The sequence below is a fragment of the Phyllopteryx taeniolatus genome, chromosome 3 (genome assembly GCF_024500385.1).
Source record: "Phyllopteryx taeniolatus isolate TA_2022b chromosome 3, UOR_Ptae_1.2, whole genome shotgun sequence".
NCBI classification, from domain to species: domain Eukaryota; kingdom Metazoa; phylum Chordata; class Actinopteri; order Syngnathiformes; family Syngnathidae; genus Phyllopteryx; species Phyllopteryx taeniolatus.
Window position 1 is genome coordinate 2,406,504 of NC_084504.1, and position 282,860 is coordinate 2,689,363.

At 42.3% G+C, this 282,860-nt stretch overlaps 8 protein-coding genes across 23 annotated transcripts; 3 read left to right on the top strand and 5 right to left on the bottom strand.

Moving 5' to 3' along the window:
• Positions 1 to 8,969: 8,969 nt before the first annotated feature.
• klhl22 (kelch-like family member 22) lies at positions 8,970 to 26,777 on the top strand. Of its 2 annotated transcripts, none has more exons than XM_061766411.1 (7): positions 8,970 to 9,684; positions 12,042 to 12,207; positions 14,393 to 14,704; positions 17,034 to 17,443; positions 21,743 to 21,935; positions 22,050 to 22,283; positions 23,186 to 26,777. In XM_061766411.1, exons 1-7 carry the CDS (start codon positions 9,425 to 9,427, stop codon positions 23,528 to 23,530), a joined length of 1,920 nt encoding a protein of 639 aa, XP_061622395.1. In that variant the 5' UTR covers positions 8,970 to 9,424; the 3' UTR covers positions 23,531 to 26,777. The 2 variants fall into 2 exon arrangements, with proteins under 2 accessions (XP_061622395.1, XP_061622397.1); XM_061766413.1 differs by having other exon boundaries at positions 23,190 to 23,368.
• Positions 26,778 to 33,781: 7,004 nt separating this feature from the next.
• On the bottom strand, positions 33,782 to 37,460 carry tbx16 (T-box transcription factor 16). The gene is made up of 8 exons (XM_061769282.1): positions 37,229 to 37,460; positions 37,043 to 37,145; positions 36,293 to 36,457; positions 36,076 to 36,222; positions 35,925 to 35,995; positions 35,770 to 35,855; positions 35,175 to 35,388; positions 33,782 to 34,575 (listed from the first exon to the last, which is right to left on the bottom strand). Exons 1-8 carry the CDS (start codon positions 37,342 to 37,344, stop codon positions 34,140 to 34,142), a joined length of 1,338 nt encoding a protein of 445 aa, XP_061625266.1. The 5' UTR covers positions 37,345 to 37,460; the 3' UTR covers positions 33,782 to 34,139.
• Positions 37,461 to 44,575: 7,115 nt separating this feature from the next.
• Positions 44,576 to 115,137, bottom strand: cabin1 (calcineurin binding protein 1). 4 transcript variants are annotated; one of them, XM_061766416.1, is made up of 39 exons: positions 114,953 to 115,137; positions 114,454 to 114,529; positions 114,231 to 114,323; positions 114,038 to 114,151; positions 107,287 to 107,421; positions 107,001 to 107,181; positions 106,794 to 106,923; positions 106,553 to 106,702; positions 104,450 to 104,745; positions 104,185 to 104,362; positions 103,013 to 103,146; positions 102,723 to 102,940; positions 102,341 to 102,413; positions 101,598 to 101,782; positions 101,359 to 101,496; positions 101,080 to 101,268; positions 100,724 to 100,966; positions 100,467 to 100,620; positions 100,272 to 100,387; positions 99,975 to 100,142; positions 98,643 to 98,849; positions 98,313 to 98,458; positions 97,900 to 98,161; positions 97,568 to 97,738; positions 96,885 to 96,974; positions 96,595 to 96,755; positions 95,754 to 95,851; positions 88,059 to 88,124; positions 85,813 to 85,992; positions 84,800 to 85,194; positions 83,950 to 84,063; positions 62,910 to 63,073; positions 62,708 to 62,804; positions 61,968 to 62,642; positions 59,559 to 59,633; positions 54,950 to 55,214; positions 51,891 to 52,058; positions 47,483 to 47,685; positions 44,576 to 47,405 (listed from the first exon to the last, which is right to left on the bottom strand). In XM_061766416.1, the coding sequence occupies exons 2-39, from the start codon at positions 114,454 to 114,456 to the stop codon at positions 47,262 to 47,264; spliced, it is 6,579 nt and encodes a 2,192-aa protein (XP_061622400.1). In that variant the 5' UTR covers positions 114,457 to 114,529; positions 114,953 to 115,137; the 3' UTR covers positions 44,576 to 47,261. The 4 variants fall into 4 exon arrangements, with proteins under 4 accessions (XP_061622400.1, XP_061622398.1, XP_061622401.1 ...); XM_061766414.1 differs by having other exon boundaries at positions 95,640 to 95,851; XM_061766417.1 differs by lacking the exon at positions 88,059 to 88,124.
• A 2,455-nt stretch (positions 115,138 to 117,592) lies between these two features.
• Positions 117,593 to 120,023, top strand: neflb (neurofilament light chain b). The gene is made up of 4 exons (XM_061769283.1): positions 117,593 to 118,692; positions 118,875 to 118,999; positions 119,096 to 119,457; positions 119,523 to 120,023. The coding sequence occupies exons 1-4, from the start codon at positions 117,628 to 117,630 to the stop codon at positions 119,672 to 119,674; spliced, it is 1,704 nt and encodes a 567-aa protein (XP_061625267.1). The 5' UTR covers positions 117,593 to 117,627; the 3' UTR covers positions 119,675 to 120,023.
• A 14,438-nt stretch (positions 120,024 to 134,461) lies between these two features.
• dock5 (dedicator of cytokinesis 5) lies at positions 134,462 to 200,556 on the top strand. Of its 7 annotated transcripts, none has more exons than XM_061766418.1 (51): positions 134,464 to 134,692; positions 143,416 to 143,499; positions 143,744 to 143,784; positions 146,049 to 146,104; positions 146,355 to 146,451; positions 146,604 to 146,752; positions 146,876 to 147,011; positions 147,121 to 147,278; positions 153,448 to 153,529; positions 153,950 to 154,079; positions 165,622 to 165,694; positions 173,644 to 173,786; positions 173,947 to 174,072; positions 174,198 to 174,322; positions 179,482 to 179,580; positions 179,785 to 179,857; positions 179,952 to 180,055; positions 180,256 to 180,436; positions 182,324 to 182,421; positions 182,536 to 182,625; positions 182,727 to 182,827; positions 182,947 to 183,081; positions 183,159 to 183,270; positions 183,533 to 183,603; positions 183,770 to 183,876; positions 184,043 to 184,179; positions 187,690 to 187,785; positions 187,978 to 188,076; positions 188,346 to 188,516; positions 188,610 to 188,710; positions 189,971 to 190,029; positions 190,274 to 190,428; positions 190,706 to 190,791; positions 191,027 to 191,183; positions 191,267 to 191,307; positions 191,380 to 191,470; positions 191,559 to 191,678; positions 191,919 to 192,008; positions 192,884 to 192,988; positions 193,366 to 193,507; positions 193,937 to 194,018; positions 194,101 to 194,185; positions 194,317 to 194,403; positions 194,489 to 194,665; positions 197,786 to 197,869; positions 197,960 to 198,097; positions 198,330 to 198,502; positions 198,673 to 198,817; positions 198,940 to 199,099; positions 199,286 to 199,404; positions 199,502 to 200,556. In XM_061766418.1, the coding sequence occupies exons 1-51, from the start codon at positions 134,650 to 134,652 to the stop codon at positions 199,601 to 199,603; spliced, it is 5,616 nt and encodes a 1,871-aa protein (XP_061622402.1). In that variant the 5' UTR covers positions 134,464 to 134,649; the 3' UTR covers positions 199,604 to 200,556. The 7 variants fall into 7 exon arrangements, 4 of the variants coding, with proteins under 4 accessions (XP_061622405.1, XP_061622402.1, XP_061622403.1 ...); XM_061766419.1 differs by having other exon boundaries at positions 198,694 to 198,817; XM_061766420.1 differs by lacking the exon at positions 191,919 to 192,008.
• Positions 200,557 to 203,529: 2,973 nt separating this feature from the next.
• Positions 203,530 to 208,081, bottom strand: LOC133474618 (uncharacterized). Of its 2 annotated transcripts, XM_061766429.1 has the most exons (2): positions 206,931 to 208,081; positions 203,530 to 206,601 (listed from the first exon to the last, which is right to left on the bottom strand). In XM_061766429.1, exon 2 carries the CDS (start codon positions 206,515 to 206,517, stop codon positions 205,732 to 205,734), a length of 786 nt encoding a protein of 261 aa, XP_061622413.1. In that variant the 5' UTR covers positions 206,518 to 206,601; positions 206,931 to 208,081; the 3' UTR covers positions 203,530 to 205,731. The 2 variants fall into 2 exon arrangements, with proteins under 2 accessions (XP_061622413.1, XP_061622412.1); XM_061766428.1 differs by having other exon boundaries at positions 203,530 to 208,081.
• Positions 208,082 to 208,880: 799 nt separating this feature from the next.
• vsig8b (V-set and immunoglobulin domain containing 8b) lies at positions 208,881 to 217,327 on the bottom strand. 5 transcript variants are annotated; one of them, XM_061766426.1, is made up of 8 exons: positions 217,141 to 217,276; positions 216,720 to 216,790; positions 211,648 to 211,817; positions 211,314 to 211,512; positions 210,991 to 211,146; positions 210,782 to 210,904; positions 209,634 to 209,772; positions 208,881 to 209,415 (listed from the first exon to the last, which is right to left on the bottom strand). In XM_061766426.1, exons 2-8 carry the CDS (start codon positions 216,784 to 216,786, stop codon positions 209,175 to 209,177), a joined length of 1,095 nt encoding a protein of 364 aa, XP_061622410.1. In that variant the 5' UTR covers positions 216,787 to 216,790; positions 217,141 to 217,276; the 3' UTR covers positions 208,881 to 209,174. The 5 variants fall into 5 exon arrangements, with proteins under 5 accessions (XP_061622410.1, XP_061622409.1, XP_061622408.1 ...); XM_061766425.1 differs by having other exon boundaries at positions 211,314 to 211,533; XM_061766424.1 differs by lacking the exon at positions 216,720 to 216,790 and having other exon boundaries at positions 217,141 to 217,327.
• A 26,309-nt stretch (positions 217,328 to 243,636) lies between these two features.
• Positions 243,637 to 249,683, bottom strand: lrrtm4l2 (leucine rich repeat transmembrane neuronal 4 like 2). Its single transcript, XM_061766430.1, has 2 exons — positions 249,331 to 249,683; positions 243,637 to 248,981 (listed from the first exon to the last, which is right to left on the bottom strand). The coding sequence occupies exons 1-2, from the start codon at positions 249,332 to 249,334 to the stop codon at positions 247,369 to 247,371; spliced, it is 1,617 nt and encodes a 538-aa protein (XP_061622414.1). The 5' UTR covers positions 249,335 to 249,683; the 3' UTR covers positions 243,637 to 247,368.
• Between the last annotated feature and the right edge of the window lie 33,177 nt (positions 249,684 to 282,860).

Below are 282,860 nucleotides of genomic sequence, written 5' to 3' on the forward strand. Positions count from 1 at the left end.
CTTTCTCATCAAAATTTGGAAAACATTTTCATCCATTCATCCATCCATCCATCCATCCATCCATTTTCTTCCGCTTATCCGGGGTCAGGTCATGGGGACAGCAGTTTAAGCAGGGAAGCCCACAATTCCTTTTCCCTAGCCACTTGGTCCAGCTCTTCCGGGGTGATCCCAAGGCTTTCCCAGGCCATTAGAGAGAGGTAAAGTTTTGAGCGTGTCCTGGGTCGTCCCCAGGGTCTCCTCTTGTTTGGACGTGCCCGGAACACCTCCACGAGCCACCTCCTCTGGTTTCTCTTGATGTGGAAGACCAGCGCCACGACCCTGAGCCCCTCCCGGATGATCAAGCTTTTCACCCTATCTCTAAGGGAGAGAGCCCAGACACCCTATGGATGAAACTCATTTTGGCTGCCTGTATCATCGATCTTGTTCTTTCGGTCACGACCCACAGCTCATGACCATAGGTGAGGCTAGGAATGTAGATCGACCGGTAAATTGAGAGCTTTGCATTCTGTCTCAGCTCCTTCTTCACCACAACAGACCGATACAGTCTCCATTGGATGCAGATACTGCACTGATCCGCCTAAACAATTCCCAAAAAATAGAAAAAAGTAAAATGTTTTGACTCCAATTTTGACAAGCTACTGCCATTCTAAGTCTGTGGAATGGACTGACTGATAATTACCTGTGTGTGTCTGCAGTCTCCCGTGTTTCTTTTTTTTCTACCGCCACATTGTGTCCCGGCACAGATTTCTCCTGATGAGAGAAGATTGAATTTTCATCTCTGAATGATGGGCAAGACAAACCTTCATTGGCTTCCACAAAGGTCAAGCAAAACCGGATCTACCAGCATGATCTGAGGGTTATACTGCCACACGGACAGTCATCATCAATACAATCCTGAAAGCATACTGGGCTGTATATGGTTTTGATGTATTCGTGTCACAAGCATTGTGTCCAGCTGTTCGTTTTCTATACTGTATCGTTTAGCCTGTTCAGGGAAGAAGCCTTTCCTCATGGAATTAGATCGAAATGCAGACTACAAACGGGACTGGTCGCAATGCAATAGCATTAAAGGACCTATAGCCTCCAGATGGCCTACACTTTAGACATTTCATATGGCTTGTACAGTAGCTTATTTTTTTTCAGCCTGAAAACCAATCGCCCACAGGAGGGTACGTTTCCACCACGTTACAAGACACAAAAGGAATTTGTCTCCAGTAGTTGGAGCCACTCTAGTATGACAACAAACAGCCACAACGACAAAATATTCATTTGTAACATAAAAAACAAGTATGGAGACATTGAGCAATGAAGGTTTACTACTAGTGTGGTGATGCTTATATAATGGCATTGTGCAAATGATGCAGTCCTCAAGCAATTTAATGTGACTAATGATGCAATGATGATGTAGTACAATGACGATTGTGCAAATGGTGCAGAGTTCTCAAACACATAATTGGCCAGTAGTAATCAACAACAGTATGCAAATAGTTCAGCATGATAAAACACTGACTGGACGAATTATGTAGAAGTGTCCCAACAGAGATGTGCAAAATTGGCAGCATGTTACAATGAAATTGTAAGTCAACTGTTTAAGAGGTTGATGGTAAGAGAGAAGAAGCTGATGGAATGTCTGCTGATTTTAGTTTGCAAACTGTTTAAGAGGTTGATGGTAAGAGAGAAGAAGCTGATGGAATGTCTGCTGATTTTAGTTTGCATTATTTGATTGCGCCTACCTGAGGGTCGGAGCTGGAATAGGTGGTGACCAGGATGTGGAGGGTCCAAGAGGATTTTGCATACCCTTGTCTTAGGTCCGGCAGCGTTCAAGTCCTCAAAAGTGGGTAGGTGGGTACTGATAATTTTTTGGGCATTCTTGACGATCCGTTGCAGTCTGACTTTCTCTTTGTGGCAGCACCAAACCATACTGTGATGGATGGACACAGAAATGATTCGATGACTGCTAGAACTGCCTCAACAGCTCCTGTGACAGGCCGTGTTTCCTCAGAAGCCGCAGGAAATACATCCTCTGCTGGGCCTTTTTAAGGATGGAGTTCATGTTGGTCTCACACCTCAGATACTGAGAGAATATTCCTGGACTTTTTCATAACCTCTAGGTGCCGGTGGCATATTGGAATGAAACTGTGCAGGTTTTTCATAACCTCTAGATGGCGGCATACATTTATAAAATGGGAATATTTTTCATTTCCCCCTATACCTATGTATAATGCGCACCATTGACTTTTGACATTTTTTTTTGGGGGGGGGGGAAATGTGCATTATACACGAGAAATTATGGTAATTCCCAGGAACTTCAAGGTTCTGACAGTTGATACAGGGCAGTTGGACAGCGTGAGGGCAGCTGTGGCGAAGGATGTTTCCTGAAGTCCATGATCATCTCTACCGTCTTGAGCGTGTTCAGGTCCAGGTTGTGTTGGCCGCACCACAGCTCCAGCAGCTCCACTTCCTGTCTATACGCAGTCTCGTCACCGTCTTTGATTAGGCTGTGGTGTTGTCTGCAAACTTCAGGAGTTTGACAGTCGGGTGCGTTGAGGTGCAGTTGTCGTGAGAGAGAAGAGTCGCGGAGAGAGGACACATCCTTGGGGGGCCCCAATTCTGATGGTGGGTGTAGATAAGGTGGTGTTCCCCAGCCTCACCTGCTGTGTCCTTCCCGTCAGGAAGTTGTAAATCCACTGGCAGATGGCAGGCGAGATGCTGAGCTTGAGAAGCTTGGATAAGAGAAGTTCAGGGATGATGGTGTTGAACGCAGCATTGAAGTCCACGAATAGAATCCTCGCCTAGGTCCCTGCGCCTTCGAGGTGTTCCAGGATGTACTGCAGTCGCGTGTTGACTGCATCATCCACAGACCTGTTTGCTTGAGAGGCAAACTGCAGGGCTCCTGTGATGCTCTTGAGGTGGTCCAGCACGAGGCGTTTAAAGGACCACTGATGTCAGGGCCCAGGTCTGTAGTCATTAGGTCCTGAAATAACGGGTTTCTTGGAGACTGGGATGAGGGATGGGACTTCACACAGTTCCAACGATCTATTAAAAATCTGTGTGAAAACTGAAGCGAGCTGGTCTACGCAGACTTTAATCCGCTTTGTTGATCTTTTGTTGTTTAAAGACATTTCACGTCCTGTTCGTGAATGGTCAAGGCAGAAGGGAGAGTCAGAGATGTAATGGTGGTCATGGTTGTGCTGTTGGGTGGGTGTGGGATGTGAAATTGTCATTTTCAAATCTGTAGTAGAAGGTATTCAAGTCGTCAGCAAGTCCTTTATTCTTCTCCACCTGGAGTTCGCTTAGAGTTGGTTAGCGATTGTATTCCTCGCCAAACGGACGCAAACTGAGTCCTTAGCAGCAAACTGGTTTTGCAGCTTTGCTGCAAAATTTCTCTTGCCAATGTGGTTTTATTTTGACAGCTGGTTTCTGGCCTCATTGTACAGGGCTCGGTCCCCCCTCTGATAGGCGTCCTCTTTAGCCTGGCGAAGTTGACGAATTTTGGCAGTGAACCACGGCTTGTTATTATCGAACGTGCGGAATGTCTTTGTTGGTACACACGTCTTCACAGAAGCTGATATAGGAAAGAACAGTGTCCGTATATTCATCCAAGCTGAAATCTGTCCAGTCTAAACAGTCTTGAAGTTCCATCTTAGCTTCATTGGTCCATCTCTTTACTGTTTTCACCACTGGCTTTGCACATTTAAGTTTGTGCCTGTATTAAGTGAATTAAACAGTGATCAGACAAGCCTAAAGCTGCTACTACTACTACTACTACTGCTGCTGCTACTACTTCTACTACTACTATGTATTTTATGGCGGTCTGGATGCTCTTTGGTACCAAGTTGCCGCTCACTGGTCAGTCTTAGTACGAGGACAGACATCTTGTCTAGGCTAAGAGATTCACGATTGTTGATAAGAACACACATGCCAATTTTCTTTCATCATCATCTCAGGGGCCTCTCACATTAAAAAAAAAAATCGGGTACTATGTTAAAAGTCAGTATGTTTGCGCCCTGTTTTAGTGAAATTCACTCAAACCTACAGCGCGAGCAGTCAATTTCAATTGCAGGCGAAAGACAAATGTTTTAAACTGTAATGTGTATGAGAAAAGAAGAATATGGGGGCAGTGGTTGTGTAGTGGGTGACATAGCTGACTTCCATACTGCAACTTAACTTTATTTAGAGAGCACTTGATGTTGTCAAACACTGAGATCAGGATAGCAGGATTCTCAGACAGGGCCAGATAAAATCAGGGTCCCATCCACTGCGTCCAACACTCTGAAGCTTGAGTAGAAATAGGATGAGTTTTTCTGTGTCAAACATTAGTCGTGTTTCTTCTAAAATAAAAAATTGGAGGTCTTTTGGAGGCAAAAAATGGCCAAGTCCAACAAGAAACTCCTGGTGGAATGATGACATGCCTGGACGAGTTGTTTACCAGTGTGAGCTGAATAAGGCCTTGTATTTTGGTAGCGTATCTCACCGCTGTTGATAAAGAATTTTTTCATCAGGCCCTGTACCTGTGTGGGAATTGTGTTTTAACTGATGCTTCAACTGCTCATGTTGACAGAATGTATTTATTTGTCTTGGCGACTCCTTCTGCACCTGCAAATGGCCGTGTCCTTCCCACCCATGTGTGCTGATAAGTTTATTTTTTTTTTTTAATTAAAGTTGTGTGCCTATGTGTGGGATCCTGTGTCCATGCTTGGGAACTGGTGTTTTTCTTAAAATTCCAACCATGAGTATTGATAGTGGATTAAAGTTTCTTACCTGGCTAGCAGTCGAAATCTGGGAATCCCCACTTGTGTATGCTAAGGATACTTCCAGCACTTTGCTCAATTCCACGTAGCAAAGCGACCCAATCAGCTAAAGTTCCGTACACCTAGGATTGGCCTTGAAGCTTAACCTGCCTAATCTGATAATACCGGAGTCTGGCCTCCATGGCCATGAACAGTTTCTTAGTTTTTTTTTTTCTTGAATAGATGTATAAATGCGGCACGGTGACCGATTGGTTAGAGCGTCTGCCTCACAATTCTGAGGACCGGGGTTCAATCCCAGGCCCGCCTGTGTGGAGTTTGCATGTTCTCCCCGTGCCTGCGTGGGTTTTCTCCGGGCACTCCGGTTTCCTCCCACATCCCAAAAACATGCATGCTAGGTTAATTGACGACTCTAAATTGCCCGTAGGTGTGAATGTGAGTGTGAATGGTTGTTTGTTTGTATGTGCCCTGCGATTGGCTGGCAACCGGTTCAGGGTGTACCCCGCCTCCTGCCCGATGTTAGCTGGAATAGGCTCCAGCACGCCCGCGACCCTAGTGAGGAGAAGCGGCTCAGAAAATGGATGGATGGATAGATATATAAGAGTCAAAAGATTAATATAAAGATAAAAGAAAAGACTACACACATAAAAAGCTGTAACAAAGTGCTCTGCAAAAGATTAAGCAGAAAACAAAAAACAAAAAAAACATAAATAAATGAACATTGTTTTCTGAATATATATCCATCCATGCATTCTTAACACCGCTTATCCAGGTCAGGGTTGCAGGGCGCTGGAGCCATTCCCAGCATACTTCGGGCAAAAGGCAGACTACACCCTGAACTGGTCACCAGTCAGTCGCAGGGCACATATAGACACGGACAACCATTCGCACTCACAGTCACAGTGTCACTGAGTGGAAACTGAACCCACGCTCTGTGTGTGTGTGTCCTCTCCAGAAGTATTGGAACGGCAAGGTCAATTCCTTTGTTTTTGTTGTATACTGAAGACATTTGGGCTTCAGATCAAAAGATGAATATGAGACAAAAGTTCAGAATTCCAGCTTTTATTTCATGGTATTTACATCTTGATATGCTGAACAACTCAGGACAGAGCACCTTTTGTTTGAAGCCACCCACTTTTCAAGTGAGCAAAAGTATTGGAACGTGTGACTGATGGGTGTTTCTAGTTGCTCAGGTGTTGCCTTTTAGATTGATTGCTTAAACATTAGATAGTGCTAGTTTTTGGCTTTGGGTTTCACCTGTGACAACTGCAGTTGGTGTTAAGCAAGTATGAAGACCAGAGAGCTGTCTATGGGAGAAAAGCAAACCATTTTGAAGTCGAGAGAAGAGGGAAAATCGATCACAGCTATTGCACCAACAATAGGCATAGCCAATACAACAATTTGGAATGTCCTGAAAAGGAAAGAAACTACGGGTGTACTGAGCAACAGACATCGAACAGATCGGCCAATGGTATCAAGAGCAGTTGATGATAGAAACATTGTGAGAGCTGTGAAGAAACACCCAAAGACAACAATCAGTGACATCACCGCCAACCCCCACAGGGCAGGGGTGAAGGTATCACAATCCACTGTTGGAAGAAGACTTCGAGAAAACAAATATGCAGGCCATACCACAAGATGCAAACCATTCATCAGCAGTGATGCCGGTAACACGTTACAAAGTAACAAAGTAATGCGTTACTCCAAAAGGCTGCCACTTTCAGTAACGAGCAAAGTAAAGGCCTCTTTCGCGCAGCCGACAACGCCCGCATTACATCATGTGACCGACGAATTGGCCTGCACGGCCCCTCAGCGCAGCTTGACGCACACATGACAAAAATTGTTGCTGCGCGTCGAACGCCGCGGAGATCATCTCTCGTGATTGGTCCGTTTTAGTCACATGCTGTGATGACGTACTCAGCGTGCCCCTTGGTTCTACATACCATCGACGCCGCCGCCTTCTCGATCGATTTTGCAGCATAATTAAACGTATCATCTGGTCATCTCGGTCCATTTGTTCTAGCAGACACTGTTCCACGGTTGCCATTGTTGTTGCTTTGTCCTTGTTACGGAAAGGAAAGTAAAAACGGCTACCGGAAATGGCCAAAAAAATGCAGAGGAAACTCCACCCTGTTGTGTCCATTTTCCACCATTTCTTCTTTTATTCAAAGGGAAGGTATTTCTTGTCTTCCAAGTAAGGTACAATAAAACCTCACTGAGAGAGGAAAAATTCCTGTACGGCAGTTTATATAATTTTCCTCTTGAATGAATCACTTAAAAAAAAAAGATAAACTGTTATTCCTAAATAAGCACTTTCAAAATCCTCTGCCCTCTTAAGTCCATGCCATTTTTCTCAAAGTGACAGAAAAACATTATACAAGCTGCCATACCAGTGTTAAGGAACATTTAAAGCACACAGAATAAGTTAAAAAATAATATATTTTACACATTATGTTGGGTAATTACTGGGTCAAACATTGTTTTGTAATACATAGTCATTCAAAAGAGCCCAAACGGTGCAATAATGCAACGCAGCACATACTGTATGTGGTAAAGATACAGCTACCTGTGATTATGCACATGGCCAGCAGGTGGTTTCGTGTGCAATGAAGCATCAAGGCCGTAGTTTGCCAACCCCTGTGCAGCTAACCAGTCGTTCACCGCGCCGCGCCACAAAGTCATTAATTTTTTGTAGGAAACCACAAAGTCGTTTTTTTTTTTTTCAGGAAATATGTTAAATCATTTAAGTGCCTTAAACATGTATCAATTTTGTATGCATTTGTAAAATGTTGTTGGAGGAGTCTAACTTATGTGATTTGCGCCGTGCGGCGATCGTCAATGTACGTCGTTGAGTTTCAAAATAAGGGCCATCTGGATGTATTGTGAAGGTCACTTGAATGTTGCTGGCTTATCATTTTTGACAGATTTGCTTTGTTATGCCTACTAATTAGTCCTGTTCTGTGCCCTTATCCATTTGTACTGTTTTTGTCATCCTCTCTTAGAAAACCACATCTACACACCCACACAACTAAACAAATGCATGAAGAGACGGGAATTGTATCCAAAGGAAAAACTGAAGCAGAAAAGTCACTCAAAGTTTGAATTTGCAAGTATTTTCATGAGTGCCACAGAGAGGTTTAATCTATTAAATTTTGTTACCTTAAGCTTTTTTGTTTTGTTTTGTGCTCATTTGTGTATTATTGTTATTCGAGCGGTCCAGTTCACGTAATTTATGCATGTGTTGGAACGTCACAGTGACTGGAGGAGCGAAACTCGTGATGCAGTTGGTAGAATAAACCCTCCATGACCCCCAAACCCACCGTCGATCAACGATTTTTCAACGTTCACGCTTGCTCCTAATACTATACTGTTTATTAATACTTACAATTCCCACGTCGATTTCCGCCAATGCCTGCTATACCCGAGTGTGTTCTTAGAGTGAAAGTAGCAAAGTAGAGAAAGATGCCGTATCGCTAAGATAGTGTCTTAATAAATCATGAGAAATCATAAAATAAAAACATGCTGTTACATGAAGCCCGCTTAACATTTCTGCCTGCCCACTCAAGTATGCGTGCATAGAACCGCCCCTGTTTGGGACAGTTTTACGTCAGACACACTTCCTGACACAACCCACCCACCCATTCATTATTTTTTTTTAATTATCATTATTTTTTGTTTAAATCAAGGCTTGCCTGGTACTAGCTGAGCATGCGGGCACTGGCAGGGAAATGCACCTTTGCCGTGTGCACTACCAGTGCAACTGTGCAACCACTTGACCACAGTGCTCATTGTATGTACTTGTTAAACATGTTTTATTTTAGTTGACTTATTTTACATTATTATTATCAACGTTTCAAATGTTGGTGTAAAGCGGACGTAGCTTGATCAAGAGAGTACAGTAAGAAACAGGAGCAACCTGTTTTTTCTGAAGTGAAGAGCTTCCTCTAGTGTTTGATGGAAATAATTACAGTGTAAACGACAGCAACGCATGTAGTTTCATTTTAGCACTGTAGTAGTATGTCTTCACACACTAATGATTAGTCTATAGTCAAAAGTACAAAACGGATCAAGGGAATGTGACTGCATATTTATATTTAAAAAAAAGTAGGATAGCCTTAAACAGTGATCTTGATAGCTTGCTTGCGTTACCTTTCTTTTATGTTTCTGATTGGCTCATGCGGACAAAAGGGCGGGCTAATACCATAAGAGGGACCAATGGGACATAAGCTCTCAACACTGTCGCGCCTCAACGTGAACATCCGCAAACGTTAAAAGTCAGGTCGCTGGAATTAGAAAATCCTAAATTGAGCGAAAAACGACCTGCTTCTACTCGCGCTACCGTGTGTTAGTTGCCGTTGTAGTTTATTTTGACAAACATTTATTTTGCCCTTCCAACAGGGAGGTTTCAACATTAGCTTGCTAGCTGCATGTCCTCGTTGTCAATGTTGACGTTAGATAACAAGTGAGCACCGAGTCGAGGTTAAATGCGTGGACTTGAATGAACTACACGCTTTATTTTCATGTACTGCGATTGTTGCGGTGACTTGACCGGTGAACCGTAACCACCCTTGACAGCAACCCATTCTCCTTCCTGTTCTGTCCTGTTCCTGTTTGTTTGTTTGTTTGTTTGTTTTACCGGGGTAATTGGTTGATTATGATGTAAATCGCCTTTGCTAATGCTTGCTCCAGCCCTTTTAAGGGTGATGGCCGAGAACGGACAGCTTAATCTGACGGGCGGTTCGGCCACCGTCGGCTCCCCAGCCCAAGCCCGCCGCGGCCGACAGACGTACAGAAGTTCGGCCCATTCCCAAAGCCTGCTCGACAGCCTGCTGGGGCTCCGGCAAGCTGGCATCCTGTCGGATGTGGTGCTACTGGTGGAGGGTCAAGCCATCCACGGCCACCGTGTGCTTCTTGCTGCCTCCTGCGATTACTTTAGGTAAAACCTTCAAAACTTCTGTCGTGAACTGCCGAGTTTGTCAAAAGTGAAAGTGAAAACGCGTCTTGAAATTGTGACGCTGCTGCAAAGGAAAAGGAGGTAGAACATAGTAAATGACACTTCCAGAAACCTTATATAATTGGAATTGTAAACAGGCGCATCACATTTGCCGGCATGGAACGCACCATTGGCTTGTCATATGACACATCTTGCATGGGTATTCGTGTGGGAAATCAAAGAACACTCATCCTTGCTGTCATGAATTTGCACATTCTACACAATTTTTGCCCTACTTAGTGTGTGTTTTAAATGTAACGTCAACCCAGGCACTATTTTGACCTCACATACTGTACACGGGGGTTTGTAGACCCACTGGGAGCCCCAATTAAGGAGCACAATGGAAAAAACAGGATTATGGATAAACAATGAAATCTTTTGTCAAATAATTGGAATATAAAATTAATAATGGCTAACTTAACTACCGACACAGAATGCAAACTTTACATACACAGCAGAAGTGAAAAAAATAAAATTGTGCACATTTTCAGGAAAAAAACACAACCAGGTACAAAAAACAGAGTGGAAAGCAAGAACTTTAGATGACTAATTGTAGCATCGTCTGACTACATATACAGAGGATATGAAAAGTCTACATACCCCTGTTTAAAAACCAGGAGACCAAGATAAATCATTTCAAATCTTTTTCCACCATTAAATGTGGCCTATATTCTTAGCAACTCAGTTGATAAATCTTTTTAGGTCAAAATAAAAAATGTACAATAACCTGGTTGCAGAAATATGCACACCCTCAATCTAATACTTTGTTGCCACACCATTAGCTTTTATTACAGCACTCTGTATTTTTGGGTAACAGAAAATCTGGCACATCTTAATGTGGTGATATTTCCTCTCTCTTCATTGCCAAAAACACTGTGCACAGCGCTCTTCAGATCATTGCAAAGATGTTCGATCGGGGTCAGGTCTGGACTCTGGCTGGTGGCTGGGCCATTCTAAAATCTAGTAAATTCTTTTGTTGTACAGGTTATAGGTCACAATAATGTTGGAAAAAGGTTTGGAATGATTTGTTTTGGTGTGATTGTTTTTTTTTTTAATATGATGTGGCATAGAGGGTTAGTAATGCCCTGCACCGGTGCGCATCCCCGCCCGAGTAAGCGTCGACATTGTGTCCCGCTTAACCTAATTTGCCCACGATTTAATGTGGTTGGATGTTTGGTGGCGGTCGGAGGGGTTGTAGGTGCCAAATGGCAGCTGCGCTTCTGTCAGACTGCCCCATGACAGCTGTGGCTACACAAGTAGCTTACCACCCACAAGGATATGACTGTGGAGGGAATGAGTCGTGTGTGCAATTGTAAAGTGTCTTCGACTGCCTTGAAAAGCACAACGGTAATGCATTATTATTATTGTTAGAGTGGAACCTCCATAAAACGGACCCCGATATAACGGATATCAGATACAACGGACCATCGGGACTAAACAATATGTCCAAAAAAATAGTTATCATTTGTCAATTAAAATGCTGTTGACAAAGTGTTAGTTCCAGCATTGATCAAGCACACCGTTGTGGTAAGTTTGGAGAAAATGTGAAACTTTCAAACATTTTCAAGCTTTTTTTTCATATTTATTTACAATAACATTGTACTGTACTGGGCGTTTTAGGCCACACAAAAAAACTACAAAATGATAATTTTGTATTGTACAGTAATATGGGTGCATATGGCCTCGAAAAAGAAGTGCTTCAATGTAACGAACAATCGGCTACATCGGTTGACCCCCGCCCACATTATTCTGTTCTATTGAGGTTCCACTGTATATTTAAAAAAAAAAAAAAAAAAAAAAAAGGTAGTTGAACTGTGGTGTGTAGATTTATTTGAAATCCACTGTAAATATGCAGCATGGTGCCCAAGGGCTAAGCAAGCTGCCTCACAGTCGAGCGGTCACAAGTTTGAATCTCGCCTTAGGCACACCTGTGTGGAGCTTACATGTTCTCTCTGTGTCTGCGGCTTCCTCCCACATTCCAAAAATATGCATGTTAGTTGAAGTCCCTAAATTGTCCATAGGTCAGTGTGAATGGTTGTTTAAATGTGACGTGTGATTGTCTGGCAACGATTCCAGGTTGTACCTAACCTCACACCCAAAATCAGCTGGGATAGGCTCCAGCTCATCCACAACCCTAATGAGGACAACGATATAGAAAATGGATGCTTGTTACAGTAGCTTATTCAATACTGATCATGAGTTTGAATGGCATGTTTAACAGATAAAACTTTCCAACTGATTTTTGGCATCTTCCTGGTCAGGGCAGCAGTTCTCTAACACCCTGTCAATGTTCTCCTTAGGGGGATGTTCACCGGAGGCCTTCGGGAGACGCAGCAGAATGAGATCCCGATTCACGGAGTGTCCTTTTTGGGCTTGAACAAAATAATAGACTATATGTACACTTCAAAGATAGAGTTAGACCTGGACTGTGTACAGGAAGTCCTGATAGCGGCCACATTGGTGCAGGTGGGGTCTCTTGCCTTTCGTAATACATGGGTAACACATGACATTTTGCAGGCCTACGATCATAAAACCTTTATCAACTGTGCAGACATGCATTTATACACTTTCTACACCCCTCGTACTCATTATGGTCACAGGATAGCTGGTGCCTATCCCGCCTACCTGGTGCTGATTTTGGGGGAGAGGCAGAGTACACCCTGGACTGGTTGCCAGCCAATTTTAGGGCAGATATACAGGCATATGCCAAAAAAGTTTTAATATCGAGGGAAAGTCCATTTATTTTAATAATTTGTTTCAAAAAGGGAAACTTGGATATATTAATTCCCCACATACAAAGTGAAATATTTCAAGCCTTTATTTGTTTCAATGTTGATGATTATGGCAGAAAGACAAAATAATAAACCCAGTATTTCACAAAATTAGAGTATCATGACAAAGTTCAACATTGTAGGCTCTCTTGTGTCCCAATCTTGTCAGCTAATTAATTAATGCAAAACACCTCAGCCTTCAAATGGTCTCAGTCTGGCTTAGTAGGCTTCACAATCACGGGGAAGACTGCTGACTTGACGGTTGTGCAGAAAACCGTCATTGACACCCTCCATAAGGATAAAAGGTCTCGAAAAGAAATTGCAAATGAAGCTGGATGCTTACAGAGCGCTGTATCAAAGTACATTAACAGAGTTTTAAGAGGAAGGGGGAAATGTGGCCGGAAAAGGTGCACAAGGGACAGGGATGACTGCAGCCTTGAAAGGATTGTCAAGCAACGGCGATTCAGAAATCTGGGGGCGCTTCATAAGAAGTAGACTGAGGCTGGTGTCAGTGCATCAAGAACCACCACATACGGACATCTGCGTGACATGGGCTTACAGCTGTCAAGCCACCCCAGAACCAAAAACAACGTCAGAAGCGTCTGTGCTGTGCTAAGGAGAAAAAGTATTGGTCTGTTGCCCAGTGGTCCCAAGTCCTCTTTTCAGATGAAAGTAAAGTTTGCATTTGATTTGGTAATCAAGGTCCCAGAGTCTGGAGGAAAATTGGAGAAGCACAAAAGTCAAGCTGCTTAAAGTCCAGTATGAAGTTTCCACAGTCAGTAATGGTTTGGGGAGCCATGTCATTTGCTGGTATGGGTCTGTTGTCTTTCATCAAGTCCGCAGTCAACGCAGTTGTCTACCAGGAAATTTTAGAGCACTTCATGCTTCCTGCAGCCGACAAGCTTTTTGGAGACAATTATTTTATTTTCCAGCAGGATTTGGCATCTGCCCAGAAAGCTAAAACTACCAATACCTGATTTAATAGGCATGGAATAACAGGACTTGATCGGCCAGCAAACTCTCCTCACTTGAACCCCATTTAAATCTTATGGGGTATTGTCAAGAGGAAGATGAGGGAACAGAAATCCGAAATGCAGACGATCTGAAGGCCAATATCAAAGCAACTTGGGCTACAATAACACTTGAATCGTGCCTAAGGCTGATCACCTCCATGCCACGCCGCCTTGATGCTATAACTAATGCAAAAGGATGCCCAAGAAAGTACTGAGGGCCTATTACTTTAATACACTTTTCAGAAGGCCAACATGTCTGTGTTTAAGATCCTTTTTTGTTGGTCACATGAAATATTCAAATTTTGTGAAATACTGCATTTGTTTGTTTTGTCTGTCTGTCATAATCATCAAAATTGAAACAAGGCTTGAAATATTTCACTGTGTGTGGTTTCACTTTTTGAAACAAATTATTGAAATAAAGGGACTTTCCCTCAATATTAAAATTTTTTGGCACATACCTGTTGACAGACAACCATACACATTCACATTCACACCTACTGACAATTTAGTCTTTAATGAACCACAGAATACCAACAAAAAATGCAAAACGGTAGAAAATGCAAAACGTCACACAAGAAAGCCAGACTGGACATTACCAATTATTGTATGAATCTTATGAAATAAATAAATAAAACATGAATACATTTTAACTAACCAATTGTGGGGGGATTAATGCAACAACTATTACTAGACTCTTTACCATGTAAATCTGTGGGCAAGATTAAAGAGCCGGAGCAGGACACAGCCTGTACACCCGTGCTTTATATGCTTACAATCCAACATGAATTATATTGGTTGACCTGTAAATGGTTCAGCTTTGGGGCTCCCACTATTTACGTTATGTTGTATGTTTTGTGTTTTCAAAAGCTTGAGGATGTCATTGGCTTCTGCTGCGAGTTCCTCTTCTCCTGGCTGGATGAGAGCAACCTATTGGAAATTCATCACCTGGCTGATCTCTACGGACTGCAGCAGCTCAATGCCAGGGTCCACTCACACATCCTGAGCAACCTTCAGGCTTTGTCCCGCACGGACGCCTACCGACGGCTCCCCCAAGAGGAAATATTTCGAGTGCTGAGCAGTGATGAGCTTGAGGTGCAAAGTGAGAATGAGGTGTATGAAGCAGCGCTTCACTACCACTACAGTCCTGAGCAGGTGGAGCGTGACCAAGTGTACTTACAGGTCAGTCAGGGGTGTCCATGTTTTTTTTATCTTCTGTCACCCACTGTACACAAGACAATGCTCTACACTTTGTACTTCCTCATACAGTGAAGGCCAATTTATTGTGGAGGATACATTCCAGACTCACCCACGATACGTGAAAAGCTGTGCTATAGACAGACTATATAAAATAGATATTATGTTGTTTTATAGATTTTACCACTCCCACACACTTTAAACACTTTTAAACTTTTTAAGAGACACTTAAACCCAGTTAAACACTTCTTAAAAGTATTCCGTAGGGGCTGTTCTCACTGGCTCGCACAGTTCTCCAAATAAGAGGCAAAGCATGCTTGCTTCCAGCTATTGGTCACTCCCAGTTGAAGTTTACTGGAAAAGGAAGACTTAAACATTTGTATATAACAACCCCAATTCCAATGAAGTTGGGACGTTGTGTTAAACAAATAAAAACAGAGTACAATGATTTGCAAATCATGTTCAACCTATATTTAATTGAATACACTACAAAGACAACATATTTAATGTTCAAACTGATAAACTTTATTATTTTTAGCAAATAATCATTAACTTAGAATTTTATGGCTGCAACACATTCCAAAAAAGCTGGGACAGGTGGCAAAAAAGTCTGAGAAAGTTGAGGAATGCTCATCAAACACCTGTTTGGAACGTCCCACAGGTGAACAGGCTAATTGGGAACAGGTGGGTGCCATGCTTGGGTATAAAAGGAGCTTCCCTGAATTGCTCAGTCATTCACAAGCAAAGATGGGGCGAGGTTCACCTCTTTGTGAACAAGTATATGAGAAAATAGTCGAACAGTTTAAGGACAATGTTCCTCAACGTACAATTGCAAGGAATTCAGGGATTTCATCATCCACAGTCCATAATATCATCAAAAGGTTCAGAGAAAATCTGGAGAAATCACTGCATGTAAGCGGCAAGGCCGAAAACCAACATTGAATGCCCGTGACCTTCGAGCCCTCAGGCGGCACTGCATCACTGCAAACCGACATCAATGTCTTGTCTCTCAATGTCACTTCAGAAAACCAATGTCAGTAAATACAGTTCGGCACTACATCCGTAAGTGCAACTTGAAACTACTATGCAAAGCAAAAGCCTTTTATCAACAACACACAGAAACGCCGCTGGCTTCTCTGGGCCCGAGCTCATCTAAGATGGACTGATGCAAAGTGGAAAAGTGTTCTGTGGTCGGACGAGTCCACATTTCAAATTGTTTTTGGAAATTGTGGACGTCATGTCCTCCGGGCCCAAGAGGAAAAGAACCATCCGGACTGTTATGGACGCAAAGTTCAAAAGCCAGCATCTGTGATGGTATGGGGCTGTGTTAGTGCCAATGGCATGGGTAACTTACACATCTGTGAAGGCACCATTAATGCTGAAAGGTACATACAGGTTTCGGAGAAACATATGGAGGCCCCTGCTTATTTCAGCAAAACAATGCCAAACCACATTCTGCACGTGGTCCAACAGCGTGGTTTCGTAGTAAAAGAGTGCGGGTACTAGACTGGCCTGCCTGCAGTCCAGACCTGTCTCCCTTTTGAAAATGTGTGGCGCATTATGAAGCGTAAAATACAACAATGGAGACCCCGGACTGTTGAACAGCTGAAGCTGTACATCAAGCAAGAATGGGAAAGAATTCCCTCTACAAAGCTTCAACAATTAGTGTCCTCAGTTCCCAAATGTTTATTGAATGTTAAAAGAGAAGGTGATGTAACACAGTGGTAAACATGACCCTGTCCTAGCTTTTTTGGAAAGTGTTGCAGCCATAAAATTCTAAGTTAATGATTATTTGCTAAAAACAATCAAGTTTATCAGTTTGAACATTAAATATCTTGTCTTTGTAGTGTATTCAATTAAATATAGGTTGAACATGATTTGCAAATCATTGTATTCTGTTTTTATTTATGTTTAACACAACGCCCCAACTTCATTGGAATTGGGGTTGTAAATGTTCAATCAAACCATGTAATTTTGTCTAACGAAAGTACGCTACCTTAACATATAACAATGTAATGTGAAACGCCATAAAGGGGCTAACAGAAATTAGCTTACATGTTACGGTAATTATAAATCTTTAAACAACTGCTACTTTAACACACACACACACACACACACACACAGAGCAGCAGCACATACAAACAGAGCATACAACAATTCTCATATGCACTCTCTCTTCTCTGAGGGAACAACATCGACAATTGAAGCAACTCTAAATTTGCAATAATTCGATAAAAATTTGCAATGAACGATGAACCACGGTAAAGCGTGTTTCACTACACATCTAAATGTTGCTCAATCCGCTGAACTGCAGGACAATCTCAAGATGCTTGATGCTGTGCGCTTCTGCCTAATGGAGAAACGAGTACTTCAGAGGTTGCATGATAAACTGGAACAGTGCCCGCTAAAGGAAACTGTGTCCGCCGCCCTCCATTACCACGAGCAAGAGATGTGGCAGCCGGTCCTTCAGAGTCCTCTCACACAGCCTCGCTCCACCTTCAACTGTATCTTGGGCTTCGGTGGGATGTTTACTTCCCCCTCTCATATGGTCAACAAGCATCTAATCCAGGTGTTCCATCCCAGTTGGAACGAATGGAGGGCTCTTAATGCAGTGAACAGTCCCCAGATGTCCAACCAGGGAATTGCTGTGCTTAACAACTTTGTATATCTTATTGGTGGAGACAGGAATACCAGTGGATTTCGTGCAGAGACTTGCTGCTGGAGGTGAGAACCCCAATATGGCTTTACAAATACACACACACACACATATATATATATATATATATATATACGGAAAGTTTTCAGACCCCCTTAAATTTTTCACTTTGTTATATTACAGCCATTTGTTAAAATCATGTACGTAAATTTTTTTGCCCTCAATGTACACACAGCACCCCATATTGACAGGGGAAAAAAAAAGAATAGTTGAAATTTTGGCTGATTTCTTAAAAAAGAAAAAATGAAATGTCACAGCCATAAAGTAAAGCAAGTTTATTTATATGGCGCATTTCAGACACAAGGTAACTCAATGTGCTTTACATGATTAAAAGCATTTAAAAACAACTTATAAACATTTAAAACAAAAAAGGAAAACATAAATAAAAATGCAATTAAAGCAGCGTACAGTGCAAGCAATAGAATTTAAAAGTGGAAATGCTCTAAAAAGCATGGGGGGAAAAAAAGAAAAGAGTTTTTAACCTGGACTTAAAAACATGCACAATTGAGGCTGACGTCACTTCCGTTGGCAACTTATTCCATTTGTGTGCAGCATAATAGCTTAATGCTGCTTCACCATGTTTGCTTTGGACTCTGTGCTCCACTATTTGACCGGAGTCTGTCGATCTCAGAGCCCTACTGGGTTTATATTCCATAAGCATTTCATTCATGTATTCAGGACCTAAACCGTTTAGTGATTTATAGACCAGTAGCAGAACTTTAAAATCTATTCTAAAGCTGACTGGAAGCCAGTGTAAAGTTTTTAGAATTGGAGTAATATGCTCTGACCTCTTTGTTCTGGTCAGAACCCGAGCTGCAGCATTCTGAATGAGCTGCAGCTGTTTAATGCTCTTTTTAGGGAGTCCAGTCAGAAGACCATTACAATAGTCAAGTCTACTTGAGATAAAAGCATGGATGTGCTTCTCCTGGTTTGCTTGACACATGCAAGACTTCACTCTGGATATGTTCTTCAGATGGTAGAAGAAGTTTTAGTAATTGATTTGATATGACTGTTAAAAGTCAGGTCGGAATCTATCAAGAACACCAAGGTTTCGGACTTGGTCTTTGGTTTTTAAAGAGAGTGACTCCAGGTATTTACTAACAGCAATCCTCTTTTCTTTATTGCCAAAAACAATTATCTCAGTTTTGTTGTGGTTTAATTGAACTTTTTTTTTGGCTCTTCCAGATATTTATCTGTTTTACACAACAACAACAACAACACTTCAATTGAACTGTAGTCATCTGCTAGATATAACTGTGTGTCATCTGCATGGCTATGATAGTCAAAATTAAAGTTCTGAAGAATTTGACCCAATGGTAGCATATACAGGCTGAACAGGAGTAGTATTCAGACCCTTTGCTCAGTATTTTGTCGAAGCACCCTTTTGAGCCAATACAGCCATGAGTCTTTTTGGGAATGATGCAAGAAGTTTTTCCCACCTGGATTTGGGGATCCTCTGCCATTCCTCCTTGCAGATCAGCCACAGTGATCTTTGGGTTCTTCTTTACCTCTCACCAAGGCTCTTCTCCATCATCATGGTAAATGTTGGTGGGGAGCCATTTTCCGGTCTTTCCAGAGATGCTCAATTGAGTTTGTCAGGGCTCTGGCTGGGCCATTCAAAAACAGTCACGGAGTTGTTCTGAAGCCACTCCTTCGGTATTTTAGCTGTTTGCTTAGGGTCATTGTCTTTTTTTAAGGTGACCCTTCGGCCAAGTCTGAGGTTCTGAGCACTCTGGAGAATGTTTTCGTCCAGGATATCCCTGTACTTGGCCGTATTCATCTTTTCTTCAATTGACGGTGACGAGTCTGTGTATTGACTGGAAGTGGAGCTGCTGGAGCTGTGGTGCGGCCAACACAACCTGGAGCTGAACACGCTAAAAGACGGTAGAGATGATCGTGGACTTCAGGAAACATCCTTCGCCACAGCTGCCCTCACGCTGTCCAACTGCCCTGTGTCAACTGTCAGAACCTTGAAGTTCCTGGGAATTACCATAATTTCTTGTGTATAATGCGCATTCCCCACCCCCAAAAAAAATGTAAAAAGTCAATGGTGCGCATTATACATAGGTATAGGGGAAAATTAAAAGGAAAAAAACGTTCCCATTTTATAAATGTATGCCGCTATCTAGAGGTTATGAAAAAGCTGTACACTTTCATTCCAATATGCCACCCCCACCTAGAGGTTACGAAAAAGGTGTAGCTTACACTTTCATTCCAATATGACAGGTAGTATGAAATTTTTTTATTTATTTGTATTTTTAAATACGAATGATAACTGATCAACAAACATTAATTTCTTTACACTTATGTTTTGTTTAATTATAATGATATCTGAAATGCTAGACAATTTAATTTGAATCCCATAATAAAATTAAATGGGTTTCTCCTGGCCCTTCATGTTTTCTTTAAAGAATTGTACCCATCTTACAAATTCTGCCTGGGTAATCAAATGTATGAGCACAACTGTGTGTTTTCTCATTTACTAATTAAAAGTAGGGCTGTGAAGAGCAAGTATATAAAAATAGTATTACGTGTTCAAATAAAGTGCTTAACTTCAGAATAATTCTTTGAAAAAACTAACAAAATACAAATAATACTTCGTTTTGATCATATGGGCAGAAGCAAAAGCATGCATTATAAAAACGCATGACACAGGTGGAAGGGTTTTCCAGAATTTTGAGGTCAACTTTGAAATAAACACACACACACACACATATATATATATATATATATATATATATATATATATATATATATATATATATAGTGGGTACGAAAAGTATTCAGACCCCCTTAAAATTTTCCCTCTATTGCAGCCATTAGCTAAAATAATTTTTGTAAATTTATTTCCTCATTAATGTACACACCGCACCCCATATTAACAGAAAAAAACAGAATTGTTTACATTTTTGCAGATTTATTAAAAAAGAAAAACTATCACACAGTCATAAGTATTCAGACCCTTTGCTCAGTATTTAGTAGAACTAAACCCTTTTGTACTAATACAGCCATGAGTCTTTTTGGGACTGATGCAACAAGTTTTTCACACCTGGATTTGGGGATCCTCTGCCATTCCTCCTTGCAGATCAGCCACAGTGATCTTTGGGTTCTACTTTACCTCTCTCACCAAGGCTCTTCTCCCCCGATTGCTCAGTTTGGCTGGACACCCAGGTCAAGTAAGGGGTTCTGGTTGTCCCAAACGTCTTCTAGTTAAGGATTTAGGAACCTTAAGTGCAGCAGAATTTATTTTTTTTTTTTTTTGTAACCTTGGCCAGATCTGTGCCTTGCCACAATTCTGTCTCTGAGCTCTTCGGGCAGTTCCTCTGACCTCATGATTCTCATTTGCTCTGACATGCACTGTGAGCTGTAAGGTCTTAAATAGACAGGTGTGTGGCTTTCCTTATCAAGTCCAATCAGTAGAATCAAACACAGCTGGACTCCAATGAAGGTGTAGAACCATCTCAAGGATGATCAGAAGAAATGGACAGCACCCGAGTTAAATATGAGTGTCACAGCAAAGGGTCTGAATACTTATGGCTGTGTGATATTTTAGTTTTTCTTTTTTAATAAATCTGCAAAAAATTCAATATTTTTCCCCATCAATATGGGGTGCTGTGTGTACATTATTGAGGGAAAAGATGAACTTAAATGATTTTAGAAAATGGCTGCAATATAACAGAGTGAAAAATTTAAGGGGGTCTGAATACTTTCTGTACCCACTATATATATATATATATATATATAGAGAGAGAGAGAGAGATACATATATACACATACACACAGGGTGATTGAAAAGTAACTCCCTATTTTAAAATATTTATAATTTATTCATATGTCGTAATATTTTTCTCAATTATTTTGTGTATGAGTGGCACAGCCAGAAGTCCTGACTTAACACCCTGTGACTTTTTTCTGTGGGGTTGGTTAAAGGAGCAAGTCTATTATTCTACCAAACCAACGGTTTTGGAAGAACTTGAAGGGTGAATACGAGAGGTCCATGTGAAATCAGTTAATGCGGTTCCCAGGCTACTAAAACAAACTGCACTCCATCATATTATTGAATTACCCCTGCATTTAACAAATTTTGGAAAGCTTTCGTGGGCCACATAAAATGGCGTGGAGGGCCGGATTTGGGCCACGGGCCTTGAGTGTGAACCCTGTCACATAGATGCAAAATTGTCACTAAATAACTTGTGGACTCTGCTTTGACTACTCTGATGGACGTTTTCATTTAAGTCAATCTGCGTACGTTTTACTCTTCAGTTGTGAAGTCCTAATATTAATCAGCTTGCGTCTCCATCCTCTAGGTATGACCCTCGTCACAACAAGTGGTGCTCCATCCAGCCTTTGCAGCACCAGCATGCAGACCATTGCGTGTGCGTGGTGGACGGCCATATTTACAGCATCGGAGGTCGCGACTACACCAGGGAGCTGTGCTCAGTGGAGCGCTACAACCCACACACTAACACCTGGGAGTTTATTTCCCCTCTCCTTAGAGAGGTAAGAGCTGTAACTCTATCCATGTGCACACGTGGGCGCTATATACTCACCACTCCTGCTGTATTTACTCTATCCCAGGCTTTTTTTAAATATCATCAATAATCTTGATTGTAGGTTTACGCCCATGCTGGAGCTGTTTTAGATGGCAAAATTTACATTACTTGTGGACGCAGAGAGCGGGCGTACCTTAGAGAGACATACTGTTTCGACCCGGCAGCCAATAACTGGACAGCTTGTGCGGATGGGCCGGTGGGGCGAGCATGGCACGGCATGGCTGCCGTGAATGGACGCCTGTATGTCATTGGGGGAAGCAATGATGAGCGTGGCGACCGGCGGGATGTCTTACAGGTAGGATTGTCATCACAGTTTTTTTTGTTTTTTTTAAATTGCAGTATGAGGTGGCATGGTGGTCAGCACATCTGCCTCACAGTGGACTGGCTGATAAACCTCCTCATCGTTGTTCCCTAGCTTGTCTCCACGAATGCTATGGTCATGTGAAAAATACTGACCTTTGAACTATACCATGTTTTTTTTTTTAATATTGTAATTTCCACATTTACACCTACGCAGGTGTGATTTGGGGAAAAAAAAAAAAAAAGAATTATATGCAACTCACTGGTGTGTATGTATATATATATATATATATATATATAGTTAAGCATTTTTAGTTAAGCATATATATGTATATGTATATATATGTAAATGTGTATATATATGTATATGTATATATATATGTATATGTATATATGTATATATGTATATGTATATGTATGTATATATATGTATATATGTATGTATATATATATATTTTATTTTTTATTTTTATTTTTTTATTTTTTTTATTATATATATATATATTTTTTTTTAAAGATCACTGGTGAGCTATTTTTAGAGGGCTATTGATGTGGTCCTTGGGGGCTACCTAGTGCATTGGTGACCCCGTTCTGGAACGTCTACTTTTATAGGTAGACTTAGATCTATTCTTGTCATTCAAAGGATTTTATTACATTTGCTAATTTCTTACGTAATTCCGTGGGATACTGGCCTGTGTTTAAAACAGAAAATACTAACATGAAAAATATGTAAATAGAACAATGTTACAGATCCAAAGCAATACACATTTCACACTATTAACAATATCAAATTGTCAAAAGTTGAGATTAAGAATTTTTATGAGGTAAAAAGTAATTGTTTTTAATGAATTTGACTGATTCTTATAGATTTTACCACAAATATACTGTGTTTTTCAGACAGCATGCTTTGAGCCCTCAGACAACTCCTGGACTTTACTAAGCCCACTCCCTGCTGGCCATGGGGAACCCGGCATCGCAGTATTGGACGGTCGTATCCATGTGCTGGGAGGGCGCTCTCATAACAAAGGCAACCGGGTGAAATATGTTCACGTGTTCAACACTGACACTGATGAGTGGGAGAGCGACACGCCGTTCACAGAGCGCATCTCTGGCCTGGCCGCCTGCGTGGTCCTCATGCCACCAGCTATGTTGGCACTCGCCAAGAGCTCAGAGCCACAACTGAAGGCATCATGGGAAGATGACTTTTTCAGCTCACACACAAGCACGGATGAAGACGAATGAGTACGTGACTGAGCACTACAGACTTTAAGGCACAGGTGTCAAACTCAAGGCCCGAGGGCCAAATCCGGCCAAATCCGCCACATTATTTTATGTGGCCCACGAAAGCAAATTATGTGTCATCTTGCGTGATTCTTGCTAACATTTCAAATTGTCATATATAATAAATAATAACGTTGCGATATATTGCAAGCATTTTTTTGTTACCAAAACCCTTTTTACAGTTCTTGAACAATAGTTGAACAGAAAAATTATCCTTGCGATTTAAAAACAACTTATCCATCCGTTTGTTGTATATATGAGTCACAGTCGTAACAGCCCTCTGACAGACACGGGAACTACAGTATTTGACACCCCTGCTTTAAGGCATCTTTCATCATGTTGCTTTAGTTAAGCATTTATGGCAGCATTACGTCATGCTTATGGCCCTTTTTTAGTGCCTCTGTAAACAACACTTAATACATTTGCACACTAAACATTGCTTCTCCGATTAGCGATGGTCATAATGGTGACGTCTGTGGAACTGATTGTTTTTTAGCCCATTTTCTCAAGCTGATTTTGGGCAAGTTACTGTATACCTACTACCACTGTCACCCGAGTTAATGCACCTGCTATTTACACCACTTTATCACGTTGCAATAGTTGAAAGTAGAAACCATCAATACTACCACACTGACACATTCATCATCTGGAGCAGTTCAGAATCAATAGTTACTCAATACATGACAAAACATGATGTAATACATCATGCTCACTAGAGATGCTGATTACTAAACGTATATAATAATATATTGGCAATAAATTATACTATAATAATAATAATATATACGGCTTCCTCCCACATCCCAAAACATGCATATTAGGTTCATTGAAGTCTCTAAAGTGTCCTTATGTGTGAATGTAATTGTGACTGGTTGGTTGTTAATATGTGCCATGTGATTGGCTGCCAACCATTCCATGGTGTACCCTGGCTGTCTCTTAAAGTCAGAACCTGCAACCCTACTGAGAACAAGTGAGATACAAAATGGATGGATGGATGTTTCTTCTGATAGTGTTAGGCCCACAGAGGAGACCACTACGCCACACCTGTGGACAGTTTAGAGTCTTCAATAAACCTGACGTGGATGTTTTGGGAATGTGAGTGGAAGGAGGAGAGCTCAGAGAAAACAAAAAAGCAGATATTGTCCCATCCCTTTTGAAAACAACAAAACAAATATTGTTCTCCTATAGTTGATCAAGGAAATTGAGTCAAACGCACATCCCTATCTCCATCCTATTTAAAGAGCAAGAGCCATAATCAAAGCTAAGGTATGACTTTTTATTTATGGCCTGCCAGGGTGTCCTCAAGAATCCTCTCGTCTTTATGCAATTATCTGTGAATTCTACTGACTATGCAATATGTAGAGGAACTATTACAAAAATGTGTTCCAAACATTTAGTTTTGTTGCTGTTAATCCCAGTGTATTTGTCAGCTGTACTATCCGTTTTAAAGAATGTTCTTTGTTCTTCATGCCATTTCAACTGGGTAGCTAACCTAAAAGCATAATCAGGTGCACTTTAACATAGTGCCTTTTTGTCCTGCACTTGTGAAAGCTTATACAATACAGTGGAGATTTTAAAAAAAGGTCTACACACCCCTGTTCAAATGCCAGGTTTTGTGATGTATACATACATACAGTGGGCACGGAAAGTTTTCAGACCTCCTTAAATTTTTCACTCTTTGTTATATTGCAGCCATTTGCTAAAATCATTTAAGTTTTTTTTAATATATATATGTATATATACACACATGTATATATAGATACACTCTATATATATATATATATATATATATATATATATATACACACATATATATATATATATATATATATACACACACACACACACATATATATATATATATATATTCATATATATATATATATATATATATATATGTACATATGTAGGCGGCACGGTGGCCGACTGGTTAGAGCGTCAGCATCACAGTTTTGAGGTGCGGGGTTCAATCCCCATCCCCGCCTGTGTGGAGTTTGCATGTTCTCCCCGTGCCTGCGTGGGTTTTCTCCGGGCACTCCGGTTTCCTCCCACATCCCAAAATCATGCATTAATTGGAGACTCTAAATTGCCCGTAGGCATGACTGTGAGTGCGAATGGTTGTTTGTTTCTATGTGCCCTGCGATTGGCTGGCAACCAGTTCAGGGTGTACCCCGCCTCCTGCCCGATGACAGCTGGGATAGGCTCCAGCATCACAGCGACCCTAGTGAGGAGAAGCGGCTCAGAAAATGGATGGATGGATGTATATATGTATATGTGTATATGTATATATATATGTATATATGTATATATATATGTATATATGTATGTATATATATGTATCCTAGCAAGTTACTGCTAGCACAAACGGTTGTACCTGGCGTTCTGTCGAATCATGCTCGAAAGTTTCGGTGTGGGTGAAGTAATTTCATTACAATAAAGTAATGTATTACAGTAAGTAGGCACCCATTATTTCTGTCATGTTGTAATGTTGGTTTGACCTGACTAGAGCAGTGATTTCCAACCTTTATGGAGCCAAGGAACATATTTTACAAATGAAAAATCTCACGGCACACCAACAAACAAAAATGTCACAAAAAGTGGATACATTAATTACTGTATGTACTTCCTGCCATCTAATAGAAGACCATTCATTTGTTCTGTCTGTCACTATGCCTCACTGGCATAAATAGATGAACAAAAATACATTATTTATTGTAAATATATATATATTTTTGGAGCAATTAAGTACACAAGTATATACAGTAAATGAACAGGTCATTTAAATGGAGACATTGCTCCATCTTGTGATCGGATCAGTGATTGGTGTTCGGCCCCAAAAATCCTGATCGTGTAAAGCCTAATAAAAACCCAATCACTACTGTCACTACTATCACTTAGGTGTTCCTTCACTCAATTATGGCTTTCTGTGCACATTGTGTAATGACAGAAGCCACAGAGAGTACCAGAATCATCTGTTATCAAGATGATCACACAATCATGAGCCCATTTTGTTCTGTCAATTAGTTTGCTTTTGTTTGATACCTAACTTTAATGATGTAGATAAGCTCAAAGGTTGCTTTTTTTTTTTGTGCATTGCTTCGCATTTTTTTTTGTAATTTTCTCTCCCATGTAACAGGTTAAGCCTGTTACCCAAGATATGCAAATGTATTCCTGTGGTAAAGAAGAATAAAACATGTTATATATACTATGCTATGTTTCTGTCTAATCATGCAGAGGTTTATGATACATTTAATATGGCAATATGTATACTGTGTGTATATACGATACGCTAACGATACTGTATCGAAACCGAAAATCCCAGTCTTCAAATACATGAACCTGTGTCGTCTTGAAATTGCAAAACCGCGACACGCCCTTTCAACTGTGTTCCTTTGTTCTACATACATCCTCATGAGCTCACTGTAGTGCTACCAAACTTAATATAATTAATATTTTTTTTTAAGTTAATTTAATAAAAAGTAAGCCTAGGTTGAAGATGCATTTCTTCATCAAGCATCCTCCAACTGCTTGTCATGGGACTACTTTTTCCAGTTTGCCCGTGTTACCGTCACTGCCTGAAAGTCCATCCATCCATCCATCCATCCATTTTCCTCCGCTTATCTGAGGTCAGGTCGCGGGGCAACAGCCTCAGTAGGGAAGCCCAGACTTTCCTCTCCCAGCCACTTCCTCCAGCTCTTCCGAGGGGATCCCGAGGCGTTCCCAGGCCAGCCGAGAGACATAGTCTCTCCAGGGTGTCCTGGGTCGTCCCAGGGGTCTCCTCCCGGTGGGACGTGCCCGGAACACCTCACCAGGGAGGCGTCCAGGAGGCATCCGAATCAGATGCCCCAGCCACCTCATCTGGCTCCTCTCAATGCGGAGGAGCAGCGGCTCTACTCTGAGCCCCTCCCGGATGACCGAGCTACTTACCCTATCTCTAAGGGAGAGCCCGGACATCCTGCGGAGGAAACTGATTTTGGCCGCTTTTATCCGGGATCTTGTTCTTTCGGTCACAACACACAGCTCATGACCATAGGTGAGGGTAGGAACGTAGATCGACCAGTAAATTGAGCGCTTCGCTTTTTGGCTTAGATCCTTCTTCAACACAACGGACCGATACAAAGTCTGCATGACTGCAGACGCTGCACTGATCCACCTGTCGATCTCCCCTTCCATTCTTCCCTCACTCATTGAACAAGACCCCAAAATATTTGAACTCCTCCACTCCGGAGAGGGCACGCCACCCTTTTCCGACTGAGGACCATGGTCTTAGATTTGGAAGTGCTGATTCTCATCCCAGCCGCTTCACACTCGGCTGCGAACCGCTCCAGTGAGAGTTGGAGATCACGGCTTGATGAAGCCAACAGAACCACATCATCTGCAAAAAGCAGAGATGCAATACTGGGGCCACCAAACCGGATCCCCTCTACGCCTCGGCTGCACCTAGAAATTATGTCCATAAAAGTTCTGAACAGAATCGGTGACAAAGAGCACCCTTGGCGGAGTCCAACACTCACCGGAAATGAATCTGACTTACTGTCGGCAATGCGGACCAAACTCTCAGACTGGGCGTACAGGGACCGAACAGCCCGTATTAGGGGGTTCAGCACCCCATAGTCCCGAAGCACAGAATTCCCCGAGGGACATGGTCGAACGCCTTCTTCAAGTCCAGACAACACATGTAGACTGGTTGGGCGAACTCCCATGCACCCTCGAGGACCCTGCCGAGGGTGTAGAGCTGGTCCACTGCTCCACGGCCACCACGAAAACCACACTGCTCCTCCTGAATCTGAGATTCGACTTCCCGAAAGACCCTGCTCTCCAGCACCCCTGAATAGACCTTACCAGGAAGGCTGAGGAGTGTGATCCCCCTGTAGTTGGAACACACCCTCCGGTCCCCCTTTTTAAAAAAAAAAAACAGAGCCTTTAGGAACTCCAGGCGAATCTCATCCACCCCCGGGGCCTTGCCACCGAGGAGCTTTTTAACCACCTCGGTGACCTCAACCCCAGAGATAGGAGAGCCTATGGTGGACCAGAATTTCCTCAAAGCCGTTCGGAAATCGTTCTCCATGGCCTCACCGAACTCCTCCCACGTTCAAGTTTTTGCCACAACAACCACCAAAGCTGAATTCCGCTTGGCCAGCCGTTACCCATCAGCTGCCTCAGGATTCCCACAGGCCAAAAAGGCCTGATTGGACTCCTGCTTCAGCTTGACGGCATCCCTCACCGCTGGTGTCCACCAACAGGTTCGGGGATTGCTGCCACGACAGGCACCTTACGTCCACAGCTCCGGTCGGCCGCCTCAGCAATGGAGGCACGGAACATGGTCCACTCGGACTCAATGTCCCCCGCATCCCCCGAGGCGTGGGTGAAGTTCTGCCGGAGGTGGGAGTTGAAACTCCTTCTGACGGGATTCTGCCAGACGTTTCCAGGAGACCCTCACAATACGTTTGGGCCTGCCAGGTCGGACTGGCATCTTCCCCTACCATCTGAGCCAACTCACCACTCTGTGGTGATCAGTTGACAGTTCCACCCCTCTTTTAACCCGAGTGTCCAATACATGCGGCCGCAAGTCCGATGACACGACCACAAAGTCGATAATCGAACTGCGACCTAGGCTGTCCTGGTGCCAAGTGCATCTGTGGACAGCCTTATGCTTGAACATAGTCTTCGTTATGGACAATCCGTGGTAAGCACAGAAGTCCAATAACAGGACACCACTTCGGTTCTGATCGGGGGTTCGTTCCTCCCAATCATGCCCCTCCAGGTCTCACTGTCATTGCCCACATGAGCATTGAAGTCCCCCAGCAGAACGATGGATTCCCCAATGGGAGCGCTCTCTAGCACCCCCTCCAAGGACTCCAAAAAGGGTGGGTATTCTGAACTGCTATTTGGTGCTTAGGCACAAACAACAGTCAAGACCCGTCCCACCACCCGAAGGCGTAGGGAGGCTACCCTCTCACACACAATCATCTCATGGCGTCTACACATGACCAGCGTCAGCTTCCAACAGCCACGCCACATGAACGTGTACATTTAATTCGGGTTGCTGCTTATATTGACGTGTTTCTCCAGTGATTTTAGAGGAATGAAACAAGCAGACAAATGGCCAGCTAGCTGTTTCATGCTCTGTAGGCTTAAATGAAATCTAACGTGAAGGACGATGGGGAATTATCCTTCACGTTTTGCCCTTATGTCTCTAAACTGTTGGCATACTGATGTTTGTTTAAAAGCTTTAAAACTGACACTGCTACAGTGTCAAAAGTGGGTTTTTTTTCTCTTCTGTGAGACATCTTATTTCATGCATAATGTATTTCGCAACAGGCTAGCTAAAAACACTTTTAAAAGACAAAACTAGTGGAGTGCTTTCAAAGAAAACTTCAGGAGTTGAGGGCGTCACAAAAGTGCTGTTAATGAGCTTCACACGAGTGTAACTCGTTTAAAAAGCATAAATTCAAGTTAATTCTGCCTTTTTATTTTCGAGTTTGATTTCTGAAATTTCACCAGTATCACCAATTTACCTTGTTTAAAATTCAAGTGAATTCTGCCTTCTTATTTAAGTATTTTGTCTGTTTTATTTTGTTATTTGATTCAATAAGTCTGCCTTTTTCAACTACAAAAAAAGAAGATCAGCCCGTGTCGTATTTGTCGCACTGGTATTTTGTATTTTTGCGTTGAGGTGCTGCGGGTCGTGGCCCTGGTTGCGGTCCCAGCAGAACCACGAAGATACGTAACATCGGCGAGAAGAGTTGATCCGCTACTACATCTTGTATTAATGAGGAAACGCGCCTACAAATATCAAATTAGTTTATGGCTGTTAATGTTAAATGTATTCAGCGATGGAGCAATGTTAGGGATTATGTCACAAGACAGAATGAAGATTTGAATGACTTCAAAATTTAGAAATGGCCAATAAAAACAGAAAAATATTGTCCTTAATATTTTTCCGGAGAACGCGTTTGGGATTAGCCTTTGAAGTTGGTAATAGTGAAAAATGAAGTGAAACAGACAATGATTGAGAGTGCTTAAAGGGGAGGATGCTGTTGATGTGGCACAGCTTGAAGCGGGCATCAGGTGCAGGTGGAGATGGGCCTAGCTCAAGTTGGAGGCCAGAACAAAAAAATCTAAGAAATGAGGCAAATAAAATTTTAATCTTAAATTTATACATCAACATGTACTTGAGCGGTGTCAATAAATGTTTTTCTTCCCGAAGAAAATTTGTTGATTATTTTCCTTATTGTACTCTTCAGAGTCTTCCAGCTTGCTTAATTTATGTTAAAACTTCAAAGAAATCTCTGCGGGGTTCCCAAGGGATCTTCCAGACACTCACTACAATGTTCTTTTTTTTTTGGTCACTTTTTTTTCATGCCTTTAGTGTTTGTATGTCTGCTTATTGAACAGCCTTTTACACCATAGTGTATTTTGTCTGAACGCAGTCCATTCATGGTGAATCTCACAATCACCTCTGGTGCCCAGTCTGGTGTCGCGACCTCTATGAGTCTTTTTTTTTTTTGTGTCCGAGTTCCTTGACCGGAAGGGGTAATTGCCCGTGAAAACTTCTATAAATAAAACAGACCCATAGGTGTGTCTAATAAACTCCAATGTTGTTACTAAACCTCAGAAGCTTCCAAACAAATTACTACTTCTGTGTTTTTCCAATTTGTATCCAGGCATAGTAATCTTATGTAAACGTCAGACTATTGGGACTTTAATAGTTGTTTGGAGTCTTACTGCCTTTATTCCAGCCAGCCAGCCAGTCTCTCGTAGTTCCTCTCCATTTGGCCCTGTACTCCATCAGCTTTATGAAGGTTGAGTGCTGCTTTCCTCTCAAGGGTGTTTCCTCTACATCTGTTACCCCCTCCAACAGCCCCCACTTGCTATCTTTCACACTATTGTGCTGCTCGTCTGGAGGGTCCTGCTGACACTAGTCGAGGACATCCACCATCAACATACGTCAATCTTTCTTTTCTAAAGCTCTAGTACCACCAGGGGATACTTAAAACAGATGTCTCGCACTTAACCACACCAGTGGACTTTATAGACATCTTAGTGCAAGTCGATGTGCTGCTCTTTGACTTTTATCGGAGCAATTAAAAGGCCCCAATTACCCCTTAATGTAAAACTATGCAGCGTAGACCCAGTGGAATTATATATATATATATAAGTACTTTTCTTTTTCATAGTTGTTCTGTAGTTAAACTTTCCCCCATATTTGTCATGACTCCTTTGCAACTATTCAATAGACTGCCTCTCAAAAAAAAAAAAAAGATGCATCTTCAACATAAGAATTCAAGCTTTTAATATACGGTACATTCCGCTACGCAAGCTTGTATTCAAAGAGCTGCTCGGTTTAGCAAAAATATGCCATTGAGAATTTTACCATTGGCCTCAGCAAGTCACAATAAACCAGGCTACAATGGAAAAGACCCGCCAACACTATGGCTAACAGTTTTACAAGAAATATATTTGTACAAATCAGAATTGTTCCAAAGCAAATTTAAAAATAGAAGCCTTGACATTTGGAAAAATTAACTGAAATCCAATATCCTCAGAGGAAAATATTTAGCCCAGACCTAAATCCAAATAAGAATTTTTTGTTGTTGTTTTTAATAATGGTCCATTTTTAGTTTTTTCTTTCATACTGGTTAAGTTTTCATATCAACTGTTTATTCTCAGGCAAATTTCAATTCTACCTGTAATTTATTTTCCGTCTTCCTAATAATATAGCATGAGATATAAATCCCATGCAGTAAGTGTGATGATTTTTCTCTCAGTTCAGTTGACCTTGAAAATATTTTCTCTTTCTAAGCCAGAATGATGGAATTGGCGGTTTGCATTGCACGCAGGAGAAGACTGAATATCGTGGCTCCAGCAGCCCCCAAGATAATGAATCGTATGCTAGATGTGTTCCTGGAGGGTGCCCAATCCCCCCCCCCCCAGCCCCACCTCCGATTTACAACAGTCATTAGTGGCTCATATCCATCTAGGGTAAAGGCGCGGTGCTCAGCCTGTTTTCCAGTTGTGAAAGGATGGCCAACAACCCCCCATTGTCATGCTTTTTAGAGCCATTCACATGAAGAACAAGAGTCATGCTTTGCTTTATGATGCTAGTGGGTAAACCTCAGCAGGTGAGCTGCAGTTGCAGTTAGACGCCGTCTTTAATGCATGCTGGGCCTGTCGAAACTACAGAGTGGCACTCATTAGAGCGACAATGGAGAAATACAAATAAACACCGTGGAAAGATGTGCTGCGTATTAAACATTGCACAAAACAGGCAGATGTTCACCGGCAGACATGCTTAGCTTACACTCACTGCCCACATCAGTCGTCTAATGAAATCCAATACAGGAGCTTGATCACAAATAATGCATTTTCAAAGAAAATAATCCAATGTTTTGATTGACACTGCGAGTGAGCTATTCATATAACAGTACATTTATTATTGTGGTTTTAGTTTGCGGTCGTGTCGAGTTGCACCATATCGTTTAGAGGGGTGCGAGAATAGTTTTTTTCCTCATTGTACATAGCTAATGTACTATATTATGAAATCATATTTATAGGCTGTACATACCGATTGAAATAGGACATTTATTAACGTGTCAAACTCATTTTCGTCATGGGCCACGTCATAGTCAGAGTGCTGTTATGACTGAAAACTCGATATGTCATATTATTACGCATATGCAATTGCCCCCACATTTAGTTATTAAATATACTGTGAACAACCAATTGAATTTGAAATCAGAGCTCATGGAAAATTGGGGCAAGCAAATATTTAGATATACAGTACAACTATTAATGTTAAGAGGGTATTTGGTGAACAAAATGCTTGTAATATCAATTAAAAGTGACCAAAAACATGCAATTTTGACACAGGTTTGCTGCCAAAATGAAAACAAAACATTTTTTTTCACAAAAAACAGGAAGCAGGCACTTTATTTGCTTTAGTCGGCCACATAAAATGATGTGGCAGGTCAGATATACATTGTATATACTGTAAATTCCATTGAATTAGTGCCTGTTGACTTCTGGTTGGATGCAATCTTCATTTAGTTGTTTTTTTTTTGTACTCGTAATGTATAATGACGCTAAAATTGGATCTAATCTAATCTAAAATACAATTGAACCTAATGTTGTGGCTAAATGTATCTGATACGACTAACCTTGACTTTTGATTGAAGACACCAAACAGACCCTTTTAGTCTTTATTATTAGATCACATCACAACTGGGAGACAGAAATTAATTGCACACTCTTTTATGGTTACTTCCATTTCCTTTCATCTTTTTTTTTTTGGTTACTTTTTACAAAAATAATGTTTTCACTAGAAAATGGAATGAAATACAAAATAAATAGACAACTCAACGATAAAACAATTCTTCAGTATGGCATTGCACACTTTAGTAGGCGTAGCAAGTCTCAGTCCAGCCAGTCTGACGGCTCATTGCTTGAGCATCACCGATTTTTTTTGTATCGTCATTGCAGGGCCGTGTGTAAACGTGCACTCGCGACACCGTGCGAGCAACATTGTGTCAGCATCGAGAAAGTCACTGAGTCTCCAGTTGAGATGCGCTCACCAGCAAGAATACGAGAACAGCGGGTACTGGCTCCACTCCGTCACGTTGCCATGGGGATAGCCGTGATGCACAGCTTGCGTGGTGTAATCGGCGGTCAGGTGGTGAGGCGGTGGGTACTGGGCCGGACCCGAGCCGCTCCACTGGCCCACGGGCTGCTCGGCGCCGTAGGGGCTGTAGATGTGGTGACCGAGGACGCCCGGCTTGCCTGCTTGGGCCACAGTCATGTTGAGCACCCCGGGGTAGTCTTGGGAGCTCGGGAGATGCTGGGGGGCACAAGGGGAGGGGGCCACCTCCTGCGTGCGAGGCTTTGACGAGTCGTGGTCAGGGACGGCGACATCGGGCACGCGCGACTCGAAGCTGCTGCGCCCCGAACCACTCGCGCTGCTGCCGACGCTGGAGGACGGGGAGGGAGACTTTCCGTACTCATGGAACCTGAGGAGCCCAAGCGAGGAGATCAGTATTGTGCTTTCAGTGAGAAGATGCGAGTGGTGGGAAGTAAGGATGGGAGAATGCTTAACTATACTTAAGTACCGGAAAGAAGTAGAAATACTTCATTACCAGTGGCGTGCGAAGGTGTGTGTTTCTTTTTTCTGACGTTTTTTCCTTACATTTGAATACAGACGTCTGTACTCCCTCCACCTTATTTTGTCCCAAATTTTTTATCAACCTCAGATAGCGACACAATGGGAAAAAACACAAACGGAGAGAGGTTAAAGTCAACCGCAGAGGAGATCTTGATTGGCTGACTGATTGCGATCTTGGGGACTTTTAAGGCAGTAAAACAGAGACAGCAGCGACTTGGAGTTACGTGAACCAGGGAGCATTAACGGATTTGGAGAAGCAAAATATTGCCCGACCGTTGCCTTATTTAAGACGTCTTATCTGCAAAAACAGAGACAGGGAAGGTGGGTTTTTCCTCAGCTATCAGGAGGTAAAAGAAAGCGAAGGGAGTCGAATCAGCACTTCTACTTTTAACGTCGGGGTGTTGTAATTGTACTTAAGTAAAGTGTGAGTACTTTGCCCGTAGTCACCTGTAAGGCTGGTAGGATGCTGGAGCAGGAACCTGCTGCTCTGTGTTGTAAATGTCCCGTGATTCAGCAGCAGGAGGAGACCCGTTCCTGGCGCTGTGCTCTCTCTCTGCAGACCAAGGGGAGTAGCGCTCCTCCTTGATCTCTTCCGCCTCCTTCCTCTTTCGCAGCTCCGCTTCGTCTCCCTCGTAACCCTCAAAAGACGACCTGCAGACATCTGTGACGGAAGAAAAAAACAAAACATATTTAACTTCTCACGAGGAAAACATCTCAAGAACCAACTTTTTGGAAATTTATTATGAAGTTGCCAATGGAAATCTATTATTTTTTTAGGGGCACTATTACAACATTGAGGAAATACAGTTTATGGGCCTGACTCACTAATATGTCCATAAGAACTTTTTAAAGTTTGTTGGTTCTTGAACAACGTAATTATAATGATGTACGGAAGATAGGGTATTTTAAATCCATTAAATATCTTTTATGATTAAGACTCTCTTTGCTCACACTTAAAATTTGTTATTAGGATTCAGTGAGGCCCATCCCCCCCCCCAAATAACGAGACATAGGCGAGTCAAGCATCTAAATGATCCAATACCTGATGGACTGTCCTCCTCAGAGTCCCTGTTCATTTGGGAGAGTTTGGCTTTTTTGTCAAGGTCGCCCATGTTCTTGTTTGCACGCCTGCAGAGGAGAGCCGGTGTCAAAACTGTTTCAACCTATCAAATCCATTTTTATTCATCATATCAGTACCTTTTCTTCGTTGTGCCTTCGTCGCGAAATCCTTTGGCAAACGGATTGTGGTCGATCTTCAGCTTGGTGATCTGTAGGTGAAGGCGTCAAAAGAAGGTTAGAAACCGTTGGGGTCGTCGCACCCGTAAAGCCCGCGGAGACAGAAAGTGACCTTTGTGTTCTGGTAGGCGGTGACTGCTGTGAAGGACGTCTCCGGGAAGGTGAAAGTTTGGAACACGCTCCAGCGAACACTGAACAGGTCGTCGGCTTGAACGATGTGGAAGCGCGGATGGTAGCGGTGCATCGAGTGCAAGATAATCTACAGGTGGGCAGAAAGCATCTTCAATTCTGGACTTTTATTGGCTGGAATGAATCTGTTTTTGACGAACATGTCCGTGTTGGTCGAGCGTATTGTTGGTGAGCTTGAGCTTGAGGAAGGAGATGGACTGCTTCATCCAGTGGCTCCCCGGGGCGGGCGAGTCGGGGTGCAGGTACGTCCTGCAGGGGGGCTGAGGCTCCGCTTTTCCCGCCACCTCCCATTTCTCTTTATTCCACTGGAGGACGGAGACGGAATGTCATTAAAGGCTAATCTGTCATACAGAGCGAGGTGAGTGACAGAGAGGGAAGTTCATCTCTCCTTCCCACAGTAGGAAGAGAAAGATAGAGGGGAGAGTGACTGCTCGGTGTACCACCCACTGAGATAGGGGGGTAGTACAGTGGGCTCCAAGCAGGGGATAGAAAAACAGGAAGAGATAGCACCCTTTGATGTTCAATGTTAGCAAAGGGGGGTAAAGGGTGGGGGGTGACAAACTTGTCTGGGGAGACTGAGAGAAATCAACAGGCGACGCCATACAAATAAGTGAAGAAATCAACTATTACCACTGCCAGTCAAATCATTCAAAGGTTAAAATTAGCTTCTCGTATGAAAGTTCCGCTTGGCTTAATAGCTGTAATCAAATATACATTGGGAATGGATCATTTCACAAATTTGCAAATCGGGTTAACAATAAGACAAACACAATGTTTCTTGGAATTGTTTTGGTTTCGGATAATTGCACAGGAACACAGGAACTCGTGCAACACAAGCGAGTGAAGGATTGTATTTTATTATTATTTTTTATTTTTTATTTTTTTTTTACCTTGTATCTGAAGCCATCCTCTGGCACCATATCAACCAGTAAAATGTACTTGGCGCAAGGAATAAGACCGGACAGATTGACTTTGCAGTGTGGAAACATTCTCCTGGAAAACAAGTGAGCATGTGAGGATGCAAGACGACACAAAGCGATTTGGAACATCATCGTTCATATTTCTGCCCGTCTCACCGTCCCGGCTTTGTGATGATCATCTCTGTTCCGATCCCATGAAAGGTCCTCCACAGTTCGGGGTCCTCCAGAGTCATGCGGATGTTGCCCTGGAGATAAGCATCACCCGAAGCCATGGCGGAGGGAGGAGGGCCGTTGAAGTTGGCCTTCAAGTCTAAGAGACAAAGTACGATGCAGCAACTCTTTTTAAAAACAATCCTGATTATTGTGCAAAAAAAAAAAAAAGTCAACTTACTGTACCTCTGATGGACTGCATTCTCAAGATTCAGTCACGTAATGTATATATGTATATATATATATATATATATATATATATATATATATATAAAAGGAAAACAAATCCTGCGCAGTGGGCCAATAAGGAATCCAAGTGATGATATCCACTCTTGTTTTTGTCTTGTGTAAAAAAAATAAAATAAATAAATCCAGTCATTCATCCAAGTTGCATCAGTGATGTGTGCATCCTTCGGTCCTTCGCTTTGGGACGACCGTGACTTTTAAGGGGGCTCCTGCAGTGGGTGGGGTCAGCGCGGCCATTCCCAGGCTTTGAAGTGGCACAATGATGAGTCAGTGTCCCGCTGTGATTGGAGGTGCCAAAAATCAAAGAAACTTAACAGAGCCTTGATACCATCCCCACAGGAAGAGGGTCAGAGGAAATGCATCTTTATTAACTGCTAAGAGACTTTTAAACAAATATGGACGTACTTCCCTGCCAGTAGATCGGGGATCCAGGGGCAGCGGCACCAATACCCGTGTGACGATCATTCACGCAGACACGACCGCGCACAAAAAAAGGTGTGTGTGAAATGTGCAAAGTGATTTTAAAATTAAAACAAGTCAAGTCGAGTCGAGTATGTTCCTAAAAATGTTCCAAGTACCTGTATATCATATCATTGGCGAGAGGAGTGATACACAAACCAAATGAGCCCTAGTTTGCAAGAATCAGTGTGATTTTCGACGCTAAAACCGAGGAGCGTTTTCATCTTCGTCAGAAGCACCCCAAAATCTCAACTGAATTGAACATTTCAAAAGGAAGGTAGTCAAGGGATTTCCCAACAACGGAATCTGTAAAGGACAAGGATTACCTTGCGCGAAACAATGAGAAAATGCGATTTCGGTGGACCAAAATCCGGCACAGAAAAATGGAACAAAAATGGCGGCCGTTTTTCTGGTTTAACAACATAAATACATTGACAATCAGGTTTTTTTTAAATTATTGTGCTAAAATAGTCTCTGTATTCTCTATTACTTTTTTTTTTCCCCCCGACTAAACACATAATCCAAGTAAGGTTTAGTTCATATTTAACCAGCTATCGGTGAGCTAAACTGTGGCGCTAACCTAGCTGACCTGCATCTGTAGGCTTCATCGTGACAGACGAGTTTCGATGTCGTAGTTGTGTGTCTATTATTTTTGAAATTGAAAATCATGCGTGTTGGCATTGTCTTTTCCCAGCTTTTATCAAAAACAAATCTCGAATCCAAATGTAATCATTTTACGGATGGCCCTTTATAATACCTGCTTCGTGACTTCCTATCATAGGCGTGCTGATGGTTTTGCTACGTTCGCACGCATTACGCCCCAGAAAAAATTTCCTTCCAAAAGCAAATTTTTCACGTTAACTGGCATGACTTGTCAAGTCATGTAGTCAACGCACGAAAATACCACGTCAAAGTCAAGTTGAGTCTTTGTTGAATTTTAGCCAAGCACGTTCCGAATCGGAAAATTGGCTTCATAAGTCCGACTCGCAGATAGTCACGTGACTGGAGTCGCCCACCTCTGCTATTTGCTTTTATTAAACACACGCTCGCAAGAGAAAGAACACTGGGAGGGCCGGTCAGTGTAAACCCATAATGGCGTGATGATGACATTGGTATGTTTTACCCGAGGGCGTCCTCTCATGCCTGCAGTGGCTCTGCGTGTGTATTGGGGGCTGTCTAGACAGGCCCACGCTCTTGACAGATAATCTCATTAGGCTAGTTCCCCTGCGAGGGGCTAGTTTCTTGCATGTGGTGAAAGCCTGTGTATAGGCTGCCAATTAACAACCAGTTAGCACCACAAGCCCAAAGTCAACCCTGAACGGGACAGGAGGGACAAACAATAAAGACCTGCCGCAACTAACTGGACCGTCGTCCTTCCGTCCGCATGCAACCGAATCCATGGGTCTGCTAGTGTCATAGCATGTTAACATAGGCCAGACGAAGAAAGACCCTGCAGATATTAGCATATTGTCTTCCTACTGACATCCAAATTTGAATTGAAGTGATTTTTACATCTCAGTCAAGCTTTTTTTTTTTGAACACTCACACCATTTCCTCTTACCTTTCCCCATTGTTTTCCTATGCTGCATGCATACAGAGGCTTTCCCTAACACCTTTGACACAAAAGCCGCTTCCGTAACTGTATGGAGAATGGTACATTTAATGCACTTAAAACAGGTGCACTTTAGAGGACACTCCGGCACTGTGCAATCAGCAGTGTCAGGGCGCATAAAGACTCCCCGTGAAAATATTGACGGCTTTGTTTCACACCGCCGCGCCGGGTCGATATGGAATGAAAAGGTACAAATACCACGCAGCTTGTAATGATGCACTTAAAGATACAGAGAGCTTCCACGCAATCATTTTGCAAGCGTGTGATGTTAAATGCAGGCTTCTCGCAGAACAACCCCCCACCCACTAACCCTCTTCCTCGCCACTGCGGCACAGCATTGGCCTTGAAGACGTGCGATGCGTTTTTATCCTCCTTATTTCAAACCAGTTGTTGCCGGGGAGTTATTAATCACAGGTTCCGCGTGGCTCTCCTCACTTAGCATTTAGCACTTAGCGCATTGGCTTGAACCAAGTCAGAGGTCAGCGGTCAATGTCAGTGTTTAAGGGTTAAGATCTTAAATAGACTTTCATTCATCTACACACCTCTTTATATATTGTTTCAAAAGGTAAGGTAATAATTTTTTTACAAAGTGATTTTGTTTTTCTTCACTTTTTAATGGTGTTTTTTCCAGCCAGAAGATACTCGTTCAAAAATTTGAAATGAATTTAAACTCTGGTCAAGGTGTGAATCATTTTGGGATGTAATGTACATTCTTTATTTTCACGATTGCATATTATATATACATATAAGCGGTGCAGAAAATGGATGGATTGTAATGCAAATTGATGAACTTAAAACCTTATTTTACTTTCTCTACTGTTTGACATCGCTACCTATATGTGATGTGCCGTACAGGCCAAAAATAACATTTTGCTCTCGCATCTACCCCAAAAAAAAAAACCTCAAACTCACAGAAAGCCTCTCACTCTCATGATCTGCGGACTTTTGCATTGTTTTGAATGTATTTAGTTTAGTTTCATGTGATGTCTTTTCCCCCCTGCGTCTCTAATTCATCGTCTTGTCAAGCCGTGAGGTTTTCGTCCCCACCTGTCCTCGTCAGCCGTGATCCTTGTGCTAACCAATCAGCTCCCTCCAGCCACTCCTGTCTTGCCCGTGTGTGCGTGTCTTGTGTGTGTCTCGTCAGTTTCTTTGCATTTAATTCCCAGCTTTCTTTCAGTCTGTGTCGGATCATTGTTGCTCTAAATCACAGTTCCCTTGTCATGTTTTCTGTTGTGGAGAGTTTATCCTCAGTGCTCCTTTGAACGTCATTTTGTGGGACTTTGTTAATTTAGTATTTAGATTTTCCCTTGTGCCTTGTTTACCTGTATTTTTTTTTTAAATGAATCCTTTGTTGAGATTCATCCTGAGATGGGGTCACCACAAAACCCCTCAAAATTGACACTCCCGTTCACCAAAAACCTCTCATATTCACCCAAAAAACTGTCACTCACAACAAAAGCTATGACACTAAGCAAACAACCTTTCATTCACAAGCAAAACAACTCTCCCATGCAACAAATATAATTGCAGCAGTGCCAGTGTCAATTCCATTCCCAACTCGTGTTTACAGATGGGACCGGCGAGGCCTTGGTGTGGCCTTGCAACAAACTGGGCGATTGGACCCGAGTGAAAAGGCCCGATGTTAAGGACCAAGATGAACTGAACGGGTATCTCCTTGCTTATCTCCCCGTTACCTGTCGCTCCCACGGAGTCGGACATCCAGGGCACGGATCATCTTCCGCCTCCCTGGTGTCAGTCTTTTGGCCATTTGCTTTAACTGCACGGATCCCCCTGTGCTCCACCGTTAACAGCTGCCAATATACAGCCCGGGCCCAGGATCAGACGGCTCTCTAGCGGCCCAATAAAGAGCCCCTGGAGTGGACTGACGAGAAATCTCACACCTTTCGCTCACATTAGCCATGCAGCATGCCCTTTTGATGCCTAAGTGGCCACTTTGAGGGGTTTGTAGCGATAGGAGCCTCATGGCTGGATGCAACGCTACGATGGATCAAGCTTAAGTGTGTCTGCATGGCGCACCTTTTAAATCAAAATATCACGTGTAATTTACGACACCGTTTGAGGATTCCGCACAACTGCAGGCTTAGATGCAGTGCATTTATAATTAACAGGAAGTAAGTTCATTTCCTCTACAGCTCTCTGCAGTTAAAAGCGGCATCCTCTAAAAACGGAGTTGCAGTGAGCTCTCCGATTTAGCAAGCAGGGGCCGGCTACGTTCACATTTGGTCCCCCACATAAGAAAACAAAACCCACTTCTCACTCGGGCAAAGGGGCAAATGACAACTCGATGACACTTCATAAGAAACTGCTGGAAGTTGCTAATGAAGACTAATGACTTCCCTCATGACGCATACTTCACACGGGGGTGTACAAGCCCTTTGAGCACCAAAATGGTACGTGGGGGTGGTCTGCTGGCTACAGGACAGGAAAAAATGGCATTTCACTGCAAATGTGCGGAATATTTGGTTTTCCTAAAGACGTCACACCTTGACGAATAAGACAATTCCTTCAGAGAGTGCACCTGAATGCTAAAACAAAAAGAAATTAAGTGCTAGGACACTGGATTTTCACATTGCAGCATATCATCGCAACCTTACCTTGCAAATGCGCCCCCTAGTGGCTGCGGGCAGCACAGGTGGCTATCGGACCGATCTGATCGGATGCTTTATAATTGTTGCTCAGTGGCAATCAATTCTACATTATTGCTCTTCTGCCTTTTATCTTCATGCAGAGAGGTTCCATATTTTCCTATTTATGAAGAAAAATATGTGATTTGCTGCATGTTCAGGCCTTCCTTCACTAACAAAATGGCTCGGCGTTCATTGGTTTTTATATTTGCGTGTCAGTTTCTTCCAAGGATCCATTAAATTTTGGTGTTACTCTACATCATGGGGGGTCAAACTCAAGCACAAAGTGTAACTTCATGCAGGCACTTGACACAGCTATTCTGCAAATAAAGCCAATGCAGCTCAGGTCGTCATTGCAAGCAATACATGATGTTAAACATTGTACATGTTATAGCATAATCTTTCAGACTGTTCAAGCTGTTACTGTTGCACTTGTCTGCATCATTCATCTACAAAAAAAATTGATGTCGCACTTTGCTAAAAAAAAAAAAAAAAAGCTGTTTATGTTTAATTCCAGTAAATGTGTTCCTGTATATTTAAAAATAGGCAGGATTTTTCATTGTACTGATGTGAACTGAACTGAAACCAAGGTACTGTACGTACCAAACTGATTTTTCTTGTGTATTCAGTTAAATATAGGTTGCACGTGATTTATGTGCAACATATATTTAACTGAATACACTACAAAGACAAGCTATTTAATGTTTAAACTGATAAACTTGATTGTTTTTAGCAAATAATCATTAACTTAGAATTTTATGGCTGCAACACGTTCCAAAAAAGCTGGGACAGGTGGCAAAAAGACTGAGAAAGTTGAGGAATGCTCATCAAACACCTGTTTGGAACATCCCACAGGTGAGCAGGCTAATTGGGAACAGCTAGGTGCCATGATTGGGTATAAAAGGAGCTTGCCTGAATTGCTCAGTCATTCACAAGCAAAGATGGGGTGAGGTTCACCTATTTGTGAACAAGTGCGTGAGAAAATAGTCGAACAGTTTAAGGACAATGTTCCTCAACGTACAATTGCAAGGAATTTAGGGATGTCATCATCTACGGTCCATAATATTCACAAAAAAGGCAAGGCCGAAAACCAACAATGCCCGTGACCTTCGATCCCTCAAGCGGCACTGCATCAAAAACAGACATCAATGTGGAAAGGATATCATGACGTGGGCTCAGGAACACCTCAGAAGACCAATGTCAGTAAATACAGTTCGGCGCTACATCCGTAAGAGCAACTTGAAACTCTACTATGGAAAGCCAAAGCCATTTATCAACAACACCCAGAAACGCCGCCGGCTTCTCTGGGCCCGAGCTCATCTAAGATGGACAAAGTGGAAAAGTGTTCTTTGGTCCGACGAGTCCACATTTCAAATTGTTTTTGAAAATTGTGGACGTCGTGTCCTCTGGACCAAAGAGGAAAAGAACCATCCGGAATGTTATGGACGCAAAGTTCAAAAGCCAGCATCTGTGGTGGTATGGGGCTGTGTTAGTGCCAATGGCATGGGTAACTTACACATCTGTGTAGGCACCATTAATGCTGAAAGGTACATACAGGTTTTGGAGAAACATATGCTGCCATCCAAGCAACGTCTTTTTCATGGACGCCCATGCTTATTTCAGCAAAACAATGCCAAACCACATTCTGCATGTGTTACAACAGCGTGGCTTCGTAGTAAACGAGTGCGGGTACTAGACTGGCCTGCTTGCAGTCCAGACCTTTCTCCCATTGAAAATGTGTGGGGCATCATGAAGCGTAAAATATGACAACGGACACCCCAGACTGTTGAACAGCTGATGTTCTACATCAAGCAAGAATGGCAAAGAATTCCACCTACAAAGCTTCAACAATTAGTATCCTCAGTTCCCAAACGTGTATTGAATGTTGTTAAAAGAAAAGTTGATGTAACACAGTGGTAAACATGACCCTGTCTCAGCTTTTTTGGAACGTGTTGCATCCATAAAATGCTAAGTTAATGATTATTTGTCAAAAACAAAGTTTATCAGTTTGAACATTAAATATGTATTTGTAGTATTCAATTAAATATAGGTTGAACATGATTTGCAAATCATTGTATTGTTTTTATTTGTTTAACACGTCGTCCCAACTTCATTGGAATTGGGGTTGTTTCTTGTTTCTGGTGCACAATATGACCACTGCTATTTTTTATTAATGCAAGGAGAAAAACTGCTGTAAACTATTTGTAGTTGAGGCTTTTTCTTTTATTGAACATGCATTAGAAAAGTTAATGCTTGATTCATAATTTCAGGTTTGAATAATGTAATTCATTCAAGTGTTTGTGTGTAAACATGTCCCAAGGAAGATTTGGCCATGAGTTAAGAGCTACCTTAGGCTAAACAGTAGCAATATTTTAATACTGTTGAATGGAAGATATGTTTTTACAAGTGAGCATGTTGAAAATACAAGATCAGAAAAAAAAGGAAGTGCTTAGACATGCAGCAAGATGCCTTTTTCGTAGATGAAGATGTCACGTCAGCATGCGTGGCTGTGTGACTGGCGCTCACGATCAGCCTCAAACACACCACAGATAGAAGCATCTGCTGCTGCATTGATCCATGTACTGTGACAAATCAATGCATTTTAAGTATAGCAGGATAAAGTGTAAAAATTTCCAAATATATTTTTGGTTAGACATCCGTAATAGACTGAGGCTATAGTAGTCACCTCTCAACTGTGGTACATTTCCAAAAGCACAGCATGAGGAAGGGGGGGGGGGGGGGGGGGGGGAAGACGTCACAACTCAACGCAACAACCATGTAATGAAATAAAAATACAAAAAGGTTTTTATATCAAGACATTATTTACAGTTTCACTCACCTTTCAAAAAACTCAGCAGATGCCATTATTTTGATAGAAAACAATCAGTAAAAAAAAACAAGAAAAAAAAAACATTCTGTTGTCTTCCACTGAGTAACGCGAGGGTTGCAACAAATTGACCAATGAAAAGGCGTTGGAATTTTGAGACACCACTTCAGCATGCATGTTGAATTGTAGTGAATTAAGCAAAGTTTGGAATTAAAGGCAGCCTCACATTTCTCACTAACGCACACACACACACACCTCATTGCTGCTGCCAAAGATATTTGGATTTTGATATGTACAAAATGTCTTCTTTCAACATCATTCACTTGAGTGCTGGTGACGGGCATCTCACTTGTGAGAACCTCACAGCTACAGCTGCACTCCCGAGAAAGGACAAATCTAGTCTTGCAGGAAAACGGGAAGTACAAAAGCAGCACACTTGAGTGCTCTACTGACCCAAATGTTGAGTGTAAACATTTCCGATGTGCTACAGGTTACGGCGTTGCGCGGTGACTGTCCTTTTGTCGCCCGTGTGTCCATTGAAATGTATCACAACCCTACCGGCATCGGCCCTCATCTGGAAAAGAAGGACGAAGGTGCAGCTGGGAGGGCCATCCATTTTCTGGACCGCTTCTCCTCACTAGGGCCGCGGTCGTGCTGGGGGCCTATCCCAGCTATCTTCGGGCGAGAGGCGGGGTACACCCTGAAGCGGTCGCCAGCCAATCGCAGGGCACATAGAAACAAACAACCATTCGCTCTCACATTCACACCTACGGCCAATTTATAGTCTTCAATTAACCTCCCGTGCATGTTTTTGGGATGGGGGAGGAGAAAACCCATGCAGGCACGAGGGGGGGGGGGGGGGGGTTGTATATATGCATAAATGGCACGTTCCACACATGCTGAGACGAAAGCTATGGTGCGCCGCACAAGCTGGGCAACACAATCACATTGCCACAGCCAATGAGAATACTGCATTCTCTCATTTTGTTTGAGGGGAGGGGAAAAAAATTGAACAATTGCATCAATAAAGACTGAAACTGCAGTGATATGGACTGCAGCACCAACACCACCCAGTAGAGTGCGGTTTGCTAGCACAGGAGTATGGAAAGCCGTTCGAGGACTTCTTCATTATCCTTGATATTGACCTTAACGGCCTTACACTAGCACACGCTTCGTCCTCACTTGTAAAACAATTCAGAATTACTGTCTTTCTAGAAATGTTTTTTCCACTACTCGTGCCACTTTTGGCCTAGTGGTATGCAATTAAAAGAGAGGGGCAACAATTAATCAATTAGTCAACAACTATTTGGTTATCAACTTAATCGACAACTTTTTTTTTTTTTAGCCATTTTTTAAATTAAAATGCTCCGAATCCTCTGATTTCAGCCTCTCAACAGAAAAAAATTGTCTGATTTCTGTAGCCCTTCATGAAAGCACACAAATTATCTTTTATGTTTAATCAATATAAGACATTTGCTTTTACGTTGGGGTGGGGGCGAGATGAACATTTTTGCCTGTTTTTTGACATGTTATGGACCAAACCAGGAACTGAATCTTAATGGATTTGTGGAAAAATAATAGTCAGTTAAATCTATTATAAAATAATCATTATTTTCAGAACATAGTATGAAGAATCTGTAAATGCTGTAGTTGAACCTGAAGAGGGCTCAGAAGTCAAACTAGTAGCCGTTCGCATGAATCAGCACCCAAGATGTCAGTTTCAATGATGTTGGGGCAAACATTGAGAATTGCTCATTTGGTTTTGTTTAATCATTAAACAGTACCAAATAAACAAGAAAAGTCAGTAAACAAAAAAATATTTAGCGATAAACTTTAAAGCAAAAATAATTTCGTATCCAATTAATCAATGGAATATTCGATAGTATAATAATAATAATAATAATAATAATCGGGACCAAATGGCCAAAACTCAATGCCGTTTTGAGTTTTAACACGTGGAAATTTTAACTGCCTTTACTGACGTTTATCCCGAGCTAAATTCAGCCATCGACTTTGCACGCCGCTGTTCACTGAAGTATAATTGCTTACTGATGGGCCAGAAGTGGCACTAGTAGTGGGGGAAAAAAAACAAGTAGACAGTCATTTTACTAGTGCACTTAAGTTGTTCCACGAGGGCGCCCTATTGGATCAATGCTCAAACGGCTTTCCATACAGGAGGCCTTGAGAAGCTCAGATGTCCATGTAATCGTCCTCCTCGTCTGACTCGCTCTCCAGAGACGACTCCTGGCTGGACGTCTCCTGCACCTCCAGCGAGGGCTGGCTCAGGGTGTCCTTCTTGACCGTGGCGGCGGACTGCGACGACAGGATGACATTCTGCGCGGGGAGCAGACAGTTCGGGTCACAGACGAGCGCCGCGGGACGTGCACCGAAGTGGCGTTCGCAAATCTTACCTTGAGCCTTTGTTTGGTTTCCTCTGAGATGCTGCCTTTGGGCGAGAGAAGCGTGGGCGTGGGGGGAGTCACTGTGATTTCTGGGGGGAACTTGGTGACAGTGGAGGGGATGAAGAGCTTTGGCATGTTAGGTGGGACGCGTGAGCGCATTCGACTGGAGTCTGGAAGATTTGACAGATCACTGCTGGCATAGTGCTGCTGGTCTGAGGAGAAACATGCACACAAACCACGTCATTATTATACTCTGATAGCCTCCTGTACATTCTTTCCAGTACAGTGGAGCTTCTCAAGTCAAATGAGGGCTGTGAAGTTGTACACAGTTGGATTAAAAAAAAAAAAAAGATTTTGGAAAGTTTCATAAAACGTCGGCGGCAAGGAGACCTCGGCATATATCATGTGACTTCAGCTCATTTAGCATCTAAAGCAGGGTTGTCAAACTCATTTTCGCCAGGGGCCACATCGTACTTATGGTTTCCCTCAAAAGGGCCGTTATCAAAACACAAAAATGTATACAGTGGACCCCTGCTCTTCATGGTGGACAGGGACGGGGCCGGACTAATAGCTAACAGCCAAAATCCGCAGATAATTGACACACACAAGAATTGCACTGGGGGAAACCCCAAACATTCGTCAATAAGTGTTTTTGGGGTTGGTTCCCTCCAAAAAAACAAGAAAAAAAATGTGAAAGAAATTGGAAAAACAGAATCTGAAAATAGGTGAATCTATGGGTGCCAAACTGCAAGAATGCGGGGGTCCACAGTAATCCCCCCATTGTATTCCATACCACAGTGGCCAACGCGCCGGAAACGACCATATGCCGCATATAGCAGGAATAACGCAAGACAAAAAACACACAAGCACATGAAACAACTGCAAAACAAAAACGTTTGCAAGATAAAAACCTGCAATCACAGAAAACAACAGGAAAAGAAAAATGGTTGTAAACACAACAAAACAAACAAAACCCAAAAGAACTGCAAGAGAGAAATGCCGGAAATTCACGCCACACAACAGAAGTCCGCCAAGCCACTAGAGGGTGCGACCAAAGGGTATGTACAGGTAGGTACAACACGCCCGTTATGACCTCCATGCCGATGGTGACACTAAATTCGGGAGGTCAAAGTCGTCAGGGCATTCCACGTGTGGGGACGAGGGGAAAACCAAAAGACCAAGGATGCCGGCACATTGTGCTGCATACGGTTGAACGCCATAAAAGGGAACTGCGAGTCCGTTTCACATATATTTTTTTGTGTGCTTTTTATCAAATGTTGCATACTGATAGCATACTTTTGGCGTTGACAAAACAGTAACCGCGCATGAAAATCGGCTGAGAAATGAGCAAGTTCCGACTAATTTCAGTGTCCATACATTGCATTCTATGGGAAAGACGACCTCCCCAACATGGCCGCCACATAGGCACGTTGGTTATTCGAGCTGCTACAGGGCGCTGGCGTATCTATGAAATAAAATTTGAATTAAAAATTGTTCACAGATTAGGAAGAATATATGCCATGAGTATTGTTATATTACCCATCTGTATGCGTTACTACAGCGTTTGTATGAGGACATTTGTTATTTGAAGGTAAATCCCACCTGTGATGTCATGCTAATTTTAGCGAGCCTTTCAATAAGGTTTTCCATTGAGTGTTAGCATTAAGATGGTGATCTCTAAAACAATGTGTGTTGTGTGTTTAGTTTTACAGTAAACTCAAACTGGGGTTTATTAAGCTTATTTATCAACTATTTCGTGCCCGATACTACGACTTGGACATTCGCATTGGGCGCTGTTCGCGCCCATCCAATTTAAGTGCTAGTGACGTTTAAGTCTAGTTCACCAATCAAACGACACAAGAAAGTTACATGACCTCACACAACGTCTTCCATTGTGCTTCCCGGGCATAGGTATTAACACTAGATAAGCCAGCCCGGCTGATTGTGGTGCCTACGTGGCCACCATGTTGGGAAGGTCGTCGTTACCATGAAGGCAAGGGCGCGCTACTCGTGTTTACATTTAGACGAACAAAAACAACATCTTTCATGTGTTGTAGTATTTGTCTGGCACTGTCTGTCCAAACGTGGATATTCCAGCTCACTTATAACTTGAGAAAACACCGTGCAGTAAATTGCATATATTTTTTTGTAATTTGTCTGTGCATACACACACACACACACACACACACAGACACACACAGACACACTCATGCGCGCACACACGCAGCAAAATCAGAATTTGCACATTCACATTTTATTTTATATATTTTTTTATTGATGTTCATGCTGTGGTTAAAAAAATCTGAAGTTACTACTACTTGAGTAATTATTTCACTGTTGACATTTTACTCTTACGTCATTTTTTGGGGGACTACTTTTTACTTTTACTTGAGTCACATTATCGTCAAGTAACAGTACTCTTACTTGAGTACAATATTTGGCTAGTCGACCCACCTCTGGAGCGGACATCCTCTATTGCTACTCTTCCGTTTAAGCAACACTTTTTCCCATCAGATCAGCCCATGTCGTATTTGTTGCACTGGTCTTTTGTAAATTCAGCAATGGACAATAAAAACAGTAAAGGGTTCTACTTAATATTTTCCTGGAGGATACATTTGGGATTAGCAGTTGTAATTAGCAGAAATTGGTAGTAGTGAAAAATCAAGTAAAACAGACAATGATTTTAGTCAATTCTTTTCCAGAATGAGAGTGCTTAAAGAGGAGGATGCTATTCATGTGACACAGCTTGAAGCAGGCATCAGGTGCAGGTGGAGATGGGCCTGGTTCAAGTTGGAGGCCAGAACAGAAAAGCAAAGAAATGAGGCAAATTTAATTTGAATCTTAAATTTGTACGTCAACATGTACTTGAGCGGTGTGAATAGTTTTGTTTGTTTGTTTGTTTGCCTTATTGTACTCTTCAGAGTCTTCCAGATTGCTGAATTTATATTAAAATAAAAAAATCACTGTGGTGGCCCGGGGGATCCCCCCGGATCCCCCCTACAATGTTTTTTTCTTTGGTCACCTTTTTCATGCCTTTGGTGTTTGGATGTCTGATACTAAGTCCATGTTATGCCTGGATCAGACTACAAGACAAATTTGGTCTTTCACGTTTGCACTATGTCAGACTACTGCCATAAAATCTTGGCATATCTCGGTCAGACACCGGCAAAACTACATGACATGTATTCTGATACCACCGTATCCTGTCTTTTATGATCACTGGACTTTATCTACACTGTCGGAGAGATGGAAGCGGAAAACGTGTCACCGGTCGCGACCCGCAAAAAAAGAACAAAAAGAGGAAAAGCGTGGTGTTGTCAGTGACGACACCTCGTCACCGATGCTTGGGAGTGGGCTGTCCAATATAGAAGAGCTTGAGATGTTCATGTACTTTTAATACAATACAGCTCACAAGCAGGCAACATAATGTTATGTAGCCTAGCAAGTTAGTGCTAGCACTAACGTTTGTATGTAAAGAAGCCGGCGTTCTGTCCAGTCATGCTCTAAAGCTTTGGTAAACACTGCTTCATGTGCGGGGCGGCACGGTGGTAGACTGGTTAGGACATCAGCCTCAGATCAAATCCCGGCCCCGCCTGGCTGCGTGGGTTTTTTCCGGGTTACTCCGATTTCCTCCCACATCCCAAAAACATGCATGGTAGGTTGATTGGAGACTCTAAATTGCCCGTAGGTGTGAATGTGAGTGCAAATGGTTGTTTGTATATGTGTGCCCTGCGACTGACTGGCGACCAGTTCAGGGTGTACCCCGCCTCTCGCCCGAAGATAGCTGGGATAGGCTCCAGCACGCCTGCAACCCTAGCGAGGATAGGCGGTACAGAAAATGGATGGATGGATGCTTCGTGTGCGTGTATAAATGTTGACAACGGCGCCCAAGTATGTTGACAACAGCGAGCAAGGGAGGCGATGCGTTTGTCACAATATGCAATTGGTCGACATCGAGGTGCGCTGTTGGGGAGTTGTTATTGATATGTCACACTACATGGAAGATATCCCAAAATAAAATCAAACATGCTAGACTTTTCATTTTGGCGTCGTAGGGCTATCGTTGGGCCAAATCGTTGGTCGTGGATTATGTCATACTACAACAAATTTTGTCATTCCCTACAAAATATGTCGGGCCCGATCTGGGAAATCTCCCGTGATAGCTAACCGGGCCAATATCGGGGCTAAAATCCTGTAGTCTGATCTAGACATTAGATACTTACTCTATGGGGGTCTAAATAGCCAAATACAGGACCTTTAACTTCTTTTCACACTATAACAGTTGTTAAAAAGCGTGTCGCATGAAGTTGGATAACATTAATCAGTCTTTGTCCACCTTGCCCAAGCAGCCATCACAAGTAATCGTGAAGGGTAAGTACACTTGCGCTTGTTTTAACCCTGCTGCTATGTTTCCCACCTGGACACTGCTGCGTGCTGCTGCTACATGTGGCCGTTTCCTCCCGGAACCATCCAGCTGCTGCTGCTGCTTCCCGTGCTTGGGACACAGAGGCCAGTTTCATCTGTTGACAGAGGTGTGATTCCTGCTGTCTGTACAAGAGTCCCTCTGTGGGCTCCTCATGCTCCTCTGGAGTGGGGGGTGAGCAACAACAAAAACATGTTATAAATCCACAATCGGATCATCTCTGTTGATTTGTAATAAATGAGAAGATATCATCATAAAAACCACAATTCTATTAAAATGTCACAGCTTTGTTTTTGGTCAAACATTTCTGCCGTCAAGATGGAGTTGACCATTTTATTGATTAGACACAACAAACAAATGTTTCTTGGTCATAGCAAGCACTGACGTCAGTATTCTGAGAATCTTAAAATGCAATTTTACTCTTAAATAAAATAAAAATCCCCAGCAGCTCGATGGGGATTTTTATCTCCATTCAGACACCATGATTAAAGAAGCTTGAAAATGTATTAATTCATTTCTATTTACAACCCCAATTCCAATGAAGTTGGGACGTTGTGTTAAACATAAATAACACACTAGAAAGACATGATATTTAATGTTCAAACTGAAAAACTTTATTGTTTTTAGAAAATAATCATTAACATAGAATTTTATGGCTGCAACACGTTCCAAAAAAGCTGGGACAGGTGGCAAAAAAGACTGAGAAAGTTGCGCAATGCTCATCAAACATCTGTTTGGAACATCCCACAGGTGAACAGGCTAATTGGAAACAGGTTGGTGTCATGATTGGGTATAAAAGGAACTTCCCTGAATTCCTCAGTCATTCACAACCAAAGATGGGGCAAGGTTCACCTCTTTGTGAACAAGAGCGCGAGAAAATAGTCGAACAGTTTAAGGACAATGTTTCTCAACGTACAATTGCAAGGAATTCAGGGATTTCATCATCTGCGGTCCATATCAGCCAACATTTAATGCCCGTGACCTTCGATCCCTCAGGTGGCACTGCATCAAAAACTGACATCAATGTGTAAAAGATATCACCACGTGGGCTCAGGAACACTTCAGAAAACCAATGTCAGAAAATACAGTTCGGCGCTACATTCGTAAGTGCAATTTGAAACTCTACTATGCAAAGCGAAAAAGCAACAACACCCATAAACGCCGCCGGCTCCTCTGGGCCCGAGCTCATCTAAGATGGACTGATGCAAAGTGGAAAAGTGTTCTGTGGTCCGACGAGTCAAAGGGGAACCATCTGGACTGTTATGACGCAAAGTTCAAAAGCCAGCATCTGTGATGGTATGGGGCTGTGTTAGTGCCAATGGCATGGGGAACTTACACATCTGTGAAGGCACCATTATTGCTGAAAGGTACATACAGGTTTTGGAGAAACAAATGCTGCCATCCAAGCAAGGTCTTTTTCATGGACGCCCATGCTTATTTCAGCAAAACAATGCCAAACCACATTCTGCACGTGTTACAACAGCGTGGCTTCGTAGTAAAAGAGTACGGGTACTAGCTGTATCCCATTGAAAATGTGTGGCGCATTATGAAGCGTAAAATACGTTAATGATTATTAGCTAAAAACAATAAATATTAATATTAAATATCTTGTCTTTGTTGTGTATTCAATTAAATATAGGTTGAACATGATTTGAAAATCATTGTTTTCTGTTTAACACAATGTCCCAACTTCATTGGAATTGGGGTTGTAAATAGAAATGAATTAATACATTTTCAAGCTTCTTTAATCATGGTGTCTGAATGGAGATAAAAGTACAAAATATATTTTGATGTTTGTGTATGTGCATGCAAAGACTGCATCGCCTGTACAACCTTTGAAGGGCAATTTATGCAAATATGAATGAACTCAGACTCAACTTCATTTATTGATGACTATAGATAGAAACACTGCTCATAATCTCCCAAATAGGGAATAATTAATCTGTTACGTCAATGGTTTAATATTAAAGTTGAAGAACAATTTAATTAGTAAAAAAAAAAAATTATAATGAATTTTGTAGTCATGCAAGATTTACAGCCATGACTTGTGCACACCCATTGTCAAATGGCTGAGGCTGAAAAGTGTAAAATCATGATAATTGGAAGCTCTATGCAGATACTGCAAATGCATTTACAGTAATGAACTTACTGCATAGTACTGTACAGTATCAGCTAGCACTATGGTGAAGCGCTTCACTGCCATCTAGTGGAATTTCTGTACTGTAAATTGGCTTTTTCCTAAAAACTAAATGTATTTTTTTTTGTTTTATTACAGTTTTTTTTTTAAATTCCGCAGCACAGTGCTTCAGTGGTTAGCATGACTGCTTTAAAGTTCTGAGGTTTGGGGTTTAAATCTCTATTCCGTCCTTCCTGTGTGGTGTTTGCATGTGCCCCTTGTGCTTTTGTAAGTTTCCTCCGGGTACTCCAGCTTTGTCCCAAATTCCCAAAACATGCATAATTGGAGACTCTAAATTGTCCATAAGTGTGAATGCGCGTGTGAGTGGTTGTTTGTCTTCTGTATATGTGCCCAGTGATTGACTGGGATGTACCACCCCTCCTCTCACCCAGTCTGCTGTGGGATAGAAAAAATATGGATGAATTTTGGTAATTCTTTTCCACAAAACTGTTCTCAAATAAAGATGGATAAAACCTCTGTCCAACTGGCCCCTCATTTACATGTCAACTGTGAGTGAGAATGCAAAACTCTCCAATGAAAAGTAACATGGAGACATGACTGACATAAATGAAATTCTGAGCATGAATATAGGGCAAGTGCACTAGAAACTATTATACCAACCTTACTTACGTCTATATATGCTTTGATGAAAATATAAGTAAAAGTGAAATAATCAAGTCAAACGCCTGTGTCACAGTCGAAAATGAACTGTCGGTGTAATGTCATCTGTCAGGCTATTATGCAACAGAACTGGAGAAGTCGACAGGCGCCCTCTTCTGGTAAACCCAAGCTCCATCGTAGAGTTCCGACTTAAAGACTCCACCTTTCGAGGATAATTTCAAATGTAGCTAAGGAAGTGGATGTCTCAATAATGTACCTGTGTGTTGAATGAAGGCCAAAGCTGCTGCTGCCGTTGGGTGGCAAGCCATTCTCCTCTGTGGTTGCTGATCATGGAAGCCTGACATTTGTGGTCTGGGTAACTTGCTCAGGGGCTCAAACCCCACTTTGCCTTGGCCCTCTTGGTTGGACAATGGATGGCACGCGGCGTGGCTGAGTAGAACCGGCGCTGGCAGGGAGGCGGGGAAGAAGAGCTCTCTGTGCTCCTTGGTGAATTTAGGTGTGGTAGGGGTGTCGCACATGGGCTACAGGAAACACAGGAAGAGGGGTTGTTATGAGCACCCCTCACTGATTCGGGGTGCACGAGCAAAACTCCACTAAGGTAGGGTTTTGAGAAATTTGCATACTCTCAACGTGAGTGAGAACCGGACTAAAAAAAAAAAAAAAAAAAAAACCCTCTCACAAAAAACCCACATGAGCCAAGGTTCTGGGTCTATCTCCAGCTAGACTTAACAGTTTCCCTACGCTGCTGTCCAGCTCTGAATCCCTCCCTGCTATGTTCCCAAATGTCTTTTAGAGGACCACTAACAAGACAAGAGCAAGAGCTGCACAAACAACCTGTGACAACAGTGGGCCTGCTCCCACAGCCGCTGCCATGGCAACAGAGGAGCACAGTTAGCAGGAATAAATACTTTCTCTCATTCTCCTGTTTAAAATGGATAGGAATTTTAAGGATAGTTAGCCTTCTTCCGGGATGTCTTTTGTTCTAATTAAAAAATATTGAAGGCCACACCACCATCCTCAAAATGTCTTTTTACATTACATTTACAATTGTAAAAGCACAAAACATGGAGCAATGGGTAAAGCTCTTGTGCAAAGTCTTTCAAATCTCTGGCACGTAAAGTTAGATCTTCAAACCTATTGCAGAGATCAGGCAAATTGAATAGAGAACAGCAACCTTCCCAAACCATGGACAACAACTACACAGAGCTTCAAGCACGCACCAGCTTTGATGATTCACTCATTAATTAAACATCGGCACAATTGACACCAAGGAGATAGCTCATCTTGTATTACAAAATCTCTACCTGAAAAAATTGCAGCACATCACACAGTCTGAGTTCTGCCAGACCAGAGATGGTTAGGGTTGGGTGTGAATAATCACTTCATCATTTTCTGAACATAGAATTTGACTGAATTAAGGCATATGAGATTTCACTATGTGGTGACAGTGGGAAGTTTCAATTGGTGCAGTGTTCCACTATGTTTTGCTCACTATGTGGAATTTAATTATTATAATGATATTGCATAGGTTCATAACAAAATCAACAGGCTAGTGTCACATTGGTTGTGCTGTAGGTATGATTTCTGCACTGAGATTGGCTGGCAACCAGTCGAGGGTGACCTGCCTCTTGCCCAAAGTCATCTGATATACTGTCGTCCCTGACCCTAATGAAGGCCAAGCAGTATATTAAATTGATGGATGAATAGTTTAATTTAGCATTTCAATGTGAAGGTGTTTTGCTTCTACTGTATGTTGTTAAAAGGCGACAATTAGAGAATTGGTCAAAAACTTTATTCTTGCTTTATGAATTTTTAACTCAAGATTGAAAAATTAACCTAATGATTGATCAGTTTTTCCCAATCATAGGTGCAGTGCCATGAAAAAGTATTGACCCCCTTCTCAATTCTTATATTTTTGCATAGTTTCCCCACTTTAATGTTGAAGATCATCAAACAAATGTAAATATCAGACAAATATAACCCAAGTGAAATTAAAATACTCTTTTTAAATGGTGAATAAAATTTTTTTAGGGAAAAAAACCCCTGCATGAATAAGTAATGACCCCCTTGTTAAATCACTAATTAATTGTGGCTAATCACAATTTTTGGTTAATTTTCCCTGATCACACCCAAGCGTGACTCCCTCCAGACCTGTTCAATCTAGAAATCACTTAAACAGAATCTGTTCCGACAAAATCAAGTATGACAAAAGAGCTAAAAAAACCTCCAACAAAATGACACTATCCAAAGAAATTCCTCAACAGTCGATAAATGAAGTAATTGACATCAATTAGTCTGGAAAGGGTTTAAAAATCCATTTCTAAAGCTTTAGGATTCCAGCGAACCATACGGAGAGCCATTATCCTCAGATGGAGAAAACATGCAACAGTGGTGAACCTTCCCAGGAGTGGCCAGCCTACAAAGATTACCCTAAAAGAATAGCAATGACTCATCCAGGAACTCAGGACAACTTCTAAAGAACTGCAGGCCTCCCTTACCTCAGTTAAGGTCAGTTGTCCATGACACAACAATAAAAGAGACTAGGCAAAAATGGCATCCATGGCAGAGTTCCAAGGCGAAAACCACTGCTAACAAAACAAGAACATAAAGGATTGTCTTACTTTTGCAAAAAAGAACATCTGAATGAGTCACAAGACTTTTTGGAGAATATTATATGGAGTGACAAGATGACAGTTGAGCTTATTGGAAGATGTGTCTCGTTACATCTGGCGTAAATGTAGCACAGCATTCCAGAAAAAGAACATCATACCAAAAGTCAAACGTGGTGGTGACAGTGTAACGGTTTTGGGCTGCTTTTCTCATTCAGGACCTGGAAAACTTGCTGTCATTGATGGCTAAACGAGAATGTTCAGCCATCAGTTCGTGACATCAAGCTGAAGCACACTTGGGTTCTGCAGCAGGATAACGAGCCAAAACACACTCGCAACTCAACTTCCGAATGGATTAAAAAAACAAAATGAAGGTTTTGGAGTGGCCGAGACAAAGTCCAGACTTGAATCCGATTGAAATGCAGTGGCATGACCTTAAAAAGGCCATTCATGCTCAAAAACCCGCCATTTTTGCTGCATTCAAACTATTCTGCAAAGAAGAATGAGCCAAAATAGCTCCACAGAGATGTGAAAGAATCATTGCCAGTTTTATAAAAGGGTTGATTTCAGTTCTTACTGCTGAGGCTGGCCCAACCAGTTATTAGGTTTAAGGGGCCATTACTTTTTCACACAGGGCCAGGTAACTGAAAGTTTTTTTTCCTTAATAAATGAACTCACCATTTAAAAACAGCATTTTAAGTTCACTTGTGTTATATTTGTCTGATATTTACATTTGTTTGATGATGTTTAAGATTAAAGTGGGGAAACTATGCAAAAATGTAAGAATTTGAGAAGGGGGGGCAATAATTTTTCATAGCACTGTACAGTGGAGTTTATCCCTGGCTCGAACTGAAAAGAAGTTATTTGCAGATATCGAGAATGGCCTAAATCAAATTGGAGCAGCTGTGGATGCTGTTCTGACGAGGAAATAAAAACCCAGCACAGCCAATGTTCATCCTCAGTGCTACACTGGCACCTTTGCGCACTGTACTTGTGTGGGCTTGAAAAAAATGTGCGGACGTGAAAGAGAAGCAGGGACAGAATTTTCACATTAGGGCCTGCAGCGCAGAGGTGTCTCCTCATATTTTCTACTGCGCGACGTGAGTAAGCGGCACAGTGATTCCACATAGCTAGCTGCTAGATTAGGCTGCAGAAATATGAGGCTACCAGATATATACTCTAGTCTTTTATTTGGGTGTGATGAAAAGAGAGTCCCGGGCAATGGGCAGAACAAATAAGGTACTGAATATAGATGTTATCTTTTTTTTTTTTTTCTCTCGTCTTGACTTTAGAAGTGTCTCCTTGAGTAAAGCAATTCCATTTTTACTTTAAGACATTCATGTAGTGGTGTCTCATTTTCGATTTTGACCAGATTATTTGCAGAGTGACAGTGCTCATGTGTAGCCCAGTGACAGGCAAACTGCTGCTGTGCTGTGATCAATGACATAAAGGGAACTAGCAAGTAAGGAAGAAGTGCCAATGGGGAGGTTCACTGGGTTATATTTAGCGCTGGCATCTACTTAAATAAGTCTGGGGATAACCAAATGATTAATCAGTTTGTCACATTTTACCTCATGATGCACAAAACGAAATACTCACATGATGAATACAGAGAAATATTTTTCGTATAAACAAGACATCTTGCCATTACACCAAAACTTAAAATAGAAGAAAAATGTTGTTCTCTTTGCACCTAATACAATATTTACTATTCTGGGAAAACCGTTGACAACATTTTGGAGTGTGTCTGTGGGAATTTGTCAATTGTTAGACCTGGGCCCTTGGCTCACAACCTCCATTCTAGCTGTTTGGTGCAGTTCTTCCGCATCGCCTTGATCCAAATCTGCCTTCATGGACCTAGCGGTGAAAGGTTATTTTCTGCTGGCCTCCAACAAATTATTGCTAAAACCATTGTCAATTTACATGATTACAGTACCTGATTTTGGGGGGGAGGCGAAACACTGCACCAATTGAAACCTCCCACTGATATTTCACACTTCTCAGTCATAGATGTGGTAATAGCGTCAGCTCTTAAGAAGATTGTTGTTAGAAATCAGTGTTCATTCACTAAGTAAAATAATGTTGCTGTAAATGTAACTAACAAAAATTTCACGTCACTGGTCATCACAGGGTAGGATAACTTTTGGGTGTGAACTCAAGTCAGACTAAAATGACTGTGTGACTGTACGTCTCCGAATAAATGTTCGCCCTGCGGGAGTGCGAAGACAGTGAGTAAGAGAGATGAGCTGGCTGTACCTGTCGTTGGGCAGAAGTGGCCAACTGTATCTGGCAAAACTTCACAGCGTGGTCCAGAGCCACATCCTCATCAACCTGAAGCAAGAAGAGGAACAACAGCCATATTAGGGCAGCGAGATTCATTTAGGTTCCCTCTTCGATAATCTCTTCCACTTTACTCTTTCTTGCACGTGTCAAATGGACAAAAACACAAAACCACTACGGATTTTCAGTTCTGTATGACAGTCACAATAGTAGCTGGACCAGAGCACCAGTGCAGTGAGGCACCATTTGCAGCGGTTGCCATGAGTGGCCGCTTAGCATGTGGGCGTTATCGAGCTTGGGTACAGCAAAACATGGAGCAATTAGCAGTAATGGTGATCAAACACTATTATGTTCCTTTCAGCAGGCTGTTGGATGAAGCAGATGAGCTATCAGCCAAAAGGTGGGATTTTGTCGGCTTTTTTTCAGGCTGTTTGATGATGCCAATTGTTTCCATGTCTTACAGAGGACATTTCAATAATTTCAAACTTGTTTGTTCGTTATGTCATAATTACTGCAATATACTAGCTTACATATAATTAAAAAAAATAATTGCTTAAAAGAAGCCACATTTTATTGTGTATTCAATCACATCAAAAATCATTTGTACTATAATAAAAAAAAAATGCTTGCAGCAACAACTACTATATACCAACTAAATGTGCTTTTTCAAATATGCAGCAAAGGTCTGACAACTGCAATGGAAAAGCTTTACTTTGCAGGTTGTATAGAAAATAGACCCCACAAAATGACCACATTAAAAAAAAGCCAAACAAGGGAGAACCCTGAAGAAGTCGGTTTTGTAATTATTGTGATTGTGGGGCAATATTATCGTAATTTCTCATGTATAATGCACATTTCCCCCCCCCCCCCCCCCCCCCTAAAAAAAATCTATCAAAAGTCAATAGGACGTATTATACATTGGTATAAAGAAAATTGTTACATTGTATATATGTATACCAGTACTTAGGGGTTGTGAAAAGGTGTACTTTTGATTCCAATATATGTAATGTCTAATGTTAAAAATTTACAAATACAAATGCCAATGAAGTTGGGTTGTCGTGTAAAAATGTAAATAAAAACAGAATAACCTGCATTCAATTTAATACACTACAAAGAAATTTCATGTTCAAACTGATGAATGTTATTATGTTTTTGAAAATATTCTCTCATTTTGAATTTGATGCCTGCACGTTCCAAAAAAGCTGGGACAGGGACAACAAAAGACGGAAAAGTTGAGGAATACTAAAAAAAAAAAAAAACTGTTTGGAGCATTCCACAGGTAAACAATTTAATTGGAACAGGTGAATGTCATGATTGGGTATAAAAGGAGCATCCACTAGAGGCTCAGTTGTTCACAAGCAAGGATGGGACGAGGTTCACCACTTTGTGAACAACTGCGTGAACAAATAGTCCAATGCGAATATCCCCAAATAATTGGCGCTCAATATAATTGCCATAAAAAAAAATTCCATTGCAAAAAAACAGTGAATAAGCAGCGCATTGGGTAAGTAAAAAAAAAAAAAAGAGAATAAGCAGAGGAATCTGTAAAAGAAAAACTACAAATAAGCGGGGGTTTCTGCAAAAAATGGTGGATAGGTAGAAAAAGAAAAATCTGCAAAAAGGTGAACCAGCTAATGCCAAACTCCGAATATGCGGAGGTCCACTGTACTGTGAAGTGCTGCTCGCTGTGGCCACTCGAGTGAGTGAGCCTTACCACTCCAGAGCTATGGCAATGACACAGTAATTTCTGCGGGGCCAACATTGATCTGCAGCTCAATTGGATGGATTCATTTGTGATTAGGGGTAATTTATATTTGTTTTTGTTCATGAAATAAGCCATTGCAGTTTCTGTCAATGACTACAACATGCATTTTGACCTTCCCACTTCCATCCATCCATTTTCTATGCTGCTTGTCCTGAGAGTTGAAGCCGATCCCAATCACCGATCGGAAGGGCACAAACAGTATAGACAATCAACCATACATTCACATTCACAGTCTACAATTAACTCAACATGTACATTTTTGGGATGTGGAAAGAAGCTAGAGTACCCAGAGGAAATCCATTCAGCAACTAGTTGACTAGAACAAACAACAATATTATAGCTATACATTAGTTGCTTGCTTCAACAACAAATCCAAGAGATTTAAATTGGGTAAGAGTCAACCATCAGACATTTTTATCTAAATCTGTTACAAATTACAATGTTTAAAAACTGTAGATTGGAAAGTTTTACAGGGGTTCTCTTACTAGAATTTCATCTAAGAGGAGGCCATAAAAGCTTATATGACTTTGCAGAATCAGAAAGAATTATAGCAGAGGCCATACACTATGAATGTTTGCGCAGTGGGAATGTGTTGTGAGGCACGACTGAAGGACATTTACCTGTTTTATGAGCATGTATGTCTCTGACATGATCTTTTCAATGCGACCAAGGTCATAGGTCATAACTTTCTGGCCTTGTTGCCACACTCTGTAGGCGTCAAGCAATAGTGTTTTTCCAGACTCTACATCCTCTAAAAGTTTCCTTTTTCTGCTGGGTCTTCGTAGTAAACCTTGATCAGTGCTGCTGGCTGCCAAAGTGACCTTGCCTGCTGAGGACTGGAGTTGCTGCTGTCTGGAACTGATACTTAGCTCCTCGAGAGACAGCTCTGATGTCCGGCTGTTGTCAGTCACTTTCTGCTGTGGCTCTATTACCCCCAGGGAGAGCTGTGTCTCTGTTTCCCTGCCTTGAGTATCTGTGGTTGTTGATGGTCTCCTCCAATGGCTGGATTCCAAATCCATTGGCTCCTCTGGCCCTGTTCTGTGCCCCTCACTTCTAGCAGGTTCTACCTTCGCAGGCTGATTCTCGACCTTGCCCCCTTTATCTGCAAATGGTGTGAGTGGAGGAATTTGTGGTTGGGAGCCATCCTTGTGTCCTGTGTCGGTGGTACAAGTCCCCTCTGTGGGCACTGGTTTCTTGGGAAGCCCATGTTTGCTGTCCTCTGAACTTGGCCTGTTGGATGCAGCTGTCGTGGTCATCTCCCCCATGGAGGGGGTCACTGCTTTGGGAAGCTGCACCTGAAAGAGAACTACAGTCACAACCACATGGTTTTAAGGATATGCAGTAAGGTGTGCTTTCTTACCCCAGTGAGACTGTTCAGATTATCCTCAAGGACTTTCACATTTAGGAAAAATGCTCTCTTGGCCAAAACCTGGCGATCAACATCACGTAAATATTTTCTTGATGGATTAAAGGAAAAGAGAAGGAAGTAAGTTAGAAAGAGATAAGACATGACAAATAGGTCTACAACAAACACAGCATTGCTTCAGGAAATTGGCCCTTACTTTCCCTGGTCAGGGGTTCTCTGCAGCATGAAAGAGACTTTCAGCAAGGTGTCGTGATCTTTAAGCTGTGATAGCACCTCCAGCAAAAGAACAATGGATCGGTTCATATGAGATGCAAAACTTCCTGGGCGATCAATCTCATCTACTGGAATACGCCAGATGCCCTGGGGGTGGAAAGGAAATTAAAAACAAGAAGCAGAAAGAGCAGTAATTTGTGACTGCACTACAAGTAACTGTTTTGTATGAAAAACTGCAGCTTTATTTGAAAATAGTGGGCATAAACAAGGAACAAATGATTTTTCCTCTATTCAACTAGTGGCTTTACTAGATGAAAGAAAACCAACAACGACGGTATAGAGTGTAAGGAAACAGCAAGGAGAATATTTGAAAAGATGCAACAGAGCAGAAAGTAACAGAATAAAGTGTGAGTGAAAAACATGGCATTCAAAGAAGAACTAATGAGGGACGGAAAGGCTGCAGGGGAGATCTTGCAGACTGCATGGGTATGTAGGAGGTGGGGAGAGAGGCACAGAGAGCATTCTCTCTGAGCACACATGATAGGAAGCCTCATTAGTTCTCAGTTGTGGTCAAGCAGTGCACCAGCCACAGAATGGCAGCCATTAAACATTGGCCTTTCTCTGCAGAAGGCGGGACGCGTCCCTTGATGGACGAATATACCTTTTCAGCAAGCACATGTCAGGTAAAATGGGCCAACTTCTGTCTAATCTACCCTAGAATTTTTTAATCGATGCAAGTGCAGATGGTGGCCTGGGCTACAGTCAGGAAGCACGCTGGGCAGAGTGCAGCTTCTGGCAGTCGAAAATGTGTGCGAGACAAAACAAAGATGATCTTATCAGGATGGAACACAACAAAGAGATGGCTCTATCAGCTTGTGAAGCATTTGGGAGCCTTGTGGTCCTCTGAACAGACAGCTCCAGATGGTCAGACGGCTTTTCCAAGACTCTGAAGGGAAATGAATCGTGAAAGCACTGAGAGGGAAACCTATCAAACGATAATACATATCTAAAGAGAAACTTCCCACAAACGGACAAAGTGACAAAGCCACCACCAAAAATGCACAATGTATTATTGTATTTTAAACCTTTATCAGATGTAGCAGCCGCCCAGCGGGAGTGAATTTCCTGCTTAATTTACTCTTCACACATTCATTGGTGCATCAACTAATAATATAGGACTTAATCTGTGGTGCCAAGAAGGTTTCCAAAGGAAAAGAACCCACTCTATATGGCCTTATATAAGGAAGTATGATGGGCATAATAAGGTTTTCCCTGCTTAGATTTCAAGTACACTGAAGAAGAAGCAAGCAGGATAAGTATGCTAAGGATACTTTGAAAAGCATCTCTAATGGATGATAGTTGATCAGACAGAGAGCCATCAAACCACTATCAACGCAAATCTGTTTTGGGGAACGCAAAACCATGGCTTTACACAGATTATTCTGTAGCACAACAGCTAAAGCAGATTTGTAAGACTGAAATGATTTTAACATATTCACTGCCATTGAAGGCTTTAGAAGTCAAATATCCATGTTAACTGGGAAGGCTGGCAGTGAATGAGTTTTAAGCATCTTTTTCCTGAGAAAATATAACCAGTGCCAGTGGAGGGATAGCTCTGATGTGGTCATTTACAGTGGGAGGAAAAAATATATAAACCCTTTTGAATTTCGTAAATTGCCTAAATTGGTAGGAAAATATGGTCTGAGCTTCATCTTAAATCACAAAAATAAACAGATAAACTAATACCCAACAAACAATTATTTTTTCATATTTTTATTGAAAATAACATGGAAACATTCACAGGATAGAGAGGAAAAGCAAGTGAACCTCTCGGCTACAGATTCTCCAAAAGTTAATCAGAGTGAGGTGTGAGCCAACCCAGAGTCCAATCAATGAGCCAAGTTTTGAGGTGTGGCTTAAAGCTGCTCTGGCTACTAGAAAACACACACCTGTTTTGTATTGTCTCTTTTAAAAAAAAAACATTGCCTGTATCATGCCTCACTCAAAAGTGCTCTCACGAGACCAACGATTAAGAATTGTTGACTCCTTTAAAGCTGGAAAACTTTACAAAAGTATCTCTTGAAGTCCACGATTAGACAAATTGTCTATAAATTGAGAAAGTTCAGCGCTGTTGTTTCTCTTCCAAGGAGTGGCCACCATGTAAAGAGGACTGCAAGATCACAGCGCAGAATGCTCAATGAAGTATATAAAAAAAAAAGAACCCTAGAGTGTCAGCTGAAGACTTACAGAAATCACTGGCACATGCAAACATCTGATGACAAATCTTAAGCCGTTGCTGTCTGAAAAAAACAAAACATAGCAAGTACTAGCAAATAAATCTGTGGACAGATGAAACCAAAGTTGAATTGTTTGGGAGGAACACACAATTCCATGTGTGGAAGAAAAATGGAACCACGACACCAACACCAAAACCTCTCTTTTATCTCAACTGTGAAGCATGGTGGCGGGAGCATCCTGTTATGGGCGTGCTTTTCAACTTCAGGGCCCGGACAGCTTGCTATCATCAATGGAAAAATTAATTCACAAGTTTATCAAGATATTTTACAGAAGAACTTGATGACATCTGTCCAACAGTTGAAGCTCAAAAGACGAGGTGCTCCAACTGGATAATTATCCAAAACACAGAAGCAAATCAACAACAGAATGGCTTCAGAAGTAGAAAATATGTGTTCTGGACTAGCTCAGTCAAAGTCCCTAACCCTAACCTCAACCCTCTTGAGATGCTGTGGCATGACCTCGAGAGCTATTCACATCAGACATCCCAGCAATGTTGCTAAACTGCAACAGTTTGAGCAGACTGTTTATTCTTGTGATTTAGATGAAGCTCAGCCTACATTTTCTGAACAGTTTATGCAGACATTTAAGAAATTCAAAAGGATTCACATACTTTTTCTTCCCATTGTATCACACAACAATGAGACAGGTAGTCTGAAGAAAATGTAAAATGTCTAAAATTGTTAAGAAAAGTAATTAAGACCAAAACAGTGATAGCTCACTGGCTGAGTGCAAATAAATTGAGATGTAGAGCAAGCAGGCCTTAAGCGTTACAAAAAGTGTGAGTCAAATATAATTATACTTTCACAAAGAAACTTTCCACGTGTTGTCATATCTTCTTGGAATGATACATGTCTCATCTCAATGTTAATAACAATAGGAGACTCAAAATATCTAGTACAACAAGAGAAAAGTTGGGTGGTCGTGACTATTAGCAACTATTGGAAATTGCTGCAGTTTAGCAATCACGACATCAGCATTCTGCCAGCCAGCTATGTGCAACTTGAGGAAGGAAATATATTTTTAAACCAAGATGGCTGTTACCTGCCAATTCTACAAACAACTGACAGGTGTATAATACCATTTATCATCTTGAGCCTTACAAGAGGGAAGTAAGATATTCAGACGTATTTGCTCTACATCTACACATTAATCACAACTTGAAAGTCGCACAAAACACCACAACTACTCAGCGTTTCAAAAAGTCTGACAGAAAGCAACTCACCATCACCAAAGAAGGCTATTCCCCGTTTCCTACGGAAGTATTTTTTGGAAGGATTCTTGCAGGCGGTAGCAGCGACAGCATCCCTGGCAGCGCCTCCACCCTAATAGAAGCTCATGCTCAGAGAGCAAGGGGTGGGCTGCATTTGGGTGTGAGGGCAACAAGAGCTGCAGAGGAGGAAAAGCGGGAAGCTCAGCTGCACACGGCAGAATCGGAACAGAGGAAGGAAGGGAGAATGGTAGCTGCCTCGGCAAGAGGAGAAGCAGCACTGAAGTCTGGGCCTCTGAGTGCAGGACACAGCTGACAGACCAGGAGACTCGTTCCTCTCCTGACATGTCAAAACAAAAACACCCACGCACTCCATCTACACTCTCCCCTGACCCCAGCCTGCTGGAGTTCTTTCCCCCCTCCTCCTCCTGTGCTTTCGCTTGCACTATACACAGTGCATAGCCAGCCCTAGTAGGTCTGTGCCAGCCAATCACATATGAGCAGCATAAAGTCCCCGCCTATTAATGCACACCCACACAAACAGAGGAGTGAGAGAGTAATGAGGAAGCTGAACAAGAGCAACACAGAGAGCAGATGAGTGGGGCGAATAACAGCCAGGGGGAGGGGTAGAGCATGATCACGCTGAAGCCAAAGCAACAGGAAAAGAACATGAGAACATAAACTGGCTGAAAAAGGAATTGAATGCTACAACAGCAATGCGCAAGCATACACTGCAAAGCTGGCACACCATGAAAGGCAAAGAACAGGTTTGTATAAACAAACTCCCTATTAACCATGTGAAACAAAGCATAAGGAACTGTTTTGCCTGAAGAGGCAATAATTCATTGCATACATATTTCCTCAGCTAAAAGCCCTCACCTGCTTCCTTTGAACACTGGCTCTCTCTCTCCAGATGGTCACCATAAACATACTATACATGCAGAACCTTGTTTATCCTGTTTCCTGTGTGAGCCGAGTGGGAAAAGTGCTGGAAAAAGTCAAACAGAAACAAACAAAGCCAAGTGAGGCAGCGGAATCCCTGCTGACAGCCAGGGTTAGCCCTCTAACATGCAAATCCAAACATTAGAAAAATGTTTTCACTGTCGAATACCACTCCCTGAAGGAAAAAACAAAACAAAACACAGTTCTCCTGAGTCGAGCTCCACCTACAAACACTACACTGCGCAGCTGAACACAACACAAATGGTTGAGTCATACGTCAAACCGAGGGAAGTAATTCAAGAGTTACTGCTGCGTGGAACACTATCATAATATTTTTTTTACAATAAGGACCTCCTATTAGGAAAGTTTAAGTGAAGCTGTCACAATCAAAAACCTGCTCTAAAGGGATGCCATCAGATTGACATTTGTGCTAGAAATGGGGGAGGACAGACACATATTACAGGTATTTGGAGTTTCACAGAGGGCAAAAGCTTATGTGGGTGGAGCGTATAAGCTGCGCGTGTGTGAGCGTATTGGGTTAGTGGAGGTGGAGATGGGTAAAGACTTGTCACAATTGAATCAAATGTGAGCAGGCAGGGCCGATCGGTCAATGTCACCACACAGCAGTACGATTGTGTGAGTACAACAAACATATTTCAACAATGCTATGAATAACTTACAATAACACACTGATGGTCTCATAGAGCCAGTTAAGAGAAGTTAGAGGGCTCACCATCAGGTGATGCACTGTATTTCAAACCACACACATTTTGTCACATTTTGGACAACTATGGGAAGGATCTCGTTTGATGTGCGCCTCGCATTTGAGACGCACAAAAATTAGCAGGGATGCATAAAGTACTTAGTACTGTGTAGTGGTGTTGGAAATGCGATTTTTTTTTCTTCCTTTGGACAAGACAGGACTATTTGGTCACATAGGCGCCCTAATCTCTGTATGGTGCAGCAGCAGCAAAAAAAAAAAACAAAAAAAAAAAACAGGGTGAATACAGATGGCCAAGCATTTGAGGAAGAAATAAACATTTCCGCGACTTGAACGCACACACACAACCAAAAACCAATCCGAGATAGATCTTGAGCTGCACAGTTAATGGAATTAATGGAATTAGTTCCAAAGCCTAACGCCACCGCAACAAAGTGGGGATATTTTGAATGCAAGCCAGATAAATGCAGCCATGTCGCTAACATCAACGAGCTGGTATGTCGAATTTGTATGAAGTCACAAAAACAACAACAACAGAACTTAAAACCACCCCATTTCTTCAGCTGGGAACAAAAAACGGTGGGACATTTCTCATTTCCTGTCAGTTTGCAGTTATGGAACACTGCCCAAACAATGCAAATACAAAGTGAGAATGTATATGGTGCACATATCCTCACATTATATACAGTATAGCCTTACTCACTATTGTAAGAGATGTAGCCAGTAGTAGTACTATGTACTACTGTACATAGCTTGAATCTACTTGTGTTATTTATGTTGCTACTTGGCACTCTTTCGAAACCAATTGGAAACTTGATTGGCAGCATATTGCCTGTTAAGGCATTAATGACTGTTTATACCTCTGTGCCTAATGTTTAATATTTGTTTAAGTGCATTTTTTTGTGAACAGAGCTTGAGTCTGTTTTACTTATATTTTTTCATTCATACATTCATTTTCCGTACCGCTTACCCTCACTTGGGTCGCGGGCGTGCTGGAGCCTATCCCAGCTATCTTTGGGCGAGAGGCGGGGTAAACGATGAACTGGTCGCCAGCCAATTGCAGGGCACATCATAACAAACAACCATTCACACTCACATACACACCTACGGCCAATTTAGAGTCTTGAATTAACCTTCTATGCATGTTTTTGGGATGTGGGAGGAAACCGGAGTACCCGGAGAAAACCCACGCAGGCACAGGGAGAACATGCAAACTCCACACAGCCGAGGCCGGATTTGAACCCGGGTCCTCAGAACTGCGAGGCAGATGTATATATTTTTGTCCAAGATATTTTATTTATTATTCTACATTACAATGTTAATGTTCATTATTCTTAGAATTGGAATTAAAAGTGAATTGTTCTTAAAAAGTATGTACTTGCATTATTATGCTCTAATATCATTATGTCAGTGGCATATAAAACATCAACGATACTATCGTTTGTTTTGATAGTTTTTGGGAAAATATATCATCCTGATAAATTTGCTATCGTTACAGGCCTAAACACATAATGCAGTTGGGCAAAAAATATTTAGTCAGCCACCAATTGTGCAAGTTCTCCCACTTAAAAAGATGAGAGGCCTGTAATTTTCATCATAGGTATACCTCACCTATGAGACAAAATTAGGAAAAAATAAAAAAAATCCAGAAAATCACATTTTTTAAAGAATTAATTGGTAAGTTCCTCGGTAAAATAAGTATTTGGTCACCTACAAACAAGCAAGATTTCTGGCTCTCACAGACCTGTAACCTCTTCTTTAAGAGGCTCTTCTGTGCTCCACTCATTACCTGTATTAATTATTAATGGCACCTGTTTGAACTCGTTATGAGTATAAAACACACCTGTCCACAACCTCAAACAGTCACACTCCAAACTCCACTATGGCCAAGACCAAAGAGCTGTCAAAGGACACCAGAAACAAAATTGTAGACCTGCACCGGGCTGGGAAGACTGAATCTGCAATAGGTGAGCAGCTTGGTGTGATGAAATCAACTGTGGGAGCAATTATTAGAAAATGGAAGACATACAAGACCACTGATAATCTCCCTCAATATGGGGCTCCATGAAAGATCTCACCCTGTGGGGTCAAAATGATTACAAGAACGGTGAGCAAAAATCCCAGAACCACACGGGGGGACCCAGTGAAAGACCTGTAGAGAGCTGGGACCAAAGTAACAAAGGCTACCATCAGTAACACACTACGCCGCCAGGGACTCAAATGCTGCAGTGCCAGACGTGTCCCCTTGCTTAAGACAGTACATGTCCAGGCCTGTCTGACGTTTGCTAGAGAGCATTTGGATGATTCCGAAGAGGATTGGGAGAATGTCATACAATCAGATGAAACCAAAATAGAACTTTTTGGTAAAAACTCAACTTGTCGTGTTTGGAAGAGAAAGAATGCTGAGTTGCATCCAAAAACACCATACCTACTGTGATGCATGGAGGTGGAAACATCATGCTTTGCGGCTGTTTTTTCTGCAAAGGGACCAGGACGACTGATCCGTGTAAAGGAAAAATGAATGGGGCCATGTATTGTGAGATTTTGAGTGAAAACCTCCTTCCATAAATAGTAATTAAAGTCATTAAATATGCAGATTTTCCTGATGTACTTTCCTTTTATGTCTCTTACTGTGTAGAAAACACATACAGTATGTGTTTTGGACTATGAGTCTGCTTCATAAAAGTTGATTGATTGATTGTTTTGCTTTGCAAAAAAACCAAGGGAAAACAACTTATTATTTCAGGTAGGATTTTACTTATTGGGCATTTTTTTCCTCAAAAAGAGATGTTTAATTGGTGTTACAGTTACAAAGGGGTCCTTGGAAAAATGTCTCCACTCAAAAGACTCCCTACCTGGACCCCAAGTTTGAGAATACCTGTTCTAAACATTGAAATACTAATAGCTATAAACGAACCACTGTGGCTTTCACAAGGAAATCGTTTTGGAATAGTGTTAATAATACTAAATAATAAAGTGAGGTAAATAAATGAACAAACCTGCTCTTTGTACCACAAACGTAAGCCTAAAATATTCTCGCTAGCCTCCTACTCATCTGCCATCCACCAGACAGAACGACATCAAACGTCAAAAGTGCTTAAAATACAATACACACACATACTGTGTAGGGTCTCGTCCAACCACTCGGGGTACTACGGAAAGGAATGACTGGATGTGGAGTGTGGAAAAGGGAACAAAGAAGAGAGTGGCCTTGACAGTGGTGACCATAGATATGAATGGGTATATACAGCAGCGTAATGTAGCAACCTGGCTAACCAACGAGCCTGTATGGTGGCCATGTTGGAGAGGTTGACGTTCCTATAGAAGGCAATGTATGTACACTGAAATTAAGTTGTAACTTGCTTATTCCTCAACCGATTTTTAAGAGGGTAACTGTTTTGTCAATGATAAAGCGTATGGTATCAATACCAGACTTGCATGAAAAAGGTGACCAAAAAAACCAAAACAACAACATTGTAGAGGCGTCTGGGGGGATCCCCCGGGCTCCCACAGAGAATGATTTTGATTTGAACATAAATTAAGCAATCTGGAAGACTGAAGAGTACAATATGGCAAAATAATCAAAATTTCTTCACGCAGAAAAACATTTATTTACACCGCTCAAGTACATGCTGATGTACAATTTTAGGATTAAAACAAAATTTTCCTCGCTCCGTCGCTTAATACATTTAACTTTAACATCCGTAAACTAATGGGAAAAATGTAGGCGCATTTCCTAATTAATAACATTTGTACTAGCGTATCGCTGTTCCGCTGGGACCACAACCAGGGCCACGACCCGCAGCACTTCAACGCAAAATACAAAAGACCAGTGCAACAAATACGACACTGGCTGATCTGATGAGAAAAAGTGTTGCTTAAACGTAAGAGTAGCAATAGAGGATGTCCTGCTCCAGAGGTGGGTAGAGTAGCCAAACATTGTCCTCAAGTAAGAGTACTGTTACCTGACAATAATGTGACTCAAGTAAAAGTAGTCCTCCAAAAAATTACTTAAGAGTAAAAAGTACACAGTGAAATAATTACTCAAGTACTGAGTGAATAGTGAATAACTTCTGATTTTCTAAAAAAAACTTAAAAAAAAAAAAAAAAAAGCGAATTCTTATGTTGCTGTGTGTGTGTGTGTGTGTGGGGGGGGGGGGGGTTGTATGCACTGTCAAAACTACAACAAAACATTTGAAATTTACTGCACGGTGTTTTCTCAAGTTATAAGTGAGCTGAAATATCCACATTTGGGCAAAGCTGTTGTTTTTGTTCGTTGAAATGTAAACACGACGAGTTGCGAGCCGTTGCCTTCATGGTAACGACGACATTCCCAACATGCCCGCCACATTGGCACGATGATCAGCAGGGCTGGATTATCTAGTTTTAATACCTATGCCCGGGAAGCCCAATAGAAGACATTGTGTGAGGTCATGTAACTTTCTTGTGTTGTTTGATTGGTGAACTAGACTTAAACGTCACTAGCGCTTAAACTGGATTGGAGAAAAAAGCGCCAATGCGGAAGTCAAAGTCGTCGTCTATCCCACGAAATAGTTGATAAATAAGCAATAATTGATAAATAAAAGTAGCGACTGACATTTAGATCATTGTAATGGAGTAAAAGTATCATTACTTCTTAACAGCAGAAGTGTTTTTTCTGGTCTCGTCAACTCCTGTGATTTATCCAAAGCGCACAGGCAGAACCTCAGGCTGATGCGCCAGCATACTTGTCCGCCGCAGAGTAATATTCACAGTTAGATGTGTGTGTGGATGGTGGATGTCTGGAATCGATCTAGCTGCCGGCGCTGAAGGAGTACGAAAGTCTATGACGACAGTGACGGGGACCCCCCTCAGGAAAACTCATCAGATCTGCAAGATTCACGAAAATGGCAAATTTTGCATGGCTAATTCACAATACAGATTTAAACAAAGCAAAAAAACAAACAAAAAAACAAAACAAAACAAAAAAAAAAAGTTCCCTTGTCACAATTGTAAAACATTTTACACAACTGTATGCAGCAAAGTATACCGACATCCTTGGTCCTTTGGTTTTCTTGCCGTCCACACACGGAATGTGCTGACGACTTTGACCTCCCTAGCTTAGCGTCGCCGTCGCAATGGAGCTCAAAATGGACGTCTCAAATGTACCAGTGATAGGGGGACTCGAGTCAAATGACTTGACTCGAGTTTCCTGTTTTATGACTTGCGACTTGCTTACAACATTTTTATGTGATGTATTATTCCCTTAGTTTGAAACTCTTTACTCAACATTACTACATTAGGTACATATCTAATTATATTTGACCAACAGAAAACAGTCTTGGCTTTTGATTAATGGTGCAGAATGGTAGAAGTTACAAGGCTGTCACCACAAAGTACACAGCATGGTTTCTTCAGAAAAAAATTGAGCTAAATTGAGTTTGAAATACAACTTTGGAGCAATTTAGTGCAATAAATTCAATCAATCATAATCTCAGTTGTTGTTCATGTAACATTTATAAAGTGGAAACAATTATAGTGGTTTGTTTTAGGGGGGGGGGGGGGGGAAATCAGAATTTTTTTTTTTATTACCACTCCAATATACAGCGGCTGAAATAAGCATTTAACACGTCACAATTTTTCTCAAATATATTTCCAAAGGTGCTACTGACATGAAAATTTCACAAGATGTTGGGAACAACAAGTAATCCATACATACAAAGAAATTAGAACAAATAAGCTAAAAAATTAAGTTGTGTGTAATAATGTGAAATGACACAAGGAAAAAGTATTGAACACGCCAACTGGTATTTATTTAATACTTTGTACAAAAGCCTGTGTTTGCAATGACAGCTTCAAGTTGCCTCCTGTATGGAGAAACTAGTCACATGCATTGCTCTGGTGTGATTTTGACCCATTCGTCCACACAAGCAGTCTTCAAGTCTTGAAGGTTCCGTGGGCTTCTTTTATGGACCTTTATGGACCTTGAGTTTCAATGTGAAGTTTACCAGTACCATTTGCAGAAAAGCAGCCACACACCATCATGTTTCCACCGCCAAACTTCACTGCTGGTATGGTGTTTTTAGAGTGATGTGCAGTGCCATTTCTCCTCCAAACCTGGTCTGCATTATGGCATCCAAAGAGTTCAATTTTGCTCTCATCCAACCAGACTATATTCCCCTAGTATTTAACTGGGTTGTCCAAATGTTGTTCATCAAACTTTAAACGAGCTTTGACATGCTTTTTTTTCCCAGCAATGGGGTCTTTCGTGGTGAGCGTGCATACAAGCCATGGTCGCGGAGTGTATCACTCACAGTTTTCCTTGCGACAATACCAGCAAATTCCAGGTCTTTTTGAAGCTCTCCACAGGTGGTCCTTGGCTCTTGGACAACTCTTCTGATTATTCTTTGCACTCCTCTGTCACAAATCTTGCGACGAAAACTTGACTGAGGCAAATTTATGGTGCTATTATTGGCTTTCCACTTATGTATTATGGCCCCAACCGTGCTCACTGGAACATTCAGAAGCTTAGATATGCGCCTGTAACCAATACCATCGTTATGTTTTGCAACAATTAGTTTGCGATGGTCTTGAGACAGCTTTCTACTCTTACCCATCACGAGATGTGTCTGGACTCATACCTTGACAATGAGACTTTTTTGTAGACCATCAATTAGGACTGAACCAGCTGATATTAATTTGCATTGACAAGGGGCTGGTTTGCTGTTTGATTATTGATAGATTTTAGGTGTTGTCTTGGCTTTCGTGCCTTTTTGCACCTCCCTTTCTTCATGTCTTTTCCCCTGCGTCATTTCACATTTTGACAAAATTTTAGAGCTTATTTGTTCTAAGGGTCAGTTCTTGGACCCCTCGTGGTCAACCTGTATATGCTACCCTTGTGTCAAATTCTTCATAACTTTAATTTTGACTATAATAGCTATGCAGATGACACACATTTACGGTATATCTAGCAGTGTCTCCAGATGACTACAGTTCAATTGAGGTGTTGTGTCACTATCTAAAACAGATAAATAACTGGATAAGCCAAACTTTTCTTCAATTAAACCAGAACAAAACTGAGATAATTGTTTTTGGCAATAAAGAAAATAGGATTGCTGTTAGTAAATACCTGGAGTCGCTCTCTTTAAAAACCAAAGACCAAGTCCGAAACATTGGTCTTCTGATAGATTTGGACCTGACTTTCAACAGTCATATCAAATCAATTACTAAAACTGCTTTCTACCATCTGAAGAACGTATCCAGAGTGAAGGCTTGCATGTGCCAAGCAGACCAGGAGAAGCTCACCCATGGTTTTTTTTTACTATTGTAATGGTCTTCTGACTGGACTCCCCAAAAAGAGCATTAAAAAGCTGCAGCTCATTCAAAATGCTGCAGCTCGGGTTCTGACCAGAACAAAGAGATCAGAGCATGTTACTCCAATTCTAAAGTCTTTATACTGGCTCCCAGTCAGCTTTAGAATAGATTTTAAAGTTCTGCTACTGGTCTATAAATTACGAAATTGTTTAGGTCCGGAATACATGAAAGAAATGCTAATGGGATATAAACCCAGTAGGGCTCTGAGATCGACAGACTCATGTCAAACAGTGGAGCACAGAGTCCAAAGTAAACAAGCAGCATTTAGCTCTTATGCTACACACAAATTTAATAAGTTGCCAACAGAAGTGACCTCAGCCCCAAGAGTGAATGTTTTTAAGTCCAGGTAAAAAACTCTTCTTTTCTTTTAGAGAATTTCCACTTTTAAATATTTCTTGCACTGTGTGCTATTTTAATTGCACTTTTATTTTTTTTCCTATTTCTTTCAAATGTTTATATGCTGTTTTTTTTTCTTTGTTTTTAAATGCTTTTAATCTTGTAAAGCACATTTGATATTTAAATGCGCTATACAAATACATTTCCTTTGCTTTGCTTACTTTCCTTGTATATATGGATTACTTAGGTTGTTCCCAACATCTGGTGAAATTTTCAGGTCAACAGCATCTTTGGAAGTATATTTAGTGAGAAAAATGGTGACTTGGGACTTGCTTGAGACTGACTTGAAGGCTATGACTTGAGACTTGGAAATATGTGACTTACTCCCACCTCTGATAGCTACCATTACATATCTGTGGTGCTAACTGAAAAATCACGTGAAGTAAAAGGAATTACAAGCGTTTTTCTTGCAAATAAAACACAAACACACCTCCATATAAAGCCTGCCGTGCTTAAATCTAATGCGTTATCTCCTAGTATCGATACAATCGATTGACTACCTATGAGTACCTATTAAAATGATTTTAATTGATATATTTACATCCGGAAGGCCAACTTGCCGAGCACAGATAGATCCAGTTGGATTGTGGGAACAGAAATCGATACATTTATATAATGAATGAATCATTACACCACTAGTCCACGTGCTTTTAGTTTTAATACCAAAATGCAGGGACAATTTCAACCACACCTATACTTTGCCACAAACATACTTTCTAAACAGAAATACAGTTTTTTTAGAGTCACATTAATGCAGCCGAGTCAGAGCAAGTGGGAAAAGTGGGGCATTGTGACCTAAATTGGGAACTCTACAGACCATCATGTAACCTGACATTTACAGCGGGTATGGAAAGTACTCACTCTTTGTTATATAGCAGCCATTCGTTAAAATCATTTAAGTCCCCCCCCCCCCCCCCCATTAATGAACACACAACACCCCATATTTACACAAAAAAACAGAAGTGTTGAAATTTTTGCAGATTTATTAAAAAAGAAAAACTATCACACAGCCACAAGTATTCAGACCCTTTGTTGTGAGGCTCATGTATTTAACTCGGGTGCTGTCCATTTCTTCTGATCATCCTTGAGACTCCTTCATTGGAGTCCAGCTGTGTTTGATTATAGTGATTATACTTGATGAGGAAAGCCACACACCTGTCGATATAAGACCTTACAGCTCACAGTGCATGTCAGAGCAAATGAGAATCATGAGCTCATCTCCTTGGGCTGTCACCTTATTCTGGTGGAGGGGTTTGTGTGTCCCAGTGATCCGAGGAGCTAAGTTCTCCGGGGGTTTATGCCCCTGGCAGGGTCCCCCATGGCAAACAGGTCAGAGGAGAGGGACCAGACAAAGCACAGCTCCAAAGACCCCTATGATGATTGAAAGCAGAGGAAAAAGTTTTCCCTTGCCCGGATGCGGGTCACGCTGGAGCCAGGCCTGGAAGTGGGGCTCGAAGGCGAACACCTGGTGGCCGGGCCTGCACCAGTGGGGCCCAGCCGGGCACAGCCCGAAAGGGTAACGTTGGTGGGAGGGGCCACAGGGGCCGGGTGCAATGTGAGCTGGGCGGTGGCTGAATGCAGGGACCTTGGCGATCCGATCCCCGGCTACAGAAGCTGGCTCTAGCGATGTGGAATATCACCTCTCTGGCAGGGAAGGAGCCCGAGCTGGTGGGTGAGGTTGAGAAGTTTCAACTAGATATAGTCGGGCTCACCTCCGCACACGGCTTGGGCTCTGGTACCAGTCCTCTTGAGTGGGGATGGACTCTCTTCCACTCTGTAGTTGCCCACGGCGAGAGGCGCGGAGCAGGGGTGGGTATACTTATTGCCCCCCGGCTCGGCGCCTGTACATTGGGGTTCACCCCGGTGGACGAGAGGGTAGCCTCCCTCCGCCTTCGGATGGGGGGACGGGTCCTGAGTGTTGTTTGTGCCTATGCAGTAGTTCAGAAAACACACCCTTTTTGGAGTCCTTGGAGGGGTGCTTGAGAGCACTCCCGCTAGGGACTCCATCGTTCTGCTGGGGGACTTCAATGCTCACGTGGGCAATGACAGTGAGATCTGGAAGGGTGTGATTGGGAGGAACGGCCCCCAGGATCAGAACCCGAGTGGTGTTCTGTTATTGGACTTCTGTGCTCAACGCGGATTATCCATAGCAAACACCATGTTCAAGTATAACCGACCGGAGCTGTGGCCGTAAGGTGGTCGGTGTCTGTCATGGAGGCAATCCCCGTATCAGTTGGTGGACACCAACGGTGAGGGATGCCGTCAAGCTGAAGGAGTCCTATAGACCCTTTTTGGCCTGTTGGACTTCTGATGCAGTTGATGGGTACCGGCTGGCCAAGCGGAATGCAGCTATGGTGGTCACTGAGGCAAAAACGCATGGGAAGAGTTTGGTGAGGCCAGGGAGAACGACTTCCAGACAGCTGCAAGGAAATTCTGGTCCACCATCCGGCGTCTCAGGTGGGGGAAGCAGTGCACCATCAACACTGTGTATGGTGGGGACTACCAACCTCGACTCTGAATGTTGTCGGTGGGGAGAATACTTTGAAGACCTCCTCTATTCCACCGACATGCCTTCCCAAGAGCAAGCAGAATCTGGGGTCTCTGAGGCGGGCTCTCCTATTTCTAGAGTTGAGGTCACCGAGGTGGTTAAAAGGCTCCTTGGTGGCAAGGCCCCGGGGGTGGATGAGATTCGCCCGGAGTTCTTAAAGGCTCTGGATGTTGTGGGGGTGTCCTGGTTGACACGTCTCTGCAACATCGCGTGGACATCAGCGACACTGCCTCTGGATTGGCAGACTGGGGTGGTAGTCCCCCTTTTTAAGAAGGGGGACCGGAGGGTGTGTTCTAACTACAGGGGAATCACACTCCTCAGCCCCCCTGGTCAGGTCTATTCAGGGGTGCTGGAGAGGAGGGTCCGTCGGGAAGTCGAATCTCAGATTCAGGAGGAGCAGTGTGGTTTTCGTCCTGGCCGTGGAACAGTGGACCAACTCTACATCCTCAGCAGGGTCCTCGAGGGTGCATGGGAGTTCGCCCAACCATTCTACATGTGTTTTGTGGACTTGGAGAAGACGCTCGACCATGTCCCTCGGGGAGTCCTGTGGGGGGTTCTTTGGGAGTATGGGGTACCAAACCCACTGATACGGGTTGTTTGGTCCCTGTACGCCCAGTGTCAGAGTTTGGCCCACATTGCTGGCATTAAGTCAGACTCGTTTCCAGTGAGGGTTGAACTCAGCCAAGGCTGCCGTTTCTTAACGATTCTGTTCACAACTTTTATGGACACTATTTCTAGCTGCAGCCGAGGCATAGAGGGAGTCCGGTTTGGTGACCTCAGTATTACATCTATGCTTTTCGCAGATGATGTGATTCTGTTGGCTTCATCAAGCCGTGATCTCCAGCTCTCACTGAAGCGGTTCGCAGCCGAGTGTGAAGCGGCTGGGATGAAAATCAGCACCTCCAAATCTGAGACCATGGTCCTCAGTCGGAAAAGGGTGGATTGCCCTCTCCAGGTTGGGGATGAGATCCTGCCCCAAGTCCAGAAATTCAAGTATCTTGGGGTCTTGTTCACGAGTGAGGGAATAATGGAACGGGAGATCGACAGGTGGATCGATGCAGCGTCTGCAGTCATGTGGACTTTGTATCGGTCCGTTGTGGTGAAAAAGGAGCCAAGCCAAAAGGCGATTTACCAGTCGATCTATGTTCCTACAGTCACCTATGGTGGAGTTGTGGGTTGTGACTGAAGGAACAAGTTCGCGGATACAAGCGGCCGAAATGAGTTTCCTCCGCATGGTGTCCGGGCTCTCCCTTAGAGATAGGGTAAGAAGCTTGGTCATCTGCGAGGGGATCAGAGTAGAGCCACTGCTCCTCCATATTGAGAGGAGCCAGATGAGGTGGCTCGGGCATCTGATTAGGATGCCTCTTGGACGAGGGAAGTCTGGGCTTGCTAAAGCTACTGGCTCTGCGACCCAACCTCGGATAAGCGGAAGAAAATGGATAGATGGATGGAAGCTCAAAGCAACTGCCTGAAGAGCTCAGAGACAGAATTGTGGCAAGGCACAGATAAAGGTAAAAAAAAAATAAAAATTCTGCTCCACTTAAGGTTCCTAAGAGCACAGTGGCCTCCATAATCCTTATATGGAAGAGGTTTGGGACGACCAGAACCCTTCCTAGAGCTGGCCATCCGACCAAACTGAGCAATCGGGGGAGAAGAGCCTTGGTGAGAGAGGTAAAAAAAAAGAACCCATAGATTACTGTGGCTGAGCTGAAGAGATGCAGTCAGGAGATGGGAGAAAGTTCTAGAAAGTCAACCATCACTGCAGCCCTCCAGCAGTCGAGGTTTTATGGCAGAGTGGCCTGACGGAAGCCTCTCCTCAGTGCAAGACACATGAAAGCCCGCATGGAGTTTGCTTAAAAAAAAAAAAAATAAAAACAAAAACACCTGAAGGACACCAAGGTGGTGAGAAATAAGATTCTCTCATCTGATGAGACCAAGATAGAACTTTTTTCCCTTAAGACTAAGCGGTATGTGTGCCAAAAACTAGGCACTGCTCATCACCTGTCAAATACAGTCCCAACAGTGAAGCATGGTGCTGGCAGTATCATGCTGTGGGGGTGTTTTTCAGCTGCAGAGACAGGACGACTGCTTGCAATCGAAGGAAAGATGAATGTGGCCTAGTACAGGGATATCCAGGATGAAAACCTTCTCCAGAGTGCTCAGGACCTCAGACTGTGCCAAAGGTTCACCTGCCAACAAAACAATGACCCTAAGCACACAGCTAAAATAACAAAGGAGTGGCTTCAGAACAACTCCGTGACTGTTCTTGAATGGCCCAGCCAGAGCCCTGACTTAAACGCAATTGAGCACCTTTAGAGAGACCTGAAAATGGCTGTCCACCAACGTTCACCATCCAACCTGACAGAACTTGAGAGGATCTGCAAGGAGGAATGGCAGAGGATCCCCAAATCCAGGTGTGAAAAACCTGTTGCATCATTCCCAAAAAGACTCATGGCTGTATTAGCTCAAAAGCGTGCTTCTACTAAATACTGAGCAAAGGGTCTGAATACATATGGCTGTGTGATATTTCAGTTTTTCTTTTTTAATAATTTTGCAAAAATTTCAATAATTCAGTTTTTTTTCTGTCAATATGGGGTTCTGTGTGTACATTAATGAGGAACAAAAAATAACAAATGATTTTAGCACATGGCTGCAATATAACAAAATTTAAGGGGTCTGAATATTTTACGTACCCACTGTAGGATGACATGTGTTGCACCATATCGAGTGTGTAAATTTGTGGCAGTTGTGTATTACCTTGATTTTTCTGTCACCAGAGAGATGGCAAACAAAAACTTTGTATTAAAACAAGACACACAAGGACTCGTCAGAATAAACCTGTCAGGCAATACTGCTCGCTGCTCCACAATTTTGACACTCATATCAACAAAGCAAAAAGTCAGTGCTGGAGAATAGCTTTTATTCCGACTTTTGCACAGATTCCACATCCCTCATGTCAGTGAGGAAACTGAGGTTGCTCATACCCAATCAATTCAGTGACTCAAGAAAACACATTTTACATCATTGAGGAAAGGTTATCTCATGATAGTGCTTGCTTTGAAACAAACAATAAAGGTTCGACAATTGGCATACTAGGATCACAGGTTAACTTCCAAAAGGGGCTCCGTGAGAACCCAATGGGAGCTAGCTCATTGCAGGGCTCCTGTTCAGCCGTGGCCCATCTCACCTCTCCAATCTGTTACCAGAAAAGATTTGAGATTGAGATCTGAAGAGCACACAACTATGACCAGGATAATATAAACCGCTGAAAAAACAGATGGGTATGAGACGCAGACTCATGAGCTTGCATCATCGGTTCTATGAGAAAAGTAAGCAGGAAGAAATCAAAAGTTTTTCTCCTTCAATTTAGTGGAGAAGCTATAAGAACAGATGATAGTTGCAAACTCCATGGGAAGCCAACACAAGCCTTGTGAAGACACATCATTCACCAATCACCTATTGAAAAATTCAATTTACACCGTTATTTATGATCTGTTTTCAGGCCAAATTTCTGAGCAGTCAATTGAATTTTGTGAGCCACTGGTTTAAAAAAAGGGTAAACCTAATGATATGCCAACACTGTACTCCACTCACAGGAAATACACCGGTACATCATTAGCAACAAATCGTGACGACACACATCAGTGCTTCCCAAGCAAATCCCTTGAGATTGCGCCTTCACTATAAACATGAGCGTTACGTTACACTCAGCTGATGCTGCATTAGACACCTGGACAACCTAATGAGATCCAATACAAGAGCTGCACGAAGAGAATCTGTCTTAATCTGAAGGTAACAAGAGTACTCATTCCGCCTGCCTTGTTTGGGGGGAGGAAGACTGTCTGCAGGGTAGACTACCATAGCTATCTCCATCTGTTCAATCTGCTGGGTCACTGCCCCCACTTGGCAAGTGGGCTGTAATGGTGAAATGTCAAAATCAATTAATTGATTCAACGACCATCCAGAATACCCTTCTACAAAGTTTTACATAAATCAGTTGTGTAGTTTTTTTGTCACATCTGCTCATTAACATGACAACAAGTAAACCAACAAACAGCAATCAAAAGATAACCTTAAGTGGATATTAAAAACTACATACACCTGTTTAAATGTTTTTGTGTTTTAAAAAAGTAAGCCCAAGATAAATCACTGAACATTTTCCACCAGTAATGTGACCAATGACCTGTACAAATTAAAGGGCGGGATCGGCGGGAACAAACAACTTGTTGTTCAAAGGTACAGTATCAAGACAGGAGAAAGCTACAAAATTATTTCCATGGCATTAAATATATTTTGGAACACAAAGACAGTAATAATCAAGTGGAGAAAACTTGGCACAATAATAACATTACAAAGAACTGGACATCTCTTAAAAATCAAATAAAAGACAAGAAGAAAACTGGTCAGGGACACTGCCAAGAAGCATACAGCAACACTGAAGGAGCTGGAGGAATTTCTTGTAAGTACAACATGTGACAACAACATCCCGTCTTCTTCATACAACTATGTCTGGGGTATGGGTTAGGCAGGATGGAAGCTTTAACGTACAAAGAAAAACATCCAAACCCGGCTGCAATTTGAAAAAACACACTTGAAATCTTCCAAAACACATGTACAAATGAGATATGGTCTGAGGACACCAGGGTTGGACTTTTTGGCCGTTAACTCCAAAAGCTGTTTGGTGCAAACACAACCCTGCTCATCACCAAAAGAACACCATATCCTAAGTGAAGCATATTGCTGGCAGTATCATGCTTTGCTTTAGGGCTGATTATCTTTAGCTGGAACTGGGGCCAAAGTTAAAGTCTGCTAGAAAGCAAAATATATCAGAAAAAGCATACTAAAACATCTGAACTTTATTTGGGGTTAATCAGAGACATTGTAAACGGTGGCAGGTGTGTGCTGACTCCCATTTAACATGAGTTTGAATGTGATCGCTTAACGCTGAACACAACCACATCCCCAGTTATAAGGGGGGCACATTTGTGCAACAGCAGTATATCAGTTGTTTATTTTTACTTCCCCTCTTAAAAAGATCCCCCCAATTGTGTTGTACAGATTATAGGCCACAATGTTGGAAAATGTTTTGAAATCGTTTTACTTTGTTTAATTTTTTTCATATCACAAAAACTTGGGATTTGAACAGGGGGGTGAAGAATTTATATCCAATGTAGCAATTTCAAACTTGGCAAGTTTGGCAAAGGTAATAACCACTTCTGATTCACCCTGTCAGAGAGGTATTAATTTACTCAAACATTTTAAATTTTGGCTGTTACTTGCATCAGATTGACAGGCGTTTGTAATATTTTAAAGTAACCGAAATATTAAAAACATGTCTCATGAAGATTCACTTCAGTTAAATGACTCTCTCTGTATCAGTTTAAAGAGAACATGATTATTTTTGTCCTGATTGTTTATGACCATATATTAAGTCTGCCATTTATAAAAATGAAGGTTAAATGATAGTTATAATTGGTGTCTTCAAAAAGCTGAAAAGAAATGTGCACTGACTAAGTGACGGGAAAAACAACATAAAAGGAGCTGTGAACTGAACTTACATTAAACAGGTTTGTCTTGTTTCTTTCACAGAAGAGTCCTTGTGCAGGCATGTGCTTCTGTTGTTGCCATGGGACACTGCTTCCTAGCAACACATCTCGGGCCCACTGTAGGTTCTGTGGTAATAAATAAATCAAAAACATACACGTCCACATTTAATATACACAACATTAAACTATCATGACGGCCTTCCATGACAATATATTGACAACGCATTGACATTATAAATAAACAGTACATGTACTTGCATGTTTTGTAAACATCTGCTAAAATCCAGACCCTGCTCATTTGCAATCAGGAGAGCCCAGACAACCTTTCACAACTTGAAACCTATGATGTAGAGAGCTAGAATAAGGTAAGACAAAAGGTATATTTCAAAACAAAATAACACTGAAAAAAAAAAGCATTAGTTTTAGTGAAGACATAGCCTCCATTACAATGGATCAGAATGCTGACAGAAGGATGCCCTGACAGTATAGCTATGCACAGTGTCTCTATGCCAAACTGGCTGAGAAAGCATGGTTCTCAACCCACGCATACCTCTACCCACAGAGCCTTGGAGCTCACATGGCATCTTTCAGCAACTAGTATGCAATGAATGGAATCTAAGGCAAACAAGAAAAGCTGAGGGGAAAATGAAGCACCCATTGCAGCAGACATTTTTAGTCATTCTGAGTATACCACCGTAATTGCTAGTAGGCCTCACCTGCCAAATCAAATGGTAAAAGTAATGATTAAAAGTTCAACGTAATGATTACATGGTTGAGGCTTAAGTTTAATGGTTTACTATGCTGGTAGCACACACTGAGTAGCATGTCATTAATTGACATTAGTTAACAGAGGTGGACTGACCTGGTGGGTTTTGCTGTTGCTGTAAAAGAAAGCCAGGCGGTAGAGGCTCTTGTAGTGTTGAGGGAAACGTCCGAGGCAAAGGAAAAGAGAGCGGATGCACATCTCCACCAGCATTTTTCTCTGGTCAGCAGGTTCTGCAGGCAGGGCCTTGGGTACCTCGATCACTTCGGCGGGAGGCTCTGGCTTCTTTTTGCCTTCGCTGGCTGGGGTTTGAGAAGCAGTCTGTTGAGAGGAGGATGCTTTCGGAGGGGTGGCTGGTACAAGCACAGGAGGAAAGCAGAGTCCTGCAGAGATTTTGGGAGTTGAAGCCTCAGGGAGCGTCATCACCACCATTTCCACAATTTCCTCAACCAGATTTTCCTCTGTCCGGGGGACAGTCTGATCTCCATGTGACTCTAAAGAAGAAAGCAGCAAAGACAAGACTGAGGACTGCCCATAACACCCAAATTCAGGATACCTCCTGTGGCGAAATGGAATGATAACTATTTTGAAAAAAAGATGAGTGCACAAAATGAGTACTCAGATGAATAGTGATACTGTACTGAGAATAAAAATATATATTTGTATTATATTCTGACATTTCTTCTTGTCTATCCATCCATCCAACCATCCCTTTTCTGAGCCGCTTCTCCTCACTAGGGTCGCGGGCGTGCTGGAGCCTATCCCAGCTATCATCGGGCAGGAGGCGGGGTACACCCTGAACAGGTTGCCAGTCAATCGCATGGCACATACAAACAAACAACCATTCGCACTCACATTCACACCTACGGGCAATTTAGAGTTGTCAATTAACCTATGTTAATGTGCATGTTTTGGGGATGTGGGAGGAAACCGGAGTGCCCGGAGAAAACCCACGCAGGGACGGGGAGAACATGCAAACTCCACAGAGGCGGGGCCGGGGATTGAACCCCGGCCCTCAGAACTGTGAGGCAGACTCTAACCAGTCTCCACCGTGCCGCCTCTTCTAGTCTATGAATAGTGTAATCACTGTCAGTATTTGAGTCCTGGTATACCTATGTCCTCAGACGCAGGCTGTCCTTCCTTCACAGGTGTTGTGCTCTCTGATGATGAAGAACTGACTTTCCCACAGGCAGGTTTGTGGCTACTGTCTTGTGAGCTGGTGGGATCTGTGAAAGCATCCTGGGTGGAGTTGGAGTCAGAAAGCATCACCACCTCGCTGTCCTGACTGCGTTCTGTAAAAACAAAAAACAGCACATTTCCCCAGTTGAATGAATATGGATCTATGGAAAATTGTGAAAATGAATTTTGAATACAATGATTTGCAAATCATTTTCAACCTATATTTAATGGAATACACTACAAAGACAAGATATTTAATGTTCAAACTGATAAACTTAACTTATAAACAAATAATCATTAACTTGGAATTTTATGGCTGTAACACGTTCCAAAAAAGCTGGGACAAGTGGCAAAAAAGACTGAGAAAGTTGAGGAATGCTCATCAAACACCTGTTTGGAACATCCCACAGGTGAACAGGCTAATTGGGCACAGGTGGGTGCCATGATTGGGTATAAATGGAGCTTCCCTGAATTGGTCAGTCATTCACAAGCAAAGATGGGCGAGGTTCAACTCTTTGTGAACAAGTGCGTGAGAAAATAGTCGAACAATTTAAGGACAATGTTCCTCAACGTACAATTGCAAGGAATTTAGGGATTTCATCATCTACGGTCCATAATATCATCTAAAGGTTCAAAGAATCTGTAGAAATCACTGCATGTAAGGGGCAAGGCCGAAAAACAACATTGAATGCCCGTGACCTTCGATCCCTCAGGCGGCACTCCATCTAAAACCGACATCAATGTGTAAAGGATATCACCACATGGGGTCAGGAACACAAAAACAATGTCAGTAAATACAGTTTGGCGCCGTAAGTGCAACTTGATACTCTACTATGCAAAGCAAAACCCATTTTTCAACAACACCCAGAAACGCTGCCGGCTTCTCTGGGCCCGAGCTCATCTAAGATGGACTGATGCAAAGTGGAAAAGTATTCTGTGGTCCGACGAGTCCACATTTCAAATTGTTTTTGGAAATTGTGGACGTCGTGTCCTCCGGGCCAAAGAGGAAACGGACCATCCGGACTGTTATGGACGCAAAGTTCAAAAGCCAGCATCTGTGATGGTATGGGGTTGTGTTAGTGCCAATGGCATGGATAACTTACACATCTGTGAAGGCACCATTATTGCTGAAAGGTACATACAGGTTTTGGAGAAACATATGCTGCCATCCAAGCAACACCTTTTTCATGGACGCCCCTGCTTTTTTCAGCAAGACAATGCCAAATCACATTCTGTACGTCTTACAACAGCGTGGCTTCGTAGTAAAAGAGTGCGGGTACAAGACTGGCCTGCCTGCATGCAGTCCAGACCTGTCTCCCATTGAAAATGTGTGGCTCATTATGAAGCGTAAAATCGGACAACGGAGACACCGGACTGTTGAACAGCTGAAGCTGTACATCAAGCAAGAATGGGAAAGAATTCCGCTTACAAAGCTTCAACAAATAGCGTCCACAATTCCCAAACGTTTATTGAATGTTGTTAAAAGAAGAGGTGATGTAACACAGCGGTAAACATGACTCTGTCCCATCTTTTTTGGAATGTGTTCCAGCCATAAAATTCCAAGTTAATGATTATTTGCTAAAAACAATAACGTTTATCAGTTTGAACATTAAATATCTTGTCTTTGTAGTGTATTCAATTAAATATAGGTTGAACATGACGACACAACACAACGTCCCAACTTCATTGGAATTGGGGTTGTGTATGTATATGTATATATATATATATATATATATATATATAGTTCTTAAGTTTAAATGTGTTATATTGTACATTTTTCAAGATATTGATGACCTACAGTTCAAAGTGAGACACATAAACTTTCAGTAATCACAAGACAAAGAGTTTGTTACACAAGGAGGGTGGAGGTAGGGTGGGCAGGGTTGGACAGTTTGGAAAAGAGACCAAAACTATGTTCCCTTTAATTGCTTCGATGAGAGATACCGAGAATCATTGGCAGAGAACTGTGGATAACCAAATGAGGAGTGGAGGATAACACACATGGGAATTTTAAAAAGGTTCACAGTCATGAGTAAACAGCAAATACAGCACTAAGTGAGTAATTGAAGTTAAAACTGTACAAATGGGTGCCTCTGTTAAGAATGCACTTCATTACAAAGCTGTTTTCTGACTGAAGACATAGCCTCTGAGAGAGTTTGGTGGGTTTGGAGAGCAGTACCATTCAGGGAAGCCAGCCACATTGAAGACCTGGGCAAGCAGTAATCATGGTCAAACTCTGGTGAGGCTGTTGAAGATATGGGGAGCTGGTTTTACAACAATATCAAACAGAACTGTACCTCTAAATGCATTTTATACATTACATTTAAAATGCAGGTTGATTACAAAAAAAAGAAAAAGAAATCATACATTTTTGAGAAATGAGGAGATAAAGACAATCCCCTCGTAGAACCCAATTCAGACAATTCCTTCAATTTCGTCATACCTGTAACACTGACAATAAAGACATTGTCTATCATTGTGTTAAGACAGATTCAAGAGAGAATAGCTGTGGAAAGAGAAAATACTATCTTCATGATGACTGGATGTCTGAATCAGGCCCTACAGTTTTCTCACCAGAATGCGCTTTAAGATTGGTTAACACGTGCATAGTGCCACATTTCCATAACTTGGGTTTCAGTTCTTTGCCAATAAAAGATCACCCACTGGTTTCTGAGTTTTCTCACCTGCACTAATTGGATAGAATTTCAAAATGTCCCATTAGTGCGATGAACACATGACTCACACAGGACGGGACAGCTCCAGGGAGTCAAACTTTTTAGTCAAGTTAAGCCCACACCAAAATCCAACAAAACATAACCATGTGAAGCACCAGACGATTAAGTGAATTGTGTTAAGGATCTGAGTTTACTCAGTACTGAAGACAGTAACTCCATTGGAACTACATGCATATAAATGGCAAAGCAGGTGGTAAAAGCAAGCAGGCAAAAGAGGTAGCAGGCAGGTAGGTAGGGAGGAAGGAAAAATTCTGGAGAAGGGGGACAAAACTGGCAACATGGGCAATATGGCTGCAATATAAGCACATTCATGCTTAACGTGGAACATGGGATGCGTGGAAAGAGTTTTTGTTGTTAAGTAAAATAATCATGGTCTTATTTCCCCGCCCCCTCAAAGTTTTCCTCGTGGACAAGATCCTTGCATATTGAAACACTGAGACAACATTTCTTGCTTACCTGTTTAATCTATGTATATATAAGTATAAAATGTGTACAGTGTCGTGAAAAAGTAATGGCCGCCTTCTCAAATTCTTATATTTTTACATAGTTTCCCCACTGTAATGTTTAAGATCAAACAAATGTAAATATCAGACAGATAGAACCCGAGTGAACTTAAAATGCTGTTTTTAAACCATTTAATTAATTAAGGGGGGGAAAAACTATTAAAAGTTACCTGCCCCTGTGTGAAAAGGTAATTACCCCCCCCCGGTTAAATCATGAATTAATTGTGGCTAATCACAACTTTTGTTTAATCTTCACTGATCACACCCAAGTCTGATTACCTCCAGATCTGTTCAATCAAAAAAATCACTCATACAGAATCTGTCCCAACATCAAGTCAGACAAAAGATCTAAAAAAAAAAAAATAAACCATAGGGAGAGCCATTATCCCCATATAGAGAAAACACTGAACTGTGGTGAACCTTCCCAGGAGTGGCCGGTTTACAAAGATTACACCAAGAGAAAAGCAATGACTCATCCAGGAGGCCACATAGGAACTCACTTCTCAAGAACTGCAGGCCTCCCTTACCTCAATTAAGGTCAGTGTTCAAGACATAATATTAGATGAGGTTAGACTGGAATCCCCGTGGACCATGATGTTTGCAGATGACATTGTGATCTGCAGTGAAAGCAGGGAGCAGCTGGAGGAACAGTTAGAAAGATGGAGGCATGCACTGGAAAGAAGAGGAATGAAGATTAGCCGAAGTAAAACAGAATATATGTGCATGAATGAGAGGGATGGTGGGGGAAGAATGAGGCTACAGGGAGAAGAGATGGCAAAGGTAGAGGACTTTAAATTCTTGGGGTCAACCGTCCAGAGCAATGGTGAGTGTGGTCAGGAAGTGAAGAAACGGGTCCAAGCAGGTTGGAACGGGTGGAGGAAGGTGTCAGGTGTGTTATGTGACAGAAGAGTCTCTGCTAGGATGAAGGGCAAAGTTTATAAAACAGTGGTGAGGCCAGCCATGATGTATGGATTAGAGACAGTGGCACTGAAGAGAAAACAGGAAGCAGAGCTGGAGGTGGCGGAAATGAAGATGTTGAGGTTCGCTCTAGGAGTGACCAGGTTGGATAGGATTAGAAGAGAGCTAGAGGAAGACCAAAGAGAAGGTTGATGGATGTCGTGAGGGAAGACATGATGGCAGTTGGTGTTCGAGAGGAGGATGCAGGAGATAGGCTCTCATGGAAAAGGATGACGCGCTGTGGCGACCCCTAACGGGACAAGCCGAAAGGAAAAGAAGAAGTTCAAGACATAATATTAAGAAAGAGACTGGGCAAAAAATGGCATCCATGGCAGCGTTCCAAGGCGAAAACCACTTCTGATCAAAACTAACAAAAAGGCTAGTCTTACTTTTGCAAAAAAAAAAAAACTGAATGATTTCCAAGACTTTTGGGAGAATATTATATGGACTGACGAGATGAAAGTTGAGCTTTTTGGCAGGCGTGCGTCTCGTTACATCTGGCGTAAATGTAGCACAGCATTTCAGAATAAGAACATCATACCAACAGTGAAACATAGTAGTGGTAATGTGATGGTCTTTGCCTGCTTTTTTACTTCAGGACCTGGACAACTTGCTGTGATTGATGGAACCATGAATTCTGCTCTTTAACAGAAAATCCTGACGGAGAATGTTCCGCCATTAGTTTGTGACCTCAAGCTGAAGCACATTTTGATTCTGCAGCAGGATAATGATCCAAAACACACAAGCAAATCAACTTCTGAATGTTTTAAAAAAAAAAAAAAATAAATGAAGGTTTTGGAGTGGCCTAGTCAAAGTCCAGACTTGAATCAGACTGAAATGCAGTGGCATGACCTCAAAAAGGCCGTTCATGCTAAAAAACCCTAAATTTTTGCTAAATTCAAACAATTCTGCAAGGAAGAATGGGGCAAAATATCTCCACAGAGAGATGAAAGGCTCATTGCCAGTTACAGAAAACGCTTGATTTCAGTTGTTGCTGCTAAGTATGGCCCAAGCAGTTATTAGGTTTGGGAGGCCATTACTTTTTCCACAAAGGGCTAGGTAACTGAATAGTTTTTTTTTCCTTTAATAAATGAAATCACGATTTAAAAACAGCATTTTAAGTTCATTGGGGTTATATTTGTCTGATATTTATGTTTGGTGATCATAAATAAAGTGCGGAAATTATGTAAGAAGACGTCTTTCACAGCACTGAGTATGCATTGTAATGTCATATTGTAAAGCTGCATGACATATCTACAAATCTTGCAAATGCAAGTTACATAAAGTGAATAGTTAGTACACTTGGCAAGTGTGTTACATTTCTTACAGTTTCACAAACACATTTGTATGTGGATTATTTAGATACTCTCACACTATGTGGAGAAAAGCATTGTGAGTTCTGACACTTAAGTATTTAGACTTCCAGAAACTGAAACCCCTTGAATAACATTCCACAAGATTTTCGACTGTGGCAATATTTGTCTATTCAGCCAGAAAATCGTTTTTGCGGTCACAGAATATTTTGATGTTGAAGGAGAAAAAGCCCTTCCACAAAATGTCTGACAAAGTAAGAGTTGGGAAATTAAAGGTCCCAATTTTGCCAGACTAACTTTTACTAGTATTTGGGATGTAATATTTTCTCAATGGTGCATCAGTAAACGCAAAATATGAATTAAAATCGTCCACGCATTACTAAGATCCAGACGTTTTTCTGCCGAGAGGCCCGAAATCAGGTCAGTCGAATTTCTCAAGCTTATCTACGTCACCAGCGAGGATCTCCACCTACCTCTCCGCTCCCGAGACAGCGCTGTCAACATAAGAAACACGTGCTTTCTCACAACTGGGTCTTTTACAAAGAGGTAATCAATCAGAGGAAAGCGGGATGGTCTTAGCCAAATATAGACAAAGTGGATACAAAACTGGGTCAAACAGAAGTAGCTGTCAGAGGGGTCTTTTCTGGACACTCGTATTACAAAACCATGGTGTTTTTTTTTTTTATGAAATTGACATTTTTATAATAAGTCCATGTTAGAGAGTCACTCTATGGAGGTCTAAATAGCCAAAATATTGGAAACATGGGACCTTTAAGTGCCCAAGCCCCAATCAATTGATTGTTAAAATTAAACTCCCCAGAACACACGCGTTCGTGGAATAAGAATTACTGGTGGCGCCAAGTAGGGCAAAATCGTTATCAACTTCAGACCGGATGTAGCGCGTTCCCTGCTTATAGAGCGAGCCACCGAACTGTGTCGGCTGACAGATTGCTGAGAGCAGTAAATATAATAATTTGATCCTGGCTGAGATGGAAAACACGCTGCGGCCGGTCATCAAAGTGTAGCGAAGAGTGAACTTCTTGATGTGAAAGAGATCTGCAAAAAGGGATCCAGATCAGCTCACACCTCAGTACTCTACAGTAGGCATAGATATAGATGATGTTTATGATCATTATTTATTATGTAGCTCTTGTACATGTAATGACATCGATTATGTAGCTGGTCGCTGCTGAATATTTACTATGATTTTGTTAGTAAATAAAGCAGGCAGGAATTGACTGATACATGTCAAATTCTTGCAAATTCACACTCTTGCAAGAGTGAAAAGACCTATAAATGTTGATTGTAGTTCAGTTGAATGCACAACTTAATTCAGTCTGATGCAGTGGTGTCCAAACTACAGACATCCAGCCATTTGCGGCCCACCGTATATTTTTTAGCAGCCTGTGACATATACCGGAAATAACACTTGACATGGCCCACAGTGGGGTGGGCCACATTGGGTGTGGGTGTAAAGTGGTGGGTGGATTGCGACACCCACATTACTCATAGGTGTGACCTTCCTGATATCTACTATGACTACTAGTATTAATAATAATAATAAACTGATTTTATATAGAGCTTTTCTAGATAGGCAGATAAGCTATATACAAATAAAATAGTAACATTTCTCTTTATAATGCCCCTGTAATTATAATTTTCACAAGCAAAATTTTTTTCCTCTTTCTGCTCTGGTATAAATTTCTGAACATATTATATTATTGATGAATTATGATCCTCAAACACTGCTTTAAAGATGTTCAGTTTACTATAGAGTGCTCTTGTTTTGGTTCTGAGTATAGAGATCTGCTCAGGGGAGGGGCACAACTATTCTAGTGGGATACAGGCCTGCAGGCAACCCAAAATCATGAAGCATCCAAAACTATTTGCCTAATCACCTTTAACAGAAAGCTCTGATGTACAACCCCAATTCCAATGAAGTTGGGACGTTGTGTTAAACATAAATAAAAACAGAATAGAATGATTTGCAAATCATGTTCAACCTATATTTAATGGAATACACTACAAAGATATTTCATGTTCAAACTGATAGACTTTATTGTTTTTAGCAAATAATCATTAACTTATAATTTTATGGCTGCAACATGTTCCAAAAAAGCTGGGACAGGTGGCAAAAAAGGCTGAGAAAGTTGAGGAATGCTCATCAAACACCTGTTTGGAACATCCCACAGGTGAACAGGCTAATTGGGAACAGCTAGGTGCCATGATTGGGTATAAAAGGAGCTTCCCTGAATTGCTCAGTCATTCACAAGCAAAGATGGGGCGAGGTTCACCTCTTTGTGAACAAGTGCGTGAGAAGATAGTCGAACAGTTTAAGGACAATGTTCCTCAATGTACGAATTGCAAGGAATTTAGGGATTTCATCATCTACGGTCCATAATATCATCAAAAGGTTCAGAGAATCTGGAGAAATCACTCCATGTAAGCGGCAAGGCCGAAAAACAACATTGAATGCCCATGACCTTCGACCCCTCAAGCGGCACTGCATCAAAAACCGACATCAATGTGTAAAGGATATCACCACATGGACTCAGGAACACTTCAGAAAATCAATGTCAGTAAATACAGTTTGGCGCTAGATCCGTAAGTGCAACTTGAAACTACTATGCAAAGCAAAAGCCATTAATCAACAACACCCAGAAATGCCGCCGGCTTCTCTGGGCCCGAGCTCATCTAAGATGGACTGATGCAAAGTTGAAAGGTGTTCTGTGGTCCGACGAGTCCATATTTCAAATTGTTTTTGGAAATTGTGGACGTCGTGTCCTCCGGGCTAAAGAGGAAAAGAACCATCCGGACTGTAAAAAGCCAGCATCTGTGATGGTATGGGGCTGTGTTAGTGCCAATGGCATGGGTAACTTACACATCTGTGAAGGCACCATTCATGCTGAAAGGTGAAACATATGCTGCCATCCAAGCAACATCTTTTTCACGGACACCCCTGCTTATTTCAGCAAGACAATATCAAACCACATTCTGCACGTGTTACAACAGCGTGGCTTCGTAGTAAAAGAGTGCGGGTACTAGACTGGCCTGCCTGCAGTCCAGAACTGTCACCCATTGAAAGTGTGTGGCGCATTATGAAGCGTAAAATACGACAACGGAGACCCCGGACTGTTGAACAGCTGAAGCTGTACATCAAGTAAGAATGGAAAATAATTCCACCTACAAAGCTTCAACAATTAGTGTCCTCAGTTCCCAAACGTTTATTGAATGTTCTTAAAAGAAAAGGAGATGTAACACAGTGGTAAACATGACCCTGTCACAGCTTTTTTGGAACATGTTGCAGCCATAAAATTCTAAGTTCATGATTATTTGCTAAAAACAATCAAGTTTATCAGTTTGAACATTAAATATCTTGTCTTTGTACTCAATTAAATATAGGTCGAACATGATTTGCAAATCTGTTTTTTATTTATGTTTAACACAACGTCCCAACTTCATTGGAACTGGGGTAGTTGTAATTATCTCAAAATAACTACTATATAATATCTCTTGATGGATTGGTTTTAGCTCGTTTAATAAAGTCGAAGAATGTCAAAGTGGCACTTGCATTCTCAAGATTTTTTCTATGTAGCCCTTGAAGGAAAAGGATTGGACACCCCTGGTCTAATGAATTGGTGATAAACATTAAGTAACAATTTATTTCAAATGGTTTTTAATATTTAATTTATTCAAATTATTTATGAATTATCTCCCGAATATCTTTACCAGATTTTGATTTACTAATCTTAGTCGATCGTATTCTCTTTCTTTTGACCATTCACTTAATTTATAGTTATTTTTTGGAACCATATATTTCTGTATTTTTCTGTTTATCTATGGGCTGCTTTAAATCTATTGCCTCTAGGACCGCCAATAATGTTGTTTAAATTAAAATTTTAGTCATAATCATTGATGGGCTACCTGTATTAGGAGAAGCAAACTGACAAACTGGCAAGGAAAGCAAAAAGGGTAAAGCTGTGAAAAGCCACACACACGCATGCACATTCCAGCCTGTGTGCCCTCTGCATAGCTCAATCTGCTGCTGTTTTGATATTGCACAGTAGTCAAGTAGAACGTAGCCATATTGCCCATTTCACCACATCCCAATCATCCAGTGCAGGGGGAGCATTGTAACTCAAACCAAGACCACACAACAAGGTGATTATCAATCTGAGCACTCCTCAGTGGACTTCCTGCCCCAGTGCAAAAAAGGCAAGCCCAGAGACAGTGTCTAGGACTGCGACTGTACCATCAGCCTGCTGCTCCTCATGCCGCTGCTGCTGCCACTGCTGCCGCCGGAGAGTTTTGCGTTTGGCGTAATCGTGGTCAAATGGCGTGGCAACGTAGAGAGGGGATGTCACACCTGGAGTGGCAACTGATAGAAGGGAAGAGCTGAGGATGTTGCCTATGCCTACTGAAGAACTATTAAGGTCTTCATCTGTCACAGAGGTAGATTTCTCCCTGAAATAAATAAAGAAACATTATTTTTACAATGAAAGATTATTTTTACTCATTACTGTAGGGTGACCATCTATAGCACTGGTCAGATCTGGCCTGCCACATCGTTTAATGTGTCCCGGGAAAGCAAATCATGTGCATCGACTTCATGTTTCTTGCTAATTTAACAAAATTGCAAATTATCTTCACTTAATAATGTTGAGATATTGCAAGCATTTTATATATATGGAGGCAATAATTCATTTACAACTTCAAGTACAACCCCAATTCTAATGAAGTTGGGATGTTGTGTTAAACATAAATAAAAACAGAATACAATGATTTGCATCTTTTATACCCAATCATGACACCCACCTGTTCCCAATTAGCCTGTTCACCTGTGGGATGTTGCAAACAGGTGTTTGATTAGCATTCCTCAACTTTCTCAGTCTTTTTTTGCCACCTGTCCCAGCTTTTTTAGAACATGTTGCAGCCATAAAATTCTAAGTTAATGATTATTTGCTAAAAACAATCAAGTTTATCACTTTGAACATGAAATATCTTGTCCTTGTAGTGTATTCAATTAAATATAGGTTGAACATGATTTCTAATCATTGTATTCTGTTTTTATTTATGTTTAACACAATGTCCCAACTTCTATGGAATTGGGGTTGTATATGGGTTAACAGTCATAACCCCCTCCAAGTGAAGCCATGTGGCCTGTGACCAAAATGAGTTTGACACCCCTGGTCTATCGGGTTACTTACTTTTCATTAGATCTGGGTATGCTGGGCATACTCTTCTCTTCCCCTATGGCAAAGGGCCCTGTAGCAGCCTCAACCAGCAAACTGAACAAGACTTCATGGTCCAGATTGGGCTCATTAGCCTGCAGCAGCTTTAGGATGGTGGCGCTGAGACGGAAGTGCAACTGGAAGAAATAAAGTTAACAATGCCTTTAAATGGGAGTGCTTTCACAAAATAAAATAAAAAATGAATACCTCATAATTTAGACCAACAGGCACCCAGGTTGAAATATCAGTATATAGGAGTGATTTACCTCCAGGGCCTCCATAGCCAGGTCAGGTGGATTGTGATAATGGATTTTACGAGGGTACCTGGCAGCCTCTTCATGCAGAAAGTGTGCTGCCTTCAAATTCAAACAGATGACACTCAACAAACCAGTAAACAGGCATATGACAATAGACATTAAATGTAATGACAAGAAGGGCTTTCGTATAGAAGAGGAAAGTTATGAGTACTACAAAAAGAATTCACTGTGCTTGCATAGCCAGCCACCCGGTCCCTCCCCAATCTGCTCATGACCTCCATGACATTGTGTTTGAAATTTCAAAGTTCACCTGCCTCCAACGATTTCATCATAACAGTGCTATGACTAATGCTGTATGTTTTTATCTCTTGGGAAAACACACGCACACACACACCCACAGAACATCTTGTGAGGGGAGCGAAACAGTAATCTTTGTTTCTATAGGTGGATTATGAAACAATCTCAAGATTACAGCCTAGTTTCAAAGAATAATTTTAACACTTTGATCACACTTTTTTTTGTTTTTCCCTTAATAAAGTCTCTGAAGTTATACATCTACATCATATCAGACTGGCATATGTTAGTTTTTTGAAACTCATAACCCTGTTGTTGTATTATATTCAGAAGTCATTGGATATAAACAGCCAATGTCAAATTCACCAAGTGAGGTTTCCACTTCCAGAGCGGTTTACCTTTTTGTAAAGCTGCAGGTATTCCACGGGTGTCTGTTTGCGTTTCTCTGCTATCTTCCCCAGCATATAGTGAATGAGCCACTCTTCTTCATCACTGTCCCCCTCACACTGGGATGCTCCCTGGAAACACCGACATGCAGTCTCTAACATGGATTCTCTCCTTTCCTCCATCTGAAAATAAAGACAGAGCAGAGCTTTATTTAATAAGTAAATTAGCTTATTACCACAGATCTCTACAAGGCCTTCACATGAAGAAGCAGAACATACTGTACTTGTGTCACCTCTGTTGTAAAACTAAAAATGACATAAGACCTTGTTAAAATGTGCTTCACCTGTTTTACCACCTCTGGTGGAAGCTCATCATGCCACTGCTTTAGCTGTCGCGAAGCAAAGGAGTGCAAAGCATATGATATGGTTCCATACTCAATCCAGAGCGACAGGTTGGAGCTATCTATCTCCAGGGCCCGCTTAAAGCAGTTGAGCACAGCCTGAGAGTGTTTCCATATGGGTACATCACTTTTTAGCTCATTGGAGTTGAGTTTCTCCTGAATGCGACTGGCCCTAGCTAAGGCCATTCCTGCCCAGGAATCAAACCTATCCACAAACACACACTGAACATCAGTGCAAGCAAAATGGAACAAAGGATCAACTATAAAAGACATCACATTCAGCCTATAAAATTTACAACAAAAGTTAAAATCAATTACAATTAAAAGTAATAATTGACAGTAACTACATTACCTACCTGTTCGGACAAACACAGATGTCATGCATGTAAAACTTCATGGCTTTGGACTGCTCCTTGTTCTTGAAGTGATAATCAGCCAGCAAGTAGTAGACCTCATTAATAATTGGAGGGGCTGGAGGACTTCCCTCAGGAAGGCTTGGGGTCTTGGAAAATAACAAATTGAAAATATAATATATAAGAATTAAAAACCTTTTTTCAAAGACATTCTTAGATATGGATTATATTTAGCCAACTGCTTAGCAATTTTAATGAATCAAATTTTGCAATAAAACTGTCATAATTGATCGTTTTACTCGCCATAAATTCAGTGACGGCTCATAAACTGACCTTTTTTGTCATGCCTTCAATGTAGGCTGCAACCTCGTCCATAGTGAGGGTGGGAGTTTCACTTGGGGGGGCAATTCCTGCAAACCTTCTCAACAGATTAGCTAAATCTGCAGATACGGTGCTTGTTTTGTAGCTGTCAAACTCAGGGAGGGATTTTGGTTTAAAATACTGGAACATGAAAAGGGCATCATTCCACAGCAACTCAACCTGCAACACATTTACAGGTGCATATCTATAAATTCAAACTAGAAAACTATGTATTTCTGTAGTTCAATTACAAAATCGTATTACATACTTTAACTACACAAAGTAAACTTATGATTTTGTTGTTTAGCTTACAGCTAACAAGAACCCCACAGTTTACAATCTCCGAAATTACAATATTACATAAGAAACAGTCAAAACGATTTTATGCAAATGAGGTTGGAATTAGCCTTTTGAAAAGTATTTTCTCGTGTTGAGTCAATCTGTACAATTTATGAGTTTCACTCTTGGAATTGCAATGGTGAAATACAATGAACTCTCCTACAGAATTCTAATTTATTGAGATGCACCTGTATTAGTTCCAAGGATCACATTAGTGTATGCATTGTTATTAGATTTATTTTATTACAATTGCAAAGCCTATTCAATGTACTGTAATGTAATGGGAATTCCAAGGAAAACCACTTGCACATGGGAATAGCATATTACGTACAGTACATTCAAGGGTTTCAATGAACACATCGCTAACCGATGGCACCTCCTGATGGCTAAGCATACAAATTACAAAACCAAAACACTCGAAAGACTGCATGACTATAAGCGTCATTGTGATACATATAAATACTATTCAAGCAAGTTTTTTTTGGTTCCACTTATCACAGAATAATTTAATATTTCGATGATGATTTCACTTCACTGTCACAAATGTCTGTTAATAAACTGGCAGATGTAATTCAAAAGCAGTTTGTTTTGGTGAAATTTCTCTGGTCATGCAGGTTTACCGATTGGAATACAAAGATTGTTAGATTCTTTTATTTATTAATTTTTTTCAGTATTATTTTTTTTATAAACCAGTCTGTTCAGCTGCATGGCCATGCCGAATGGTGGATCTGTATGCCTTTTTTGCTGGAACAGTTTTGCTGTGCAACGGGAGTTTAGATTATAATAGATTCTAATCTATTTAATATCCATCTGTGTTTTCAGTCAGATGGTGTTCTACTTCACAGAAGTTAAAAAAGTTTTACAGATAGTATGTAACTGAACTGTGCAATTCACAAATAAATCTGTACGCATTTTGATGTCACACCATACATTTGCATGTCTAGGGTTAGGATTAGAGAATCTGACCTGTGGAGAGGAGTGGTCTTCAAGGAAGCGGGCCTTGCTCTTCTTACTAGGGTAGGCATATAGACAGAAAAAGCACTGTTCCAAAGCCATCTCCAACTCCTCTTTGTAGGGATGACAGATATTGCTGGCAGTGCCAGTGGTTGAAAACTCTTTTTCCAAAACTCGAACCTATGGCAATCATAATATCAAATTGCTTGCAAACCTGTTCAGGTTATACATTCAAAGTTATTCATACAGACAATTACGTTAGGTGAAGTCTAGAGGAGTTGTTTGTGGGTACTGTATGGCCAAACTTACGAAAAACTTGAGTAGTGAACCATCTGAACAGCAGCACATGGAGCGACGTCCAAGATACTCATGTGCGATGTTCAAAAGCATAAGGGAGGATGGCAGCATCGGAGAATCAGAGTCATCTAAAAGTCATTGTCATTGTCTTTCAGAGAAACAGCAATGTTAACAAGGCACAAGCATGAAATCAATGAGTCCACAAACCTTCATCATCCCCTACAGACATATGTTGTTGGAGCATAGCGCTGAAAGCAGCTTCTTCATGTTTGATTATGTGATATAAAAGAATCCACGGCAGCACAGAAAAGAAATAAGGCTCTTTGGGGTCTTCAGAAATTGTCATGCTAAGGTCGATCAGCTGAAAAGACAACCACGAAATACATTAAGATCCCATACAAACTAATGCCTCTTTCCATGAGTGGGTCTATAATGTAATAATGAGAGGTCAGTGCTCTTCTAACCTGAATAAGATTGTTTGCCAGTCGAGCCATACTGGAGAAGTGGGTGATGTTGCTAAGGAGCTCCAAGTCTTTGGTAAAGCAGACATTGATGCCCTCCAACAGCTTTGTAATGGCGCTGACCCATTCTTCCTTTCCAGGTGGAGAGCTGGTTGTAGAAGAGTTGAGCTGCTGCAGAGCTTCATTCAGAGCCAACTCACTTGTCTCCAGACATTGCTGGTAGTCTTGCAGCCTCAACAATGAATTCTGTGGCAAAATTACATACAGCAGAATGAGAGGCACAATCATCACTCATCCTATCTCAGCATCCCATGAAGACTGGCATTCATGGTGACTCATTAGTTGCAGCATCCTCTGACCTGCAGCAGCAGAAGCTGAGCAGGATGTTCTGGTGCTGACCTAACAAATTCCAAATGTTTATTCCTGCTGCCGTAATTAAGAGTAGGCTGCAACAACCGCACAACTGATTCGAAGTCTGCAGACTCAAAGAGACGCTGGATTTCCTCCAATGACTGACAGCGCTCGAGAGACTTCAGTCTTTTATCAATCTGACCATGGAAATAGAAAAACAAATTTGGAATGAAAGAAACAGGGACTTTATTGATAAATAAAACATATATTGTGAGTAATACACTGACCTCCTCAACAGAGATTGCTGCATCTACCCTCAAATTGGGCAGTTTGATGGTATAATATCTCCCTTCAGGGGGCTTGGGTTTGCTCTGCAACAGCCCTGTACAGACATCATAGCTCTCGAGAGCCAATTCCATGTCTCCCTGGAAAGGCAGACAAACTTCCTTGTCATATTTAGTTAAGGGTGAGTTAAACTGATTCATATAGTCTAGACGACAACAATAACAACAACATGTGTACTTACATGAAGCGCAAGGTATCTAGCCTTCAGCCAGTAGACGCGCACTGTTACATCTAACCACTTGTCCTCAAATAGATCTTTTTGGGATGAACCTAAAGCCAGGAGCAAAACATCAGCCTGGAAATGTTGCCCGGGGAATTCATTATCAGCTGTGTCATTGCAGGAACCAGTGCTTCTTCTAGGAGTCACTAAAGGAGAAATAAAACAGCAGTTGAAAACATGAAGTTCCCCTGCAACTTTCCATCATGAAATCAATGAGCTATACCATCTGGACTCTAAATACAGACATACTCTATATGCCAGAACAATTTTGAGAAATCAGAACAGTGAATATAAAATATATAAAAAATATAAAAATAAGGCGTTATATAATATGGTGGACCTCACTATTCGCATGGGGACATGCATCGAGCCGGATTGCAAAGAGCAAATATCTGTGGATAATTGACACAAATTATAATTTCATTGAGAAAAAAAAAAAAAAAAACATTCTTGAATAAGCGGGGATAAACCGCCAATAAGTGTTTTTGGGGTTGGTTTCACCACAAAAAAAAAATAATATATATATATTTTTTTTTAGATATATATATATTTTTTTTTCTTTGATTAAAAAATAAAAATAAAAATCAGCGAATACGTTGAACCGAGAGTATGTGGGGATCTGCTGTACTGTAAAATAAAAAAAATTAAACCGAAAATATTTAAAATGTTACAATGCTTCATTAGAGGGTGCTCACAGTACCCACCAGTCTTGCCTTTGTTATGCAACCATTGCTCCAGCTGCAATTCCATACATGCCAAGCTCATTTCCAACATTTCCTGCACATAAAGAAGCAAAATACTCAATGATTACAATGTATTCATCAGAGTTGAAAGATTCCACGCTCAACCATGTCTACAAGTCATATTAAAGAAATTCTATCAGTGCCTTGGGTCAAATTAGCCTCACTGTGAACACAAATTCAAATTAAATGAAACTATTCCTCAACTACATTTAACAGTGAGGAGAAAGGAAAGAAATATAAGACCAAAACAAAGGAAAACAATGGGAAGTCATAGCTGTGTGTAACAGAGCCTACGTATTGTCTTATTTATTTTGTAGCAAACATTTCCTGTCTTGTCATTTACCCGGATGTGCTGGTTACTGCAGTCTCGAAACAAAGGGTTAGGAAGACCACAGCTGTGCTTTCTCCAACTCTGGTAGACCTCCAGCACCACAGCAGTCATACCTGGAGGCCACTCCTCCATGAACTTCTGACCCACTGCTTTCAGATAGCCCAACATCAGGTCCAGTATTCCTCCATTGGTCATATTTTTAAGAAGGAAGTTATGAACATCCTGTTGCTCTACAAAAAAATAAACTGTTAATAGGAAAGATGATGTCATGAACATAAAGAACGATGAAGGACTAGGTGTACCAGACTCCATGTAATCAACTGTGTCAACTTCAGCGCAGCTCCCAAGTAGAGGCTGCATGTCATCCTTTCCATCACACTGTGTCTCAAGATTACTCAGACTTTCATCTTCATTATCAGGATCAAACTTCCGTAGCCTACAAGAAGTTAAATGATTTGATGCAGCTACATAACAAAAGTAAACCATCCATCTACTGTAATTTCTTGTGTATAATGCGCACTCATGCATAAAACCAAAGTTGACCTCAAAATTCTGGAAAACCCTTCTACCTATGTATAATGCATTTTTACAAATGAATGATTTTTCTTCTACCCATATGATCAAAAAATGCACTATTATCTGTATTTTGTTAGTTTTTTTTCAAATAATTATTCTGAAGTCAAGCACTTTATTTTAACACGTAATTTACTTGCTCTTATTTTGAAATTCACAGCCCTACTTTTATTTAGTAAATGAGAAAACACACAGTTGTGCTCATATATTTGATTACCCAGGCAGAATTTGTAAGATGGGTAGAATTCTTTAAAGAAAACATCAAGGCCCAGGCGAAACATTTAATTTTATTTCAATGGGATTCAAATTAAACAGTCAAGCATTTCAGAAAAGCATTATCATTAAACAAAATGAATGATGGTTGTTGTTCAGTCATCAGTCGTATTTAAAAGAAAAAAATCACTATTGCACAAATTCTGCCGGAGTATGTAAACTTATGAGCACAAGTGTACGTATAAGCAGTCATACGTACCCCCGTCATATTGGAATGAAAGTGTAGGCTACACCTTTTTCATAAACTCTAGGTGGCGGTGGCATATTGGAATGAATTTGTACAGCTTTTTCCATACAATTATAAAATGTGAACTTTTTTTTTCCATTTTCCCTATACCTATGTATACACACACTATTGTCTTGAACATTTTTTGGGGGGGGAAATGCGCATTATACACGAGGATTTACAGTATCAAGCTATCATTTATATCGCTTATTCCCACGAGGGTCACGGGTGTAACTGGAGTCCATCCCAGCTGACTTTGGGCGTGAGGCGGATACACCCTGGACTGGTCGCCATCCAATTGTAGGACACATATAGACAAAAAGCTGCATCAATAAAATTACATGAAATACAACAACAGCACACACAAGTGGTATGAACAGTAACAACACAAATGGAGGTTACCTTGAAGGAAGGTACTTAAACAGCAATTCCTGAAAATCAACCTTCTCTTCTTTTTTGCATTTGGTGTTCCTAACTCGTGCTGAACGCCTCTTGGCGGTCTCAATGTTATCTTCTACTGCACGTTTCCTTTTAGGTGCTTTCTTTGCCTTGTCTGTCAGAGAAATGTCCATAGCTGTAACTGTGGATGGGGTGAAAACAATGTTATAAAATAACATTTTACATCATTAAATAGTTGTTTAAAAATGTGTATCTTATTAAAACTGACCGACAGAAGGAGAAGATGTGGGGATTTCCACAATGGTAATTTGGGTTTGGATGGCAGGTTGTGAGAGCGTTGATGTCTCAGGAAGGACAGTCGGCGGTAGAGATGAGCTGGGGCTGCTGCTCAGCACCGTCGCTTGAACTGTGCTGATCGGACTGCTGGGTTCAGGCAAGTTTTGGAGGAAGCTTCGGTCGCAGTATACTGACAAGTCAATTCTGCGTCCAAGACTGAGTCGTGGCGCCCCACATGTAGTTTGATATCTATACATTGCAATAAGGCTTTCACCCACATGCTTCCACCTGTGTTCGGAAAATACACCCATGTCAAATCAATTTGTTCAACAAAAAAAATACAAATAATAATAATAATAATTATTGTTGACAGTTTCTATATATACATTGGGTATGGAAAGTATTCAGACCCCCTTCTATTTTTCACTCGTTATAGTGCAGCCATTTGCGAAAATAATTTTTCTTTTCTTTTTTTCCCTCATTAATGTACAGACAGCACCCCATATTGACAGAATTGTTGAAATTTTTGCAGATTGATTTAAAAAGAAAAACTGAAATATCACACAGCCATAAGTATTCAGACCCTTTGCTCAGTATTTAGTAGAAGTGCCCTTTTGAGCTAATACGTCCATGAGTCTTTTTGGTATTGATGCAACAATTTTTTCACACCTGGATTTGGCAGCCTCTGCCATTCCTCCTTGCAGATCCTCTCCAGTTCTGTCAGGTTGGATGGTGAACGTTGTGGACAGGAATTTTCAGGTATCTCCAGAGATGCTCAATTAGGTTTAAGTCAGGGCTCTGGCTGGGCCATTCTAGAACAGTCACGGAGTTGTTCGTAAGCCACTCCGTTCTTTTAGCCGTGTGCTGAGGGTCGTTGTCTTGTTGGAATTTGAACCTTCGACCCAGTCTGAGGTCCTGAGCACTCTGGACAAGGTTTTCGTCCAGGATATCCCTGTACCTGGCCACATTCATCTTCCCTTCGATTGCAACCAGTCGTCCTGTCCTTGCAGCTGAAAAACACCCCCACAGCATAATGCTGCCACCACCATGCTTCACTGTTGGGACTGTATTGGACAGGTGATGAACAGTGCCTGGTTTTCTCCACACATACCGCTTAGAATTAAAGCCAAAATGTTCCATCTTGGTCTCATCAGACCAGATAATCTTATTTCTCACCATCTTGGAGTCTTTCAGGTGTTTTTTGTTAGCAAACTTTCATGTGTCTTGCAATGAGGAGAGGCTTCCGTTGGGCCACTCTGCCATAAAGCCCCGACTGGTGGAGGGCTGCAGTGATGGTTGACTTTCTCGAACTTTCTCCCACCTCCCTACTGAATCTCTGGAGCTCAGCCACAGTGACCTTTGGGTTCTTCTTTACCTCTCTCACCAGGGATCTTCTCCCCCAATTGCTCAGTTTGATCGGACGGCCAGCTCTAGGAAGGGTTCTGGTCGTCCCAAACATCTTCCATTTTAGGATTTTGGAGGCCAGTGTGCTCTTAGCAACCTTAAGGCAGAATTTTTTTTGTAACCTTGGCCAGATCTGTGCCTTGCCACAATTGTCTCTGAGCTCTTCAGGCAGTCCGTTTGACCTCGTGATTCTCCTTTGCTCTGACATGCACTGTGAGCTGTAAGGTCTTATATACACAGGTGTGTGGCTTTCCTAATCAGGTCCAATCAGTATTATCAAACATAGCTGGACTCCAATGAAGGTGTAGAACCATCTCAAGGATGATCAGAAGAAATGGATAGCTCCCGGGTTAAATATATGAGTGTCACAGCAAAGGGTCTGAATATTTATGGCTGTTTGATATTTCAGTTTTTCTTTTTTAATAAATCTGCAAAAATTTAAACAATTCCGTTTTTTTCCTGTCAATATGGGGTGCTGTGTGTACATTAATGAGGAATAAAAATGAACAATGATTTTAGCAAATGGCTGCAATATAACAAAGAGTGAAAAATTTAAGGGGGACTGAATACTTTCCGTACCCACTGTATGATTGTTGCAAGCGCTTAGTAAACTTTCTGTGTGTGACATATTATAATGAGCCCTTGAAAGGATTTTCAAACACTTTTCAGAAACACTGTTCAGAGTACCCACGAAAGACACCGGATAGGCTTAATCAAGAGAAGATCAGGGGTTGGTTCCGTGTAAGAGAGAGCCTGTCTACGTTTCCTTAAATCCAGCGCCTCTTCCACAATGGATTTGCATTCCTCTTCCTCCACTTCCACATAGTGGACAGACATGTCACTGCAAAGAACCCACAGCACAAAAAAAAGTCAAAAAGTGACATGTTGATGGGGGCTCTTCCTAAAGATTCTATAGAAATAAGTTCAGTCACCATCTCTTGAACATCTCCATTGTCTCTCTTTTAAGACTGGCCTGTTCCTCAAAGATTTTCTCCTTCAGCACCAGGCCTTTGGTGTAACAATGATCCTTTTCAAGAGCTTTACTGATGAAGTACAAACACCCTGGAAATTTAATTTAATTTAAGGTTTGTATTGTGAAATGATAAATAGCAAACTGATAATGGCTATGTTAAACATACAGGTATAGTCACAGAGCGTGTAGAGAATAGTGATCAGATTGTCCAGGCAGGGCCAGTGGTCTGGGTTACACTGCAACCCCTCCTCAAAAGCATGCCGGGCCAGGGGAATGCGCAGTAGTCGTACAGCCACTTGTCCAATTTTGAACCACATGTTCACATCAGTGGAATCCAACATAACAGCCTACAAAAAAATGGAGAGGACTATAAAAAGGGTTTTTATCCTTTTTCCATAAAGACAACATTTTAGATGTAAAAAGCATTATGTGGTACGGTTTTATTGTTTGACCTCTAAGTAAAACTCCATCGCTGTCTCCAGGTCATCTCGTGAAGCAGCCATACTAGCCAGGTTTTTAAACGTGGAATACTTCAACATCAGTCCGGGATGCTTGAGACCCATGCTCTGATCCTCTGAGGGCATGGCCTTAAATAATAAACAATGAATTAAGGTATGTCAAACTGAGAATTTCATTTTAAATCAATTAAATTGGGATATTTTTTTCTGATCAAAAGCTTACATTTGACCATCAGATAAAAATGTATTGTTTATATAGCTTCTCACATTAGAGCAGTAATATCTGTAATTGTATGATGAAAAATTATGGCAGTACCAAAACAGCTGCTTAGGTGTAAGCAGACTATCAATCCATCCATTCTCTTTACCACTTATCCTCACTGGTTTCACAGGTGTGCTGGTGCCTATCTCAGCTGACTGCAGACGAGAGGCGGGCTACACCCTGAACTGGTTGCCAGCCAATCGCAGAGCACATACAGACAAACAACCATTTGCACTCACATTCACACCTTAGGGCAATTTAGAGTTCTCACTTAAACTACCAGGCATGTTTTGGAATATGGGAGGAAACCGGAGAACCCAGAGAAAACCCACGCAGGCACAGTTAGAACATGCAAACTCCACAAAACAGACAAGCAAACACCAAAGGCAGGAAAAAGGTGACCAAAAAAACCAAAAACAAAATAAAAACATTTTAGGAGGGAAGGGGGGGGAATCCCCTGAGCCCCCGCAGAGAATTATTTTGATTTTAACATAAATTAAGGAATCTGGAAGACTCTAAAGAGTACAATAAGGCAAAAAAATAATAAATTCTTCACGCAGAAAAACGTATTTACACCGCTCAAGTACATGTTGATGTACAAATTTAAGATTAAAATAAAATTTGCCTCCTTTCTTTGCTTTGTTTTGGCCTCCAACTTGAGCCAGGCCCATCTCCACCCGCACATAAGGCCAGCTTCAAGCTGTGCCACATGAATAGCATCCTCCTCTTTAAGCACTCTCATTCTGGAAAAGAATTGACTAAAATCATTGTCTGTTTCACTTCATTTTTCACTATTACCAACTTCAAAGGCTAATCCCAAATGCATCCTACAGGAAAATATGAAGTACAATATTTTTCTGTTTTTATTGGACATTTCTGAATTTGAAGTTCATTCATTCTTTGATGTGACATAATCCTTAACAGCACTCTGTCGCTTAATACATTTAACATTAACATCCGTAAACTAATTAGATAATTGTAGCGGCGTTTCCTAATTAATAAAAAATGTAATAGCGGATCAGATCTTGTCGCCGATGTTATGTGTGCTTCGAAAATACAAAAGACCAGCGCAACAAATACCACACTGGCTGATCTGATGAGCAAAAATGTTGCTTAAACGCAAGAGTAGCAATAGAGGTTGTCTGCTCCAGAGGTGGGTAGAGTAGCCAAACATTGTCCTCAAGTAAGTCAAGTACTGTTACTTGACAATAATGTGACTCAAGTAAACGTAAATAGTAATCCTCCAAAACATTACACAGTGAAATTATTACTCAAGTACTGAGTAAATAGTGAGTAACTTCTGATTTCTTTTACCACAGCATGAACATGAATAAAAAATAAAAATTACAAAATAAAATGTGCATGTACAAATTCTGAAGTTGCTGTGTGTATGCATGCACAGTCAAAACTACAAAAAAAACCCTGCAATTTACTGCACGGTGGTTTCTCAAGTTATAAGTGTGCTGAAAATATCCACGTTTGGTCAGACAGTGCCAGACAAATACTAGAATACATGAAAGCTGTTGTTATTGTTCATCTAAATGTAAACAAGAGTAGTGCGCCGTTGCCTTCATAGTAACGACGACCTTCCCAACATGGCCGCCACGGCTTATCTTGTGTGAATACCTATGCCCGGGAAGCCCAATGGAAGACGTCGTGTGAGGTCATGTGACATTTTTGTGTGGTTTGATTGGTAAACTAGACTTAAACGTCACTAGCGCTTAAATTGGATGACGCAAACAGCGCCCGATGCGGAAATCGAAGACTTGCGCACAAAATAGTTGATAAATAAGCAATAATTGATCAATAAATGTAGCGAGCGACATTTAGATCATTGTAACGGAGTAAACTGTGACTTATTAAAACACATTCACTGCCATTGACGGCTTTAGAAGTAAAATATCCATGTTAATTGTGAAGGTTGGCAGTGAATGAGTTAACACCAGAAGCGGCGGAAGTTTTTTTCTGGTCTCGTCAACTCCTGTGACTTCGAGTGTACAGGCGGAACCTCAGGCCGCATATTAGTCCACCGCAGAGTAATATTCAAAATTACCGTAAGTTCTCATGTATAATGCGCATTTCCCCCCCCAAAACAAATTTCAAAAATCAGGGGAAAATGAAAAAGACTTTCCCACTTTATAAATGTATGCCACCATCTAGAGGTTATGAAAAAGCGGTACACGTTCATTTAAATATGCCACAGCCACCTAGAGGTTATGAGAAAGGTGTACACTTATATTCTAATATGCCAGCGCCACCTAGATGCTATGAAAAAGGTGTAGCCTACACTTTCATTCCAATATGACAGGGCTACGTATGACTGCATAATATGTACACTTTACATACCTGGCAGAATTTGTGAAATATAGTTTTTAGTTTTTTTTTTTTTTTTTTTTAAATATGACCGATGACTGAACAACAACCATCATTAATTTCTTTATGGTTATGTTTTGTTTGATGATAATGCTTTTCTGAAATGCATGACAGTTTAATTTCAATACCATCCATCCATCCATCCATTCTCTACCGCTTATCCGGGTCGGGTCGCGGGGGCAGTAGCTTCAGCAGGGACGCCCAGACTACCCTCTCCCCAGCCACTTCATCCAGCTCTTCCGGGGGGATCCCGAGGCGTTCCCAGGCCAGCCGAAGGATGTAGTCTCTCCAGCGCGTCCTGGGTCGTCCCCGGGGTCTCCTCCCGGTGGGACATGCCCGGAACACCTCACCAGGGAGGCGTCCGGGAGGCATCCGAATCAGATGCCCCAGCCACCTCATCTGGCTCCTCTCAATGCGGAGGAGTAGCGGCTCTACTCTGAGATCCTCCCGGATGACCGAGCTTCTCACCCTATCTCTAAGGGAGAGCCCGGACACCCTGCGGAGGAAACTCATTTCGGCCGCTTGTATCCGGGATCTTGTTCTTTCGGTCACGACCCACAGCTCATGACCATAGGTGAGGGTAGGAACGAAGATCGACCGGTAAATTGAGAGCTTCGCCTTTCGGCTTAGCTCTTTCTTTACCACAACGGACCGATACAAAGTCCGCATCACTGCAGACGCTGCACCGATCCGCCTGTCGATCTCCCGTTCCATTCTTCCCTCACTCGTGAACAAGACCCCAAGATACTTGAATTCCTCCACTTGGGGCAGGATCTCATCCCCGACCTGGAGATGGCATGCCACCCTTTCCCGACTGAGGACCATGGTCTCAGATTTGGAGGTGCTGATTCTCATCCCAGCCGCTTCACACTCGGCTGCGAACTGCTCCAATGAGAGTTGGAGGTCACGGCTTGATGAAGCCAACAGAACCACATCATCTGCAAAAAGCAGAGATGCAATACTGAGGCCACCAAACCGGACCCCCTCTACGCCTCGGCTGCGCCTAGAAATTCTGTCCATAAAAGTTATGAACAGAATCGGCGACAAAGGGCAGCCTTGGCGGAGTCCAACCCTCACCGGGAACGAGTTCGACTTACTGCCGGATATGCGGACCAAACTCTGACTCCGGTCGTACAGGGACCGAACAGCCCGTATCAGGGGGTTCGGTACCCCATACTCCCGAAGCACTCTCCACAGGACTCCCCGAGGGACACGGTCGAACGCCTTCTCCAAGTCCACAAAACACATGTAGACTGGTTGGGCGAACTCCCATGCACCCTCGAGGACCCTGCCGAGGGTGTAGAGCTGGTCCACTGTTCCACGGCCAGGACGAAAACCACACTGCTCCTCCTGAATCTGAGATTCGACTTCCCGACGGACCCTCCTCTCCAGCACCCCTGAATAGACCTTACCAGGGAGGCTGAGCAGTGTGATCCCCCTGTAGTTGGAACACACCCTCCGGTCCCCCTTCTTAAAAAGGGGAACCACCACCCCAGTCTGCCAATCCAGAGGCACTGTCCCCGATGTCCACGCGATGTTGCAGAGGCGTGTCAACCAGGACAGCCCCACAACATCCAGAGCCTTTAGGAACTCCGGGCGAATCTCATCCACCCCCGGGGCCCTGCCACCGAGGAGCTTTTTAACTACCTCGGTGACCTCAAACCCAGAGATAGGAGAGCCCGCCTCAGAGAACCCACACTCTGCTTCCCCATGGGAAGGCGTGTCGGTGGAATTGAGGAGGTCTTCGAAGTATTCTCCCCACCGACTCACAACGTCCCGAGTCGAGGTCAGCAGCGCCCCATCCCCACTATACACAGTGTTGGTGGTGCACTGCTTTCCTCTCCTGAGACGTCGGATGGTGGACCAGAATTTCCTCGAAGCCGTCCGGAAGTCTTTCTCCATGGCCTCACCGAACTCCTCCCATGCCCGGGTTTTTGCTTCAGCGACCACCAGAGCTGCATTCCGCTTGGCCAGCCGGTACCCATCAGCTGCCTCAGGAGTCCCACAGGCCAAAAAGGCCCGATAGGACTCCTTCTTCAGCTTGACGGCATCCCTCACCGTTGGTGTCCACCAACGGGTTCGCGGATTGCCACCACGACAGGCACCGACCACCTTACGGCCACAGCTCCGGTCGGCCGCCTCAGCAATGGAGGCGCGGAACATGGTCCACTCGGACTCGATGTCCCCCGCCTCCCCCGGAACATGAGCAAAGTTCTGTCGGAGGTGGGAGTTGAAACTCCTTCTGACAGGGGATTCTGCCAGACGTTCCCAGCAGACCCTCACAATACGTTTGGGCCTGCCACGTCGGACCGGCATCTTCCCCCACCATCGGAGCCAACTCACCACCAGGTGGTGATCAGTTGACAGCTCCGCCCCTCTCTTCACCCGAGTGTCCAAGACATGCGGCCGCAAGTCCGATGACACGACCACAAAGTCGATCATCGAACTGCGACCTAGGGTGTCCTGGTGCCAAGTGCACGTGTGGACACCCTTATGCTTGAACATGGTGTTCGTTATGGACAATCCGTGACGAGCACAGAAGTCCAATAACAGAACACCGCTCGGGTTCTGATCGGGGGGGCCGTTCCTCCCAATCGCGCCCTTCCAGGTCTCACTGTCATTGCCCACGTGAGCATTGAAGTCCCCCAACAGAACAATGGAGTCCCCAGCGGGAGCGCTCTCCAGCACCCCCTCCAAGGACTCCAAAAAGGGTGGGTACTCTGAACTGCTGTTTGGTGCATAGGCACAAACAACAGTCAGGACCCGTCCCCCCACCCGAAGGCGGAGGGAGGCTACCCTCTCGTCCACCGGGGTGAACCCCAACGTACAGGCGCCGAGCCGGGGGGCAATAAGTATACCCACACCTGCTCGGCGCCTCTCACCATGGGCAACTCCAGAGTGGAAGAGAGTCCAACCCCTCTCGAGAGGACTGGTACCAGAGCCCCAGGTGTGTGTGGAGGCGAGTCCGACTATATCGAGTCGGAACTTCTCGACCTCACACACCAACTCGGGCTCCTTCCCTGCCAGAGAGGTGACATTCCACGTCCCTAGAGCCAGCTTCTGTAGCCGGGGATCGGATCGCCAAGGTCCCCGCCTTCGGCCACCGCCCGGCTCACACTGCACCCGACCCCTATGGCCCCTCCCACAGGTGGTGAGCCCATGGGAAGGGGGACCCACGTTACCCTTTCGGGCTGTGCCCGGCCGGACCCCATGGGTGCAGGCCCGGCCACCAGGCGCTCGCCTTCGAGCCCCACCACCAGGCCTGGCTCCAGCGGGGGGCCCCGGTGGCCCGCGTCCGGGCAAGGGAAAACAAAGTCCATTGTTTGTCGTCATCATAATTTCAATACCATTAAAACTAAATGTGTTTCGCCTGGCCCTTCATGTTTTCTTTAAATAATTGTACCCATCTTACAAATTCTGCCTGGGTAATCAAACATATGAGCACAACTGTGTGTTGTCTTATGCACTAAATAAAAGTAGGGCTGTGAATTTAAAAATAAGAGCAAGTAAATTACGTGTTCAAATAAAGTGCTTAACTTCAGAATAATTATTTGAAAAAATTTAACAAAGCACAGATAATAAGTCATGTTTTGATCATATGGGTAGAAGCAAAATCATACATTGTAAAAATGCATTATACACAGGTAGAAGGGTTTTCCAAAATTTGGAGGTCAACTTCGGGGGTGCGTATTATACATGGGTGCACATTATACACGAGACATTCCGTTACATCTGTGTGTTGATGATGAATGTGTGGAATGGATCTCGCTGCCAGCGTTCAAGGAGTACGAAACAGCCTATGAAGTCAGTGACAGCGACCCTCCCCGCAGGAAAAACTCATTTCATTTCATTTCAAATCTACGATTTATGTAAATTGACTATTTTGAGTTCAAAATGGTGAATTTCGCCGAAACGTAACTGATTTGGATGTATGACACAAGGAGGCCGGATTTGAACCTGGGACCTCAGAACGCTGATGCAGATGTGCGAACCAGTCGGTCACCGTGCCGCCTGTAGACTAAATTGGAAATATTACTGCGGTTATGTGAAAGACCACATTATGGCTACGGACTGTAATAAGTGAAGACAATACGTTGTATACTAGTTTACCTCTTTGAGGAGTGGTGTTTTAAGCAGCTCATGATACGCCTCGGCAGACTCCTCAAACTTGTCATGTTTCTGCAGATCTAAAGCTTTATGATACAAAGCAAAAGCTTCTGCTTCCTAGATAGAGTAAAAACAATAAAGTGTCATCTCGGAAATGTTGGCAGTAGAGAATACACATCGCACAGATTCACTGTACCTGAGCTTCTTTTGTTCTACTTTTTTTACTTTTCAAGGGGTCTTGAGACTCATCTGCAGCTGTCGATGCGGCGTTTAATGCCGCAATTCGAATCTGTAAAAAAATAATAATAATTTAAAAAAAACATAAAAACATACAAGTAAACAGGAGAAGCTCACACAACCACTTGATTGCTTGACAAAACATGTTAATAGAGTGCCGCAGCTCAGTTTGACCGGGTTACCATTTTTTCTATCACGGATGATGTGCTATTTGATTGCAGGCCATCCACCTTTGGGTTCGGCAGCTCCTGATCGGATCTGTTTACGAGTACAAAATAGAGTAGCGGTGAGAGAGAAAACTTGCAAGGTCAAGTGATGGGTGAGTATTTAAATAATAAATAATGTGCGCTGGCAGGAGTGTGATACAGTCTTTGGGGCTTGGTTTGGTCAAATATGATCACTCAGCGCGCTGCCGATATGGTTAGCTTAACCTTACTCAGAATGTCAATGAAAGTATAGCATAGTTAGCTTAGCTCAGCCACGGAACTCAGTCGAATGAAGGAAATAACCAGTAAAAATATTAGTGGTTCTATAACCTTACGGGCTGTCAATTTTCCGACGTTATAAAGGAGACAAACCTAAAATCTCACTAAGGTGCCTGAGCTAATGGGAGTTGGATGTGCTACTGTTTCATTCACCAGGGGAGCCGATCGATGCAAGGCGACTGAGAGTAGGACTTACCATTCAATTCCGTCTCGACAGGAACTGTAACATTAATGTGATTAAACCAAGGCAGTATACTGTGAAAACTCTACAAGAGAGCCCCCATACGGAGGACTGTTTCAGTTTGAAACTTCATCAATTCATCAGCCTTTGTTGTTGTTCGTGTAAGAAGCGCCCTCTCAGCCTGACGTAGGCTACTCACTAGTAAACTCGTCGCCCATTGGCCAATGCTGTATTCGCCTGGCCAATCACATATTTGCATATTAAACACCTGCGTTTTCCTAAATTCTCACGTATGTTTCGAACGGTCAAGTGATTTGTGGCAAGGCTTCTTAACATTTAAAAGCTAGGGTTGACAATCCGGAATTATTGTAGTTGATATCAACAACGAGTCGACGAGTCGGAATTCCATTTTGAGTAGTCATAGTCATAAATCATAATTCCAGTTACAGATATCTACATTTTGATTTCGCCTCATCAAAACTTGATTTCGGATATCCGACAAAGGGACAGATAGCTCTCTTGAATTCAGCTGAATTAGCGATATCTTGAACTGGAATTATGACCAGTCAGATTCAAATTGTAGATATTTCAAACTGGAGTTACATATATATCTGCAGTTCAATTCCAGATAGCTGTAATTCACATAGCAAATATCCGTAACTGAATTGGAAATATCTGTAATGACGAACTCCGTACACAATGAACGGTAAAAGTGACGTCAATTGTCCTCGATACGTGTTCAAGAAATGTGTAATGCAGTTCGCCTTGTCAAAAAGAACATTAGTGACGTCATTTCGACGAGTGCAAATCAAGTTTTGACGAGGCAAAATCAAAATGTACAGTGGGTACGGAAAGTATTCAGACCCCCTTAAATTTTTCACTCTTTGTTATATTGCAGCCATTTGTTAAAATCGTTTGTGTTAATTTTTTTCCCCTCATTAATGTACACACAGCACCCCATATTGACAGAAAAAAACGTAATTGTTGATTTTTTTTTGCTGATTTATTAAAAAAGAAAAACTAAAATATCACACAGCCATAAGTATTCAGACCCTCTGCTGTGACACTCATATATTTAACTCGGGTGCTGTCCCATTTCTTCTGATCATCCTTGAGATGGTTCTACACCTTCATTGGAGTCCAGCTGTGTTTGATTCTACTGATTGGACTATTATCAGACACAGCTGGACTGTACCCACTGTAGATATCTGTAACTGGAATTATGACTAGTCAAAATCAAATGGTAGATTTCTCAAATTGGACTCATGGACAGTCATAATCTAATTGTAGATATCTGTAATGCACAAGTGGATATCCGGAATTGAATTATAGATATCTGTAATGACGAACCCCATCCACATTAATGGCGAAAGTGACATCATTTGTCCTAGGCGAAATGACGTTGCAGACATCTGAAATGCTCTTTGTGGACAGGAGGAATCAAATTGTAGATATCTCAAAATGGATTTATGGATAGTCATAATCTAATTGTAGATATCTGTAATGCATAAGTGGATATGTGGAATTGAATTGTAGGTATCTGTCATGATGAACATCGTAAACAATGAATGGCAAACTTGACTTCATTTGTCCAAGGCGAAATTATGTTGCAGATATTTGTAATTCAGTTTTGATTCGGTGAAATTAAATTACAGATATCTCTATCTGCTGTTTCGACTAATCACAGTTCGGTTACAGATATCTTAAAAGAAAAGTTCAACTATTCAAAATGTAATTACAATTAGTCAGAATGACATTGTTGATACCTACAATGTTAATTACGGATAGTCAAATTTTGATTTTAAATATGAAGAAGGCTTGCCACATCATTGTGGCTAGGAGGAATCAAGTTACAGATATCACTAATGTACTTTTCGACTTGGCAAAATTTAATTACAGATATCTTCAACACATATCCAGTCAAGCTATTAAATGTTAAGAAGGCTTGCCGTGAAAGATGTCTTTTTACATTGAGAAATGCTGTTTTGCATTTGTTAACGCCTCTTAATTATTTGATTTGAGCTCTTGCCCTAGAGCTATCAATATTCTAAACTGCTGGTTTCGACTCTATTAAGAAATGTATTCGGTAAAATGTAGTTAAATAAAGATCTAATAAAAACTAATAGTGAATTATGTCTGTCCTTAAAAGGATCCCACCTGCATAGCAATCAATCATCCACTAGAGGGCAAACATTTACTATATTTCAAAGGGCCTTTTAGTGTATACAATACAGCAGTGTACCTATTTGGGATGTACAGGAATGTGGTTTTACTGCAATATGTTGAAGCTTCACCAGCATCCATTACCAGTGCATTTAGTCACATTTAAGAAGACATACGATGTAAATTATAACTAAGTTTTACTTTCATCTGAACACTCTTATGTTTGATAACATAACAGACACTGAGATAAAAACCTGCAGGTTTAGAATTGGGGTGGGGTGGTGCACTCAGTCACCCTGCTTGTTGCAGTGCCTCTCCCACTCAACATATTGAACATCCTCACCCCACCTCTCCCGCTTGGCTGAGACTGGCTTGCTGGCTCCATTATCAATTCCTTTTGTCAGCATGTCTGCAAAAAGCAGCTTACGTCATGGTCATTACAGGCGCTATAAAAGCCAGTGTAATGCAGAATCATTGCGCAGTTGACACAGCTACATCCCAAGACACAGAGCAGATTGCCTTAAATCATGAGTTCCACCGGCTTTGACTTTTACTTTCCTTCTACTTACAAGAGGAGAACGGTTATGCGTAGTGCAGGATATGGACCTAGTGGAGGTATTGAACCAAGGGCTGCATATTTGAGCCACTCCGCCGCAACACCTTATGCGTCGTCATACAGAAGTTTTCCTACCCACAGTCGAGCTACCTCCAGCTCTTTCCTGCTTTCTGCTCCAGGGTATACAGCTGCCACCGAGCTACGCCTGGACCAAGCAGCACAGGTCACCTCTGAATTCAAACGATTAAGGACCCAGGAGAAGGCGGAACTACAAGATCTCAATGACCGCTTTGCAAGCTTCATTGATAGGGTCCATGAACTGGAGCAACAAAACAAGTTGCTGGAGACTGAACGCCTGTTGCTCAGGCAGCGCCAAACAGAACCATCAAACCTCCGGGCCCAATATGAGCACGAGATCCGTCAGCTCAATGCTGCAGTGGAGGAGGCCCGTTATGAGAGACAAGCTGCCCACCACCACAGGGATGAGATAGAGGGCGTGTTGAAGAACCTGCAAAAATGCTATGAGGATGAAGTTCTTGGTAGGGAGGGGGCAGAAGGCAGGCTTATGGATGCCAGAAAGCAGGCAGATGTGGCAGCAATGGAGAGACGTGAGCTTGAGAAAAGAGTTGAAATTCTGTTGGATGAGCTGGCCTTCCTGAAGCGTCTCTGTGAGAGCGAAATTGCAGAACTCCAGGCCCAAATACAATATAGCACGGAGGTGTCCGTGGAGATGAATGTAGTTAAACCTGACCTATCAGTTGCTCTACGTGACATTCGAGTCCAGTATGAGACAATGGCACGATGCAATCGCCAGTCAGCTGAGGAGTGGTTCTGCAACAAGATGAATATGATGTCGGTTGGCACTGCTCGCAATACAGAAAGTGCACGTAATGTCAAAGACGAGGCTGGTGAATACCGCAGGCAGCTCAAAACTAGGACATTGGAGATTGATGCCTGCAGAGAGATAAACCAAGCACTGGAGAACCAATTGCAGGAAGTGGAGGAGAAACAGAGTGCTGAGATTTCTGCTCTGCAGGTGAGCAACTGCATGATATTGTGTGTCTTCATTCTAGGACAAAAATGTCTTCAAATCACTGTAAAATGAGAAAAACAGTTTCTAAATCTGCTGCAAAGTATCTTTCCCAAGATGTTGCTTTGGCACACAAAAATATTATAAGGTGATTTCTGCAAATAATGTATTTTTATTTTTCTCCACAGGATGCCATAAATCATCTGGAAGAAGAATTAAGGGCAAACAAGAATGAAATGGCGCGCTACCTGAAAGATTATCAAGATCTCTTGAATGTGAAGATGGCCTTGGATATTGAAATTGCAGCCTACAGGTTGTGATCATACACATAGTTCATGTATGTTGCATTGTAATTATGAAACATGCCACAAATGTTTTTCCTTGCTCTCCATGTTTAATACAATCTTAGAAAGTTGCTTGAAGGAGAAGAGAACCGCTTAGACCGGTGTGGCCAGATGTCTTCTGTTGTTCACTCCCAAGCTGTGTTTGCTGGACCTCCTCATGGAAGAACTCTAGTCTCCATGCAATCTCAACTGCATTCGGCTGCTCCGTACCGACTGACCCCTCGATTGTACAGATCAACAGTATCCACTGAGGAGGCAATATCTGCAAGTGAAGCACAGCAAGCTGAGGCAAGGCCTCCTCAGGAAGAGGAGGACAAGGAGGAGGGGGAGGAGAAGGAGGAAGAAGAGGAGGTGGAACTAGATGACAGGGAGAAGGGAGAGAAAGATGAGGAAGAAGAGCAGGGCGAAGATGAAGCTGATGGAGAAGGTGAGTGTGTGTGTGTGTGTGTATACTCATTCTCATTTCCTAATTACTCTTGTTTCTCCCTGAAGAAGCCAAGGTAGAAGATCCATTAAAGGAGGATGAAAAGGAAGGAGTTGATGAATCTGAGCAGAAAGAAGAAGGAGAGGACAGGGATGATGAGAAGGAAGAAAGACAAAAAGAAGTGGAAACAGAGGCTGATGAGAAAAATGGAAAAGCTTAGTAGGTTTGTCCTCCACTGTGAGGCTCGGATACGTCTTCAAATTGTAATGGTGAATGTCTCACCTTGTTGCATGGACAGTAAAATTTCAATATTATCAAAATTAGGAGAATTTCACAAGCACCAAAACCAATTATGTTTTGTGGAGATTTGTTTGCAACGTTTGTGCTTAAGTGTCACCACAATATAAGAAAGTCTATACTGAATTAGCTAATGTCCTTCCAGTGATTGCTATCCATAATGTGCTGCAATAATAAAAGCCCTAAAGCCTTATAAACCTAGAATCTATGGAGTGGTTTTCATTTGTAGTTCTACACACAGTTGTTGCATCAAATAAAAGGCATTTTTAATGAACACTTATTGCATATACTGTAAATTTATATAAATAAATTATATACTGTATTTCACTTTCATGTTTTACATTACCCAGGGCAAATTAAACGGTTACATGGCATGGTAATAGAAGGTAATAGAATAAACCATAAAGTAAACTTCTCCTGTATTACTAATGCATTATTCATTCATTAATTTTCTGTACTGCTTATCCTGGGGTCGCAGGTGTGCTGGAGCCTATCCCAGTTATCTTCGGGCGAGAGGCGGGGTACACCCTGAACTAGTCGCCAGCCAATCGCAGGGCACATAGAAACAAACAACCATTCACATTCACACCTACGGGCAATTTAGAGTCTTTAATTAACCTACCATACATGGTATGGGACGTGGGAGGAAACCGTAGTATACCCAGAGAAAACCCACACAGGCATGGGGAGAACATGCAAACTCCACACAGGCGAGGCCGGATTTGAACCCGGGTCCTCAGAACTGTGAGGTGGATATGCTAACCAGTCGGTCACCGTGCCACCACTGATGCATTAATTAGAATCATTTCAAGGTTCATAGTACTGTATTCCAGCAGAGCATTTTTTCCCCCTTAATTGGCAGCTATGCGTTTTTGAGCTTTTGCATGACTAACTTTATTGCTTTACACTGCTTAGCTGCTAAGGCTAAGCAGTGTAAAGCAATAAAGTTACAGTGGTGCATTTGTGTTTATTTTGAGTGAACATGTCATTGTCCTAATGAAATCTATATTCATTGTGTGATCAGTTCAGCTGATGCCAGTATTTTTCCTGTATGCCTCACCCTCATCCATGTCCCTGTCGATCCACGTTGAAGCCTTTATGACTCAGCTTGTGTGCCGTGACAACGAATCTGGCCAAGTGTCAGCTCTTGCAAGACAGCCAGGGAAGGGGAATTTCATTATTTCATTAGAGAGGGGGACAGAGATAGAGAGGTTGGGATAGAGGAGGAATGACTAAGGGAGGAGCGCAGAGACATATCTCATTGCATTAAACCTTGACAGAGGACAGACTGTTTTATATCCAGTAAAGAGATCCCAGGTCTTCCTTTCGGCATCCTCAGAAGCCCAGTCCACAGTATATCAGGTAAATGAGTTACACACTCAATATCTTCTCTTATTACACTCAGACACTGCCTGAGGAATGGATACATTGAGAGCTCTATCTGATTAGGTGTAGCACACACTGTTAACATGCACAACAGCACATTTTGCTCATACAATAATTATTGAAGAAGCGAGCATACAACAAGGCAATGCGCTCAACTATATGTCTCCTCATTGGCTCCATCCTCCTTGTCCTTGGCTTACGCCACCTTGAGCGAGACCACATTATCAGCCTCCTTCTGTGCTACAATGCAGCTTGAGTCGGTCCAAAAATGCACTCTATTTAATGATCAGAAATACTACACTCAGGGAGTTTGGCTGCACCCACATTTTTGCTACTCAAAGCAATAGCAATTTGGTAAATGTTTTCTTATTGATTAAAACAGTCAAGCAGACGAATGATGATCTTTTGGCTGGATCAAAATACATACGCCACCCAACAGACATAGTGCTGGGACAGGGGGCTGAGCTCTTGGCACAGACAAATACACTAATCATATAAAGACATCACACACTTAACAAAAGTGTTGAGACACACCTATGCATATAGTAAGAATTCAATTCAATCAAATTAATTAATCAGGGGCTGGGCTACATCTCGTATTACAGTTGTCCAAACTATGTTTCTTTATCCTTATAATAGGGTGATTCTATGATACAATCTTTGTTGGAACAATTTGAGAAAGGCTCTTTCCTGTTCCTGCATCACTGTACCCCATTGCACAAAGCAAGGTCGATAAAGGCATGTTGGGATGAGTTTGGTGGAGAAGAACTTGAGAGTCCTGACCTGAAAACCATTAAGCATTCGGAGCTTTCAGAAATTCGACTGGATATATGGTGAGAAAAGAAACCTATAACACAATATTTATTGTACATTAATTTTCAGCTCCTGTAAGTGTTGTATTCAGCTTAGGCAAATCTGCAGAGCATGATGATTTGACATATGGGCAGTGATACACAGATCCCTGTAAAACCTGCATATAAGAAAGGTTGTATCAACTTTATCATATTTTGTTTCTGAATACTTCTTCTTTCTTCACACATCTGTTCTGTGCAGACTAGTTTAAACATTTTATAACAATTTATCGCTTGTGTGGACAAGCATAATGTCATCATTGGTAAGGTGCACTTGATAGTGAACAAGGAAGTGAAGGTGCTGCACAAAACATTAAACTTAAGTTTATCAGTTTGAACATTAAATATCGTGTCTTTGTAGTGTATTCAATTGAATGTAGGGTGAAATGGATTTGCAAATCATTGTATTATTTTTATTTACATTTTACACAACATTCCAACTTCATTGGAATTGGAGTTCGTAGATGACAGATGATGTTCATGGACTTCTAATATTATCTTTATCAGCTTTAAATGGAATCCTGCAAATTACGAGAAGATTCAGAAGACAGAAATACAATGCATTGAAATGAAGATTGCTAATACAATCTCTATAAACTTGAGTACAACACTGAATCGTATGTTGCCTTGCAGTCTGATGCACCCAATAACATTTGAATTATTAATTAAGGTGACACTGAGGTGAAATTGTATGACTTTTGTATCCAGGAAATGCAGGTCAACCAGCAATGACAGTGGTGGAAAAACAATTACATTGCATTGCTCAATACAACAACAACACAATCATTTACATCAGCTTTCATTTTCTAGAGAAGCGCATTTAGCGTTTTTTCTGCTGCTGTTCGGTGTATCCAGCCTTAAATGTGACACACTGCTCCAGACAAAGTCAAGACAGTGATGGTGGCAATGCTGCCTGGTTTCACACAGCATGTCGTTGAGAAGCGTTTTGGCTCCCTCTGTTGAGTTTAGAGAATCCATCCATTTGCTTTACGGCTTATCCTCACTAGGGTCGCGGGCTGCTGGAGCCCATCCCAGATATCGTCGGGCGGGAGGCGGGGTACACCCTGCACTGGTCGCCAGCCAATCGCAGGGCACATACAAACAAATAACCATCCCCGAAGAAAGTCACAGCCCTGGATGGCCGAATCATCTCCCCCGTTACCCACCAAACAGTGCCATTCACCTTGCTCATTTTGGGTAATCACAGTGTGAACATCTCACTTTTTGTTATCCCTTCCCCTGGTACCCCATTAGTCCTCGGAATTCCCTGGCTCAAAAAACACAACCCCACCATCGACTGGACCCACTTAGCCATCACTGGATGGAGCCCTCACTGCCACTCACACTGCCTGCTCTCAGCTATACTGCCCTCTGATAAATCGCCACCCTCTTCCACGCTCGTTGACCTCTCCCGAATCCCTGAAGAATACCATGATCTCTCTCCGGTGTTCAGCAAAGACCTGGCCATTTCTCTATCCCCCCACCGCCCATATGACTGCACAATTAATTTGCACAATTAATCTGCTGCCGGGGGCCCCTCTTCCTTCCAGCCGTCTCTACAACCTTTCGCGACCTGAGAAAAAGGCAAATGGAGGACTATATACATGACTCTCTGCCTTCCGGAATCATACGACCTTCCTCTTCAAATAAATCTCTGCTTCCCCTCATCGACCCCTTGTTGGAAGCCCTCTGCGATGCCCACATATTCACCAAGTTGGATATACGGAACGCCTACCACCTCATCTGTATCTGAGAGGGGGATGAATGGAAAACCTCTTTCAACACCCCTCTCGGACACGTTGAATACCAGGTCATGCCGTTTGGATTGACTAATGCCCCTGCTGTCTTCCAGACCTTCATTCACGACATCCTCCGTGATATGCTGAACTGGTTTGTTTTTGTCTATTTGGATGACATTCTCATTTTCTCCTGCTCCCTTGAAGAACATCACTGTCATGTACGCCAAGTCCTCCAATGCATCATTGAAAACCGCCTGTATGTTAAACCCGAAAAATGAGACTTCCACCTCTCCTCTGTACACTTCCTGGGCTACGTTATCTCGAAAGGACAACTACAACCCGACCCTGCCAATATCCAAGTCGTCGTTAACTGGCCCACTCCCACCACCCGCAAAGAACGGCAACCTTTCCTTGGATTCGCCAATTTCTACTGTCGATTCATCCGTAATTACAACAAGGTCGCAATTCCCCTCACTAGCCTCACATCCACCAGCTCCCCCTTTCAGTGGACCCCAGCAGCATCCCAAGACTTTAGTCAACTCAAGACCCTGTTCACCAGTGCGCCCATTCTTCGCCTCCCTCCAGTTCGTGGTAGAGGTTGATGCCTCGGACATGGGGGCAGGGTCTGTCCTCTCGCAGCGGGACCCCATGACCCAGAAACTTCACCCCTGTGCCTTTTTTTTCATCGTTTGTCCCCTGCCAAGAGGAACTACGACGTCGGCAACTGAGAGCTGCTAGCCATTTTATGGGCCTTGGGAGAGTGGAGACACTGGCTGGAGGGGTTCCAAAAACAGGGTGTCCTGGCTCCAAAAACAGCAAACCAGATGCCCTGTCTCGAATTTACTCACCCCAACTCCAGCCCTGACAAACCGGAACCCACCCTTCCTTCCTCGTGCTTTGTTGGAACAGCCACTTGGCAGACCGAACAGGTGGTTAAGGAGGCCCAGAAGGCTCACCCCGATCCCATGACCAGGCCTCCAAACCGCCTGTTCGTATCCGATTCTGCACGCTCTGACTTCCTTCAGTGGGCCCACAACTCCAAACTCACCTATCATCCTGGCATCACCCGCACCATTCACTTCATCCAGCAACACTTCTGGCGGCCCGGCCTTGTTAAAGACGCCAAGGAGTTCGTCCAAGCCTGCTCTGTCTGTGCCCGAGGGAAGTCTTCACACTTGCCCCCAGCTGGGCTGCTGCGGCCAAGCCGCCCTTGGTCCCATATCACACTGGGCTACCCCCCTCTGAACGTAACCCTATCATTCTCACTATTGTTGATCGCTTTTCTAAATATGTCCATTACGTTCCCCTCCTCAAACTACCATCTGCCTTCGAAACTGCTAACCTCCTTGTCCAGCATGTCTTCAGATTCCACGGTATCCGCATCGACATAGTCTCTGACAGAGGTCCTCAGTTCTCCTCCCGGGTTTGGAAGGAATTCTGTAAAGAAGTGGGCGCAGCAGCCAGCTTGTCCTCAGGGTATCATCCGCAGACCAACGGCCAGACAGAGTGGGCCAATCAATCCCTAGAATCAGCCCTCCGTTGTGTTGCAAACCCTTATCCTGGAGCTCATTCCTCCCATGGATTGAATACGCCCACAACTCTCTCCCCAGCTCTGCTACCGGTATGTCCCCATTCATGGCTTGCTACGGTTTCCAACCGCCATTGTTCAAAATACAGGAGCAGGCGGTGGCAGTTCCCTCCGTACAGGGTCACCTCCGGAGAGTCCAGGCAGTGTGGGAGAACGTTCGGGCGGCGTTGAACCGGTCCGCGGCTCGCAACAAACTACTCGCTTACCGTCATCTCTCCCCAACACTTGAATACAAGGTGGGTCAATCCGTCTGGCTCTCTTCCCACGACCTTCCACTTCAGACGGAGTCCCGGAAACACAACGCTTCATTGGTCCCTTCCCCAAGATCATCAATCCCACTTCCGTCCAATTGAAGCTTCCACAGTCCCTGAAAATTCATCCCACATTCAACATCTCTGTTCTGAAGCCTGTCTCCACCTGCGCCCTGAGCCCTCTGGCCCGCCCCCCCCCCCCCCCCCCCGGATTATTGACAACCATCCGGCCTTCACGGTGTCCCGCATCCTCGAGATGTGGCCAAGTAGGAGTTACAGTACCTGGTCGACTGGAAAGGGTATGGGCCTGAGGAGCGGTCTTGGATTTCCCGGAAGCTCATTCTCAATCGCACCCTTTTGGACGACTTCTACACGGCTCACCCGGGAAAGTCCTCTCTCTCCCTCCTCCCATCTCTGTTTTCAGTACCTGTCTTCAATCAGCCTCATCACCACTGGTGTATATAACCCTACCTGTTCCCGGAAATCCTCACCAAAGTATTGCAGCCTCTCGTAGCGGTACCACGGCCCACCTTACTCAAGTAAGCCACTTAACTCCTCGTTCCCTTGTTAACTCTTGTGTCTCCTCATTCTCAGTGCTCCCCTGTGTGCCTGACCCACATCATTCCTGCCACCAAGCCAGCCGCCGCTTCTGTCCACTGCCTGCCACCTGTCCACGCCGCCGCCTGCCAACACATCCAGGACCACCTCCATAACCTTTCCTCAATAAACTGTTCATCATTTTACATCTGCCTCCGCCTGCTCTTGGGTCCAGCTACTCCTCACACGTGACAGTTTCATTATTAAAGATGGTGTTGTGCTTTGTATGTTGTTCATAATGTACCAGATTTTTTGTGGCCTCATGTGCCAATTAAACATGATGTAAGATTCCTCGTGGATTCAGATGGCGCTGTGGAGACAAAGGGAGAGCCTCTTGAAATGTGATATCTGTGAAGATAGAGAAGCGTGGAAGGATTAATGGCAGTTGGCCATTATTTAATAACATTAAGTAACCTATGACCAAAGGTAAAAAAAAGCAAAAAAAAAGAAAGTCAAATGCCGTCTCCATCTAAATATGGAGCATTGACTGAACAGTATTGCCACATAAGACTATTACCTAATTATCAGTGACAATTGTACATACAAATAGTAGGGCACTGGCAGCCAGTTGGCTAAATAATGGTAGAAAAATAAACTGTTCTATCTTATGTGCATCAAATTTATTTTAGAAAAATGCAATTGAAATTATTAAATTATTACGTGATTCATGCTAAAACTGCACAATTAAAAAAAAAATCAAGCTTGCAGCAAGTGCAGCAATGTAGATTTGTTGCTAGGCAGATTTAAAAAAACGGCAGACAACTGCATTGTGTTGCTATGGTAGAGAGCGAGAGCTTCAGTGCCCCACATAGCAGGAAAAAAAACAAAGGGAGATACATTCTAAACCTAGCAACCCTAAACATCATAATTCAGATTATGAAACAGGTTAATCTATCCATCCATCCATCCATTCATTTTCTGAGCCGCTTCTCCTCACTAGGGTCGCGGGCCTGCTGGAGCCTATCCCAGCTATCATTGAGCAGGAGGCGGGGTACACCCTGAACTGGTTGCCAGCCAATCGCAGGGCACATACAAACTAACAACCATTCGCACTCACATTCACACCTACGGGCAATTTAGAGTTGTCAATTAACCTACCATGCATGTTTTTGGGATGTGGGAGGAAATCGGAGTGCCTGGAGAAAACCCACGCAGGCATGGGGAGAACATGCAAACTCCACACAGGAAGGGCCGGGGATTGAACCCCGGTCCTCAGAACTGTGAGGCAGACGCTCTAACCAGTCGGCCAGTCTATGTACATACAGTGGTGCATGTGAAAAAGTGTTTGCCCTCTTCCTTATTTCTTTTCTTTTCTTTATTTATTTTATGTTTGTCAAAAATTTTTCCCATCATCAAACAAATGTAAATATTAGTCAAAGATAACACAAGTAAATGCAGCTTTTAAATTAAGGTTTTTATTATTTAGGGAGAAAAAAAATCCAAACCTTCATGACCCTGTGTCAAAAACATATTGCCCCCCCCTGTTAAAACATTGGCGGCACGGTGGACGACTGGTTAGAGCGTCAGCCTCACAGTTCTGAGGGCCCGGGTTCAATCCCCGGCCCCGCCTGTGTGGAGTTTGCATGTTCTCCCCGTGCCTGCGTGAGTTTTCTCCGGGCACTCCGGTTTCCTCCCACATCCCAAAAACATGCATTAATTGACGACTCTAAATTGCCCGTAGGCGTGACTGTGAGTGCGAATGGTTGTTTGTGTGTATGTGCCCTGCGATTGGCTGGCAACCAGTTCAGGGTGTACCCCGCCTCCTGCCCGATGATAGCTGGGATAGGCTCCAGCACGCCCGCGACCCTAATGAGAAGAAGCGGCTCAGAAAATGGATGGATGGATGTTAAAACATAAATGTGATTTATCATACCTGAGTTTAATTTCTCTAGCCATAGCCAGGCCTCATACTGCCACACCTGTTCTCAATCAAGAAATCACTTGCATGACAAAATGAAGTAGACCAAAAAAAAATATCCTCTAAATCTAGACATAAAGAAATTCAGGAAAAACGAGAAAAAAAGAAATTGGGATCTATCAGTGTGGACAAGGTCGTAAATATATTTCTAAAGCTTTGGGACTCCAGCGAACAACAGTGAGAGCCATTATCCACAAATGGCAAAAACATAGAACAGTGGTGAACCTTCCCAGGAGTGGCCGGCCGACCAAAATTACCCCAAGCGTGCAGCGACGACTCATCCAAGAGTTCACAAAAGACCCAAGAACAATATCCAAAGAAATGCAGGCCTCACTTGCCTCAGTTAAGGTCAGTGTTCATGACTCCATCATAAGAAAGAGACTGGGCAAAATTGGCCTGCATGGCAGAATTCCAAGATGAAGACCACTCCTGAGCAAAAAGAACATTAAGGCTTGTCTCAATTTTACCAGAAGACATCTTGATGATCCCCAAGCATTTTGGGAAAATACTCTGTGGTCGGATGAGACAAAAGTGGAACTTTTTACAAGGTGGGTGCCTGGAAGACTCGCTGTGATAAATGGAACCATGAATTCTGGTGTCTACCAAACAATCCTAAAGGAGAATGTCCGGCCATCTGTTTGTGACCTCAAGCTGAAACGAAGTCGGGTTCTGCAGCAGGACAATGATCCAAAACACACCAGCAAGTCCACCTCTCAATGGCTTAAGAAAAACAGAATGAAAACTTTGGAGTGGCCTAGTCAAAGTCCAGACCTGAATCCTATTGAGATGTTGTGGCATGACCTTAAAAAGACGGTTCATGCTCGAAAACCCGCCAATGTGGCCGAATTACAACAATTCCTGTGAAGATGAGTGGGCCAAAATTCCTCCACAGCGCTGGAAGAGACTCTTTGCAAGTTATCGCTAACGCTTGATTGCAGTTGTTGCTGCTAAGGGTGGCCCAACCAGTTATTAGGTTTAGGGGGCAATCACTTTTTCACACAGGGCCATGTAGGTTTGGATTTATTTTCTCCCTTAATAATAAAAAATAAAACATTTCAAAACTTTATTTGCTGTTTACTTGTGTTGTCTTTGACTAGTATTTCAATTTGGTTGATGATGGGAAACATTTAAATGTGACAACATGCAAAAAAATAAGAAATCAGGAAGGGGGCAAACACTTTCACACCTCAAATATTCTGTCAAATATTGTTCACGCCTGTCTAAATCTTTGTTACTGGGCACTCCTTTGTCGAATCTTCTTCACAGGTCAAGATGCTGATTAGACATGTTTATTGCACAGGTGTGTCATAGGCTGCCCACAATAAAAGGCCACTCTAAAATGTTCTGATTTACTTGTGTCTTTGGTTCCGCAAACAGATTGTTGCAACCACTGTCCAAAAACCTTACAGGTGATGATGCTGGATGTGGAAGTCCTGGGCTGGTGTGGTTACACATGGTCTGCGGTTTTTAGACTGGTTGCATGTACTACCAATTTATCTGAAACGCCTTTGGAGATGCTTCATGGTAAAGAAAACAATCGATTCACAGGCAACAGCTCTGGTAGAAATTCCCGCACTCAGCATGCCAATTGCATGTTCCCAAAACATCTGTGAGATCTGTGAGACAGACTAAGGCACACCTGTGCAATAATCATACTGTCTCATTAGCATCTTGATGACACCTGTGAGGTGTATTGACTATCACCAGAACAGAGAAGTGCCCACTAACACAGATTTAGACAGACATTTGTGAAAAATATTTGAGAGGAATAGACCTTTTGTGTACATAGAAAATCTAAATCTTTGAGTTTAGCTCATGAAAAATGGGAGGAAAAAAAAGTGCTGCATTTATTTTTTTGTTCAGTGTATAACAACATTTTTTTTCACTTGAATCCGACTCTGGAAAACAACTGCACCATCTGCTGAGGCACAGCCAATGATTCAAAATTGGGACAAATTTATTTGAACACACACTTGCATATGCTTGCACAAAAGATAGCAATTATAGTTCATTTGTGTTGGTTCATCTGATTTATCTGCAAGATAACCTTGTTTTTAATAAGCTTTTTTTTTGTCCTCGTGATCTTACATTGCTCTTTTACATTTTGTTTTTCCCTCAAGCAGAATTTTGAGATATATTTTAAATGAAAATTTTGTCAATTTAGGGCCAGCGCAGTTGACAGATGGTTAGCAAGTCTGCCTCACTTTTCTGTGGTTCAGGGTTACAATCTTGGCTCCGGCCTTCCCTTGCTCGCAAGGGTTTATCACACAAACCTAAAACATGCTTGTTATAATAATTGAAGACTCTATATTGGACATAAATGTGAATATGAGTATGAATGCTTGTTTGTTTGTGTGCCCTGTGATTGGCTGGCGCTCAGTATAGGTAGGGTTTACTACTTCATGATCACCCACCGTCAGCTGGGATAGGCTCCTGCCCACCAACTACCCTAATAAGGATGCTATAGAAAATGGATGGGAAGTTATTTTATTTCATGATATTTCATACAGCACTCCATGTGACATTAGTGAGCTTGGCTTGCATGCTTGCAAGTTATTTTGACTTTTGTCAGTTTGTCCACCATTATTGCTAACAGAGCCATCATAAACACGTATGCATTATGTCATAATATGAATGTCATGTAAGCACCAGCATCTGAATGACACCATGCGTTTTTTTTTTTTCCTTTGCAGCAAAAACGGCAGGAAGTAGTAGTACCGGTAAGCGTCATTGACCATCTACTTCTGCAATAGCACAAATGAGTCAGGTGATGGCAATATTGTATCCTTTTTGCCGATTTCTTTCCTAACCACTCTTGAATGAACGCACATCTTTACATTTTGGGTTGAGTGTGGGAAAAGAAGAGTTTGGAAGTGAAAAATGTAAGAGCAGTTTTATATACCGTCACAATAAATTCTCACCGTCTGCAAGCACCTTCAGATCAGTCAGAAATAGGTCACAGAAATTGTTTATATTGCATTAGCCCTTGAAAAAAGTACTCAAAAATAATACTCAAAGAAATGCAGTTCTGGCAAAATTGTGCTCTGGTAAGTTCATTCAATGTAAGAATGTTGACAGCAACAATCACAATATTTTGCTTCCGTCTTATGGTATTTAATAGTGAAATTGTACAGATTAAAAAAATATTATTGTTTAGATACATTGTCAAGGTATGTTCTTTTAATTTGCTTAATTGCTTACGCTTTCTTGGCAATATTTTCCCATCATGTGTCCATTGGCTCAAGTCTATTCAATAACAGCATCCTGGCACTTTATCTTTTAAACATGCAGAACCTTCCTAATTGGATTGGCTGTATTTTAAAGCAGACAGATCACTCAACAGATGTGAAAAAGAACTCTAACCTGTCAGGGAGAACAACAAAGCATTGGATGACTAAACATTACTGACGGCACCATTTGGCGGCAGGGAAAAAACAAATACACACATGACGGGCAAACAAAAGGCTAAGTGGTCAACCAGCACTCTGCCTACATCTGTAAATTACTTCAATGAGCACAGAAAAGACTGTTGAATATGTCTTGTAATATGCAGGCAATGGTGAGGCGGTGTTTAGTAAATAGCCTCATAATAGACAAGTTCAACACAACTGTTTTGCCCACAATTCCATTACTTCTTTCACTAATTAACTGTTGCAGTGGAAACGTCTTTCCAGTTATATCAAGGAGCCTAACTGTTTCCCGTAGACCCTTGCATGTCTGCATGCATGTGTTTGTCATTATGAGGGATATTTGAAATAAAAAAACAATAACCTTTCTACACAGCTTCAATAGACTCTCCTTAGCTAAATAGTGTGACACTAAAATTACACCAATGCCATCAGGGAAGCATAAAGGGCAACAGTTTGGCCTCAACGTAATTTCCATTATATTAAAAGTCTTCAACATTATAATTTGCTGTGTGGGGTGATATCTATGAGGAGTAATTGTGAGGGTACTTAGTGAATTTCACGGTTCATGCACAATATGGAGTTGCATTAAAACAAAGTGCTTCATTTTCCTCTATTGATCCATTTATTCATTTTAAATGTTAAATGGTTAAATGTTAATAATCCAAAATGACATTATGGTTGGCTCAATGGTGGATAGAACAAGTTCTCACTTTATAATGTCTATCTATCGATCTAATGTCGAGCCTCCTGATCACTGTCAAGCAGAGGTGGGTAGAGTAGCCAAATATTGTACTGAGGTAAGAGTACTGTTACTTTAGAATAATATGACTCCAAAGTCAGAGTCCTCCAAATATTTACTTGAGTTAGAGTAAGAAAGTACTCAGTGAAAAAACTACTCAAGTAAAGAGTAACTGGGGAGTAACTTCTGGTAAGCGCATGAACAACAAATAAAATAAAAATGAATCATACATGGGAGTTCACTCACACCTGCCACCATTTCAACCATTTTAAGTGTCCAAAAACCACCAACACATGCATTGGGCCCTACAGAAACACTATTTGCTTTATTCACTTAAATGACTTCATGAAGAAACTGTTTGCTGAATAGACTTATTGATTGTGTGTGCGTGTGTGTGTCACGTTGGCTTGGTGCAATGGTGCCCTATGTGGAAGTCAAAGAGGAAGCGTAAAAATCGAGTGCGCACGCAATAATGAATAAAAGTAGCAAGCGGCATGTCGATCATTCTGAAGGAATAAAAGCATTGATTCTTCTTAACATAAATACTCAGGTAAAAGTAAAAGGTGTGGGGCAAACTACTCTGACAAGTACATTTTATCCAAAATGTAACTTAAGTAAATGTAACAAAGTTACTGCCCACCTCTGCTGTCAAGGTGCTGTTGAGCAAGGCACTGAGACCTGAAACTGCTCCGGATAATCGTACCATTGTGCTCTGCTCGTCCTACACCCTCAAGGCCAATCTCTGCAACTGGCTGTTCATTTGATAATCTTCAATTGGGACCGAACCTTTTGCTCTAACCAAAGAATCAGAGGATGGAAAAATGCTGACATCATTGAGGGCCAGCTCACTGGCTCCATAGACATCAGGTTGATCCAGTGAGGGCCAATTTGAAATCAAATTGGTTAAAGAAACAGTCTCATTGCTAATATAAATTAACTCTCAGAAACCAGCACTGCTGAATCTGAAGGCCCTGGGCAGATTAGATTAACATGGCAGCACATAGAGGCTGAAATCTGAATGCGGAAATTCAGAAATAACATCCAGATATGATGGAAGGAGTGCATTCAAGAAAACCCCCATGAAATGAAGTGAGTAGACTGATGGGGGAAAATGAATATGAGATCATGGAACAAATATTACAATTTTGGTTGTAAATGTAGGTCAGTGCTCCTGATGAGTATTTAGGTCTACAGAGAAACCCTTGCAGGCCCTGACCGCTCACCACTGCATCGAACTACTGGTAACCCTTTACATTGACGGGTTAGAAGATTTTCCATCCCTCCATCCATTCTCAATACTGCTTATCTTGTTCAGGATCACGGGGCGCTGCAGCCTATCCAAGCTGACTTCGGGCGAAAGGCAGACTACACCCTGAACTGGTCGCCAGTCAGTCGCAGGGCACATATGTATAGACACGGACAACCATTCGCACTCACATTCAGTCTGCCACTGAGTGGGAACTGGACCCACACAGCCCGCACCAAAGTCAGACGAATGTACCACGACACCAGAGGTGTCAAACTCATCTTTGTCACGGGCCACATCGTAGTTATGACTTGCCCCGGAGGGCCACTACGACTGTGAACCCATATAAACGAAAGATTACCTCATATAATTACATACAGTAGACACAACACATTGGCGAATAACCACTTTTGAAATCAGAAGCCGATAAGAACATGTTTTTCAACGATTACATATCGTTTCAAAGGGGGATCGGTAACAAAAAAAAATGCTCGCAAATATCTCAATGCTATTACACCAGAACACAATTAGCAATTTCGATTTGCTTTCGCGGGCCACATAAAATGATGTGGTGGGCCGGATCTGGCCCCCGGGCCACCAGTTTGACACCTGACTTTATAAGGTTTTCCCTTTAGAAAATTACTACAGCGTTCTTGGGTCCATTCACATCTTTCTACTGTACAGCTAAGTTATTATCATTAGAGTTTGAGTAAATTAAGGGGGTTGAACTGCACTCCATCATACTGATATTGCGCCCCTTTTATGTTGCTAAATTGCGTTGTCAAAATATTACTTAAGATGCAGCACATTTGTAAAACAACGCAAACCACCAGAAACGTATGATTGAATGAATACCTAACAGTGTCAACGAATAGATACATGTTCATGTTATTGCATTGTATTTTGGAGTTGTAGCTATAAAAAAAAGAATAAAAAAAGAAAAAAGACCCCCACGACCCACCCAAACACCTCCCAGTTTCTCAGCTTGCTCGCCCTCCCCTCCCCTCACAGCAGGCATGATGGCGGAAATACTGTAGTAGACTTCGGGACGAGCAGGAAAATTGCACTACCCGCTCTCATTTATCCTTTGTAAATAGTTATTTATTGATTTAGAGGGATATATATATATATATTTGTTTTTCTTCTTCTTCCGTATTCCACCACCACAACGCCATGACACGTTGGGTTCCCACTAAGAAGGAGAAGTACGGCGTGGGTAAGTTTTCCAAACAAGTGGGCTCACGTTTGTTGTGCCCTTTGAAAGTTCGTCGAGTGAACTCTTAGGAAAAGTAAAACGTCCCTCGATAAGAAGGGACGAAAAGCCTAGATTCTGGCTACTGTGTTGTTGTTGTTGTATGAAAATAACCCCTTACAAGTTACTTAAGTGAACTTTACTGTAGTTTCCTAAGGCGCTTTGGAGAAGGATTCAGCATTTCAGTGGGCATTGCCAACCATTCTTGTATATAATCTCCCTGAGCCGACATGGAAGTAAATAATATAAACATGGATTTTTATATTTGGTTGAAATGCCCCTCTGGGGCTCCTTACAGGGAGACACAAAAGGGCAACAAGAGGGACTGTAGTCGTTTAAACATGTGGCACATTAGGAAAGAGTTTGCATTTGTTCGCCACTGTTCTTTGTCAACGCTTGGACTTTACCTCTCGCTGCTTGTAGCTTTATAAAGGTGTGGCCTTGATACCCGTGAGTGTGTGAATGTAGCTCGTCCTACACCCTCAAAGCAAATCTCTTGCAACTGTTGTCCGAGTGAGGAGTCCTTCTCCATCAGCATAATTACTTCTTCTGTAGAAAGTGTTTGTGTCGTCCACATTCCCGCTGGCTGTTCAAGCTCAACACATCTTCCCCTAATTGTATGTTTAAGTATATCAACTGACTTTCAAAGGTACTGCTCTTCTTGATTCTGTAGTCAGTGCTGTTCACCTGACCTTTGCACCAAAAAATAAAAAGAAAAAAGGACAGGAATTGCTTAAAATTATTCTCAATCCCAAAAAGGCATCAGACCTTCACCAACAGCTTGTTATTATCTGATTAGTCAGATCTTGCTTGATTTCGGGATCTACATTATAGATGAAAGAAGAGATTTCATTTGATATTATTACAGCATATCTAATGTAGGTGTATGGGAGCTGTGGCCAGTGGAGCTTAAACAACCTATGAAAGGGAATTTGACACAAGATCACAATTTCCATCCAGCATTAGAGCACAGCAGAGAGAGGTATTGTTTACAGGTTCTTTGTTTGCATTTCCAGTGTATATACCACGGGTTACCAAAAAGAAAAAAAAAAACATCTTACAGAGATTTCATAAGAAAGAAAATTGAACAGGCAGAAAATAAATATGAAGTGTATAAAAATAAATTCATTGTTTTAGAGTCAGTAAGGAATAATATCACGGGAAAATACTAAATGATGATAGAAATGGTGATGCATTCGTGATGATGATGATGATGATGACTGGTGATGCACTGAAGTTAAAATTCTTGACAAAACCGAATATGAGCAACCCAAGGCCGAAAGCCGAAACGCAGAAAGAAATTACTATGCCAATTATTAATAGAATTGCATTCATGGCTCCAGAAATTCACCTCCAGAACAATTTGTCTGAATTTCTATATTTTTTGAATCATGTAAACTTCATCAGTCAACTTTACCACGGGACAGTTATAGCAGTTCTGTATATTAAGTAATAGGATATAAATAATTCTGCATACTCTTCAATTGCACAACATAATAATTACTATAATCGTAATCGTTAATCCATTATGGCTTCAATATTAGCTATTTTAATGTATTTATTGCATCAACCTCGTAATGGCGGAGAAGTTGCACACAAATGTCTTGCATGATATTTTTTTATTCCCTCTATCCACTGTTGCTTCTGAAACAAAGCAAATTTCCCCATTGTGGCACTAATCACGGTTATATTATAAATATTTATTATATTAATGTACTTTTAAATTTGGCGGCACGGTGGACGACTGGTTAGAGCGTCTGCCTCACAGTTCTGAGGACCGGGGTTCAATCCCCGGCCCCGCCTGTGTGGAGTTTGCATGTTCTCCCCGTGCCTGCATGGGTTTTCTCCGGGCACTCCGGTTTCCTCCCACATCCCAAAAACATGCTTGGTAGGTTAATTGACGACTCTAAATTGCCCGTAGGTGTGAATGTGAGTGCGAATGGTTGTTTGTTTGTATGTGCCCTGCGATTGGCTGGCAACCAGTTCAGGGTGTACCCCGCCTCCTGCCTGATGATAGCTGGGATAGGCTCCAGCACGCCCGCGACCCTAGTGCGGAGAAGCGGCTCAGAAAATGGATGGATGGATTCCATTTTTGGGCCCTTTTTCTCAAGTGACGTAGCGGACTACCAGTGACATACTAATTCATTCGCCGTTTCCAGTTCTAGTCCCTGTCTGGCTGTCTCACATTATCGTGTATTACAGTGTTTTCTCTCTAGACACCTATTAATTTGCCTGCTATTTTCCTTTTCAAAGTTGGTTACTCTCCGCTATAATGCTGGTTAGAAAGCCAACATTGTTTACGTTTGTAGCTATTAACGTTTAGTTTATTGACATTTTTCTGGCCAAGTTGAATTATCCTCTTGTATGAGCGGTCTTTGAATCAGAATCATCTTTATTTGCCAAGTATGTCGAAAACACACAAGGAATTTGTCTCCGGTAGTTGGAGCCGCTCTAGTACAACAGACAGTCAATTTACAGAACACTTTGGAGACATAAAGACATTGACAAAAAACAATTGTGCAAAAAGATGCAGAGTCCTCTAGCACTTAGAGCAGTATGAATGACTAATATGGCAATAGTCCGGTGCAATGACCATTGTGCAAAGGACGCTGAGACTTCAAGGATTGTATGCGGTTTAAAGTGACGAGTAGTGCGATAATCTGGGACAATGTTGGTTGTGCAAATGTTACAGATACTCCTCAATCAGTGTGCAAATGGAGCAGATGCTACTCTGGCATGAGTGGCCAGTATATGCAAATAGTGCAGCATGGCGAGACAACTACAGTGAGTGCACGAGTAATACATAATTGGCCCCACAGAAATGTGACAACGAACTCAAGTCAAAAAATTGCCAGCTTGTTGTAATGGAATTATAGGTTAGGTGTTTAAGAAGTTGATCGCAAGAGGGAAGAAGCTGTTGGAATGTCTACTAGTTCTAGTTTGCATTGATCGGTAGCGCCTACCTGAGGGAAGGAGCTGGAAGAGCTGGTGACTGGGGTGCGGAGGGTCCGAGAGGATTTTGCACGCCCTTGTCTTTGTTCTGGCAGCGTGCAAGTCCTCAATGGTGGGTAGGGGGGTACCGACAATCCTTTCAGCAGTTTTGATTGTCCGTTGCAGTCGGAGTTTGTCCTTTTTTGTAGCAGCACCAAACCAGACTGTGATGGAAGAACACAGGACTGATTCGATGACTGCTGTGTAGAACTGTCTCAGCAGCTCTGGTGGCAGGCCGTGCTTTCTCAGAAGCCGCAGGAAGTACATCCTCTGCTGGGCCTTTTTGAGGACGGAGTTGATGTTGGTCGCCCACTTCAGGTCCTGAGAGAATGTAATTCCCAGGAACTTGAAGGTCTCGACGGTTGACACAAGGCAGCTGGACAACGTGAGGGGCAGCTGTGGCAAAGGATGCCTCCTGAAGTCCACGATCATCTCTACAGTCTTGAGCGTGTTCAGCTCCAGGTTGTGTCGGCCGCACCACAGCTCCAGTCGGTCCGCTTCCTGTCGATATGCAGACTCGTCACCGTCCTTGATGAGGCCGATGACAGTGGTGTCATCTGCAAACTTCAGGAGTTTGACAGTCGGGTTCGCTGAGGTGCAGTCGTTCGTGTAGAGAGAGAAGAGCTGCGGAGAAAGGACACAACCTTGGGGCGCCCCAGTGCTGATGCTGTGTGTGAAAATGCTGCGTATTTTCCCCTTTGCTTCTCCCGACACAACCATTAACCGTTCGTGCAGCAAACTCTACAGTTACGGATTACTTGTATTCCCCTCATGTTTTTTTGTTGTGTGTAGATGCCAAAGGGCCACAATAATAAAAAAACAACCACAATCAATCAGAATATGTGTCTGCTCTAACAGGAGCACACCCCTCTTTGCCTTGCCCCTCTAAAATAGAACTAGCTGGAGACATCATACTCCCTTTCTATGATTCTCTTCGTCTTAGCGTGGTTCCAGCCAGACCTATGTGACAAGTGTACTGTATCACCCAATCACATATTATGGTGTTTTTGCAACTTCATGTCAAGACAGCTTAGCAATTAGCATGGCATCCCTGTCTCTCTACTGTTAATTATTCCTCGTCCTCCCTTCGTGATAACGATATTTACCAGAAGTGTAGCTTATTCGCTGCCATGGAGGTGATGTTTAGTGACTTATGCTGTGTTGACAATGGATGCGAAGTGCATGTTAGCCTGAGCTGTACTTCATTGGTAGCTGGGGCGGCGCATAATATGCAACAAGCATTCCCCTATGTACCCGAACAGCGGAAAGCAGCGAGGTTGGGCGACTGTACAATGTGTGGCTGTCCCGTTTAAAAAAAAAAAAAAAAAAAAAAAATAAATAAAAAATAAATAAATAAAAAATAATAAATAATAAAATAATATATATATATATTGCACTCTGGCCGCATTTTCTTCTCGCATGATAACAACGTTCTGTTTTGGCCGTTTTATTTCAATGATAAAAGGTTTTTGGTCCATAACCCAAAATGCACTTTTGAGCCATTTTCGGCCAAAACATTTCGGCGGCCGAAACTTTGGTGCGTCACTACATTAAATGGTATAATAAAGAGTTGGACTGCAAAGGCAAGTTATCCCAACTACTTTATTGTCAATGACAAGGAGGTAAAAGAAATGAATGTTGTAGCAAATAGCATATACGGTGGGTACGAAAAGTATTCAGACCCCCTTAAATATTTCACTCTTTGTTATATTGCAGCCATTTGCTACAATCAATTAAGTAAATTTTTTTCCAAATTTCAGAATTGTTGAATTTTTTGCAGATTTATTAAAAATGAAAAACTGAACTATCACTCAGCCATAAGTATTCAGACCGTTTTCCGTGACACACATATATTTAACTTGGGAGCTGTCCATTTCTTCTGATCATCCTTGAGATGGTTGTACACCATTGGAATCCAGCTGTGTTTGATTGTACTGATTGGACTTGATTAGGAAAGCCACACACCTGTCTATATAAGCCCTTACAGCTCACAGTGCATGTCAGAGGAAATGAGAATCATGAGATCAAAGGAACTGCCTGAAGAGCTCAGGGACAGAATTGTGGCAAGGCACAGATCTGGCCAAGGTTACAAAAAAAATTCTGCTACACTTAAGGTTCCTAAGAGCACGGGGCCTCCATGATCCTTAAATGGAAGACGTTTGGGACGACCAGGACCCTTCCTAGAGCTGGCTGTTCGGCCAAACTGAGTAATCGGAGAAGTGCCTTGGTGAGAGAGGTAAAGAAGAACCCAAAGATCACTTTGGCTGAGCTCCAGAGATGCAGTCGGAAGATGGGAGAAAGTTATAGAAAGACAACCCTCACTGCAGCCCTCTACCAGTCGGGGCTTTATGGCAGAGTGGCCCGACGAAAGCCTCTCCTCAGTGCAAGAGACATGAAAGCCCGCAATGAGTTTGCTAAAAAAACACCTGAAGGACTTCAAGATGGTGAGAAATAATATTCTCTGGTCTGATAAGACCAAGATAGAACTTTTTGACCTTAATTCTAAGCATTATGTGTTGAAAACCACGCACCTGTCCAATACTGTCCCAACGGTGAAGCAAGGTGATGACAGCATCATACTGTGGGGGTGTTTTTCAGCTGCAGGGACAGGATGACTGGTTGCAATCGAAGGAAAGATGAATGCAGCCAAGTACAAGGATATCCTGGACAAAAACCTTCTCCAGAGTGCTCAGAACCTCAGACTGGGCCGAAGGTTCACTTTCCTACAAGACAATGATGTTAAGCACACAGCTAAAATAATGAAGGAGTGGCTTCAGAACAACTCTGTGACTGTTCTTGTATGGCCCAGCCAGAGCCCTGACTTAAACCCAATTGAGCATCTCTGGAGAGACCTGAAAATGGCTGTTCTCCAACGTTCACCAGGCAACCTGACAGAACTGGAGAGGATCTGCAAGGAGGAATGGCAGATGATCCCCAAATCCAGGTGTGAAAAACTTGTTGCATCATTCCCCAAAAGACTGTATTAGCTCAAAAGGGTGCTTCTACTAAATACTGAGCAAAGGGCCTGAATACTTATGGCTGTGTGATATTTCAGCTTTTCTTTTTTAATAAATCTGTCAAAATGGGGTGCTGTGTGGACATTGAGTATAAAATATGAACTTAAATGATTTTAGCAAATGGATGCAATATAACAAAGAGTGAAACATTTATGGATGTCTGAATAATTTCCGTACCCACTGTATCATTATTTTGTAAATGTTGGACCTGGTCTTGCGGGTGATATTCCTTATCATGGTGGAACAAATGATATCAGAATGTATATTAAAAGAAAACCGCCCTCAGTGTTTCTCACACCAGAAAATAAAAGGGAAATTATTGAACCAACTATGAAATGTAAAAATAAAATGTCCACTGATTGTGATGGTTTCGATATGATGGTATAACAAAAAGGAACTGTGGGCATTGCAAAACCATTTTTCATATATCTGTAACTTACTATTCTACTTGTACCATAGTGAGACATTAGGACACATGCTGTAGGATACATGTTTGCGTCATCCCTCTCATTACGTTTGCTTTCTTCCTGTGTGTCAGCAGAGTTCTTTGATACTGTGTTCTATGTGGGTTGTTAGCTCAGTGAGACTGATGGTAGCAACAGCTCCTTAATACATGATTAAATACACTTAACCAGGTGAACCCCAACGTACAGGCACGGGCAATCAGTTTGCCCACACCTGCTTGGCACCTCTCACTGTGGGCAACTCCAGAGTGGAAGAGATTCCAACCCCTCTCGAAAAGACTGGTACCAGAGCCCAAGCTGCGTGTTGAGATGAGCCCAACTATGTCCAGTCGGAATTTTTCGACCTTGCACACCAATTCAGGCTCTTTCCCTGCCAGAGAGGTGATGTTCCATGACCCTAGAGCCAGCTTTCTGTAGCCAGGGTTCCGACTGACAAGGTCCCCTTCGGCCTCTGCACAGCTCACACAGCACCCGACCCCCTTGGCCCCTCTCACAGGTGGTGAGCCCATGGGAAGCCACATTGCCTTTTCGGGATATGCCCCATAGGTGCAGGCCCGGCCACCAGGCGCTCGACTTCGAGCCCCACCTGCCCCGGTGACCCGCGTCCGGGGCAAGGGAAAACGAGATTCAATAATGTTTATCTTCATAGGGGGTCTTTGAGCCATGCTTTGAGTGGTCCCTCACCTAGTAGCTGTTTGCCACGGGTGACCCTGCCAGGGCCAAAAAGCCCCAGACATCTTAGCTCCAAGGATCATTGGGACACACAAACCCCTCCACCACGATAAGGTGACAGGTCCAGGAGGGGAATAAAATAATTCTAAAAATACTCGATCGTGACAGCTCTATTACCGGGCCAAATGTAGAACACAGGTTGGTTTTATGCCGGTTTTCGGTGTCGTAAATTCTTGCTGGCTGGGACCATCTGATTAGTGCAAAAATGAATATGTTGCCTTAAATATGAGTTGTACAGAGCTTTACAGTCATCCCTTTCACAATTCGGCTTGTGCCAATTGGCAAGAAGCAATTGTTGAACCCCCACAGCTAAATGAGCTAAAGGGTCATCATTGCCACCTCGTATCGTGGAGGCAGACATACAGTAGTTTGGACAAAGATCAAATTGCACCCAGAGCATGCCAACTTAGGATGTCAGAGGAAAAAGTGTGAAGTGAAAATAATTCTTATTCATATATTATTATTATTTTATTCACCCAAATAGTTTGTGCATGTAAACACAGTAATTGTCATTTTGCATCTCAACTCATTCAACTTGCATTAATGCATTCTTAAAGAAGATGAGATTAATGGGATGCAGTTCCTACTATGGTGTGTTGTTATCCCTAAAGACTTAAACTCACTATAGAATGGCTTTGTCAAAAGTGTAAGGACATTTTAGTCATCTAGAAGTATCGTACTGACATCATTGGCAGTCATGCATGTCCTAAAAGATAATACTAATATATTATAAGATTCCAGGAGCTGGGGCCACAAACACTCTAGAACTTATTTGCCTCAGAGATCTCTCTGTGTAAAGGTTTTAAAACTCTCACTGTGAGAGAAGAATGGAATCTTCAGTGTTCTGTCAAGTTTTGGTCTTCAGACTAAAGTGTGACGACTTATGCCAGTCAAAGCATGCCGTGAAATTTAGCCTCCAGCACATGCAAGTTAGGTCAGATACCCGCTCATAGTTCTGTGTGCTTGACAGGTGGCATGCTCTTGCAGCACCTTGAGTCATGACAAATATCTGTGCTATGGTTTGTGCTTTAAATCTGCTTATACGTGTATCTATTTGCCTGCGCATGAATTCTCACTTGATTGTGCCCATAACTATGTAACAGTGGTGGTTTAAAAAGGACAGACAGGGTCAACTACAGGGTAACAGTTGAGCAGAGTGATTATAGGAAAGTTTAGGGTTCATGAGCAAGTTAGCTGGGAGAAACGGAACCTACAGGGTGTAAATATTGACCAACAGAAATAATGAGGTCATTAAGTCACAGTGTTTTGAGCATCGGCTCAAGCTACCTGCCACCATTCTGCACAGTCTCTTCACTAGACTGTTAAATTAAGGCATGATTGCGATTACAAAATGGCTTCAACATCACAGTTTGCTGTTAGGAGAGGGAAGGAGAGGAAATAAATCAAAAGATCACAATGATAGATGCTCACTCTTTTACAAAGGGCGTTTTAATTTGATCCATCTTTTGTTCTGTCGTTTTAGCCATCTACAATTATGATCCCAGTGGTGAGCTGGAACTATGTTTGCAGGTTGGGGACACTGTGCACATACTCGAAAAATTGGAAGGTGAGTGAAATCGAATATGCAGAAGGCCCTGACACATCTGTCTTTTCCATCTCTCAGCAAGCTGCTGCAGGAAATAAGACTAGATGTTAAGCTAACTGTCATTAAATATGTTCTGTGTAATACTGAAAATGACCATGCATTCTTCCACATTGTGCTGCTGAAGCCGAGATCGTCATTACTCCCACCGTCATTGTCTCTCTCCCCTCAGTGTAACATGATTCTTTATTAATTTAAATCTCTTCAGGCTGGTATCGGGGATACACACTACGAGAGAAATCGCATAAGGTATGGGTATCATTAGCACATCATTTTTCTCATAATAACGAGGGCTGGAAAATGAATGGCCCTTTTATCATGCCAAAATATTCTCCAAGATCTTTTTCCGTAATTATAAGCTCTTATTAAGGGGACAAGTATATTTACGATTGTATGTCTCGTAATAGTCTGGTAGCCAGCCCATAGAGCTCTCCTGTGAGTCTAGAAATGTTAAGTACACTAAGGTTTTACTTCACAAATGTGAAGGTATGGGTTCTCATTTTACAGAAATGCTAATTTTCATTCTAAAAATTGGCATGATTTGCACAATTAGCATATAAGTAGTTGTCAGAATCATCCAGATTGACAATTGAATTTTGACATTGTCATGCCAAGTCAACATGAAGCCGTACTTTCTCTAAATTTCCATTTAAATTTCAACATTTTGAAACAAATTCTGCTGTGTTGAGATTCCAATTGGAAAAAGGTGACATTAAGTGTCAAATTGTAGACTTTTAAGTCATTTTGACTTTCACGTCGAAATTCAGCGAACAAACACTTTTTCTTTCACCTTTAATATTCGTATAAAAGTAAAAAGAGACTTAATGTTGGCTATGATGATACACCAAAGTTCAGATTTGATTTGTATCTCGATAGCTGACCTACGGTTCAATACACAATTAGATTTTTCATGAATAAATTACAATAGCAAATATAGTTTTATAAATGAATTAGTATATGTTTGTTATAAATATTTATTTCATTGATTTATTTATATTATATTGTGCCCAGGTATGGCCTTGGGCCTCTGGCATGAGTCGCCCCTTCCCCACTACATAAGTATTAAGTGCCTTCCTTCCATCCAGTGGCTATTTAGCACACTTGCCACTTCTTTATTGATAATAACTTAGTCCTGCGGCACGGTGGCCGACTGGTTAGAGCGTCAGCCTCACAGTTCTGAGGACCCGGGTTCAATCCCCGGTCCCGCCTGTGTGGAGTTTGCATGTTCTCCACGTGCCTGCGTGGGTTTTCTCCTGGCACTCCGGTTTCCTCCCACATCCCAAAAACATGCATTAATTGGAGACTCCAAATTGCCCGTAGGCATGACTGTGAGTGCGAATGGTTGTTTGTTTCTATGTGCCCTGCGATTGGCTGGCAACCAGTTCAGTGTGTACCCCGCCTCCTGCCCGATGACAGCTGGGATAGGCTCCAGCACGCCCGCGACCCTAGTGAGGAGAAGCGGCTCAGAAAATGGATGGATGGATGGATGGAAGTTAGTCCATTTCTTCCAATACAATGTGCAGTTGACCATCAAGCAATGCCTACAACCCCCCCAAACACGCATCTTCTCTGAAGTGTTATTTGTGCTAGTTTCTCTGTCGTGTGCACCCACGCTCGCCGGCGCTTGGAGCAAGGCGGTGGCGTACCATACTCCGCTGCCCCACGTCAGCCCGCCAGCAGCTGGGTTTGTAGCAAATCCACAAATTCAAATTTGACACACTTGTTAACAAGATTCTTCTCTGTGGTGTCTAAAATTTACAAGACTTCTTTTACTCGTCATTTTACTGGGTCTTTAAATCAGCATCCTCTAAAACAGTGGTTCTCAACTGTTGTCACCCAATGACCTGCATTTTCGCACTATTGCAAAGTTGCGACCCAATTTTCACGAAGTTAACAACAGTAAAGATTTTTTAGCCCATGAAAACACATTATTTGTTTACAGAGTAAACTAGTGGCTAGAGCGCAAGGAAGAAACATTTCTTGTCACATTCCTACCATGTTCCATATGGGCTTTTGATTGCTGTACCAACAAAATCTGAATAGGAATACGTGTAATTTGTTTTACTAGCGGTTCGCGACCTACCCAAAATGGGTCCACAACCCACTTTTGAGTCCCGAACCATCAGTGGAGAATCACTGCTCTAAAACCACTCAAGTCAAAATGGACACTGAAGCTAATAATACTATTTATGAAAATTGCTCAACATATGCAAATTAGCATCTGTCAGTTTCTTTATACTAGGGACCCATACTTCACGCCTGCAATAAAACTGGTGTACTCTACATTTACAGGTTCATCTAGTTGGCTACTAGACTACGGTATACGGATTGGTTCAAAGTCAAGCTTTAGTGACGAGGGAAGTGCAAACATCGGGATGAAAATGTACAGGGCAGAGAGATAAGAGAATTACTTTTGAGTAGTGGCGGTGACCGTTGTTTAGATGAAATGAAAGTATGTTGAATTGTTTTTCTATTATTTTGGGATCATAAAAGTGTTTGATTCTTTCCCTCAGGGAATTTTTCCATCTTCTTACATCCACTTAAAGGAGGCTTCAGTTGAGGGAATAGGGTAAGATAACCTTTCAGTAAACATGTAACTATGTAATCAGACACTTGGTTTTTGTTTGCCGCACCGCCAGTGACATATAAGTGCATTTATCTTAACTGTAGGTTCAGAAGTGCTTTTCTTGGCTGTGAAAGGAAACCATCTATTGATCATGTATACAAATACTCCTGTGCCTGTTCAATTTTTACCATATGCTCTCTGAGTAATGAGCCACTTTTCCAATATCCTATTATTCTGCTTTTGTGGCTGATAGCCAGCAGGAAATAATTATTCCAGCAGATTTACCACTGGTGCAGGAGCTCGGGGCTACTCTGAGGGAATGGGCGCAGATATGGCACAAGCTCTTTGTGGTAGGTGCACTGTACGCTGTCTCTTTCTGCACACATTTGTGTGCACTGAGAGTAAATACCTATAAATATAATTTTTTTTTTAGAGACGTAGACGATCATTTTGGTGCTTTGAAAGTTGCAATGTTACAAGTTCATAAATTTTTGTCTGACAGGCGAACAAAGCCTCCCAGTTCCGGAGTGTTCAGCAGATGGCCTACAGTCTTATAGAGTATCGATCACAGATAGTGTCTGGAACACTACCCAAGGATGACCTTGTAGAACTAAAAAAGAAAGTCACTGCCAAGATAGACTATGGCAACCGGTATGAATCATGTTGAATTACTGTCCTACAATAATGTGGCCCTTTGACACTATTGTAAAGTTTATATGCTTGATTCATAGCGCTATGATAATCTATTAACCCATTTGGTACTGTGCTGCTCAGGATTCTGGGGTTGGATCTGGTTGTGCGAGATGAAGCAGGAAACACACTGGATCCTGACTGCACAAGCACTGTCAGTCTGTTCCGTGCCCATGAGACTGCTTCCCGTAGTGTTGATGACAGGATACAAGAGGAGAAGGCATGAGCATTTTTTGACGATAATATTTGTCTCTAGAGCTGTAGAAAGATTGTGTTTTAGCTAATATCTGTGGGTTATTTTTTTTTGTTTGTTTGTTTGTTTTTTACAGACACGGTTACAAAATCTGGAAATGAGGCGCCAGGCTCTGTTTAGTACTGTCCACACCTATAGTCTCCTCATGAACCTGAAAAACTTTGTGTGCAACATTGGAGAAGATGCTGAGCTGCTCATGTCTCTTTATGACCCAGATCAGTCAGAATTTATCAGGTTAGCTCCTCACCTCTCTCCGAACTCTATAGTATACGCCAAGGTTGTTTTTGACTTAATGTAGATTAATAACAAGCGGTAGATGTAATTGTTTTTAATGGGCTAAAATGTGTCAAAACTGATGAGTTACAGAGTGACTTAGAATGTAAAATTTGACTGGAGTGTAAAACTATTTTCAATTGAAAATGATGTATATACTGTATAATTTATACTAAATAATTTAAGACTCAAAACTGCCGCTTCTCCTAGATTCTTATCACCTTGAAATTTGTGCCTAAGTCTTCTTTTTACACACCTGGCTTGCGTGCTGTAAAGGTGCGCCGATTCTCCTGTATGACTTCTGACAACCGCCCACCACCCCCGTGCATACTGGCCGAATATGTGCGCAACTGCCCATGAGGCGTGACTCATTGAAGTCTCAGGGTGGCTTCAATAACTGGCAAGCTCGCTCGTCTAACAGGCTACTTGTAGCATGTGTTTTTGTATTGTTCCTAAAATATACTGTGCAATACATGTAATTTAATCATAATACGGTGCTTATGAGTGAACACGTTTGGACTGTCAGCAGTCGGGCCATCAATAGCAAAGCGAGAGAGGCAGCTGTTGATCAACGTTGCCCATTAACAGTACTACCGCCACACGCAAGCGAGTAATTTTTTTGGATGTTAAAGCCTTTTCCTAATGAGAGGACTGTCCTGGTGTCTGGCGGAGGACGCACACATGATATACCCTACGTTCTATATTTATTTAAAGAATATATATACTGTATATAGGTCTATTAACAGCAACGTCTGGGTGAATTTATTGTCACGCGTCTGGAGATGTCTCCCAGACATTTTCCTGGTGGGAGCGCAAGCAATATTTTGGTCTCCCTGGTCCTGGAGAATATGCCCCTAAAAGCATTGTTTGGATTTCTACTCATGGCGATGGCACTTCAGCAACAAGCTGCCAAATTACAAACCAACTAGTCTGTGAATCTGTGCCTGTGGCACCTTGCCATTAGGGGTTGAACCGACCAGTCGAAGCGTTGGCTTTACCACTGCGCTACGACGAATATGGCTTGAAGTTGATTAATTGCCACTCACGTGTTTTGGCATTAACAACATTGACGCTGAAATCAACAGGTTTTGCGTTCGCTCGGCAAACTACCAGAGGTGCCTCAAGAGTGTGAAGTTATTTTACTATAAATGAGACCAGGAGCATGGCCACTTGCAAAATATGCATATCTAAACTCAATTATAACAAACGCACAAGTGCTATACACGCCCCTCTGAAAAGGCACCGACGTCCCATGTACCACAAAAACAAAACCAACATCATAGTAGCCAAAGTTGCTACGTAACAATTTATCGAATCTCATAACCAACGTGGGTGTGCCTTTCTGCTGAGTTCTCACTAAAAGGGTTGGTGTCTTTTTTCTTCACTGACCAGCAAGCGTTTTCAGAATCTACACATCTGCTCCCGCTCCGTTATCAGACTTTTGCTCACCTTCCCTATTTGAGTACTCAGCTGAAATGACTCTTTTACAGTGTGTTAAATGAACCCACGTGTTTCTTTCTGCTATTTTTTTTTTTAGGGCTGTAAAGTGTCAATCTATCTGTGCCACCATCCCTCCGGTTGAGACATGTGACACAGCATGGCTCAATATAGCAGCCCATTTGAATAGGGTTTTTTTTTTTTTTTTCCTGTGCTAATGTAAATTTCATTTTGTAGTTTTGCACTTTGTTTTTCACAATAATTACGGTCTTGTTGTGGAATACTCATATTGGCTATCAGTATAGATTGTACCATCTTTATTTATCATTAGTTTGCATGCCTCGGTTAATGCTACTAATTCAGCAGCTTGTTCAGCCAATTCCTGTCAATCATGCTGCGTGCCTTCATCAAGTAAGGGTATTAGTGTGGCTGGATTGAAGGTTGTGCATCGCTCAACAGTCAAATGTGGTTGTGACAGCAAGATGGCAATGCAAGATAAATGTCTTGCCGGTGATAAAAACGCCATATTGGTTTGCAATAGGAGAGCAGAAACTGTATGTGGGACCTTAAGGGTGAACTGCTCTCTAGTTGAAAAATAAGCTATTGGTCTTAGCTTATCACCGTATTGTTGTGTAAGTACGGAGGTCATGCAATAGCTTTTACAATCTACCATTTGAATGAATGTTTTATCATTAAATTTGGAAGGCCTAGCGCAGCACTGGACACCAAATGTTGTTTAATGTCACAGAAGGCCTTTTCTGCCTCTGTACTCCATTAAACAGGTGATGTCATTTTAAGGTTGTTTTCATACATTAATTTTGACAATGGTGCAACAATTTCTGCATAGTTTGGAATCCATGCTCTACAATAATTTGTCAGACCTAAAAATGATTATTATATGTTTCTTCGTCTGTGGTTTAGGATTTTTTAAGACTATAGCTTTCCTGTCTTCTAATATAGTCCTTCCTCCTATACTTAAATTATGGCCTAGATATTTAACTTGTCTTTTACATCATTGCAATTTATTTTTGTTAACTTTATGTCCCTCTTCTGTTAGATGAGGCAGTAAAGTCAATGAATCTTTGCATGTCTCTCCATCTGTAGATGCCAGAAGACATGCGTGTTGTCATAACTTGTGAATAATTAGTTGGACTTTCACAGTAACCTTGCGGTAATCTAGTAAATGTATATATATTTTTTTTTTTCTCAAATGTGAATGCAAACCAAAATTGACTGTTATTTTCTATTGGTACTGAAAAGAATGCATTATTATTTGGTTATTTCAGGTTTTTCAGTGTCCAAACTCAGAATGTCCTGTAAATTGAAATCCACTTCCTCATTCTCTGTAATGTTTACACAAGAGGATTTGCTGAGTTGGGAAGCAGGCTGGCCTAGTCATGCGGTAGTTTGTCCGTATTCTCTTTTCTTTTTCTTTTTTTCTTTTTTTTTTAGGGCAGTCACGTGCAATGTGGCCTTTGTTTCCACAGCACCAACAGATGGTATTATCATAATAATTTCGATTTCTACCATATCTTACTCTCCCACGGTCTCTGCCGCGTCCTCTAAAATTATCTCTCTCTCTGCCTTGATAGTATATTTCTGCTTCTTCGTCGAGGAAGACATCTATCTTCTCTTTTTTTTTTTTTCTAACACTCTTTCTGCGTGGAGGGCATGATTAACATATTCCTCCAGAGGGCCAGTTGCTAGGTTTATCCAATGTTTATCTACCCATCTGTTAATGTGTTCTTTCGAATTCGCATGTAAAGCATTTTTTAACTGTTGTTGATAAGGTGTGATGCCGGCTACGGCCTTTTTCACATCCTCATTAGTCCAGGTCCTATAGACCAAAATAGTTTTTTTTCTGGTCCTCTTGTATATTTGGATTTGCCACTTCAATTATCGGAAATAAATCCATGTCTCCCTCGTCTGAGGTTATATTTGTTATTTTGGGAGTGGGAGAAAATGTTTCTCCCATAGTTTTAGACCAATTCATTTGTACCCCTCCCGATCGTAAAATTCGTTGTGTTTGTGCCTCTTGAGTTGGAGGATTTTCATGAGGTGGCAAAATTTTCATGGGTGTTGATGCTTTTGTTTCCTTATTTTTTTTTACAACTTTCTTCAATTATCTTTTTCTCGCTAATTCTTATTATTGTTCCTGTCTCGTCATCTTCCTGTCTTTGAAACAACATATTTTTATGTCTACCTTCCTGCTCTTTTTGTTCATTTGTTAAGTGTTTCTTATTCTCCCTTCCTTTTTCTCTTTTTGACACCATATTTAACCAGAAGAGTAAGTCGTCAAATCCATCTTTTTGTATTTTTGATATATAATTTTTCGTCGACACTTTATTTCGTTTTGTAGTTGAACTATTTTTTGCGAATTTAGCTGGCCAGCGAAACCGTATTTGGTTATCCACGTGTTTAAATGTTCTATTTTGGAATGGTTTTGTAGTTGAACATATTTCCAATCTTTACACGTTAGGTCTATTTTTTGATCCGGTTTACTGTTATTTATTCCCATTTTTGTGAATTTGGAAGTCAGTTCATTTGCACCTAGAGTGACCTAAATACTGACTTTATTCAAAAATGACAGGGTGACAATAAATGTCTGAGTTCTGGCAATTCTCAAGCTTCTACCCCAATTGGGGCGGAGAATTCTTGCCTTTGCTTCCAAACCCAGTTGTCACTTACAATCCAGTCTTATACATTCATACTTTTACACATACACACGATATTAATAACGTTTTTATAAACACACGGAAACACGGAAACACAGAAACACAGAAATACGGAATTTAAGTACGTACAGGACCCCGCCGTCCCCACGGATTTTATCGGACTCCGTCGTCCATCTGACCACTTGCCAGTGACTAGTATTACACAAGGTTTGTTCTGCCGCAGACTCCTTCGTCGCGCAATTCACTCACTCTTTAATCCTTTTTTCCTAAAAAATTTTTTCAAATTTAACTCACCACTCGTCTTCAATCCTGTGGATTGTCGTCAACCTTCAGATCCCAGTTGAGGAGAACGAAGACCAGTCCCGTAAAGGGTCTTACTTGCCGTGGCCACGGTCTCTTAACTGTAAGTCGGCTCCACAACTGGAATCCTCGGGTGTGTTGACATCCGGCTCGAAGGACCAATTTAATGTTGGATTTATCTTACCCAACATTATAATAGACACAAAAGGAATGAAGACGCTGGTTTCTTTCTCTCATGAGGAGGGCGTATGGGAGATTGTTCAGATCACAGTCTCTCAACACGCTCTAAACAATCCCCCCCCCCTCGCTCCTGCATTTATTTGAAATAGGAGGGATTTACAAATCATAATGTTCTAAGCAATAAGACACAACACAAACTATTTGATAATAAGAGGGTTTTTCCCAGACATAGTATTCTAAGTAATAAGACACAACACATAATATTGGACCAACACCTGTCACGACCCGACCACATCCGATTACGTCCTTGGTCCAGGCGCCCTTCCGTGGATGATGCTGAGTCTTCTTTTTGAAGGCGAAACATCTAAAATTGTCCATTATACTAATGCAAGCTAAGCAAATAAATGATAACTTCTATAATATATTTAACAGTATGAACGGCATTCTCTCACAGTTCATTTTCATTCATAAAGTGGTCCCGCTACCAAGTGGTTTAGTTTTCCCTCTGTTTCCTAAAATGCTTCAATTCGGAGAGTGGGGACTCGCGGGAGGAGCCGCCATCCAGCCGCTGCTGGATCGGGAAGAGATCCCCGTTGCCGCTCGAGCCTGCATTTCTGTGCAGCCCGCAGCGGCCAGGCCCCGACTTGTTGCCAAATTGAAGCATATTACCTTGACGTTCATTTGAAGTGTCGATGGTCAATGTGTCCTGCAATTAGCATTAGTTTAGTTAGCTAGCCAGCTGACTTCTTCATCAATGCACGAGCCGCTAATCACAGTTTGGCTGTGTGGCCGTCAGGCGACATCAGTAGCTCAGACCAGGGCCACAGCTAGTCCATTGGGGGCCACAGGCAAACACAGTCACACTTTAGTTCAATTTTGAAAAAAGGTGAGTTTTGTAATTTAGGCCACTTTTTCTTGCTTTTGAAATCCATTACGAATATCTGATAGTTTGAAGTAGCCTACTAATATTTGCCACCAAAGATTTTGAATATTGTTTATCAACTAAAAAGTGTGAATTTAAGAAAATTCTCCTTTTTCCTGAGCTAGATAAAGTGCTTAGAATCAATTGTGCAGATTATTATCTAACAAGTAAAACATCTCAACACATTTACTGTAATTAATAAGAACATTAATCAACATTTACTGTATAGTAGTTTACCACTTTAACTGCTTTTATGCTCACATATTGGTGATGATATGCATCACCTGTGTCACTATCCACTTTATAATATTTTTTTTCTTACAAAATAAATTTTGAAGCAGTAATTTATTAATGATTGTGATTAAAATGTAATGATTATGTTGTGTAATTGAACAGTATGCAGAATTTGTATCATCTATACTGCGATAACTGTCCCGCATTAAGGTTCTTGACAACATTTTTAAAATAAGGAAATTCAGACAAATTTGGACAAATTGTTCTGGAAGTGAATTTCTTTAGGTTGGCAGCTCTGCATAAGTATGTTTCTGTTTTTTTTTTTTTTAATTTAAAAAAAAAAATACAATTCCTAAAGTGGTCCTTGTTTAAATTCATGCAGCGAGAACTTCTTGGTCCGGTGGGACAGTATGGGGATGCCTAAAGAAATTGAAAAACTCAACAACCTGCCAGCACTCTTCACGGTAACCATATCCCAACCCACTGACTATTGCTTTAGCTTAAGACTAAAATGATCCAAAACTTCCTGAAATCTGTGACAGGAAGCACACTACTGAATGGCTCCTCATCTCCTGAAAGTTGAGATGAGCTCTTATTCCTTGCACATTTTTCACAAATCACAATTTTAATATATTTACATACATATTTCAGCTGTTTTTGGTCATGCCATTCAAACACAAACAATATTGCATTATCATTCATTTGACATCTGAAGAGTATGATCAAACATTTAATACCAAAAGCTTCTCAAAGCAAATCATAACTCATTTGACCTAAAAAGTCAATATTCATTATTTGCACTCGAGCTTCTCTGACTCATAGACTCCTGTTTTTCCACTTAATCTGCCCCAAGAAATCTATTGTGGTTTACATTTTGAATCCAGGAGCTTAGCAGAAGTGACCTGATGAGGCTGCGTCTCTTCCTGGTGTGTCAGATCATCAGAGTAGGAAGCATGGAGCTGAAAGAGGGGAAGAAACAAACAGGCGGACTAAGGAGACCATTTGGTGTGGCTGGTGAGATTCTTTTTCTGGATCATACAGTCTAATACTTTAACTGTTTGAAATAAATGAAAATGTAATTGCTTTCTCCTGCAGTACCTTTTGATTTCTGATGTTCTGATGTGTAAAATGAGCAATCCATGTGCTGAATTCAATGGCAACACCTGTTTTCTGACCTAGAAAATACTGAATGACATTTGGAAATGACTTTAGCAACCATCTTTTTGTATTTGGTCTGATGATTAGCCTATTTATAGAGAAATGCGTTCTTCTCAGCAAACCACAGTCAAAAAAAGTTTCTAACTCAGAAGTCACATTATTCTTCTCTGCCAGGAAAATAGAATACATTTCGAAAAGTGCTGGGTAGAATACACAGTACTCAAGCATCACACTTTTGTAAGATGGAGTTCAAGAACACTGTCTGCTTCAATATTCTTCCTGGATATTCTATCAAATTTGAGGAGGGAAAAAAAGAACAACCATCTTGGTACTGTTAGAAAAAAAAAAAACATTTTCAGTTGACCTAAATAATTACTTTCTTTTCAAACACTGGTAGAGTGTTCAGGTCTGATCATCAATACAAAATATGTCCCTTTCAATGCGCTGGGAATAAACTCCCACATTAGTGGGAAATAAAAATCCACTCAGCTCAACAGCTTGAAAGAAAAAAGTTTTTTTTAATCCCCATCCAGGACAATCACCATCCTGTATATTGATTCTTAGTAGTTGTAATTGATTTTATGCATATGGGAGACAAGCAGGTGGAGCTGTGCATGGTGAAAAAGCTCATGAAGACAGGCCAAAATGCTTGCTTAAAGCAGCCTCCTCATTCATCAGTCCATTTGTGTATTGTGCGTTGACAGCCTGCACCATGTGCTGCATTTTTACCACTAGCCATAAATGAAAAGACTGCATAGCCTGGTGGAAAGCTGTCAAAAATTGAACATAATTTTACTAGCAGTAGCAATCACAAACAGCAATTACCTTGAAAATGGATACATTTGGTTACTGTAGGATACAAAACATTCAGTCTGTGAGTGCCAGTTGCCTTGATGGATGGGGGTCCATCCATCCATCCATCCATCCATCCATCCATTTTCTGTACGGCTTATCCTCAATAGGGTCATGGGCGTGCTGGAGCCTATCCCAGCTATCTTTGGGCGAGAGGCGGGGTAGACCCCGAACTGGTCGGCAGCCAATCGCAGGGCACATATAAACAAACAACCGCTCGCACTCACATTCACACCTACGGGTAATTTAGAGTCTCCAATCAACCTACCACGCATGTTTTTGGGATGTGGGAGGAAACCGGAGTACCCGGAGAAAACCCGCACAGGCACGGGGAGAACAAGCAAGTTAGATGTGCTAACCAGTCCTCCACTATGTTGCCTTGCCTACACTCATGGGACTCCATTTTCGTGACTAGCGTGAATCCGGCGGGGGGTGTAACCCTGCGAGGGGGTCGGGTTAGACCGGCTTGTCATAATCTCGGAGTCGCATGCAGCCGTCGTATTTAACAAAAGGGGCTGTCTGCGCCGGTGGGCGTAAACATAGCTGACTTTATTTACCGGCAATCAAGGTGGCTTATTTCATTCATTCCCTTTAAGTGAGGAGCAATGATGGTCTTGCAGCCATGGAGAGAGTGATCTGTGCGTCACTGGACCCAAGTGTAAATACAGTATGAGCTGAGGATAAAATGGAGGATAACACTTAAATATGTCTGCTAACCCCATGAATCCATCCCCACTAATGCACCATCGTTTGTAGGTGCATAACCGCCTCCCCCATATCTGCATGCTGGTCAGTGGGGTGATTAAAACAAATAATAATAATAATGATGATAATGATGAATTGCGTTCCACAATGATTCACATGGTTCAATGTCCGCTGTTCACATATTTCATCTATCCATCCATCCATCCATTTTCTACCCCTTATCTGAGGTCGGGTCGCAGGGGCAGTAGCTTTAGCAGGGACGCCCAGACTTCCCTCTCCACAGCCACTTCATCCATCTCTTCCGGGGGGGATCCCGAGGCGTTCCCAGGCCAGCCGAAGGATGTAAGGCTCTCCAGCGTGTCCTGGGTCGTCCCCGTGGTCTCCTCTCGGTGGGACGTGCCCGGAACACCTCACCAGGGAGGCGTCCGGGAGGCATCCGAATCAGATGCCGCAGCCACCTCACCTGGCTCCTCTCGATGTGAAGGAGCAGCGGCTCTACTCTGAGATCCTCCTGGATGACCAAGCTTCTCACTATCTCTAAGGGAGAGCCCGGACACCCTGCAGAGGAAACTCATTTCGGCCGCTTGTATCCAGGATCTTGTTCTTTCGGTCACGACCCACAGCTCGTGACCATCGGTGAGGGTAGGGATGTAGATCGACTGGTAAATCGAGAGCTTCGCCTTTCGGCTTAGCTCCTTCTTTACCACAACGGATCGATACAAAGTCCCCATCACTGCAGACGCTGCACCGATCTGCCTGTCGATCTCCCGTTCCATTCTTCCCTCACTCGTGAACAAGACCCCAAGATACTTAAACTCCTCCACTTGGGGCAGGATCTCATCCCCGACCCAGAGAGGGCACGCCACCCTTTTCCGACTGAGGACCATGGTCTCAGATTTGGAGGTGCTGATTCTCATCCCAGCCGCTTCACACTCGGCTGCGAACTGCTCTAGTGAGAGTTGGAGGTCACGGCTTGATGAAGCCAACAGAACCACATCATCTCGAATCTCATCCACCCCTGGGGCCTTGCCACCGAGGAGCTTTTTAACCACCTCGGCGACCTCAACCCCAGAGATAGGAGAACCCGCCTCAGAGAACCCAGACTCTGCTCCCTCATGGGAAGGCGTGTCGGTGGAATTGAGGAGATCTTCGAAGTATTCTCCCCACCGGCTCACGTCCCGAGTCGAGGTCAGCAGCGCCCCATCCCCACTATACACTGTGTTGATGGTGCACTGCTTTCCCCTCCTGACACGCCGGATGGTGGACCAGAATTTCCTCGAAGCCGTCTGGAAGTCTTTCTCCATGGCCTCACCAAACTCCTCCCATGCCCGTGTTTTTGCTTCAGCGACCACCAAAGCTGCATTCTGCTTGGCCAGCCGGTACCCATCAGCTGCCTCAGGAGTCCCACAGGCCAAAAAGGCCCGATAGGTGGTGATCAGTTGACAGCTCCGCCCCTCTCTTTACCCGAGTGTCCAAGACAAGCGGCCGCAAGTCCGATGACACGACCACAAAGTCGATCATCGAACTGCGACCTAGGGTGTCCTGGTGCCAAGTGCACGTGTGAACACCCTTTTGCTTGAACATGGTGTTCGTTATGGACAATCCGTGATGAGCACAGAAGTCCAATAACAGAACACCGCTCGGGTTCTGATCGGGGGGGGGGGGCGTTCCTCCCAATCACGCCCTTCCAAGTCTCACTGTCATTGACCACGTGAGCATTGAAGTCCCGCAGCAGAATGATGGAGTCCCCAGCGGGAGCGCTCTCCAGCACCCCTCCAAGGACTCCAAAAAGGGTGGGTACTCTGAACTGCTGTTTGGTGCATAGGCACAAACAACAGTCAGGACCCGTCCCACCACCCGAAGGGGGAGGGAGGCTACCCTCTCGTCCACCGGGGTGAACCCCAACGTACAGGCGCCGAGCAATAAGTATACCCACACCTGCTCGGCGCCTCTCACCGTGGCCAACTCCAGAGTGGAAGAGAGTCCAACCCCTCTCGAGAGGGCTGGTACCAGAGCCCAAGCTGTGCGTGGAGGCGAGTCCGACTATATCTAGTCGGAACTTCTCGACCTCACACACCAGCTCGGGCTCCTTCCCTGCCAGAGAGGTGACATTCTACGTCCCTAGAGCAAGCTTCTGTAGCTGGGGATCGGATCGCCAAGGTCCCCGCCTTCGGCCACCACCCAGCTCGCACTGAACCCGACCCCTATGGCCCCTCCCACAGGTGGTGAGCCCACGTTACCCTTTCGGGCTGTGCCCGGCCGGGCCCCATGGGTGCAGGCCGGGCCACCAGGCGCTGTCCTTCAAGCCCCGCGTCCGGGCAAGGGAAACCTGAGTCCATAATTTGTCTTCTTCATCAGGGGTCTTTGAGCCGTGCTTTGTCTGGTCCCCCACCTAGGACCTGTTTGCCATGGGTGACCCTGCCACTACGATAAGGTAACGGCTCAAGGAGGGGTGTTCACGTATTTATGAATGAAATACAGGGATATCATTTGATGTACTCCCCGCATCGCAAAAAAATTAGCAAAGCAAAAAAATTAGCAGGGATGCATATTCAATCTGCGTCTGTAGAGGCGTGGTTTAAGACCTTGTGTGTGTATGTGTGTGTGTGTGTGTGTGTGTGTGTGTGTGTGTTAGTGTAGAGCTTCCACACAGTGACTCAAAAGTACTAATCCTGTCTTGGGTTAGGCAATCAGAGGCAGAGTAGGGGCGGGTTATCGTTCCATAAATACAATGAACACGGGAGTTTTACTCCGTTGCAAGCCGCTGGCAGAACAGCGTTTTCTCTGTAGATGCACATAACTGGAACAAAGGGAAAATTAACTGTTTATTACATTCGCTAGCCTGCGAGCTAACGAGCTACCGAGCTAAGGTCTGTTGCTAAAAAGCTCACTCGACCGTGGCAAAAACAACAGCCTCAGATTCGGTCATCGTCCTTCGCCCTTTCTCTGAGCAGGAGAGGACGAAAGATAGGACCAGTGGCAGTGCAACAGGCCTTCATGTAACTTTGACTAAATGCCAAAGAGTAAAAATAAGTCTTAAGTCGGGATTTAAACATTTCTACTGAGGTGTTGCAGCTCTAATATCCACGGGTATAGCATTCCAGAGTACTGGAGACCGAATAGAAAATGCTTGAGAGCCTGTGGACTTCTTTCCGGCTCTCGGAGTCACCACAAGACCAGCGTTTTGCGGGCATAGGTTTCAGGACGGAACATATGGTATAACTAAGTCAGCAAGATAAGGAGTGTGCTTACCCGTGTAATGTTTTGAGTAAGTAACAGAATCTTAAAATTGCATCTCAAGTGGACCCGGAGCCAATGCAATTTGGCCAGTATTGGGGTCATATGATTGAACTTTCTCTTCCTCGTAAAAAGTATTTTTGTACTAACTGTACTAAAAGTCGTTTTGTACTAACTGTACTAACTGCAACCTTTTAATACCAGACAGGGGAAGACCAGAGAGCAGCACATTACAATATTTGAGGCGAGATATAACAAATACATGGACTATAATCTCTCCGTCTCTTGCGGATAGATGGGCCGCATTTTAGCAATATTGCAAAAATGAAAAAATGCAGTTTTGGAAATATTCTTAATGTGCTTTTGAAAGGAGAGAGTTGAGTCAAATATAACAGATTTTTAGCTGAATCACTTTGGGTAACTGTGCTTTTGTCAAAACACAAAGTGGTGTCCTTAAACAAGTGGCTATGTCAAGCAGGACCAATAATCAACAGCTGTTTTCTCAGGTTTAAAGAGGAAAAATTTACAAGACATCCATTGTTTAATCTCAACAAGACATGCCTCCATATAAGAGCAATCATGTGGGTTGGTTAGTTTTAATGGTATCCACAGCTGAGTATTGTCGGGATTACAATGAAAGCGAATCTTATATTTGCATATCATATCGCCAAGCAGCAGCATATACAGTGGGTACGGAAAGTATTCAGACCCCCTTAAATTTTTCACTTTGTTATATTGCAGCCATTTGCTAAAATCATTTAAGTTAATTTTTTCCCTCATTAATGTACACACAGCACCCCATTGGACTTGATTAGGAAAGCCACACACCTCTCTATACAAGACCTTACAGCTCACAGTGCATGTCAGAGCAAATGAGAATCATGAGGTCAAAGGAACTGCCTGAAGAGCTCAGAGACAGAATTGTGGCAAGGCCCAGATCAGCCCAAAGTTACAAAAAAGTTTCTGCTGCACTTAAGGTTCCTAAGAGTGCCTTGGCCTCCATAATCCTTAAATGGAAGACGTTTGGGACGACCAGAACCCTTCCTAGAGCTGGCCCTTCGGACAAACTGAGCAATCGGGGTAGAAGAGCCTTTGTGGAAGAGGTAAAGAAGAACCCAAAGATCACTGTGGCTGAGCTCCAGAGATGCAGTCGGGTGATGGGAGAAAGTTCTAGAAAGTCAACCATCACTGCAGCCCTCCACCAGTCGGGGCTTTATGGCAGAGTGGCCCGATGGAAACCTCTCCTCAGTGCAAGATGCATGAAAGCCGCATGGAGCTTGCTAAAAAACACCTGAAGGACTTCAAGATGTTGAGAAATAAGATTCTCTGGTCTGATGAGACCAAAATAGAACTTTTTGGCCTTAATTCTAAGCGGTATGTGTTGGGAAAAAACAGGCACTGCTCATCACCTGTTCAATACAGTGAAGCATGGTGATGGCAGCATCATGCTGTGGGGGTGTTTTTCAGGTGCAGGGACAGAACGGCTGGTTGCAACCGAAAGAAAGATGAATGCGGCCAAGTACAGGAATATCCTGGACGAAAACCTTCTCCAGAGTGCTCTGGACCTCAAACTGGGCCAAAGGTTCACCTTCCAACAAGACAATGACCCTAAACACACAGCTAAAATCACATAGGAATGGCTTCAGAACAATTCAGTGACCGTTCTTAAATGGCCCAGCCAGAGCCCCGATTTACACCTAATGGAGCATCTCTGGAGAGACCTGAAAATGGCTGCCCACCAACATTCACCATCCAACCTGACAGGACTGGAGAGGAACTGCAAGGCGGAATGGCAGTGGATCCCCAAATCCAGGTGTGAAAAACTTGTTGCATCATTCCCAAAAAGACTCATGGCTGTATTAGCTCAAAAGGGTGCTTCTACTAAATACTGAGCAAATAGTTTTAATACTTATGGCTGTGTGATATTTCAGTTTTTCTTTTTTAATAAATCTGCAAAAATTTAAACAATTCCCGTTTTTTTTTCAGTCAATATGGGGTGATGTGTGTACATTAATGAGGAAAAAAATTAACTTAAATGATTTTACCAAATGGTTGCAATAGAACAAAGAGTGAAAAATTTAAGGGGTTCTGAATACTTTCCGTACCCACTGTATATACTGAACAAAAGAGATCCAAGTACTGATTCCTGCGGAACTCCAAGTCCTTCACTGTAGATATGTTCTTCAGTTGGTAGAAGGCTGTTTTAGTAATTGATTTGATATGACTACTAAAAAACAGGTTGGAATCTATCACCACACCAAGGTTTCGGACTAGAGAGAGTGATTCCAGGTATTTACGAACAGCAAACCTCTTTTCTTTACTGCCAAAAACAATCACCTTGGTTTTGTTGTGGTTTAATTAGAGGAAGGTTTGGTTTATCCAGGAAACGAATAACATTTTAACAAGAACCAGCCCGCTGACCGACTCCGTTCAACCCTGCGTAAAGCGCATCATTGGCAGCTGTGGTCTTTATGATGCTCCAAGGCAAATGAAACCAGTAACCATCCATCCATTTTCTGAGCCGCTTCTCCTCACTAGGGTCGCGGGCGTGCTGGAGCCTATGCCAGCTGTCATCGGGCAGGAGGCGGGGTACACCCTGAACTGGTTGCCAGCCAATCGCAGGGGACATACAAACAAACAACCATTCGCACTCACATTCACACCTACGGGCAATTTAGAGTCTCCAATTAATGCATGTTTTTGGGATGTGGGAGGAAACCGGAGTGCCCGGAGAAAACCCACGCAGGCACGGGGAGAACATGCAAACTCCACACAGGAGGGGCCGGGGATTGAACCCGGGTCCTCAGAACTGTGAGGCTGACGCTCTAACCAGTCGGCCACCGTGCCGCCAACCAGTAACCAATTGACAATTTTATTTTTTTGCAAGTGAGCGTTTGGGGGCTTTTTTTTTTTTCCTTAATATTTTTAAATGTAATAGTTTTACTTTTTCTCTTTTTTAGCTTTTGTCCTCACCTTTTGGGGTCCACAGTAATGGGGCTTGTAAAAGCCCTCCCACACCACTTCTTTTTTGTGGACATGTGTGCGCGCGCACACACACACACACAATTACTAAAATAAGAGTACTATGTAAACAGAATTTAACATTTTTCTTAAGAGCTTTTGTTTCAGCCCTTAAATATTTCTCACGGCCATGCTTTGCTGGTACAATGCAATAAGTGATGAAACTGCTAGTGCTTTTTCACTGCTTGGGATTCTCAGTGGCTTACCATAGTTTTCCTCTTGTATGGCGGTTTACCTAAAGTGATTCGGAAAAGTAATTCTTAATCTGGTGGTCGTGGCTTGCCAGTCGTCTCATCCATCCATACGTCCAGTATTCTTCATCACTGCTGTCAATAACCTTTTCTCTGGAAACAATTGAGAGTACAGCTGAAAAATGTGAACAAACAAAAAAAAGTTGAAAAAATATTCAACAATTAAAATGAGTTACCCACCATCTGTGGATGTATTTGAATTTTATCCAAATTTTAGCTTTGAAATCGTCCTTGTTCGAGTGCCATCAAACTTTCCTGATCTTGGCAAATTGCATGGTCTGTGTTGTCCTCGGCGGGGACAAAAGAAAATGTGTTAGGCTTGCTGCTGTTACATTGTGTTAGGTTTTCTGCTGTTACATTATTTGATTGAGTCGTTTTCAGGTGCTGAGAGTCTGTTTCCGAAGCTCTGACTCACTGTCTCTTATTTCTTTGTTGCTTTCTCCCTTACTGTATCCCCTCTTTTAAATTTTTTTTGTCAAAAATGTATTGTAGGAAAATATTGATGCTATGTGATTTTTTTTCCTTCGTGTTTATAATGCTTCCTTTACAACCGCGAGGAACTACTCCCCTTTTCAGCTCGAACATGGAGCCAGTCGGCGTCCCCTCGGCAAAGAATCCATCTCAAAGGTGATATTGAGAGGAATGAGAGCCGGCGCTAAAGCGAAATCAAGTCAGAGGGAGGGGTAATTGGGGCAGGCGATTTGATTTGTTTCCTATCATTGATCATTCTAAGGAATGTGTGAGGTTACTCCCCAACGGACGAACTAGTGGCTGTTAGAAAACTGCAGTTGTTTATTTACATTCAACCACCAGCTGCAGCCAACGCGAGTAACGTCACATGTGCTGTGATTCCAGCATCCCGGCCTCATAGTAGTTAGTGGAAACTGCAATCATAAATAATAATAACAACCATCCTCTTTCTCATCTACTAACAACTTCACACGACATGTAGACTATGAAACAAGAGGTAATAAAACTCTGGACCAGCTTTATGCCAGTGTGAAGGTAGCATACGGCTCTTCTTTCCCTCCTCGGTGAAATCTTACCACAACATTGAGACCACCAACAGGACGCTGGTGAAAAAACAGGTGGCCAACATAAGGAGTGTGACAGTTTGGTTTAAAGACACAGGGGTGGCACTGCAGGAGTGTTTCAATGTTAAATATCATTTCTTTGTGTCATTATATTACTGTATTGTTGTTATTTTATTATTATTAGGAGTAGTAGTATTTGTATTTCATGTTCAGTTTTGTTTATGTACAGCAATTGTTTTTAAAGCGCTCTATACAGTTGAGTTGAGTCGAGCGGAGATTGTTTGATGTTGGTGCACAAATGTTATGTTGTGTTAAGAGTGATATAAAGTATATGGCTTAAGATGAGTAAAACAAGCCTTTGAGAGAAGTTCTAAAGATGTCTCCAGTCTACTTTGATCTTACAACCCCAATTCCAATGAAGTTGGGACGTCGTGTTAAACATAAATAAAAACAGAATACAGTGATTTGCAAATCATGTTCAACCTATATTTAATTCCATACACAACAAAGACGATATTTAATGTTCAAATTGATAAACTTTATTGTTTTTAGCAAATAATCATGAACTTAGAATTTTATGGCTGCAACACATTCCAAAAAAGCTGGGACAGGTGGCAAAAAAAGACTGAGAAAGTTGAGGAATGCTCATCAAACACCTGTTTGGAACATCCCACAGGTGAACTGGCTAATTGGGAACAGGTGGGTGCCTGATTGGGTATAAAAGGAGCTTCCCTGAATTGCTCAGTCATTCACAAGCAAAGATGGGGGGAGGTTCACCACTTTGTGAACAAGTGCGTGAGGAAATAGTTGAACAGTTTAAGGACAATGTTCCTCAACGTACAATTGCAATGAATTTAGGGATTTCATCATCTATGGTCCATAATATCAACAAAAGGTTCAGAGAATCTGGAGAAATCGGTGCATGTAGGCGGCAAGGCCGAAAACCAACATTGAATGCCCGTGACCTTCGATCCCTCAGGCGGCACTGCGTGTAAAGGATATCACCAGATGGGCTCAGGAACACTTCAGAAAAACAATGTCAGTAAATACAGTTCGGCGCTACATCCGTAAGTGCAACTTGAAACTCTACAATGCAAAGCAAAAGCCATTTATCAACAACACACAGAAACGGCGCCGGCTTCTCTGGGACCGAGCTCATCTAAGATGGACTGATGAAAAGTGGAAAAGTGTTTTGTGGTCCGACGAGTCTACATTTCAAATTGTTTTCGGAAATTGTGGACGTCATGTCCTCCGGGCCAAAGAGGAAAAGAACCATCCGGACTGTTATGGACACAAAGTTCAAAAGTCAGAATCTGTGACGGTATGGGGCTGTGTTAGTGCCAATGGCATGGGTAACTTACACATCTGTGAAGGCACCATTCAGGCTGAAAGGTACATACAGGTTTTGGAGAAACATATGCTGCCATCCAAGCAACGTCTTTTTCATGGACGCCCCTGCTTATTTCAGCAAGACAATGCCAAACCACAATCAGCACGTTACAACAGCGTGGCTTCGTAGTAAAAGAGTGCGGGTACTAGACTGGCCTGCCTGAAGTCCAGACCTGTGTCCCATTGAAAATGTGTGGCGCATTATGAAGCATAAAATATGACAACGGAGACCCCGGACATCAAGCATGAATGGGAAAGAATTCCACCTACAAAGCTTCAACAATTAGTGTCCTCAGTTCCCAAACGTTTATTGAATGTTGTTAAAAGAAAAGTTCATGTAACAGAGTGGTAAACATGACCCTGTCCCAGCTTTTTTGGAACGTGTTGCAGTCATAAAATTCCAAGTTAATGATTATTTGGTAAAAACAATAAGGTTTATCAGTTTAAACATTAAATATCTTGTCTTTGTAGTGTATTCAATTAAACATAGGTTGAGCAAGATTTGCAAATCATTGTATTCTGTTTTTATTTATGTTTAACACAACATCCCAACTTCATTGGAATTGAGGTTTTACATCAGAATCTTAAACTCTACAAGGGTATGAAATTCCGCGCAGTGTTTAACTTATTGTGTAAAAACTGGAAGTTATGGAACAAAATATACAAAAACAAAATGAAAATCCTACAATACATGTGAATATTTGATGTTCAGATACGTTTTACCGTTATACCATCAAATATAAGTAGCAAAATATAGATTTACACAAACTATTGTTTGAATGCTGCTAGCATCAGGTCTTTCCAAGTACTATTGTTGCTTCCCAGTTTTATAGGATATATTAGAAGAAATGCTGTGTCTAACAAAGTAGGCCACTGGGGGCTGTCTTTAATGCTGTGGTTTTATTGCAGTGATGGATATAACAGATATCGCTCATGGCAAAACAGACGATGAGGACAAGCAGCATTTCATCCCTTTTCAGCAGTGAGTCTTTTGATGTTGTTACACTTTTTGTACCTTTGACTGGTTCAACTTTGTGTTAAAATGTCACGAGTAGTGATGATTGAAACGTTTTAGACTAGCTTTTAGTATAAAACATTGATCAAACGTGAGCAGAAGAAGTAAAACGTTTTAACTTGTTCTGCTCACAACGTTTGATCAAATAAATGACAAACACAAAACAGAAAATGTTTCAGTTTCTCACAGATCGGTCTGAATATCGTTTTCGAATCACCTGGGGCCTCATGTACAAAGACTTGCGTGGATTTCCGAATGAAACATGGCGCACGCTCAAATCCAGAAAACGTTCTATGCACAGAAATATCCAGATGTATGAATCTGTGGGTACGCATGAATCCAGGCACATATCCTTTGTACATCCCAATCAACGTGGAAATGGAGTAGCCAACTCCTCCCTGGGGACAGCGAGTGTGCGGCTGTCGAGGCTGTGGGGGCGGAACAGTCCACACACACTGAACTAAAAAAGAAGTGGTCAGACATTAAGGTGAATGTGAAGCGGAAGACCTCTACCCACCGCCAAAGTGTGCCCAAAACAGGCGGAAGAACCGGCGCAGAGGGCCTCACCCCGTTCAAGGAGAGAATCGCTGCGATCATGGGTGACACTTCTCTTCCGGGTGCTGGGAGCACGTGTGACTGACTCTGATCACCCCATGTATTGTTATAACTCATAACAAATGCGTTCATACAGTAACCTACACTCAGCCCTGTGAGATAAAGGTTCATGCGTAAATTTGTAATAAATCTTTTGAATTCAAATAGAAGCATATCAAAGAGGATATAAAAAACGGAGTCCTTTTTGATTCTCAATTTATTATTTTAATACACAGGTGAGGACACGCACACAAGAGGGGTAAATTATGTAATTTCAACACATTTTAATCATGTGCAACCGATTCAAATTAAGAAAATTCAAAGGACTCTTTTTATGTGCAGTTGGAGCCACGCGCCACATGTTCGGGGGATTCGTCCACCGTCCCTGTCATCCCCAGGGTATCCGACGCAATTACGCTCCAACTCGTACAGACTGATAAAAAGAGTCCTTTGAATGTACTTAATTTGAACGTACATCGGTTGCATCTAATTAAAATGTGTTAAAATTACATAATTTACCCCACTTCTCCTAAAAAAAAAAAAAATCCTTTTTTACACATTTTAATCATGTGCAACACAATGTACATGTTCAAATTAAGTACATTCAAAGGAGTTTTTTTTTTTTTTTTTTCAGTGCATGTGCTGGAGTCACAAAGCGATTGTGAGGGCACTAGGCGGCATAAATGATCGCCTTGATCAATTAATAGGTGTCCTCACAAGTATCAGCCATAAATACACTGGGCGGCACGGTGGCCGACTGGTTAGAGCGTCAGCCTCCCAGTTCTGAGGACCCGGGTTCAATCCCCGGCCCCGCCTGTGTGGAGTTTGCATGTTCTCCCCGTGCCTGCGTGGGTTTTCTCCGGGCACTCCGGTTTCCTCCCACATCCCAAAAACATGCATTAATTGGAGACTCTAAATTGCCCATAGGCATGACTGTGAGTGCGAATGCTTGTTTGTTCCAATGTGCCCTGCGATTGGCTGGCAACCAGTTCAGGGTGTACCCCGCCTCCTGCCCGATGACAGCTGGGATAGGCTCCAGCACGCCCGCGACCCTAGTGAGGAGAAGCGGCTCAGAAAATGGATGGATGGATTAAATACACTGGTTAACAAATGAATTCTGAGTCCTTGCCTTCATTACATTGTTCAAATCAAATGTTGCCGGGCATGAATTGTTCACCAGTGCTAATTGTTCATGTGTCTCCGATGTGCAGATTTACGATAACAGTTTCCCAGCATCACCTCTAAGTGTCGCCAAAGCACCAAAAGCTGTAGAAACGTGCGTACGCCAGCCATGCAGTTGGCGTGAGGCACCACACATTTCCACGGTCATTTCACTCTTGATACATCTGAACTTTGCCGTGAAAAAGAACGTACGCCAAGTTTTTGTGCGTACGCACCTTTTGTACATGAGGCCCCTGGACTACATTTATTTCCCACTGCAGGTTTTACCATTTATATATAGCCAAAAGTAATCGCTCACCTGCCTTGACTCACATATGATTTTAAGTGATATCCCATTCTAAAGCCATATGGTTTAATATGATATTGGTCTACCCTTTGCAGCTGTAACAACTTCTAAATACAGTGGGTACAGAAAGTATTCAAACCCCCTTAAAAGTTTCACTTTTTTTAATATATTTTTTATATTTTTATATATTTTCTAAAATCATTTAAGTTCATTTTTTCCCACATTAATGTACACACAACACACCATATTGACAGAAAAAAATTGAATTGTTGAAATTCTTGCAGATTTATTAAAAATGAAAAACTGAAATATCACACAGCCATAAGTATTCAGACCCTTTGCTCAGTATTTATTGGAAGAACCCTTTTGAGCTAATACAGCCATGAGTTTATTTGGGAATGATGCAACGATGATGATGATGCAAGTTCTTCACACCTGGATTTGGGGATCCTCTGCCATTCCTCCTTGCAGATCCTCTCCAGTTCTGTCAGGTTGGATGGTGATTAGACTGGCAAAAATGAAAAAGCGCTCGCTGGTTATACTGTGAGCAAGGCAATAAAAAAACAAATAAATGATCAAATGAAATGTGCAGCAAATTGGCCAACACAGCAATTAATATTTTAAATGACAATGTCCCACATGACTTCCCATGAAAAAACACCTGAATCACAATTTCCCCATGTTATTATGGAAGAAGGCTCTTCTTCAATGAGAGGTTTTAGTGCTCATCCCCTTTCGCCTCCTTAGGTAAAGTTAACGGGCAATAAATTGGTATCATATTTATTTAGTGTTTTATTTTACAGTGCGTTTTCACTCATTTCTACATTGCACTATATTCATTTTTAACAACACTGATTTAAAAAAAATAATTTGACGAAGTGTCGTTCGTACCGTTAAATTGTAGCACTATTATTGCTGACCTAAATACAATACAGCAAAACATTTTCAACTTTTTTTGTGGCCCAAAATGTACAATAAATTAAAAAATTACTGTAAATAAGTATTTTAATAATATGTATGTAGTTATACACTGAAATTTCGGCCCCCAAAATGTTTGGCCCAAAAATAGCCCAAAAGTCTGGCAGACCGACAGACGTCTTTCTCCGAAATAAAACTAGCAAAATATGCATAAGATATAAATATGCATCACATGCATAACATTTTACATGTTGAACACTGACTGACAGGGACACACGAGTTGCTGAACATCCAGTTGAATTGACTGGGAGGTCACTTTATTATACACACCCTACACTCACGGTTTGATAATGCCATTGTGCAAAAGTGCCATAAAGCAACCATAAATGTGAAATAAGCATACATGTTAAATAACACATATACTGTATTCAACAAGATACTGTTAACATAAACACATCGATAAATAAGATAAATGTCTTTTTAACTCTAATAATTCAAATTTGATGAATTATGGGCACCGTGTGGTTTTTCTGTCATCATATTAGCGGCTAATAGCCCAAACCAAGCATCCCTATTGTCGCCCAACCTCGCTGCTTTCCGCTGTTTGGGTAGGGGGAATACTTGTTGCATCGTAGGGGGAATGCAGTGGTTGCATCCTATTTTGTGTCGCCCCAGCTACCTGTACCTACGACCTACAGCTAACGCTGCTAAATACGCTGCTAATCATTGACCTAATGACAACGAATGAACTACACTTTTAGACAAGTATCGTAATAAGGAAGGACAGGCAGAGGATAAGACAAAAGACAGACGGCAACACCATGCTTATCCCTAAGCTATCACATAAGTCGCATAACACCAAAATGAGTGATTGGGTGGTACAGTACACTTGTCACATTGGTCTTGCTGGAACCGCAATATAGCAGAGATTACCCAACTTTGTAAAGCAAAATAGCAGAATGCAGCCCTCTGGAGGGCACAAGCCAGTGCAAACTGTAGACCGGTTCCAAGCCCGGATAATTGCAGAGGGTTGCGTCAGGAAGTAAACAAAGAAATATGAGTGTTCATCCAAAGAATTCCATACCGGATCGGTCGTGGCCCGGGTTAACAACGTCCGCCACCGGCGCCGTCAACCTGAAGGGCGCCGGTGGAAATTCAGCTACTGTGGGTCGAAGAAGAAGAATAGGTGGAAAGCGGGTTCTTCGGAAGAAGAGGAAAGCACAGAACCTAGAACTGAATGTGAGGACTTTGAATATTCGGACTGTGACAGGAAAATCTCGGGAGTTGGTTGACGTGATGATTAGGAGAAAGGTTGATGTATTGTGTGTCCAGGAGACCAGGTGGAAAGGCAGTAAGGCTAGAAGTTTAGGGGTAGGGTTTAAATTATTTTACCATGGTGTAGATGGGATGAGAAATGGAGTCAGGATTATTTTAAAAGAAGAGTTGGCTAAGAATGTCTTGGAGGTAAAACAGTATCAGATCGAGTGATGAGGCTGAAACTTGAAATTGAGGGTGTTATGTATAATGTGATTAGTGGTTATGCCCCACAGGTAGGATGTGACCTAGAGGTGAAAGAGAAATTCTGGAAGGAGCTAGACGAAGTAGTTCTGAGCATCCCAGACAGAGAGACGTGATTGGTGCAGATTGTAATGGACATGTTGGTGAAGGAAATAGGGGTGATGAAGAAGTGATGGCTCAGTATGGCATCCAGGAAAGGAACTTGGAGCGACAGATGGTGGTAGACTTTGCAAAAAGGATGCAAATGGCTGTAGTGAACACTTTTTTCCAGAAGAGGCGGGAACATAGGGTGACCTACAAGAGCGAAGGTAGACGTGCACAGGTGGATTACATCTTGTACAGATGATGTAATCTGAAGGAGGTTACCGACTTTAAGGTAATGGTAGGGGAGTGGTATGGCTAGACAGCATATGATGGTTGTGTGTAAAATGACAAAGGCAGAGCAGAGAACCTTGTGGTGGAAGCTGAGACAGGACCAGTGTTGTGCAGCTTTTCGGGAAGAGGTGATACAGGCTCTCGGTGAACAGGAGGAGCTTCCAGAAGACTGGAAAACTGCAGCCAAGGTGATCAGAGAGGCAGGCAGGAGAGTACTTGATGTATCTTCTGGCAGGAAAAGAGAGAAGGAGACTTGGTTGTGGAACCTCACAGGACAGGAAATCATACAAGGAAAAAGGTTAGCTAAGAAGAAGTGGAACACTGAGAGGACCGAGGAGAGGCAAAAGAAATACATCGAGATGCGACATAGGGCAAAGGTAGAGGGGGCAAAGGCCAAACAAGAGGCATATGATGACATGTATGCCAGGTTGGACACTAAAGAAGGAGATAAGAATCTATACAGGTTGGCCAGACAGAGGGATAGAGATGGGAAGGATGTGCAGCAGGTTAGGGTGATTAAGGATAGAGCCAGTAGTGTGCTAGATAGATGGAAAGAATACTTCAAGGAGTTTATGAATGAGGAAAATGAGAGTGAAGGGAGAGTAGGAGAGGCAATTGTGGTGGAACAGGAAGTGGCAATGATTAGTAAGGGGGAAGTTAAAAAGGCATTAAAGAGGATGAAAAATGGAAAGGCAGTTGGTCCTGATGACATTCCTGTGGAGGTTTGGAAGCATCTAGGAGAGGTGGCTGTGGAGTTTTTGACCAGCTTGTTCAATAGAATTCTAGCGCGTGAGAAGATGCCTGAGGAATGGAGGAAAAGTGTGCTGGTGCCCATTTTTAAGAACAAGGGTAATGTGCAGAGCTGTGGGAACTATAGAGGAATAAAGTTGATGAGCCACACAATGAAGTTATGGGAAAGAGTAGTGGAGGCTAGACTCATGACAGAAGTGAGTATTTGCGAGCAACAGTATGGTTTCATGCCTAGAAAGAGTACCACAGATGCATTATTTGCCTTGAGGATGTTGATGGAAAAGTATAGAGAAGGTCAGAAGGAGCTACATTGTGTCTTTGTAGATCTAGAGAAAGCCTATGACAGAGTACCCAGAGACGAACTGTGGTACTGCATGCGGAAGTCTGGACTGGCAGAGAAGTATGTTAGAATAATACAGGACATGTACGAGGCCAGCAGAACAGCGGTGAGGTGTGCTGTAGGTGTGACAGACGAATTTAAGGTGGCGGTGGGACTCCATCATGGATCAGCCCTGAGCCCCTTCCTGTTTGCAGTTTGGTGATGGATAGGCTGACAGATGAGGTTAGACTGGAATCCCTGTGGACCATGATGTTTGCAGATGACATTGTGATCTGCAGTGAAAGCAGGGACCAGGTTGAGGAACAGTTAGAAAGATGGAGTCATGCACTGGAAAGCAGAGAAATGAAGATTAGCCAAAGTAAGACAGAATATATGTGCATGAATGAGAGGGTTGGTGGGGGAAGAGTGAGGCTACAGGGAGAAGCGATAGCAAGGGTGGAGGACTTTAAATACTTGGGGTCATTGGTGAGTGTGTTCAGGAAGTGAAGAAACGGGTCCAACCAGGTTGGAACGGGTGGAGGAAGGTGTCAGGTGTGTTATGTGGCAGAGGAGTCTCTGCTAGGATGAAGGGCAAAGTTTATAAAACAGTTGTGAGACCAGCCATGATGTACGGATTAGAGACAGTGTCACTGAAGAGACAATAGGAAGCAGAGCAGAGGAAGCAGTCAAACAGAGGAAATGAAGATGTTGAGGTTCGCTCTCGGAGTGACCAGGTTAGATAAAATTAAAAATGAGCTCATCAGTGGGACAGTCAAGTTTCAATGTTTTGGAGACAAAGTTCGAGAGAGCAGACTTCGATGGTTTGGACCATAGAAATAGTGAGTATATTGGTAGAAGGCTGATGAGGATGGGGCTGCCAGGCAAGAGAGCTAGAGGAAGACCAAAGAGAAGGATGATGGATGTTGTGAGGGAAGACATAAGGGCAATTGGTGTTCGAGAGGAGGATGCAGGAGATAGGCTTACATTGAAAAGGATGACGCGCTGTGGCGACCCCTAAAGGGACAAGACGAAAGGAAAAGAAGAAGAAGAAAGTAGAGCAAAATAGCAGGCAAATTAGTACGTGTTTATAGAGTAAAATGCTGTAATATATGATAACGCTGATGAAATTTGCATAATTTCAGCAGCAATAGTGTATACAGGAAGTACAAAAGTACCATGCAAGAGAAGAAATTTGGCTGCAAATATGTCTGCCAGGTTGATGCAATAAATATTTTAAAATAACAAATATTAATTCCATAATTTAATAACATTTTACGATTATAGAATCATGATTATTTTATGAAATTGAACAGTATGCAGATTTTTAAAAATGCTGTTACATAATATACTGCAATAACTGTGCCACGGTAATGGTCTTAACATAATTTTAAAAATATGGAAATTCAGACAAATTGTTCTGGAAGTGAATTTCTATAGGTTGGCAGTGCTGCAGTCATCGCCATAAATGCAGTTTTACTAATAAATGGCATAGTTTTATGATTAATAATTGGCAGTTTGATTTATTTTTGTATTTAATTAATGGAAAGCGCTTTGTGTTACATTATTTCGTATGAAAAGCGCTTACAAATAAAGTTTGATTGATAGAGGCCTAATTTCCTTTGCCGTTTCGGCGCAGGATCCCCCCAGTTTCGGTTTTCGGTTTGGGCCTACAATTTTCATTTCCGTGTATTAGTATGTATCCAGTGTTATATTTTTATTTTTCTCGTATAAACAGTAAATAAGTTTACTTCGACAATTATTTTTGAAGTCATATACCAACATATTTTTCTTTTTTTTTTTACTTTTTAGTGAGCAGTAGAAAGAAGCCTCACAATGTCATTTCAATAAACAAAAACAAACAAAGCCTTGTATTGCCTTTGCTAAAGTGCTGTCCATTTGTTTTTCAGCTATGAGACGTGTGGTTGTAATCCTCCTTTTTACTCCCCTCTTTTTCACCCTGATGCACTTTCTCAGGATAGCAATGGAGACTTACATCCGTCAGAGGCAGCTCATCATGTCTCCCCTCATCCCATCTCGAGTCATAGGAGAGAATGAGCCACTCACTGCTGTTTTCAACAAAGTCATTGCCACGAGGGAGGTCAATCACAAAGGCCAGGGTAAAATGAATTGCTCACATACGTTCTATCCCCTGTGATTTTAGAGCTTGTTCTAAATTGATCTTTTTATTTTAAGGGAAATAAATCATGCGTGAGGGTCTACAGTGTGTAAGTTTTTGCTGTCTGCCCTTTTTGATTTTCTTTTCATGTTTGCTGGCAGGGTTATTTGTGACCCTGAAGCTGCTTCCAGGGGATCTCGCACAGGTCAGGAAGGACTACCCTCACTTTGTGGACCGTAGCACAGCCATCGTCAGAAAAATGGGCTTTCCAGAAATCATCCTCCCAGGTGACTTAAGTCTTTGTTTGTTCTACATAGATAGGGTCATGTTCATTCTAATTGCCTACAGAACTGCAAGTTGGGTACATAAATTGTTGGCACATTTACCTGATCATCTATTCTCCTTTCTCCAGGGAACGTGAGGAATGATATTTACGTAACTTTGCTGCAGGGAGAGTTTGACCGTGGTAAGAAGAAGACCCCCAAGAATGTGGAGGTCATACTGAGTGTGCATGATGATGAAGGCAATGCCATGGAGGTAATATTGGCCACTGAAGAAAATGCATTTTTTTAACATGACAATATTTAACTTCATTGCAATACAGTAATGGTCTTTACCAATATAGAATGACCAACTCCACACAAGTCATTTTAATTTGTTTTTATTTAGTTTGCTCAATATGTACAGTATATATAGTGGTGCCTTGAGATATGAGTGACCAGACTTAGGAGTTTTGAGATATGAGCTATCATTCGGATTTAAAAAAAATTTTTTTTGCTTAGACTTGCGAGTCCAAACTTAAGATACGAGCACTGTATGGTGGCAGTGAACTCAATTCAACTCACTTTACAATAAGCAGCAGTATGCAAATATTGAACACTTCATTAAAAAAAGCTGTTTATTGGGACCCCCAGTTGAAGTTTACTGTCAAATTAAACATACAACAAAGAGGATTACACGTTTAGGGCTGCAGCTATCGAATATTTTAGTATTCAAGTATCCTACTAAAACATTTATCGAATAATCAAGTATTCGGATAAATTCTATTTTTGCTTGGCTAAAGAGCAATTATGAATACACAAGATAAAAAAAAAATAAGCCATTTCACTTTAAAATGAACGACCAATTGTTTTTCTTTTTGTAGATAGTCTGTTTTATTTCTTAAATTCACATTGAGCAACCAACCAACTGTATTTTCATGTCCAGAAATAATTTCAGTGAGGCAAGAAAAACTAAAATTAAATTAAATTAATTAAATAAACTAAATTTAGCATCTTTCTTCTTAGCATTTCTTGTAAGTATAAAAACCCCATAAGGTATTCATTAAAAAATAGGCATGAGGAGTTTGTTGTGCAATTCACTTGAGCAGCTAGCATTTTAGGATGTGACATCATAATACAATAGGTTCATGGCTGTGCGTCTATTAACTTAGACCAAACTAACTAAACTAAAATGAAGACACCACGATAAGACACACAAATATTACCTTAATTTTTTTTACAAACTCTGCCACTCGCAGTTGTTTTTTTTCCCCGCCACTTGCAGTACTTGACCAAAAATTTAGCCACTTGCAGATCCGCTGGTAGTAAACTGGCCATAATATACAGGTACAACTACAGTGTGTGCGACTATAATGTAACCTAATGTATTCAGGGTGCTTGTTAAACACTGTACGATGTCTCAGCTTGACAATTAACTATTTCCTGCCATTAACAGGCAGATACTGTGTATACCAATAGTATTGTAATGGCTTCGGAAGTGGTCAAGTCGGAAGGGCGTCAACAATGCACTTTCAGTCGCTTTATTGAACTCGCGGCAACACAAGAACATCACAAACTTTCGAGCTGCTTTGGGCTACAACCAGAGGTGGGTACAGTAGCCAAATATTGTACGCAAGTAAGAGTACTGTTACTTTAGAATAATATGACTCAAGTAAAAGTAAAAAGTAGTCATCCAAATATTTACTTGAATAAGAGTAAGACATACTCAATGAAAAAACTGCTCAAGTAAAGAATAATTTGTGAGTAACTTCTGATTATTATTATTATTATTATTTTTTTTTTTAAATCAGAGCATGAACATCAAATTTAAAAAAAATATATAAATGGGAGTCAACACACATCTGCCACCATTTAAACTTTTAACTGCCCAAAAACCAACATGTATTGGGCCCTACAGAAACATTATTTGCTTTATTCACTTAAATGACTTCATGAAGAAGCTGTTTGCTGCCCAGACTGTGTGTGCGTGCGCGTGTGTGTGTGGTAATTTTGCCACATCCACTGCCAAAACAACAGTAAAAACATAGGCAACTTACTTGCAAGGTGTTTTCTCATGTTAAAAGTGGGCTGAAATCAGTCAGTCACAATTTAAGAGCTGCATGACAAAGCTGTTGTTATTTGGTTTGTAAACACACTCGTGCGGCTGTCCCCCCCCCAAAAAAATTAGTCATTTTGATTGGCTCGTGAAGGCTATGTGCGCGGACGGTACGTTTCCATTGTTCTGCTTGACAATTGGTCAGTCGTGCACAATCACAAAGTACAAAGAACTCAGCAAATGTGATTTCCCTCTCTATTTACTTATGCAGATTATATTTACAGCGGCCAGCCGAAAAGTTGAACTCAAGGCAGCCGTTACAACGATTGTTAATAGTGTCTTACCGTGACACGCTGCCTCTCTGCCAACGTGCTGAGAGGGTCAACTTCAAAATAAAAGCTTTACATCTTACTATATTGGACATCAATGCCAATCTAGGCTTCTATTTTGAAGTTGCCGCCGCAGCGCAGTGCCGGAGCTTTAATGAAGCCTTAACCATGCGTTTGCCCCCTGTTGGCTAGCTGACTAGGTTGTGGGCACTGCTGCAAATGAAGCACTTTTCATATGCAGCAGTGCCCACATTTTAAATGGGAAAAAAATCGCAGACAAGCAGGCACATTTCATTGTGGCAGCCAAAATTGCGATCATGATTAAAAATCTATTAATTGTGCAGCCCTACACCCAACTATTCTTTGCAGCCCTAGACACATCTATTTAATACAACCACATAGTTTGCTTCATGCTAACAGACAATGCACAACTCCATTGACATGTTAATGGTTAGTATTGATAGTTGTGGTTTTAGAAACAACGGATATGTGAACACAAACGGTAGAATAACATGCAGAGAGATAATATAATAATACTCACAGCCATATTTTTTTTTTATCCTCTGAAAAATGACTAATATTACAGCATCTTACTGAGTCACTTACAGTAGTTGTAGAAGTAGTATCAGTCTTCTTTGTTTGTTTCTGCATGACTGGACCATACAGTACTGCCTCCCGGTGGCCAAGGCAGGCACACCAGAAGGAAAAGCAGAATTAATTTTGTTACAGCATTTAATCATGATGCATAAACAGTTTAATTCTTAAAATTCTGTTTAATTATGTCATTACTCTGTTTTGATAAAGTACAATATTAAAGAGTGCTATTTACAAAAAACAAGCACCATATTTCTTTCGGGGTGTTCATGTGTGTTTTGAGTTATGAGCATGGTCACTGAACAAATTAAACTCTTATTTATCTGTCAGTCTGTCCGTCTGTGTGTCTCTCTGTCGAGCTATCTATCTTGATCACAGGTGTCAAACTCATTTTTGTCACGGGCCACATCGTAGTTATGACTTCCCTCGGAGGGCCGCTACAACTGTGAACCCATATAAATGAAAGATTACCTCCTATTCTGTAATTACATAGAGTATACACAACACACTGATGAATAGCCAGTTTTGAAATCAGAAGCCTATAAAAACATGTTTTTCAACTATTACAAAAAAAAATGCTTGCAAATATCTCAATGGTAATACACCAGAACACAATGAGCAATTTGGATTTGCTTTCGCGGGCCATATAAAATCATGTGGTGGGCCTGATCTGGCCCCCGGGCCACCAGTTTGACACCTGTGATCTAGATCGCTCCAACTACTGTGTTGATCGATCAATCAATAGATAGATGCAGTGTATAAAACATTTAGACAACATTTAAACAACTGCTCCATGTAATTAGTATCTGACTTATGAAGAGTGAGTGATTTAACTGACCAATCAGTGGTGTTTTGATGTATTGATGTTGTACCAGTTGTGTGAAATGTTTGCCCCTTCCTGATTTCTCATTTTCTTTGCATGTTTGTCACACTTAAATGTTTTCCACCGTCAAACAAATTTAAATATTAGTCAAAGACAACACAAGTAAACACAAAATGCAGTTTTTAAATGAAGGTGTTTATTATTGAGAAAAAATTACAAACCCACATGGCCCGGTATGGAAAGGTGAAAAAGACCAAAAGATCCTCAAAAGTTAGACATCATGCCGAGATCTAAAGAAATTCAGGAACAAATGAGAAAGAAAGTAATTGAGATCTATCAGTGTGGAAAAGGTTATGAAGCCATTTGGAAAGCTTTGGGACTCCAGCGAACCAAAGTGAGAGCCATTATCCACAAATGGCGAAAACATGGTGAACCTTCCCAGGAGGAGCTTGCTGACCAAAATTACCCCAAGAGCCCAGCGACGACTCATCCAAGAGGTCACAAAAGACCCAACAACAACATCCAAAGAACTGCAGGCCACACTTGCCTCAGTTAAGGTAAATGTTCATGACGCCACCATAAGAAAGAGACTGAGCAAAAATGGCCTACATGGCAGAGTTCCAAGACCAAAATTACTGCTGAGCAAAAAGAACATTAAGGCTTGTTTCAATTTTCAGACATCTTGATGATCCCCAAGCACTTTGGGAAAATACTCTGTGGTCTGATGAGACAAAAGTTGAACTTTTTGGAAAGTGTTTGTCCCATTACATCTGGTGTAAAAGCAACACTGCATTTCAGAAAAAGAAAATCATACCAATAGTAAAATATGGTGGTGGTGGTGTGATGGTAGTGGGGTGTTTTGGACCTGGAAGACCTACTGTGATAAATGGAACCATGAATTCTGCTCTCTACCAAGACATCCTGAAGGAGAATGTCCGACCATATCTTGGTGACCTCAAGCTGGAAGGAACTTGGGTTCTGCAGCAGGCCATTGATCCAGAACACACCATCAAATCCATCTCTCACTGGCTTAAGAAAAACAAAATGAGGATTTTGGAGTGGCCTAATCAAAGTCTGTATGCAGTTGCTGTGGCATGACCTTAAAAAGGCAGTTCATGCTTGAAAACCCTCCAATGTGGCTAAATTACAACAATTCGGCAGAGAAGTGGGCCAAAATTCCTCTTCAGCGCTGTAAGAGACTCATCGCAAGTTATCGCAAACACCTGGTTGCAATTGTTGCTGCCAAGGGTGGCCCAACCAGTTATTAGGTTTATGGGGCAATCACTTTTTCACACAAGTTAATAATAAAAAAACGTCATTTAAAAAAAAAAATGCATTTTGTGTTTACTTGTGTTGTCTTTGACTAGAAATACTTACATGTGTTTGATGATGAAAAACATTTATGTGTGACAAATATGCAAAAAACAAAGAAATCAAGAAGGGGGCAAATACTTTTTCATACCACTGTACATGTACTGTAGACAGGCCAAAGCAGAAAGGTGTGTCATAAATATGAGCACAAACCACTGTGCAATCTGTGTAATAAAAACACTGGAGAAGTTTTCATCTGGATGCATGTAAAGTCGTTAATCCTGCCACATGGCTTAATATTAATTACAATTTTCATTTTATAGAAGGCAATATTTCCTGGGGCTGGTTACGATGGTATCACAGAGTACAAGTCTGTCATTTACTACCAGGTGAAGCAACCCTGTTGGAATGAAACAGTGAAGGTAAGCTTATGTCATGGAACCATGTGCACCATTGAGCATGACACCCCATGGTTCAAATTTGTTTGGAAAATGGACTTAAGATAGCTCAGTGTTATGAACTAATCTTAAAGGAAAGACACCAAGCTACAATGTGCTGATGAAGTAAGTCTGCATAATCATGTATTTTGCAGCTGTAATTCCTCAATTTTTTACCTCCTCTACAAGGTGACAATTCCCATTGAAGACGTGTGCCGCTGTCACCTGAGGGTGATGTTTCGACATAGATCCTCCCAGGACTGTGAGTCAATGTGACTTACTGTGACTTATTTATATGACAAGCACCCTCATTTAATTATAACAGAGCTCAGCTTCTGCTCCTCTGTATCCTTCAGCTAGGGACAAATCTGAAAAACCCTTTGGTATGGCTTTTGTCCGCCTAATGAGAGGAGATGGGACAACACTCAGGGATGGAAGGCACGAGCCTATCGTCTATAAGGTAGTCTACAAGGCTTGTACTTTCATTAAAAAAATAAAAATCGCAGACTATAACACTTATCCGACAGCTCAAAAAAATGCATAGTCTGTGCGCAACTGACAGTGTAGATTAATTATGAAACTCTCTTTAGTAAGTATGTAATTAAATATCCATTGATTTATTTCCCTCAAGACTCATTCCCTATTTTATGAATTTCTTAGGTTGACATGAAAAAGGCAGATGATGCAAAGGTTTATCTGGCCTTGCCAGGGACCTGGGCTGAAGTGAGGGAGAAGGAGAAACAAACAGGAAAGCAGTTCCACCATTCAGGAGTGATCCTTGTCACTAAGGACAGCTTCCAGATTTCCACACTTACCTGCTCCACTAAACTTACTCAGAACGGTATTTCAAAGCGCTTTTTTTGTTTCCTAATCTGTTTCGCAATCTGTCTGGCTAAAAATGTAAATGTCTCTCGTTCATAAGTACAACACCAATTCCAATGAAGTTGGGACGTTGTGTTAAACATAAATAAAAACAGAATACAGTGATTTGCAAATCATGTTCAACCTATATTTAATTGAATACACTACAAAGACAAGATATTTAATGTTCAAATTGATAAACTTTATTGTTTTTAGCAAATCATCAATAACTTAGAATTTTATGGCTGCAACACATTCCAAAAAAGCTGGGACAGGTGGCAAAAAAGACTGAGAAAGTTGAGTAATGCTCATCAAACACCTGTTTGGAACATCCCACAGGTGAACAGGTTAATTGGGAACAGGTGGGTTCCATGATTGGGTATAAAAGGAGCTTCCCTGAATTGCTCAGTCATTCACAAGCAAAGATGGGGCGAGGTTCACCTCTTTGTGAACAAGTGAGTGAGAAAATATTTGAACAGTTTAAGGACAATGTTCTTCAACGTACAATTGCAAGGTATTCAGGGATTTCATCATCTACAGTCCATAATATCATCAAAAGATTCAGAGAAAATCTGGTGAAATCGCTGCATGTAAGCGGCAAGGTCAAAAACCAACATTGAATGCCCGTTACCTTCGATCTCTCATGCGGCACTGCATCAACAACTGACATCTATGTGGAAAGGATATCACAACATGGGCTCAGGAACACTTCAGAAAACCAATGTCAGTAAATACAGTTCGGCGCTACATCCATAAGTGCAACTTGAAACTCTACTATGTAAAGCAAAAGCCATTTATCAACAACAAACCAGAAACGCCGCCGGCTTCTCTGGGCCCGAGCTCATCTAAGATGGACTGATGCAAAGTGGAAAAGTTTTCTGTGGTCCAACGAGTCCACATTTCAAATTGTTTTTGGAAATTGTGGACGTCGTGTCCTCCGGGCCAAAGAGGAAAAGAACCATCCGGACTGTTATGGACACAAAGATCAAAAGCCAGCATCTGTGATGGTATGGGGTTGTGTTAGTGCCAATGGCATGGGTAACTTACACATCTGTGAAGGCACCATTCATGCTGAAAGGTAAATACAGGTTTTGGAGAAACATATGCTCCCATCCAAGCAACATCTTTTTCACGGACACACCTGCTTATTTCAGCAAGACAATGCCAAACCACATTCTGCATGTGTTACAACAGCCTGGCTTTGTAGTCAAAGAGTGCGGCGACTAGACTGGCCTCCCTGCAGTCCAGACCTGTCTCCCATTGAAAATGTGTGGCACATTATGAAATACGACAACGGAGACCCCGGACTGTTGAACAGCTGAAGCTGTACATCGAGCAAGAATGGGAAAGAATTCCACCTACAAAGCTTCAACAATTAGTGTCCTCAGTTCCCAAACGTTTATTGATTATTGTTAAAAGAAAAGGTGATGTAACACAGCGGTAAACATGACCCTGTCCCAGCATTTTTGGAACGTGTTGCAGCCATAAAATTAAAAGTTAATGATTATTTGCTAAAAACAATAAAGTTTATCAGTTTGAACATTAAATATCTTGTCTTCGTAGTGTATTCAATTAAATATAGGTTGAACATGGTTTGCAAATCATTGTATTCTGTTTTTATTTATGTTTAACACAACATCCCAACTTCATTGGAATTGAGGTTGTAATTTTTTTAGATGAAACAAGTTTTACATTGGATAGCTGCTGCACAACACAGCCCACATCACCTCCGCTGCTACATTGTTTGAATTTAATTGAGCTGTTCTCTTGTTACTTATATTCTGTTGACAGTCTTGTTTATTGATACCGATCTAGTTGTCTTGATGTAATTGAAATTTCAAGTTCATCTATGTTCACAAATCTTTAGTTGATCTCCTCGGCCTGTTGAACTGGAGGTCTAACCCAGACGATCTTGACCAGATCCTGCAGAGGCTGATGGAGGTCGAAGGCGGGGAGATAGTCAAAGTAGATGCTCTACGCTGCTAATGTCACACTAAATATTTATTAGGATGCTATATGTTATAGACAGTTTAGATTTTTTAATGACATTTTTATAATAAGCTTTGGTTTTATTCACAGTTTCTCCAGGACACTCTGGATGCTCTGTTCAACATCATGATGGAGACGTCAGAAAAGGACACCTATGACACACTGGTGTTCAACGCCTTGGTTAGTTTTTGATTGACACCTGTTACCTTTTGGCAAGACTACACTTCATCACACAATAAATGTAGTTTTTCTTCTGCTCCTTACTCCTTCATTTTCTGTAGGTTTTCATTATCACGCTGATTGGTGACATCAAATTTCAGCACTTTAACCCAGTCCTTGAAACCTACATTAACAAGCATTTCAGTGCCACTTTGGCCTACATGTGAGTTCCTCCCATCTTAAATTGCTCGCAACACAACACCTTGATTTGTGTGATTCTCCTCCTACCTTATAGTGTAATTACCAGAAGACCTAAGGTCAAACTTTTGTTTGCATTTTCAGGAAGCTTACCAGGGTGCTCAACCACTATGTAGGCCATGCAGAAGAGCCTTTTCTGACTGAGAAGCTCTATGTGGCACTCAAGGCTCTCAAATATTTGTTCAGGTTTATTGTCCAGTCACGGATCCTTTACCTAAGGTATCTAAGAGGTGCTCATACTCCCACTCATACGGTTCTTTTGGACGAATAGCTTGTAATGTTATCCACCTTGACAGATTCTATGGAAACAGTGAAGATGGGGATGCTTTCTTCAACTCGATTCGTTCTCTATTCCTGTCATTCAACACTCTCATGGACAGACCACTTGATGAGGGAGTGAAAATAAAGGTTTGAGTTGTGTGGTTATGTTACTTCATTAATTACTTGCCAAACGCTGTGGCCTGTAAGTGACTGTAGCTATCCATTACTGTATAACTAGTCAAATTTTGGAATAGTTAAGCAAATCAATGATCTGTAAAATACTTGTAGGCTACCTGCTGGCATTGTCAGCCAGGTAAAGAGATGCTCTGCTATGATGTTTGTAGAGACTATACCAAGCAAATCCATTACTATGCAAACCCATTATTATGCCTACACTTTGTATTTTCAGGGGGCGATATTGAAATACCTCCCCAGCATCATTAATGACATCCAGTCGGTTTTTGATCCTGTGGAGTTAAGGTAATTCTCAAGTGGGGCTGCACAGCTAGGAATGATATTTCATTATGAATTATTTCTGAGATTTTTCTCTCAATCCTGCTGCTGTAATGTCAAGAACAAATCATGTGAGCTGCTTGTTTTTTAGATAATTACAACATAGGAATTGAAATGCGTTCTCATTTTACAGCATTCTGCTCACAAAGTTTATTGAGAGCATTCCTGACTCTCAGCTTGTGCGTCAGAAGCTGGGCTGCATGTGCAAAATGGTGGAGAGTGACCTTTTCATGCAGCCAGGTAGGTGTTTTGAAGCCTGAAGCCACATAATGAAATTTCACACAAGATACAATGAAAAAAGGAAACCACTGCCTCACACTCATATAGAGCTTTGTCACAGCCCCTACAGGGACTAGAAAATCAGCATGTTATCCCGTGACCACATTTCTCTGCTTTGTTTCCACAGATTGTCGAGATGTGCTTCTGCCTCTTGTCAATGACCAGCTGAGTGGGCAGCTGGATGATCACTCCAGTAAACCTGACTATGAGGCCTGTGTACAACTGCTTAGCACGATGTTGGACATTCTGGATCGCAAGGATGTGGTAAGGAGTCAAACTAACATCTAAATGGCTGGCACCTCAGGATACAATTACAGAAGCATCTTGTCAAAAGAAGATTACAGGCACACATGGCCTGGGTTTATAGATCTACAGATAGAAGACACATTAAAAGAAAAGTCTAAATAGTCAAAATGGTGCTGATTTGGTGCATAAATGAGTGGATATGCTGTTCAAACACATAAGTCCATGTGAATGCAAAGAGACAAGCATTTATACTAATGCTCTTGTGCGTTTGAAAAATGTTTCCTATTGAAGGAATACTGACAGAAGCATTTACACACTCATAACAAATATATGTAGATTTTGTTGTTGTTATTATTTTGTTCCATCCTATGGTCTTTCCACCTGAGGCTGAGCGCTAGGGGGTCAGTTGCAAGGTAAGATGGGTGATGGCCTCGACAGTCCAATCCCTGGCTATAGAAGCTGGGTCTCGGGATGTGGAACGTCACTTCTCAGGCAGGGAACAAGCTGGAGCTGAATTTATTTCCCCCCAGCTTGGCGCCTGTACGTTGGGGTTCACATCGGTGGCTGAAAGCGTAGCCCCCACTGCTTTCAGGTTGGGGAAGGGTTTTTTTGACTGTTGTTTGTGCCGGTGCATCAAACAGCAGCTCAGAGTACCCAAGCTTTTAGAAGTCATTAGAGGGGGTGCTGGAGAGCGCTCCCGCTGGTGACTTCCTTGTTCTGCTTGGGAACTTTAGGAGTTTTAATGTTCATGTGGGCAATGCCAGTCATGCCCTGATTGGGAGGAATTACCCCCGCCCCCAAACTGAACCTGAACGGTGCTTTGTCATTGGACTTCTGAACACTATGTTCAAGAAAGGGTTTTCATATGTGCAAGATACCGTACGCCGCAGATCAATGATGGACCTTGCAGCCCCAAGTCTTGGACACTCGGGTCAAAAATAGGGGCACAGCTGTGTTACTGATCACCACCTGGTGGTGTGTTGGAGCTGCAATGGTGGGAGAGGAAGTCACACCTGCCAGACTCAAAACGTAAAGTGAGGGTCTATTGTGAATGTTTGCCGGCGTCCCCTGTCAGATGTTTTGACTCCCACCTCTGGCAGAATTTTGACCACGTCCCGTCCCAACAGAGTGGGCAATGTTTCCCTACCCCCCGTTGTCATTATATCTTTTGTCACTAATTCTGTTCATAACCTCTCTGGTCAAAATTTCAAGGCACAGCTGAGACTTTGGGGGATCTGGTTTGGTGACCTCATTGCTTTTTTCAGATTATCTGCGCCTGTTGGGTTCATCAAGGCGGGATCTCCAACTCTCACTGCAACAGTTCCCAGTCCGCAGTTATGCAGACTCTGCATCGGTCTGTGTGATGAAGGAGGGTAGCTCAAAGGCGCAACGTTCTGGATTCACCGGTATATGCAACTTCCCACCTTGACCTATAGTCACAAGCTGTGTGTAGATTAGGTCAGGGAAGAGCGTACTGGCTGGAATGTTGGGCGGGGGCGGGGGGGTTCTGTGGTCGGTGCTGTGGGGCTGGGTGGGGCGGCCCTCTTCGCCTGTGGTTGTCCTGCCTGATGGGCCCGACCTGCATGAGCCATGCCTTTTAATCACTCACCTAGCGCACCACTCACTATAAATATTTTTCTCACTAGTCACATCTAGGCACACATACATATCCAAGGGTTCCTGTGGGACTGGTATGGGTGCGGGTGTCGAACCGGGTTTCAACACGTTAGTGCTGTTTCCCTGTCCGGGCGCCCTGCCTGCCCCCCTGGATATGAATGCATCACACACACACTCATCCCCACGTGTCTTTTAATACACCACATACACCCATCTCTGGGGGACGGTGGGTCTAGGGTCGGGCGGATTTGGCTGTTAGGCAGCAGTGGCTGGGAGCCCTGCCCCCACCGGCTCACTGGCCTCTCCAGATTTTAATGCACCACACCACTCGGGGGAGCACTAATACACAGGGTAGGGCCAATGACTGCCAGTCGGGGACCTGACAGTCATAGTAACAGTGGGGGAGGTGGGTTCTCACTAGCTTCATGGCGGTGCTCCTGAGGCCGGGCCCCCCAGGCTGAATGACTACTTGACGTTGGGGCTCCCCTCTCATGCCCCACGGCTGCTCCCTGGGTTCCCCCCCTTATTGTTCCCTTGTCGGGCGCCCCTATCCGTCCTCCTTTCCAACATACAAGGGACACCGTCCCACCCTCGGGCTGGGCGGGGACTGGCTGCATTGTGGGGTGGGGGTTGGCTTGGGGGGTGGCATTGGGTCTCTGCGGCCTCCTCCGGATGGCTAGTTGCCGTAGCGCCTCGGTGGGGCCGGCGGACTGCCCTGGGTCCCTCGGTGTGGGATGTGTCCCGTCCGCCGGGCTGCTCTTGGGTGGACTCCTTGGCCCGATCCCGCCTCTTGATTGATTGGGTGTAGTCCTCAGCCACAGCAGTGCAGGCACAGCACTTACAGGACACCTCTGTCAGTCATTGTGCATGCGAAACTGTGTCAATTCACTTGCATGTGTCCGCAGGCACACGCCCCTGGGACTTTTTCGCTGGGTGCTGGGCGACAAATAACTCATATGCGAATTGCTTGGGTATCCCCTCACTCACACTCTCGTCCAATAGACTTATTATAAGAATGAATAATGAATAATGAATTAATTATAATTATAATTTATATAGTCACTCCCACCACACTTCAATTGTACAGCTGTGTTCACGACCCTTGTCCTGCATGCTTCTTCTCCTGTCCTTGTCTTGTCCTTCCCTCACAGGGTGTAGCACTACTGCCCCATACAACATTCATATCTAATGTTTAATTGTTCTAGATATATAAGGATTTACTTTTCTCATCTTGTTTACAATTAGTGCTTTGTCTCTTGTCTTCTTTTCTCACTCCCCTTTAGAAACTTTGTTCTGTTAGGCTGATCGACTCTGATTCTCAATAAATATCAATTATAATACTAAGAAACCACAGCGGCAGCTTAAAAACTCCACTGTGACACAGTAAAACTGTTCCGGCATAAAAGGGATTAAAATATTCCATTCTGCTTGACCTAACAGCTGAACAGGACAAAAAAATAAAAAATGAAACACAAAGGTCAGGGAAAAGGGAATTAGCTTCCCCCTCAGACTGAACATGGATAAATGGAAGAAGATGGATGGATGGATGGATTATTTTGCTCATTCTTCCTACAACAAAACATGCAGGTTTTTCTCTCTATTTCCTCTTAAAATGTCTGAGGGAATTTGAATTTCTAGTTTGGGTTGAGTTATAGTAAAAGTTCAATGTTTGATCATTATCATCCCCTTCTAACCAGCCACTTTCCGTTTGTTTTGCATGGAGTGTTTCTTTTGTCGTATCTGTTCTTTTCCCTTCACATTTTCGCTTGGAGTAGGTTAAACTTCTTGCGTTCATCATACATAATTTGAGTTATTATGTATCGCACATTACTCAATTTGAGTAGTTTACCACAGTACTTTTCACTAAATGAATACCTCTGTAATAGTGTACATGTGATTGCATTTGTGTAGGGTCCGACCAGAGGACACGTTCAGCTGATCATGGAACGCCTGCTTCGCAGGGTTAATCGCACTGTCATAGGCATGGACAGATCTTCCCCCCTCATTGTAAGTGTGATGTCACTGCCAGAATAGAGTATGTCCTCGCGAAGTGTCGACATTAATGACACTGAATTATGTCTTTATAAAGGGGCAAAATATACAATAAGACAAACAACAGGTGCTCTGAATGTTCTATTGTGTGAGCAAGGGAATTACTGAAAATTAATGTAATGTAAGAAATAACCTTCTCTGTGACAGGGCCACTATTTGTCCTGCATGACAGCTGTCCTGAAGCAGATGGATGACATGCATTATGCCCACTATATCGGCACCTTTAAGACGAGACAGGATATCATTGTAAGTGTTCTGGTGCTGCCCTTGTTAGCTGCTGTACGCCTCACCCTGAAACAATTAATCAATAATGGACATTAAACCGCCCATGCCACTTTCTACTCTATGGAGAATATTGATTGTGAACATATCATTCAGTTGATGGGAATGTCACGATGATGTCGGTGGGCCATTATTGGTCAGAACATGATAAGAGCCTGACATGCAGCAATGCTGCCTTTTGGATTTAACTCTTCTCCAACTAGCGTTTACTATGAAGCTTCTCCTATCATCAGGACTTCCTCATGGAGACGTTCATCATGTTCAAGGACCTCATGGGGAAGGTCTTTCCTGCGGATTGGATGATTATGAACCTGGTGCAGATGCAAGTATTCCTGAGGGCCATCAACCAGTATTCTGATGTCCTCAACATGTATTTCTTAGACGAAGCACATTTCGAACTCCAGGTCAGCTTCGTTTTTTCTTTCTTTGTTTTAACAGAAACTCATTATTTGTCACATTATATGGATTAGTATTTTAAACCTATGCACCCTTCACAGCTGTGGAATAGCTACTTTCATTTGACCGTGGCATTCCTCACCCATAAGACACTGCAACTTGAATCCTTCTCTCAAGAGAAACGAAACAAGATACTAAACAAGTGAGATTTTTTTATTCATGCAGTAAATGTGTCCTATCCATGATGCATTGGATTTGCTCCTCCTGAGAGTTTTAATTACAGAATACACTCCACAGGTTTATTACATTATTATATATCGATGTAGCTGTACATACCTTGAAATAGAAGCTGGAATGTTGATTTGTTGTCTCATATTATTCTTTTCATGTCAAGCCTGTGTTTTCGGTTTACAGTAAGCCTATAGCAAAAATAAAGGAAGTGGCTTCACTGTTCTAATACTTTGGGAGTGGAGAGTATTTCTAACACTCATTGAGAATTTCATATTGGCCAAGAATAGTATTTTCTTCTAATTTTGACAAATGTCTGACACATTTTGTCAGTGGTTTGAAGAGTTGATAAATATCTGATTGACAAACTCAACCACTAGGTAGTATGGAAGCCCATTCCTGCCGGAAAAAAAAAAGTTTTTCTTTTTTTCTTTTATCAGATAGGAAGCCCATTTCCACCAGTTAAATAAATAAAATAACTATAAGTGGAGCCTGTTTTTTTTTCTTTTTTTTTAACGTAGTAAATTAAAAAAAGAGAGGAGAAAAAAAAGCTGCCAAAGATCTTCCATGCTATGTGTAGTGCCAAAGGCACAAGTTGGAAGTTGGAGCTTTGCAGATTTTGCTGATTTTATTGGAATCTATGTCATTATAAAATAGTACTTTAGGATAGGATATTATCACGTCAGCCTATAACCACAATTCACATCATTTTACTACATTTTGTATTGAGTACACAATACCTTATAAAGTGCACTTTTAGATTCCCGTTGAGTGCAACAATTGTTTAAAACCTTGCTTGTTGCCAATGGATGCGATTGCAAACATGAATGGGCTTCCATAGTTATGACAGTGGCAAAAAATATAGAAAAAAAATCTCACTGGTGGAAAAAAAAAAAAAACACTGGCAGGAACGGGCTCCGCCTATAGTTTTTTTTTTTTTTTTTTTTTAACCTCGAGGAAACGGGCTTCCTGTCCTGATAATTTTTTTATTTTTTTTTTACTGCCGGGAATGGGCTTCCATAAGGTAGAGCAACTACACACTTACATTTTGTTTTCACATATACAGACAGTATTAAAAATATAAAAGATGTATATAATATATATGTAATATACAGTATGTATTAAAATGCATGGTCCTATCCAAAACATGTCCCATAGAACACAAAGTAGTTTGGATTGGATTTCTAGCTTTAATGAGGAAAATATCTGCTAAACTAATTTACATTTGTTACAGATATGGTGATATGAGGAAGACAGTTGGCTTTAAGATCAGAGATATGTGGTACAATCTTGGTGAGTATTTATTACCATCTCATGTGTTTTTTCTCATTGATGTTTTTGAATTTGTTTATTTGGTGCCTGCCAGTTATGCAGGCAGAATAACAAGACAATGTTTTTTTTGTTCAGTTTTACTGTACTGTTTTGTTTGCTGTATTATTAGATTGCCCTATGTTTGTTGTGAGATGAAGCTACAGCTTATTGCCTTCTCATATCATAATCATATTCTTCTAAGTGGTACTCTTTTGTTGCCCTGCAGGCCCCCATAAAATGAAGTTCATCCCAGCCATGGTTGGACCTATTTTGGAGGTCACTTTGGTGCCTGAGTCTGAGCTGAGGAAGGCCACAATTCCCATCTTCTTCGATATGATGCAGTGTGAGCACAATTTCAGCCCCGGGCGCACATTTGAAACGGTATAATCTCCAATCTTATGCACAAAGTGTTTTCTTTTAATGCCATCAAAGTTATTTGATTTGTCTATTTGACTGTGTTTTAGAGCCTGCATCCACCATCCTTTTTTTTTTTCGTGCATCTTTTTTAAAAATTTTTTTTTTAGAACAAATACTGCAGAATATAGTTTAGCTTTTCACTAAGAAAGTAGAGGAAATAAAAATGACGCTATGGGTGCTCCCAGTGCAAGAAAACTACTAGTATTGTCTAATTTACTCATAATTGTCTGTTTCTTTTCAGTTTGAAAATGAACTGATAACAAAACTGGATCAAGAGGTTGAAGGAGGTAGAGGAGATGAGCAATACAAAGTCCTGCTGGAGAAAACGTAATTTTTGTAATTTATCCTAACAGACAAACGTGTCTTTGCTATCAGATTTTCTTCAGTCAGTGAGTAGATGCATATATGATGACAGATTTTGTTTTATTAAAATTTCTTAAGGAGCCAAAAGGTCAAAGCAATCTACAAGCATTTAAAAATGTTCATCTTAGCCATGGCAAATTTTTCAGATAACGGGCAGCTTCTTACGGACTGTCTTGTGAAAGATTGTATGAACCTACAGGTTACTGGAGCACTGCAGACGCCACAGATACCTGTCACAGTCGGGTGAGGAGCTGGCGCTTCTGCTGAGCAGCCTGTTGGAGAATCTCCTGGCATACCGCACCATCACACATGATGAAAGTCCTGAACATCGCATGAGCTGCACTGTCAATGTGCTGGTACGGCCCACTCCTGTGTTCATCAAAAGGCTGACACATTTGTGCTTGTACTTAAGCAGTTATTTAACAGTTTTTTTCTCCAGAATTTCTACAAGGAAAAAAAGAGGGAGGACATTTATATCCGGTAAGTCAGGCGGCGCTGTTGACTTCTGCATTTTTGATTAAGTGCTCCTTACTGATGGGTTCTTATACCTAGGTACTTGTACAAACTGCGGGATTTACACCTGGACTGTGAAAATTACACAGAGGCCTCCTACACTCTGCTGCTACATGAGGAATTACTTGAGGTTTATAATACAGTATATTCAGATCTTATTTTTAACATGTTAAAATGTTGCTCTTATTTACGTATCGAAACTACTGAATTTGTACCAGTGGTCTGACAAAACCTGTGCACCTCATCTGATTCCTCGAGATGGGAAGCATGTGTGGACACAACAGGAGTTGAAAGAAAGACTTTTCCAGGAGATCATATGTTATTTGGACAAAGGAAAGGTGAGAATTGCCAGTTCTGTCACTATACTAATGTCACAAGTGAATTGTTTTTGCATAATGCATAAATTCCTTGAAGGAATGTTTGAAACTCAAGTTCCAATATTTCACATATAGGCTTCAGGTTTATTTGTTGTCAGCATTCAAATATTACTCACTGCTGCTTATCAACGGTTAGTGCTTGAAGTCTATTTTGCACCCCTATCTTTGTACCTCTGAAGTGAGTGATGTACATCTTCCCAGATGTGGGAGAAGGCCATTGAACTTGGCAAGGAGCTGGCGCAGATGCACGAGAGTCACATGTTTGACTTCATGGAGCTCAGCCAGCTGCTGGTAAGAAGCTGCATGTGCATTACATTTCCGCCCTGAACAACAACAACAACAAAAACCAACAAAGGCCCAGTGCTGCCTCCTTGTCTTAGTAAAGCTGTGTTCGCCATCTGTCATCCATGGCTCCCACAGCTCTCACTTCACTTTGAACGCCCTGTTTACACGGATGTCCAGCAGTTCGTCAAGCCTCCCGGAATGAGTTATTGCACTCAGTTGAATGGTGACTTGAGACTCTTCTCCCGGCTGTTCTTTGCTCATTAATCCATTGCTCGAGTTGGTCTTCCAACTCAGGCCACCTCGCCTTGTTTCCGCGTTTTCTTTTTCTTTTTTTTCCCGCGGAAACTCAGCTTCGTCTTCTTGACTTGGCGAAGCTTGTTTTCCTGCTTCCTCCACTTGCGAACCTTGGATTCGTTGATCTTGAATTCTCTCGCGGCTGCTCGATTCCCATGTTCCTCCACATAACTGATAGCTTGCAGTTTAAACTGTGCTTCGTAAGCGTGTCTCTTCGTAGCTGACATTTTCGGGGGTCCTTAGCCAAACCGATGTTGTTTTGCACAATGCACTGCAATGCATTCCCTGTACACTGTAAATGTGTCTGATGAATAATAGTGGAAATGTTTCAGGGTGCCAGAGGGGCTGAGTGCAATTACTTAAAAACACTCAAGGACCTGAAGCAGGGTGTGTGCGTGTGTGAATGATCTATTTTGAAGAATCGAGTAAGAACATGTATCAGGATTAGCAATTTAGTACAATTATGGTCCAGTAGCGTGTTGTTTAACAGCAAAAAAAAGTCTATTGTATTATGAGCAATTTTTATTCTGTAAATACAAACAGACAGACAACATACATTATGTCCACATTTTTGTTTTCTCTTGCAGAAAAAACAAGCAGAGTTCTATGAAAAAATAATGCACGCCATGCGACCACAGCCGGAGTACTTTGCTGTTGGCTATAACGGACTTGGATTCCCTTCTTTCCTCAGGGTAAGAAATGATTGCTTATTTCAATAAATAAAGAAACATACAACTTTACTTATTCAATGAATGTTTTCTTTGAAACATTTTTAAAATAATGCTCTTATGTTAACAACTATTTGATGATTCAAGAGGAATGTCACAATAACGTCGGTCTTTCCTAAGCTTTGCATGAATGCACATCCGAAATACTCTGGAAGCTTTTTTTTCCGTCCATAAAGTCCATTTATTTATTTTTTGATGGCCTTTGGTTGACTTGTCAAAAAAAAAAAAAAAAAAACCTAGCCCACTTTCATTAAACTCATAAAATGTTGGTCCAAATGCATTTACAAAAGGAGATAACAGTTTGGCTTAGTCATGTTTTAAATACAACGTTTCTGTTCCAGAACAAGATGTTCATCTACAGAGGCAAAGAGTATGAGTGGCTTGAAGACTTCAGTTTAAAACTCCTCTCTCAGTTCCCAAATGCTGTCCGCATGACCAGCACAGCGCCACCTGGAGTCAACATCAGCAACTCTCCCGGACAGTGTATCCTTGAATTTGGTTCGAATCCCGGCTACAACTGTCCGCATGTCGAATTGTCCTTGGGCAAGACACTGAACCGTAACCCCAGCTGGCCTGGCACCACCTTGCATGGCAGCAGTCGCCCATTGGTGTATGAATCCGTGTGTGCGGGTGGTTGAATATGATGCTTTGTAAAGCGCTTTGGGAACTGTGTAGATAAAGCACTATATAAGTGCAGTCCATTTACCATTTTACCATGTATTGTTTGTTAGTTCTTATAAATGAAATATTTTGCTATGGGTTTTAATGTGTGACGGTGGGGACACTTGATCGGTTATATTATACTGTATTATCAATCAAACCACAAACTGTCTTTTTATTAAGAAACCAATTCTTTAATTTTACAATTTGACCGTTCTTCTACAGTACTACACGTCCTTAGCTGAGCTTTAGACATCCAGTGTTTTACTGTCAAGCCAGTGCTCATTGTGCCACACCGGTTTAAAGACAAGGGTGTTCCAGAGCAGATATTAAAGTGATTAACAGTTCCTTTAAACACCATGGAAATTAGAATTCTAAGGTCTTGTCACCGAATCACCAACTCTCTAATCTTGCAGTTATTATCGAACCAATGAAGTGGACCAATTCCAATATTCTAGGCCCTTCAGAAAAGGTGAAAAGGATCCAGACAATGAGTTTGCAGTGAGTGTCTTTTAATGTTCTTGATAGATTTAAGCTCGTATGTGAACTCACATGCCTATAATTGCTCCAAAATACTCGAATATAAACAACCTTGTTTGAACATAACTCACAATTCAAATGCTCCCCTGCAGACTATGTGGATTGAGAGAACCACGTACATTACTGCCTATCGCTTCCCTGGTATTCTGAAATGGTTTGAAGTCAAATCAGTCTCTGTGGTAAGAAGCAGCCTCATTTTGTTTACCAATTCAAATTAGCATTCCTCTAAACTTGACTTATTTCCAAAACACTCATGATGGGCAGGAGGAGATCAGTCCCTTGGAGAATGCCATAGAGACCATGGAGATGGCCAATGAAAAGCTGAGTAACCTGGTGCAGCAGCAAGCCTGTGATCGCTCGTTGTCCATCAACCCGCTGTCCATGATGCTCAGCGGCATCGTTGATCCCGCTGTCATGGGTGGCTTCTCTAACTATGAGAAGGTTTGAGGCTCTCTTCTTCCAGGTCACACCTTTTACTGCCCCACTGCTCACCGCTTGCTCTGTGATTTTTGCTGTGTCTGGAATCACGATTTGTCCATGGGCACATGTGCGAAAAATAATTATGTTGGAAATGTTTTGCTGCTAGTATAAGATGCCAAATTACACAAACGACAAGTAATGAGGCCGAGCTCAGACGACACGATTGTAGCCAAATTTAGACCCGACAGACACGTCGCAGACAAACGTGAGCTGTCGTGGCCGATTGTTTGAGTTATGAGTCCCTGAGCAAGCAACGTTGCCTTGTGTAGTGTGACATTATCCACGATTGCGGATCCGGCCTCACGACGACGACATTGACCAATAGCATGACGGGGTGCCTTGAAACGGAACATTTTGCTTACGTCATTAAATGACGTACTGTACAGGCTTTTTCTCTCGTGAGCGCCTATGGAAAATGTCCAAAATATTGGGCCAGTCGTAATATTTTCAGAGGTTGAAGTGGGGGCGTAAAGAGAGATGTCGACATTAATTTGATTGTAGGTTTCTGTCTTTCTGACACGATGAGACGTATATGGCGCCGTGGATAGGAAAATGTGACGTTCATATTCGAAAATGATGGTTCGATCGTTGTAATATTTTCAGAGGTTGAAGCTGCCATGAGTAGAGATGTCCTTGTAAATTTTGGTGATGATTGGTGAGTGTTTTGATACATTAAGTGACGTAGTGTTTACTTTTGCCATCTAAACCCCCACCATGACTTCCTATGCCCTGAGCAGCGCGCGCGCACTTTCTTTCTGTCTGACGACAGCACGGATGTGCTCCATGCGCTTGTGGTTCCTGCAATTAAGTCCCGTGGTCCTGAATGCTGACAAGTTGTCTCTCCGCTGCCTGGACTCTTGTCCCACCTCCCCGATGACCTCTGCTGTCGGACCGTGATCTTGGCGACAGCACGCGATGATCGGGTGGCGCCTTGTCTGCCACCGTGACGAAATAAACACTATATTGTTGGAAAAAAAAGAGCGAGAGAGAGAAAAAAGATGATGGGGGGTGCAACCGCATTATAGCGGAGAGTAACCAAGTTTGAACAACAAACTAAGTTAATTAATATGCGTCTGGAGATATAAATGTAAAGTAATTCAGAGCCTCTGAACCAGAAATGAATCTATACGTCACTGGGGACATCATATGAGAACGGGGTCAGGTTAAAAGTATATTATTATTAATACATATTTCTAATATAAGATAAAATAACCTTTATTTGGGGAAATTTCCATCATGTCCGTAGCAATAGTGGCTATAGGAAATATAAATGTATAAGGTGGCTCGGGCATCTGATTCGGATGCCTCCGGGACGCCTCCCTGGTGAGGTGTTCCGGGCACATCCCACCGGGCATGAGACCCCGGGGACGACCCAGGAACCGCTGGAGAGACTATGTCTCTCTGCTGGCATGGGAACGCCTCGGGATCCCCTCGGAAGAGCTAGAGGAAGTGGCTGGGGAGAGGGAAGTGTGCGCTTCTCTGCTAAAGCTACTGCCCCCGCGACCTGACGTCAGATAAGCGGAAGAAAATGGATGGATGGAAATGTATAATATAAATAGCATGCAAGAGAAGACACCTGTACAAGTACATTCAAAAACTATTTGCCATGCATAAACTACCCCAATTCAATCTATCAGCAAGGTGTTTGTATGTTAGTTTGCAAAATAGAGTGCTGAGTTTTAATTGACTTTTGAGATCTAATTAATCCAATTTAATTGACTTTTTTTGTTTTTTAAACCATGGTTGAAACAGAATTGGTAAAGGCAGATTAATCCATAGACAGATATTTTTGCCGATGGCACGTTGAAATCTCATATACTTTGATTCAGGCTGCAACTGCGTCCACCATTACAAAGTTGAAACATTAAAATAACAAATATTGAAGCCATAATTAACTAATGATCACGATCCTAGAATAATGATTATGTTGTGCAAAACTGAACAGTATGCAGAATTATTTTTATCCTATTACATAATACACGCCAATAACTGTCCCGCAGTAATGTTCTTGACATAATTTTTTTAAAATATGGAAATTCAGACAAAATTGGACAAATTGTTTTGGAAGAGCGGCATGGTGGGTGACTGCTTAGAGCGTCTGCCTCACAGTTCTGAGGACCGAGGTTCAATCGCCGGCCCCGCCAGTTTGCATGTTCTCCCCGTGCCCGCGTGGGTTTTCTCCGGGCACTCCGGTTTCCTCCCACATCCCAAAAACATGCATTAATTGGTGACTCTAAATTGCCCGTAGGTGTGAATGTGAGTGCGAATGGTTGTTTGTTTATATGTGCCCTGCGATTGGCTGGCAAGCAGTTCAGGGTGTACCCCGCCTCCTGCACACCCGCGACCCTAGTGAGGAGAAGCAGCTCAGAATAGGACAAGGGGAAGCTGCGAATGGCTACAGCACAGTCAAAACTTGGGTGTCCACGATCAAAGGCGAAGAACAAGAGCCTGCTCTCAGTGACCTCCTTGACAAGTAAAGGAGCTTGTGAAGTCATCAATTCCTTTGGCTGGACAACCATAACCCATCCTCCATTATCAGATTTTCACCTTTGTGAATCGTTAAAAGAAGGAGTAAGGGGTTAGTACTTCTCTGATGACGAACAAGTTAAGCATGCTGTAAGGAAAGTGGTTAAAAGCGCAGCCTACTGAATTTTACGAGGCTGGCATATGTCCTCGTTCATCGATGGACAATCGGTGTTGAGAAAAAGGGAGATTATATTGAAATTAGATTATATTAAATGATATTGTTTTTTTGAGGCAGTTTTTAGTTATTTCCACCTCCAAGATACCCACTCACCAAAATAAATCACTTTTGAGTCAAAATTTAAAATATGTGCTTAACTGTACTGTATATCTCTTCACCACAGACCTGCTCCGTAAATCCACTTCAAGTGTATGTTTAATTCCTAACCCCAATAAAAAAATTTAGACCATGAGTTCTTGGTGGCCTCTAGCCTGCTCTGTTCTCAAGGGAACTGCTGTAGCTTATTTGTCACGATGTAGAAATGTAACTCGTGTAGCTTGCGGCAACATTAGAAGTGTGCATTTTGAAGACGCTTTCAAATGGTTCGTCCTCTTTAGGCCTTTTTTACTGACACCTACATCCACGAACACCCTGAAGACCATGAGCGCATTGAGGTCCTGAAACATCTCATTGCCCTGCAGGTAAATCCTTGCACTTGCTTTGTCACTTACACAGGTCTCAAAGCACAAAATGTTGCGTAACTCTTAAAGTGCCCATCTTCCCCCTCCCAGATCCCTGTCTTGGCAGATGGCATTCGCATCCACGGGGAGAAGACGACAGAGCAGCTGAAGCCCTTACACAACCGCCTGGTTGCTTGCTTCCAGGACCTTCGGGAGAAAGTGGAGAAGCATTATGGTGTTATAACCTTGGTGCGTTGCCAACTGCAAACTCCATTTTAAAGGAAGAAAGATGGCAACATGACCCTTTGGCCCTCTCTCTTTCCCACCACATTGTTCCCGTTCAAAGCAGAGTGTACATTTTTTAGTCCGGGATAATACATTTTGGCCAGTGTTTTGTCCCCCATTAGAACCCCCCTGTGTCATTGAGCCCGTCGCCTGCCAACATTACCTGATGATGCTTAATCCTTTTTGTGTGTCCCAGCCCTGCTCTCTCACAGAGAGAAAGAAGAGTCGCGTGGGCTCGGTAGTGATGCCCTACATCCTGTCTTCCACTCTGCGTCGCATGTCCACTGTCTCTACTCTCTCCAACGCCTCCTCAGCCCTCTCCAGTGGCTCTGCATCCTCGGACGGACACTCGGGCATTTCTTCCCAAGAGTCAGTGCATCCACTCACTCCTTGATTTTTTATTTTTTATTTTTGTGTCCCTTAGCCAGTGTCAGTCTCAGTCTTCATGCTCTCTTCAGTGCTTAATTTTGCTTAGTCTTCACATTTTTTTTTTCTTCATCCTCCTGCATCTCTTTCTCTCCCCCATTATTCACGACCAGTTCCTTGTTGTCCCGCCCCAGCGATCGCAGGACCTCAGTGTTGTCCCGCTCAGAGGAGGACAACAGGATTGCGAGAAAGAACAGGAAGGAGTGGAGCGTGAGCAAGTCCCAGGTGCTGCTGGAGAGACAGTCGGATGCAGATGAGGTGCATACTCATGTTCAGCGAATCATGTTTATTCTTTTGTTATCCACCTATGAATTTGGTGCTAGCTCAATTTCCCTGGTTCTTGCAAATGCTCATGTCTTTGTTTACCACTTCAATCCCAGAGTCCCGTGGAGAAGCAGCAGAGGCCCAAGAGTTTACAGTTGGGCGACAGACGACTGACGCTCTCCTTGTTCCAGGGTGTCTCCTCCCAGCTCAGCCTGTCCAACCCTCTCAGTCCTCTACCTGCCTCTCCTCACACGCCTCACACACCACGTAGCTCAAGTACGGAACACACAGCACCTCTCTAACAAACACCACACTGCCTGTCCTCATTTTATTTTCTGTCAGTCAGGATGAATATATCCACCTTGTGTCAGCGCATTCTGCTCTAAAGCCAACATTCACACATATGCACGTTCACAGATGCATGCCATCTGGATAGCTTTCATTTTGTCTCTTATGCGGTAGGTTTTTCATCACTGCTCAGTGACAATGATGCCAACGCCATTGACACCCCCGGGACCCCCCCACCAATGCCTCCAAAGAAACACCCGCATGAGATTGACAACGCTGCGTTCTCTTCAGAGGTGCATCTGCTCAAAGAAAATGCCACTAATGCATATTTAATGGCATATAAATGCTAAAATATTCAGAAATATAACACCACTCTCGCCTTCCTTACAGTTCATTCCACCGCTGCCAATGAAAATTGATAGCAAGCCTCCACCGCCGCCTCCCAAAACCCGGAAGTCCATGTTCCCCTCATATGAGCACAGCCCCCAGTAGGGCCGCACAGACCGGAAAGTGATGCTGTCATAAAGTACAGCTTCATTTGTCAGATGGTGGAACACCACAATTAGCAACAGATGCAGGATCATCTATGTCATGTATTTACAGGACTTCGGGGTCTTTGAGAGGTTTTTTTCTGCCAAGTTATTATTGATGCCAAGCCGCTAGTTTTAAAGGTCTTTTTACAGACAAGGTGGAATACTATCTTGGGTAACATCCATTTTTATGAAATTGTACTATTTTATGATTTTCTTTTTTTCGATCACAGAGAAAAAGCTTGATGCTGCTTAAATGCGTTCCATATTTTAACAGGAAAAGCCGTATTGCATACTTAATCGCGAGCAGGGAACACAATGTAAATGTTACTGTCTGTTCTAGTTGTTTTGTCCAATCATGGTGTGGGGTGTTTGAGCTAAAGCTTTATGTTTCCGAGACACTGGATGGCATTATTGAATGTGATGCACATTTCTTGTTGTTTGTTTATGATGTGGATACTGTAACTGTTTGCTTCCAAGCAGCATCATGTTGGTGCTTTTAACTCAAAGGAATAGTTTGACATTTCGTTTAAAAAAGAAAATGTTATTTCTTGAAAACATCAGTACAGTACAGTATGTCTATAGAGTTAAAACTCAAACTAGCCAGGACCCCTTAGCCTAGTTTGGCAGTTGACTGAAAACGTGGACACCTCCTGGGGGTGGGGGGGGGAAACAAAACCGCGATAAATGAGGGATTACTGTAATTGAATACTGTGTGATCATTCAATATAATTTCTGACATCGTTTCAACAACATTGATGGTGGATAGAACATGTAAGTTTAGCTAGTTGTGCCAGTCCTGCAAAAAGAAATTGTTTTAGCATATTATATTATGTTTACATTCAACATTTTTTTTTTTTTTTTTTTTTACCCAGCAGTTATGCAAAGCCAAGGGGGCTCCCAACTGCATGTATGCTATACATGAAATATTAGACTATTCCTTTGAGGAATCCTAAACACTGTATGGTACAAACATGGATGCTTTTTGAAGTTGAGATTTATGTTCACGTCTCCATGAATTTCCTGTGTATTCCTGAAATTAACTTATTGTTGTTTATTGAATTTCAAAATTTGTTTTGCGTTGCACATCCAGTGTGTACAGAGATGGTTTATTTTTTATCATATACAGTACCATGCGTTTCAACATGCTGTACATGCTCAAATGTGTCTCTATAGATTGCCAAAACAATGCCAACACTTTACCTCCATCACTTGGCTTTCAATTAATTTGCCAGTATTTAAATTGAATTATGTTAGGTTTAAAATAGTTTTAAAAGGATTCCAATTTGTCTGCTGCACACACAGATCAATAAACATTTGAACAAAAACACTGCGTAAAGTTTTTATACGTTTTTTGTTGAATCCATAAAATGAAAAACCTGTTGCCAACTTTTGAACGGGTCTCTCCTTACTCTGGTGCGGTTACCAAAAGTTCTTTATTCCTATTCAAGGTTTGAACATCTAAGATGCTGCGCTGAGGCTGATGTGTTTCAAATGCGATTTGTGTAGGTGATAGAAAATGCTGCCAGTTAAGCTAATACTAATCAACAAGCAGCTCCTGGGGAGCTGGGATGCCTGCTGGGAGTTCTTCTCTGTGCTAATCTGGATTGCTAATGGGCTTTTGCTTCGTGTCAGCGAGTGTGCCATATAGGTCATATCAGTCTTCCCCGCATCACCCACGAGGAACAAACTATTTGAGGTGATGTTTACCCATGCAGACAGAGATGCTGCCCTGGTTTGCCGTAGCTCGACGTCCTCGAGTGTTGCCATGGCGCCTGCCACCTCTATACTCTTAGCAACTTTGTGCCGACGGCAGTTTTCGGATATCAATCCGAGCCCAAGGCCTGAATGGAGCATGAGGGACAGTAGGCTTGCTCGAAGGTCACTGCTTGTGGAAATACGGCTGTCAAAGAAGCAGCATTTACTGACTTCTTAGGATCTCTTAGATGAAAAATGTATGCATTTACTTCACTTTATTCGTTGAATGGCTCATTCATTAAGTTACGTGTGCAATGTGTGCATTTGATAAAATCAGTTTTTAACGACCAAACTCGTAGTCAAATTTAAATAGTTACAATTGTGCGACTAATATTAATAGACACTGACCAACCACAACAATATCGCAACTTTAACATTAATAATATCCAATGAAAGAGCTGCGCCAAATAGTGATACATTGACAAATAATGGTCAAGTTTGAAGATTACTGTCAAAGATGTATTGTTTTAATAATGTTTCTTATTTTGGCTGTTGCTTCCAATGGCGTGGCACACAGTGAGACGTGTGAGCTCCATTTCGACCTGTACTCGAAGTTACCAATTACAGTTCAGTGCACAAAACACCAAATTTACAAGAAAAACAAATTCATTAAATATACATTTCTCTTTTTTGGGGGGGGGGGGGGTGATGATTATGGGTTGCATGGTATTCTGTTGTGCTTCAGTCAGGCTCAGCTCCACACCAACGGATAAAGACAGTAAATGATGGAGGCTGCGGCCTTGCTATGATCGAACTGCTCCCGTCACAAAAAAATATGGCCTTCCTTACTTGATCCATTGACTTGCTGGAGGCATCCCGGGGTGTCTGGGATTATCCCGTCTTTGAAGCTCACTGGGTGGTGCCGCAGGGTGTAAAAGACTTGAATATGGCAACTATGTTTTATTTCCTATAGTTGCTGAGGGTAGATTTGCTTGCCATGAGCGTACTTTTTACGAAACACCTAGAGTCCTTCAAACACTTACACACAATCCCACCGAGGCGCAAAATGTAGCGTTTACGTCTACTGATACTAACAATGTCTACTGTACTTGCATGTATTTTACTGCATAAATGTAGGTTGATAGTGCAATCTGTTGACTGGAAGAGCTCTTGAACCTTCTTTGATTTAAACAACCGCAATCCAAAAAAATATTCAGGCTGTGTGTGGGTAGCTCTTGTTTTATTAATATGCTCTGTGCCCTCAATGTCACATGTATTTTTCAACATTTTTGGAAGGGACGAACACTGTCCAGCCAACTATGCTTGTGCCTCACAGCTGTATGTTCCAATGAAATATTTACATACACAGGTTCTGTGTGATGAGCATGTGATCCGAAGAGTGAGCACTTAATTGGGTGGCTGTGATCTGTGCGTAGTAGATCTACTCCCTGCAGATTGTATTTGTCAAGTTTTAAGCAAAATGTGAAGTGAGGCGTACACAGAGCAAATAAAAGTACGCACAGACCTCATTTCTTAATCTTAATCACATATTCATTGTTTGCGCCGTTGTAATTGAACTAATCTCTTTTGAAATGCAGGTTTTTGCTCACACAAATATGGGGTGACTGCTCATCTTGTGGCGGCACGGTGGCCGACTGGTTAGAGCGTCAGCCTCACAGTTCTGAGGACCCGGGTTCAATCCCCGGCCCCGCCTGTGTGGAGTTTGCATGTTCTCCCCGTGCCTGCGTGGGTTTTCTCCGGGCACTCCGGTTTCCTCCCACATCCCAAAAACATGCATGAATTGGAGACTCTAAATTGCCCGTAGGCATGACTGTGAGTGTGGATGGTTGTTTGTTCCTATGTGCCCTGCAATTGGCTGGCAACCAGTTCAGGGTGTACCCCGCCTCCTGCCCGATGACAGCTGGGATAGGCTCCAGCACGCCTGCGACCCTAGTGAGGAGAAGCGGCTCAGAAAATGGATGGATGGATGGATGCTCATCTTGTTCATGGTCATGATAATCTGGAATCTGTCCCAGCTGACTTTGGGCAAAGGTGGTTCATTACTTGTACACAACCTAATTAGATCTAGTAGAAATTATTTTCACTGTAACTTCCTATTACTGTTTTGACACTTACCTGTACCTAATATTGTGGCTGCTTGAGAGATAGGTTGACAAAACCAAACACATTAATGTGAGATATTGAGGTCTGTTCTACAGACATTACATTACCTGATACAGACAGACAGCCGTCCTTCAAATGTGAAAGGTGCACTGAATATGAGTTCATGTCACCATCGAAGTCCAGGTGTGGGGAGAGAAATGTAGTGGTAATAATGGGAACAATAAATACAATGATAATTTTGATAATGGATTATGAATATATTCTGGAAATTATGGTTTCTGTTGGATAGTTATAGTGTCAGGAAACGGCAGAGTAGCAAATCTCTCAATGCATGGCCACAACAAAATAACCAGCAGCATTACACAAGAGCAAAAAGAAACCGAGACAAGAGAACTTTGCATTGATTTTCAGTGTTTCTACAGTTGATTTTGTTGTTGTTGTTGTTTTCAGGAAAATGTAGAAAATGAGCAGGAAAGGAATGTGGAACGCACTGAACTGTTACAACTATACATTGGCCTAATTGCTGTTTCGAGGATATAGGTTGGTTTGCTTATGGAGAAAACTCTTTTTTTTCCATTTTTGCGTGAAGATTACATTTAATTTATAGTACCATTTATTGAAATAACACCAATAATTAATTCATTATCTTCGGAGAAAATAAACACATTTTGATGCTATATTTGAACATTGTTGTACCTCTCCCTGGTGCAGTCAGCTATTCTAAATATTTATTATAAACTAGTAGCATAGAAAACACACACATGGTGTCTCAGCTACTTTTGTTCTTGCTTACTCTTATGAGAAACCCTGTGAATACTGTTGAAAATACATTTCTTTGTGTGGCCAGATTATTTTGTAGAAATCGGCTGAGTTTTCAACAATTAGTGGAAGGGTATTGAAATAAATATGTAAGTCTGAGATGTACTCTTAAATAAATTAGAGGAATGCCCTTTTCCCTCAATTGAGCCCCTGGCCCCCAAAATGTCTGTGCAACGTCCCTGGTATCGATTCTTAAAAAACAAAAAAAACAAAAAAACAACAACAATAATAATATTCATCAAATCATATGAAAATGACCAACAATAATAACAATAAATGATTATTATTATTACTGTGACTATGTTGACATTTTCTGGGCCCCACTATTGTTCAACCTCTATTCCAAAATGTAGCAGGTCTACAGTCTCTATTAAAAAAACGGCACAAAACAATAATAATAAATTATTATTATTATTATTGGTCATTTTCATATGATTTGATGAATAGACAACTTCATAAAAATCATAATTTACATTTTGCCCTTCAAACTCTGCACATACGAGTGCATAAATGATCCAAACTACTCATTGGTGGATACTAACAACATAATGAGGCTTTCTCCAGTGCCATTAACGGTAAAGACACACACACACACACACACACACACACAGAAGATATTGAGATGCATTTGTGTTAGTTTTCATGAAAAATGCATATTACGCAATAGGAGAAAAATCTTATATACAGTATCCAAAAATGTAATTAATATCTTTAGAAAACATGTTGCAAATCATGAAACTTCGTTTGGGACACTTAAGGGTAAAGACATGTTGGCATTAAAATTTGAAAAATATTACTGCAGCTTAATCTTTTTCTTAGAATTATGCCATTTTAATGTATAACAGCTACTAATAATTCAAATTCTCAGTACGCCGTCAGATTAATTGATTTTCAAAAGGAAATTCAGTGGGCCATTTCTTACCGGTATTGATCAAATTATATGGGCGCACCGTACGTTTTGCATGTTTACACAACAACAATAAAGACTCTTGCATATGTTTTGATTAGACAGTCAGAATTGGATTATAACAGTGTTTCACAACCTCTATTGAGCCAAGGCACATTTTATACATTGGAAAAATCTCACGGCACACCAACAAACAAAAACGCCTCAAAAGGTCTGTATACATAGTGAAATAATGAGGGTCTCATTTCAAATTAGTCACAAATTGACTTGAAATCTGGGCCTGTTTCGCTGAACACAAAGATCACAGATCCAGAAAGTTATTCTGTTGTATAAACGGCAACAAGTGGAAATACAGATTAATTGCACCTGCTGCTATGTCGTGGAAGAGCATTTGACGATTCTGCCTGTCACTATACGTCACTAGCATAGACAGATAAACAAAGATTTTCCAAGCAATTAGGTCAAGTTGGATGATTTCTCTCGACAGTGTCGAGGACTCATTGGATTGTAGCACAAACAGTTGCTACTAATAAATTGGACCTTCAGCTCTTGATCCTTGCAGGGGTGCTGCTGGATTGGTCTTTCCGCTCAGGCACCTTCACACATGTCAAACACGGATATACATCCATGCAGATGTTACATTCATGGGCCAGAGCGTTCCAATGCGTTTTTTTCCCATAGATCAGCACCATGGCAGAAACGGTGGTATAGATGGACGTGAAGAAAAACGTCAGCGTGATGGCGTTCTCGTGATGCACTGCTATCTGATAGTTAACGTACAGGTCGACCACGAGGAAGAGGAGGAAGACGGCCACTAGGGAGAGTGCCATTTGGATCACCCTCATCTGAGTGCCCAGCTTTGGGACGTGAGCGCCGTTGGTGCTGGCCTTCATGTGGCGGAGATGGACCGCCAGGTGCACTGAGATGGAGATGCAGCATTTTACCATGAACATGCCCGGCAACACATCCGCAAGGATCAGATAGAGGGCCTCGTAAATCTTTCCGGGCTCTGTGTCAGGCATTAACACCCCGCAGTCTTTGTCATCTGTGGTGTCGTTGGCGGGGTGGAACACCACCAGCATGGGCATGCAGGTAGCCAGGCCACTCAGAGGGATGACAAACACAGCTAGTGTCACATGCTTGATGATGGTGGCCTGGATGTGTGTGTAGCACCGGTTGGGCGTGCTCACCAACTTGGTGCTGTAGTAGAATGTCAGGAAGCTGCTGTCCCACATGATGGTGAACTTCAGACTGAAGGTGACGACCAGCATGACAGTGTAGGGCATCTGGGCGACGTGACACTTGCTGTCCACCTCATCCATGCTCATCCAGAAGTAGCAGACGAGCTGGTGAGTGATGTTTGTCAAGGACAAAGCCACGATGATGGTCTCACTGGGGCTCCATTGCTTCCTCTGCTTGGAGTTGTACAAGCTCATCAAGAAGATGTAGAGGTTGAAGAACACCGTGGTGACAGCTGACATGCCCGTCAAGAGCCACATGGACATTTTGTTTGTCCCAAGCATGATGAGAATCTCTTTCTCTCTCCAAACACTTTAGACAAACCCTCCCATTTATATTCTGCTGTAGTCACAGTCTGCCTCCTTGTTTAGTCTTTCAAATATAAGCTTAGTCCAAATCTGTTGTAATTAAAAGCTGCAGTGGCTGGGCAAAGCTTTTTTTTTCTTTTTCTGTTTTGTTTTGTTTTAAATCACTTACAATACTACTTAAGAGTTCTGCTTACATTTTCCTCACAATCCTTTGCAACACCTTTGGCTCCGTCTGAAGAATCACATCTTTGGTTTTCTTTATCCAAGTGTTAATCCTCGCCCGAAGTCGTCTGCAGCACGCACACAGCAAGGTGGAGTTCCCGCAGCGACAGGGATTTATACGTCCGATCATTACATGTTATTTGCATCAGCCGTGACCACGGGAAGTGATGTGGGTATATTTGCATTCACGTGGCATGCACAGGATATGCGCTTAGTGGGATTGATCCGGTGACTTTGCTGTATTTTGATCAGTGCGCCGTGACGCCCCGACGGGGCTCTTCATCCGAGTTTATTCCTTCGGCCTGGACACATATTTACAAACACCAGACCACACAGTCATACTCCTATTTGCATGATCAAAAGCAAACAACCTTTCGATCACCTTGAGGAATAGGTTAAGTTAATGCAGCTGCAACGGAGTGGTGCTGTGAAGACTTCGACAAGGGGTGTATTCGGGATCTCCATGCTTCTTTTGCATGCACAAATGAGTCAAATAGCAATTAATAACCGAGTTTCAAAAGAAACTGATATCCTCATTTTTCCTCACAAAAACCATTGACAGGAAGGTAAATTCCTGATGAGCAACGTTTCCGATTATATTATTTTACAGAAGAAAAAAAAAATCAATCAGGAAGGGAAAGCACACTGAGCCTTTTCCAGTTAAAAGTTATGTCACCACAGACAGAAAATAAAAGGAAATGGGCTTTCTGATTGAAGCTGCCAGACAAATATTTGCAAGCCATCATCTTCATTTCAACACTTCTTGCTGGGTTCATTACTGTAGGACATGCTTGTGTGCACATTCAAGCTCTGAAACCGTCGTCTTTCCGACATGTATACCTTTTCACCATTTCAATTGGGCAAACGGGAAGGTGGACATTTAAAATGCATAATGTAAAGAAAATGTCTGTTTAAGTGGATTTAAAGTAAAAAAAACAAAAAACGATATCGCTTCAGGGGTGAAGTTCTCCAAATTGAATTGACTGTTTTCAATTTTGAATATGATTCCCAAAAAAATATATATATACGTGAGTTGCTTATAGACCAAATTGTACTGTAACTATTTTTTTTTCAAACAAACCAACCAAAACTAACCTACACTGACTAGCACCACCCAATTTAGAGCAGTATAAGGCAATCTACTTTTAATAGTACTTTTCATATAAATTATGATGGTAGCATAATCCTAATGTTAACAGTCTAATTGCACAGCATGAATAGTGTACAACATTCTCAGCTCAGCAAAGCAGTACAGTCCATTGACCAAATGCATGTATATGTAATGACACTTTATATACAGAGTACTGTTTTCAGTGCATTATTGTACAGGCTTCATGTTGGGCTTGTCACTTAAGTAAAGGATTCCTCCGGAGCCACGGCTGCCTCGAAAGTGTCCCAGGGCAGAATTTGTTAGTGCGGAGCTCCTCGCACCATCCATCCTGCAGCTATTATTAATTCAACATACACACAAAACAAATGCATTCAGGCTAAATGAAGGAAGGCCTTTTGAAGCGAGGTCATCCCGTAGGCACCGTGCTGACTCGACCTTAACGGAGTGGCAACTGTGGGGTCAGTGCCCCAACTAGCCATTAGACTCATTAGTACTTTACTGGTTGCTTCGCAAGAAACAAACGCGTACGAGGCATTAGTGCAACGCGGCGTTGTGCAAATCCAATGTTCCAAAAGGCAAATACAAGGCCCTAGGAAAGCGACTGTATGGCCTTGTTTACGCACATCGTCAGAATGTTAAATGCTAATTTGTTTACAGCAGAATGACATCTTCATGCTAATGCATTGCTCCAGAAAACTCCCAAATCGGTGGCTTTAAATGGGCCGCTGTGAGGACATAAAGTGTCATCTCTGGCAGTTCATTATACCTGATATGGAATTCTCAGTGATTGGGAAAAGGAGGCCCTCAAACATAATAGAAACCATTTTTTTTGTTATTTACAACTTGCATAAATCAAGACAATATTGATGTTTTTCACACCAGCAGTAATACAAAACATAGACAGTGCATCATGAAGGACATCCAGTCCAATAGCTAAGGTCTGATTGTATTATGGTCATATACAGTACAGTATCAGCATACTATCAATATGCCTTCATTGTTGTGGTTAATATGCTGCATGACACCATTTGGCAATAGCAACATTTCTTCCAAGATCTTGTACCCTAAAAATACTTTTCAGAAGTCCATTGCGTAGAAATTGTAGTTACACGGGGTAACCGTAGCGATGGTCATATTTGAGTGGAGGAAGGGGTTTTGTCCCTGTAGCGCTTAGTTTTGAGGCCTTGTCGCTGTTGCTGGGGTGGCTGGCGTTAGATTCATTGACACTGGGCAGGCGGTTCCCCACCAAGTTGTAGGACACCCCTTGGTGGGTGCGGTAGCCCAGGACTGAGCGGGAGCTGGAGTTCCTGCTTGGGGGACGGCTCTCCGGGGCGCGGGTATCCTCTCTAAAGGAACACACAGGTCTCAGTCTGAGAATATGCAAAAGGTTGCAAATTGTGTATGGGGTTAGGGTTATGTCATCAACGATGACATATGATGGTGATGTCAGACCCTTGCCCAGACCCGAACACTATTCCCAGGATTACTCGCCAAATTTAATTGGGCTGATTACTTTTGGACTGTCCCTCGTAATATGTTCTCAATATGCTCTGTAAAGGAATACCTGATTTCATTCGCAACCTCCTTCTCATAGCGTAATTTGAGGCAGCAGCAGACCGAGAGCCAGATGGCGAGCAAGAGGAGGAGGAGGAGGAGCAGGGCGCCTATCACAGCCCCAACTATGACGCCGACTTCATTGGTGGCTAGAAGACAGGATGTCATTTTAGTCAACGCACTTTAGTCCTCCACCGACTGACCACCACACACTAATGAGATCCAATACAAGGGTTGACCTTACAAAGATAATAATGCTCAGTATCGAGCGACACTGTCAGAGACGTGAACAATATCTAAAAGGGGACATATTATGGATAATTGCCTTCTTTTAATTGCTCATATACAAATAGTTTGGTCTCTGGAGTGCCCGCCCACCGATCAAGTGTGAAATTAAACAACAAAATAAATCTTTCATGACACGATCAGCTATATGGGTGAAAATCTAGAGCCACTGAAACGACATCGCGCTGAAACACCCACATTCCCAACAGGTGCAATGCCCCTGCTATCGCGTCAGAGCGGAGAGGTAAGCAGAGCTGCATTGCGTTAGTTTGAATGCATAGATTAGCATTAGCTAACAGCTTTAGCTTATGACAAGTGGCACATGATTGCGCGGTGAAGTGGCTGAGGCGGCGGTGGGGTGTGTTTGGTGATTTGAGAGAGAGAGACAGAGAGAAACACACACACACACACACACACACACACACACACCTGCAGTGTAGGAACTACCGCCACTCATGATCAACATGGTAACAAAATCCGTATTGGGCAGTATACTGGGTGGCATTTCCAGTTGCTGACTTGCATGAGACAGGGCTATCCTCTCAAATGTGCTGTTTTCAGCAAGACAAGAAATAGGGTTTGTAAAGTATGGTAGAGTTCTGTATGCTTTTGGGTATTTTGACAAAAGCACAGTTATGCTATTAAGACACTTGAGGACTGTTTTAAATTGTGGAAGAAAAAAAAAATCATGTCACCTTTAATGTTTGTTATTGTAGTTGTAGTGGTGTAGAATGCTAAGTTGTTTGTAATATTTTAACTTTCATGTAACTATATGACAACCAAAAGGCAGCCTTTTTTTTTTATTATTATTTTTTTTAACGTTCCTGCGAGGTTCAGAAATTCAAATTAAGAATGATGCTCTCCTTTACTTACGGTTGTGTGCCTGCAGTGCATATTTACACTCCGCTTTTCCAACAGGGTTTTTGGCCTCACACACGTAACTTCCAGCATAACTGTCTGAATGGTTCTTGATCAAATAGTCCCCACTCTGTGCGTCTTAATAGGAGACATTCCGGAGGGACATGTTATCAAGGCGGCATGCTTTGGGTGTACTGTATTGCTGCTTACAGAAACTGCCATACTTAGTGGCACGGCCAAGGGTGGTTTTGATCCGCCACTTTCTCTTCTCCACGTATACGTGAGAGGAGCGGATCCCTGGTACGATTTGCAGCGGAGAGTGACCGGACTGCCTTTCTCCTCCTTGCCGTCAACCCAACATTTTGGCACAGACGGGGGAACTGGTGGAGGGGGGAAAAAAAACAAAAACAAAAAAAAAAAAAAAGTGAATCAGGTGTCATTGGGAGCTTGAAGACAGAGACCGGTGACAACTTTAGAAGGACATTCCATTCGTGTGAGAGCCAAGTAAATTAACAGGAAAAACCAGTTGAGGAGAATTCTTCCTCACCTATTACGACAAGAGTTACTTTCCGCATGTCGACTCCTGGCGCCTTTTTGACTTTGCACTGGTATGTGGCTGTGTCCGAGATCCTCAAATCGGAGAGAGAGACGGATGCGTCGCCCTGCTTGGGGTCTCCTGTGAAGCGGAGCCTGCCCGAGAGGCTGGAGTCATAGTTGAGAATACGACCTTCTGTGTAGGCCAAGATCTGACAAACAAACATTGAGTGCTGATGAGAGAGCAAAGCCGGTTTTACTACCAACAGAGCTCATAGCTAAACTATGACGTTTTAAGTTTGCAGAGACACAAAACATTCCTCTCTCTTTCTTCATAGCAAGCCTACCAGTTTGTCTTTCTGCGTCATGTCTGGACTGACGTTGGACCACTCAATGTCCAGCTCCCCAGTGTCTTGGAGTCCGGGCGTGTAGGTGCACCCGAGCAGGACGTTTTGTGCCTGGGCCTTCTGAATGGTCTGTGGGCCTGTCGATGTCACCTGCATCGCCTCTGTCACATCTGTGTGATCGAACAAGCTTTCGAGACTCACTTTGTCATTTAGAATACACACCTGGGTAGTACAGACATTTTTTTGGGGAAATTGTGTTTTTCTTTGCATAGTCTCCTAACGGCATCTATCCTACTGTTTACGCTTTTACTATGTCAAACTGATTGCTGTGAAAAAACAAACAAAGCTAATGCACTGTATTGAGGATGTAAAAAAAAAAAAAAAAAAAGACTACAGTTCACAATGTGAACAGTTTTATTATATAATAAATATGTAGAAGTATGTTAATATTAATGAATCAGAATGTCGTACAAAAGTTTATCGATTTCAGTATTCCAGTCCAAAAACTGAAACTCATTCATTTAAACATGTAGAAAAATAAGTTTCAAAAGGAAATGCATATTACAAATCATTTCGATTGTCTGTTGAAATGGTGAATATTGATTTGATCTTTTTAACTCTGTGTGTAGTGACTTTCACTTTCTTGACATTAGCCACTGGGGAGGGGGTTGGGGGGAACTGTTTTTTCTGAGATATTCTATTTGATTGATTTTTATTAATGAGATGCACTTGTAGGTGCGTGTCTGTATATGACACTTTAAAATAGAACAAAAAGAATATACATATGAAAACTGTTGTCATGAACTGCTGTGGAGTACCATTATTGGAGCCTGGAGGGCGCTTTGCTCTCCTCCTCTCGCTCTCCCCTCTCTCTTTCAGCACTTTCCTCAAGCTGTGCACCTGTCACCAATCAGCCCTCGTCACCACCTACATATAAGGCTGCATGTTCCCCGGGAATCCTCGCCAAAGTATTGCAGCGGTACCACAGCCCACTTACCTCACGTAAGCCACACTGATCCTCGTTTGCCTTTTTGACTCCCGTGTCTCTCCTCCTTCTCAGTGTTTCCCTCGTGCTCCTGATCCACATCATTCCTGCCGCCTGTCCTCTCCACTGCCTGCCAACGCACCCAGGACCACCTCCATTACCTTTCCAAATTAACCCAGACCTACGTGCATGGAGCCAGTTCCTACTTAATTGCTCACTCGTTTTCAGTCTTCAACTGTACAGTTATCCCACCGAACGATCCAAAGTAGTATATGTCATTAACCTCCTCCGTGGCACAGCAGCAAAATGGTCCACTTCCTTATGGCTCCTCCTCCCCGGTACTCCATTCATTCGATTCCTTTTCCGCCGAACTCCGTTAAGTATTCGATCATACCATTCAGGGCAAAAAAGCCACCTGTCGCCTCCTCACGCTCACTGGGGGCGTGAAGTCCGTAGCGGAATACTCCACTGAGTTCCGTATTTTTGCGGGTGAACGCTGCGCTTAGGGGGATTTTTACAAACAGCCTCTCTGAACAACTCAAAGATGAGCTTGCGGTCCGGAACGAGTCCTCCTCTCTCGTGGATCTCATCGCCCTTTCGATCCGTCTGGATAACAGACTGTGAGAGAGAGCACAAGAGAGGGGGCTCCGCTCGCCCAAAAACCCTCCCACTCCGAGCACCACGCCATCAGCTTCTCACCCGCCGTAGGACAACTACAACCTGACCCCTCAAAGATCCAAGCCATCACCGACTGGCCCATCCCCACTACCCGGAAAGAACTGCGACACTTCTCCGGATTTGCCGACTTCTACTGTCGATTTATCTGCTACTACAGCAAGGCCGCAATCCCCCTCACCAGCCTCACATCCACCAGCTCCCCCTTTCAGTGGATTCAGTAAACTCAAATCCCTGTTCACCAATGCTGCCATTCTGCGCCACCCTGACCCTTCCCTCCAGTTCAAGGTGCAGGTTGACGCCTTGGACTCCGAAGCTGAAGCTGTCCTCTTGCAGCAGGACCCCACGACCCAGAAACTACACCACTGTCCTTTTTTCCCCCGTTGCCTATACCCAGCGGAGAGGAATTATGACGTCGGCAACCGAGAGCTGCTGGCCATAATATGGGCCCTGGAGGAATGGAGGCACTGGCTGGAGGGGACTGAACAGCCGTTTCTCATTTGGACCAACCACAAAAACCTCGCTTACCTCTGTTCCGCTAAACATCTCAACTCCCGACAAGCTCGCTGGGCACTATTCCTGAGCAGGTTCAACTTCAGTCTCTCCTTCCGTCCCGGTTCCCATAACACCAAGGCAAATTTACTCACCACCCTCCGGTTCAGCAGAACCCAAACCCATTCTCCCTTCCTCCTGTTTCATTGGAGCTGCCACATGGAAGATCGAGCAGGTTGTCAAGGTGGCTCAAAAAAAAAAAAAAAAAAAAAAAAAAAAACCTGATCCCAAGACCGGGCCTCCAAACCACCTATTGGTACTGGATTCTGCATGTTCTGACGTCCTACAGTGGGCCCACAACTAAAAACTCACTTGTCACCCTGGCATCACCTGTACTACTCAGTTCATCCAGCAGCACTTCTGGTGCCCCAGCCTCATCAAAGATACCCGCGAATTTGTCCAAGCCTGCTCCGTCTGCGCCTGAGGGAAGTCTTCACACCTGCCCCCAGCTGGCCTGTTGCGCCCCTTGCCGCTTCCTTGGTCTCACATCGCCGTGGACTTCATTACCAGCCTGTCCCCCTCATAAGGTAACTCAGGTCATTCTCACTATCATCGATCGCTTTTCCAAATGTGTCCATTATTTGCCCCTCCACAAACTCCCGTCCGCCCTGGAAATTGCTAACCTCCTTGTCTTGCATGTATTTAAACTCCATGGTATACCCATCGACATTGTCTCCGATCGAGGTCCCCAGTTTTCATCTCAAGTCTGTAAGGAATTATGCAAGGCGGTGGCCGCAGCAGCCAGCTTTATCCTCGGGATATCATCCGCAAACCAACGGCCAGACGGAGCGCGCTAATCAGTCCCTTGAATCGGCTCTCCGCTGTGTTGCCGCACACCACCCCTCCTCATGGAGTACATTCCTCCCGTGGATAGAGTACGCTCACAATTCCCTTACCAGCTCTGCTACCGGTATCTCCCTGTTCATGGCTTGCTACGATTACCAACGGCCATTATTCAAAGAACAGGAGCAGACAGTGGAAGTCCCCGGCGTTCAAGATCAACTCCAGAGAATCCAGGCTGTGTGGAAGGACCTCCGGCCGGCGTTGACTCGGTCCACCGAACGGAATAAACAACTCGCGGACCGTCGTCGCTCCCCAATGCCCGAATACAAGGTGGGCCAATCTGTCTGGCTTTCTTCCCACGACCTCCGACTTCTCACGACCTCCGACTTCAGAGCTTAAACTCACGCCGCGCTTCATTGGTCCTTTGCCCATTACCAAAAATCATCAATCTGCACCTGTCTCCAATCAGCCCTCGTCACCACCTACATATAAGCCTGCCTTTTCCTGGAAATCCTCACCAAAGTTTTGCAGTTTATTCCAGCGGTACCACAGCCCACTTACTTCACGTAAACCGCACTGTTCTATGTTTCCCTTTTTGACTCTGTCTCTGTCCTCGTTTCCAGTATTCCCCCGTGTTCCTGATCCACGTCATTCCTGCTGCCAAGCCAGCGGCCTGTCTTCTCCACTGCCTGTCACCTGTCCGTGCCACTGCGTGCCAATGCACCCAGGACCCACCTCCATTGCCTTCCTAAATAAACTGTTCATCACAATCTATCTGCCTCTGCCTGCTCTTGGGTCCAGCTCCTCTCCATTCGTGACAACTGTTATTATACCAGGACATTATTCAGAGAAGTATTTTTGAAGTAACAATATTTTTGTCATCATTATTAAACTGATTTATTTATACACCATGAAATACAATTCCTGTTGTACAATTTGTAGAAGCAAAACCCAACAGTAATATACAACAAGGGAGAAGAAAATCTCTTTAAAATGCATGAGAGTTTCCCGCTTAATGACATACAAGCTCAAGGCCAGTGCTCCTAAAAAGAGGGGTGTGCTGGTCTGAAAGTAATTGGACTTTCTACTGAAACTAAAGCATTAAAAGGCTCGTTAGAGGATCATGTTTGCATTATGATCTATGCAATGCACACATTCTCTGTAATTGACAGTATTCATAGTAATGTGTGAATATATTTTAAAACCCTGTCCAAGCTGCTCTTGCAAAGCCTGCAGCCACAGCGAGCATCTTAAGTCAACATTTTACGGAGGAAGAAATGATATTTAACGTGTAATGTTCTCATTCATCTTCGCCCCTGTTTTCCCATTTAGATGTTTTAACCTTGGCTACATTTCTTAATGGAGAATGCTGATAAATCCAGTCAGCCCCACTGTTGACACCGCTCGCTTTTAAATCTCCTCACAAACGCTCTGAAGGCACCTTAATGCCATCGCCACAAACAAAGTACACTGAGTCATTCATTAGAGGCTGAAAATGACAAATGTGATAAAGGCATTCTGGGAAAACTTCTGATTAGTCAGTTAAATGTTTACAGCTCGAGAAGCACCTCTCCCCGCTCTGGGCAAAATGCTGTCGTTTCATGATGATGTGTTGTACAAGTACAGAGGCAGCTAAACTTGTCACAGAATGCAATGACTTAAAGACTTGACAATATTCAGACACACCGGGATTGGCCAGACAACACAGTCACACCGCACTAATTCATTCAGAATACATACAACTAAATGAGGTGATGCAATATGGAGACTATATGGAGGGTTTAGGGCTTGGACTCGTTTTTCTTTGCTCACTTATTTGTTGTTAAGGAGCAGCAAAGTGGGGGTCTGGATATTATGCAACATGATACTGTACCTAGTGTACACGCTTCATTGGACATCTGCAATGCAGTCGATGCTGCCTTTACTTTTCGACCACAGAGTGCGGGAATTGGTGACCTATTGTGTTTACAATCGTATATCCCGTCCATGGCTTAAACAGATTGCTATTGTTTGATAGCGACTGTGTTGTATAAATAGAATAAGCTCAGGAGTTGGACAAGAAAATCATCTGACTCACCTGTCTTCAGATGAACTGTTACCAGAAAAAAAACAATCACTTCCAGCATCAATGCCTGCTCCATCATAAACCTGAGAGCAACAAGAAGTGGGAAAATTATCTGAATTTCAATACCTGATGTCACTCATTCAATGGTTTCTTGTCATCTGCTTCAGCTGACTTCAACGAAACATCTAACATTCACCTTGTGTGTTAAGAATCCTCATTACAACCTGCCTCAAGCCACATTTTGAGCTGTTTTTTTCCACAGTTAGAAGCCAGAATAAACTTGAATAGCAATGTTAATCAAACAGAAGTAGGACAAACTGCCTCTTAGGTAAACATAGACATATATAGTGTAATATATGTATCGCAGCAGACGCAGAAAGGTAAACTAAAATCGTTTTAAAAAAGCAATACAACTATATGTGCAATAACATACCTTTTAAGACAGCAAACAATCCAAAATGAATGGTGTTTTGTGTAAGGCCTGGCAGTGGTTCACCTCTGGTGAAGTGTGCTGATTTAGCCGTCAGGTGAAACTCAGCTGCAGTAACTATGACCACACCTTCTCTGTCCATAGGGCAGCTCTTGGCCACTCCCATAGGCGCTGGAATGCTCAATAACCAAGAAAGGGTTATATTTTGGGGGGGAGGTGGAGGGGGGGGGGTAAAAGACAGCATGTGCTTAATTATTAAAGCTAATCAAAAATGTTACTCAGAAAGCACTGCATGAAATGAGTTTAATTTGTCTTCTGTCAGTGTTTCTTGTCTATAAATGTATTCTGAGCAGGGGGTGAAGGCAGAGATGAGTAATTGCCTGCCACGACATTGTGCACGCACGCAACTATGTTGCTGCACAAGTTCTTGCGCCGATCACGTGTGCGCTCTGATTTGAACAGCTCCGTTCACAGCGAAGTTCTTTTCTGGAAGTCAGACCATAAAAATGATTTCTCCACGCAATATTGTTCTGTATTTTAGACCCTGTGGAGTTCATCATTGGGATACTTGAAACAAGTTGAATATCCTTCAAGGAGGTGACAGTAAACAATTTAGAGTTCTATTTGCCAACACACCCTCGTGAAAGGCCTTCATATGAATTCACACTGTTGTCAGTGTGCACACACAAAATCTGATGAGATGTTAGTGTGTGTGTGTGTGTGTGTCTGTAAACGTGCACGTCAGTGCCAAGGAGACACAAGCGCACATCCCGGAATATCAGCAGCACTCAGGCGGCAAATGAAGCATTCCCTTTATAATCAAGACGCTAACTTGTTTTCGTGTTTGACTTATCATCAAGCCTCACCTTCTTATCATCCATGAATGATTTACAGGAGCTTCGATGATTTGGCGCTACGGTTTGCATAATCAGCTTTATACTCCACGCTCAGACTCATTGCGGCTGATGATGTCGAAATGAAAAGAGTTGAACTTATCGATCACGTGCGAAGGAGCAGCATGCGGCGATGTGAGCAGTGAGCATGGCGGTAGTCATTAAGACAGTGGAGTGCCGAGTTAATGTGATTTTGGCAATAATGTTCATTAAGGAGATGAACAAATTAGTAACGCTCAGTGGGTAGCCCAATCAGCGCATCGGGAATCACAGCCACTTCTCTTTTGTTGCTACCTGATCGTCATGCAAGGTCACAGTTGGGCGTGGGGGGTAGGGGAGTCAATAAATCTGTGTATTTATGTGTCCTTGACTGATTCTGCAAATGTCAAGAGGAATGTAATGTTATACTGCCTGATGACTGCCTCATCAGCAGGTGGTTAATTGTCTTTGTGGAAGACGGCGACCTGGTAACTGTGAAATGTGAATGTATGTATGCCTTTTAAAGGTGGGTCTACTCTGTTGAGTGATTTAAAAGTGGACGTATGAGAACGTGTCCGGCTAGTTCCTGGCTGTAGCATTAGCAATTGTGGATTACAACAACCCCCCCCACAAATGATTTGGTTGGTTTTGTTGTTTTTTTTGAAACCCCAAAAAGTCGCAAAAAGTGTTTTTGGGGTTGGTTCCCCCCGCCCTCCAAAAAAAGAAAAAACAAAAACATTTTTGTGTTGTGAGTCATGTCATTAGCCTCTATATTGATGAATTATTAATTACATGTTAGTTGTTTGTGACATTTCGAATGTCATTTTTGCACCCTGAAATTTGAGGACTTTTTTCTAAAGAGATCCAAAATACACAAACATGAAAAGATTTAAATGTCATATGTCATTCTTTTGTTCAGGTGCTTCAAAGTTTCTACACTGAGGCTGTTCCAGGTTAAATTGGACCGCTGTCTACTGAAATTAATTTTAGATTGTGCGTTAAATTAAGGGAAATGGTTGGTAATGGTGGGAGTCTTGAAACTGTGCAACTGTAAATGCCCTACCACCTCTTCTCTAACAATTGCAGAATCAGAAGAACACATTATTATTATTATTATTATTCACCTTTTTTTAACCAGGCCTTTCTCTAGTTTAATGCCATTGCTCCAATATATTTTAACAAGTAACAGAAGTCATACGGAGGCTAAAGGCTATTTTGACAAACGTGTGAAATCAATTACCTGCAATGTAGAAGATAAAAACACAGAGGTGGGGAACACCCTGCACTGGTCGCCATCCAATCGCAGGGCACTTACAGACAACCATTTTAAACTCACACGTCAACTATCTGGTGTGTGTCTCTCTGCCTGCATCGCCATTCCCTGCTGCAGCCGCAGCGAACCTTAAAAGGAATAGATAGTGCGTACCTGTCTCTCAGACATTGACACACTATGAGTCATGCTGTCGTGCTATTTCAGTAAGCCTTCTGGCAAACTCATCTTTTTTTTTTTTTTTTTTGTCACTTTTCCCCTTCTTGCATGGGTCATTTTCTGTCTCCTCTTGCTAACTTCTTTCCTTCAAATGTGGACATTTTTGGTGTGCTAAATTTTTTATTTTTTTAAATTATTGTACATTACAGTGCAGTTGCTCAACTGCATGTGTCCGCTAAAGTAAACATTGTTAGCTAATTGAATATAGCCTCGAATTGTAATCCATAACAGGTGTTTTTGATGTAGCGAGATGATGGAAACGGCCAACAACTGCTTGTTCAATCGTTTTATTAAACAAAGTGTAACAATACAGTAATCAAAAGCACATTCTTAGTGTCCGAAATTAACTTTTTGACTCAGCAGTCAAGTTGGCCGGTAGGTGAAAAAAATCCACCGGCCTAGCATATTTTTTACTGTCCAAAGTATGAAATCAATTTACACATTATTTCTATAATACAGTATTATGAAATAGTTCAGTGTATTTTTATTGCTGTCAAATGTGAAAATGGGGCAAATTCAACCTTTAACTAAAAGCACACAACAGGTGAAAAAAAAACAACTTTGAGGAGTTTGCATGTTCTCCTTGTGCTTGTGTTTTTTGTTTCTTCTCATGGTACTCTGGCTTTCTCCCTGCATTCCACCAACATTTATGTTTGGTTAGTTGAAAAATAAATTGTCCAAACATGTGAAGATGAATGATAAAAATAAAATCCACTTATTAAAATAGATTAATGCGACAACTTTAAACTAGAGAGGGTGGTAGGACCTCTACAATGCAGAAATGGTAGCATGATAGAAGCCATATATGTAATTATGGCAGTAGGTTGAACCTACCAAGTTGTATTTGTTGGTAATCATCAATTATTTATTAATGACGAGAGCTTTTAATGCTATAATTCATATAGTCATATTTCCATATACTGTATCTTTATTGCTGCCAGTGTTTATAGCCTAATATTTGCTCTTTTCAGGTAACTAAATACTCTACGTCACTCATGGCGTTGTGGTTCACTTCCCTGACTTCCGTGCAGGTAGCCTGTTTCTATTCCACTCATTGACAGTGTGAATGTGAGTTTAAGTGATTGCCTGTCTCTGTATGTGCCCTTTGATTGACTTGACTGGTGACCAGTCCAGGGTGTAATCAGCCTTTCACCTAAAGTCAGTTCGGAGAGGCTCGGGCTAGCCACGACCTTGAACGGGATAAGCGGTACGGATGAAGCTAAATAAAGTGACCAAAATACGACTATTTTAAACAAACAAACAAACAAAAAAAGCTTTGTCCACCACTTTTCATAAATGAATAGATTCCTGACAGGGTTTTAGATGATGATGTTGTGTCCTGATATTGATCTTTTATTAGTATTTCTAAGGTGCAATTCAGTGGGACAGGGAAATTGATTCTAACAGAAGGAGGAAATCAAGGAGTGACATGAAGGATGTCCAGTCTGTATTCAGGATTCACTTGAAAGTAAGCAAGCGAAAGTTTGTTCAGTGAGCAATCAAACAAAGCTTTTTTTTTTTTGCAATTCATCGTATTTGTTCAAACTGTCAGTTTGACCTGACAGTAGTAGATGATTAAAATGATTTGGGAATAAATTAGCCCGTTCTGGCCTCATCTGAGACCTCTAATTTGATTTTGGCTGAGGAAGCACAACCAAACAGCGACAGAAGGTACGACTGACCAGGTGTCGATCATTTGCCGTGCACTCGCGGGCACACTCATAGCGGCACACCCCCTGCAGCCTGGGCATCGTCGTCACAGCCGACTTCAATCCTGTCCAATCAAAGCGGCTTCTTTCATTTCCTTTATAAGCGGCGCAGTAGTCTTGCATGACTTCTCTTTATGCGGAAGAGAATGCAGCGATCCGTGCAGGGTTAGTGCATTGAACGTTAGCACCGGGTACCCTTATTAAATACAGAATGAGCTGGTGAACTGCTGACGACTTAAATATGTCCGCGGACCTCATGTATTATATACTGTACATGTATCATTTACATATATATTGCATTCTGGTGCAGACCAGTCTGCCAAATTGGAAAACATGCCAGCAAGCTTTGCACTGAGACAAAACTCAAGATACACCGCCATTTGTGCTCTGGCGCACCTTACGCAGTCTACAAAAAAAATAGAACTCTTAGTGTTCTAGTAAGACCCTATCACGAATAAGTCATGCTAACTACGTAGCAGCCGTGGCTAATGTCGGCTTGTTTACGACTAAGCACTTTCACACGCATGCCTTTATGAATGGCCATGTTTGAGAATCGCGCTCGTGCAAGTTAGCGAGGGGTGTGGCTCCAGCCAGAGACTAGTCGGGGAGGGATTAGTGAAGCGAGGCTAGATTCAAATCGTGCTCGCAGTTTTAACACCGCAAACTTCCCATGCAACTAAGGGTGCACGCTAACGTGAGTCACACAACAAATACCGAACGTAAAACTACAACAACAAAAAGTCACAGTGTCTAAATGACACAGACAAGGCTTTACTGTCTATCCATTTTGAAATATGATCATCATCATCATAATGCCAGTTGTGATCACATTGCTCTGTCACACTAGTATGATTACTCCCACGCTATGAACGCAGTGTATTTTAAGCTGTACCACTAGAATCCACATGCGGTGCTTTAGGATTTCTAATCAAGAGGCACATTCAAGGATTCTCACAATCTGCTGTGCATTGTTGTTATTATCATCAGTAGGAAAATGCAACACCCACACTACCAAGGCTGAATAGTGTGAAGGGTGAACGGAGTTATTATTATAATTGAATAGGCAGTCGGGACACTGACAGTTTTCGTGTCAATCCTACTGCAAATATCTCTCCTCGTGTGGGCAACAGTAGACTTTTAGAAGCACCAACAATGTGTATTTTCTTTTCTTTTTATTTCAAATCCAACATAATGAAATGAGTTTGAGGGATGACGCTGGTCCTCTGGTCTGTTCCATCTTCAAAATCAACCATATGAAACAAAGGTTGTTGTCAAAGATGAATTGAGAAAACAGAAAATGAATCGGGAATGCATTCTGTATTTACGGCTCCATCCCTCTCTTCGGTCCCTAGCCGCACACCCACACGTCCCCGCTTGTACACACAGCCTCCAGCAATGTGAGCATATATGATAGACCCCTATTATCCAATAAATTGTGCTTGTCGTGCTAAACCACGTTAAGTTTGCAACACAGCGAGTCCAAGGAGAGTGCAGCTCTCAAGCCTCGCTTTGCAGGAGTGGGATAGTAAATTGTGATATTTAAGGAGAAAATCGAAACAATGAGGATGGAATTTTTTTGGGGGGATAGCCATCATCTTCTTACATCTGTCATGAACATGGTTAGGGCGACGGCGAGGAACGCAAGGCAAGAACATGGTGGACCCAATTGCAGGGAAGCAGGGAGGCAAGGCAGGAGTGCGGGAATCTCAAAATAATAATATTTAATCAATGACAAAAACAACTGGCGACTATGACAAAAACAACTGGCGACTATGACATGGCAAGACATGTGACAACGACAATGAACCGACAAGGACTGAAAGAACCCAGGGAACTAAATACAAACAAATTGACGAGACAACGAGGAACACCTGGACAAGACACGAGTGGCTGGAGAGAGCTGATTGGTCGACACAAAATAGACGAGAACAGGTGGACACAACAACCTAATGAGCACACGACAAACATGGAACACAGGAAAACATGGAACAAAACTAAACAACCCAAACCCAAAACACAGACCATGACAGTACCCCCCCTCTAAAGGAACGGATCCCAGACGTTCCCCAAACAACAACCAAAAAGTCATCAACCCAGGGTGGGCGGAAGGGGGCCTGGAGGAGGGTACAGAGTCCACCCCTCAGGTCAGTCTGGTGGCCATCCAGGCCACCCGAGGTGAGGTGCTTGGCTGAGCGGTTCAGGAGGTCGTCCAGGACGCCAAGCACCAGGGTCTTTACAGGGCCATTCAGGCGGACGGCCACGGTGCCGAACCCAATGGTAATGCAGGGGCCAGGCAATAGGGTTGGGTGGCGGCCGCTGGACGAGCGCCGCCGGAGGGTGGTCGGGTGGCGGCCGCTGGACGAGCGCCGCCGGAGCGTGGTCGGGTGGCGGCCGCTGGACGAGCGCCGCCGGAGCAAGGACGGGTGGCGGCCGCTGGACGAGCGCCGCCGGAGCAAGGACGGGTGGAGGCCGCTGGACGAGCGCCGCCAGAGCAGGGTCGGGTGGCGGCCGCTGGACGAGCGCCGCCGGAGCAGGGTCGGGTGGCGGCCGCTGGACGAGCGCCGCCGGAGCAAGGACGGGTGGCGGCCGCTGGACGCGCGCCGCCGGAACATGGTCGGGTGGCGGCCGCTGGACGAGTGCCGCCGGAGCAGGGTCGGGTGGCGGCCGCTGGACGAGCGCCGCCGGAGCAGGGTCGGGTGGCGGCCGCTGGACGAGCGCCGCCGGAACAAGGACGGGTGGCGGCCGCTGGACGAGCGCCGCTGGAGCAAGGACGGGTGGCGGCCGCTGGACGAGCGCCGCCGGAACATGGTCGGGTGGCGGCCGCTGGACGAGCGCCGCCGGAGCGGGAGCCTGGCGCAGCTGCCGAGGAGCCGGAACGGGAGCCTGGCGCAGCTGCCGATTAGCCGGAACGGGAGCTGCAGTCGCTTCCTCAGCCTGCCGCCATTGAGGTGTGGGAGTAGAGGGTACAGGAGTGGAAGAGTGCACAAGGTCTCGGGAAGGTGAACTAGGAAAAATGGCTGGTACTGCACATGGCTTGGGGGCAGGTTTGACTAGACGTGACTTAATTGGAGGCGTGGAACAACGTGTGGGAACAGGTGAAAAATCAAGTGATTTGTGAACAGGGGGGAAAAAACGAGGGGGCAAAATTTGACCTTTACTTGGGCGCCTCCGTTGGCCACCACGCGGCGGTCCCGGGTAGATGGCCAAACGGGTGCCCAAGAAAAGGTGAGAGGGAAAGGATTTGGACTCACTGGGGTTGGAAACGGGGAGACGTGACAAAAACGGACGAGGACGGGATAAACTAGGGAAGGAACCATAAAAATCTAAATCTGTGTCAGAGTCAGAATCAGATAGGAGGTTAACTAAATCAGGGCCATCTTCACAATCAGAAAAATCTGAATCTAAAGAAACATGTGGATGTACAATAGTAGGGCATGGTGAATAACTAGGACAAGTGGGGGGACCCGAGGAAAAGGACAGAAAAGACTGAATGATAGGGCTTACTGGAGGAGGGTAGGTATGGATGGCAGGCTGAGGACGGTGGGAGGCAGTTTGGTGGCGTCCAGGGTGACGCCATGTTCTTCCCGCTGGGTCCTGTTCTGGTCGGTTCATTCTGTCATGAACATGGTTAGGGCGACGGCGAGGAACGCAAGGCAAGAACATGGTGGACCCAATTGCAGGGAAGCAGGGAGGCAAGGCAGGAGTGCGGGAATCTCAAAATAATAATATTTAATCAATGACAAAAACAACTGGCGACTATGACAAAAACAACTGGCGACTATGACATGGCAAGACATGTGACAACGACAATGAACCGACAAGGACTGAAAGAACCCAGGGAACTAAATACAAACAAATTGACGAGACAACGAAGAACACCTGGACAAGACACGAGTGGCTGGAGAGAGCTGATTGGTCGACACAAAATAGACGAGAACAGGTGGACACAACAACCTAATGAGCACACGACAAACATGGAACACAGGAAAACATGGAACAAAACTAAACAACCCAAACCCAAAACACAGACCATGACAACACTAAACTACTTTGTTGCCATATTGTACTGAGCAGCCTGAACACAGGCTGGGATTTATTATTATTTTTAAATTCTATGGCCATGATCACACAATTGCTCTTCCATTACAGGTTAACACAAAAATGACAAAAACAGCAACATACGAGCTGAAGAATCGTGATACCATGTGTGACGATGGTTTGGTCCCTGGTCCCCATGGACAGTGGAATTTAGAAGTGCCACGATAAAGAAACGGTCCACCATTATTAGAGAATTTCAGACAGCAAAAGCCAGTGATTCACGGTTGCTGTGTCAGATCTTTCCAAGTCAATTTATTACAAACTCATTATAAAAATGATTGTCCAGGCTAAATGACTATATATTGTCCAAAAGATTTATACAGAGCCAGACTGTAAGAAAAGTTATCTCAAGACAGTAATATATACGTATATGGTAATACTCTGAATTGCATTGGCTAATTGAACATGAAAAAAAAAGAGAGAAAAAGATGTCACCAACAAGAGGAATGAGTTAGCAATACTTGATGTTTTCCATTTATGATTTTACTGGACTGTGAACTTGAAGCACTGACAGCTTGGCTCCATTCCACTGACGACACAAATTTGTCCATTCATCCATCCGTATTCTGTGGCGCTTATTCTCACGAGGCGTCTACTAGCCTATCTCAACTGACTTTGGGGTAGAGGAGGGTAACACCCTGAAATGGTTGCCAGCCAAGACACACACTCATTTTCAAGTAAGCCATAATAGGAGGAGAACACGAAAACTCCACAGAGGAATGGCAGAACCCAGATTCTAACTCTAACGGCAGAACTGTGAGGTGGCTGTGCTAAACTCTGTGCCGCCACACACAGTTGTACCAACGATAAAGTAGCAAATGTTGGAAAAAGATAACACTGTCAATATTTACAAGTACAGCAATACATTTACTACTGGCCTTATTCCAAAATTGGTTACCGGGTGTTTATCATTTGATTGTTGAGGAATACTCACATTCTATATTCCCTCCAGACCTGAATATTTCCATTTGGACTGAATGCATTATGCAGAACTCATTCGAGTATTGTGTGTTGTTTTTTAAGTTCTGTTGTCATGGACTTGGTTTGGAAAATCTCTTGCAACGCATCATTAAACACAAGACAGAAAATGAAGAGGAACAGGACAGAGGTTATCAGGCAAGTGCTGCTGTACGTCACAACAGGCTGCACAAACAATATTAGGATGTTAAGTGCAAATTAGGCATAGCGTTAGCCGAACAGCATAACTGCATAATACATTTTGGAACATTTTCGGAAAACAAGAAAAAAACACGTAACTCAACAAACAAAGTCCAGTTGCCTCCATTCAACCTTTACGGATTACCATGACCTGGATGACTGAAAATCTATACAGACAAGAAAAAACAAAATTTTTAGCAAGCTCATTTTTTTTTTTTTATTATTGCTATTGTGACAGTAAACAAACTTGGGCAATTATGCTATTAGTCTAACAATATGCATGTTTATGTTACTGAGCCTAGTAATGTCCTGTCATAGTTGTCTGCAATTTCCATGCTGCTGGCTGATGGTGACAAACATGCAGGAATAGAATTTCTGTTTCAGAGAATCTCAAGGAATTAGTCGCATTTGGGATACACAGTTTGCACAAATGTACAAAATGCTGTAAGGCATTAAGAAATGCAATTGTGTAATAGCACAGTAACACCGATCAACAACGGATATATGCAAAATTATGGCAAAAGGACAATGCAAAAATGATGAATGCGTTCGTAACGATTCAACAGAAATGTGCAAAAATAATGACAAAGGTCGAATGCTACAGTAACAGATGCTGCACTTATGACACAAAATGCCAACTGAGTGTGACAGTGAGCATATGAGTCACGTGTTTAAAAAGTTAATGGCAAGGGGAAAGAAGTTGTTGGACTGTCTGCTGATTTTGGAGTGCTCAATAGCGCCTAACTGAAGGAAGGTGCCGGAAAGGTTGGGCATATTAAATCCGTTGCTGGCTGATTATGTCCTTTGTTGCTGCAGCAAACCAGACTGTCATGGATAGACACGGAACGTATTCAATGATCGTTGTGTAGAACTGCCTCAACAGTTCTTGTGGCAGACTGCGCCTCTGCATAACTGACTTTGGACTGTGCATTTCATTCTTTACATTCATCAATTTTTCTATTCTATTGAGCAGCCAAGACAAAGATGTTTTCTATTTCAGATAATTGCAGCACATTTCATTTACAGTTCTATCATCCTTCTCTTTTATTTGCCAATTCTCGACAACCAGTTGTAACAATATAATAACAAATCCAAGATAATTAAAAAATATCTTACACCACCGACGGTGTAGTGCTCCAGTGGCCTGACTTCAGTGCATGCAGCAAGGGTTCAGATCCCACTCAGTGACGATGTGTATGTGAGTGTGAATGGCTGTCTGTTTCCATACTGTATGTGCCCTACAGTTGATAGTGATTGACAGTTAGCAGAATTGATTTCGGAAAAAAAAGCAACAAGATTCCCTAAATTGACATGCAATTTATAGGATTCTAAAATGCAATCTTTCAGTCAGTCTCAGTTTTCTACTTTGCAGAAAGAAAGAAAGAAAGAAAGAAAATGTTTTCCTGCTGTCAACAAAACACTGGACTAAGCCAATTCTGTTTTTTCCTGTGATGTGTGATGAATGAATACATGAATTCACATGAGCATGTCTTCTTTTACTATGTATGTTTTTTAGACAGTCCAACTGCACATCTTCGATGTCCTGTGCTGATAATAGGATGTTACCAAGTCAAATGTTCCACATTGCAGGCACATCGTCAGTTGCCCTGCAGACTTAATAAGTGCTGCAGACATACTGTATCAAACATGCTCAACCCGGACATCAACAGGAACCATATTGCGTGTAATGATTTTTGATGAATGTGTTCATAAATAAACAACCAGATAGACAAACAACCCACACCGACAAGATAATAATATTTCAAATGTCTATGAAGTCGGGCGAACCCACTTCTCATCACACATGATTTAGCAAGATATCATCATACTATTATCAAATTCTGCCAAGAGTACGTGAAAATGACATTGTATTAGACATATTTAAATACTGTGTAATGTATTCAACAGGAATTGGGCTCCAACAATGATGAACTGTTGTACTAGGGCATTTTTTGTGCCAAATGGTGGAGAGTTAGCATTGTTCCTACACAGCAGAAAAGTTATGATAATGGGAAGTTTTACATTGCCTATACACAGCACATGGGTTATAGATGGGTTTTCGCAAAGATATTATACAGTCAAATACATATTCATAAGCCTGGCAATAGACTGAAAAATACAGTCATCTTTGGTCCAAATGATCAGTGTTGCTGAACAGTTTCAGAGTGATGTTGAGTCGAGAAGGGTATTTGACAAATGATGCAACAGGGAGCAGTTGAGTCATCTGCTAGGATGATGAGATTAATAATCACTTGATAAATTATAATTTACGGCAATTCCGAGATTGTATGGGAATCACTTGCAATGCTTTATCGTAATTTGATAGGGATGCTACCGCCACCCCCTATAAAATTAGCATTCTACGATCTGCAGGGAGATAAAGTGGTGGAATGACAGCATTTCGCAATTGCTAAAACGTAAAACATTATTGTCTGAACTAAATGCTCAGGTTCCTGAACCAATTTAGCGAATTGGACAGCCTTTTGGTAGAAACTTGAGCACTTTTCACCTAGTTATACATATAATGTCATCCACTAAAAGACATTTTGAACTCTGATGCTTTTGTGTTGCATAATTGTAAGCATAGGTAGCAAAAGTGAAACTCAATTAAAGCGCAGGTGTCTCAATTCAATATTGATCACACTTGCGGCTAATGATGTGAATAAACCAATACGAGTCAGTTCAGGGAGCCCTGGTTGCTGTAGTTTGACTATAGATAGAGACAACCCGAGAGATAGAGGCAGAGTAAGAGTAAGAGGTGGTCTAGGATCGAGGGAGAGGAGAGAGATGAGGTATAAGACAGAGCATACAATTGCATACTGTAGGTCAGATCAAATATGAACAACTTTCGCAGACTCTATACATTGCTGTACACAAAAGTGTGTTTGAATACATACATATTATATATATATACAGTATATATAAAGTATTGTATTTTTTTTACTACAAGTGCTAAACAAGGTTTTTGTTTTGTTTTGCGAATGCATTGCAATTGTGAACAACAAAGATAGTTTCTGCAGCTTTATGATATGAACATTGGGTTTTCCTTTTTTTATGTTGCGTGTTATGACTGTTCAGTGGGGTTGTTCATTTTGATTGACTCGGGGGCTGTTTTGAGGCAACAGTTTGGTTTTGCAGGAGGAGTTAAGAGGTTTTGTGAATGTACCTTCAATTATTGGATTTGTGTTTAAGGTATTGATAAAATGGGTGGAGGTTTCAAGAAATGCGTTTTAGCCATTGTGAAAAACTAAATCCTTATTGTAGGTTTTGTAGGTTGCTTTTGCTGTCCACTTGTTCTTTTGTGAGGCGGCACGGTGACCGATTGTCATGAATGGAACAGAGGATAGGACCCAAAAATGCACGACTCCACTACAAATTGACAGTTTCCAAAAAAGAGAGGTTTAATAGACGGCCAGAGGTCGGTACACAGGCAGGCAATCCGAAAAGGCAACATAAACATAAATTAAAAATAACATAATGATTAGCAAATCATTTTCAACTTATATTGATATTAAATTTAATACACGACAAAGACAAGATTTTTAATGTTCAAACAGATAAACCTTTTAATTTTTTTTGCAATGCATGCAATGCGTTCCAAAAAACCTGGGACCGGGGAATGTTTACCAGTGTGTTACATCACCTTCCCTTATAACAACACTCAGTAAGTGTTTGGGAACTGAGGACAGTAATTGTTGAGGTTTGTAGGTGGAATTCTTTCCCATTCTTGCTTGATGTACAACTTCAGTTGCTCAACAATCCGGAGTCACTGTTGTCGTATTTTACGCTTCCTAATGCGCCACACATTTTCAATGGGAGACAGGTCTGGACTGCTGGCAGGCCAGTCGAGAACTTTACCAGTACTCTTTTACTATGAAGCCTCGCTGTTGTAACACATGCATTGACTTGGTGAAATAAGCAGGGACGACCCTGAAAAAGCCATTGCTTGGATGGCAGCGTATGTTGCTCCAAAACCTTAATGTACGTTTCAGCGTTCATGGTACCTTCACAGATGTGCAAGTTACCCATGCCATGGGCACTAACACACACCCATACCATCACAAATGCTGGCTTTTGAACTTTGTGCTGATAATAATGTGAACGGTCCTTTTTCTCTTTGGCCGACAGGGCATGACGTCCATGAATTCAAAAAACATTTTGAAATGTGCATTTGTCAGACCACAGCACTTTTCCACTTTGTATCAGTCCATCTCAGATGTACTTGGGCCGAGAGAAGCTGGCGATGTTTGTGGGTGTTGTTGATATTGGGGTTTCATTTTGCATGGTAGAATTTCATCTTGCATTTGTAGTTGTGGCGACAAACAACGTTAACTGACAATGATTTTCTGAAGTTCCTGAGCCCACGTGGCAATGTCCATTACACAATGATGCCGGTTTTTAATGCAGAGCTGTCTGAGAGATCAAAGGTCAACAGGTATTCAGTTTTGGTTTTCTGCAGATTCTCTGAATCTTTTGGTGATATTATGGACCGTAGATGATGAAATCCGTAAATTCTTTGCAATTGTATGTTGAGAAACTGTTCAACTTCTGAAAACAGAAATGTTTATTAGTTTGAACATGAAATTTTTGTCTTTCTTTGTAGTGTATTCAATTGAATATAGGTTGAAAAGGATCTACAAATCATTGTATTGTTTTTATTTACGCTTTACACACTGGAATTGGGGTTTGTACAAATTAAAAATAAATAAATACATCGGCATTTAGTGCACAGTAAAGTGCTCTTAACGAGCTGGATGTTGCAAAAATAAATATTGCCACGGAAAGGAAGGGCTATTAGTGATAGAAAAAGCTTAGACATCAGGGGACCAAAGATTTTTAAGAACATTTAGTCGTTGTCTGAAGATTTTTAAGGTAGGAATGGGAAATGGGGAATGGGATCTCACGTTATAACACAATGTATTTACTAATGAATTATTGTTGAAAAAAAATCTGTTAGCATAATCACATCAGTGCTCGAGTCAGGATTTTGTTAGAATATTTGTTTCGATAGTCAATTAGGTTTTGCGTAAATTATTAATGTTTTGGGCTTTCAAACTGTATTTGAATGACTTCAGATTCAGTTGGGAGAACTGGAGGGGTTGTAAAGTTGCAAGGCTGTTTTCCACCTGTGATTTAATGTAGTAAATGTCAATTAAGCACGTTATATATGTGACATTAATTACTCCACTCGTGACGAAAGTGCTGCCTCGGCGCATGCCATTTATTTTCATGTTTATTAAATTGAAGGTCATTTGGTATTGGATTACAAAATGATGACTCTTCTTCTTGTTAGGGAAGGACATTGAAGAAGCAGTTTAAAGAAAAATTAACTGAAACCCAATAATGCTCATGTTAATGTGTTTTTCCTCTATTTGGAATACTAATTAAGCTATAAATCTTATTGACAATATCAAAACACTTTGATTTAAATCATCCTCCAGCCTCGCTTTTTCTATACCACTTGTCCCCATGAAGGTCACGGTGAAGTAGAGCCAATCCCAGTTGACACTGTGCGAGGGGCGAAGTACACCCTGGAGTGGTCACAAGCCAATCGCAGGTGATCAATTTCATGTTAACCTGTGATTCCAAATTATCACTGCACTGAATGAAATTAAACAAATAGATGCAAAATAATTCTACTGCCAAGCATGATAGCACAATTATGATGATTTGTAACAGATGTTTTTCTGCGAATGGAAAGGATTTTATTATTTGCAGTGCAATACCAGCGTTGACCTTTCTTTCGAGTTGGCATTACAATCGGTAAATATTATGTTATTTCGAGAAAGATTTTAATGCACAGATTTTGCAAAGGTCAGCAAAAGGAAATCCCAGCAGCTGTAAGCTTCAAATTGTTAAATATGTTTGAACAATAGTGACCGAGCAACTACACACCCGCTAAATGTTAGTTATTTGCTCGTCTTTAAAACCCTACGGTGTGGCAATAAAGATGAGGTCGGTACTTTTCGTCATTTTTGGGCTGCACTGTCTTAGCTTGTTGTATGCCATAGCTCTTCTTATGCTGCCATCGTTCACATGGAAACAACGAAGCCCTAGCAACGACCTTTGAGAAGGCCTGTCACCAAGAGCAATCTTTTATGGGTCCTCTCAAAACTGAACGAGTAGAATGTCCGACGTAGAAAAGTAATGGACGGCAGTAGGATAAAAGAGACATGCTTAAAAAAAAAGCTTTTCTTCAAAAATTGGAAATCCTGTAGAAATCCACTCATCCGTCCATTTTCGATAGCCGGAGAACAGTCCCAGTTCACTTTGGGTGAGATGGGGAAACACAGTATACCCTGGACTGCTTGCCAGTCAATCACAGGGCACATATACAGTTGAAACCAGATGTGTACATACACGATATAAAAAGACACATACGTTTTTTCTTCTCACTGTCTGACCTGAAATCAGATTAAAACTTTCTATTTGCTGAATGCCACAATAATGAGAAAAGGATTTTTTTTGAGGGGGGGGGGGGGGCAATTTTTCATGACTTTCTTTAAAGTCTGAGTTTACATATACAGTGCTGTGAAAAAGAATAGGTCCCCTTCTCAAATTCTTAATGTTTTGCGTAGTTTTCCCACGTTAATGTTTAAGATTGTCAAACAATTGTAAATGTCAGACAAAGATAACCCATGTAAACACAAAATACAGTTTTTAAGTGGTGATTTTATTTATTAAGGGAAAAGGAAAAAAAACTATTCAAACCCACCTGGCCCAGTGTGAAAAAGTAATTGGCCCTTTAAACCTAATAACTGGTTGGGCGACCCTCAGCACCAACAACTGGAATCAAGTGTTTTCTACAACTGGCAATGAGTTTTTTACATTTCTGTCAAGATATTTTGGCCCACTCTTCCTTATAGAATTGTTTTTAATTCAGCAACATTAGAGGGTTTTTGAGCATGAACGACCTTTTTAAGGTCATGCCACAGCATTTCAATCGGATTTAAACCCAAACTTTGACTAGACCATTGAATTTTTTATTATTTTTAAAGCCATTTAGAAGTTGACTTGCTGGTGTGTTTTGGATCACTGTCCTGCTGCAGAACCCAAGTGCGCTTCAGCTTGAGGTCACAACCTGATGGCTGAACATTCTCCTTCCGGATTTTCTGGTAAAGAGCAGAATTTATGGTTCAATCCATCACAGCAAGTCGTCCTGGTCGTGAAGGAGAAAAGCAGCCCAAGACCATCACACTACCACCACCACGTTTGACTATTGGTAGGATGTTCAGTTTCTGAAATTCTGTGTTACATTTACACCTGATTAAACGAGACACACACCTTCCCAAAAAGTCATCAGTCCATAGAATATTCTCTTCAAAGTCTTGGAAATCGTTTACATTTATTTATTTATTTTTTTTTTTTTTGCAAAAGTAAGATAAGCCTTTATGGTCTTTGAGGTCAGCAGTGGTTTTCATTTTGGAACACCATGGAAACAACCCCACAACATGATGCTGCCACCCACGTATTCCAAAGTTGGAATGGTGTGCTCATGTTTGCAGGCTTCCCTCTTTTCTGAATCAGCTGCATTCAATTGTTGTGTTTGTTTGATTTCCCAGGTTTCGACAGCATAACTCCAGAAGGATCATGGGAAATAAATCACATGAAAATGAAATCCCGATCACAAAAGCAATGTATTACTGTTACATCACACAGGCTGCATGGACGGACTTCCTTTTGTGATGGGGCACAAACCTTCAGTTATCAAATTTTAAAACACTGATCACCCATCATCTCGCCCATACAGTCATGCAAACTCCACACAAGAGGGATTCAAATCCAGAACCTCAGTTCTGTGAGGTGAACATGCTAACCACTTGTCTTTTGAATTTCAAATGTTACAACTGTTAGGGCTTGGAGGTTCCACTGTACTCTCTTTGAACATGCTTTATTGAGGAACAGCTGGCCCATACTGAACACCATAAGGAGGAAAAGTCTTCCCCTTTGAGGGTCTACTGGCACTTGTAACAATGGCACTGAAGCACCAGTATTCAAATGAGTTTTACGGGTGACATGGGCCAAACAAAAGGTGGCATAACAAAGAAAACCTGTTTCGCAAAAGCAGGACACAAGAAACTATATACTTTCATACTTCAGTAACTCTATTTTCAGCCAACTTTAATCATTTTAATTTCACAGCCAGGAACTCATTATTTTTGAACAGGTACCTTGAAGGAAGTACATTTTAGAACATTTGGATTGATACGAGAGTGGCTACGATTCAACTACTGCGATGAAGAAAAAAAGACATTTTGTCTATCTTGTGAACTAATTTTGTCAAATTTAAGAGTCAGTCATCCTTGAAGAAACCCCCTCCGGTGGAGGGTAAGTATAAAAGCAGCAATGATAAAAGCAGTCGCTCGTCATAGAATTAAGAATCAGTTCAACCTTTTGCAGACATCCAAATATTAATTTATGTGCAGATTACTCAAACAGCATAATTCATACTGTACATACAACCACAATTCCAATGAAGTTGGGACGTTGTGTTAAACATAAATTAAAACAGAATACAATGATTTGGGGAGGGGAATTAAAGATCCCGGATACAAGCGGCCGAAATGAGTTTCCTCCGCAGGGTGTCCGGGCTCTCCCTTAGAGATAGGGTGAGAAGCTCGGTCATCCGGGAGGATCTCAGAGTAGAGCCGCTACTCCTCCGCATTGAGAGGAGCCAGATGAGGTGGCTGGGGCATCTGATTCGGATGCCTCCCGGACGCCTCCCTGGTGAGGTGTTCCGGGCATGTCCCACCGGGAGGAGACCCCGGGGACGACCCAGGACGCGCTGGAGAGACTACATCCTTCGGCTGGCCTGGGAACGCCTCGGGATCCCCCCGGAAGAGCTGGATGAAGTGGCTGGGGAGAGGGTAGTCTGGGCGTCCCTGCTGAAGCTACTGCCCCCGCGACCCGACCCGGATAAGCGGTAGAGAATGGATGGATGGATGGACAATGATTTGCAAATCACGTTCAACCTATATTTAATTGAATACACTACAAAGACAAGATATTTAATGTTCAAACTGATCAACCTTATTATTTTTATCAAATAATCATTAACTTAGAATTTGATGGCTGCAACACATTCCAAAAAAGCTGGGACAAGTGGCAAAAAAGTCTGAGAAAGTTGAGGAATGCTCATCAAACACCTGTTTGGAACATCCCGCAGGTGAACAGGCTAATTGGGAACTAGTGGGTGCCATGACTGGGTATAAAAGGAGCTTCCCTGAATTGCTCAGTCATTCACAAGCAAAGATTTTGTGAACAAGTGCCTGAGAAAATAGTCGAACAGTTTAAGGACAATGTTCCTCAACGTACAATTGCAAGGAATTTAGGGATTTCACGGTCCATAATATCATCAAAATGTTCAGAGAATCTGGAGAAATCACTGCATGTAAGCGGCAAGGCCGAAAACCAACATTGAATGCCCGTGACCTTCGATCCCTCAGGCGGCACTGCATCAAAAACCGACATCATTGTGCAAACGATATCACCACATGGGCTCAGGAACACTTCAGAAAACCAATGTCAGTAAATACAGTTCGGCGCTACATCCGTAAGTGCAACTTGAAACTCTACTATGCAAAGCAAAAGCCATTTATCAACAAGACCCAGAAACGCCGCTGACTTCTCTGGGCCCGAGCTCATCTAAGATGGACTGATGCAAAGTGGAAAAGTGTTCTGTGGTCAGATGAGTCCACATTTCAAATTGTTTTTGGAAATTGTGGATGTCATGTCCTCCGAGCCAAAGAGGAAAAGAACCTTCCGGACTGTTATGGACGCAAAGTTCATAAGCCAGCATCTGTAATGGTATGGGCCTGTGTTAGTGCCAATGGCATGGGTAACTTACACACCTGTGAAGACACCATTAATGCTGAAAGGTACATACAGGTTTTAGAGAAACATATGCTGCCATCCAAGCAACATCTTTTTCATGGACGCCCCTGCTTATTTTAGCAAGACAATGCCAAACCACATTCTGCATCAGCTACAACAGCGTGGCTTCGTCGTAAAAGAGTGCGGGTACTAGACTGGCCTGGCTGCAGTCCAGACCTGTCTCCCATTGAAAATGTGTGGCGCATTATGAAGCGTAAAATATGATAACGGAGACCCCGGACTGTTGAACAGCTGAAGCTATACATCAAGCAAGAATGGGAAATAATTTCACCGACAAAGCTTCAACAATTAGTATCCTCTGTTCCCAAACGTTTATTAAATGTTGTTAAAAGAAAAGTTGATGTAACACAGTGGTAAACATGACCCTGTCCCAGCTTTTTTGGAATGTGTTGCAGCCATAAAATTTTAATTTAATGATTATTTGCTAAAAACAATCAAGTTTATCAGTTTGAACATTAAATATCTTGTCTTTGTGGTGTATTCAATTAAATATAGGTTGAACATGATTTGCAAATAATTGTATTCTGTTTTTAATTATGTTTAACACAACGTCCCAACTTCATTGGAATTGGGGTTGTACAACCACAACATTGTGACCATTTGCATTGTGTAATGATTTCCAAAACAAGAGCATTATGCCTTTACAAAGATAATAATAATAATTTTGATTAGACTGTCAAAAAGGTATGCGGGGTTCAATCCCCGTCCCCGCCTGTGTGGAGTTTGCATGTTCTCCCCGTGCCTGCGTGGGTTTTCTCCGGGCACTCCGGTTTCCTCCCACATCCCAAAAACATGCATTAATTGGAGACTCTAAATTGCCCGTAGGCATGACTGTGAGTGCGAATGGTTGTTTGTTTCTATGTGCCCTGCGATTGGCTGGCAACCAGTTCAGGGTGTACCCCGCCTCCTGCCCGATGACAGCTGGGATAGGCTCCAGCACGCCCGCGACCCTAGTGAGGGGAAGCGGCTCAGATAATGGAAGGATGGATGGATGTCAAAAAGGTATTAATTGAAAATTTATCTTGGTTGGTCGTGTAGAACTGTATCATACTGAGAGCTGTGTCAAATATTTTTGACTCTGATTTAACTAATTTAGGTAAACGAATAATTAGACAGCCCTAATTATGATGCAGTACAGGGTTTACACCACTACAACATACAATCACAACAAATTACAAAAACTTGCAAAAAAACTTCACATTGTTAAATTAATATATTAATTTGATGTTGGAGTTTTTATTGTTTTGTGTGTGTGTGTGACAGTGGCCTCTTAGAAAAGTAATTTCAGTATGTTTCACGTATGTTGAGGACAGACAATAAATGCTACCATAGCAGTCCAGGGTTGACCCCGCCTCTAGTCCGTTGTCGACTGCGATAGGCTGGAGCACACCCGCCAGCCTATGAGATATACTGTAGAAGATGGATGGAAATTAATACCTCTCTGCCTTCTGCCTGTGTAAATCAAATCTCAATATTGTTCAGCTGAAGGCTGAATGTTTGACATAGATAGTATTAAGATATTGCATTATGATATTGTGTAATGTAGGTTATAAGGTTGGGGCTAGTTAATATACTGTGCACAGTAATGTTTTTTTCCGAACCAGTTTTGCTAGGTGATACAAAACATCATTTAAGTTATTCACTTGCTTTGGCTTTGCACATGAATTATGCCACTTTACTAATGCAAATTAATAGAAACTGAAAAATTGTTGTTTACATTTTTCTCCAGCAAACTTAAACGCCATTATTATTGCTGGAATCAATCCGTGATATTTCCTCCAAACTCTACAGCAGAGAAAGTTGATGAGTTAGCGCGCTAATTGCGATTGCTAACCGTTTAGCAAAAGCTGGTTTTGTTGTTTCAAATTCTGTACAGCTTATACATTCTCGTAATGTTCTTTAAATTCAGTTAAAGAGACAAAGTTGACTAAAATCCATCCATCCATCCATTTTCTTCCGCTTATACAAGGTCGGGTCACGGGGGGAGCAGCTTAACCTGGGAAGCCCAGACTTCCTTCTCCCCAGCCATTTCGTCCAATTCGTCCGGGGGGATCCCGAGGCGTTACCAGACTAGCCTGTAGACATACAGTCGTCTCTCTAATGTGTCCTCGGTCGTCCCTGGGGCCTGCTCCCGGAGGGACGTGCCCGGGACACCTGACCAGGGAGGCGTCCGGAAGGCATCCAAACTAGATCCCCGAGCCACCTCATCTGGCTCCTCTCGTTGCAGAGGAGCAGCGGCTCGACTCTGAGCCCCTCTCGGATGAGTGAGCTTCTCACCCAATCTCTAAGCGAGAGCCAGGACACCATTTTGGCCGCTCGTATCCACGATCTTGTTCTTTCGGTCATGACCCACAGCTCGTAACCATAGCTGAGGGTAGAAACGTAGATCGACGGGTAAATTGAGAGCTTTTCCTTTTGGCACAGCTCTTTCTTCACCACGACAGACTGATGCAGAGTTCACATCACTGCAGATGCCGCACTGATCCGGCTGTCGATCTCCCGCTCCATTCTGCAGATACTTGAACTCCTCCACTTGAGGCAGGATCACTTCCCCCAACCTGGAGAGGGCACTCCACCCTTTTTCGCCTGAGAACCATGGCCTCAGATTTGAAGGGTGCTGATTTTCATCCTATCCACGTCACACTCGAACCGCTCCAGTGAGAGTTGAAGGTCACAGCTTGCTGAAGCCATCAGAATCACATCATCTGCAAAAAGCAGAGACGCAATGCTGAACACCTCGGCTGTGCCTAGAAATTCTGTCTATAAAGGTAATGAACAGAATCGGTGACAAAGGGCAGCCTTGGCGGAGTCCAACCCTCACCGGAAACGAGTCCGACTTACTGCCGGCAATGCGAACCAAACTCTGCCACCGGTCGTACAGGGACCGAACAGCCCGTATCAGGGGGTTCGGCACCCCATACTCCTGAAGACCCCCCCCCCTAGGACTCCCCTAGGGACACGGTCAAATGCCTTCTCTAAGTTCACAAAACATGTAGACTAGTTGGGTGAACTCCCAAGCACTCTCGAGGAGGTTGTAGAGCGGGTCCACTGTTCAACGGCCAGGAAGAAAACCACACTGCTCCTCCTGAATCTGAGAATCGACTTCCAGACAGACCCTCATCTGCAGAACCCCTGAATAGACAGCGGCGCCGGCTGCACTAATTGTTCACAGCTGCATTAAGCAAAGCACAAGCACGCCATTTTCCATCAGCGTTTTTCAGATAAATTATAATTTCAATTAAATTGGTAGAAAATGTTACCACTTGCCACAGGTAATGAAGTTGTGTAACAAACCGAGTGTGCCAGGAGTAGCCCAGATATCCTGGCTGCCAGCATTACACACGTATTAAGGGTCACTCGGCCAACTGGGGATTTTCACAGACTAGTAATACAGAATATAAATCGGTGTATCTGATTTACTAGAAAGAAATGTTTTGCGGTAATTCTTTAATTATTTAAATAGTTCAGCTTTCTTTTCTAGATTTTTCCCCACTTTGTTCTATTTTAGCCCGACTTACTTTAATTTACACGATGATGTAAATATATTGAAGTGATGTGCTCTCTTTTTCTCCCCATTCTCCAGGCTGTCAGAGGAGGAATCAGCTGATTTTGCTGTCACTGATGTTCATTGTCATCCATTGTGTTTTTGTCGGCGGCACGGTGACCGAATTATTAAAAACCATCTTTCCCAAAAACGTTTTTAAAAAGTTGTAATGTAATGAGAACTAAATTAAATTTTACAAAAACAAAGTTGTACGATATAAGAATAACTTACATATGAGAATAAAATTTACATTTGACCAGAAAAAAAGTTGGAACGTTACAACAATAGTTGTGCTGTGTGAAAAACGCTCTATGAGCTGTGAGCGCACACATATCACAGACCTTTTGACATCCAAATGTCACGTGGAGTGAATGACACGGCTGTCTCTGTTGTTGTTTTCTTTGGTGAGCACTGTTTCCAAACTAACAATATAGTCGAGGCATGTATGGCAATAAAACACAATAAATGCTGTTCCTCTAACATTGTTTATTTCCATTTGATAGGTTGGACCACAGTAATGCATTAATGTTGCATAATAATGAAAATAGCATCACATGACCGAGATTTAAAAAATTAAAAACATATCAGAAATAAAGAAGTATTACACGGTGTAATTCGAAAACCAAATTTGGAGTAAAATTAACTAAGTGTAACCATATTTCTCTGAACAGTGTGACAAAACAGCTGGGACAGGTGGCAAAAAAGACTGAGAAAGTTGAGGAATGCTCATCAAACCAGTGACCACCCGAGATTGAAAACGGAGACAGACATGACACACTGCGACAGATGTTTGGATTTCCTCATTTACTTACATTTTCCCTTCAATACAATGATTTCCTCTTCATGTCTATATTATGAACAGTTGTGGGTCTGTGAGTTTTGACAAGGTTTAGGAGTGTGTTTATGGGAATTTTGACCATTCTTCCACAAGTGCATTTGTGAGGTCAAACACCGATGCTGAACGACAAGGGCTGGCACTAAAGTCTCCGCTCTAATTCATCCCAAAGGTGTTCTATCGGGTTGAGGTCAGGACTCGGGACATGGATGAGAGAGTTTTGTCTGGATAACTTGAAAGGCCTGCACAGTCAAGTTCTTTATGGATCTTGCTTTGTGCACTGGTGCACAGTCATGTTGCATGAAGAGTAAGAGGCCAGCTCCAAACTGTTCCCACAAAGTTGTGAGCATGGAATTGTTCAAAATCTCTTGGTATGCTGAAGCATTCAGTATTCCTTTCACTGGAACTAAGGGGCCAAGCCAAGCTCCTGAAAAACAACCCCACACTATATTCCCCCCTCCACCAAACTTGGCATAATGCAGTCAGACAAGTACCGTTCTCCTGGCAACCGCCAAACCCAGACTTGTCCATCAGATTGCCAGATGGAGAAGCGTGATTCCTCACTCCAGAGAACCCGTCTCCACTGCTCTAAAATCCAGTGGCCGCAGCCTTTCTTTGTTCTTTTTACCTCTAACCGTAACATCCCTCATTCCAGAGCTGGAGGTCCATCAGGAGCAACATCCAACCACCGAGGAACTCCTGGAGCAACCCCCAGAAATGGACTGTGTCCTAGGTAGTGTTGCCACACTTACCTCGAAAGAGCAACTTAGTTACTTTATTACTCGACTTCAAAAGTAACTAAGTTAGACAAAAAAATAGCATTTGAGTTACTTTCAGCACAGTTGCCAATTGGCAAGAATATCACTTATCCACAGTACAAAAAAAAGGATTAACTTAACTGTACCCATTACTTGGTAATATAGGCCACACAATTTACAGAATGATGTCATCAACATGAACCAATAACTTAAATATTTGTGTAGTTGAAGCCACATTAAATGAGCAACTTAGTGCAGACTTGACATGCCAACACAGTACAGTAAGTACCGATTTCGGATATTAATTGCAATCACATGAGCAGGACCATCTGCAGCGATTAGGCTGCTGTTAGGGGCAGAAGACTATGTGCGTTTATGTGGCTGGTTTACGCTAGTTGACAGGGTATTTATCCTTCAGCGGCTTTGCTGTGGTGGGTGCTGTGATTTTCAGGTGGTTTATTATTCGACAATATATTGTTTGGTTTCAGTAAAATAAGACCCTGCAGTACTTTTCCAGTACGCGTCTTAACTTTTTACACAAATACCATCCCCCCTCCCCTTCCCCCTCCAAATATATCTTCTATAAAACAATCACACTCTATTTTCCCACCAAACAAATTATAACATCCAAAAAATACAAATCAATATCCTATACCCACCCACCAAACTAAAAAAAAAACTAACACTACATCACCCCCAACAATTCCCCACCATTTAAATCAAAAAAACACTCCCAAAATCATACACCACAATCCAATCAAAATCCAAACTACCCCAATCTAACCTATTCCCAACACAAAAACATAATTACCCTCATCACCATCCCCCACTACTAACTTCAATACTTAATCCCACAATCATTCCCCCCATAATTTAAATCCCCCCTCCATCCCAATAACCCCTAATTTATCACCATTAACTACTCAATCCTCCCCCTCCTCATATTCCAACACGTTGCTCGCCATTGCGTAAACAGTGTAGCGCGCTGTGTTTGGCAATTGCAACATCACTTCTGGTAGCCCTCGCGGTGGATAGAGTAACCACACCCTTGAGCTTCGGGTATGTTCGCTGAGTGCTCAGTATGCGTAATAAAAACCTCATTTTTAGCTAAACTTTAATTGACAACTTGGTGGAAGTTACGTGCGCGTATTACATAACACATAAACAATGCAAATGCGAATTTTAACTGACCCCACAACATCTTTGTCATCTGACCTTTAACTGATAGATAGATGGATGCCGATTGTGGTCCTGTGTGTGTGTGCGTGTACGTAAACGTGAAAGTGACTGGCGGTTTGATATTGGGGGGCATACCAACACACACAAACACACGCACACACCCACACACACACACACTCACACCATCGTAATTTAGATGCGACGAGCGCGAAAAGGTGACAAGATTAAGCCACTGTTTACCGAGCAAAACTGTGGGTAATCTGATTGACGGGGGTGGGGAGGGGGGCACTTACTTACGTGACGTCGCCGTGCAAGCGCGTTCAACCAGCGAACAGTCTGGACTACAGACGAAGTTGAAAGTTATCACTTTTCATTGTAAATATTATTTAAGTGTTGCAAGTCCTTCAGTGAGTCAGTCCTTATTGTATGAGGATTTATGACCGCGCACTTTAGTATGCATAATTAACCCACAACGCATCGCGCGCTTAACATGGCAGTAAAACTGTATTCTTAATGCGTAAATAAAAAAAGTAACAACAATCAAATACACTTTTTACTAAGGACAATAACAAAAATGGTGTGGCGAGAGTGAAATTGTGCATTTCTTTGCACTTTTATGGTACTGTACCGTCACTGTGCATTGTAGTATAAACAATCACCGCCCAATCGCTTTTTTCAGCTTGTTGAGAAGTGAGTGGTCTGTGTGAATGGTTAAATGCTATTGAATAGCAGCACTGAGTTTTGTTTGCATCATCAGCCACAAATTAGTACTTGGTGAGAGACATTGATGAATCAAAATGATCTATTGGTGGTTTGTCATAGGGTTAGGGTTAATTGTTGTGAAATTGTGTCCCAATTGTTATAATACTCACAGACAAGTGTATAATAGGATTGTTTTCAATTTCCAATTACGGGCATAATCGTCTCCAAACGATAACTGGACAAAGGAAAGTAAAAAAGCAATTGGTGACTGTAATAACTTTATTATAGAAACTTGATGAAAATCTTATTTTTATGTTCACATATTAACAAACAAATTGAGGAAGTCCAGCAGGTTCCAATGCGGTCCTCTTCCATGAGTTGAATGATTTCTGGGACACATCCAATGTTTCTCTGCAACATTAGATTTCACCAAGTTGGAAATGTAATTCCCTTTCAATGGGGACAGTTTTAAGGAGGCAGATGCAACATACTGTATAGCACATTACCATAAAAAGACATTGATTGTAACTCCCACAAGACTAAAGAAGTTCCCTCAAAGTTATAAATGGCTATTGATTTTTTTTTAACCTCATACAATGGAAAATAAAGCAATACCAATAAAACCTTAAGCGTCATCTTTAATGGCATGTCATCGCTGCCGCATTGGCTTCATTTTACCTTGTAAATTGGGCTCTAACCTTTGGCAAACACAAGGATAACATGGCACGGATGCTATGCTCGAAATAGAATGTGCAGTGACAGATGTAAATCAAAATTTCACGCCTGCCAAGTGAGCACTGGCCCCTCACAGTCTGACATTACAAGAACACAGAGAAACCCAATCATATTTCTGGACGTTTGCCGGCAGGATTCTTTCCTCATCATCTGCTTGTTTTTGCTGTCTGCTCTAAGATGCCTCCGTCAACTCAAGGACATTCTCCATTTTAGGAAACTGACAGCATATAGACTTTTTTCCCCCTGATTTTGCACGCAGAGTGTTGTTGTTTTTGTACCTTGTAGCTCAGTCAATACTGTGCACTGCTGCAATATTTCACCCAAACAAATAACCCCGATAATGGTCTGCAAGATGCAGTCCACAACTCTCTAATTAGCATTCCTTTCTTGGCTACACACAGCACAAAAACATGGAAAAAATACTTTTCATCAGTCACTATGTGACAAATCAAACAGTAATTACAATATCTGTCAAACTTGGATCAACAACTCTTTTATAGTGTGCGTGGTATTTTCTTTTGGTTGTTGCATTTGGAAATGTTCCCATTGGTCCGTGACAGAAATTCATCCTAATAAACGCAAGCATCGGTCAATTACCAAGTACCATTAATCAAAACAAACATTTGGACTAATGCTGCACCTTCTTCATCAACAAAATGAAATACAAAAACTATAGGGAACAAAAACAAGGAATGACATGCATGACCGCTGGGATTAAAATGACATCTGTAGTTCACTAATTAAGTGTACAGGTCACGGCTCACGCGCCGGCGAAATATAACCTTTTTATAGCTTTCACATGGGAAGAGCAGCAGTTAATCCTGCCTGACTCAACACATGCCCACGTGTCCCCAGGTGCAGGTTATCGTCAGTGTTCAAGGAAACACAGAAAGAGAGAGGTAGAAGGAAAGCAGAGGAAGACGAGAGATGAAGGTGGATAATATCTTCCTAACAGCGTACCAGACTTCACCCATAGCAACCACAATCCCCACGGAGCCTGCCTCAGTTCTCCTTTTCCATTTCTTAGTTTTTGTTGGTGTTGTTGTTGCTTTTTGTACTTGTGGACTCGGGCCTATATAAACCAGATTGTTTCAACACCAATGACCCACATTTAGTCAATACTGCCATCGATGTTATTAAAAACAAGAGAACGGTTACAAAGGAGGATGGAAAATGGGAAAACATGCCATCAATTTTGTATGCGCCTTCACATCCTGTGGAATGTGTAACTCTGCAAGTGCAGGAATAAAGGATGTTTCCTTTCCTTTCCTTCATCAACTCACATTTTCACCGTCACTGTTTCTTTTAATTACAGTCATTGTCTCTGCAATGCCTAGTAAACCGTATTTGTTAGCACTTTTCACAAACAAAGCAGAATCAATATAACATTTGTCACAACAAATACACGACAACTTTAAGATCAATGAGCTTAATGAGCTCCAATACGGGAGCTGTAGTTTAGAATGTTTTGAATCAGTTTTTAATGACACTGCCAGAAAGGTAGTCATATAACTATGTGTACTATTGGAGTTTAAGGTGACAATAATGTTGGATTGCATACTGTAGCATCACACTAAGAGCTGTTCTTAATATTTTGGTATTGACTTCTTCAAACCGAGGTAACCGAAATATAAGAAGCCGATACTACCACTGCAAACGGATAACATTTTAATAGTAGTGTAGCCAGAATGTTATGTCCGGTGGATTAAAGGCATTCAAATTTAACATTTGTTTTAACATGAACTTGTAACAGTATTGTTCATAAACAAAGGGTGAGACAAAATGCAGCGAAAGTGAAAGTGATAATACACTTTGGACTGAATGAGTATCATCTCGACAGAGGATAAGACAAGTCGAGGTTTGTTTTCTAAATTGATGTGGCAGTCATATTTGTAACTGATGAACTGGTATGACCAAGACTAATATAGCTGAGCATTAAAACTGACAATAGTTATCTGACTGGAATTCTTTAATCAGGATGATAAACTCGTCCTCTTGGCTAGACATGTGCACACATAGACCATAAGTGGTGCTCTAGCACATGCCCTTTTGCCCAGGATGGAAAAAAAAGTGCCCTTTTTGCTGCAGCCTTTTTTCTTCATTCATCAATATTGAAAAAACTAAAATTAAATTAAAAAATCAATTCCATCAATCCAAGTGTTTTGATATTTGATGGGTATATATTTGCTGCGACTGGCTGGCGACCAGTTCAGGGTGATAGGCGCCAGCACGCCTGCGACATTAGTGAGGATAAGCGCTACGGAAAATGGATGCACGGGCATTTATTTGAGTTCTTGGGACAATTGTGCATATGCGCTCCCACATTAATTTATTCAGGGTTAATCAGAGGCACTTTAAATATTGGCAGGTGTTTGGTAACCCCCATTTAACATGAGTTTGAATGTGATTGCTTAATTCTGTACACAGCCACGTCCCCATTTAAAAGTGTGTGTGTGTCCACTTGTGCAACCATCTCAGTTGTTTACATTTACTTCCCTTCTCTGTTTTTGTTTTATTTGAGTTGTAACAGGTTATAGGTTAACCATTAACCATTGGTCTCTCTTGGTCTAATTTTTGTTCATCACAAAAACCTGACGTTTGTTAATAGTTACCGCCTTTGTTAATAGTGGTATTATTCACTGTGTTGAATGTGTTAAGAGAAATAAATATATTGTTAAATATATACTGCTGTTTTTTTTCTTAACTGTATTGATGATTTTGGCGATGGTTGCCCTTTTTTTTTTTTTTTTTTTTTTTTTCTTGAGCACCTCCCATCAATAATGTCTGTGCAAGTGCCTGCTTTTAGCACACACACTATACACATTCAAATACTTAATGATTTTCCCCTACAATGTCATATTTTACAGATATAAAACCAACACATGATTATCACACTATAAACAGGCAAGTAAAAAAATGGCTCATTGGTTTACACATGGTATAATGACACGGCGTGTTTAATGAAAGGGCCAAAAGATCAACAGAGTTGACTTGTCGTCAGTTTGTAGATTGGGTCATTCACAGGTAACCAGGTAGATCCCGCCATGCCACAGATCCTGTGTCAGTCACGGTGATCATGAGCTCGTTGCAAAAATCTCTTTGCTCTGTCCACACAGATCTAGTTGACTCACTTCCTTAACATTTCCTTCAATGCAGTGGAGAGGAACATCTCATGAAGCCATTTATTATAAAACCACTTATCTGATGAGAGATTTGCCCAGAAATGTCACATCTGGTCTCATAAAGACAAGTGAAACTCTATACTTCACATTCTATTGATCCTGAAATGGTGCACGTGCACGGCCTTGCCTCATTTACCAGCGAGTCCATGGTCTCAGAGTTTGAATGGTAGCTCAGGTAGTACTCTTGCAATTGAGAGTTAAGGTCCTGCTCCTGCTTCCGGCCTTTTTTCCTGCGCTTATGTTTGACTGAGTGCTGCTGCAGTTGCCTCACGGTGTTGGGGTAGTGCCTCCATGAAACATAAATAACCAGGAGGATCAATGACACTGACAAAAACAGGGCTACAGTGCCTGCAATGATTTTATGAAAAGCCAGATGTTCAAATGGTATCTCTGGGAAGAGTGAGGTAGAAGGGTCAGGCGAGGAGATCACGGCTGTGGGCTTCACTCTCTGTCTGTCTGTCTTATTAGGAAGGATGGCTGAAGGTGGTGATGTATGCACCGAAGACTCACTTTGAGCCAGCTGCGTGACACCAGGGAGGAGAGGGTGAGATGTGGTGTTCACAAAGGGGCTTGAAGTCAATCCAATGGGAGCATTGGTAGTAATCACATTAGACATTACGTCCACACAGGTGGAATGGTTCCCCACAACGTCCACAACCCTCTCTCCCTGCGCAGACCTGGGACTACTGCATATCACGCTGATGTCTTTGGCATCCCTCAAGGTTCTGAGCCATGCCATGAGCGGGCAGATGCTCGGTCTGCAGTCCCAGGCGTTACCGGCCAGGCCGATGTTGGTCACTGAAATCCACGCCGCCACGGCTTCCACCGGCACACTCCTGAGCTTGTTGGATTCCAGATTAAGCGTTTGTAAATTTGGCATTGACTGGAAAACCAAGGGGTCCAACGTTTGGATCTCATTTCCCGAAAGGTCCAGTTTCTGCAATTTAAGCCAGGTCCAAGGTACGCCTTGACTGACAGCTCGTATGCGATTCCATTGCAAATAAAGAGCCTGCAGGTTGGTGAGGCGTGGGAAAATGTAGAAATTAATCCGTGAAAATTGATTGTGCTCTAAATGAAGCTCTTTGAGCCTAAACAGTCCCAAAAAGGTTGTGCGGGTGAGGCTCCGTAGTCGATTGTAACCCAGATCTAGAAACTCAAGGCTACGGCATTCCAGAAAGGTACGGACTATAATCTGTTTTAGACCATTGGATCGAAGGTGTAGATTCTGCAGCTTGCGCAGGCCAAACAAATGCCCTGGCTGCAGGGACTGGAGCTTGTTGTAGGATAGATCCAAATTCCGCAGGTTTGGAATGGCGCTGAACGTGTTGTTGTGCAGGTGAGTTATCTTATTGGAGCTGATGATGAGTTCTTTGAGCCTCCTCACACCATGAAAGGCTAAAACATCCACAGTACTGATGGAATTGTGGTCCAAATAGAGCCAGACAAGCTGATTGAGATGCGCAAACTGGTAGGGCATCAGCACCAGCAGGTTGTTATAGCGCAGAGATAGACCTTGGCATCCCGTGGTGATATTCTCTGGAATGTCTTGGAAAATGCCTGACTCGCAGTAGACGAGCTTGCCTTCGCAGCGACAACTCGCAGGGCACATCCTCTCCCCCTTGCTGAGCAGCAGCCAGACAGCTGCCTGCACCAGAACACATGAAAACCTCCAGCCCAGCATCATAGCACCTGTTGGGGGAATAAAGTGGGGCACAAGCAATCAAAACAGCGCCTTGCTTTTAGAGAACTGCTGCTCAAAGACATTTAAATAAGTAAAGACAAGAACTTCTTTAGCCGTTAAATGCTGGATATTCAAGTGAGAAAATGTGTAATGTGCAGACCTGCTTCATTAAGCATTTATGACATCCTGACATTAACTATTTTGAGGTAGCTCACAATTGGGCATGGTCGTTAAAAAATGGTTGCTATACTATAGGAGAATGTCACTGAGCAAAATCCAAATAAAACTAGTTCAAAGAACTGTGATCATATAAAAAAAATACAAAATACCCAATACATGGAAAAGGTATTCACTCACCCATGGTTTCTGAGAGAAGGAGTATTGCTGTAAAATAAATGGATGAAGGGCATATTAATCTGTGCGCAGATGTGGAGAAAACGCAGCTCTTCAGGATCGGAGTCGATGAGCAGCACACTATCAGCACTACTTGTTTGTGTCTTCACTCACAGCGAGGGAAACACATTGCGGGAAGTTCTAATCCTCCACTGTCGGGGGGGGAAAAAAAAGCAAAAGGAAAAGCGGATCCTTACTCCTACTGCGTGGTTGGTCGCTCCTAGTTCAACCTTCCAGAAGTGACACAATCCTCGTGTGGAGCGCCAATGGAGGGACGTGGAACCATCTCTCTCTCTCCCGCTCTCTCTCTCTCTCTCTCTTTTTCTCTCTCGATCCCCTCTTTCTCTGTCACAATCGCTGCACACATGCTTAAAACTAGCAAGTGTTCTCTGTGAATCAAAAATAATATGTTTGCTTTATTACGCTATCATAACACATGGGGTTCTCGGTTTACGACGCAGATCAGACAGATCAGTGATTTCAATTCTATAGGGATGCTTAATAAATACATTAATAAAATGTAACAGATCCCACTGTATATAGCACCAACAAAAATGGACGACTTTCATTATATTGTACATAAATATTTAGAAGTACAATTGTAGCCTATATCATTGAATTACCCTGGTAAACAAACATTGTCATGAAAATCTCATGAGAGGAAAATACAGCACTGCAAAAGAAAACGATACTCATGGGTTAAGTGGTTGAATAAAAAGTACTTACATTTCCCAAAATAATGCATAATTCTGCAACATGTGCTCAGATAGGCACCAACTAGTGCACTAAGTAAGCGGTGTGAAAACATACATTCAGTAAGTGATTAAAGGAGCAAAGGAGGACATTAAAGGCAAGCTGCAAGGTGCGTGCGTGTGTGGGTGGAGGGGGCAGGATGCGGGGTACACCCTGAACTGGTTGGCAGCCAATTGCAGGGCACAAACAAACAAACACCCATTCACACTCACATTCACATCTAAGGGCAATTTAGAGTTGTGAATTAACCTACCATGCATGTTTTTGGGATGTGGGAGGAAACCAGAGAAAACACACGCAGGCACGGGGAGAACATGCAAACTCCACACGGGCGGGCCCTGAACCCCAGTCCTCAGAACTGTGAGGAAGACTCTCTAACCAGTCGCCCACCGTGCCGCCATATATATATATATATATATATATATATATATATATATATATATATATATATATATATTTTATTACTGTAGACGAGTATAATATTTTTGATTTGTTGGCTCGAGTGAGTTATTTTTATTATATCATCTGCAGTAATACCAATATGTATACGAGTATAATATTTTTGATTTGTTGGCTCGAGTGAGTTTTTTTTAAAATTTCAACAATTTATCATAATCCACTTGAATTGTACGGAGGGCAACTCTACTTATTATCTGGTTCACTTATGTATTATTAATGATAAAGTTGGGTGGGTTAGCTTTGAATATCATGATTACTGTATCCACTTAACACATTCACTGCCATTGACGGCTTTAGAAGTCAAATATCCATGTTAACTGGGAAGGCTGGCAGTGATTATGTGTGTTGCTGACAACACATCCATCCAGTTGCATGCAGGCATCAGGAAAAGCCATAAATAAACATTTAGTTAAGCCTGAAGAGGTGGAACACTGGAAATTGAATCAATTTTAAGAGGCAAGTGAGAGTGAATTTGTCCTAATCTAATGTTTATTTTTCCATACTTGGCTCAGTTTGCTTGAAGTTACAGTTAGGACTACACAGTAAAAGAGGCAGCATTGGCGTGCCTGTGTTTGCACTATGTGGTAACAGCGACACCTTGTGTGCACAAAAAAAAAAAAAAAAAAAAAACACAGAGACTATTCAGAGAATTGCCAGAGAATATTTCGTGGGGTGGCTGGGGTGAGACCAAAGGACATGTTGGGGTGGCACATAACGCTTATCATGTGTAAAATGGGTCACTATAAAACGAGGAAATAATTAAGGCACCTATACACTATAATTGTACATTGTTTAAAATTCAGGCAGTAGTGGAATTATCAAATACACATTCAATGTATCAATTATTTCAGTTAAGGTAACATGCTCATACAAGGTTTGCAACCTTCTGTATTGGTACCATTCTGAAAGTACTAGTACATATTTAGCTCAGCAAAACAATGAGTTTATTTTGAATTGAAAATATCAGGGAGATAAACCGACTACAAAACAGACTTTTCATCATTAATGGCACTTATAACACAGAAATTACACATATTGAAATTACAATATATTGAACCCCTGTAACATACATTATTTATTACAGTATAATACAACTTCTGTCTTCTGCAATTATTTTGGTTTGTAGAAAAGAGATTTACAAGAGAGTCACAAACTCATCTAAGTCCAAAGACTTTGCTTGTCTTGACTGACAGATAAAACACTGAGATTTCTCAGTTCATCATCATTCATGACAATATATATCAACACACACTGGATATCAAATGTCTTTACCCACCATGTTCAAATGTCAGGTTTTGCAATGTAAAAAAATGAGACCAAGATGAAACATTTCAAACCTTTTTCTACCATTGTGACCTATAATCTGTACAACGCATTTAAAAAAAAATCATTTTGAGAGGGGAAGGGAAATTACACAATTTAGCTATTGTAGTTATTATTACTTTCCATCTTGAAAAGATTTCACATTTTTAATTTAGTTGTACAGGTTATAGGTCACTTTAGTAGTGGAAAAAGTTTTGACATGGTTTACCTTGGTCTTATTTTTATTTCACAAAAACCTGGCATTTGAACTGCATTATACAAACCTCAATTCCAATGATTCGCAAATCCTTTTCAACCGATATTCAATTGAATACACTTCAAAGACAAGATATTTAATGTCCAAACTGATAAACTTTATTGTTTTGCAAATATTTACTCATTTTGAATTTGAACACAAAATAGCTGGGGCATGTTTACAACTGTGTTTCTGTTACGTGTGGGAAGTAGCTGGACCCAAGAGCAGGCTGAGGCAGATGTAAAATGATGAGCAGTTTATTGAGGAAAGGTTATGGAGATGGTCCTGGATGTGTTGGCAGGCAGCGGCGTGGGCAGGTGGCAGGCAGTGGACAGAACAGGCGGCTGGCTTGGTGACAGGAATGATGTGGGTCAGGAACTCAGGGGAGCACTGGGAACGAGGAGACACAAGCGTTAACAAGGAAAGCGAGGAACAGTATAGCATACTTGACATAAGGTGGGCCGTGGTACCGCTAGGAGAGGATCCAATACTTAGGCGAGGATTTACGGGAACAGGCAGGCTTATATACAACGGTGGTGATGAGGCTGATTGAAGACAGGTGCTGAAAACAGAGAGGGGAGGGGGGAGAGAGAGGACACAAAGCGCCCTCCCGGCTCCAATAATGGAACTGCAGGGCAGTATATGACAGTACCCCCTTCTCAGAATCAGAATCTTTATTTGTCAAGTATGTCAAAAAAACACACAAGAAATTTGTCTCCAGTAGTTGGAGCCGCTCTAGTACAACAACAGACAGTCAATTGACAGAGAACACTTTTGAGATATAAAGACATTGACAAAAAACAGTCACTGAGCAATAAAGAGTCGTCCACGTTAAACTGTTTTTCCAACTTTTCTGCATAGTTTCTCTTTGCAATGTTAATTTCTTTAGTCAGCTGGTTTCTAGCGCGATTATACAGGGCCCTCTTCCCGCTCTGATATGCGTCCTCCTTGGCTTGGCGAAGCTGCTTAAGTTTGCCAGTGAACCACGGCTTGTTGTTGTTGAATGTGCGAAATTACTTTGTTGGTACACATACCTCTTCACAGAAACTGATATAGAATGTGACAGTGTCCGTATATTCATCGAGGCTGCCAGCTGAATTTTCAAAGACACTCCAGTCTGTCCAGTCTAAACAGCTTTGAAGTTCCATCTTTGCTTCATTGGTCCACTTTTTCACTGTTTTCACAATAGGCTTCGCGCATTTAAGTTCTTGCCTATATGTTGGTATTAAGTGAATTAAGCAGTGATCAGACGAGCCCAGGGCTGCACGAGGTATAGCACGGTATGCGTTTTTTAGCGTAGTATAGCAGTGGTCCAAAATGTTGTTTTCCCTGGTAGGACAGTCGATGTGCTGCTTGTATTTAGGGAGTTCGTGGTTGAGTTTAGCTTTGTTAAAGTCCCCGAGAATAATGAGGGGTTACTCTGGGTATTTTTTTAAAATTCCATTCACTTGTTCAGTGAGCATTAGCAGTGCGGCGTTCGTGTTAGCTTGAGGCAGAATGTAAACGCCAGCCAGGAAGAATGATGCAAACTCACGCGGTGAGTAGAATGGCTTACAGTTCAAAAACAGCGACTCCAAATGCGGGCTGCAGTGTGTGCTGACCTCTGTGACGTCCGTACACCATTTTTCGTTGATATAGAAGCATATCCCGCCGCCTTTTGTTTTCCCCGATAACTCTGTGATGCGGTCTGCTTGGTGAAGATGAAAACCCGGAAGCATGACAGCGCCATCGAGTACAGCTTCACAAAACCAAGTCTCCGTAAAGCTCATGGCTGCGGAACGTCCGAAGTCATTACTGGTCTTTATCAGAAGATGAACCTCCTCCATTTTGTTGGGTAGGGAGCATACATTCGTGAGGTGAATGGACGGAAATGCCAATCTGTATCCTCTCTTGGGCAGTTTCACCTGGATGCCGGCTCGCTTCCCTCTGTAGCTTCGCCTCTGTTTCCATGCACCGAGGACCGTGGTCGCTGCTCGGGTGAGTAACTCAGGGAAAAAACTGAGTGGATTTGCGAAAGTTGGTGAAAGAAACTCCGGAGTAGCCTCCTTTATGGTTAGCAAGTCTCCCCTTGTGTAAGTGAGTCGTGTAATGTCTCCAAAGACCAACGAAAAACACAAAACCAAAAACAATACCAGAGAGCGCGTAACCGAGGCGACCACACTGGTAGCCGCCATCTTGTATATTTAGGCGCCAACTTGTATATTTAGCTCCCGGGGTCCTGCCAGGCTTCCCTGGGTGAGCTGCGTAGAAGTCGTCCAAAAGAGTAGGATCGAGGTTGAGCTTCCGGGAAATCCAAGAACGCTCCTCCGGCCCGTACCCTTCTCAGTCGACAAGGTACTGGAACCCCCTCCCCATGCGCGGCAGAAAGCCAGAAGGCCAGATTGTCGTCAATAACCCAATATTTCTACTAGTCTTAAAGGCCATAAATGTTTCAAGAATCCACTAATTGCATCCACCTTAACGGCTTCGTGTCAAAGTTTAGAATTGACAGGATCTCAATTAGCTCCCAGTATGCTCTCCCCAATCTGGCATAATCCAGATTTCGAAATTAATCATATACGCCTTCATTTTAGTACATGGGAACAACGTGGAATTAACCACCTACAGCAACTATTTAACAATAATGTTTTTCGGACACGGGATGAACTGTTCCAAGAATTCCAAATAACAGCCGGAAACTTTATTCAATACAATAAATTAAAAGCAGCAATAAAAAAAAGAATACCAGCACTCCAGACCACCCTCGAACCACCAGAGTTTGTCAAGCAAATAATGAAGCTTCTCCCGCAAAGTAAAAGAAATCTCTCAAAAGTTTATAAATTAATTTCATGTACTAAATCAATGCATTTGCCAATTATCAAATGGGAAGATGACCTCTACATGTCTGCTGACCGTAGCTACTGGATACAGATTTGTAACAATATGTTTAGAATGCCCCTCCTTGAGCCGTCACCTTGTCGTGGTGGAGGGGTTTGTGTGTCCCAGTGATCCTAGGAGCTAAGTTGTCTGGGGCTTTATGCCCCTGGCAGGGTCACCCATGACAAACAGGTCCTAGGTGAGGGACCAGACAAAGCACGGCTCAAAGACCCCTAATGATGACGACAAACAATGGACTTTGTTTTCCCTTGCCCGGACGCGGGCCACCGGGGCCCCCCACTGGAGCCAGGCCTGGTGGTGGGGCTCAAAGGCGAGCGCCTGGTGGCCGGGCCTGCACCCATGGGGCCCGGCCGGGCACAGCCCGGAAGGGTAACGTGGGTCCCCCTTCCCATGGGCTCACCACCTGTGGGAGGGGCCATAGGGGTCGGGTGCAGTGTGAGCTGGGCGGTGGCCGAAGGCGGGGACCTGGAGAGCGCTCCCGCTGGGGACTCCATTGTTCTGTTGGGGGACTTCAATGTTCACGTGGGCAATGACAGTGAGACCTGGAAGGGCGCGATTGGGAGGAACGGCCCCCCCGATCAGAACCCGAGCGGTGTTCTGTTATTGGACTGTCCATTGGATTGTCCATAACGAACACCATGTTCAAGCATAAGGGTGTCCACACGTGCACTTGGCACCAGGACACCCTAGGTCGCAGTTCGATGATCGACTTTGTGGTCGTGTCATCGTACTTGCGGCCGAATGTCTTGGACACTCGGGTGAAGAGAGGGGCGGAGCTGTCAACTGATCACCACCTGGTGGTGAGTTGGCTCCGATGGTGGGGGAAGATGCCGGTCCGACGTGGCAGGCCCAAACGTATTGTGAGGGTCTGCTGGGAATGTCTGGCAGAATCCCCTGTCAGAAGGAGTTTCAACTCGCACCTCCGACAGAACTTTGCTCATGTTCCAGGGGAGGCGGGGGACATCGAGTCCGAGTGGACCATGTTCCGCGCCTCCATTGCTGAGGCGGCCGACCGGAGCTGTGGCCGTAAGGTGGTCGGTGCCTGTCGTGGCGGCAATCCCCGAACCCGTTGGTGGACACCAACGGTGAGGGATGACGTCAAGCTGAAGAAGGAGTCCTATCGGGCCTTTTTGGCCTGTGGGACTCCTGAGGCAGCTGATGGGTACCGGCTGGCCAAGCGGAATGCAGCTCTGGTGGTCGCTGAAGCAAAAACCTGGGCATGGGAGGAGTTCGGTGAGGCCATGGAGAAAGACTTCCGGACGGCTTCGAGGAAATTCTGGTCCACCATCCGACGTCTCAGGAGAGGAAAGCAGTGCACCACCAACACTGTGTATAGTGGGGATGGGGCGCTGCTGACCTCGACTCGGGACGTTGTGAGTCGGTGGGGAGAATACTTCGAAGACCTCCTCAATTCCACCGACACGCCTTCCCATGGGGAAGCAGAGTGTGGGTTCTCTGAGGCGGGCTCTCCTATCTCTGGGTTTGAGGTCACCGAGGTAGTTAAAAAGCTCCTCGGTGGCAGGGTCCCGGGGGTGGATGAGATTCGCCCGGAGTTCCTAAAGGCTCTGGATGTTGTGGGGCTGTCCTGGTTGACACGCCTCTGGAACATCGCATGGACATCCGGGACAGTGCCTCTGGATTGGCAGACTGGGGTGGTGGTCCCCCTTTTTAAGAAGGGGGACCGGAGGGTCTGTTCCAACTACAGGGGGATCACACTGCTCAGCCTCCCTGGTCAGGGGTGCTGGAGAGGAGGGTCCGTCGGGAGGTCGAATCTCAGATTCAGGAGGAGCAGTGTGGTTTTCGTCCTGGCCGTGGAACATTGGACCAGCTCTACACCCTCGGCAGGGTCCTCGAGGGTGCATGGCAGTTCGCCCAACCAGTCTACATGTGTTTTGTGGACTTGGAGAAGGCGTTCGACCGTGTCCCTCGGGGAGTCCTGTGGAGAGTGCTTCGGGAGTATGGGGTACCGAACCCCCTGATACGGCCTGTTCGGTCCCTGTACGACCGGAGTCAGAGTTTGGTCCGGATATCCGGCAGTAAGTCGGACTCGTTCCCGGTGAGAGTTGGACTCCGCCAAGGCTGCCCTTTGTCGTCGATTCTGTTCATAACTTTTATGGACAGAATTTCTAGGCGCAGCCGAGGCGTAGAGGGGGTCCGGTTTGGTGGCCTCATTATTGCATCTCTGCTTTTTGCAGATGATGTGGTTCTGTTGGCTTCATCAAGCCGTGACCTCCAACTCTCATTGGAGCAGTTCACAGCCGAGTGTGAAGCGGCTGGGATGAGAATCAGCACCTCCAAATCTGAGACCATGGTCCTCAGTCGGAAAAGGGTGGTATGCCTTCTCCAGGTCGGGGATGAGATCCTGCCCCAAGTGGAGGAATTCAAGTATCTTGGGGTCTTGTTCACGAGTGAGGGAAGAATGGAACGGGAGATCGACAGGCGGATCGGTGCAGCGTCTGCAGTGATGCGGACTTTGTATCGGTCCGTTGTGGTAAAGAAAGAGCTAAGCCGAAAGGCGAAGCTCTCAATTTACCGGTCAATCTTCGTTCCTACCCTCACCTATGGTCATGAGCTGTGGGTCGTGACCGAAAGAACAAGATCCCGGATACAAGCGGCCGAAATGAGTTTCCTCTGCAGAGTGTCCGGGCTCGCCCTTAGAGATAGGGTGAGAAGCTTGGTCATCCGGGAGGATCTCAGAGTAGAGCCGCTGCTCCTCCGCATTGAGAGGAGCCAGATGAGGTGGCTGGGGCATCTGATTCGGATGCCTCCCGGACGCCTCCCTGGTGAGGTGTTCCGGGCATGTCCCACCGGGAGGAGACCCCGGGGACGACCCAGGACACGCTGGAGAGACTACATCCTTCGGCTGGCCTGGGAACGCCTCGGGATCCCCCCGGAAGAGCTGGATGAAGTGGCTGAGGAGAGGGAAGTCTGGGCGTCCCTGCTGAAGCTACTGCCCCCGCGACCCGACCCGGATAAGCGGTAGAGAATGGATGGATGGATGGATGTTTAGAATGACAGAAAACACAAATTTACATCTTATACAATATAAAGTGCTTCATAGAACACACTTTACTCAGTACACTATGCATAAAATGGGCTTCTCTCCATCTAATATATGCGTGCAATGCACTAAAAATATCCCAGACACCTATTTTCATGCTATAGGGGAATGTACACCAATTCAATGCTTTTGGTCTTCGGTGATACAAAAACTCTCGTGTATTTTAAACTGCAGGATTCCACTTTCCCCAAGATTGTGCATACTTAGCGACTTAAGCATAATTGACCTCCCTAATAAATATTCACAATCATTACTTGTCACGTTAGCTACCGCTAAGGAAACAATTCTGTTAAACTTGAAAAACAAACAAGCTATTAACATAAATCAGTGGCTAAATCTCATCATAGAATATATTGCGTTAGAAAAAATATCACCAGAACGAAAAAATAAATTACACATATACGTAGATAGCTGGTCACCTTTCCTCAACATGCTAAATCGAGACTCTTGATGCCTTTGCCTGAGTAGGGTGCCATCTGACATTTGACAATAGCAAGACTATTTTCATAAGTGTGAAAGTAAACAATGGAATTTTATATTCTTTGTTTTCGAGGTTGTTGTTGTTTTATTCTTCTTCTTCTTCTTCTTGTCCTTTCGGCTTGTCCCGTTAGGGGTCGCCACAGCGCGTCATCCTTTTCCATGAGAGCCTATCTCCTGCATCCTCCTCTCGAACACCAACTGCCATCATGTCTTCCCTCACGACATCCATCAACCTTCTCTTTGGTCTTCCTCTAGCTCTCTTGCCTGGCAGCTCCATCCTCATCATCCTTCTACCAATATACTCACTCTCTCTCCTCTGGACGTGTCCAAACCATTGAAGTCTGCTCTCTCTAACTTTGTCTCCAAAACATCGAACCTTGGCTGTCCCTCTGATGAGCTCATTTCTAATTTTATCCAACCTGGTCACTCAGAGAGCGAACCTCAACATCTTCATTTCCGCCACCTCCAGCTCTGCTTCCTGTTTTCTCTTCAGTGCCACTGTCTCTAATCCATAGATCATGGCTGGCCTCACCACTGTTTTATAAACTTTGCCCTTCATCCTAGCAGAGACTCTTCTGTCACATAACACACCTGACACCTTCCTCCACCCGTTCCAACCTGCTTGGACCCGTTTCTTCACTTCCTGACCACACTCACCATTGCTCTGGACGGTTGACCCCAAGTATTTAAAGTCCTCTACCCTTGCCATCTCTTCTCCCTGTAGCCTCATTCTTCCCCCACCACCCCTCTCATTCATGCAGATATATTCTGTTTTACTTCGGCTAATCTTCATTCCTCTTCTTTCCAGTGCATGCCTCCATCTTTCTAACTGTTCCTCCAGCTGCTCCCTGCTTTCACTGCAGATCACAATGTCATCTGCAAACATCATGGTCCACGGGGATTCCAGTCTAACCTCATCTGTCAGCCTATCCATCACCACTGCAAAAAGGAAGGGGCTCAGGGCTGATCCCTGATGCAGTCCCACGTCCACCTTAAATTCTTCTGTCACACCGACAGCACACCTCACCGCTGTTCTGCTGCCCTCGTACATGTCCTGTATTATTCTAACATACTTCTCTGCCACTCCAGACTTCCGCATGCAGTACCACAGTTCCTCTCTGGGTACTCTGTCATAGGCTTTCTCTAGATCTACAAAGACACAATGTAGCTCCTTCTGACCTTCTCTGTACTTTTCCATCAACATCCTCAAGGCAAATAATGCATCTGTGGTACTCTTTCTAGGCATGAAACCATACTGTTGCTCGCAAATACTCACTTCTGTCCTGAGTCTAGCCTCCACTACTCTTTCCCATAACTTCATTGTGTGGCTCATCAACTTTATTCCTCTATAGTTGCCACAGCTCTGCACATCACCTTTGTTCTTAAAAATGGGCACCAGTACACTTTTCCTCCATTCCTCAGGCATCTTCTCACGCACTAGAATTCTATTGAACAAGCTGGTCAAAAACTCCACAGCCACCTCTCCTAGATGCTTCCATACCTCCACAGGAATGTCATCAGGACCAACTGCCTTTCCATTTTTCATTCTCTTTAATGCCTTTCTAACTTCCCCCTTACTAATCATTGCCACTTCCTGGTCCACCACACTTGCCTCTTCTACTCTCCCTTCTCTATCATTTTCCTCATTCATCAACTCCTCGAAGTATTCTTTCCATCTACCTAGCACACTGCTGGCACCAGTCAACATATTTCCATCTCTATCCTTAATCACCCTAACCTGCTGCACATCCTTCCCATCTCTATCCCTCTGTCTGGCCAGCCTGTATAGATCCTTTTCTCCTTCTTTAGTGTCCAACCTGCCATACATGTCATCATATGCCTCTTGTTTTGCCTTTGCCACCTCTACCTTTGCCCTGTGTCGCATCTCAATGTATTCCTTTCGCCGCTCCTCGGTCCTCTCAGTGTCCCACTTCTTCTTAGCTAACCGTTTTCCTTGTATGATTTCCTGTACTGTGAGGTTCCACCACCAAGTCTCCTTCTCTCCTTTCCTGCCAGAAGATACACCAAGTACTCTCCTGCCTGCCTCTCTGATCACCTTGGCTGCAGTGGTCCAGTCTTCTGGAAGCTCTTCCCATCCACCGAGAGCCTGTATCACCTCTTCCCGAAAAGCTGCACAACACTCGTCCTGTCTCAGCTTCCACCACATGGTTCTCTTCTCTGCCTTTGTCTTCCTAATTTTCCTCCCCACCACCAGAGTCATCTTACACACCACCATCCTATGCTGTCTAGCCACACTCTCCCCTACCACTACCTTACAGTTGGTAACCTCCTTCAGATTACATCGTCTGCACAAGATGTAATCCACCTGTGTGCTTCTACCTCCGCTCTTGTAGGTCACCCTATGTTCGCGCCTCTTCTGGAAAAAAGTGTTCACTACAGCCATTTGCATCCTTGTTGCAAAGTCTACCACCATCTGACCCTCCAAGTTCCTTTCCTGGATACCGTACTTACCCATCATTTCTTCATCACCCTTATTACCTTCACCAACATGTCCATTACAATCTGCACCAATTACGACTCTCTCTCTGTCTGGGATGCTCAGAACTACATCATCTAGCTCCTTCCAGAATTTCTCTTTCACCTCTAGGTCACATCCTACCTGTGGGGCATAGCCACTAATCACATTACACATAACACCCTCAATTTCAAATTTCAGCCTCATCACTCGATCTGATACTCTTTTCACCTCCAAGACATTCTTAGCCAACTCTTCTTTTAAAATAACCCCGACTCCATTTCTCTTCCCATCTACACCATGGTCAAATAATTTAAACCCTCCCCCTAAACTTCTAGCCTTACTGCCTTTCCACCTGGTCTCCTGGACACACAATATATCAACCTTTCTCCTAATCATCATGTCAACCAACTCCCGAGATTTTCCTGTCATAGTCCCAACATTCAAAGTCCCCACATTCAGTTCTAGGCTCTGTGTTTTCCTCTTCTCTTTCTGCCGAAGAACCCGCTTTCCACCTCTTCTTCTTCTTCTTCTTTGACTTCGACTTCGACCCACAGTAGCTGAATTTCCAACAGGGCCCTGCAGGTTGACGGCGCCGGTGGCGGACGTTGTTAACCCGGGCCACGACCGATCCGGTATGGAATTCTTTGGATGAACGCTCATATTTGTTTGGCAAGGTTTTAAGCCGGATGCCCTTCCTGACGCAATCCTCTGCATTTAACCGGGCTTGGGACCGGCCTACAGTTTGCACTGACTTGTGCCCCCCATAGGGCTGCATTTGTTGTTTTATTATTATTCTATTTATTTCCTTTTATTTTCACACATTTTTAGATCGGTTTGCATGGTGAAAAGACACATGCATGCTGTGGGGATCGTGTCCTCTTGTCCCTGTGTTTGCTGTTCCGGAATCTGTGGGGGCGGGACCTTTTTCACTCCTTCCTGATCTCGGGGGTGGGGGGAACCACTGGGGAGACCTCCTGGGGAGTAATGGTGGTGTGATGGTGACTCGCCCATGTTCCGTGGGTGCTGGGGCGGTGCCGGCTGGCACCTGCCTGGGTCCACCGCTATGGCTACTGGTGGGGGCGGTGGGGCCCCACTGTCGCTCCTCGGGCCTCTTCTCTCCGTTCCTTGCGTCCCGCTGCGGTCGCTTCTTCTATATGACAGTCACATCACCTTTCCATTTAACAACACTCCATAAGCGTTTGGGATCTGAGGACACTAAATGTTAAAGCTTTGTAGGTGGAATTCTTACCCATTCCTGCTTGATGTACGACTTCATTTGCTCAGCAGTCCGGGATGCCCGTTGTTGTATTTTGTGCTTCGTAATGCGTCACACGTTTTCAATGGTCTGGACGGCCGCCCACTGGATCGACCATTGTCGCAGAGATTAGCTGGCAACCAGTTGAGTGGGTACCCCACCTCTCGCCCAGCTGGGATAGGCTCCAGCTCACCCTTGACCTACAGGAGGACAAGCAGTAAAGAAAATTGATGTATGTATGGATGGATGGATGTTAATAGCCGTAACTTGCCAATGCAGTTTGAACAATGCCTACTTAGTGGGACCATTTCGGAGGTGGCCATTTTCTGTTCTAGCACGACTGTGTCCCATGTGCACAAAGCAAGGTCCCTTTGGGCATGGTTGGATGTGTTTGGTCTGAAAAAACTTGAGAACCCTGATCTCAACCCAAACTAGAACGAAGATGGTGAGCAATTTTACCAATAGCATGTCTTTTGAATGTATAACAATTAAAAATGTTCAGCACGTTTGCTTCCTGTAAGTGTCCAGAGTCTCTATAGTTGTGTCCATCGTGTACAAATCCATTTATGAGCAGTCCTTCACAAAAACCACAATGGGAGTCAATCTAAGACCAATCTAGCTCCCCTTTGATGCTGCAAGAAGGTGTTCCTTTGAGCATGTCAAGGCAGAAGGATACTACTGTAACACTTCAAAAAATGCGCTTTCATGATCTTTTTTATCAACGGTATTTCATCTTTCGTGTGAAAACATCCCAAATTAACTGACTCCGTGCACATCAGAGACTGCTACTGGAAATTTACAATGCAATCATCTTCAGAGAGGTGATAACTGCTATCTATAACTGCCGATAACAGAAGGCTAAGAGAGCAAAGAAACGCATGCCACATCACACTTTTTTGATATGTAGCACAATTAACCTGTTTCAACCCCATTAAGTGAGATCAGGAGGTGAATTCACCTTTGCTAAATGATGTTAATGTAGATCATCCAATGTCAAAGAGTGGATAGGCAGTAGAAGCTCTCAAAAAGTTAATTTTGAATGTGTCTTTGTGCACGGATTTGATTGTGATGTGCTTGCCTGTCACAATATCAGTGATACCATGTATCATACTAACAGACAGGTACAGCATAATCTTTCCTTTCAATGTAAAATCCTTTACAGGTATTTTATATGCAAAAATTAAAGCTAAAAGTTGAGGTTATTACCTTCTTTAATAAAACAAAAGAAATCTAAATTTACAAAATGAGGGCAGCACGATGGAAGACTGGTTATAACATTTGGGTTCAAATCCGGCCTCGTCTCTGTGGAGTTTCTATTATCTCCCCGTGCCTGCGTGGGTCTCCTTCCACATCGTAAAATCATGCATCGTAGGTTAATTGAGGACTTTAAATTACCCGTAGAAGTGAATGTGAGTGCGAATGGTTGTTTTGTTTATATAGTATGTGCCCTGCCTCTCGCCTGAAGATAGCTGGGATAGGCTCCAGCATGTCCGTGAACCTAGTGAGGATAAGCGGTACGGAAAATGAATGAATGAATGTACCAGTGGCTAGAAAGCTGTCGCCAAAAACGCATGGGTGCAGTCAGTGAGCAGTGGGCAATCGATTATTGCCAACAGATTCTCAATATCCAAAATTTCTCTTTATTCTCACCTAATTCCTTTTGATTGTGGCCTTTCGCTTCTTCCTTGACAACCATGCCATGTTTTTTTTGGTTCAATAAAAATAATACAGTGCAGTATATTGTATGTGGAGCCTCAAAATCTGATGCAGGGTCATAGTTTTGCCATTGCAGTCGGTCAATGTGCGGCGCTCAAATTTATTTTGCGTTGGTCCACTTCAGTTGCTTTCAGTCATGTCGCTTGGTGTGGAGTGGGCCTTAATTGTGGCTACACAGGGTGGCATTGCTCAGGGAGAGGAAAAAAAATTAAACAGTCACTAAATGTTTGATCTGCGATAATACATCCAATTAATGCCTTCAGTGACTGGAATATATCCTCTTGGGTCATCGCGGGGCTTTTCCACGCTGAGACAACAACACGCTATAAAGCGGCCACGCCAGCGTGAATCCCCTGTCCACAAGTTGGTTGTCACGTTGGACTTTGTTGTCCCCTTCGCTCTTCTGCCTTCTCTCCGTGACATGTATGCACTAATGGCCGACAACAAGACGCTCTAGAGTGCCAACGCCAGCTCAAAGCACCAGGCCACACGCTGGCTGTCAGGATGGACTTAAAAAAAAGAAAAACATTTACTTCTCCTCGCTCTTCCGTCTTTCTCTGTGTGATGAACCCGCAATCGCAGTCGACAACAAGGCGCTCTAAAGCCGCAACAACAACATGTAGCCCCGTCCACACGTTGGATGTCAAGTTGGACTTTGAAAAATAATAAAATAAATAAAAACAACCCTCATTGTCCTTTCGTCTTTCTTTGCGTGACATGCATGCACTCACAGCGGACAACGAGGCTCTCTAGTGCGGCCATGCAAACCTCATGCCCTGGTCCCAGGGGTGCGACCGTGTCATTGCTTTGCAAGTCACAAGTAAGTCTCAAGTCTTTGCCCTCAAATCCTGAGTCAAGTCTCAAGTCGAGACATGCAAATCCAGTCAAGTCGCAAGTCCTACAATTTCAGTTTCGAGTCTTTTCAAGTCATTTTACCAACAAAATAAAAATATACTTTAATATGTATAATATTTATATTTAATTAATATGTATATATTACATACTGCATTTAGATATTTAATATAATTTAAAAGCCGCATTTATTTATCAAAACAACTTTGATAAACAAGTGCATTGAACCTTCATAAGAAAACTATGGGGCTGATCAAAACTTTTGCATGTTCAAAGCCAATCGTCGGGGGGCTTAGTTTATTGCCCCGTCAAAACCGATCCATCGTACATTTTCAGTTATTCTATGAAAATGCTATGCTAAGCTTTATTTTTTTTCTCACTTTATTTCTGAAGTGACAATAAAGAGATCTGTCAAAAATAAGAATTTGCATCCAATTGTGCTGCAATTAGTAATCGAGTATCCTACTGACACTTCTAATATAATCAAATATAAGGATAAATATATTTTTGTTTGGTTAGAGAGCAATTATGAATACACGAGAGAAAATTTATCTTAATAATGAACGATCAATTGGTTTCCTCTTCTAGATAACAGCATTTTTCTTACATTTCTATTGTGCATATAGCAGGAAGCTGCATTTTCTTGTACTGCCGTATATTTTGGGGTAAAAATATACCAGTACATTTTGAGGGCATAAGGAAGTGTTTATTTAGGAGTGTAATGGTATTCTAAATTGAAATGTCGAGGTCAATTATCATCATTTACACCAACTCCTTCTCAGGTGGAATTGTGTTTTCCTATGGATGCGAAGGAGTGACACAGTATTTAGTAAAAAAATAAATAAATAAATAAAAAATAAACGTGATTATCCTATATGCAGTGTGGCAAGAAATAAAGATTCCTTAGACAAATGTTTTTAATAGTGTTTAAACCAGATTTCTCCCATTAGTTGAATAAATGTTTAGTCGCCTCTGCTTCTCATGCCTCCGCAATGTGGCTTTTTCTAAAGAGATTAAATGCTAATCATAGGCGACCAAAAATAAAGTGGCATTTGTATCCAGGACAGTATGATTTTATTTATTTTTTATTTTTTTTAGCTTTCCATCCTCAAAAAAGCTCAAGAATCGTCCTCATCAGATCTTTGAGTTAAATCAAGCTGATGTTAGAAGATGCAAAAAAAAGAGTGAAGAAGCTGATCACAGAAATTTGGTCAGATTGGGATCAAGTCGAAGGTTCAGGCAAGATATATGTTTCTTGGAACCAAAGTCAAAGGGAAGTGAACGCAGCACTGTTTTTCCCTCTCATTCTCTCTAGCGGATTAAGGGACAGATGCTTCGGCGCGACCCTCCGGCTCAGAAATGCTTACCTGATGCTCACACATTTTGTAAGTGTAATTCAGCGGATAATTAGTTTACATATTTAGAAATCAGGTTCAGAGTAAATATGATCCGTTGCAACAGTGCTTGAAATCTGTTTTTGCTCTAATTATTAGACTATTTATACAGTTGTGCACATTGTTTCTACGGGAGTCATTCTGTAAAAAAGCAGGTCCTCTGCTTCCTCTATTATTCAGGGCTCAGTCAGTCACACAGACAGTCATTAAAGTTTCATGGGAAGCAATTTGGTGGCTGTGTTATTTGCAAAGTGAGGTGAGTGCATATGGTGACAGTACACCTTTGTTTGTTGTGCTAGGAGCTCCTGTTGTTCCCATGCTGAGAGAAGGCAGGGTGAACTTCTCCCTGATTGGCCCTGAAGGGCAATCATCAAAGACGAGCGCAATGAGCATGGATTAAGCTCAGGTCACCCCAAAATAAGAATTTAAAGCAAATTATGTTTGCAATAAGTGCCAGTAATCACTATCATTTTCATTCATTCAATGTTACAAATATAACAATGAATCTTGATGATGATTATGATACAGACTCATGCCTTGCCCACATCTGCTAAAAAGAACCTCTGATGTAAAAGTGGGTCATGGCAGATTTGTTCCACAACGTAAATAAGAAGTCATGCAGTGACAAGAGGGAATTAAAAGGAACTTAGTGGGATGACTCCACGGCGACAGCATGCTACAATTCGGAGCATGCGATGAGAGCAGCGGGTGATAATCTCCGACTGCTCGCTTCCATATGTCATTCGAAGATGGGACAATGTCTAGACCAAAACATCGGCTGCTTTGTTTTGTGGCTATAAAACAGGTGGGAAAGGCAAGCTTGTGTTTGACACACTTGAATTGTACAGACCCTGTCGTGCTCCCTCTCAGGTAATAGTTGCAGCTATTTGTGCTGTTACCAGCCTTTATCCATGTCATGAGAAACTGAATTAAGTTAGGAAATATATAACAAAAAAACATTAACATTTCCCCCACTTTTAGGAAATGGCCTACTTTTCATAGTATTTAGGCCTACATGTAAAATAATACATAATCACATTATAGTATGTAATATCCAGTTTACAAATTAACTGTAATGCACAGTATGTTTTAAAAGTGGTTTCAATTTCCATTTGTATACCTCTACACACATAAAAATTCAGCTCTTATTTTTGGTTACTGGAATACACATTACAGCCAATACAAATCTGAGGAAGAAATCAAATGATACAGTATAGCATATGTATTCTAAACAAGAAAAATCTGTGTCGATGCGCAGTGACAGAAACATGGCACCCAAATATGTGTTCACTGTGTCATCGCAGTGTGTGTTTATGTGAGAGAGTGGTAGTATGCGGTAAATGACAAAATTTGACGGATGATGATTTATTTATTGATTTACGTCATCAGAAGTGACATCTCCAAAAATCGCACCAGAAATCCTCCGGAAATCAGGCTGGAAATCCACCACTGGAAATCGCCGACTGGAAATCATGTGGACCAGAAATCATCAACCGGAAATCAGAAATCCCCATCGGAAATCCCAGGGAAATTATTTATGACCTTAGGGAACAGACATTAAATATATATCTAAATGTTAAATGAAAACCGAATGAACCGAAATGAAAAACGAAAACCTTCTTCAGAGTGCTCAGGACCCCAGGCTGGGCCCAAGGTTCACCTTCCAACAAGACAATGACCCTCAGCACACAGCTAAAATCACGAAGGAGTGGCTTCAGCCAGAGCCCTGACTTAAACCTAATGGAGCATCTCTGGAGATACCTGAAAATGGCTGCCCACCAATGTTCACCATCCAACCTGACAGAACTGGAGAGGATCTGCAAGGAGGAATGGCAGAGGATTGCCAAATCCAGGTGTTAAAAACCTGCTGCATCATTCCCAAAAAGACTCATGGCTGTATTAGCTCAAAAGGGTTCCTCTACTAAATACTGAGCAAACAGTTGGAATACTTATGGCTGTGTGATATTTCAGTTTTTCCTTTTTAATAAATCCGCAAAAAGTTCAACAATTAAATTGTTTTCTGTCAATATGGGGTGATGTGTGTACGTTAATGAGGGGGGGAAAAAACTTAAATGATTTGAGCATATGATGGCAATATAACAGAGAGGGGAAAATTTAAGGGGGTCCGAATACTTTCCGTACCCACTGTATATAAATGTTAAATATATATCTAAATATAAACGTTCACGCTAATTGTTTCCGGGTGGAACTAAATATTTAGCTAAGACTATAGTTATGATAACTACATGCAATAACAAACACGTTTGAAGAAACTTTATTTTACGTTTACTTTTATTGTTTAGCCTTCACTTTTAAGAACAACTGGAGGATTTAGGACCCCTGGGACCCATGGCCCTCCAGCTTCATCAGGTGGCAGGTGACACTGTTACCTAATATCATTCTGCACGGCCGGGCCAAATGGGTGCAGGCCCGGCCACCAGGCGCTCGCCTTCAAGCCCCATCTCCAGGCCGGCTTATTTTTATTTTAATGGGATTCCAATTAAACTGTCAAGTATTTCAGAAAAGCATTATCATTAAAAAAAACATAACCATAAAGAAATGAATGATAGTTGTTGTTCAGTCATCAGTCATATTTAAAAAAACACACACACAATATTTCACAAATTCTGCCTGGGTATGTAAACTTAATAGCAGAACTGTACATATATGCAGTCATATGTAGCCCTGTCATATTGGAATGAAAGTGTAGGCTTCACCTTTTTCATAACCTCTAGGTGGTGGTGGAATGTTTGAATGAAAGTGTACAGCTTTTTCATAACCTGTAGATGGCGGCATACATTTATAAAATGTGAAAGGTTTTTTTTCTTTTTTCATTTTCTCCTATACCTATGTATAATGCGCACTATTGACTTTTGACAATTTCGGGGCGAAAAGAAAAATGCACATTGTACACGGGAAATTACGGTAATAGCAAAGTTTAAGAACAAAAGGTGGATGAGCCACTGGGTAAGCGACCAGTAGAGACCCCATCATGTGTTGATGATGCTGCTTTGCATCCACGGTTCACATTCACTATGAACTAAAAACTTAATACTATATTGTAATGCAGAGTTGTCTGTGTGTTTTAATTGATTTTAGGTTCCCCTTCAATCAGTTCCTCAAAGTCCTGCTAAAAACACACATTTTGTGAGAAAAAGCAAGCACTTTACAAGAGATGTTGTGTGCTTACCTTTTTCCTCATCATCATCAACATTTTGCATTCCCGGGGGACACTCAAACGCAAAATTGGCACAAAATGGCTTTATTGGAGAAATCTCTTTTTCATCTGACTGGTCTGAAGCACAACTTTCAGAAGAAATGACAACCATTTTCAGAAGGACGTCTGCGTTGTCTATGAGCCTGTTATTCCCATTTCACTATTTGAGTACAATGAAGGGATGGAAAAGACTAATGAAACCAAACGTCTCAAGCTGTTTTCTGTGGGTTGGAGAAGAAGTTGCCACGATTTGTCCAGCTGTCTGTTCCGGGTTTTGTCCTCCCCCCTGTTTCACACACACCTGCTCCTGTGAGCATTTCACCACCTGTGCCTCGTTCAACCTAATTACCCCTTGTATTTAACCTTGTGTCTCATTCCCTCTCGTTGCCAGTTCGTTGTACCTTGGACACTCTCATCGCTCTCGCCGTATAGATCGACAAGAGGCTGTTGGATTGCGAGCTAGATGGAGATCGGCGGAGGGCTGTGTCACCGCGCACTTGGAGGACGAGCCTCGGTGACCAGCCAAACCAAGGCAGATCCCCTGGTTCCGGTCTCAACCCACTGGCTAGCGTCCCCACGGATGAACCCATGCAACTGGGCAGGTTCCGTCTCTCCCCTGAGGAACGTGTCAACGCCGGCTGAGGGAAGGGCGATGCTTCTACTGCGGTCAGTTGGGTCATTCCGTGAGCAACTGTCACGTCAAAGTTGCCGGTGCCGGTAGCAAGGGCATGGGAGAGGTGAGTCTGAATTTCATTAAGGAAGACCCTACACGGGTTCTTCCTAAAGTGACACTATGCTCTCCTGATCAAGAAATTCATACACCTGTATTAATTGACTCTGGTTCTGACGCAAACTTACTCAACTCCATCCTCGTTAGACGTATGCACCTTAGAACCTTTGAAATAAAACGCCACCGCAACACCTATGCTGCAGACGGCACTTTTATGGGCAAAATCACTCACCGCACCCAAACACTCACATTGACATTTCCTGATTCTCACTCGGAACGCATTAGTTTTCATGTTTTTGACGCCATGAATCGTGACCTTATCTTAGGGAACCCATGGTTGAAATTACATAACCCCCACATTGACTGGTCTTCTGGGCAGATTATGTCATGGGGCAGCAATTGCGCCCGGAACTGTTTCAAACCGCCATGTGATGTTCAGGGTCATGTTTCTAAGGACAATCCACAGACCCCATCTGGGGATCCTGATTTATCTCAAGTGCCCACCTGTTACCAGGATATTAAAGACGTTTTTTCCAAGTCCAAGGCCAAATCCCTTCCACCCCACAGACCTTATGACTGTGCTGTTGACTTGCTGCCTGGAACCACACCCCCACGAGGGAGGTTGTTCTCTCTTTCAGGCCCGGAACACAAGGCCATGAAGGAGTACGTGGAGGAATCACTGGCAGTCGGGATCATTCGCCCATCTTCATCCCCTGCGGGAGCAGGATTTTTCTTTGTGGACAAGAAAGACAAGACCCTGCGACCCTGTATCGATTACTGGGGTCTCAACGAGATCACGGTAAAAAACAGGTACACTCTTCCTCTCATCTCCACCGCCTTTGAGTTCCTGGAGGGAGCCAAGATTTTCACCAAACTGGACTTAAGAAATGCATATCTAGTCAGGATAAGGGAGGGGGATGAATGGAAAACAGCATTCAACACACCAACGGGACATTATGAGTATTTGGTAATGCCTTTTGGGCTTACTAACGCTCCAGCTGTTTTCCAGAACCTTGTCAATGATGTCCTGCGTGACATGTTGAATGTTTGTTTTTGTTTATTTAGATGACATTTTGATATTCTCCCCGGATGAGGAGACTCACATTATTCATGTCCGCTCTGTTTTGCAGCAGTTACTGCAGAATCAACTATATGTCAAGGCTGAGAAATGTGAGTTCCACAAGGCGTCCGTTTCTTTTCTGGATTTCGTCCTGGCTCAAGGTGAAGTCAAGATGGACCCTTGCAAAGTCGATGCAGTTATTGATTGGCCTACTCCCACGTCACGCAAAGGTTCTTAGGGTTCGCAAACTTCTACAGAAAATTCATCAGAAATTTCAGTTCTATAGCCTCTCCTTTGCATGATCTTACCTCGCCACACAAACCTTTTGTATGGAACCCGCTTTGTCAGGCAGCTTTTCAAAAACTTAAGTCGAGCTTTACCTCCGCTCCCATCCTTACTTTGCCAGATCTCAAACAGCAGTTTGTGGTAGAAGTCGATGCCGGAATAGGAGCAGTGCTCTCCCAGAAATCTCTCAAGGATGATAAATTACATCCTTGTGCTTTTCTCTCAAAAAAACTGACCCCAGCTGAGAATTATGACATTGGTGACCGTGAACTGTTAGCAGTCAAGGTGGCTTTGATGGAGTGGAGGCACTGGCTAGAGGGGGCACAGACTCCATTTTTAACTATGGACAGATCACAAGAACCTTGAGTATATTAAGACTGGTAAAAGATTAAATGCGAGGCAGGCTAGATGGGCTCTGTTCTTCACTAGATTTAATTTCACGTTATCCTACCGACCTGGTTCTAAAAATGGTAAGCCAGATGCTTTGTCACGTATTTTCTCCGAAGAGAATTCTTCGTCCGACCCTAAGACTATTTTGCCCAAGTCATGTTTCATTTCCGCTTTTGTTTGGGACATTGAAACTGCGGTTAAAGGGGCTCTGAAAGACACTCCTAGCCCTGAAGATTGCCCTGAAAACAGGCTTTATGTGGTTCCGACCTTAAGGGGAAGAGTCATCCACTGGGCTCACACGAACCGAACTGTATGTCACCAAGGCATTGCCAAGACGCAATCAGTGGTCGAACAGCGCTTATGGCCTAATGTTAGGAGGGATGTTATAGATTACGTCAATGCTTGCCAGGTATGTGCTGCTAACAAGCCCTCTCATCAACGTCCTCCTGGGGAGTTGCAACCCCTGCCAATACCACAACGTCCTTGGTCAGACATTTCCGTAGACTTTGTGACAGGATTACCGGCCTCTAAAGGCAATAACACCATTCTTACAGTTGTTGACAGGTTCTCTAAGATGGCACACTTCATTGCACTTCCAAAACTCCCCTCAGCTAAAGACACTGCCGAGCTAATGATTAATCACGTTTTCAAGTTCCATGGTTTCCCCAAGAATGTGGTGTCTGATAGGGGTCCCCAATTCATTTCGCAATTTTGGAAGGAGTTTTGCAATCTCATAGGTGCTACCGTCAGTCTGTCATCTGGGTTTCATCCTGAAACCAACGGCCAAACCGAGAGGCTGAACCAGGACCTGGAGACTGGGCTCCGATGTCTCGCTTCACAGGAGCCGCAATCCTGGTCTCAGAAACTGGTTTGGGTCGAATTCTCCCACAATTCCCTCCCCTCTGCATCCACTGGTCTATCGCCTTTTCACGTTGTGCATGGTTACCAACCATCTCTGTTTCCTGCCATAGCCCCAGAGTCCACAGTTCCAGCGGCATTAACCTTGGTGAGACGCTGCAGGAGGACCTGGGAGCGAGCCCGCCAGATGCTGCTGCGCCAGGGACGGTCCTTCAAAGCCACTGCTGACCGTCGGAGGAGACCGGCCCCGAACTACAAAGTGGGTCAGCGAGTTTGGCTCTCGACCAAACATATTCCACTCCGGGTGGAGTCCAAGAAGCTCGCTCCCAGGTTCGTTGGGCCCTTCCCCATCACAAACATCATCAACCCTGTCACCGTGAAGCTGAGGCTCCCAAGGTCGATGCGGGTCCACCCTGCTTTTCACGTCAGCCTACTCAAGCCAGCCCGGGAGTCCCCTCTGGTCCCGCCTTCCAGGCCCCCTCTTCCCCCCCGGTTTGTGGATGGGGGGGCCCTGTCTTCTCTGTGAAGCGGCTGTTGTCGTCTCGTCGGAGGGGGTTTCAATATCTGGTGGACTGGGAGGGCTATGGGCCTGAGGAACGTTCATGGGTACCGTCTGCGTTTATCATGGATGATTCGCTCATTCGGGACTTCCACGTTGCGCATCCAGGGGCTCTGGGGGCGGCCGTTAAGGGGGGGGTACTGTCATGTGTGTGTGTTCCGGGTTTTGTCCTCCCCCTGTTTCACACACACATGCTCCTGTGAGCATCTTCACCACCTGTGCCTCGTTCAACCTAATTACCCCTTGTATTTAACCTCGTGTCTCATTCCCTCTCGTTGCCAGTTCGTTGTACCTTGTCGTCACGTTCCAGCATTCCTTGTTTCCACGTCACAGACTCACAGTAAGACTTGACCCTGTTCCGATTATCGACCTTGCCTCTTTGCCTCATGTTTTTGGATACTGTTGCCTTTCTTTGATTGCCTGCCTGTGTACCGACCTATGCCCGTCTATTAAACCTCTCTTTTTGGAAGCTGTCCATTTGTTTTGGAGTCGTGCATTTTTGGGTTCTATCCTCTGTTCCGTTCATGACACCAGCCACTTGTCTCTATATAATTGCATTAATACACAAACCTGTACAGGTAAACTTTTTTTTTATTTTATTTTTTTTATTACAGTAGACTGTTTCAGTTATGGGGCAATATAAAATGTATAGAAGAAAAATATATACATACTGTTGCTACTTTATATAAATAACAGCCTTTTTCAGGTAAACTAGTGCAACTAACCTCTGACTTGATGTAATATACAGTATATCACAGATAACATACTTTAAAAAAAAAAATAGGAATCAGAGGAACTCTCCGATAGTGACTTTGCAAGTCCTTTGTATCGGAGAAGGAGAGGTGGGTCTGAAAGAATTGTCTTGCAATAGGTCTTAGGCATTAGGTCATTTTCTCACTGCAACGACTTTATCATTTATTTATTTATATATATATATATATATATATATATATATATATGGGCAATTACAAATGTTAATTTGTCTCCAATTACTTCATTTGTTTAGTCCATAGCATAATGTCTTAATTATTAATAATTTAATTCATTCAGTGTCACCTTCCACAAATGAAAGGGAGCTCGTCAGTAATGGGCGTGAAAAGGGAATCTGACTATATAATCATTCATAATCATGGCTTAATAGCACAAGTAGCTTTAGCAGCCGTGTGTGTGTGTGTGTTTCTTTAGTCAAGAAGGTCTACATGCAGCAAAGAAGTAGGTTAAAACAGACTGTGTAGTGTGACCAGGACTGGAGTCCGACTGATAAATCGGTGGGCCGATTAATCGAACCAATTATAGCATATCAACAATAAATTCTCATATGTAATGAATGTATTAACTTTTTTTTTTCTGCACAGAGATTCTGCTGCACTGCACCTGTCTGTGGCTGGGCCTCAACAGTAGTAATAAAGCTTAATATAAAATGCGAACCTGACAGAATTTGAGCAGCAAATTGTTTAAAGAAAACACACTTAAAACATGGAAGTAGGATTAAGTTCAATTTAGATTAAATAAAATTAACATCATTACAGCATTTCCCTTTGACCTTTTATTTTGCAGTGCGTAGTGCAGGGCCTTTTTATATAGATCTGAAATGCTGAGCAAAGAAGAAATTGCAGGCCTTCTACAAGCTCACAGTGAGAGAGTTATTCCATCGGGAACAAGACAGATTTACATAAATCGAGCCGATATGTGGACTACAGCTTTGCGTCAGTTTGAGACCCAGTTTTGCAGAACGCTGTGACATGCTCTATGTCACATTTGCAAGTGATGAACATGGTGCTGAGGAAGATGCTGCTGACCTTGGGGGTCCCAGACGAGAGTTTTTCGGCTTACTGGTCAAGGCTATCTTCCAGGACAGTGGAGCTTTTGAAGGTAACTGCATTTTGCACTGTAAATCGTGGCTCAAGATGAAACATTATTTAGTGCTCACCTGGACAAAAAAAAAATATCATTTTGGAATCTGAGAGTACGAATGTATTTAATCTTTCAGGCACACCAAATGGCTGCACACCAAGACTGAACATTCTCAAGTTGCAAAAGGGTGTGTCGAACCGTTGGGAGGACGATCTCTACAATAATAGTGCAAGAGGGTGAACCACCTGCATTTCTGGCCACAAGGGTAGTGGACTACATTGTGTCCGGGGATATGCTTCAAGTTCACGTGACACCTGATGATATCGGTGACCCTTATTTAAGGGAGAACCTCAATAAGGTAACGTGCAATATTCTAATTTAAAGACTATTATAGAAAGCCTCTGCTTTAAAAAAAACAAAAAAACTTTCACAGGCGTACATTGAACCTTTCCACAGTTGTACAGTTTATTTAATTTGAGTGGAATTCATGAGCAACATGTTAGGTTTAATATTACCAAACAAATAACCAACAATTCCAACATGTGTTGTCATAGGTACTGTAAGTATAAAGTTGAATACAGTCTACAAATGTTGATTAAATGCAATAATTTGAGAACATATTTTAAAAATTTGATCTGTAATATTTAGGTTAAAATGCAACAATGCATGTGGATTTAAAGAAAGCTACTGTGACTCATGGCGATATCAAGTTGAGGGGCTTCCACTTGTAATTACCATGGCCAACAGAGATGAGTTTTTGAAAATGCAGTTCTTTACCACACTGTTAAAAAAAAAAAAAAAAAAAAAGGATGACTTATTTTTGTCCTTTCACTTTTGTTGATGAATTTCCCACCAGGCGGCACGGTGGAGACTGGTTAGTACATCTGGCTCATGATTCATGATGAATCAAAACATCTTCCCATTGCACACACTTGTGCAAATGCTTTTTGTGAATGCAACAACAATGGCTGATGATGAATATAACTACTGCTTCCTACGAGCTCTAATTAATGGATTTTTATTCAGCATCTTTTAAAGATTTGTCAGGGTTTCACTCTTTAATTTCAGATATACGGTGCCATTGCTATTGTTTTCTCCAAGTGAATTCAGTTGTTGTTTTGAGATGTTTCCCAGCTACAATGAAAAGTACAAGGCTTATATTTTTTATAAGCACAACCCAAGCATAAATGTTCTGTCCTAGTTGTAATTCTTACTGTAAATCTAATTGAGTAAAAACTGTTAGTTTGTAATGGAACCCCTACTTATTGCAGGGTTCTCCATGTTTGTCAAACCAGGCTACTGTGGTGTTCTGTGTACCTCTGACCATCTCATGGTGACAACCCTCAAACTTTCAACTGCAGCCCATGATTGTGTGTGTATGTTTGTTCACCTTGAGAAAGTGATTTCATAGAGGGCGCGGTTTGGTCATATTATAAAGCAGTTCTTTCAATAGCAGTACACAAGAAAGCTGGCACAGAAAGACTGTAGCTCGGTGTTTCCTATCTTAAAATGACTGTTTAAAGCTCTTTTACAATAAAAATGCAATGTCATGTACCCATTATGTGAACACATCTTTAATTTTCGGATTTCTGTGAAAGGACGGAAAAGGATCGATAGAGCCTATTAGCTCTGGGTTTCATTGTCTGTGTTTTGTCAGTTTGTTAGTAATGCTTATGCTGAAGACAATGTACCTTTGCTCAACAAGCTGTTGCTAACGACTTTTCAAGCTTTTGATTGCTCCAAAACTCTGTGTCATATTCCTGATTGTGGATGTTATTTGGAAACTCTTTACTTTGGTCTGACCCTTCTATACACTGATAAGTATATATACAATATTGCTAAGATATTACGGAACACTGAATGACTGGTTAGCACATCTGCCTCACAGTTCTGAGGACCGGGGTTCAAATCCCGGCCTCACCAGTGTGGAGTTTGCATGTTCTCCCCGTGCCTGCGTGGGTTTTCTCCGGGCACTCCGGTTTCCTCACACGTCCCCCAAAAAATACACGGTAGGTTGATTGAGGATTCTTAAATTGCCCATAGGTGTGAATGTGAGTGTGAATGATTGTTTGTTTGTATGTGTGCTGCGATTGACTGGCGACCAGTTCAGGGTGTACCCCGCCTCTCGCCCGAAGATAGCTGGGATAAGCTCCAGCACGCCTGTGACCCTAGTGACCCAATTTACTTCATCTACTTTAATTCTGATGCAAATATTTCACCCACTTTACTACAATACTATATTACACTACATTATTTAAACATAAAAGATGAATGAAGTGTGAGTTACTTTACCATTTACCTTTACCATTCCCTTTACCCAATATTACAATACTTAAACATATTTATTTGCATGTTCATCAACTAACCGGTGCTGTTGTTAGTTTCAATTATTTTCTACACATTCCACTTCATAGGCCATCACAATTCAAATCAATATATTTACAAAATATATATTTACAAAAGACAAGTATGTTATGTTGTCTTTTTGTTATGATCAAAAAAATTATGGTTTTATTCTCTCTTAATAGTATAGTTTGATTATGTATCCTGTATTATATTGTCTTGTAGATGTATTTTACTGCTTTTTTACATCATGGCCAGGGGACTACAGATGAAAACTAGCCTTCTGGCTAATTCTGGCTTTTTTAACCATGTGTACTTCATGTGTTTTATGAAATTGCATTGTCCCCTTTCAAAAATAAACTGATAAACTGATAAACAACATGATTTCCAGTTGGGGAATTCCAGTGGGGAATTTCTGGGCTGATTTCTGGAGGATTTCTGGTCTGATTTCTGGGACGCCACTTCCGATGATGTCAACACTTCCGGCTTAAGGTTGTCAAATTTTGTCATTTACCGCATACTACCACTCTCTTATGCGTGTTTGTGTGTGTAGTTCACTTACCAAGGCTTCACATCGAGGTAAATAATACATCCAGCAATGGAAATCAAATCAGTGGCTTCCACTGATGTGTTGCACACATCACTTATTTTTGTTTTCACTGACTATGAACTATGGGCAGTTTGAGCGTAAATGTTCATTCATGTTCATGACTGGCAATTATGTTTGCCATTAAGTATGGAGGCAACGGGAGCTATTAGAAGTGACTGACTTTGACTCCGACTCAAATCCCCATTATGAGGCATTCAATGAAACCTTTGTTTATGCATGATCAGTTTTACTGTCAGCAGGTAACAGTACACTGTGAGCGGAGTGTTATTAGGTTTTTGTTGCTTCTTAATGTTTTTCTATTTCTGGATGATAAAAACCTTCTTAAATTTTCTATCCATCTTCTTTACCGCTTATCCTCACTAGGGTCGCAGGTGTGCTGGAGCCTATCCCAGGGCCTATCCCCCTATGTTTGGGCGGGAGGCAGGATGCACCCTGAACTGGTCGCCAGCCAATCCCAGGGCACATATAGAATTAAAAAACACCCATTCGCACTCACATTCACACCTACGAACAATTTAGAGTCTTCAATTAACCTACCCTGCATGTTTTTGGGAAGTGGGAGGAAACCGGAGTACCCTGAGAAAACCCATGCAGGCACGGGGAAAATATGCAAACTCAACACAGGCGAGGCCAGATTTGTGAGGCGGATGTGACAACCAGTCGACCACCGTGCCTCTTAAATGTTCCATATAATGACTATGACTAAATATCCATCTATCCATCCATCGTATTCCACTTATCAGTGGTCAGGTTCATGGAGGCAGCAGTTTAAGCAGGAAAGCCCGAATTTCCCTCACCCCTGCTACTTTGTCCAGCTCTTCCGAGACATAGTCTCTCCAGTGTGCTCTGGGTCATCACTGAGGCTCCCTCCCAGTGCGACATTGTTGGAACACCTCACCAGAGAGCTGTCCAAGAGGCATGCGAAACAGATTGGCGAGCCACGTCATCTGGTTCTCAATGCGGAGGAGGAGCGGCTGTGCTGCGAGCCCCTCCCGGGTGACCGAACTTCTCATCTTATCTTTAAGGGCGAGTTCAGACACCCAAGGAAAACAGAACAATAATTTCACCCGCTTGTATCCATGATCGGTCACGAGCTACGAGGGTAGGAATGTAGATCGACTGGTAGATTGACTCAGAAGAAAAGCAGGTAATATTTACCAGAAAAATTATCGCCTATCGGCTCAGCTTCTGCTTTACCATGGCAGACCGATACAGAGTCTGCATCACTGCAGACGCTACAGCCATCCGCCTCTCAATCTCCCATTGCACTCTTCACTCACTTGTGAATGACCCAGAGATCGTGAACTTCTCCATTTCTCCACTCATTCCTGACCTGAAGAGGGCACTCCACCCTATTCCGACTGAGTACCATGGTTTCAGATTTGGAGGTGGTGATTCTCATCCCAACCGCTTTACACTTGGCTGCGAACAACTCCAGTGAGAGTTGACGATCTCTGCTTGATTAAGGCAATAGAACCACATAGTTTGCATAAAGCAGGGATACCATACTGAGGCCACCAAACGGGAACCCTTCAACTCTTCGGCTGTGCCTAGGAATTCTGTCCATAAAGGTTATGTACAGAATCAGTGACAAAGGGCAGACTTGGCTGAGTCCAACCCTTACTGGAAACGAAGCCGACCTATTTCCGGCACTGTGGACCAAACTCTGACAACGGTCGTAAAGGGACCGAACAGCCCATATGAGGGAGTCCGACATGCATTTCTCCCAAAGCACCCCCTACAGAAGTCTCAGAGGGACACAGTCGAAAGCCTTCAAGTAGACTAGTTGGCCGAACTCCCATGCATCCTTGAGAACCCTGCTGAGGGTGAAGAGCTGCTCCACTGTTCTGTGGCCGGGAGAAAAAACACACTGCTTTTGCAGAATCTGAGATATGCCAATGCAGAGACACGGTCCCCGATGTCCATTCCATATTGCAGTGATGTGAGGTCAGCCCCACAACATCCAGAGTCTTGAGGAACTCCTGGTGGAGTGGATGAGAGAGTAAAGGCAAGAGTACTTAGTGATGGAAATTTGGTGATTATATGCGATGAGAAACAATGTGGGAAAGCTTTCAAATTGAAGACCATATGCAAAATACAAATGTGTGGTTTAAAAAAAATAAATGGTGTACAAGTAACAAGAGGGGTGATATGTGGTATCCCATAAGAAGAAAATATGGAACAGCTTAAAAAAGATATTAAAGGTAGACAAGTAGCAAACTTGAGGGGATTGAAAACTTTTGACAGTTTGTCAATACTAATTGAGTTCGAGGGAAAATTGCCTCGATTGATAAGTATAGGATACATGTCCTATAGTGTAAGGGAATATATACAAACCAAAATGCTGAAATTGTGGAGGTGAGCAGTGTCGTGTCAAGAGAATGTGAGGTAAAGAAAAAAGCCGTCAAAATTGGAAATAACATTTCATATACAGAGGCAGCGACGCGAGTTCAAGTTAAACAGCAAAGCAGCAAACAAGAGCAGAAAAGTGTTATATTGTGATATTGAAGAAGGAAGATTTTCAATGCTTTGTTGCTGAGTTTATGGATTGTACCGGTCAAGTAAAACACAAATCAGACGAAACGGCCATTGTGGTGAAAAGTGTTGAAAAATATATTGGCATTAAAGAAATAACAAAGGAAAATATGGATAAAGAAATCACAACTCGGTGACAAAAAATAAACTGGGCAATTATTAAAATATAGGAAATAATAGTTAGTGCTATATTTTGATATTAAAGAAGTAATTAGGGTATCAATCTGCAAGGAAATGAGGAAATATTTATGAATAATCTTTGGACAATAATAATAATAGATTAAATATTAAACGAAAATAGATTATCGGTAAGCATTTAAATTTGAACAACTGACTGATCCATGTTTATTTAGAAAATATATATTTCTTGTTTTATGGACATGAACTATTCAGATTGTAAGCCAACACAGTAAACATTACAGATCATTGGGTGGCGGTAATGTACGAGGACAGTTTGCGAACCGCCGTTAATCACCACAAAGACGAAGAAGAAAGCTGGTGCCGGGTAATTCCTTTCTGTCGTTTTATTTGTTTTTCTTCCATATTGAATTCTGCTTTTTCGTTTTTCTGGTAAATATTACCTGCTTTTCTTCTTACCCGTCAAGTGTTTTGTTTATAGTTGGTGACTTCTTCCTATTCATTCGTAGTGTTTTGTGTCTACTTGTCAAGCCAGTAGCAGCATTTGTTGAACGTTTTTTGGGGGGAATAAAGATTTGAAGTAAATCGTTCCGCACTCGGTTACTGCTTTTGGTTCCCAACTAGTCATTAATCGTGACACAAAAATGACCCCGGCAGGTCATGTTCTTGTGATATCTTTGTCATAAAAAAAATTATTATAATTTAACATTCCAGGTATTTCTGTGTACCTTTTATCCATTTTCTATTTTAGTTTTTGTATCACTACCTGAAACTTCCATAAGCAGTTCATTCATTACCTGTGGCATTGGATGGGAACCTTTTATTCTTATCAACTGTGACTGTCAGGAACCTATATTTAGTCGAACACACCGACTGTTTAAGAAGTGTCCCCTCTTACGCCACCTATTTTACCTGCAAAAAAACCCCAATACATCTAAGAATTCTCTTCAATTTAGACCTGAAAATGTGTTTGTATATCATTCATGACTACTGTGTGGAAGAGTATGTGTTATTGTCATGTATCAAGACAATTGGCAAGTATACAGTTGGCTAAAAACAACTGTCTTGCTGACTTTACGCTATGCACTGTATGTGTAGGTGCGTGACAGTAAGTGCTGGCGTCACTTCCCTTCCAGAATGTTTTTGAACGCGTTTGGAAATGTCCTTGCTTATAATTGGCTCTCTATGTTCAATTCTTCAGTAGTCGCAGACATTAAATATATATATTTTTTTATTAAATATGACTGCAAAGCACCAGCTTCTGGTGCAATCTATTAGATTTTCTGGAATTTTTAAAAGGTTAGAAACATAATTGCACTTTTGAATCCCAAAAAGAACATTTACTTTTGTACATCTTTATAATTTGGGACTTTTTTTTATGGATGCGATATTGTCTAAATTGTGCACATTAGGTCAACATGATATCATGTATTTCACATGCTGTACACATATACAGACGTGGATAAAATTGTTGGTCCCCCCCCCCCCCCCCACTGTTAATAATGAAAGAAAATTCACAGTGGTCACAAAAATAACTTTAATCTGACAAAAGTAATAATTATTTTTTTTTTTAATTAATGAAAATGAACCAATGAAAATGAGACATTGCTGTCATGGTCTGTGTTTTAGTTCCGATTATGTTTAGTTTGGTTTCATGTTTTCCTCTGTCCCATGTTGTTCATGTCTTGTGCTCAATTAGTTATTGTGTCAAGCTGTGGGTTTACTCAAATGTTACTTTGATTATTGATTTTGGGACTTTGTTGAGTTTTATTTTATTATTTTTTTTTTTTCCCGCATGCCTTGGTCCACTGTTTTTGTAAGTAAATACTTTTTTTTCTAATTCGTGCACTCCTGCCTGGCCTCCCTGCTTCCCTGCAAGTTTTGACTCCAACCTGCACAAACGTGACAGTTGCTTTTGAATTGTGGTTCAATAGACTTATTAAAAATAAATAAATAATTTTTTAAAAAAGAAATCATGAAACAGGCCTGAACAAAAATGATGGTAGACCTAGAAAAGATGGAAAATAATTT

Excerpts from the sequence above, each read along its gene's own strand:
- klhl22 (XM_061766411.1), top strand. The coding sequence starts at position 9,425 with ATGCTTGCTCCAGCCCTTTTAAGGGTGATGGCCGAGAACGGACAGCTT. Across the intron at positions 12,208-14,392 it reads TAGCGGCCACATTGGTGCAG|CTTGAGGATGTCATTGGCTT; the intron begins GTGGGGTCTCTT and ends TGTTTTCAAAAG. Across the intron at positions 21,936-22,049 it reads TTTCCCCTCTCCTTAGAGAG|GTTTACGCCCATGCTGGAGC; the intron begins GTAAGAGCTGTA and ends TCTTGATTGTAG.
- tbx16 (XM_061769282.1), bottom strand. The coding sequence starts at position 37,344 with ATGGCTTCGGGTGATGCTTATCTCCAGGGCAACATCCGCATGACTCTG. Across the intron at positions 36,458-37,042 it reads AGGATGGCTTCAGATACAAG|TGGAATAAAGAGAAATGGGA; the intron begins GTAAAAAAAAAA and ends TCCGTCCTCCAG. Across the intron at positions 35,389-35,769 it reads TGAGGAGGACAGTCCATCAG|ATGTCTGCAGGTCGTCTTTT; the intron begins GTATTGGATCAT and ends CTTCCGTCACAG.
- cabin1 (XM_061766414.1), bottom strand. Across the intron at positions 84,064-84,799 it reads GCAACAGCAAAACCCACCAG|AACCTACAGTGGGCCCGAGA; the intron begins GTCAGTCCACCT and ends TTATTACCACAG. Across the intron at positions 62,805-62,909 it reads AGAACCCCTGACCAGGGAAA|AAAATATTTACGTGATGTTG; the intron begins GTAAGGGCCAAT and ends TAATCCATCAAG.
- neflb (XM_061769283.1), top strand. The coding sequence starts at position 117,628 with ATGAGTTCCACCGGCTTTGACTTTTACTTTCCTTCTACTTACAAGAGG. Across the intron at positions 119,000-119,095 it reads ATTGAAATTGCAGCCTACAG|AAAGTTGCTTGAAGGAGAAG; the intron begins GTTGTGATCATA and ends ATACAATCTTAG. Across the intron at positions 119,458-119,522 it reads AGATGAAGCTGATGGAGAAG|AAGCCAAGGTAGAAGATCCA; the intron begins GTGAGTGTGTGT and ends TTCTCCCTGAAG.
- dock5 (XM_061766418.1), top strand. The coding sequence starts at position 134,650 with ATGACACGTTGGGTTCCCACTAAGAAGGAGAAGTACGGCGTGG. Across the intron at positions 143,785-146,048 it reads TACGAGAGAAATCGCATAAG|GGAATTTTTCCATCTTCTTA; the intron begins GTATGGGTATCA and ends TCTTTCCCTCAG. Across the intron at positions 198,818-198,939 it reads GACAGTCGGATGCAGATGAG|AGTCCCGTGGAGAAGCAGCA; the intron begins GTGCATACTCAT and ends CTTCAATCCCAG.
- LOC133474618 (XM_061766428.1), bottom strand. The coding sequence starts at position 206,712 with ATGCTTGGGACAAACAAAATGTCCATGTGGCTCTTGACGGGCATGTCA.
- vsig8b (XM_061766423.1), bottom strand. The coding sequence starts at position 217,303 with ATGGGAGTGGCCAAGAGCTGCCCTATGGACAGAGAAGGTGTGGTCATA. Across the intron at positions 211,147-211,313 it reads AGTAACTCTTGTCGTAATAG|TTCCCCCGTCTGTGCCAAAA; the intron begins GTGAGGAAGAAT and ends CCCCTCCACCAG. Across the intron at positions 210,905-210,990 it reads ACCCTTGGCCGTGCCACTAA|ACGCACAGAGTGGGGACTAT; the intron begins GTATGGCAGTTT and ends TCTCCTATTAAG.